Source organism: Meles meles, chromosome 17, assembly GCF_922984935.1.
Source record: "Meles meles chromosome 17, mMelMel3.1 paternal haplotype, whole genome shotgun sequence".
In the NCBI taxonomy this organism is placed as follows: Eukaryota; Metazoa; Chordata; class Mammalia; order Carnivora; family Mustelidae; genus Meles; species Meles meles.
This window is the reverse complement of record NC_060082.1, coordinates 14,935,504-15,223,861: the sequence shown is the minus strand read 5'-3', so window position 1 is coordinate 15,223,861 and position 288,358 is coordinate 14,935,504. Positions and strand designations below refer to the sequence as shown.

The window sequence follows — 288,358 nt, the reverse complement described above, 5'->3', positions numbered from 1 at the left end:
AGAATAAATGTCTTCATGGTCCCTCGGTATAACTCAGGAAACTGACAGGGTATAGCATATTCTCCTACCCAACCTCTCCTTTGCTCCCCACCCCCACCCCAAACCGTTTCCAAGGCACCAATGTAAAAACTAACTGATAACATTCTATATTCTCTGGTCTATTATGATCTAAAACTGGGCTGCTTCTTGCTGCCGGGTGGAAATCCCATGAGCACACATTGCTACCTCATTCAAAGACCAGCAGCCAGGGATTCTGAAACAGAGAAGTAGAAGAGCAGGAAGAAGCTCTCATGGGGCATTTGTTTCTTGCAGACCCATAAAGCCAAAGTCTTCCTGGCTGCTTTTCATACATGGGTTCATTCTTTGTTCAAAAGATATGGCATAAGGCTTAGCGGGTATACAAGAACTCAAGCTGTTGGATTATATAGAAAGGGGGAAGGTATTTTGTCAGCTTTTGAGATTTCTTTTTAAAATGTGACCAGACATTCATAGATCCATACAGACTTTCATTTTAATCAGCAACATGCAAATTGCATATTCATCTGGCTAGACATAGGGCAGGCACTGTTCGTAGAGATAGGGCTATGCATTATAGGCACAATTCTAGTGAAAAGAAATCTTTGTTTAAAAAAAAGTACTGGAGGTAAAAAGAAACAAGGGTTATAAAAGCAAACACAGTTTGGGACCAGGACTCCTGAGATGTGATTCTTATTTCTGGTGGCCTAGTACAAAGCCAGTCAAATTTCCCATGATTGTTTTAAAAACATCAATACAAACTACACCATAAGATACAACTATTTGATTCCCAAATGTTTCTGTTTGCTGCACTGGTGCAGTTTTCCTAACAAAAACCTTTTGGTTGATTATGAGTGAGTCATATTTCCATGCCGGCTTATTTTTAACAATGAATTCCAATGCACTCAGGGCTATTTTTGTGGCTGAATGTGCTGACTGTCATTCCAGACTCTTTTTGTCAAACTCATCATATCATGCTATATACCTAAGTTTAATGTTGAAATAAAATAATAAGTAAGTTGATTTATATACATTTTATATTTCTTATAGGATAAAAGAGACTATTTTCACTATATGCTTTTATTTAGTCAGTGATTATCCCTTTCACATCCTGGAGAGCATTAAACTTATACTTAACTGTAATACTCTACAGCAACAGTGAATCTGCCTTAACATTCCCACCCCCGTACCTACTTCTGAGTCACAGGGCAGAGTCATGGAATGATTCAACTGCAGTTTGATCCCAGGTACATAAGATGACTCTCTTTTCTTCTATTTCTGTAACACATGGACATTTTGAAAACTATGGCCAATGTCTGCTTCTCCCTTCACTGCACTGACCATCCTTTATTGTTAGTACCTAATAACCACCTTCTAAGAGAGGCTACAAACTACATAAAAGTGAAGGTTGTAATCTGCTTGTTCATTGCTACATCTCCATTGTCCAGAACAAGGATGGTACAAAGAATTACAAGGATACATCAATGTCTGAATAATAAGCTCAAAAGAAACAATAAGTAAATTGCCTAGATATCTACATCTTCATTTATGTACTATTATTTGTTAAACTGTGAATAGTTAAGTAAATTTTGGAATTAAACATCAAATTGATAACAAAATAATTGTACATAATTGAACAAAAATTTAAATAGAAGAGCAGAATACAGTCCAGAGTTCACAGAACGAGTGAGAGATGTAGTATACTGCAACATACAGTCAAACAAGGTAAAGGAAGGACTTCTATGGGGCAGAAAATCAGAGCTGTGGCATTCCTTCTTCAACAACAAAGCTGTACCATACTTCCCTCACATTCATCTTTAAAAGAAAAAAGGGGAAAAATTGGAGAGAATGTGGACAAATGCTCCTCAATCTATTGCACTGACTTAGATTTGGGAAGTATAATTAAATATATGCATAAGATGATACTAACAGGATATACACCTTCTGCCTATTCCTATACTTGTTCTACCTCAACCTTTTCCATTTCAGGAGCTCCCACTGCTAAGGAAATGTGTACACTGGGACCACTGGACAAAACCATCATCATCTTGATTTTCACTTCAAAGTGCTTAGTCATACCTTTCCTACAAGGAAAGATGTGTGAAAATGTGGAATCCTACAGAAACAATTTTGTATGGTTCTCCCCATCTCCAACCCCACCGCCTCACTCCAAGCTGGCAAAAGAGGGAGCAGAGTTGAAGAGGGCAAAAGAATGCCTCAGTAAGTTTGATTATGTTAAGTGTGGGAAGGTGTTACAGTCACTTAGGTGGAGCCCAATGAAGTAAATAAGATCCTTTGCCAGAAAGCAAAAGCAGCAGTATAAGTCAGAAGCAGTAAGTGGGGACTTACTTCAGTAGAGAAGACAAAACATAATATTCCTTTCAATCCCCCTAGATCTACCCCGATAAATCTTCAGAAGCACAGAGAACACAAGAAAAATTCCCCAAATTTCCCATGCCCCCAAAAGAATTGTGTAGGTGTTGAGATGTGCTCAATATAAAGAAAGAAGACCTTGCATTCCGGACAAAGAAGTTACTGAGTTCCTTACTGAAGACTTTTGATGGCATGGAACAGCGGCCGTTTTAGCCAATGGCATCATGGCCAGAGACTTCTCCATGATGCCACGGTGCTATGGGAGTCCCAGGAATTAAATGGTACTCATGGGGGTAGAATAAAGAAGGGGAAAGTTTTAACTGGCTGAGTTAAAATGCCTGAAAAAACCCAGAAGTGGGTAAAACATGTTCAGCATTAGGTGGAATGAGGTTTCGAGAAAGAGACATACAGAGTGATGGACAAAGTTCCACAGTACAACTAGGAAGCATTCACATCGGTTAGCATATACTGTAACTCCATTTGGCAAGCTACATGCTGAGGATGACAAGCATAAGTGTAACTAAACAATCTTTAAAGTGTCATGAATACCTGAGAAGAGATAAATACAAGTTTAATGCATTTCATCTAAATTGAAGGCAGCTAAAATAAAGAAGGTGGCAAAATACACTGTAGACACAGATGTGACCAATAATTTCCCTGAAAATATAGTTTAAAATCATTATTAATATTTTATATCAAATGAAAATATTATATTACTATTTAAATTTCACTGTTCCTAACAACACTGTCACCAGGAGGGAAAATGAGATGTTGACCTACTATATTAGGACATGTATTTTAAATTTCTGCACACTGAGTCATTCCCTTACTTTACCAGAAATATTTTCTCAGGAGCTGGGTCAATGATTAAGGAGTACAGGATGATCAGAAAAAACTGTAACTTTCTGGACTATAAAATATATACATATACATGATTTTGACATTATTATCATCATTATTTTCATTATTTTATTGTTACTCAAGAAGCAACATAGTATATGCTTATGATCATGGACTCTGGAGTCAAATTTCAGCTCATTTACTTACCAGCTATGAAACTCTGCAGCAAGTTGCTTAGCCTCTCAGTTTATCCATCTGTGAAATGGAGATATTCGCCACACCCACCTCTGGGCAATGTTAAGACAACTGAAAGAGATATGACATAATAAAGCACTTGGAACAGGGTCTGACACATGGTAGATGCTACTAAAGTATTTATATTTACATATATTACTCCTTGTAGAAGGTTTGATGGCATCTAAACAATAGGGTATTTTATGATTTAAAAACTACATCTATACCCACTTATCTATTTTAGTCTTCATAAGACCTGTTGAGAAGTAGGTGACATTGACCTCCACGATTAAGGAAGAGTACTGAGGTTTGGAGAGATGAACCAGCATCTCTAGTGAATGAAAGAGAATGGGATTGGCACTCCAGGATCCCGACTTCAATTTCAGAGCTGTCGCCACAATATTTGCATTCTCAGCTACACTTGACGTGAATCATTCTCCTTTTATGGGAACATAGATAAAGGCAAGTGGAGCTAATACTACTTTATCCAGAGACATCCTGTATGTAGACAGTGTGAATCAATGGTGACATTGGCCTCAGAATTGGGAAAGAATGAGTTGCACAAGAAGGGGTCCCAGATCACGATGAAAGAGACCAGCCTGGAGGACTGAAATCCATCCAACCAACACAGCCATCTAAGGAAACCTCACTGTGTGGTAGGTACGTTGTATACAAAGCAACCCCACTTCTGTGGATTGAAAGGCTGAACAAAGAAATACCTTGGTAGTCTTGCCTTGGAAGATCTTCTCTCTAATCATTGTAAGTGAAGTTGGATACAATTTACAATGACCTTATGTGTCTGTGATTATTAAGACTGCAACAGATACCTCACCAAAGACAATAAATAGGTGGTAAATATAAAGTATTAGACAGCATATAAGTAGCATATGAAAAGGTGCCCCACATCATCAGGGAAATGTACATTACAACAACAATGAGATACCATTACACAACTATTAGAATGGCCAAAGTCCAAAACACTGACAACACCAAATGCTAGCGAGGATGTGAAACAACAGGAATTGCTCTTGAGAGTACGTTGCTGGTGAGAATGCAAAATGGTTCAGTTCCTTGGAAGGTAAGTGGTTTCTAAGAAAATTGAAACATGCTTACCATATGACTTACCAGTTGTGCTCCCAGCTGTTTACCCAAATGAATTCAAAACTTGTGTCCATACAAAAACCTGCACACAGTTGTAACTGCAGCTTTATTCATAGTTGTCAAACGTGGAAGCAACCAAGACGTTCTTTAGTAGGTGAATGGATAAATACATTGTGGTCCACCCAAACAATGGGATGTTGTTCAGTACTAGAAAGGAATGAGCTACTAAGCCATGAAGAGACATGGAGGAATATTAAGTGCATAATATGAAGGGAAAGCAGCCCATCTGAAAGGCTGCATAGTGCACCATGTTTTGGAAAAGACAAAAGCTATGGAGACAACAAAAAGATCAGTGGTGGTCAGTGTTGGTGGGGATGAAGGAAGGAGACACAAATAAGCAGAACAGAGAGGATTTTCAGGGCAGTGAAAGTATTGCTTACTATTATAGCGACAGATGCATGTGACTAAACTTTTGTCTACATCCATAGAAGGTACAACAACAAAAGTGAACCATAATATAAACATAGGAACTCTGCTTATCATATAAACATCATATGCACATATGATTTGTCATGCTAATGTGTCGATATTGGTTTATCATTGGTAAAACAAAATGAAACAAAAGGTATCATTCTGCAAAGTGATGCAGATAATGAGGAGGTTATGCATGTGTAGGGATAGAGAACCTATGGGAAATCCCTGTTTTCCTCTCAATTTTGATGAAAACCCTAAAACTGCTCTAAAAGAATCAAGTCATTTAAAAAAACTCTATGAGTAAGAGTAAATAACAGTGCTTTGAATCCTGTCCTGATACCTGTCCAAGGTTAAAAATCTGTCAGTTCAAAGAAATCTGGAGGCCAATTTCTTTGCAAAGATTAGGTTGGAAGGTAATGGAAATAACCCTCACAATTAGATAATAGACCCTTTCCCTATTAACGTAAATGGTATTTTAAAATGGAAATATTAAGCCATAGTAAGCATAAGCTCTAATATTAATGGGACACATAAACAGAAAAAATGGCTTTGAGCTATTTAATCTCAAAAATGGTTTAATGACCTTTATCTGATTATGAAAACAGCACAAGCAACTGTATTAGATAAATAGGACATTAAAAATACTGCTAACTGGTAAGCAGCTTGAAAATATCCAAATGAATGTATTTTTAAATCAAATTTAATAGTCACTGAAGGAATATTAAAGAGATGTCCTGGGTATGGCTATGACATTGGTAAACATGAACACGTATAAAGAAAGTTTAAGAAAAGCACAGAATACTAGCCAGGAAAACAAATCATAGAGTGAAAGTTAAGAATTTGGTTAATTTCATTAAGTCTTGGTTTCTGCTCCCTCGGATACATCAATCCTCAGACAAATAAATATGTTGAATAGTATGCTTTTAATGTGTAATTACATTCTAATACTAAAAACATGGTCAAATACTTTTCTCTGGAATTAAGTTTACTTTACATTAGGAGTCAGCTCTTCCAAGAGACAGGAGGGAGCTTAAGGAAACTTTTGTAACACACCATACTTGAAGCTGTCACCCCTCTTTTCTACCATTTCACTTGTCAGTGAGTGTCAATATGACTATTGAATGAGCATTGTTTGTCCTGCAGTATTCCATCATCAGTGGGTATGGTTTTGGACAATCCTGGCTACCCTTCTGATGTGCTCATTCATCTGTCCTTCTCCCTTCTTAAGGTATTAGTATAATGGAGAAGCACTTCACCCTGGAAGCAGATGATGAGGTGTGGTGTCTTGCTAAACCTCGATGCCCTAACTTGTACACTAGACCTAATAATAATGCCTCATGGGTGGTTGCATAAAAGAGGTAATTATGTGCCTAGTAGAACCCACCAGGTCAATAAATGTTACTTGCTGTTCTACACTTCACACTACACTTTCAGTTCTCAAACATTGCTAATGGACTCCAAACCCATGGTTCAATCTCCTACTGAGGGCCATCTGGGAATCTCCCAATATGGGCCACGGTTCTTTAAATTGCTTTCCTGGTACTATAACAGTACATTTGAAATATGTATGTTAGATTAATTGTAGTTAGAAATACAAGAGAACAGTGTCACAGCTAGTCCCAAAGAACTGAGTAATTACTCCAAACCATTTGTTTCCATCCCAAGAGCAAAATTAGATTCACCAGATAATCTCAGTGCCATACCACTGATAACTTAGAACCAGAAGGGTAGTCTGACTGATGTTGGTTTGTTGGACCCTGTCCCACCTGAATTGGCCACCGCACTGTTAGGTTCATACATTTGGTTCAGCTGTAAATGTGGATACCACTCGAAAATGATGACTAGGGTTGGAAAGGGATCTAGAATCAAGAAGGGCAAAACTTTCTATCATTTTAGGACATGATTCTTAGATATATCTTCCCGTTGCCACTTATCTCACAAAAACTCAACAGTCTTTTCTCTCCTTATTTATCACAGTCTCTAACCTTTTGAACAATAATTTGGAGGAACAGACCAAAAAGAATCTCTGTTAATAAAACCTTGTTGACTTCTTTTCTTTTGTTTTCTCCAGGGAGCTGAAGGTTTTCTTACATGTTCCCAAATGAGATAGCTGTCTTTATGAATTCATATTCCAATTGGAAAGTAGACACAAAATCTAGAAGAATGAGAGAGGCAGTGAAATAATCTAAACTGTAATCCGGCTGCTAACAGCTAGGTTTGCCATCACTTCTCTGAGTTCTGGATACTTCTCCAGCCTTTCCTGTAAGAACTCTAGTCCTTCTCTCAGGTGGACCCAGAAAAGTCAGCAACAGCTTATCTAATTTCTCTTCCTTTTCCTTAGGAATTCCTTAATACCTTATCATCCACATGACTGTCTGTTCCCAAATACAAGTTATTGAACACTAACAATCTTGCAGGTGCAGTCCTGAAACGAAGTGTATGGCTCTGAAAGAAGAATGCTGCAGGAGACCAGCTAATAAATTCTACCACCTGCATATTTCCATAACTATCCCATGAAATTATACACAGTAAATAATTTCCAACTGTGAACTCAGTGTTTATTTTTTTAATCTGTCTCTGGAACCACTTCCTAATTGGAATACATCTGTTTCTTTCATTTTTATCCAAATTCTTGTTGGAACCCAGCAGATTACAAAGAAAAAAATATTTTTCTAAACAATGTCATTCCCTACAACACCCTTAGCAAAAGGAGAAAGGTATCAGATTGTTAAACAAATAATAGTAGGGCGTGACTTTCAAAAAGATAAGAATATTCTCATTTACAGACAGGGCAATGGAGGCTTTCTCTCTTAATTGACAATTACAGATACAATGCATCAAGTGGGCATGTGATAAATATCAGTGCTTGCTTGACCTACGAAATATATTTGTTTGGGAAAATATAAATGACAAATTGACCTTCAGATTAATAGCTACCCTATTGGTAAAGTACAAATCACTTTTAACAGCCACATTACTTTAGTAAAGAGAAGCTTGCTAACTGCTCTTTAATTAAGTACACTAATGACCTTAAGGGGATTAGTAGTCTTGTCTGATAATCAATAAGCATGGCAAGATTGCTGCCTCATAAATTGGGTTGGGAGAACCAAATTAATCTGCAAAGATTAGTTCTCCCTACTTTCTTCCTTATAGTTTGATTCTATCCAATCCTTAGGAAATCATAATCTCAGCCAAAAAGACCATACCAATAATCTATTTGTTTCGAAGATGTATATTTATTCTAGCAAACATGGTTTAAAAATAGTGCCAAAAATCCAAGTGACAGTTAATAGGTCTTTGCCTGCAAATCGTTGCTTGAATAATGCTCCAACAAAATTCTCTATTGCCCTATTTAATGATTGACTAATGGATTGTAACTAACTGCCAAAATGAAGTTCAGTTTCTTCATTTGTAAAATGAAAATGGGTGGCTCAGCTAGTTAAGCATCTGCCTTTGGTTCAGGTCATGATCCTGGGGTCCTGGGATCCAGTCCTGCACTGGGCTCCTTGCTCAGCAGGGAACCTGTTTCTCCCTCACCGGTGGCTCCCCCTGTTTGTGGTCTCTTCCTCCCTCTTTTTCTCTCTCAAATAAATAAATAAAATCCTTTAAAAAAGAAGAAAAGAAAGTGGAGGCCTCTAAGGTCCTTTCCAGTTTCTACATTACATTTTGAATAGATAATAATGGATGTATTTGTGAATTATCCATTTTTTAGTAGTCGGTCAAATGTGAGCAATCAGACTTTAAAGTTCTGGGTTCTCATCTTCTTTTGTGTCCGCACACTCAGAGAAAGCAAGCATAATGGACAAAAAGAATATTTTCACTGCATTATCAAGGTAAAACAAAACAAATGAAAATTTGTGCAGTGTTTGATGCAATATGGCACAGTGAAGAATGGAGGAGATGGGCGATGAGCTGGAATTTGGGCATAATAGCTGTGGGGTCACAACTCTTCAGTTCAATATTTGACTCATCTACTTTTAAGATGCATGACCCTAGACAAATTGCTCTTTTCTTCTCAACTCAGAATCTGTGGATGAAAGGATTAGCGTGTAGATCATCGGAATTAGAGAGTAAATGTCCTACATACGTATTATGATATGTTCTGTAACACATGCTTAGTACACGGCAGCTGCCTTTCCCATCTGGATCACAGATAGATCTCACATGAAAGCTGACATAGATATGTAAAATTATAGGTAGTCTATATGCAATATAAATATATATGATATATAATATATAAATTCTACACTTGTATCTGAATAGCCATCAAACCTTTGAAAACAGGACCACTCCTTTTTATCCATCATTTTCAGTCTCAGTGCAGCAAACTATCGATCAAACTATTAAGTACACTTTATAGTAGTTTTTGGGGAGCATATTATTTACTTATTTTAAACCTTTAATGTTGTGTTGAGGCCACCAGCACAATGAGCCGACTGGCTAAAACTAACACGTAGGCTATGATTTTTCTTTAATTATGTCAGTATTACTGGGGCACCTGGGTGGCTCAGTGAGTTAAAGCCTCTGCCTTCAGCTCGGGTCATGATTCCAGGGTCCTGGGATCAAGCCCCATGTTGAGCGGCTCTCTGCTCAGCGGGGAGCCTGCTTCCCTTCCTTTCTCTCTGCCTGCCTCTCTGCCTGCCTGTGATCTCTGTCTATCAAATAAATAAATAAAATCTTTATAAAAAATTATATCAGTATTACCAGTTTTATTTCCATTAGTTTACATATACAACAATTAAGTCAATGTCCCAGAGATTATATGAAGTAGTTTTAACTACGAAATGGCAAATTTAAACACAAAAACATTATATAGTTATTTAACATGTGCATTCATATTAGATAGACTTTTTCTTAAGGTCTTTTCATAGCCACGTTTAACTCAATTATTATTGTAAATGTATGTCAGTCATTATGCAAGAAATACTGGTTACTCCGTGACCATGGCCATAAAGGTGAGGAAAAGCCAGCTGGCCAGCATGAGATAACCCCCTACTTACTAGGAACATGAAGACGATGTAACAAGAGCCACATTTGCAGGATAATCTCGGAAACCTCAAAAGCAAAAAACAGAAACATACCACTGAACTTCTACTGATATTCCTTATATTTCAGAAACCCTTTATTAGGAACTGGTTATTTAACTTCTTAAGTAAGATTTCTAGAAGAGGAAAACAGAAAAGTTCTTTAAAACAAAATTTCTGAGCAAGGGAGAGAATCCTCCTTGTCTGGGTGTAAAAACTTAATGTTGCCCATATTCTAAGAGTCAGAAATCCATACAGTTCATGGGAATGAAGCCCATTCTGAAATTCTTTTAGGAGGTGTCTGCTTTCTACCAAATGCTGTTGTCCATATTTTTAGATCCCATCGCAATCCGTATTTTTTCCATTTGCGGAAAAGCGGATAGAAAGGTCAGCTGGCCTCCAGCACTGGCATAGCCTGTAAATGCTTAAATACTGTTGTATTTCTCTCCCAACAGCTTGTATCTGACCAAAAGTTTCTGAAGCCAAAATTTTCTGAGCTTGCTCACCCTTGGGGGGATTAGGACTCATGCCCTCTTCCCCTAAGGGCACTTGCGGCAGTCCCTCCTCTGACCCCTGAGCAGACGCCACCCTAAGTCCCCATTGCTGATGCTTGCCAACTGACTGGGTGCTGCTCTTGGTAATTTGACCTGCCAACTGATCTTGAAAAACTGCTGAAATATGTATGTTTCCGGGGTCACTTAGGAGGTCCATTCATCAGAACCATGAGCCATCACTATCCTTAAAGTCATCAATTTAACCTAGAGTCTCATTATAAATTGCAAAATACTTTGTTCAACTTTCCACATGGACGTGCCAACCTCAATATCAATACTGTACTAGGTCATGAGATTTTCTTAATCCCTCTCTTCCTGATCAGCCATCGCCATTAAAACAAACAAATGCCAACCATTCATGCTCATGAATGTCTCCTCAAAGTCCCTAGCTAGCAATGAGATAAAATAATAACAATTATAAAATTATCCTAAATTTCCGCTGTGACTTTCAGTGATGCTCTGCAAGTCCAAAACGTCCAGGATGCAGTGTTGCCACTTCTCCTACGAACAGCTAAGGAAAATAAACATTCCTGGAACTAATATCTCATTCTTGATTTAGCTGAAATAGTACTATAAAGTGTTTCACAACTGAAAGAGAGAATAATAGAGTGTTATTATTATTATTATTATTATGCTATTAGAATATTTATAGGTAGCAAGAAAATGAATAAGAAGGATAGAACATTCCAGAATCGGGGGTGCCCGGGTGGCTCAGTCCGTTAAGCATGGGACTCTTGGTTTTGGCTTAGGCCCTGATCTCATGGGTGGCAAGATCAAGCCCCGCCCCCCCAAACTCCATGCCTCCATGCTCAGTGAGGGGTCTGCTTGAAGATTCTCTCCCTCTGCCATCCCCACACACTCTCTCTCTAAAATAAATAAATTTTAAAAAAGAATATTCCAGAATTGATTCAGTTGAGAATTGATGGATCGTCTAAGCACCCCTTCTCCATTCTCACTCTTACACATGGGTCCTTCTGAAGACTGAGAAGCCTGTGATTTTAATGGCACCTCCAGGGGTATAACTAAAACATCACAGGTGGAAAGGCAGAACAGTGAGGAAAACACGGGTGTTGCTAGCACACCTTTCACAAGATCTCCATGGGACTTGGACAAAATCTTTCACTTCTCTAGGCCCCCATTCCTCTTCCACAAATATCCATCTTGCAGGACTCTTGAAGGTTCAAAGCCTATTTATATGAAGCATGTAGCATGATGCTTAGGTTCAGAACAATGGTTTTTAAGTAGGTGTTTTATATTTCAAAAATTAAAAAGGCAAATAATTCAGTGGTATTTATGCCCATTCATTCAGATTAATTCATTAGTAGCAAGTAAAGCCCAAAGAGACCTAAATGGAGAGCAGAGAGGGTTCAGAGAATACATCTATCCCCTGACACGGGAGTGGGACTTTACCGAGGTCAGGGGAGAAGGAGGCTAGAGAGGGGTAAGCAAAGAGGATGGTCAGAAGCAGTTTTCTGCGGCTTCAAACATAGTTTCTTTAACGGTTTGCTCGGGACTAGCACTGAGTCTAGACAAGGATATTTGATCAGAGAGCAGTGTTACTAACATGCCTTTACAAATTTTATCCTGGAATAGTCGTTTTCATTTCTGTTTCTTTCTTGCAGGAAACATTTTTCTCAGCATTCTCTCAAACTGGCACTTTCCCCCCCTCACAAGGGTGTTGGAGGTTCCAGTGATGGAAGACTTGACCAGAGGCAGGAAGCCCGTCAGGGGCCCCGGGTCCTGTGTTTCAGCGGGATATATTGATAAACCACTCCGGAATCAGGCAGCAGATGCCTTCTGCCACAGATTATGAACTGGGGCCAGGCTTGGGAAACTCTCAGCAAAGAGCATTCTTTTTATGTTTTTATTGCCTACAAAATGCCAGGAGAGTTTCCAAGTAAGAGCAATCACTGTTAAAGAAAATAGGACCTAAAATAAACTGTTATTACCTGCAAAACAGCTGTATTTCCTTTCCTTCCCACAGATGCACATAAACCCTCTGTAGACTTTGACATGAGCAAATGTAATAGAACTTTTATTTCTGTAAATACTAGATATTTGTTCTTTGATAGGTAACATCCGAACCAAAAACTTGTACTTAAAATCTTATCAGCTGTTCCACGATCACAAAATTAAAGAAGAGATCTCACAGATTGATCTGGTCCAGTCTTGGTCGAAGACGGGGGATTGTCAAGGTTAAGAGCAAGTTCTTTGCGGTGGAACAGACTGAGATCCGATCCCAGCTCTGCCGCTTAGGACGTATGTGACCTGAGGAAAGACAGTTCACCTCTGCATCTTCCGTCTCATTGTCAAGTGAGCAATAATATTAGCTCCTACCTCACAGACCTTAGATATTAAATCAAATAGAATATGTAAAGCATTAAATGTAGCACTTTGCCTCATTGGAAGCCCCAAATAAATGATAGTTATTACACCAAACTGTCCCTAATAAAGGGTTGTCTGTCATCATTTTATAATATTGAAGGGGACCTAATGTATAAGTTAAGGAAAGGAGAATATTTTAATTGCACACTTTCTTTTCCTTCTTTTTAAACCCAATGCTTTTCCCGATTGTCTTCTTCGAATGCTCTGCATGGTTTCCCAGCACCTGTCTGATAGACATATTCTTCACATATCTAGAATCATGATTTTACAGCTGGGAGAGACCTCGTCTATAATTTAATGCAAGTCCCTTGTTTTCTGGATGATGGAACTGAGCATTAAAGATGACATGACTTGTGCAACGTTGTGGGTTTATCCATCAACAAGACCCAAATATTCTGGGTCTCTGTCAGTGTTCCTTTCAGGTAATGTGCTCGCTTGCTCGGTAGCTCGCTCGCTCGCTCTCTTGTTTTCCAAACAGATCCTGCCTCAAGCTTATTTGTACAAACAACCTGGGAGAACCCTGGCTCCCTGCGACAGAAGCCCAGAGGTCACTCCAGTCCTTCTGTCCTCACATCAGCCGACAGAGGTCTCTACACTGAAGCCTTTGTAGAGGTCTGGGCACCTTTGGGAGCTGGAGCCACAGATGCTTCCTGGGCCTTGCTTTGAACCTTGGCCTTGGCCTTTGGCCGACACACCTGAGAGCCCTGGTGCTATATCAGCAGGCATATTTCTTGAGGTTGGGGTGAGCGATGTAGGCAAGTCAACCGAGCTTGCAACTGCTACCCTTTGGGACCTTTGGCTCGACTTCTGTGGGCTTCACCTGGGCCTTGCTAGCCTTGGCAGGTGCACTCATGGCCTTGGCATTGCTCCGCATCTTCTTCAGGTCCTTCTTATTGTGCTTTCTGGCAAAGCACATGTTCCTCAGGAATTTGGGATCATTTCACTTAAGAGAATAGTATCTTTGTTTTGGGAGCATTTTGATGCTGTTTCTGTGCCATTTTTCAGACTGTGCGGTCTTGAACTTGGCCCTGTCTGCACCAAAACCATGGCTCCCCAAATATCTGGGACTGCCAGGTAAAACTCATCAAACTGGAAACAAACTCACCCTCTCCTGCACTTGTCTGCTGATATGAGTTCTTCCAATTGTTCCTATTGTTTATTCTATCCTTTTTATGATACATAATCAGCATTTTCCAGGTTCTCTGGCATTTTTTAGAATTTGAAGACTCCAGACTGGATGTATTCCCTTATTGGTGTCTAATTATAGGCACGGCTTCCTGAAGGATGGTAACCTGCTCCCTGATTTTCTATACTGCCATGTCAACTCAAAGCACCTTCTCTGACACCTTTCCAGAGCAGCCCTGGTACAGGCGTGTTCTCTTTTGACCCCTCATAGTTCCAGCATGTGGGTCTGATCCTCTTTCGTGGGTTCTAAGCCGCTGGACAGAAGGATGCTAGCTTCCTGCATTCCTCTGCAGGGGAATGCAGGGGAGAGCTGCAACTCGCCCATCCCCCAACAGATCTCTGTAGAAAAGTCTCAGGACAGCTGAGCCCTGGTCAGGGCCAGATCAAGGCACATCAGAGCCTGCTTCTGATTTCTGAAAAGGAAAGTAAGAGGCAGGAGAACTTGAGTTTTGGTTCTTTCTCCCATTTAACCCCTAACTGGCTATAAATGAACATATCACACTGTCCTGTTGGTTTCCTTTTTTGTCACTGTCAGCTTTTCTCAGTGGAAGAGTCTTCACAGCCCAGGGTGCAAATATTCAGGCACATTATTTGTTTTAAAGAAGAGTCCATCGGAACCTAATTGAATTTTTCAAAAGTAAATTTTAAAAAGCTTCCAATATCTAGCAGTGTTAGACTCTGAAATCAAGTATCGGTTTCAAAATCAAGCAAGCACAGAACAAGGTAGATCATTACCTGCAATTGTTGAACGAAAGCTTCATATGAAAGAAAGAAACTATTTCCTCCTCTTCTTTCTAATTTCGTTACTTTCATCTTGCTTTATGCATAGATTTATTTGTTCTTGGAGGCCACATGGCAGGATGGATAAGACACAAACCTGAGAGACACATAGACACGAATTCAAGTCTCACTCTCTCCTCCTTATTTTCTGAGTGATCTTTCTCTCTTTCTGTGTTTTCTAACCTAAATACTGGTGATGCTAACATAGATCCCCACCCCCGCCAGAGTCCTGGAAACATAATCTGAAATAACAATGACTTCCTTTTCCCCTTTAAAAAACTTTCTTTTTTGATAGGCCACAGTTCTTTTCTTATGATTAACTTTTACCCTACCTCCTTTTCATGAAAGCCAAAGAGTATGGATTCTATGTGTGAAATTTTATCCATCACTTATATCAGTTTGAAAACAAAGATGTTAAAATTTGAAAACTGCTTCCTATAAAACTTTATTAAAATTGGTCTAAGGTAGTAACCGCTCCCCGGTTTCCCTGAGGGATGAAGTGGGGATTGCAGGGTGTATACAGAAAGCTAAGATGATGACAGAATTACTTTCAAGAAAAATACCTCTACTTTTAAATCCAAGCTAAATGAATAGAAACCCTAATCTGAAGGGAGGGGAATGGCCAAAAGGATAAGAACTCATTTCCCATCCATAAAAGCATCTGGCCCAGGGAGGACGGGGAGGAAAGGAAAACATTATCAAGCCCAGATGGTACCCAGCTCTGACACAAGCCAGGGAAGCCTCTATGGACAGAAGTGCCACCCAGGGACACCTGGGTGGCTCAGTTGGCTAAGTGCCTGCCTTTGTCTCAGGTCGTGATCCCGGGGTCCTGGGATCGAAGAGTATGTCAGGCTCCCTGCTCAGCAGAGAGCCTCCCTCTCTCTTTGCTGCTCCATCTGCTTCTGCTCTCTCAATCTCAAATAAATAAATAAAAATCTTTAAAAAATAAAAAAAAAATTTAAAAAGGAATGCCATATAGATTGCGGGCGAGGAAGCATAAAATACAGTCTTTAAAAATTACGAAAAGAAATGTGTGGCTGGGGAGAGAAAGAGAATTAGAATTGAGTCAATATTCTAATAATGATTGCTTTCAAAGACCTGTGATGTTCATGTATGTCCCTGCTTTCCTTTGAGCTGTACTGTGAGATACACAGCAGTTGTAAGCTGGGCGATCCCGTTGGGAGTGTGTCAGCGGTGCCGGTGGTTGAAAGAGCCAACCGGAAAGGCAAACCTCCCCAAACTGGTCTGCGCGCTCTGAAATGTAGTTTAAGGTACAACTGGGATGTCGACAATAGGCCCCTAATTGTTATCATTCGGCATGCATTTAGTGCCTGGCTTTGTTCGAGATCCCCTGAACCAATTTACTCCCTTCTCTCCCCCTCTCTCTCCCCAGGGGAGCCAACAGCTAGTTATTCTCAGTTCAAATATTTCTAATTCAGGGAGAGTTTCTTCAGCCCAGAGAGGCGGGATTAGGGCTCTCACTTCACAAGCCTTGGAAGCCAGTAATTCCTTTTTGTAAGGACTCACTACAGTTTCAATTATCTGTTCAAAGCCTGTCCTCTCTCTCATCCCAAACTGTGAGAATGCAGGGAAGAGGCCACTTTCGCGCATCCTTCCCAGGTGCTGCAGCGCGCAGGCCATGACGGGCTTTTGGGCTACAAAGCGGACTTGTTCTCTGCACCTGTCACACCGCGATGAGCAAAATGGACACCAACCATGCTTCATGGAGCTTCCCTTCTGTGAGGGGAGATGGGCACTAAGCAAATAAGCAAAGCATTCTCTAAACAAATGTTTAACGGTGATTATGGCTCCAGAGAAAATGGAAGAAGGAAAAGGGGATGATGAGGCTGGGAAGGGTCAGTTTTCAGTAAGTGATGAGAAAAATGTCACAGAGTCTCTGAACAATGATCTAAAGAAGGCGAGGGAGCAAGGATGTCTGTCAGAATGGAGTTTCTTGGTTGAATGAACTAGTACATGAGAGGAAGAGAGAAAGAACACAGTTGCTGTTCTAGGGCCTCCGTCATGGGCCTGGTTCCAACCTACGTGCCTGGGAGCACTATGCCAGGTTAAGAGAAATGATCCACGTAAAAATCAGAGTAAGGAGTTACTTGCTTTCCAGTTTGAGCTACATAACTGAAAATAGAAACTAGATCATGTGGTATAGATCCACAAGAAGTCAAGGAAAGGAAGGATGGGCACCAGCCCCGGCCAAGTTCCTGGAGGAGAGCAGGGAGGGGCGAGGCACCAGCTTGAGCAAAGGTGGGAAAGGAAAAAGGAGCAGGAGACACAGGGGAGGATTCGATCTCTGGGACATCTGGAGATAAACCTGGCTGGCAAGGTTGGGTCAGAGATAGAGAGTGTTTAATGCCAGAAAAAAGAAATTTTGTGCCTGATGTGACAGACATTTGTATTAACTAGCAGATTTTATGATGATTAATCTGAGACCCAAGATAGATGGAAAAGGAGGAGAAAGGAAAAGCAAGTCAATTAGTGTAAGACAGTAACATTCGAAGCATGGAATGATGGGGGCATGGCACCAAATAGGGAGAGAGGAAAAGGCAAGGAAGTAACTACAGGACTCTGGGAAAACCCCAAACCCTCTCAGTCCATTTTACTTTTTGCTGGTACCATAAATGAATTGAGTCAGATACCACGTGCAGTGAGTTCCAGCTCTAATATGCTGTGATTTTGTTTATACTATAAAAGGACCATACAAAGAGAGCGAACTGTATTTTATATTAACTGAGCTATAATATTGCCTCTTTCCATGGTCCTACTCTTAGTTATTGTGGGGATACCTAGACCAGTATGCTGAAATATTCACAGGAAGCTTCACTTAGAAAGTCTCCAACATTCTTCTGAAATTCACATTCAAATCACTTTTGACAAATACAAAACTTCCCATGTGTGAAACAGTGAGAGTTTTTAGAAATAGTTTATTTTACTCTATGGCCATTGTGAGAAAATATCCAAAGCAGATAAGGGGAAAAAGAGAGAGCTACCACTATTGAGAAATCTGCAAGTCCAACACTTACCACAGATGAAACCCCCAAATGAGGCAGATGTGAACTGGAAGAGCCACTGGTCACTTGAAAAACAGTAGCACAGCGGCGACACCGTCTCTGGGAGTCGAGACCTCCTGTTTTCCTTTCTCTCAGGCACATTTACTGTCACCTAATTCATGTTTGCCAAGACTTGAGAGACTTTGGCTGGCTATCTGACCAACTTATCTACGGCGTGAGGAAATTTCAGGCAAAAGTTCTATATGGGCAAGTAAACGAAAAGTTCACTGAGATTTTAATTTGGAGGGTCTACCTTTAACTTAGTTTGATTACCTGTAGATTGTTAATTTGGATTCGTATGCTAAACTAATAATTTCTTTTTTTTAATTTTTTAATTTTTTTATAAACATATAATGTATTTTTATCCCCAGGGGACAGGTCTGTGAATCTCCAGGTTTACACACTTCACAGCACTCTCCAGAGCACATACCCTCCCCAATGTCCATAATCCCTTAAACTAATAATTTCATCCTATTTTGGTGTTCTCACATTGTAGGGTAAAAGATGTCTTCCTAAGAAATTTTAAAATTGGGGCACCTGGGTGGCTCAGTGGGTTAAGCCTCTGCTTTCAGCTCAGGTCATGATCCCAGGGTTCTGGGATTGAGTCCCACATTGGGCTCTGTGCTCAGCAGGGAGCCTGCCTCCCCTTCTCCCTCTGCCTGCCTCTCTGCCCATTTGTGATCTCTCCCTGTCAAATAAAGAAAACCTTTAAAAAAATAAATTTTAAAATTAACTTTTTCCAAACATATTTGTAATTAAGACTGCTTCAGGACATCCAGTTGTCCACTGTGTACCACCACGACTCTGGTGTCTACCTGTGGGTGTGTCCACAATTACTTCAACATCAAGTTGTTGCAAGGTACAGAGGTATATTTACTATATGATGTGGTCTGTACACCAACCGTCCTCTAAAAGTTTACACAATCTGCCTTAAAGCAGAGGGTTCAGAATCGTTCCCACAGAGAAAAGTGGTCGTCTCAAATTTGCAAACAGGGCTGACTCTTAATTTGAAGGAAGTAGGGTGATATGAAAATATAGGGCCCCTGGTTCAAAAAAAGCAGAGGGAAAATGCATTTCTGTTTCCCTTATGGATTCCTTCCTGCTTCATTATGGCCATTTCATCAGCTATTTAATGTCCCAGGCACTTGAGGCAGGGATACTCCCCAGGCTAAGGCAGACTCTCACAGATACCCATGACTTGGCTCATGGGGTCCCCATCCACCCACAGCCTTCCCCATTCCTGCATTCAAAATAGCACATAACAGCCAAACGTGATAGGACCTGGGTTTTAGTGGTTGGCACCATACTGAAATGGTACTAAATATCTGGTCTGGAGCACACAGCATCATCGGTCACTTAACTTATCCATTTACTCTTTAGAATCATTTTGTTGTATAATTGCATTAGAAGGGCATTTAATTTTGCATCTGTAATTATTTAAGAAACCATATTTTTTTCATTATTTAAAAAAAATTTTTTTTTTAGAAACATATAATGTATTTTTAGCCCCAGGGGTACAGGTCTGTGAATCTCCAGGCTTACACACTTCACAGCACTCACCATAGCACATACCCTCCCCAATGTCCATAACCCCACCACCCTCTCCTGAACCCCCTCCCCCCAGAAACCCTCAGTTTGTTTTGTGAGATTAAGAGTCACTTATCGTTTGTCTCCCGCACAAACCCATCTTGTTTCATTTATTCTTTTCCTACTCCCCAAACCCCCCATGTTGCATCTCCACGTCCTCATATCAGGGAGATCATATGACAGTTGTCTTTCCCCGATTGACTTATTTCGTTCAGCATAATACCCTCTAGTTCCATCCACGTCATCGCAAATGGCAAGATTTCATTTCTTTTGATGGCTGCATAGTATTCCATTGTAGATATAAACCACATCATCTTTATCCATTTGTCTGTTGATGGACATCTAGGCTCTTTCCATAATTTGATTATTGTGGACATTGCTGCTATAAACATTCGGGTGCACATGCCCCTTCGGATCACTATGTTTGTTTCCTCAGGTTAAGTAACCATATTATTAAAAAAAATAAGTAAATATTGGAGATCTAGGCATTTTTCTTTTTCCTTTAAAAGCATCAGGATTATTTTCTAACATGAGCTGCTTATACCAGCCGCTCCACTCCACACTGAAGATGAGGTGGATTTATGAGATGTTATGAAAAAACCACCTGTGAGAAATGCCTGTGGAAGCATGTGGGAGGAAAATCATGCCAAGAGGGTGAAAAGGAGAAAAAAAAATGTAGGAGAAGGAGGAAAAGGGGAGAGGGTTTCTTTCTCCCCTGCCTCCCATCCATTTGTCGTTGTGAAGCAGGGAAAGCGAGTGGGGCCAAAAAAGAAGGGGAAACATGTATTATGAAAAAACAAATTACACTAGTGGAACTAGGAGGAAAGACCAGACTTTAAGAAGAGAATGGATCCTAGAGCTAAAGAAGGAAAGCTCATAAAGGTAAAGGTGTCATTTTCCAAAACTATGTAAGAAGTTTAAATTTATATAGTCACAAAACTAAAAGGAATGGACAAATTTACAATGGGAAATAAATAAATATGTACTCATACTGGGATAGTTAAATATACCTCACTTAGGAACTGGTAGAATAAGCAGGTAAAATATCAGTAGAATTTTAGTGTATTAAAAATTGTAGATGATTTGATCAGTAAAATTTACCTAATGGAACTACATAAAATGCTAGACCTAACAGTTGAAGAGCTGAAGAATTCACATTCTTTTTAGGTAAATATGGATGTTGATAAATATTGGCCATAGAATGAGTTACAAAGTTAAATTTCCACAAATTTCAAAGGACTGAATTTGTAAAGAGCATGTTGTCTGACCCTAGAGCAACTAAGATAGAAACTAATAACTGAAAGAAATCTAGAAATATGCTTCTAAATAAACTACGATCAAGAAGAAATAGATTAGGATATTAGAAATCTTTTTGAACTTAAAGGAAAAGTTTGTAGTTGAGCAAAAACTGTTAAAGAAGAATTTTCATAACATATTAGAAATGAAGGAAAGACAAAAACTAAGTTAACAAGCATCTGTTTCAAGAACTTAAAAAAAAAAGCAAATGATCTAAGGAACAAATAATGAAGGAAAGATTTGAGAATAGAAGTTAACATATCAGCAATCTTCTATTAGAGGGGAAAAAATCCAAGTTTGTTCTTTGGAAAAATTTTTAAAACTTTTAAAATTCAAAACTTTGGAAAGACTGATTTAAAAAATAAGAGTATACAAGTGCCCAACATAAAAGGAATTTCTAGTGGAAAAGAAAATGCCACTGTAGCAAGCTAAGTAATACCCCCTGAAGATAGCAGGTCTTAATCCCTGGAACTTGTAAATGTTACCTTATTTGGAAAAAGGGTTTGTACAGATGTGATTAAGTTAAGGATCTTGAGATGGGGAGATTATACTAGGTTATCCTGGTGGGTCCTAAATGCCATCAGAAATATCTTTATAAGAGAGAGGTAGAGGGAGATAACATACAAAGAGAGAAGGCCAAGTGAAGATGGAGCATGAAGAGATTTGAAGATAGGAATAATATGGCCACAAAGCAAGGAGCTGACCCCCGTAACTGGAAGAGGCAAAGAGTGGGTGATCCTCTTGAGCCTCTAGAAGGAATGCAACCCTGCTAACACCCTGAGTTTGGACCAGAGAATCTTATTTCACACTTTGGGCTTCAGAATACATGCCTATTGTTAAGCCAGGAAGTTTATGATAATTTGTTACAGTAGCCACAGGAAATTAATACAACCACTCTTCTATAGACTTCGAAGTCAATAAAAAATGAATAAGGGAAAACTGTGTCAACTTCAAGCCACTAAATTGAAAACACAGAAGAAATGCACAAATTCCTATGAAAATCCAAACTGAGAAGCGAAATATAAGAAGAGATTTAAAAATCTGAAATGTGCTATAATTGTTTTAAAATATAATCCTAAGTAAATAACTTTATCTGGAGAAAATATCAGGCCCTCATGATTTCCCTGGCAAATTCTTCCATGCGCTTTCCAAGGGAATAACACAATAATTGAGCCCAATGTTCATGCAAATTCTCCTGGAGAAGATAAAGAAATTACCATTTTTCCAGTCTATTTTATGATAGCCTTTTTATCATAACCTGAGAATTACATTATGAAAAAAGAAAATTATAAAATTTTCTTGCTCATAAACAGAGATGGAAGAATTCTTAAACAAAATATGAGCAAACCAAATTCAGCAATATTTAAATAGATTAATACACCATGATCGAGTTAAGTTTATTTTAGGAACACAAAATTAGTTTTACAATAAAATAGCAATCAAAACATGTTGCAACATTACCAGAATAAAGGAGAAAAATCATAGAATACCTCAGTAGATGCAAGAAATAGGTATTAAATGAAATTCAAAGTCCACATGTTATAAAAATTCTTAGCAGTAAGTAGAAGAGAAGGAAACATCCTTAGTCTATTAACAGCTGTTTACAAGAAACTTACATCAAAATTAAGGGTGAAAGTTGAACCTTTTTTCTTAGACATAGGTAAGAAGGCAAAGGTTCTTGCTCTCATGAATTTTATTCAACATGGAATGAAGGACTTTTCTAGTGCAATGAGACAAAGACAAGAAGTAAAAGATATAAGGACTGAGAAGAAAGAAATAAAATGGTAATTATATGTGAAAGATATATTTGGGTATGTAAAAGCTATAAATCATTACATAACAATTTATCTAATATTTATCTAACAGATAATTATTAGAATTAATAGGTAATTTTATCCAGGTTGGTAGATGCAAAACAAATATGCAAAATCAATTTTAATTTTATGTATTAACAAAAAACAACATGAAAATATAAAAAGCTAATTATAGACATATATCCTTTATAAAAGTAGCAAAATATTTCATATATTTATAATGTACAGGCTACCAGAACTGCTTTAGAAATGCTGTTTTATTAAAAGCATAAAACAGGTCAACTTTCTGAGGGGGAGGAAGCAAGATGGTGGAGAAGTAGCAGACTGAAACAGCATTAGGTCCCAGAAGTTCAGCTAAATAGTTATCAAATCATTCTGAATATCTACAAAACCAACAGGAGACAGAAGAAAAGAAGAGCAGCAATTCTAGGAATAGAAAATCGACCACTTTCTGGAAGGTAGAATGCAAAAAGAAGTGAATCCGAAGCCACGGGAAGATAAACCGCTGGGGAAGGGGCTGGCTCTTGGCAAGGGACAGAGCAGTGGAGCACAAAATCAGAACATTTAGGAGTCTGCTCCACTGAGGGATGTTGCTCCAGAGGTTAAACCGAGATGGAGCCCTCACAGGGACAGTGTGGTCTCAGGACATGTGGGGTCACAGAAAGCCCAAGGGTGTCTGAGTGTGGCAGAGCTCCCAGGTATCAGAGCAGGGAAGCCGGGTGCAGAGACAGAGCTGAGAAGTGAGCTCTCAGCTCAGGGTTACTTTAATTATGATCCAAGACAGAGCCTGACCACTACGCTTCGAGCAGGGACCCCACCAGCGGCAGATCCAGGAGACTCACCTTCCTGCTCCAGGAGGAGCAGTGCAGCAGGAATCTGCTGTGTTTGGAAACTCCAGACAAGGCTGTGGACTAGAGGGAGAAACACTTGATCACAGGGCGGGTGAGCACAGAGTATGTTTGGAGACCAGGGAGATGGGAGGGACTGATTGCTTTTCTCTGAGGGCACACTGAGGAGTGGGGCTCCAAGCTCTCAGCTCCTCTGGACTGGAGATTGGGAGGCCGCCATTTTCATTTCTGTCCTCCAACATGGTATGGAAAGCGTTCAGGGAACAAAAGCTCCAAGAGTGAACCCGAGCAGATTACTTAGTCCGGTCCCTGGCAAGGGTGGTGTAATTCCACCTTGGGAAAAGACATTTGAGAATCGCTGCAACAGGTCCCATCCCCAGAAGATCAGCAAGAACATCCAGCCAAGACCAAATTCACCGATCAATGAGAACTGCAACTCTAGAGATAGAGGAAAGCAATGCACAGAATTCATTGCATTTTCCCCATGATCCTTTAGTCTTGCAATGTGATTTTTTTTTTCATTTTATTTTTCTCTTATTCTATTTTTTAACTTTTCCTCTTCTCTCTTTTAAGGTTTTTTAGCTTTTTTATCTTAACAGTATTAAAAAAACTTTTAAAATTGTCATTGTTACAGTCATATTTTATCCCTTCATTGTATATAGCCTTATTTTTTGCATACATATAGGTTTTTCTTTAAAATTTTGGGATATAATTTCTCCTAATAGATCAAAATATACCCTAAATCTAAAGCTATATGCTAAATCAAAGCATATACTTTGTTCTAGCCTCTAGTCTGATCCCATTCTCTCCTCTTTTTCTCTTCTTTTCTCAACCAATTTATCAATTCCTTTTTTAGAATTTTTTTTAATTTTCATCTTTACAGTCATATTCCATCCCTTCATCATGTTTACACTTATTTTTGTATATATATAGATAAGTCTGTCTTTAAAATTTAGGATGGTAGTTTCTTTTAAGAGACCAGAATATACCCAAAATCAAGTGGGTGGCCCTGTATTATTCACCAGTCAAATATATATACATATATATTTTTTCCCTCCCTTTCTATTCCACCTGGTTTCAGGTCTATTCTGGTTTAGTTAGTGTATATTTTTGGGGGAGGGGGGTTTGCCACCTTCTTAGTATTTTATTATCTCATTCATATATTCATATCTGAATAAAATGACAAGGTGGAAAACTCACCACAAAAACAAAGAATAAGAGGCAATAGCTATGGCTATGGACCTAATCAATATGAACATTGGAATATGTCAGAACTAGAATTCAGAATGATAATTATCAAGGTGCTAGCTGGGCTCAAAAAAGGCATGGAAGATATTAAAGAATCCCTTTCTGGAGAAATAAAATCCCTTTCTGGAGGAAAAAAATATTAAAATCTAACCAAGTTGAAATCAAAAAAGCTATTAATGAGGTGCAATAAAAAATGGAGCTCTTACTGCTAGGATAAAGGACACAGAATAGATAGTTAGTGATATAGAAGACCAAATGATGGAGAATAAAGAAGCTGAGCAAAAGAGAGACAAACAACTACTGGACATGAGGGGAGAATTCAAGAGATAAGTGATGCCCTAAGATGAAACAATATTAGAATAATTGGGATCCCAGAAGAAGAAGAAAGAGAGAGAGGGGCACAAGGTATATTGGATCAAATTATAGTAGAGAATTTCCCTAATATGGCAAAGGGAACAAGCATTAAAAACCAGGAGGCACAGAGAAACCCCCTTAAAATCAATAAAAATAGGTCCACACCCCATAATTTAATAGTAAAACTTACAAGTCCTAGGGACAAAAAGAAAAGACTGAAAGCAGCTCAGGACAAGTCTGTAACATACAATGGTAAAAATATTAGATTGACAGCAGACTTATCCACAGACACCTGGCAGGCCAGAAAGAGCTGGCATAATATATTCAGAGCACTAAATAAGAAAAAATATGCAACCAAGAATACTATATCCAGATAGTCTGTCATTGAAAATAGATGGAGAGATAAAAAGCTTCCAGGACAAACAAAAATTAAAAGAATTTGCAAACACCAAACCAGCTCTACAGGAAATATTGAAAGTGGTCCTCTAAGCAAAGAGTGAGGCTAACAGTAGTAGACCAGAAAGGAAAAGAAACAATTTACAGTAACAGTCACCTTACAGGCAATACAGTGACACTAAATTCATATCTTTCAATAGCTACCCTAAAGGTAAATGGCTGTAATATCCCAATCAAAAGACACAGGGTGTCAGAATGGACTAAAAAAACAAGACCCATTGATATACTATCTACAAGAAACTCATTTTAGACCCACCTCAGGATTTAAAGTGAGGGTGGAAAACCATTTACCATGCTAATGGACACCAAAAGAAAGCTGGGGTGGCAATACTTATATGAGATAAATTAGATTTTAAGCCAAAGACTATAATAAGAGATGATGAAAGACACTATATCATACTCAAAGGGTCTGTCCAACAAGAAGATCGAACAATTTTAAATATCTGTGCCCCTAACATGGGAGCTGCCAACAATATAAACCAATTAATAACAAAATCAAAGAAACACATCAACAACAATACAATAATAGTAGGGGACTTTAACACTCCCCTCACTGAAATAGACAGATCATCCAAGCAAAAGATCAAAAAGGAAATAAAGGCCTTATATTTAAGGCCTTATTTAAGGCCTGGACCAAATGGACATCACAGATATATTTAGAACCTTTCATCCCAGGGCAGCAGAATACACATTCTTCTCCAGTGCACATGGAACATTCTCCAGAATAGATCACATCCTGGGTCACAAACTGAGTATTAACTGGTACCAAAAGACTGGAATCATTCATTCCCTGCATATTTTCAGACCAAAATACTCTGAAGCTAGAACACAGTCACAAGAGGAAATTTAGAAAGAACTCAAATACATGGAGGCTAAAGAGCATCCTACTTAAGAATTAATGGGTCAACCAGGAAATTAAAGAAGAATTGAAAAAATTCATGGAAACAAATGATATGATAATGGAAACACAACACTTCAAAATGTGTGGGACACAGCAAAGGCAGTCCTAAGAGGAAAATATATAGTGATACAAGCATTTCTCAAGAAACAAGAAAGGTCTCAAATACACATTACACCTAAAGGAGTTGGATAAAGAACAAGGAAAGCCTAAACCCAGCAGGAGAAGAGAAATCATAAAGATCAGAGCAGAAATCAATGAAATAGAAACCAAAAAAAAAAAAAAAAAAAAAACACCAAAAAACAAACAAACAAAAAAAACCCAGTAGAACAAAACAACGAAACTAGGAGGTGGTTCTTTGAAACAATAAGACTGATAAACCCCTGGCCAGACTTATCAAAAAGAAAAGCGAAAGGACCCAAATAAATAAAATCATGAATGAAAGAGGAGAAATCACAACTAACACCAAAGAAATACAAACAATTACAAGAACATGTTATAAGCTACTATATGCCAGTATATTTGACAATCTGGAAGAAATGTATGCATTTCTAGAGACATATAAACTACCAAAACTGAACCAGGAAGAAATAGAAAACCTGAACAGATCCATAACCAGTAAAAAGATTGAAGCAGTCATCAAAAATCTTCCAACAAAAAAAGCCCAGGGCCAGATGGCTTTCCATGGGAATTCTACCAAACATTTAAAGAAGAATTAATTCCTATTCTCCTGAAACTGTTCCAAAAAATAGAAATGGAAGGAAAGCTTCCAAACTCATTTTTTGAGGCCAGCATTACCTTGATCACAAAACAAAAGACCCGATCAAAAAAGAGAATTACAGACCAATATCCTCAATGAGCAGAAATGCAAAGATTCTCAGCAAAATACTAGCCAATATGATCCAACAGTACATTAAAAGGATTATTCACCACGACCAACTGGGATTTATTCCAGGGCTGCAAGTTTGGTTCAACATCTGCAAATCAATCAGTGTGATACAATAGATTAATAAAAGAAAGAATAAGAACCATATGATACTCTCAATAGATGCTGAAAAAGCATTTGACAAAGTACAGCATCCTTTCTTGATCAAAACTCTTCAAAATGTAGGGATAGAGGGTACACGCCTCAATATCATCAAAGCCATCTATGAAAACACACAGTGAATATCATTCTTAATGGAGAAAAACTGAAAGCTTTTCCGCTAAGGTCAGGAACAAGGCAGGGATAGTCATTATGACCCCTGCTATTCAACGCAGTATTAGAAGTCCTAGCCTCAGCAATCAGACAAGAAAAAGAAATTAAAGGCATCCAAATCAGCAAAGAGGAAGTCAAACTATCACTCTTTGCAGATGATATTATACTTTATGTGAAAAACCCAAAAGACTCCACTCCAAATCTCCTAGAACTTGCACAGGAATTCAGTAAATTGTCAGGATATAAAATCAATGCACAGAAATCAATTGCATTTCTATACATCAACAACAAGACAGAAGAAAGAGAAATTAAGGAGTCAATACCATTTACAATTGCACCCCAAACCATAAGATACCTAGGAATAAACCTAACCAAAGAGGCAAAGAATCTATACTCAGAAAACAATAAAGTACTCATGAAAGAAATTGAGGAGGACACCAAAACATGGAAAAATGTTCCATGCTCATGGATTGGAAGAACAAATATTGTGAAAATGTCTATGTTACCTAAAGCAATCTACACGTTTAATGCAATCTCTATCAAAATCTCATCCATTTTTTTTTCAAAGAAATGGAACAAATAATCCTAAAATTTATATGGAACCATAAAAGACCTCAAATAGCCAGAGGAATGTTGGAAAAAAAAAAAAAGTTGGTGGCACCACAACTCCAGACTTCAAACTCTATTACAAAGCTGTCGTCAACAAGACAGTATGGTACTGGCACAAAAACAGACACATAGATCAATGGAACAGAATAGAGAGCCCAGAAATAGACCTTCAACTGTATAGTCAATTAATCTTTGACAAAGCAGAAAAGAATGTCCAATGGAATAAAGATAGTCTCTTCAACAAATGGTGTTGGTAAAATTGGACAGCCACATGCAGAAGAATGAAACTAGACTGTTTCCTTACACCACATGAAAATAGACTCCAAATGGATGAAAGACCTCAATGTGAGACAGGAATCCATCAAAATCATTGAGGAGAACACAGGCAGCAACCTCTTCGACCTCAGTCGCAACAGCTTCTTTCTAGAAACATCGTTGAAGGCAAGGGAAGCAAGGGAAAAATGACCTATTGGGACGTCATCAAGATAAAAAGCTTTTGGACAGCAAAGGAAACAGTCAACAAAACCAGAAGACAACGGACGGAATGGGAGAAAATATCGGCAAATGACATATCAAATAAAAGGCTAGTATCCAAAAATCTATAAAGAACTTATCAAACTCAGAGTGCCTGTGTGGCTCAGTGTGTTACAGCCTCTGCCTTTGGCTCAGGTAATGATCCCAGGGTCCTGGGATCGAGCCCCACATTGAGCTCTCTGCTCTGATTCCCCCTGCCCTCTCTGCCTGCCTCTCTGCCTACTTGTGATCTCTGTCAAATAAATAAAATCTTAAAAAAAAAAAGAACTTATCAAACTCAACACCCAAAGAACAAATAATCCAATCAAGAAATGGGCAGAGGACATGAACAGACATTTCTGCAAAGAAGACATCCAGATGACTAACAGACACATGAAAAAGTGTTCCATATCACTTGGCATCAAGGAAATACAAATCAAAACCACAATGAGATACCACCTCATGCCAGTCAGAATGGTTAAAATTAACAAGTCAGGAAATGACAGATGCTGGCCAGGATGCGGAGAAAGGGGAACCCTCCTACACTGTTTGTGGGAATGCAGGCTGGTGAGACCACTCTGGAAAACAACATGGAGTTCCCGCAAAACGTTGAAAATAGACCCAGCAATCACACTACTGGGTATTTACCCTAAAGATACAAATGTAGTTATCTGAAGGGGCACATGCACCGAAATGTTTATAGCAGCAATGCCCACAATAGCCAAACTATGGAAAGAACTTAGATGTCCATCAACAGATGAATGGATAAAGAAGATGTGGGGGGTGTGTGTGTGTGTGTGTGTGTGTGTGTGTGTATACAATGGAATACTATGCAGCCATCAAAAAATGAAATCTTGCCATTGGCAACGACGTGGATGGAACTAGAGGGTGTTAGGCTGAGCAAAATAAGTCAATCAGAGAAAGACAATTATCATATGATCTCTCTTATATGAGGAATATTAGAGGCAGGAAGGGGGGTTAGGGAGCTAGGGAAGGAAAAATGAAACAAGATGGGATTTGGAGGGAGACAAACCATTAGAGATTCTTAATCTCATAAAACAAACTGAGGGGTGCTGGGGGCGGTGTGTGGAGAGGGTGGTTGGGCTATTGACATTGGGGAGGGTATGTGCTATGGTGAGTCCTGTGAAGTGTGTAAGCCTGATGATTCACAGACCTGTAGCTCTGGGGCAAATAATACATTATATGTTAATAAAAATAATTAAAAAAATAAAAGCATAAAAAAGTTCAAGAAAAGTATAAATGAGTGTTATACTTGTGATTGAAGTCAATATAACATGGATATAAATTTTCTACAAATTGATCTATAGAATCAGTGCCCTCCCAATGAAAATATTAAGGATGTGTGTGTGTGTAACTTAGCAAATGATATTATATTTTATACAGAAAGGCTAAATCCAGGATACTTAGGAAACACACAAAAATGAAGTGGAATTGCTCTGTCAGATATCAAGCCTTATTTTAAGTATTACAGGAAGTAGTTAAGAATGTACAGGATTGACATGAAGATTGAAAAAGGAGTGAATAGAAGAGGGGACCCAGAAACAGACTGGCATGTATCAAAGGTGACATTGTAGAGCTGTAGACAAAGGTCAGTCTTTTCTTAATAAAGAGTGTTTATACAATCGAATGTTTGTATAAATTAAGAAAAAGATAGAAAACTTGACCTCCACTTCATGTCAGACACACAGATCAATTCCAGATAATTGGAAGAACTAAAAGAGAAAGGTAAAACAATACAAATTTTAAAGACAATCTTTGGAAGCATTTTCATAACCTCAACAAAGGAAATATTTTTTTTAAAGATTTTATTTATTTATTTGACAGAAAGAGATCACAAGTAGGCAGAGAGGCAGGCAGAGAGAGAGAGAGAAAGGGGAAGCAGGCTCCCCGCTGAGCAGAAAGTCCAATGTGGGACTCGATCCTAGGACCCTGAGATCATGACCTGAGTTGAAGGCAGAGGCTTTAACCCACTGAGCCACCCAGGTGCCCCAACAAAGGAAATATTTTAAAAAGCAGGGCATGAAAGCACAAACTATAGAAAAAGATTGAAAATTTGGATCATGTTAAAATTATGAATGTCTTCATCCAAAGACAGCATTCATAGGGTCAAGATGCAAACCACAGAGTTAGAGAAGGTATATACTATACCTATAACTCACAAAAGCTTCATGACTACAAAATATTAAAAACACGTACAAATCAATAAGTATAGATATCAGAAATGTGGTTGAGGCAATTGGAACAGAAACTTAATAATAAGCTATTCAAAGGGCCAATAAAAAGTTTTTTAAAATTTCTCTTTATTATTAATCATCTGGGAAATGAAAATGAAAACCGTTAGAAAATACTACTACATAGTCATGAAAATGACAAACTTTAAAAGTATGCAGTAACATTCAGACCTTTAGGATTTTCTCCCATACTGTTCATGGGAAAGTATATTAGTAAACCACTTTAGAAAATAGTTCAGGATTAACTAGGGTTGAATGTATGCAGGCTCTATGGTACAGCAGTGCTACCCTTTGGAACATAGTAACAAAGACATGTACATCTAAGCCAGGTGGTGTAGCAAACAAGTTTCCAGAAGCATTGTTTGTACCAGAAAAGATGACATACAACTCAAATACCCATCATTTGGAAAAATAAACAGTAGTGTATAGCACCAAAGATACACAAACTACCGCTAACCACAACATGGGTGAGTTTATCAAGAATAAAGTTTATAGTTTATGGAAAGAACCCAGTCACGAAATGCTATATAGTGTATAATTCAATTTAAATACATGTCAAAAGAAGACAAACTTCTACTATGTTGTTTAGAAATGTACAATTTGAAGAAAAAGTAGATCGTGATCATATTTGTTTTCAAGGAAGGGGAACAGAGGTGATGTTTTTGAAATTCCCAATGTTTTAATTCTTGACTCGGTTGTTACCTTAATGGGCATTAACTTCATGAAGATTCTTTAAGACATATCTATGTCTTGTGCCCATTCTATGTTTACAAATATTTTAATAGAAACATTATTTACTATTACAGCAAATGATTGATTAAAATATCATGAAGATAATAAACATATATGTAATTGATGATATAGAGTCCATATGTATAAAGTCTTAACTGAGAAAGATACAAATACATCAGTTATAACTGGTGATTCTAACATACTCTAAGAAACTCTAATATCAGGCAGACAAAAACAAACAGTGAATAAATATTAAATAACATCAATAATGTGCTAAAATGAAGATTTCACCCACCATTCAAAGATTCATATTCTTTTTGAGCATAAGTGAACTTCCTTGAAACTGGATCCTAACTTAGCCACAGAGCAAGCTTTATTAAATTCCACGTTTCAACTTTATGCAGACTATGTTCTCTGACAGTAACAAAATATAATTAGAAATCAAGGAGGCACATATTTAAAACAAATATTTAAAGCTATATACCTGCAAATAGATACACATACATAGCATTCCAGGAGAAAGGCTTTAATGAGAAAGAAAATCATTTTAAAAAATTGTGGACCAGATGGACATCACAGATCTATTCAGAACATTTCATCCCAAAGCAACAGAATACACATTCTTCTCTAGTGCACATGGAACCTTCTCCAGAATAGATCACATCCTGGGTCACAAATCAGGTCTCAACCAGTATCAAAAGATTAGGATTATTCCCTGCATATTTTCAGACCACAATGCTCTGAAGCTAGAACTCAATCACAAGAGGAAAGCTGGAAAGAACCCAAATACATGGAGACTAAACAGCATCCTTCTAAAGAATGAATGGGTTAACCAGGAAATTAAAGAAGAATTGAAAAAAATCATGGAAACAAATGATAATGAAAACACAACAGTTCAAAATCTGTGGGACACAGCAAAGGCAGTCCTGAGAGGAAAATATATAGCGGTACAAGCCTTTCTCAAGAAACAAGAAAGGTCTCAAGTACACAACCTAACCCTACACGTAAAGGAGCTGGAGAAAGAACAAGAAAGAAACCCTAAACCCAGCAGAAGAAGAGAAATCATAAAGATGAGAGCAGAAATCAATGAAATAGAAACCAAAAAAACAATAGAAAAAATCAATGAAACTAGGAGCTGGTTCTTTGAAAGAATCAATAAGATTGATAAACCCCTGGCCAGACTCGTCAAAAAGAAAAGAGAAAGGACCCAAATCAATAAAATCATGAATGAAAGAGGAGAGATCACAACTAATACCAAAGAAATACAGACAATTATAAGAACATACTATGAGCAACTCTACGCCAATAAATTTGACAATCTAGAAGAAATGGATGCATTCCTAGAGACATATAAACTACCACAACTAAACCAGGAAGAAATAGAAAACCTGAACAGGCCCATAACCAGTAAGGAGATTGAAACAGTCATCCAAAATCTCCAAACAAACAAAAGCCCAGGGCCAGACGGCTTCCCGGGGGAATTCTACCAAACATTTAAAGAAGAACTAATTCCTATTCTCCTGAAACTGTTCCAAAAAATAGAAATGGAAGGAAAACTTCCAAACTCATTTTATGAGGCCAGCATCACCTTGATCCCAAAACCAGACAAGGATCCCACCAAAAAGGAGAACTACAGACCAATATCCTTGATGAACACAGATGCAAAAATTCTCGCCAAAATACTAGCCAATAGGATTCAACAGTACATTAAAAGGATTATTCACCACGATCAAGTGGGATTTATTCCAGGGCTGCAGGGTTGGTTCAACATCCGCAAATCAATCAATGTGATAGAACACATTAATAAAAGAAAGAACAAGAACCATATGATACTCTCAATAGATGCTGAAAAAGCATTTGACAAAGTACAGCATCCCTTCCTGATCAAAACTCTTCAAAGTGTGGGGATAGAGGGCACATACCTCAATATTATCAAAGCCATCTATGAAAAACCCACCACAAATATCATTCTCAATGGAGAAAAACTGAAAGCTTTCCCGTTAAGGTCAGGAACACGGCAGGGATGTCCATTATCACCACTGCTATTCAACATAGTACTAGAAGTCCTAGCCTCAGCAATCAGACAACAAAAAGAAATTAAAGGCATCCAAATTGGTAAAGAAGAAGTCAAACTATCACTCTTCGCAGATGATATGATACTATATGTGGAAAACCCAAAAGACTCCACTCCAAAACTGCTAGAACTTGTACAGGAATTCAGTAAAGTGTCAGGATATAAAATCAATGCACAGAAATCAGTTGCATTTCTGTACACCAACAACAAGACTGAAGAAAGAGAAATTAAGGAGTCAATCCCATTTACAATTGTACCCAAAACTATAAGATACCTAGGAATAAACCTAACCAAAGAGACTAAGAATCTATACACAGAAAATTATAAAGTACTCATGAAAGAAACTGAGGAAGACACAAAAAAATGGAAAAATGTTCCATGCTCCTGGATTGGAAGAATAAATATTGTGAAAATGTCTATGTTACCTAAAGCAATCTACACATTTAATGCAATCCCTATCAAAATACCATCCATTTTTTTCAAAGAAATGGAACAAATAATCCTCAAATTTATATGGAACCAGAAAAGACCTCGAATAGCCAAAGCAATATTGAAGAACAAAGCCAAAGTTGGTGGCATCACAATTCCGGACTTCAAGCTCTATTACAAAGCTGTCATCATCAAGACAGCATGGTACTGGCACAAAAACAGACACATAGATCAGTGGAACAGAATAGAGAGCCCAGAAATCGACCCTCAACTCTATGGTCAACTCATCTTCGACGAAGCAGGAAAGAATGTCCAATGGAAAAAAGACAGCCTCTTCAATAAATGGTGCTGGGAAAATTGGACAGCCACATGCAGAAAAATGAAATTGGACCACTTCCTTACACCACACACGAAAATAGACTCAAAATGGATGAAGGACCTCAATGTGAGAAAGGAATCCATCAAAATCCTTGAGGAGAATGCAGGCAGCAACCTCTTCGACCTCAGCCGTAGCAACATCTTCCTAGGAACAACGGCAAAGGCAAGGGAAGCAAGGGCAAAAATGAACTTTTGGGATTTCATCAAGATCAAAAGCTTTTGCACAGCAAAGGAAACAGTTAACAAAACCAAAAGACAACTGACAGAATGGGAGAAGATATTTGCAAACGACATATCAGATAAAGGGCTAGTATCCAAAATCTATAAGGAACTTAGCAAACTCAACACCCAAAGAACAAACAATCCAATCAAGAAATGGGCAGAGGACATGAACAGACATTTCTGCAAAGAAGACATCCAGATGGCCAACAGACACATGAAAAAGTGCTCCACGTCACTCGGCATCAGGGAAATACAAATCAAAACCACAATGAGATATCACCTCACACCAGTCAGAATGGCTAAAATTAACAAGTCAGGAAATGACAGATGCTGGCGAGGATGCGGAGAAAGGGGAACCCTCCTCCACTGTTGGTGGGAATGCAAGCTGGTGCAACCACTCTGGAAAACAGCATGGAGGTTCCTCAAAATGTTGAAAATAGAACTACCCTATGACCCAGCAATTGCACTACTGGGTATTTACCCTAAAGATACAAACATAGTGATCCAAAAGGGCACGTGTACCCGAATGTTTATAGCAGCAATGTCTACAATAGCCAGACTATGGAAAGAACCTAGATGTCCACCAACAGATGAATGGATAAGGAAGATGTGGTATATATACACAATGGAATACTATGCAGCCATCAAAAGAAATGAAATCTTGCCATTTGCGACGACGTGGATGGAACTAGAGCGTATCATGCTTAGTGAAATAAGTCAATCGGAGAAAGACAACTATCATATGATCTCCCTGATATGAGGACATGGAGAAGCAACATGGGGGGGGGGGGTAGGGGGATAGGAGAAGAATAAATGAAACAAGATGGGATTGGGAGGGAGACAAACCATAAATGACTCTTAATCTCACAAAACAAACTGGGGGTTGCTGGGGGGAGGTGGGATTGGGAGAGGGGGAGCGGGCTATGGACATTGGGGAGGGGAGGTGAACCATAAGAGACTAAGGACTCTGAAAAACAACCTGAGGGTTTTGAAGGGTCAGGGGTGGGAGGTTGGGGGAACAGGTGGTGGGTAATGGGGAGGGCACGTTTTGCATGGAGCACTGGGTGTTGTGCAAAAAGAATGAATACTGTTACGCTGAAAAAATAAATAAAATGGAAAAAAAAAAAACCCCAAAAAAAACTTACTATCAAAAAAAAAAAAAAAAATTGTGGAATACTTAGGATTGAATGCCAGCAAAAATGCTGCATGTCAAATTTTGTGGAATACTGCTGAAGCAGTATTTAGAGGGAAATCTGTAGATTTGGATATAGCCATTAAAGAATTAAAAATCGAATTAAAAATTGAAAAGAAATTATCAAAGCATTTATGGTATATTAAGTTGTGGTTTATATTTCTTACTCCTCCATATGTCTACACCACCTGCCCCATAAATTTGAAGTTTCTTCCACAAATTGCACAGTGTATTGCTCTGTCCTTTGACGTTGGACCGGGCTATATCATTTGCTTTGGCCAATGGGAGGTGAATTGACAAGAGAAAATTAAAAGCCTGAAATGTGCTGGTACTTTGGGGTTTGCTTTCTTGTGCCCTCTGCTGCCATCCTGGTAAGCACATCTTCTGAACTAGCTACTGGTCCTTCATCCCAGCCTCCGGAGAGGGACAGAAGAGGCTGATCTGAGCCAGTCAGACCCGCAGGCTGAAGTAGAGCTCCTCAGCCAAGCCCTATCTTGACACCACAGTCAACACCAAGAACTAAGTACCTACCTTATTCTACAGTGAGTTTTTGTGGTTGTTACCCAACAAAAACTCACTGATAGGAAAATCAGTACCTAGAAATAGAGTCACTGCCATAATGAAAACCTAAAATATATGGCAGTGGCTTTGGGACAAAGGCAGTGGGAAACTTCTAAAGAAAGCTGAAAGATGTTATTGAAGACTGACAAATGGCTGTTCCTGTTATGTCCTGGCAACCCACTTGTAAGAGTTTTGCCTTCAGTAACTTGGAAGAAAGAAAGTGAGGCTAACAAGTGTATGGGTTTGGGAAAGATGGCTTATAGTCAGAACGCCAACAGCTTGAGCTGACGGCTCTTAACTGCCAGTAATAAGGCACAATGGGAAAGAGATGGATTCAGAAATAAGCCAATCAGTCTGCCTTCTAAATTTAGAGGGGCTACAGATAATTTCCGTTGAAAATTCAGGTCTGATTACAACTAATAAGGATGTTCAGCAAATTCCCAAGTATAAGACCAATATGCAAAATGCAGTAGCATTATTTTATTCAAAAATGAACAGCTCACTAATATAACAGAAAACGAGTGGTATTTGGCAGTAGCTGCAAATCTATAAAGTACCAAGATTTGACTTAAAAAAATAAGCCTTAAAACATAAGACTTTATGTAGGTAATTTTTAAAATAAATATATTATTTATTTATTTGAGAGAGAAACAGTGAGAGAGAGCATGAGAGGCGAGAAGGTCAGAGGGAGAAGCAGACTCCACATGGAGCTGGGAGCCTGAAGTGGGACTCGATCCCGGGACTCCGGGACCTTGACCTGAGCTGAAGGTAGTTGCTTAACCAACTGAGCCACCCAGGTGCCCTATGTAGGTAATTTTTAAAAATCTCTACTAAAGAAATAAAATATGAACAAAATGGAGAAAGATAATAGGTTCATTGAATTTGATTTATAGAAATGTTAATTGTTTCCGATTTAATTTATAAATTAAAAAATCTAATAAGATATAGAGGGATCATTGTGAAAACCTGAAAAGCATTTTGAAATTTATGAGAATGAGTGCAATTTTCAAAAAAACTCAGAATTTCAAAAATAAGACAGAGTATATGTGGGTGAGTGAAAGATGCATTCTCTCAGAAAGTAAGGCAAACTATAAAATTATAGTAATAAAATAATAAAATATAGTATTAAAATATACCAATAAAATATAGTAATAGTATAATAAAATAAACCATTGTGTCAATAACATATTGCCCAAAGAACAGAATAAAAAAGAATCAAGAAATTGACTTTCTTATGTATGGTAGTTTGGTATAATATAGATGTGACATCACACATTGGTAGAGAACAAGGAAGTTGAGAAATAAAGTTTCTTATATCACATTAAAGATATCCAAATTGGATTATAAAAGACCTACATGTGAAATTTATACTATAGAAATAATTGAAAAATAATTAGAAACATATTTTTAACTCTGAAAGCATGAGGATGAAACTGATGAATATGACTTTATCAAAATTAATAATTTCTAGTGAACAAAGGTCAAAGTTACTAGGTGGATGACCGACCAGAAGACATTTGCAAAACCTGAAACTGACAGAGATCAATATCTAGAATATACACAGAACTCCCACAAATGAACAAGAAATGATAAGAACCCAACAGAAAAAAGAGTTTGCTCTTCATAAACAAGTTATAAATAGTTCACAGGAAAGAGGGCCTAATCTGGTATAAGAATAAAAGGTTCAGAGAAGCTTAAGTCAAAACAATATATTAATTTTAGGATAATCAAATTAGTAAAAAAGTTAAGAGCAAAATAGTATCATATGTTGCTGTAGGAAAATAAAACCCAAACAGACTGCTGCTGGGAGTTCAAACTGTACTAATTCTGTAGAATAATTTCTGTTGTGAAAATAAACATACAAATGGTCAACAACACAATAACCCTCTCTAGGGCATATAACTTAGAAAAATAATTACATTGGTCCATAAGGAAAAACACCCCCAAGATGTTCATTGCATTATTGATTGTATTAAGAAATTGAAAGCAACCTTATCATTCATCACAATGGAACAGATAAAATGTGATATGTGACTTCAGCGGTTTACTGTGCAGCAAATTTTCTCCTAAAACATGGGTAAGTCTTAAAAACCTGGTGCAGAGTAAAAAAATAAGAAACACAACGCAGCACAATTTCTGTATATAAAAATTCTTAGGCACACAAGCCAACATTATGTATTTTCCAAAGATTCACAGTGAGATTTATGGTGAGGGAAAGGAATGAATTTGTTGCCAGGGGATAAGGACCATATTCCTTGATCAAAGCAATAGGATTAACCCAGTCTTGTGTCCCATATGTCCAAATAAGAAAAAAAGGTGTATTTTCTACTATCCAATTTTGAGAAACTGTTAAATACAGAGCTAATGTTTTAAGATAATAATGCCAGGAGTTAGACAAATTGGATTCCAAAATTTAATCAGACTCTGTACTAAAGAGATGGTCCTTGGACAAGTCCTTTAACTTCTTGGAGCCTCCTTTTCTTCATCAGTGAGTTGAAGATATTAGTAGTACTTACCCTATAAAGCTGCTGGGAATATTTAATTTTATATTGCGTTAAGAACTCGTATAGTGCCCAGCACATACATATGTCCATGACTGCTTTCTTGACAGACCTGCAGTGTGCATAGGCACATCAACACTGACTTTGTACTAATTAAGTGCTGCCCACTCAAGAGAGGCTCCCCAAAGCAGCAAGTATGCGTCTGGATCCAAAATACCTACATTTTGCCCTTGCCCTAATGACTCTTCAGTCTCAATTAGATTATCCTGGAATCTTAGCCAGCCTCTTTCAAGGGAAGGGGGGAAAAATACAAGATATTTTCTTAAATTACCTGGACTCTAATAATAATCCCTTGAGAGTACATATATCCCCATTTACAGAAGTTGAATAAACTTTAGTAACGAGGTCCCATAGGTGGTTAGTGGCAGAGCTGGGATTTGAACCCATGTATAACTGACTCAAAGTCCACGCATGAAACGAGTAAGGCAAACTGCATCCCTTCGTTGTTACCCCCGGTCTACTCCAGCACAACCAAATCTTATTAAACCAGAACAGCAAGGAAGTCACGTGGTATAGAATTCTTTCCATGTAAAAACATCATCAAATCTAAACATCATTTTACTTCTTATCTAGCCTGGAAATTATTCTCACTTTTATAGTTATTTCTGAGGGGGAGGAGTCAAGATGGCAGAGAAGTAGCAGCCTGAGACTACATCAGGTAGCAGGAGATCAGCTCGATAGCTTATCTAAACATTGCAAACACCTACAAACCCAACGGGAGATCGAAGAGAAGAAGAACAGCAATTCTAGAAACAGAAAATCAACCACTTTCTGAAAGGTAGGACTGGCGGAGAAGTGAATCCAAAACGACGGGAAGATAGACCGCGGGGGGAGGGGCCGGCTCCCGGCAAGCGGCAGAGGAACGGAGCACAAAATCAGGACTTTTAAAAGTCTGTTCCACTGGAGGACATTGCTCCAGAGGCTAAACCAGGGTGAAGCCCACGCGGGGTCAGCGTGGCCCCAGGTACCCGCAGGGTCACAGAAGGATCGGGGGTGTCGGAGTGTCGGAGAGCTCGCAGGTATTAGAACGGAGAAGCCGGCTGCAGAGACAGAGCCGAGGACTGAACTCTCAGCCCGGGGTTACCTTGAACTGGTCGCGGGCTGGGTGAGCTCGGAGCGCGGCTAGAGGCTGGGGATACGGGAGTGATTGGGTGCTGTTCTCTGGGGGCGCACTGAGGAGTGGGGCCCCAGGCTCTCGGCTCCTCCGGGCCAGAGATTGGAGGTCGCCATTTTCATTCCCGTCCTCCGGAACTCTACGGAAAGCGTTCAGGGAACAGAAGCTCCCAAAAGCGAACCCGAGCCGATTACTTAGTCTGGCCCCCGGTAAGGGCGGTGCAATCCTGCCTCGGGCAAAGACACTTGAGAGTCACTACAACAGGCCCCTCCCCCAGAAGATCAACAAAATGTCCAGCCAAGACGAAGTTCATCTATCAAGGAAAGCAGGTTCAATCCCAAAACAGCAGCGGAATTCCAGAGGAGGAGAAAGCAAAGCACGGAACTCATGGCTTTCTCCCCATGATTCTTTAGTCTTGTGGTTAATTCAATTTTCTTTTCTTCTTTCAGTTTTTTTTCTTTCTTTTTTCTTCTTCTGCTAAATTTTTTAAAACCTTTACCCTTTTCTTTTTTAACATTTTTTGACTAGTTTATCTAAATATATATATTTTTTCTTCCTTTTTTATATTTTTTCTTTGTTTTATTTTTTAATTTTTTTTTTTCTGAACCTCTTTTTATCCCCTTTCTCCCCCCCCCCCCACAATTTGGGGTCTCTTCTGATTTGGTTACAGCGCATTTTTCTGGGGTCTTTACCACCCTTTTAGTATTTTATTTGATCCTTCATATCCTCTTATCTGGACAAAATGACAAGATGGAAAAAATCACCACAAAAGAACAAGAGGCAGTACCGAAGGCTAGGGACCTAATCAACACAGACATTGGTAATATGTCAGATCAAGAGTTCAGAATGACGATTCTGAACGTTCTAGCTGGGCTCGAAAAAGGCATGGAAGATATTAGAGAAACCCTCTCTGGAGATATAAAAGCCCTTTCTGGAGAAATTAAAGAACTAAAATCTAACCAACTAGAAATCAAAAAACTATTAATGAGGTGCAATCAAAAATGGAGGCTCTCACTGCTAGGATAAATGAGGCAGAAGAAAGAATTAGTGATATAGAAGACCAAATGACAGAGAATAAAGAAGCCGAGCAAAAGAGGGACAAACAGCTACTGGACCACGAGGGGAGAATTCGAGAGATAAGTGACACCATAAGACAAAACAACATTAGAATAATTGGTATTCCAGAAGAAGAAGAAAGAGAGAGGGGAGCAGAAGGTCTATTGGAGAGAATTATTGGAGAGAATTTCCCTAATATGGCAAAGGGAACAAGCATCATAATCCAGGAGATGCAGAGAACCCCCCTCAAAGTCAACAAGAATAGGTCCACACCCCATCACCTAATAGTAAAATTTACAAGTCTTAGTGACAAAGAGAAAATCCTGAAAGCAGCCCGGGACAAGAAGTCTGTAACATACAATGGTAAAAATATTAGATTGGCAGCAGACTTATCCACAGAGACCTGGCAGGCCAGAAAGAGCTGGCATGATATATTCAGAGCACTAAACGAGAAAAACATGCAGCCAAGAATACTCTATCCAGTTAGGCTATCATTGAAAATAGAAGGAGAGATCAAAAGCTTCCAGGACAAACAAAAACTGAAAGAATTTGCAAACACCAAACCAGCTCTACAGGAAATATTGAAAGGGGTCCTCTAAGCAAAGAGAGAGCCTAAAAGTAGTAGATCAGAAAGGTACAGAGACAATATACAGTAACAGTCACCTTACAGGCTAAGAATGGCACTAAATTCATATCTCTCAATAGTTACCCTGAATGTTAATGGGCTAAATGCCCCAATCAAAAGACACAGGGTATCAGAATGGATAAAAAAACAAAACCCATCTATATGTTGCCTACAAGAAACTCATTTTAGACGTGAAGACACCTCCAGATTGAAAGTGAGGGGGTGGAAAACAATTTACCATGCTAATGGGCATCAGAAGAAAGCTGGGGTGGCAATCCTTATATCAGATCAATTAGATTTCAAGCCAAAGACTATAATAAGAGATGAGGAAGGACAGTATATCCTACTCAAAGGGTCTGTCCAACAAGAAGATCTAACAATTTTAAATATCTATGCCCCTAACGTGGGAGCAGCCAACTATATCAACCAATTAATAACAAAATCAAAGAAACACCTCAATAATAATACAATAATAGTAGGGGACTTGAACACTCCCCTCACTGAAATGGACAGATCATCCAAGCCAAAGATCAACAAGGAAATAAAGGCCTTAAATGACACACTGGACCAGATGGACATCACAGATATATTCAGACCATTTCATCCCAAAGCAACAGAATACACATTCTTCTCTAGTGCACATGGAACCTTCTCCAGAATAGATCACGTCCTGGGTCACAAATCAGGTCTCAACTGGTATCAAAAGATTAGGATCATTCCCTGCATATTTTCAGACCACAATGCTCTGAAGCTAGAACTCAATCACAAGACGAAAGCTGGAAAGAACCCAAATACATGGAGACTAAACAGCATCCTTCTAAAGAATGAATGGGTCAACCAGAAAATTAAAGAAGAATTGAAAAAAATCATGGAAACAAATGATAACGAAAACACAATGGTTCAAAATCTGTGGGACACAGCAAAGGCAGTCCTGAGAGGAAAATATATAGCGGTACAAGACTTTCTCAAGAAACAAGAAAGGTCTCAAGTACACAACCTAACCCTACACGTAAAGGAGCTGGAGAAAGAACAAGAAAGAAACCCTAAACCCAGCAGGAGAAGAGAAATCATATAGTTATTTCTGAGGAGGCAGGGATTTCTGCCACACATATCCTTAGAAATACAGCCCACATATCTGTTTTGATTTGAAAGCATCGAGTTGGTACTTTAAGGTTAGTCAATTTATTTTGTTCATGAAAGGAAGAAGACCAAGGAAAGCACAAGTCTAGTGGAGACTAACAAACCTCAGATTATACAAAAGGATCTGCAGGTTGGTTTGTTTGTTGTTGTTGTTGTTGTTTTTTACCATGAATATTTAGTATTTTTCATTTGCGATGATATGAAAACACCTATTTAAAGGGAAAAAACTCGACCCTTGTATTAACTCTAGACCTCATTTTAGAAACTGCTCTTCTGACGTTATTTTTCTGTTCTGTTATTTTTTTAATAGCGGACAGTTCCTCACTTCCCAACAAAACTGTGATATTCGACCGAGCATGGCGGATGGCGCTGGAGTGTGAATAGTGTGATTTAATGCTCCTGCTAGTCTGAAATGTTTTCCTGTTAGGTCCTTAGTTACCCCTCCCATCAGCTTGTTTGCATCTCCCAAAACCAGCTCTTCAAAGTTCAGTCCCTCATGGAACACACGGGCCTCTGTGATTTTTCACGAAGGTTACAGGCATTTTGGGTAGGGTGAAGCCCCATGCTAAGGTGACTGCATGGAACTTTCCTATTAAGTTCTGAGCTGCATTGCTACGCGATCCTTTGCCAAAGCTGCATTGGAGGGCTTTTAGCAAAAATGATCCAAGGAATTCCGTGTATTCTGGGACATTTAATTCTTTTTTAAGAATAGTATTGGAGGGGTGCAGGGGTGGCTCAGTGGGCTAAAGCCTCTGCCTTCAGCTCACGTTATGATCTCAGGGTCCTGGGATCAAGCCCCACATCGGGCTCTCTGCTCAGCGGGGAGCCTGCTTCCTCCTCTCTCTCTGCCTGCCTCTCTGCCTACTTGTGATCTCTGTCAAATAAATAAAATCTTTAAAAATAAATAAATAAAGAAATAAAAACAAAAATAGTATTGGAAAAAGTATATATTATGCTCAAAGGGCATTTTAATTCATGCTTTGGGCTCCTGTGCTATTTTATACTATTGCTGCTTAAAAATGCTTTTACATACACACACACACATTTGATTTATGAGCTTAAGTTTAAAACACTTTTTCCTTGGGGCAAAATTTCTTATAGCCGGGGGCACCTGGGTGGCTCAGTGGGTTAAGCTGCTGCCTTCGTCTCAAGTCATGATCTCGGGGTCCTGGGATTGAGTCCCACATCGGGCTCTCTGCTCGGCAGGGAGCCTGCTTCCCTCTCTCTCTCTCTGCCTGCCTCTCTGCCTGCTTGTGATCTCTCTCTGTCAAATAAATAAATAAAATCTTTAAAAAAAAAAATTTCTTATAGCCAAAGTTCTGTGGCATGCGGCAGAGTCCATCATTAATCTGGCTGGCATCTGTAATGAAAAAGGGAGTTTTTTTTGGTTTTGTTTTGTTTGTTTGTTTGTTTTAGGATACGAACTTAGTCTGCAACTCTCTCGAGAGGCTGCAATGCTAATATTCCTGCATCCATGGTGTGACCTATTGTCATTTTTCTGCTAATAAACAAATTTGAACTAGCCAGGAATCCTAAATTTTGAGACTAGTTGTTTATCTCAAATATACTCCAGAGAAATAATAATGTAGTTCTGCTTTGAATTTAATTTAAACAGGAACAGGCAAAACAAATCTCTATGGAGGACATTTGACAATAATAAAATATTTCTCCCAGCGGGTGAGCTGGTAGCAATTGTATTGTTGCAATCCAAGCTCACGTTTCAGTAGGTCATTACCATCATAACAAGCCCTTGGACCAACTGGCATGGACATGCAACATTGAGCCCCTGATGGGCACATTATTTCAGACCTTTAACTTCATGGAGAACAAGACAAATACTCCTGGGAAAGAGGGATTATATTTTGAAATTCTTTTCTTTTCTGTTTTGTTTCATAATAAGATGAGGGGGGCATTCAATCTGCTGCTCCTTGTCTCATTGTGTTTTTTTTCCACCCTACCAAGGGGCCCAAGGAGCTAGACTTCCAGATTCGAAATGGCCCAAAACACTGACTGAAGCACTTCGGTATCTACAGGCTGAGGAAATAGCCACTCAGTCTGTAAACCGTTGCAGATGAAACAAGAAACGGATACAGATCTCTTTACTTTTCCAGGCTAATCAAAAATTAAATTTTGCAACCAGCAAAGCGTACCTAAAGTTTTTGCAGAGGCCCAAGAGTGAGACATCCTATCTCCATTCTCATTTCTACCTCGTAACTTACTTAAATCTGCAACTTGGAAAACGTAGGTGAGAGAGGTCATTCTGAGAAATAAATTTTGTTCGAATTTTGTTAGTTTTTTGTGGGCTTGGTTTTTTGGGGTTTTTTTGTTTGTTTGTTTTTGAAGAGAAAAACAGGTAGTTGAGCCACACGTAAATTCATTTTAAAGCACATGAAAGGGTCATATGCGGATTTTTTTTTTTAAGGGGATCGTGAGATATTCTGCACAAGCTTTTGAGCAGGTACCTCTGCTTTCAGATGGAGCAGAACCAGAAGGTGTGGCTTGGGAGTCATCGAACAGAATGTGTCCCCCATGTGACTGGGGAAGGATGGATGGGAAGAGAGGACCAGGCGGGGGGGGGGGGTGGGGGGGGGGTGGGCAGGGTTGGGAGAAGTGGTGCTCAGAACAATCCAGGTGCATTTCATTGGCCTTGTGATTCACTACAAGGCTGAATCCTTTTGTCATGATGTAAAAAAAATAGTCTAAAACTCTCACAAAAATTCAGAGCCAATGTATGAAAAGTTTTTAATTTTTTAGGATATTCCTGGCCTATTTGAGTAACATATAAAAAATCTAAAGCATCATTTCTCATGTTGTCTGCACCTGGAGATGATACATATATATTTTTAAGTAGGCTCCCTGCCCAGTGGGGAGCCCAGCACAGGGCTTGAACCCACAACCCTGAGCTCAACACCTGAGCTGAGCTCAAGTCAGATGCACAATCGACTGTGCCACTCAGGAGTCCCAGGAAATGATTTTTTGAACTGTTCAAAAGCCCAGGCAACAACTAAACCCCGGTCTTCTGTGGGTGGGATACGACTCAGGGATCGTGAACACTCTTCACGTGATTCTAATCTGTGGCTTAGTTTGGGAACCACTAGCTTAAAGCAAAAAGTCCTTTATAAACATCAGGTGAAAATAAGAGCGATCCCTTGACACAAACACATAACCCATCTGTCCGTAGCTATTCATTGTTTCTGTATGAAGAAATAAACGTTAAAGTGTCAAAATCCTGTTTTCTTTTCCTTTACACCTGAGGCATCTCTAATAAATACGTCAATACCGGCAAACGTACTGTGTCATAATTCGGAATTATAAAAACCAGCAAGAGAGATCTGGCATTTAAGTTCATGAACGCATTTGCGTGTCACTTACGTATTTTAAACGAGGACCTTACTGGAAGACGACAGACAGGCCTTCTCCTGTGAGGTCTGTCCCCTGCATCGAGTCTGTTCCGCCGGAGGACTTTGAAAACACGGAAGGTAAGACAGCTCGGATCCTACGCTGAGCTACGGCCACTCGAAGGACACGAAGGCAGGAAAAGACCACTGAGCGATGCTGCGAGCTATAGGGCAGCTTGGCGATTTAGGCAATGTCACGTGCCGAAATCAGATTGCTTTTAGTGGCCTCTGTGTCACCAGCTTGCGCTGGAGAAGCAGCCACCTTGGAAAGGTGAGAACCACGGTGGGCAAACACAAGGACGGGACACTCTCAAGATAGGCCGAGAAGCCAAGAAAGCACATACTAGCACCTCGGTGATGGTTCCAGAAGGGTCCGGTGGCAGCGCAGCGTGACCCGGAGCAACAAGGGCTGTGACCTGTCCGAGCGGGCAGAGCGAGGGGAGGCCATCTGCTGTCAGCAGCGCTGCTTAACCCTCGTGGATTCGAAGACAGCTCCCCCTCCTCACGCACACGGATCGAGGAGCGCGGCTGTCGATTTCCCATTCAGGAAATCTGGCCGGCAACTCCGCAAAGCCTGCAGCTCGCTGACGAGCTCCGTGCAAGCCCATGATTTAATTGTGGATGGAGGGAAATAATAGGTATCTCTAGCAGGTTTTAATATGATCTTAAAATAGGGGAAAGTTTTCTGTTATGACATTGACATCGAGGCGATGATTTTGAGTAATGCAGGATGATGTGGAGATGCTTTCAGATTAAATAAGAGCTATATAAAGGCTTGTCAGAATGAATTCTAATGTGCCACGAGACACTTTGCATACTCTTAAATATGCAAAATGTCTCTTGGCACCCTAGAATTCATTCTGACAAGCCTTTATATAGCTCTTATTTAAACTCCTACTTTATTTTTAGGGAATAGGTACACTCTTTGAATGGAAGCAACAAAGGGCAGTGTTTATTGGTTTGGTTCTTTCGTGGGGAACAAAAAGAAACACGATACGAACGAGCAATCAAAAGTGGAAGCTTGTTTAATATTGCTCTACCATCATCCTGAAAGGCATAATAATTTGAGTTACACATCTGAACTGATTGGAGTTACAGAATCATATCTCCTTTTTGCATTTAACAATATATACAATATAAAATAAATACATTTACACAAATGGACATTTGCTGGAGCACACAGTATGGTACACATCACAAAAATATACAATTGATTGCTTTACAGATGTGAAGCCCATCTACAGCTATAGACATGGTTTTATTATTATTATTATTCTTTTTACTACTGGCTATAATGCAACTCCTGGATTATGATAAGCAGTTTAAATTTTTTGTCCTTTTACGATCTTTGCACATAAGACTGCCATAAAATGTTTTCCTAGGCAGGTAAACAGAGACGCTTAAATAATTAAAATACAATCACCAACACCCATTTTCTCTCCTATAAGAAAAATAGCAGTTTTAAATATTTCATATCTTTTATGTTATCATTTAAATGCAAAATAGTGGAATAAATACAACAATCTGATCTGATTGAAACACAAGTGTAACTACAGGTAGTCACACAATCCTATTGCTTTAAATAAGAACAAACCTAAAAGAAGCAAAATAAAAATTTAAATCATATGGCGAAAACATACACTTTTATAACTTTCCAAAACTTCACATTAAGTAAATGGTCTTGCTCGAAACTTGAAAAAACTTACCTCGAGCGAGGTTTAAGATGAGCATTTTGCCCTAAAGCCCGTGCAGTTCTTTTAAATCTACGTTTTAAGTCGTGTTTCCTATTTGTGAGATTCGTGTACCCGGTAACGCCGAGAGTCACTTAAACTGAAAACTAAAATTGGTACTCGATTCTTGTCTCGCATCTCCATCTCGTGTTTTCAGTTGGTTGGCTCTGAGTTCTGAAGCCCAAGTACTTTAATGTGATACAGTGAAAACAATGGATATATTGTATATATTTTTACTTATATATAGTGTGGTTGAATAGTAGCAACTTAAACCCTGCACAAACTTTCTGGAAAATAATCTTTTTAAATACTTACATATATAAATAATCTTATAGAATCAGCACCTTTTGTTCCCAGGAGTTGTATTTTCTGTTGTTAATTTTTTTTTAAGGGATGTGCCAATTTCTGAACTCCTATCACAGCTATAAATTTCAAGTTATTGACCATCTGAATGAATTGCTAATGATGATTTATCTAGAATCACACTACAGCCACTTCTCTACTGAGAAACCACAATCTACGATATAGTCCCATATAGCTAATGATAGATACACAGTATTCCTAGCACGGGGCTGATGAAACATCAACCCAAGGTATTTTGTTTAAAGCACACAAAGTAGCAATAGTTTTGGAAACGTGTCCGCACCAAAAAGTTTTGCAACAACACAGAGCTAGTTAATAACAACATCTGAGAGATGATTGAGTGAAAGCCATATATACAGCATTTAAAAATTAGACTTATCTATATTCTTGAAATATTCAAAGTTTTATTTCTAAGCTATACATTGGTATTCTATAATAAACCATTAGAGAAATTATTCCTTGTTTTGAAAATATTATTATGATTTTGATGTGTTTCTGTTCATAATGAGTACTTGTTTGGAGTTTCAATCTCTTAATTATTATTAGGAAGAACCTTATTACTGGTAAGGAATAGAATATACTACTGTAGTCTCCTGAGGAATTGTACATCCAATATTGTCTCTAATTCTACCCTGTGTCTAAAAGCACACACCACAAGAATCCAAACACCACAAGAAGAACAAGACAACAGTCTTTGAATGCAACATAAAATTCAGAAAAGCACAGCAAACATGAAACATTGAAAAGCTGAACTACATCTCTTTTGTTTGTTAGGATTACAATTTTAATTACATCTGTGTACATAGAATAAGACTGTTCACATAGTACAGGGAGCAGCTACTAACACTGGTCCATTGGTATAGCATTTGGTGGAGGTTACTGTTTATTGGTTATTCCGTGACTGTAGATTTCGGGGGCGTCTAATTGATTTCTTCATTAGATTACACCTCTTAACAGTCTGGAACCTGACTGACTTTCTTGCTGTGACAATACTGGTTGAAAAAGCACACATATTGGCTTAGCTCTTGGTAAAAACTGCAGAATAATTTAAACAAACAGTCCTAAATGAATCAACTCATAAAGATTACGTTTTAGAATTTGGTCAGGCATCTGCTGTCTTTGACGGTTTTGGGTTTTATTTTTTGTTTTTTTGTTTTCCCAAATTCTGGCATTTGCCTTATTGCCTCTTAAATGAATACTGGCTCACAGCTCCTTCCGAGACAAGGTCTGTAACTCTGCAAACAGGCAGTATCTCGTTCCTAACCACCACGGCAGCTAGAAATCCTATGGCAACTGGACCTCCCAGGTAGAGAGGTGCACTCCTGATCATTCTACGGATCTGTACTCCGTGTGCAGTGCTTTCTACACGTGACCACCGGAGCCACGGCAGGTGTAATCTAATCCTTTGTGTCAGTGAACATTTAGGGAAACTGGAGCTCGTGTAAGAAACTGATGCTTGGGACCAGACTGGCACACAACATAAATTGCATCCGTGATAATATGCACCTTCCCTTCAACTATTGCTTGAGTAAGTTAAATTCCCATATTAATAAATGGCTGAAAAGTGGTAAAGCTGGTACAAAAAAATCTCCATTTGTAAGAAGAAACAAAACATTTTTAAAAATCTTCCTTCAGGATTCATTTGTCCTTCATTATTGTTCATAATTGTTCAAAGCCAGCACAAAATTGCAGTATTCTTATTTCTCTTTAGTATTGCATGAATGAATAAAGCTTAAACTATTCCCTGAAAAAGTTACATAGTAGCTAAACTAACAAATACCTGGAAGACTTGAAAAAACAATTAAGGAATCAAATGGCTGTAACTGATCTAGATGGAAAAGCAATGATAAGAAGCAGCCGATGCCACGTTGCTTAAGTTGTCTAATTAGAGGCTGCTCCCGTGAAACCTAATACTGCACTCAGTCAATGTGTCTGTGTTGCACTGTACTTTTAGGTACGATGGTTCTCTCTCTTTGATTCCTTAGTCATTGGGGACGTTATGGTTCACAACAAGCTCACTGGTATCCATATTATGGATCTCCATCCTTTGGCAGGGCTGGCTTTTATCTCTCTTCGGTTAGAGACCTCTTTTAAAAGTTCAGCAGCAGAAGGAAGGAAGGAAGGGAAGGAGAGAGGGAGGGACGGAGGGAGGGAGGAAGGAAGAAGGATAATTTCCTTACAACTAGAGATATTTTCAATTTAGGAGAGAGGGGAAGGATGGGGAAAGAGAAGTAGGTGAGGAGGAGGAGGAGGAAGGCAAGACAGAAGGAAGGAAGGAAATGAAGGAGAAAGGGAACCGGTAATGAAAGAAGCTGAGAAATGAGGAAGAAGACAAATAAGGGAGGGAAAAAAAAATTAGGAGGGAAGGAAGGGAGAAGGAAGGTGAGGAAAGGGCCAGAGAAACTCATCGGGAAGATGTGGAGGAATCTGAAAGCTGCTTCATAGTCTTGCTGCTAAATGATCAGTGCAGTCCGTTGATTTTTGATGTTGGTAACTAAACTCTATGTTTCTTCGACATCACTCTGGGGTTGATTTTCCCTTTTTCGGCGTGCAGGACAAGAAGGCCCAGGAAGCTTTTAGTCAGACCTTGGCCTCTAGCATTTCCAAAAAAAGTTTGTGCATGGGGACTTTGCCTTCCAGTTTGATGTTGTAGAAGTGCTGCACGGCCTTGGTGGAGGTCTGCCTCAGCAGCGGCAGCGTCATCAGCATCTTGCCCGCCCGGCGCGGGTCTTCCATGTGCTGGCCGGCCTCGTAATCCTGCAGCGCCTCATGTAAGACGTCCTGAAGTTTCTGGACGGCCTCCCCATCTTCTATGTGCATGGAGTCTGGGCGACAAAGCAAAACACGGAATCAGGTCACTAACAACCAAAACTGATGTGGGGGAAGTTAACATGCTATACTTGAACTTCCCAAGGCTCTAAGCTGTGATCTGCTCTGAACACTTTCCATTTCCAAAAATCTTGATTTTTTTTTCCCTAAATTTCCCTACAGGAGATGATTTCTAATATGGATTTAAAACACAGAAATTACTAGCAAAAAATGCATTATTTTAAAGTGCAGGTTTTCTTTCCTCCTAAGATGGAGTGATCAGAGAAGAGTTGCCTTTAACAGATGACAATCTTGGTAACTTTATTCATTATCTCATTCATATATTTTTTCACCCATTCAACAATTATCAAAGGTCATCTATTAAAAGTATTATTCTAAGTGCTATGGAGGAAAAACATTGTCTAAAATTATGATCTTGCCCTCAAAAAGCCCGTATTTCCCAAAAGGAGAAAAAAAAAAAAAAAAGGAAATGACCCAGGTTTTAAGAACTCAATATAAATACACGGAATTTAACACTACATTCAGATGTGGGCTACACAGAAATCACAACAACTGCTTATCCTTTCAAGATTTTCAGTGTACTGGTAACAGTTCATTAAAGCATCCTTACACAGTGTGCTGCTACTGAAAAACAAATGAAGTCTTTAGATTAATGAGTTCTGAAATATCTTTCACATTTGTGAAGGTGAACTTTGCCCTTAAGTGACTCATTTAAAAATCTAATTCAATCAAGCAAGGAAAGGGTTAACAGGGTTGCCACAATTATTCTTTTGAGAAATGTGAGATGTGGGGGAAAAAGAAAAGTTACTGCTCTAGCTCTAAAACAGACACTTAATTATATACAAGTTTGAATCATTTAGCACGTTTTATTGATTCTGATGACAGTTTATCTGTTAATTACACATAATGGAGTCTTTGGGGGGATTCCTCATGTTTAATAATTCTTGTTCTCTGAGAATGCAGAGCTGTAAGATATATGTAGTTAGCCTAATGTTTCATATAATTCAAGTATCAGGTCACATGTATGAAAAAAAAGGAAATGTAATTAAAAATCAAGTGACTAAACATATGATAAAAAAAATCACGGTGATGTAATTAAAAGGCTAACAGCTATAATCAGGACCATATTTAAAAACTTGTTTGTATTTTCTTGTTTTTTTCTCTTACATTGTCATTTTGAAATCGTTTCACCACATCGTTAATAAACTGACCACTGTTTACATGAGGGGGTTAATGACACGTTTCTTGAAAAGAGAAATACAGTGGCTTGGGAGCTTTTATCGCTCAAGACTCAACTCCTGCTAGTGAGCCGAGAGGAGGAGTTCTTCCAGGTCGTTAAGGTTGATAGTGTGGTTGATAGTGTCCCTGGTGTGGAACTCAGATCATCTCCCAACACACAAGCTAGCCTGTCCCTGTGGATTGATCCTGCCCGGGCTTCCCTCCACTCTGGCTCCTTTTGGCATGACAATCCCATCCACTCCCTATGTGTCTTCTCAGCAACAAGCACGCATCATTTCCAAAGATGTCTATCAGCGGGCAATTGAGTGAGGGAAAAACTGTCATGGAAATCACAGTGTGCACTGAATTTTTTTTTTTTCTATTTTTCTTCTGAAATGCTATCTGAAGGGAAGATGGTGAGCCCGGACTCACACGAATGGTGAATGTCCCAGGACACAAAAAACTGACTTTGCACATGAGGAAAGGGAGATAAGGGGGACTGACCCAGACTCAAAGCGCTCAGAGTGAAAATGGGAATAAATGGGTAGGGAGAAGAGAATTGCATCTTTACAGACAATATGAAAACAAAATAACTATCTTCCCACCAGACTGCCCCCCAAAAGAAGCAAAATAAATATAATAAATAAACCACGTATTAAGTACCTGTTTGGGGTGAGGCTTCTATTTCTTTGTGATAAGCACTTTGTGAACACTGTCTCCCCTCCCTTCTCCCAGCTGCTGTAAGTCACGTGCCACCCGGAGGGTCAGAGTTGGGCCTAACTCGGGTTTCTTTGTATCCAAATATGCTGCTAGAATGCATACCACTGCATGTGGCATTTCCCTTGCTTACCCCCCCCCAAAAGTTAAAATGATCTGAGTCCATCTTATTCAACCTTCCATCTACATCAAGAATCTGCTCTACATTTCTGGGGCTCCTGGGTGGCTCAGTGGGTTAAGCCTCTGCCTTCAGCTCAGGTCATGATCTCAGGGTCCTGGGATCGAGCCCCACATTGGGCTCTCTGCTCAGCGGGGAGTCTCCTTCCCCCTCTCTCTCTGCCTGCCTCCCTACATACCTGTGATCTCTCTTTTTCTATCAAATAAATACATATAAATAAAATCTTAAAAAAAAAAGAATCTTCTCTACATTCTTAATGAAGACATTTCCAGATGTATGTAGAACATTCTATTTCACAAGGACCGAACTAATCCTTACAAATGTCTTCTTCAGATTTTTTCCAAATCTGCCTACAACTCCCGTCCTTTGGTCCTGGCTCTAAACACTGGAATGATACAGAATAAATGTCCCTCCTCCCGATGCAGATCTTTAAATGCCTGAAGTGAGCTGCAGAGTCACCTCAGCCCTAACTCCAAGCCTTGCCTTCCCCACTACTCTGGCCCGGCAGGAGATATATTATAGGATGTCACAGGAAATGAGGCGAGAACAAATAGCAGAGAGATACGCTCACAAACAGCAATTAAGACTTCAAACTATTCTTTAAAGGCTGTGATTTAGCTTGAGAGATTTAAAAATGATTTAATCAAATTACTATGCTAATTTAACTTCCCATTTACAGAAAAGATTCTAACTCATTTTAGCTTTACCCATTCTCAGATCTGCTAATACTTTAAATGCAAACTCACTAAATCTGAACTATTTAATTAGACCATGATTCAGCTGGCAGACTGCTGAAGAAAATATTAATCTCCATTAGGGATCCTAGTTCAAGTTCTGGCTCTTTGGCTTTAATAGCTGTTTGGCTCTTTGGTCTATATGTATACATTTATGCTAGGCTCACTAGAACTGGCATTAATTTATGTAATTATTTAGTTTTGGTTGTTGGAGCTGGTTTCTTTTTAACTTTGTGTTTTAAAGGAAATGGTCCCAGTATTTGTGCTAATGAAAACCAGTGAAACTTAATCATGGGACTCAGAGGCTTATGAACTAAGTAGACACAGTGAGCCTATACATTAAAAACACTGGGTGTGGGGCACCTGGGTGGCTCAGTGGGTTGAAGCCTCTGCCTTCAGCTCAGGCCATGATCCCAGGGTCCTTGGATCGAACCCCACATCGGGCTCTCTGCTCAGCAGGGAGCCTGCTTCTTCCTCTCTCTGCCTGCCTCTCTGCCTGCTTATGATCTCTCCCTCTGTCAAATAAATAAATAAAATCTTAAAAAAAAAAAAAAACACTGGGTGAATGGTTAAAAACAAAGATGTTTGGGCCCAAGCCCAGACCTATCAATCAGAAAATTTTAGCTAGATCCTAGGCATCATCCATATTTTTAAAAATCTAGGTGCTTCTATGGTCAAGCCAGCATTGTGAACTAAAAACCAGACTGCTATTCTAAAAGAATTCAGATTTCAAAAGATAACCAGTGTTCACGGGAAGCATGTATTGTCATCCACATATTAAATTTCAACACTTAATAATAAAATAGAACTCCTTCATTCAATTCCAATATTTTATTCTGTGAAGTGGAATCCTAAAGGAACATGTCTAGTTAAGATCATTTACTTTGGGAAGAGAGCAAATATCCTCATATCTACTTTTGTAAATTTGGTGAGACTCAGAATTTTTGTAGTTTACCTGAAAAAAAAAAATGCCTTTCTCCATGGTAAAAATTTTAACAATTGTGGGCATGGATGGGCATAGCTACTCCAGAACATCCAAATAGTATTTGGGAACTGTCTTTAGGACTTGCAGCTCATTCTCGGCAATACTTTCTCAATGGTGCCAAATCTGATTTTGAGGGTGGAACTGAATATTAAAAATAGACAAAGCATATTCAGAGTCAAGTCTAGTATATAATATAAACCAACGCTCAGAGGAACCCAAGTGTTGATTTCTTTAGTGTTTGTAAATTGCCTACATGAATAGCGATAATAAGGGGTGAGCCGATGGGACTCTCCAATCACTGAAGGAAAGAAGCACAACATAACGGGAAATACAGAGAAGTGAGCAAAAGTCTATTTTCTAAAAGATAATTTGATCTCAAAATTTCTATATGCAATATATGAGGAGTCTAACCGAGCGATTCTCCTGGCTCCAATTGGCTGGGTACTGAGGAATGTCGGTTGACTGTAATGCAAACTAGCTCTTGATGGTCATTAACTGCTGACCCTAAATTTCAAAAAATGGTGCCAATCATAAACTTTCTTGGAAGACGGCAGTGGAGGTGGCAAGATATTTTAATCTTTCCAAATATGCACATAAAAAAACAGAACTAGATGGCCAAACTAAAAACCTATAGACAACACTCACAAACAAAACTAAGTACAAGGTATCCCCAAGACACGCGCACACACACATACACACACACACACACACACACAAACACACAGAATCAGGATTGTGGGTTTTCCTAGCTCAGTCCACTGAGAAAGTCTAGGAAGGAGGGCCAAGCTAGGAGTGCAATCCTGAGCAATGAGCAACCTAGCACCAGCTTATCATTAGATTCCAGGCTTCGGCCAGGAAATATTTAAGGTAAGTATGGAACATCTTATACTACATAGAAAGGACACTATCTACAACTACTAATTATTCAGAAAGATTCCAGAAGCCAAACTAAAGAGACCCCCAAAGACCCAAAATGGAACAATTCTAGCTTCCTAAAGGATTATAACTGCAATTGATTGAAACCCACTGAATAGGGATGCCTGGGTGGTTCTGTCAGCCCAGCGTCTGACTCTTGATTTCAGCTCAGGTCATGATCTCAGGATTGAGATCAAGACCCGTATCAGGCTCTGCGCTGGGCATGGAGCCTGCTTAAGATTCTCTCTCTCACTCTCCACCTTCCCCTGCACCCCACGCTGAGCTCTTTCTAAGAAGAAAGAAAGAGATAAAGAAAAACCTCCCCCTGCACCCCCTGCTTGAGCTCTTTCTCTCTAAGAAGAGAGAAAGAAAAAAAAAAAAAAAAACTCACCAGATATGTTTGAATGCATTTGATTATAATGACATTTTAAAAAGCTAACATCAATTCTTTATTTTGAAAACTGGCAAATGAAAGGAAAGAATCAGCTCCTATATAAACTCCATCATCAGTCATCAACAAGAGATGAGCGAAAGCATCACTTTATGTAAATATTCCAATGACTGAATGTAAAAAAGAGATAACAAAAGTCACAGATCATTATTTTGCGACCCCCAGCGATGAATGGATTTAGGTAGTAAGCATCAACAGCTGCTCATAGAACACAGAGACAACCGGACATGTGAGCCTCCCCATGAACAGCACACCACCTACAGGTGTCACAGGCATTGAACCTGAGACTGACTAAGTCTCTGCATCCAGCTGTCCATTCGCATGAGATGCAAAGGGCAGAGAGGCATGATGAACCGCTCCGAGAGCACGCAGTCTGTAACGTCCAGGGTGGGGGGAACTCTGCAGGTCAAATGCCCCTCTTCAACAGAGAAATTGTAAGAAAATGAAAGTGAAAAATCAACTTTTAGATTAAAGGAGAGTTAAATACTCCATTAAGTTTTTTTTGGGGGGGGGATGGGCAAGACTAAACTAAACTCTCATGTCCTAGGATACACATTTGGTGATAAAGACATAGCAAAACATAAGGAAGGGATAAAAACCACAACAGGCTAGTGGTTACTTTGGGGGGCAAAGGAGGACGGTGAGATTGGGACAAGACACATGGAGGGGTTTCTACAATATCTCACAAATTTTTATTTCCCACCTTTGCTCATATGGCCATTGTGGCAGACTGCAAAAATGGCTCCAAATGTTACTTCTATGGCAAAGCACACTTTGCAAGTGTGAGTCAGGATCTGCTATGCGAGATTATCCTACATTATCCGGGAGGGTCTTCGATGAAGCCAACAGTGTCTTTGGAAGAGAGGTAAAGGAAGAAGAAGGCAATGCATGGTGCTAAGCTGCTGCCTTGGAAGATGGAGGACGTACTATAGCTCAAGCAATGCAAGGAACGTCACTCTAGAAGCTGGAAAAGTCAAAGACACATGTCCTCCCTTAGAGCCTCCAGAAGGACCACTGCCCAGTCTATATCTATATCTGATATATCTATATCTATATCTGCCCAGTCTATATCTAGTCTTCAGCCTTGTAAAAAACGCTTATGGACTTCTGACCTCCAGAATAAGTATATATTGTTTCAAGTGACCAAGTTGTGGCAATTGGTAAGAGCAGCCACAGAAAACTAATACACTTATTAAGTTATACATTTGAGGGAGGTTTGTGTGGGTCTTTCTTTCAAAATTTGTTTTATTTCATATTAAAATGGTGAGAGGCAGAGACAGAGAGAGAGCGGAAGTAAGAAACTTCCAATGGAATGGTCCCTTCTAGAAAGCACTGAATTGGGCAGAATTCTGAGCAAGGTGGTAGAAACACTTGGCAAAGTGCCAAGGAAGCTCTTTACGTACCAACTAGGAGGTTGGATCAAAAGACTTCTTAGGTCTTTCCTAATGCAGAAAAGTTATACTTCTAATGTTGGAAACAGTGATAACAATTCTTATTATGTGCTTAACCATGGCGAGAACAGAATGATTTTATAGGTACCCACTGAGATATACTATTTTCTTCGTTTCTAGCTCTGGCTATAAAGCCAGATCTCGAAGTTTATACCAGACCCACAAATCGTTCCCGTACTGTATTTATATTAGGTGTTGAACCACAGATCCATAGCCCATAGTATCTTTCCTCCTGGATTCCCTCTCATAAATCTCAAGTTATTGTTACCATTATTCTGTACCCTTGCATAATCGGAATTCCCTAAGAGACTCTTTTTTATTTCTCTACAAGTACTCAAGTCTTCTCTCTCCCTCCAATACTAACACTTATCCGGGAGCTTTCTAACTCCTTCTACTTGAAGTGATAAAGACAATTATACTCAATAAGTGAATGTTGAGGGGCGCCTAAGTGGCTCAGTCGGTTGAGCACCCAACTCTTGATTTTGGCTCAGGTCTTGGTCTCAGGGTCCTGAAATCAAGCCCCACCACCACCCTGTCAGGTTCCCTGCTCAGCAGGGAGTCTGCTTCCTCCTTCTCCTCAGTCTTTGCCCACCCCCACTGCCGCTCATGGGTGCACACTCTCTCTCTCTCTCTCAAATAAAAGAATAAGTTAATCTTAAAAAAATAAGTGAATGTTGATAGCAACTTAGGTGGTAAATATTTCAATCTTCCATAGTATCATAAATGATTTGTACCATGCTAATGACCTTTCTGTAAGGGATTAGTCATTATCTTAAGATCTATAAATGAAAATAATGTTATATTATGTCATTCCCTAGAAGTAAACCAATTGCAGAGTATTTATGTGCTTTTTACCCAGTTGAAAGCACAGAGACACTTGAGGCAAATATTTCTTACACTATGTCAAGGCATAGCGATCATTGAACATGATAAGAATCATTTGAAAACCTACCTTTACCTTTTACATAAAAATTTTATATATCATCACATTTACGAAATTCAAGGGTTACATTAAATAAAACCACCACCCATTTCAACTCAATTATATCATCTTAAGGAAAATTAAAATAATCCACACAGTGATGGCAGATTTGAGCAAAAACCAAAGAAAAGTAGGAGATGGAAAAATTATAATTTTGATTTCCCAGAGAGTATTAATTACGGTTTGGTCTGGGTAAAAGTTAAATATATAAATATCTACCTGCTGCAAAAGACCTGCCCATACTTATTTCTTATTAAATCCTACCAAAGTAGTAAACATTTTGTCTCCAGATCTTTTTTCGCCACTTTTAAGAGTAGTTTTATACTACTGGAACTCCAAGGAGACAGCAAGATAAAGTGAGTGCAAAATTCTAAACTAAATTAAGAGTACTAATTTTGGTTGGCAGATGTAAAATTGCCAATCTACTTATTTGCGGAATAGAAACAGCTTACTGACAGTGAGGATCAGAGGGTCCAACCCTCTGCCTCATAGTGGCCACACACCTTCATCAGCTTACTTCAGCTACCTGCAAAAATTCTTATTGGCCATGTCCATCTCACAGGCATATTGTGGAAATCAAATGAGATTCCCTAGCAAAAGCTAAAAAGAAAAGAAAAGAAAAGAAAAGAAAAGAAAAGAAAAGAACATCTACAGAAAGATTCTTAAAAAAGGATAATTGCTTGATCAGTATCTAAAACTCTGTCTAGAATATCAAAATCAGCAAATTTAGTCAAAATTTCAATAAAATTGTGTTTGATGGCTCAAGAGATATGAAGGGGCTAAAGAGGTTTTTCACTTTTATACTAATTTTTCAGATCCATGAGAAGGCTAATATTTCTATATTATAAATTTAGCATTAATACACACATAACCACATACAAAATGTACGATCAAACTCACTGCCCTCACTTAAAAGTCACGGACATAAAAATTTTAGGCCACTTAGTGATATGAGACATTATATAATTCACCTGCCTCATGTTACAGATGAGAAAACAGTTATGTGATTAAAGCATACATTCTTAAAGGAAGTGGAATTTGGAATTGGAAAGTAGGGGCAGATCTCTCTTTTTAGGTAAAATGTGTATCTGTACAGTACACAAACAGATCCGTAACATTTTCATGATATTAATATTTCATTGGGGACTTATTAAGAAAAAAATATCTAAAAAGGCTACCCCGAGGGAGAGAGAATGAAAAAAGACTCAAAAACATGAGGCCAAACTTACAGGACTAAAGATGGCCCTCATCCCAGTCTCCTACAGTAATCAGAAGCTTTCTCTCCCTTGAAATTATATCACAATTCTACACATCAAACATTTGTTCTCAAGAACAAAATACTGTCAGGATGTGGTTCTAATTACTTATGATTTGAAACTGATGAGCAAAATATTACTCGCAGCTTCCTACCAAGCTGCATGGTGTAGAATTCTAGAAGCATGGTGTAGGAATAAAAGAGAAAAGGCAGCTTTAAGCAGTAGATGCCCTTTAGTCTCGAATGGGTTGGGCTCACAGGGCTCCAGGGTGGGGGCAGGGCTGGTGACACCATTTGGGAGGAGTGGCAGCTGTGAAGCTTGAGGGCCTTGTGAGCCAAAGAGAATGACCGGACTAAAAGCAATTCTCACTCTTAAACTGCTTTAGTCTTCCATATATAAAAACGAGTCTACTTCCTTGGGACCAGCATAATAACTTCAAACAAATTCTTAAGCGTTAAGAATCAATAAACCCGGGGCGCCTGGGTGGCTCAGTGGGTTAAGCCGCTGCCTTCGGCTCAGGTCATGATCTCGGGGTCCTGGGATCGAGTCCCGCGTCGGGCTCTCTGCTCAGCAGGCAGCCTGCTTCCCTCTCTCTCTCTCTCTCTGCCTGCCTCTCTATCTACTTGTGTCTACTTGTGATCTCTCTCTCTGTCAAATAAATAAATTAAAAAAATCTTTAAAAAAAAAAAAAAAGAATCAATAAACCCAAACTGAGACAAGAGAATCCCATGAAACAATCTTACCCAAAACGCATGTAGTAATATTTCACTAAATTTTCCAATAAAGACATAAAATTAATTACAGAATCGTAAAACTCCCCAAATGGGAAGAATTCTAGAGACTGAGTCTAACTTCTTGGTGTTTGGATGAGATGAAGGGGCCTAACAATTACAATGTTAACATTGTGATGTAGATTTTCCTTTTTAAATTCAATGGCACAGAGACAGATCAGGGAGGCCAACAATTGCCTAGGAGGTAGTTAGTGTGCAAAATTAAGAAAGTATATAGTTTAAGTGAGCCTGTGAGTTTCTTACCTTCTAAAATAATTGAGACAAAATACCAAATATTTGAATGTGAGAATAACAGTATTATTCAAAATATATTGGGTTTGTTCTTGTTGTTTTTCCCCATATCCTTCAAGATAGGGAAAGTATTTCCAGTGGTGTTCCTGCTGTTGTAAGTATTCCTGAGTTTACATATACCAGAAACAGAGGTATAAAAATATATGACAGCTATTACTGAGAAGACGATTCCCTGTTTCCTGAGCATAAACACAATATTAATAATTATTGGATAAAGACAGATGTTCAAAACAAGCTGAAATTTAGATTAATGAGACATTGCTTCTTAACACCTACAGTCATACAGGGAATGCTAAGATATCTACAAAAATAACACTAAAATAGATTTTTTTTCCCACAAATTCTGAGATCTCTAAATACTGAAAGAAAAACCATGAGCTTTTTAGGGTATCTTTGAAAACATTTTTCATTCTCATGTATTTTTAAGCAGTTTAAGAGTCCCTGGACCTAAGCAAGAATGAATCTACAACTTCATTGCTGTCATCCAAGTAATGGTCAAAAAATGGAATAAAATAGCATCATATTGACGGTATAAAAAAAAAAAAAGATTTTCCGAGTGGTTTATCCCATGCTAACATGGTGGGGTTTGGGGTTGGATGCATGAGAGAAGGGTCATATTTATACAGCTCAAGAGAACTGGCACAGTTTAGACATCAATATAATCCTTATTGTTTTCTCCGTTATTATGGACTCTGATTCAATTAAATTTTCTTGGTTTTTGAGGAGCTAAAAAAAGTTGCAAGCACTTGCACAGTAACTTTTTGACACGGAGAAATTTCCTGAAAGAAATTAAAGTTACTCACCACCAGTATAAGAGAAAAACGAGAGGGCCAGTTAACTAGTTCTGGCTTTAAACCAGAAAAGCAAACTAACTAGTTCTTTAAAGACTTTTTAATCACCAGTCATTGCTCTAAAGTAGGTCACTTCCTCCTTCCAACAGCGGAGTGCCTGGGATTCAAATATTTACATATCAAAACACTAATGATTATACTTCTACACAACAGACAGAAAGGCTGCTACTAATTAATTCAGGTACTCTAAATTACAATAGCCATAAAGTATATATCTAACACCTAAAATAATAAGATTTTAGCAATCTCCATCAAGTTTTAGCACTGCTCAGCACTCAAAATTAGTTAATAATTTTAAAAGGCATTATGTAATATAAAAGATATAAAACATGCTTGCTGGGTTTTAAATATAATTGGCCAAGTACATGTTTTCAATTAGAATCACTATACAACTACCAAACAGAAATTCTTCCCCAAACCACTGCTACAGAATTTTTCATCTGATGATGAGAGATGATATAATGTGAAGTCCTTGCAAACTAACAAATTCTCAGGAAATTTCTCTCCCATCTCCCATGCTGGTCTTCTAGAGAGCCAGAGAAGGGGTATGTGAGATGTCTGCATTAACACTGCCACTTGTCATAAGGAATCCTAGATTACAGTTTCACAGGGGAGGAGGACACGGTGGGTGAACGGTGTGCTCAGCAATTAAAAGTATGCAATGCTAAACTCCATTATGAAGACAAATAGGAAAGTACAACTTCATTGTTGAAAACAATTTCCCTCCTATCAGTCCAAGGATGCACGCATCAATATTGTAGATGAACTGTTAATTACAAAATCAATTAAAAATTATTTCTAAAAACGGTCACGCGTCCCCGGCTCTCATGGGGGCAATTTGGGCAGAAGGGTCTCATCTCACTAGGACCGCGCCAAATCACAAAGTCGTCATCCACAAGTAAGCAAAAGCAATCTGGTTTTTCATTTTTCAGCGCGGCTGAGCCCAGCCTGAGATTGATCGTCACATATGGCCCCAGAAAACAAACTGTCAATACCTTGAATACTGCAGAATTTGAACAAATAGCCGTCCGCCCATTCAAGCCACTCATTGCATCCCATTTAACAGATTTTATTGACAGTTTCCTTCTTGTAATTAAAGGGAAAACTACTGGCCAGCAACCAAGATAAAGTTCAAAGATAGGGTCAAAACAAAAGCAGATGGAGGGGCACGGTGTGACTGTCAATGGTACACAGCATCAGAGTGCGTTATTGACACGCAGGTATCTAAAGATCGGCACGTCATTAAGGAGGGATCTATCCCAAACTATATGCAAATGCTAAAAGCGACTTAAGACCACAATAAAGCGGTAGTAGAGGCACAAAGGGAAAAACAACAAAGCAGCAACGATTTTTACTTATCAGAAGTTGCTATTTTAGTACATTTCCGTTCAAATATAAAGACTGTTTATTCCCATAATTCTGCACCCTCACTGCAGAGGTGGTACCTTTCAGAGAAATACTCCAGCAGAGTTGCCTTCTACAGAATTCCAGAATACAAGAAAACAAGAGTATTCTTTGATAACCAAAATAAAAACAACACTATGTATGTTTTTCCCATTGCAAAATGTTCATTTATGAAGGGGAAAATGCTTTCCACATACCCACGGTGCACCCTTATTTTCACCTGTACCTACAAGACAATGGAGATAACGCTGTCTTAAGAGCTCCCATTTATCCTGCACGTTAGGAAATGCACAGGCTGCTAAAAGTTTCACCGCTTTCAATAAGCAAATATAATAAAAATAATGCAAGTGGACTTTTCCTATTTCTAACTTTTCACTAGAAAGCCGTAATGACTATAATTTTGCTGTCTCCTACAAAACTTACAAGTGGGTTTAGCAAATCCCTGAAGAAGAAGTTGAGGGAAGGGTAGCACTGAAATATTAAAAAATGCAACAACGACCATGTTAGTATGCCAACCTGAATTAGCAAGAGCTATGGCTTTGAGGGTGACAAATTCTTCCTTCTCCAGCTTCATGCTCTTGTATTTCTTTACCAGCTGCAGGATAGCATTATTTAGGTCAAGAAGGCCTGCTAACTTGGACTGGTCTTCATCCATTATATAATCATCTGCATAGACAAGTTCGTCCTCAAACGAAAGAGATCGGTATACGACACCAAGGATCAAAATTTCCATCCAAGCACTCTGCAGAAGGCTCATCTGGTCCGCCAGGGACAGCGTGGAGAAGCCTGCATGGGAAGATGGGCAGATCAAGTTACTTTAAAGCCATAATTTCATAATGCAACATTAGTTTCATATGGTAGTCGGTTTCTGCATCAGTGCTCAAAATTATGCTGAGCTTAAATGAGATGCTCTTAAATTTTCCCCTGATCATTGTGCGAATGGCAAAGTAAAAGTCACAAACCAGTTCAACTTGTTGGTGCCTTATTTTTCCTATGTTTTATAGACACAGTTGAGGTAGTTGAATAGAAAAGTAGGGTTTGTTTCTTTCATTTCAGAAGAAAAGAGTATGTAGTCTTTAGATATAATTGATGTCTGGCTACAGTTTTTATAAATGTCTTTCAGGAAGTCAGATTTTCATCCACTTCATCTCTAAAAACTACTATTGATAAACAACAGGAAAATTAAAAAAAAAACAAAAACAAAAAAACAGAGCTCCCAAATAACAGAAAACGAACAGTGTAGCCTCACCCTACAGAGTGCAATTTGCAAACACATCTCTGTAACAGTCAAGAGTCTCAGTGAAGGATGACTATCCATACACCCAAAAGAGCCTTCTTAGCTGGATATTTTGTACCCACTAATATACCACAGGAATTCCTCTCCAAATGGTGTTTATTGGTATAAAAGAGGAAAGAATACTGAGTGGCCTGGCCTCTTCACCAAATCAAAAAGCCACAGTTTGTTCTTCTGATTAACATCCAGTAATTTAAAGAGTTAAATATGGTAGCAATGCAGTTCCATGGGTGGGATATAGGCAGATCCAGATCCTCAGATTAAATATTGGCCCCACTGAGCCTCTGGCTCTTTCACTGTGGGCCAGACAGTTGACTCACACCTCAATTCTTATTTGGGGGACACACAAAGTAACACCCAGCAAAATACTAATGCTATGCATTCAATAAACGTAGCTATATTGAATGTTATTTTTATCTGAAATATCCGGATGAGTCCTGAAATTCTTCACTAACAATCTGGTCTGAATTCGCACGTAACACATATAAAAAAGTTCCTTCCGAGCTTAAGAAAACATGCCAAAAAAAAAAAAAAAAAAAAAGGAAATGCGGTTCAATAGGGAAAGAGGAAATAGTATAATCAAACCTAGTTAGGAGTAAAAATATTTATTTATACCTCAGAGGGACTAGATCTAGATTCTAAATGGAAGTCTTAGTGAAGATACCTAATGATCAGCCACATAGTTCCCCCAGGAGTCCTAAAAAATGAATGTTTCTTAAATCTTCACTTTCATTTCAAAGGTAATGCCCAGGGATTCCAAGGGGTGAGCAAACACCCCTATGGTTATTGAGGACAACAGTACCATGATTTAAGATCCTACCACCAATAATTCCATAGAGGGAGAAAATTTTAATAATGCAACTTATAAAATCTATTTTTACTTCTTCTCTAGATCCTACTACCCACATCGTAACTATCCACTGCTGCCCAGTCTTCTTGGGCTCCTGCTTATTATGGTCACTGCTTTTGTCTCGTTTTTATTCCTGCCCAATTGTTCACATCCCATCTGATATTAGAAACTACTGCACAATGAGGACAAGGAAACGATTTCCTGCCCTGTTGGTGAAAACTAGTGGTTTGCCACTTGGCACCATTAACTGAAGTGTTTAATAAAATCATCAAGAGGGATTAGTCCGGCTTTTATTAAAGGCGGGTCTTCACACGCGCGTAAAAAGCATCTCTTTCATTGTCTATCAAGCCATTTACACATTACATGACAGATCTTCTGAATTGGCGGTGTCAATCTTTCTTTCTTTTTTTTTCCCCCCTCCTTTTCTCTTTCTGGTCATCCCATTGTGGGGTTACATAAGTTTCCTATTAGAATTAGAGATAAAACATGGGGTCACATTTCCAACAGAGAGTCCAAAGAGAAAAATAACGACCCAGTCTGACTGGGTTAGGCTCCATTTGCTTTCGATCTTGAGGATGTTACACTCGCAGCAAACAAACCAGTATTGCTCCTTTTTCTATCCCATCCCCTGGCCACCCCCGCCACCCCCCCAAGATAAAAGATGCGACACACATCCAAAGATACCTAACTCAAGCAAAGGGAAGGGTCGGGGTTTGTTCTGCAAATGAAATAGATGAAGAAATAAATGATCGTCTTAGAAAGTTATGAGCCAAAAAGGAGGAGTATTTTCCCCTTGCCTTCGTGTGCTTGTTCCTTTTCATGCTTCCGAGCAGCCGTTCTCTCGGCCGCAGCAGATGGACAGAGCGCGGAGCCTGCAGCCCCTTCCTGTGACACCCTCCCAGACACCGCTGTTAGTAAATAGATTTACACATTCTCCAATCTCCACACATCTTTCTGCCGAATAATTAAAAGCAGGATGATTAGTTTATTGAGTGGAAGGAGGAACTTTTTTATTGAGGTCCGTCCACGATTTTATCAGGCCTAGCACTTTTACGGTTGTCAAGAGGACGCAGGCATCCAATTTTTCTTATCTGCCTGATTAATACAAACGCTGTTTCAGGACGCATTAATTAACAGATACAAATCTACGTTCTCATGGAAGGATCAATACGGAGAAGAAAAGAGGCATCAATGTGAATTTAGTGCTGATGATGGAGAAGGCACGCTATCGACAGTTACGTGCACGGAAACTTGAAAGTTGCACAGGGGCCCTTTTGTCCCTGTGATTTACAAATTCGCAATTTTCAGCCATAACAAGGTTTCACACATTTCTTTGGGGTTTAATTAAGCAAAAACAATAAAATTTCATTTTTTTTTTTTTAGGTTGGTCCTGCAGTTTGTCTGCACTCTGTTGATGGCTGTGTGTGTGTGTGAATCCTTCCTAGAAACCTAACTTTTTTTCTTTCACTTCTTAAGGAAATAAAAGGAAAAAGGTTAAAAAATAAAAAAGACTGTATCTCTCTCTCTCTCTCTTTTTTTTTTTCCCTTTGGTCAGCGAGGATGGGGAGATGGGTACAGCACAAAAGGTTTGAGAAGTTTGCTTTGCTTGATAGCCTCACATCTCTTTCAGCTGATTAAAAGAAGTGTAATTTTGCAAAATGATAGGAAAAGGGACCATCCCTGCTTTCCAGAATGTAAATAAAAGTCTGGACTTTTATCTCTTCGTGCTCTAGAAAAAGCTGACCTGCAACACTTTTAACCCTTTCCTACCATACCTTGGGAGTCTGGAAGCTGGCACAAAGAGCCATCTGCCCAGATGCCTGGGTGACGGGGACACAGCCTGGTGAGGAGACTGTTCTGCTCCCCTGGTGATGAAGGAGGCGGGATGCATCACAGAGCTAACACTGGAATACCACAAACTTCTTTTGCCTGCCCTTTAGGACAGCTGCCACACAGAACAACATGGAGAAGATAATATTTTGACCAGTGGACCTGAGCAAAGTATAAAATCCTAAATGGCCAAGATCTAAATAAACCGAGTTTAAGGAATTCTCTAAAAAACGCGATGGCTCGCTGGTGCACACGTGCTTGTATCCAAACGAGGACTACTTGCATGCACTGTGCCCGGCATTGAGTGGGGTTTTATGGCTATAGGGCTACAAATGAGAGGCCCTCATCCCCGATCCCATTTTGCTACCTTTGCAGAGAAACCTTTCTCCCCAGTGAAATAAAATACGCGTCGCCGCTGTGTCGTTGGAACGTCATGTTTGTACATCCCGGGATCTTAATCTTTGGTGTTTGACAGGTTATAGTTTTAAATGTTCAGCCATATTACAGCTTTTTTAAAATACACCGATACCACGGCACATTTTTTTTTTTTCCCTCTCCAACCATGGCCCATTCCACACCTATCGCTGACAAGTCTGATCTCTCTCCATCTCCGTCCTGGAGTCAGCGCCATTTACTGTATCTCGGGCGTTTTGCGAGCAGAATGACTCTCTCCCTTGACCTGCAGTTAAATAGCGCGTTTATCTGCGACCCTGTGTGCTCCAAATAAACCAGATGACAGTCGGGAATAACATCATTTGGAAGGATTGAAAAGCTTCTCAAGGGCCAGGTACCCCTGAAGTAACAGGCTTGAAGAAAGTATGTTCTGTGCCAACACTCTGGCCTCCTTTCACTAGAAACTTCGGAGGACAGTGGTGCCATGGGCACTTGTCAAGCACTTTTCTTTTCTTTTTTAGCCTGGCAAACTGATGCACGTTGCAGTCAACTTACAGAAAAGGCTAAGCATTTGAACGTGTGAAGGGCAAAAAATATCTGACGGCTAGTCTTCAAAAATACACTTTCATTTCAGAAAGCATAAATGTTTATTTCCTGAACGGAGTGTTGACAGAAATAGGCTGCTGTGCAGGCACCGGGGTTTAACCCCTGCTAGGCATTTTTCTTCCTGGCTGCTTCCTGGAAATGGAAAGCAGGCATTTGAAATCTTCAGGGTGTCTGTTAATATCAGTTAATCGTGGCACTGATTCGCTCCGCTCACTGATTTTGAACTGTAGTTTCTCTCTTCTACAAAAAAATTGATGGTTTTCAACAAATAGCGTATCATGTTAGAACTGTAATTATGCCATAACGACTCACCTAGATGGTAAACAAAACTCATTGAGAGAAGCTGAGTGAGCACTGTGGCATGAGCGAGATCCTGTGTCTCCCATACAAATAAACCCGTGTTTACAGGAACTAGGGGAGGAAAGAATCACAATGGCGCTAAGGTCTGGTCTTAGCTACCAAAAGATACACAGGTGCATGACCCTTGTTATTATATATTGTATATTATAAAGTTTATATAGTATATAAAGACCATTTCTCTATTCTGCTTTTTAGAGAGATGGACTTTATGGACTGGCCCTTAGTAGGGGCTGGAGTTAAGCAAGTACAGATGGCCAAGCTCTAAAATGAAAGTTGGAATCTTTACCTGGTGCCATCAGAAGCATTTCCCTGAAAACTTTTCTTTATAATGGATGACAAGCATTACCTATTATATTAGCATAATCATTAGACATCATACCTCCACTATTATCTTTAGAATCTTTATTCTTCTTGTCTGACTATAAACCAGATTTCAAAAGTTCAGACTCCACTTTGATTAGTTTGGGTCAAATACAAGAAAAATTGACAAAAATGGGATAACTCCCCTTCTTGGAATGTGATCCTGTTTCAACATCTGTTGATTCCATGATTTCCTTATTTCCATTCTTACACTTCCAGTAGGATTCACAGAGATTTTATGAGACCATTGTTTTAGAATAGTGGTTTCACAGGACAGATGTGAAAATCTGAAAGAACTCTAATACAAAAAATTCTATCTATGTGACAAACTTGAACACCATCCATAAAACTTAGCAAATGGTCTAGGTAGTGGTGATAAACTAAAAGGGGGGGTAGAATAGAATCCTAACGGCAATATCCACCAGTCCCGGACAGAATTATCACTGTTAACTGAGTTTAGAGATGCAACTGGCCACCTATGCTGATCATGGGAACAGCCAAAGAAGTTTCAATCAGCCCACTCAGGGGCATAGAAATCAAAGACATGCCCCCGTGGCACTGGCGAAATTCTATCTTTAGTAATTGTCCCTTGTTTCCAAGGGCAGCTTGCTCGAGAAATTAAAAGTATAATAGCAGCTAAAGAAAGATATTCCCAAATGGCTACTCAGGGAAGCATCAAAATGACCAGAAGGGTTTTTTTTTTTTGGTTTTTTTTTTTGGTTTTTTTGGCTTGTTTCTGTGAGTGTGGGAGGGTGACAACTGCCAACCCACTTTGAAAAAAGGACTAGAGGGGTGTCTGGGTGGCTCAGTGGGTTAAAGCCTCTGCCTTCGGCTCAGGTCATGATCTCAGGGTCAGAGGATCGAGCCCCGCATCGGGCTCTCCACTCAGCGGGGAGACTGCTTCCCTTCCTCTCTCTCTCTGCCTGCCTCTCTGCCTACTTGTGATCTCTGTCAAAGAAATAAAATCTTTAAAAAAAAAAGAAAGAAAAAAGGACTAGATATAAGGCAGGTGAATGTAAAATAAGAATACAGAGAGCATCTGGATGGAGGGTACGCTTCTTCTTTGGAAATCCCACTTACCCTCCTACTGCTGAATGACTACAGAGGACCTGAAAACTTTCCTTTAGCTTTCCCTAAACTCCCTGTTACTTGAACTCAACTTTACTTCTCCCAATCTCCCATCTAAGCCAAGAAGAAAGATAAATGACTGGAGGGCACGAGAAAGGTATTGGCTGAGCTGCTTTAAAGCAGGGGTACACAATGGCTTTCTTTTCCTACAATTTTTATTTTGTACTAGTTGAAAACAAGAGAGCTCTGCCTGGAAAGTGTCCTTTTTGATGTGACTAAAGTTTGTTTGACCATCAAGAAAAAAGGAACGAGTGCCATATAATGTAGGACTCTTAAAAAAAAAAATTATAGAAGGGCATTTTCAGTCTCACTTTGGGATTAGATGGACACAGAGCAGGAAAAGCTCATTTTGAAGCCACATTCCTGGTTTGAAAGAAAAACATCTTGTGCTTGAATCAGACTTGCTCTGCCCGATCACTGCTGGGATGGGTCAGAAATTACCACAGGGCGTTACAGGGCCCAGACTGGTAGTCCAAGAAAGACGGACCCAGCCCGGGCATCAGATATGCAGGCACTGTCTTCAGGAAATTTTGAGCCCTGATTAAATTTGGTCTAATATTTGATTTTTTTTTAAATATTTTATTTATTTGACAGAGAGAAATCACAACTAGGCAGCAAGGCAGGCAGAGAGAGAGAGAGGGAAGCAGGCTCCCTGTGGAGCAGAGAGTCCGATGTGGGGCTCGATCCCAGGACCCTGGGATCATGACCTGAGCCGAAGGCAGAGGCTTTAACCAACTGAGCCACCCAGGTGCCCTGGTCTAATATTTGATTTTAAAAATCAAGCCTCCAGGGATGCCTGAGTGCCTCAGTTGGTTAAGCGTCTGCCTTTGGCTCAGGTCATGATCCCAGGGTCCTGGGATCAAGTTCCGTGTGGGTTTCCTTGCTCAGAGGGAAGCCATTTCTCCCTCTGCCTGCCATTCCCCTTGCTTGCGTGCTCTCTCTCTCTCTCTGACAAATAAATAAATACAATCTTTAAGAAAATAAAATAAAAAAATAAAAATCAAGCCTCCAAAATAAATGCATGCTGACTCTATCTGAACTTCAAGGATCTGTAGCCTGACAGACATTTCCACAGACTTTTAAATAATCTGTGGGGAATAACGAATGTCAGATACTCCAAAGCTAAGGAGTTACTGCCACTGAGTGATATAGAAGGGAAGAGGCCAGTGTGGGGAGCAGAGACGCTGAGGTCTGCAAATCTGGGTTCAAGATCCACCCACACTACAACCAATAGTGTTAACTTGACCTCTGCTGTGGGTTGAATTGTGTCCTTCCGAAAGATGTTACAATCCTAACTCCCAGCACCTGTGAATGTGACTTTATTTGGAAATAGGGTCTTTACAGATGGTCAAGTAAAGAAGAGGTCATTACGGTGGCTCCTAATCTGACTGTAGCTTCATTTAAAAAGGGGGATGTGGGCAGAGACAGACACAACCAGAAGGAAAATGAGGTGAAGATACACAGAAAATGCCATTGACATGCCAACAGATGCTCGGGGCTACCAGAAGCTGACAGAGATTCTTCCTCAGAACCCTCAGAAGTAACCAACCCTTCCAACACTTTGAGCTCAGACTTCCAGCCTTCAGAGCTGTGAGACGATACACGTCTGTTGTAAGCCGTCTAGTGTGTGATTCTGTACAGCAGTCCCAGCCAACTAATACAGACCCACGGCTGACTCCTCATTTGTCAAATGTGAAATGGAGATTATACATCTCTGAAGAAGCTTCCAGTTGCAATGCTGTGTGATTTGGAGTACCATGGTGAGCAGTACTGACAGGCAGCACAAGGCTGTGTGGCTAATGGTGAGCACCCCAGACAAAGACCACTGGACTGGGAGTTGGGAGACCTAGCACTCTCCCGCCAAGTACCTGTGTACCTCTGAGCAATGAGTCAACTTCTCTGGCTCCTGCTTTTTCATCTGTAAAATGAGAAAGTAGAAAAATATGTTCCCAAGGGTTTGGTCCAGCCCTACGTTACTCAGTTCCCGGTGGATTCACTATAACGAAATTTAAATCAATTGCTGTTCAGTGCATCTACGGTAAGGGAAGCACCATGCTCGGACCCACCAGGACATACAAGATGAGTGTAATATAATCTGTACCCCTGCGATGTACCACACAGTAGGAAGAAATGAGATCACGATGAGGAAAAGAAGGCAGGTACCACTAGGAATGATCGAAGTGTACGTATATGTGAGGGAGGAAAGATGGGTGTTTGGTTGTACGCATTCTCCCGATGTATCCATCACTTCTTTCCTCCCTGCCCCCCACAGTTTTGGTCCAGACGTCTATCCTCTCTTCTGGGATCCAGGGATATTGGTATTTCCTCCTTCCATCCTGACCATGGCGACTCAAGCATTCTTCTAAAGATGAACTCTATGCATGCCACCCGCTGACCAAAAGGCATTCTTGGCTTCCGTGTCTCCGAAGGACCAAACACAAACCCTCCGGCACAATATGGCATTTCTCTCCCTGTTGGGCCCTTTTCTTCCTGTCCTGCCACATTTCCTGAAAAATCCTCTTCTGGTAACTCCTCTGTAGACAGCCTCGCACGCTGCAATGGACAGCGCGTTTTCCCAACCCAGCCAGAAACTGCTTCCCAGAGTAACGGGATCATCGTCCACCTGCTGCCTCCCTCCCAGGCTCTTGGGGATCTGTCACCAAGTCTCCCTCTTTATATTTCTGAAATCAAGCACATACACTCCTTTCCATTCCTTCCGCCGTCATTATTGTTCCTGTGTAACATCCACGGGCACAGCTGCAAGTTGTAAAATAGGGAAAGACGGGCGCCTGGGTGGCTCAGTGGATTAAGCCGCTGCCTTCGGCTCAGGTCATGATCCCGGGGTCCTGGGATCGAGTCCCGCATCGGGCTCCTTGCTCGCGGGGAGCCTGCTTCTCTCTCTGCCTCTGCCTGCCTCTCTGCCTGCTTGTGCGTGCTCTCTCTCTGAGACAAATAAATAAATAAATAAATTTTAAAAATCTTAAAAAAATAAAATAAAATGAAATAAAATAGGGAAAGACAGAAGGAAGTAATGGAGTGAAGGTGACCATGTCCCACCCAGCAGACAGCCCGTTCCCCGTGTGCTGCCAGTTCTCCGAGCTCGTAACCGTGGAGCCCCCTCTTCCTTGTTCTTGCGGTAATCCCAGCATCTGCACCCGTGCCCATCACATAGCAGGGGCTCAACAAATATGTGCCAAATCCATTAATGAATAATTCCTTAACAATTTATTGACTGGCTTTCGAAAAGAATGGGACATGAGGAATCAAGACAGCATTCCAGATATCAGTCCCCTCCCCTGGAAAGAAAAACGTGAATATACAACAAAAAAGTTACCTCATTTATTTCTTCATAATTCAACAAGTGTTTATCAAAGCACTGATTATACGTAAAGCTCTTCGCTTATACGTGCCTGTATAGTATGTAGGATTTTCTTTGGAGCCACTTAAACTCCAGTAAAGTTCTCTCTCAACCTCAGCTGGTTCCTTTTTAATTTATAATTAAACTTGACCTTTTAATCATACGGCCTACTTTCTTGTATATTTACAAATAACCGTTCACAACAGATTCTGTGATAATGTCACAATGACTTTTATTATTTACAAGTATCTATAATTAATTTCTCTTTTTCCTACTAGTATAACTATTTTGACAATGTGTGAATTTATCTTCTGTAGCTAGAACTTTAAACCTCTGAAATCCTAGCCTAGCTAGGAATGAAAACAAATGCCCTTTGATTCTTTCTACTTGCAGGAATTTAAAAAAATCTGTATGCCTAACTTTTTTAACCTAGAGTCTTCAGAAATTACATATCCAGTTTTTGTAAAACCCAAATAGCTAGTAAAAGCAATTTCCCCTTTTGGGAGTGGGGGGTTGGGAGGCAAGCAGATTGAGAAATCTTGGGTTTCCTTTCCCTAAATCAAAAGCAGCAAAGAGAAGGGGCGCCTGGGTGGCTCAGTGGGTTAAGCCGCTGCCTTCGGCTCAGGTCATGATCTCAGGGTCCTGGGATCAAGTCCCACATCGGGCTCTCTGCTCAGCAGGGAGCCTGCTTCCCTCTCTCTCTCTCTCTCTGTGCCTGCCTCTCTATTTACTTGTGATCTCTCTCTGTCAAATAAATAAATAAAATCTTTAAAAAAAAAAAGCAGCAAAGAGAAGACAACACAGTAAAAATGTGTTCATACAGCATTTCCTTCTCACTCCATTTTAGGACAATGGATTCTCCCTAAGTAAATACTCACTTGTCAAAAGTATTTGCAACACAACAGCCATTGAGTGGCACCGAGGGAGGAAGGCGCCTTCCCATTTTAAAGCAGCAAATTAGACATTTACAAACAGCGAAGATGGTACTTGTCGGTTATGACCTTTCACAGAGTCTGTGCAAGTAGGTATTAATGTAATTTAAATGCCATTTAGACATGTTTCAGGTTTATCAAACTGGTTTGTATATCCACTCCTATGTGATCATTTTGAAGGGGAACCATTTCCACCTGCTGTAGGAACAACCATAGCTGGAGATAGTCCTATGGAAATATTCTGAGCCACTAAAAGAGGATCCAGTTAAGTCTGTAAGAAGTCAGGTTGGACCTTCGGGAAATCAAGCAGGGGCCAAAAATATTTTTAGTAACACAGTTTTTGTATGCACTCTCCCTCCATTTTTCATACATACTTAGCTGAGAGTTTGGACTTAGGGGCAAACAAGTTATCTCTGTTACAGATGGTAGTTTTTTAAATTAAAATATAGATGTGGGAAGAAACATAAGAAGATGAATTTTGCTAACATAGGTTCTAGGACCAAAGATATGTTTTTGTACCATCTAACATTTTAGTAAACTAGCCAATAATCATTTGTCCGACTTCAGCAAGAGATAAATGTACCTCAAATATTCTTTAGAACTGTTGGAAAAACAACCACAACTGTAACTTTTGGTTAACATTTAAAAAAAACAAAGAACAAATTCTTGGCATGTTTTACTTTCCTCCATAATTTCTTTTTTTTTTTTTTTTTTAAGACTTCATTTATTTATTTGACAGAGAGAGATCACAAGTAGACAGAGAGGCAGGCAGAGAGAGAGAGAGGGAAGCAGGCCCACCGCCAAGCAGAGAGCCCGATGCGGGACCCGATCCCAGGACCCCGAGATCATGACCCGAGCCGAAGGCAGCGGCCTAACCCACTGAGCCACCCAGGCGCCCCATAATTTCTAGTATTGGATTTTTTTTTTACTGTTTCTGACCTAAAACAGATTTTAAAAATTAAAAATGAATTTTTGTGTATTTTTCTTTTGCCCACGCATAAAGTTTTATAACTTTTTTTTTTTTTTTTTTAAGATGAACTGCTTCTCTTGGGAACACCGAACCATTAAAGGAAATCTATAAACAGCAAGTTAGCCATGGTTGTTTTGTTTCTGTTATGTGTGACCCAACATAATATTCGGATATTGGAGAATCTAAAAAGCACAGTCCACACATTGGATAAATTAGGTAAATACACACACACACACACACACACACATATGTACAGACACACACATATATATGTACATACACATATATATATAATTTTACTGAGATAGCATAAAAGAGAAAATTAGATATATATATAGATTATATAAATATTTCTTATATATTAAAATATATACTTTTTTTTTACTGAGACAGTACAAAAGAGAAAATTAGAAGGAAAAGAGAAATGCTTGCTCCACCTCATTGTAGCGAATACTGCCTGCTTATCTACAGAAGGTGAGAGCTCAGAGTTCCTCTAGCGCATCTGCTTGCATTAAATGAAGACAGAGTTGCAGACGTTAAAGCTCAGGTTATCGCTCCTTTTCATTATTTTCCCATTCGTGAAGGCCGCACTCCACGCACGCTAAGGTACAGAATGATGTTTGCATCAGGGACACCTGGGTGATTTCATGAGCTCACCTAAAAATCTGAAAATGTCATGTCAGCCGCCAATGACAAAAAAATAGATTTTGTGATCATCTTGTGCGCTTTCATGGAAATGACCAATAGCGGATTCTACATGAGAGCTCTAGGAGAAAATCACTTATAATTTCTATATTAATTTTAAATAACATGACTTCAAATCCTTTCAGATTTACCTAATTGGTCCCTTGGTATAGAAACACAAATTCTAACAAGAGCACTAATTGTTAAAGAAAGCGTATTTGTGGAGTTAATGTTAATATCTCCCCTCCTCTCACTTTTTTACTAGTTACAAGCAAGGCAGGAAAAAAAAATCCTTCAGGTGTGCTTTTCTTGATTTTCCCCAAATAGAAAGACACTATAACTCAGCGTCTCCAACATATGTCCTAGAAAGAGGAGAGGCAGGGGGAAAAAAAAATCAGGAGGTCTTCTGCATAAACACATGTTAAAGGATTTACAACACAGGCCATTAAAAACAAAGCGTCATATGTATTCATGAAAGAACGTAGGAGAAATCTGTTATCCATGAGATGCATGTCACAGATACGAAATTACAGCTTGCTGACCCTGAAACTCCACATTCAAATAATATTAGAAATCCTCACTCTCTATGCTTAAAGACCTGGGCATAATTTGGGCTCTGGACAGCATGAAAAAACAGCTTCTTTGAATTGCTAGCCCCGAGAGTTCAGTTTAAAGTCAGGCTCCCACACTATTTTTCTCGGTGGCTAATGAAGATCTGTTTACGAATATTTACTCCCAAGTTCACGGCTGGTGTTTGCTGGCTCAAGCAGAGCTAAGTCATTACGGCTTGGCATACTTTCCACTGGGGAGGCTACAGTTATCTTCTCATTGACAATAGAGGCAACCCCTTCGATTTCTCTCTGCTTTCCCTTCTTCCTCTCTTCACTGCCCCCCATTTGGATAACTGGCCAAGTTAAAACAAAACAAAAACAAAAACATGAAACAACACAGCTCTTGGAATTCCCCAACCACATGAATGCAGAGTCGTTATCAGTAGTAAAAGGCTGCCTGTCGTATTTACCACAGATGCAGAATGTACAAACCAAACCCGTGCCTCTCATAATAACTTTCAGAGACAGTGCTCCATTCAAAAGTAGAATGGAGGAGGGAAATGTAGCTGCGGTAAAAAGCTCTCACGCTATAATTCCTCTCCTCCCTAAATGAACAAGGGCACTCGGAGCACTGCTCCTGAGTCTCCCTGCTTTGATCTGTTGGAAAGTAAATTTATCTTTGTATCCCACCTCTCCTCTACGCTGTGAGCAGTCCCTTTCGTGTCACTGAGATCCTGCAAATAGATCCGGGAAATCCTGGAAATTCCTATATGAGGTTGATTCAAGGAAATAAGCACAGGAAAAGGCAAACATTCCTGCCCATGGTTGAAATTTGTTGGGAAGTTGCCCTGTTTCCTAACTCATTCAGAGGAGCATGAAGACTACCTCTGCAGGCAGACACTCCTGTGTCTGCAACAGTCCAAAATGAAAGGGGGGGGGGATAAAGGAGGGGGAAAAAAAAGCTGCCTGATTCTAATACACCTAATTAGCCATCGGCAGACTCTTAATTGCATACATTAGGATGATTCCATAGTGGAGATTAATTCTAAATATACCCAAGCAGCTGGTTAAGATGCCATGGATTACAGTGTGGACTGTACTTTTCCACTTAATTAGATATCAAAATTAAGCAGCAACAAGCATTTTGACATAACGGGGATCAAGCCGCTGCTTGGTATCCCAGAGCTCCACTAAAGTGACCGCTAAACAGAGCCGCACAGATGGAGAGATATTAAATGCCGCACTGGAAAGTAATTTCAAATAATAAAATATCAATATTTACATTTTAATTACCCCTACTGAGAGCCGCTCTGTCATTTTCACTATTGCCGACGCAGCAAGGGGTAGTGGAATGACATTGTGGCTCTGGCTGCAATGACTATTTTGTTTCCATTAAAGAATGACAAGTGTTTTATAAAGAGGCAGTGACATTCGGTGTGTGAACAAGAATGACAGCAGATCAGAAAATTCCTATTAAGGGACTGAATGCCTCAACAAGAGAATTTACTGAGCACTGGCTCCTCCTTGGAGCAAATAATCCTTCCCAAATTTTCTGCTGGAAGTTTATTACTGGAGATGCCCAAGGGAAAGTTTTAGTCTCCCATGAAATATGTAGATCGTCCGAACGTTATATGATGATTGTCAATTTAAAAACAATAACACTTGATGTGTACAAATATCCGGGAATTAGTTGTAAATTGCAACCATGCTTGGGGTTTCTTTTTTTTTTTTTAATTTTCTTTCAGGTACGTCGATGGAGCCATTGATCATGTTTCCTTGAAACATATCCGTTTCCTATCGGGTTCATGCATGAAAGCTGGGGATGTGGCTCAGAACCATCATAATAAGAATGCTGGGCTTGTTTTTACCGTCTCGTCATTAGTACTTAATAGTACATAACCGTCTCAATCGTAACTTCCCTGGCATGGAAAACAAAGTCAAGAATGGGGCATAATTTGTATGTGCAAATGCACACACACGTGTATGTCTACTGTATACTTTTCTCCAGCTTCTGTTATTATTTAACAATAGCTCATTCCTACCAGCTCCTATAGGCCCCCACAAAATTTAATTACTCTTAGTGAAGACGAGATAATGGAAAAAAAAAAAAAAAGGGTATATATGAGATGTGACGTGCTGCATTCACGGGATAATAAATGAAAACAGTAAAGTCTTCCTTTGGGGATGACTGTCAAAACTGTAGAGATCTTGAAAGAATTTTAATGCCTCCAGATATGAGAGAGTGCATGAGAGAAACTCCTTGGTCAGGATACTAGAGAAGGCCGTTAACTGACCCCCTATCTTGGAGCCCGCATTTATTTAATGTGGAGAGATGAACAACCATAAATGTGATAAATGGCTACAACGGGAGGCTGAATAGAATTTTTCAAAGAAGAGAAAAGGGAAGTTGGGGAGTTCTACAGACCCTTAGCACTCTCACTCCCGTGCCTTTTAAAGCAGCAGTTTTGAAGTCGGAATCCAAACTTGCTAATAGCCACGGTCTACTCACGCTTCTTCTCTACCTGGAAGATGTCCCTCTTCACCAGCCCCCCCCCAAAAATAAATAAAAGTGCCCAGGAAAGTTATTTCTTAAGCATCCCTAATGCTTTTAGGACAAGACAGATCCCCATTTCTCTGCTCCTAGCACCTTTTAATTTCTGAAAGAGCCACGGTTGAAAATCTTAATTAATTGTTCCATACTGCTTCAGGATCATTATGCAATGTAATAAAGGCCGTGTAATTATGAAATTTTATAGCCATTACCAAGGCTGATGGCTCGTATTTCATCCTCAGCTGGACCCGATGGCTTTTAGGCACTCGGCTCCCCTTTGATGAACTACAGACAGATCTCTCAGGCCCAAACAATATCCAGGCGAGGCAGCTATAATAGCTACCTACAGATGAAGCCATTGATAAAGATAAACTATAAATCTACACACACAAATGCGGGCACATCGCCTGGGGATGACAGAGAGAGGATGAGGCACTGGGGAAAGGCAGTTGCTCCCACGAAGGCGGCCTCCTGAGTCTCTTGCTCATTCACTCCAGAATGGGTTGGATTTCATAAAAGACAGTGAAACCCAAGTGAACGTCTCATTTATTCTCTGTATCTCAAAATCAAATGAGAGAAGGAAGGGGTGTGAGTGTGTCCATAAGCATTGTATTTAGTGCATTATTTAAAGGGCAGAAACTACTCAGATATCCTAACATCTATTTCAGGGGTGGGGAAAAAAAAAAAGGCTAGATATCTGGGATTTTTTTTTTTTTTTCTCCCTACACAGAACACTAATACAGCAATTCAAAGTAAGTACTCTGAAACAAAGTAGATTATTGCTCAGGAGTATCTTTTTCATAGATACTAATGTTAAAGAATATAATTTAAGAACAGAAATCCAAGCCAAAATAAAGTCCCATTCGTATAGCACGAAAACATTTGTAGCTCAAGCCTATTTTCATTTGGAATGTAAGAATTCACATAGTCTACGAATTGGGAGAACTATTGTTTGCTTAACATGTTTCCACTATTTTTTTTTTAATTAAGCATTGATGTAGATCCTTTTAAATACCAAGTTCAATGGAAAAGGGTCATCTAGGAAGTTCATTTGACAACCATAAGTGCCACACTCCAGGGAGCATCTAGTTCAACTCTGCCTTTGGGATATGGCAGCCACTTCACGGAGCTAATGCCCTCAGTCCTTATGATGGCATCAGCCTCATGCTGGCTCATTTCATGAATATGACCAGACATCCAGTCTGCAACATGGCTTATCCAGGAGAAAAAGCCCATCTGAGCGTCAATCCAATTCAGGCTGCACGCTGGGACAGTGGACCACGCAGGGCAAGAAAGAAAAGTAGCAGGACGCATGGAGGCTGATTTTGAGATTGAAGACTGGCAAGGAGGGGAATGTATGTGTGCATGGGGGGGAGGGTGACGCCTATAAAAAAAAGATCTATTACTGGTTTAAGTGGCACGACGTCTTCGGAAAGTACAGCTTGAAACCCTTCACTAAGAGTACAAACTAAGAGTGAGAAAACCTGGTTTCAGTATGATGCTGGCTACTAACTAGCCGATAACCTTGAACTAGTCACCGAATTGCTCCATTTCCTTATCTACCAAACAAGGTTGCTCGACCGGACACACGAGTCGACAGCACATTCCAGACTGAACTTTCTCTTATCTTCGGTGTTCTTTGTTTCCGGAAGGAGAAAGTGTGGATCTGAAACATACCTTTCCTGCACGAATGGATGGTCTCTCTGCTGGAATCCCTCTCCAGGCTCAACTGTATTTTATTCCGCCCATGTGATCTCACCTCCCATTTTTTTGAGAAATGAAGAATAATAGATATAAATGCCCCTGACCTGCTTCTCCTTTTCATCTATAAGAGGACCAATTCCTATCACCTTCCCACTTGTCTCTAAAGAAAAGGGATTGTTCTTTCTTCCCAAGGAAAGTCTTTACTATGTTCTCAATCCCATCTGCTCTGGCCACCTTGAAGATTTTTACCATTAATTTTCTGCTCAGCTTCTCCTCCTTTCTTGTGTTTATTAATCTCTCCTTCTCCTGAGTTCCTATTCCTTCATCCTTCTATTCTCATAAAATTTCCTCTCCTTACTGGTTCCTCAATAGCTAGCTTTCTATCTGTCTGTCTGTCTGTCTGTCTGCTGGTATCTCTCCACTTCCCCCACTATCTCACTGTTGGGATTTACAACTAAACGTACTCTCATTGCTCCGCCCATTTATTTGCAGTCCACTGAGGTCGGGATCATGTCTCAGCCCCTCCATCCTACTATGGTCACCAACAATCACCTCATCAGCAAATCCAATGGCCTGTCCTTCAAATCCTATGGGTTCTTCTGCCCTTTTCTTCTCTGAAACACCTGTGCCCTGCCCACTCCCTGGCATCATACCACATAGTTCTCCTGGTCTCCCTGCTTTTGTGCCAATCCTTTCTGGGCAATACCTTCAACAATTCTGCCTTGGCTTCTTCTCTTCTTCTGCTACTGCTCTCCCCACGTCTAGGGATATAAGAAACCTGTGTACAAGTACACACTTAAGTCCAGTTCCCTGAAAGCCTCAGAGAACTCATCTCAAAATATGTAAACCTGAACTCATTGTGTACCCCCCCAAAAAACATATTCCAATGCATTCCTCAGAGCATCATCAAACTCAACAAGACAGAATCAGAATTTTTGTTACTTTCTTTGATTCTTCTCTAATGTCCAACTGCTTCCGTGAAATATCCTTTATTCGCGCTTCTTATTTCCAGTCCCACTGCCTAACTCAGCCCTCCATGATCTTCTACCAGAACCCAACTCATGGTCGCCCTGACTTGGATCGGACCCCTCTTGGATCTAGATTATAGATCACCTCTACCATGCTCCCCTGATTGCACTCTGTGAGGTGTACTGAATCCTTCACAGCCAGGAGTCCATTTTCCTTTCTTTATTTCTTGTTCAGAATGATGGGGCTGGTAAACATTCATACAATTCGTTCAGGGCTTACACTGTGCCAGGCGGCGTACTAGGCTCTTCCACGTACATTGTCTGTCACGCACCAAGCAAGACAGATACCCACGGGACAAAAGACGGGCAGGGGGAGAAAACAAAGGAATAAAAATATAAAAATAAAATTACAGTAGTGCTGTGGAAGAAGTCTCCACAAAATAGGGCAGAAAACAGGCACCAGGAAGGTGCTGGAATTTTCAGCAGGGCCATCCAGGAAAACTGCCCTAAGGCTGGATCCTGGGACCCAGAGATCTGAAGGAGGTGGGAGGGTGAGCCTCGCATCTCTGTGTGGAAGGGCATACAGGCAGAGGGAATGGCAAAGATCCACCTCTTGAAAGGCGCCTTCTTTTCGAGGTTCTGAGAATGGCGAAGAGGCCAGCATGGTGGGAGGGGGAGAGAAGGAGATGGGGCTGGCTGCATCTTGTGACGTGAACATGGCACAAAGGTTCACGACTTTTTGCAAACTTTTGCAGCTTTTACTCTGAGTGAGATGCGAAGCCACTGGGGGCTTTGAGCAAAGAGGAAACAGAATCTGACTTGCATTTTAAAAAAGATGGCTGGGGAGAGGAGAGCAGCGAGGTAGCAGCTATAGGCGTTTAATTCTCACTAAATCCTTACGGAGCATGTAGTCATCTCTTTGCCATTTTACGCAGAAGAACCTGAGGTGCAAACCCACTCACGGTCACATGGCTAAAAGTCCCAGCAGCATGATTTATACCTGCACCATCTGAGTCCAGAGCCTGTCATTTGACCACTGTGACACACGGTTCTCTTCCTATGTTCCAACCATTAACCACTCCTTCCCCAAACAGGCCACATGAGAGTGTACTTCTGTGCTTTTGAATTTCTTCACCTCTGCATGGGATGTCTTTTCCCTTCCTCTCCACCAAGCGAGTGAAAACTATCCGTCTACATTTGAAATATTTTTCTCTAAGCATTTCTTTAATGAACCCTAGAGAGAGTGACACTCCTTCTCACTTGCTTTCTCCCCCACGACACTGCCCCATTTCCATGATGATGTTGCCTTGGCACAGTTGAAGTCACTGCCTCTTCTACGATATCAAACCACTCATGTACCTTTGCATCCCCAGTGAGTGATAAACAGCAATTTTTAGTGGAGCTATTTTGTACGCGCATGCCCCGTACTTGCAAGCTGTCAAGGACCTAACTGGTCTTAATCCATGTTTAGGAAATCTAAAAATAAAGAAATAAATAACTGACTGGTGGAAGGGAAAGTGCTCAGAGCTTGCAGTGAGGCTGTGGCTGCTAACCCTCCCACCCCTCACGGGTCCCACTCTCTGCTCTAAAGGCTGGAAATCAGAACACAGGGAAGATTTCCCACTGCTGCCGCCCAGTTAGAGGTGACTCCGGCAGCTGAATAATTCCTCAAGGGGAACACAGGATAAGCCTGAGAAGCTGGATGAGTTTGAGAGTGAAAAAGGAGCAAATGCAGCCCCAAGCCCAAAAGGAACACACTAGAACCTTTGAAAAGGGCCCTCTCATCCTGTTGCCCAGTTTAACACCAAGCTACTGCTCCACATTCTTGGGTTTAATTCTCCAGCACACCAAGCACCCAATTAATAGCAAAATCGTTTCAAGGTAACTTTGGAAAGCTAAATGCCATAGTGTGATCCTGTTACCAGGTGTTTAGTTAATGAGGTCCGTAAGAGCATAAGATACAAGCCCAGGAAGCAGTTTTAAAAAATTATCTTATTCTCAATGCCCACTTAAAAGATGAGAAAGCTGACAGCCCTTAGGAAAACAAATCCCACCATGGTGTTAGACATTTCCTATCAGTTAGCAATCACTCTAATCGATAACAGTGGGACTAAACATTTGTTGTTAATGATATATGTTCAAAATGGATTTTGGTAAGTTTACTCACTTCCCACGATATATGTTCAACATTCCAAATACGGTATAGGAAATGAGCATAACCATTCTAATTGCAGAAATAAAGTCTAACCTCAAATCTTTGGAGGGATTGCTCCTCAGATACAAGAAAGGATAGAGTCAGGGGAGCCTGGGTGGCTCAGTCGGTTGACAACCGAGTCTTGGTTTTAGCTCAGATTGTGACCTCAGAGTTGTGAGATCAACCCCACCATGGGCTCCAAGTTAGGCAGGTAGTGTGCCTGAGATTCTCTCCCTCTCCCTCTCTCTCTGCCCCTCCCCCTGTGCATGCATGCTAACTCTCTCTCTCAAATAAATAAATAAATAAATCTTTAAAAAAGGAGGGGGGCGCCTGGGTGGCTCAGTGGGCTAAGCCTCTGCCTTCAGCTCAGGTCATGATCTCAGGGTCCTGGGATTGAGCCCCACATCTGGCTCTCTGATCAGCAGGGAGCCTTCCCCCTCTCTCTCTGCCTGCCTCTCTGCCTACTTGTGATCTATCAAATAAATAAATAAAATCTTAAAAAAAAAAAGGGAAGAAAAGATGTAGTCAAGAGGCACATTTTTAGCCATGCCAATGAGATAGTGGCTAAAATACGTTTGTTGGCAATTTATTGAATGAATTTGTTTCACATATTTTATGTAAGCCTTTAATAAGAAGAGTATATCCCTAATTTCATTTGAAAGTACAAAATTCCAATATGGTTGATCATTGACAAATTAATGCACAGGTGTTTAAATAAAATGATACATCTGAGGAGCACCTGGGTGGCTCAGTGAGTTAAGCATCTGATTTTGGCTCAGGTCACAATCTCAGCATTGTGGGATGGAGCCCCAGGATGGGCTCTATGCTCAGCGGGGAGTCTGCTTAAGATCCTCTCTCTCCATCTCCCCCTTCACTGCCCTCCCTTAAAAAAAAAAAGATACATTTGAAAATCTATGACAGGCAGTGGCCCTCTTCTTTCCCACCCTGCCCTGCCTCCAGGGCATTCTATTCCAACCAGTTGAGCATCCTTACTATTCCTGGCATATTAAGCACACTCCTGCCTCAGGACATTTGCACATCCACTCTCTCCTGTACGTATTTTCTGTCTCCTCTCTTAGAGTTTGAACTCCACAAAGGTAGGGTTGTTTTTTTTTTTTTTGTCACTTTCCATCACTGCTACATCACCAGTGTTTAGCAGAACCTCACACAGAATATGTTTTATAAAATACTTGAATATATGAATTTAGGGAAGAACATCAATATGCTTAGCACAAATTCATATTGCAAATTGTATAGATTTTTAATGGAACGCGTTCAAAATGCATTAGTTTCTATTCCCATTTCAGGGCAAAGGAAGACCAATTAACTCAATTTGAGTTGAGAAATACATACCAAATTTTTATTTCCAAAATATTTCTTCAATCTGCCCTCTAAAGAGCAGTTTAAAAATGTTATTTTAAGTTTTAATTAGGTTGGAAGAATACTTAAAGTAAAATTAGAAACAGGAAAAAATAACATAATTTAATAAAGAAATTCAAAATAGAATGCATTTTCCCTCCTCTAATCATTTCAGGATATACTATCTGGCCACATTGCATGTAGAATTGATGTACTTTCCTATTTTCACCTTATCATAGAGCTAAGAAAAAGGTAGCCTTATAAGCCTTCTCTCTTATTAACACAACCCACTGAATACTGTGGGGCGCCTGGGCGGCTCAGTGGGTTAAGCCTCTGCCTTCGACTCAGGTCATGATCTCAGGGTCCTGGGATCGAGTCCCCCATTGAGCTCTCTGCTCAGCAGGGAGCCTGCTTCCCCCTCTCTCTCTGCCTGCTGCTCTGCCTACTTGTGATCTCTCTCTTTGTCAAATAAATAAATAAAATATTAAAAAAAAAAAGAATTCAGATACTCCAATACTCTACTCAAGTTCTCAAGAATCTCAGCAAAGCCAGTGGATGCAATGATTCATATATAATGAAATGGGTACCAACTTCCCTATTCTATGCAGAGAAAAATTTTATAGATGATATGTTACACATATTTTTCATTTATTACATATTTTTAATTAGAACGAAAAGGTGTGGTATCAGACTCATAAGTGAAGCCTGCAACTGAAGCTGACACAAGGCCACAGGGAAAGGACTTTATTTCTCGACTGGTGTATTTTCTTACAACGAAGTAGGCGCTCCGATAAATATTCATTAAATGTATATGCTCACAAGTGCACGTTGCCTGTATCAGTCAATATCCTGTTTGAAATAATGGTGTGTTTTCAAAATTTCCATTTGTGAGTTCAATTTTAATAAAAGTAAACCAGTCACAGGTAACTTGGCACTTACAAGTTAACAGGAAAGTGCAGATACCATGGTGCTACACGTGGACCTCGGTTTCAGTTTCCAGGATCAAGGCCTAGAAGGTGCTTGAGCAACTGAACTATGGGACAAACAACAGCTAGAAATAAAGACTAATTCAAAGCCAATTATATCTCAATATGAACCTTTCTTTTTCTGGAGCTTTTACTAAGGTATGTTCCTTAGAGTAAGTCCTGTTGTGCTTGATTAGGATTTTTCGCTACTTAAAATTCAACGATTGAATTATTTCTTGGGAAAAAAAAAAAAGCCATCAAAGAATTTGCGTTTTCATTCCTATTGAAAACCGGCAGTTTTTCCGAGAGGTTTCTTTATAACCCGGGAAGATGACATTTACTAATGTGGTGAGGAGACAGGGATTCTCTTTTGAGGCAGGCAGCACTAATAAGAAAGATATGGTTCAATGTCCTAGGTATTCTTCCAAGTTTTATTAATTAGGTGGAAAGCTTACTTTCCCACTGGAATAGAGCAAGGTATTTATTAACACTTCAGCCCACAAATAGAACAAATGTACAGCAAATGAGGTAATTATTAAATACACCGATCCCTTTATCAACTTGGCAGGGACAACCCAAAAGACGGTTTCTGATTATGATCTTTTTCATGATATTTTAATTGTGCTTCTTAACCTGCTAAATTAAAAACTACAGGGCAATCTCACTTAGATCACAGACAAAGGAGATCATATCAATTTGCAACAAAATGTATGAATGCTCCTATCTGCTTTAATTACACCAAGAGTTTAACAGGCAAATTCAATAGGACCACAGAAGGATTGAGAGCTAAATGTTATCTCTTAGCCAATGGCATTATCATTTCCCGTATGTTGTTACACATTATGGAGTGTGAACTTCTGTTTAATAATAAGTTTGGGAAATAATGATATTTAAGTGAAGGAGCCTTGTTGTGAGTTTGCTGGGTTATTTTTGTGATCAGCTATCTTATCCTTATATTCCTTGGCTGTAAGTTTAAGTTCTGGGACTAGAAGATAAGCTCTGAGTTCTCCTGTCTCTTAAACCAAGTCAAGATATGGGTTTCAAATATGCTTTTTAAAAATGTTTACTTTATTCTATGTCTGTAATCCATTTTAGACCAAAATCCTGCCAGAATCTCTTAGCCAAACCTGTAGTTTTTCTCAAGCAGTCCATTTACCTTTATCCTAAAACCCATCGTACCAAACCTTCTTGGGATTCCTGAGCATCATTACAGAGAGGATCCTGGGAGTGTCAACAACCAAGCTGTTTTTTTTTTTTCTTAATTTTTTTCCTTTCCATCCACAGCTTTGGAAGCCTCACCCAGGCCAATTTCCTGGTAACAAATTTATGTAAAACATATTCTTTTGGGAGTCTTCAAGAACTGGATATACTCCACATTCTATGATTTTACTATGTGTCTTTTGTTGGAGGTGGGGACCGGGGAGTTTTCTGCTTCTACTATTAATCCTAGTTGGTCGATTCCTAGTTTTTCTATATGACTTGCAAAGGAAATCGCTTCTCATGCTCACATCCCGCTGATCTCCATTTTTCTTCCTCTCTCTGGTCCTGTTTTCTATCTCCGCCCCAGAAGTGAGACTTATTTAACCGCCTCCACAAGATTCAAGCTCTTTACTCAAGGAATAAAATGATGCACTTCTTTTAGATTCTTTATGAAGTAGTCCTTAGCACAAACATCCGGGACATTTCTTTGAGAACTCTACTAATCCCCGGAAGCTCTAAAAGAGTTTACCAATAACTTTCTTGAGCCTCAAGGCTGCAAGGCCATCTTGGCAATCCAGGTTTATATCATATGAGCATTCCAGTGAGCTTCTAATTTTGTTTTATTATTTCAATACCAAAGTCTAATTGTAGCTTCTTGGAGACTTGATGCTAAAATTCTGGATTGGAAATGCATGCACTTCAATATGTATTATTACCATTATATCATTTGTTTCCACTGCCTATCAAAACTATGATTACTGGGCCCCTGGGTGGCTCAGGTGGTTAAGCAACTGTCTTTGGCTCAGGTCATGATCCTGGAGGCCCAGGATTGAGTCTGGCATAGGGCTCCTTGCTTGGCAGGCAAGCCAAGCAAGTCAGTGGGAGGGTCCTCCCACTGACCCTCCCCCGCCTCATGCTCTCTCACTCACTCTTTCTTTCTCAAATAAATAAAATTGAAATAACTACAATTACATCTGCAGTATTTTCTCAGTTCATTGACAAAAATATAGTGCTCACCGTCTACTGAACAGTATTTTTACACCATTCCAAAATTTGTAGCATTCCATTTACACTTAACATCATAGTGTCAAGTGAAGTCACTTGTGTCTCTTTTTAAGAGACAGAGCCCATTTAAAAAAAAAAAAAATAGAAAGGGGGGTGCCTGGGTGGCTCAGTCAATTAAGCATCCAACTCTTGATTTTGGTTCAAGTCACGATCTCAGGGTCCTGGGACCTGAGTTGGGTTCTGTGCTCAGCCAGGAATCTGCTTAAGAATTCTCTCACTACCCCTCCTCTTGCCCCCTTTCACTCTCTCGCTAAAATAAATAAATTTAAAAAAAAATAGAGCACAGAAGTTGTCATTTTTGTGTTTATGTTCAGTATATGTGAAGATGAAAAAAATCTTGAAAAAATGTTTCAAATGTCAAAATAACAGAAACTTGATAATTTGAATTTACATATCTTATAAAATGTGAATAGCAGTTACCCCAAGCAATAACATTCAGGAGATAGATATGCATACAGGGTCAACTGTGAATTTGGAGAAAATCACTTCATCTTTGGGTCTTCGTTTCCTGATCTGAACAAACTGAGAGGGTGAGTGTAACAACCTCACAGGGATGCTGTAGGCATCAAACGCAAGTAAGGATCAAATTTATTGGGAATTGTGTTGTAACCTGAGCATCCCTGGGGAAATGACAGTCGTTGTCATTATTATCGTCTCACTGATAGTAATACTGATTCAGACTTGGGAAGGATGGTGTCATCTCACGTAGGCAAATTTCATTCTCTAAAACTCCAAAACATTTCTAAAGATTTCAGCTACCTTTGATGGAGTCCTTTAAAATGATTACATATTTCTCAGTCTTCTTAAACTATATCTCTTAAATACATATTTAATTTTCCTGATAACCCAGGCTAAGAACTGTTGGATCATCCAAATTGCACTGAGCTGCCCTGAGAGGGGCCTGAGGAAGTGGGGCTGCCCAGACCCACATTACACAGCCTCCGATGCTCGGCTTCCAGGACCCGATCTGTATTTCACAATTTCGCATGCAGACTCTTACTTTCTACCGCCATCCTCCCTGGGAGTTCCCTGGGCATCGGTGTCTCCTCAGATTTGCTGTGCACCAGAAGAGTAAGCTAGCTGGAATGGTTCAAAGGAGTGTAAGTGGCCCTGTGAGTGAGGAACTTCACAATTAGGGTAAGTTTGGAGACTACCCAGAATTATTTTTTCTGTTTTCTTTTTCACTTATGCTCTAGGGTGCTCGAAAGTTGACATATTATCCCTAAAGTGGAGAGAAACTGAGTTGAAAGATAGTGACATAAAATGTATTGATATGGAAGTTTCGGTGTAAAAATCTGGTTATTATGGTTTATTGGGTTTTCCTCTTAAATGATTGGAGTTTAAGAATTAGAAAATGCCAAAAGCATTGAATTATCTAGCCTCATACATGTTTATGAATATTTACCAAAGTATTTATGCGATGTAGCAATGTTTTTCACATACAATGACGCTATATAAACTTTATACAACTCATTGACTAGCTTATGACATATCCATCGCAGCTCACCAATTCTAAGCATGTCCAGACTAATATTAACATCTTTAGAATTATTCTAATGTTATCTGTAGAAGATCATATAAAAGTTCTCTGTCAAAAATTCAAATGTCTTTAAATATACATAGCATCTACCTGAGTGCTTAGAACATTTATCACTTAATGTTTATAAATTTTTATAAACATTATTTACATCCAAATAACTAAGAAAATGTTTCTGTTTGATGAATAAATACATATTTATATATCTGTTAAAATGCATATTGCTTACTCGATGTGCTACAATGGCTCCTTTCTCTCCATTATATGTGAATATGTAATTAGTCCCATAATAAATATCTCCTATGAAATTTCCAAGAAAGCTCTTAATTCAAATGTGCCACAGACACTTTTCAGAGTTCACTAACCTTTCTTCTGTTTTATTTTTAAATACCAAAGATAAAACTTACAGCTTGGCCACAAAGTGCTGGAGCAAATGCACCTTGGCTGCCCAATAAATATTTATTGATCTGGTTGATGAAGGTGGCTCCTTGTGAAGTAGGCCTTCTCTTCAGTAATAAAGCTACCATATTTATTTATGTATGCATTTATAAGATTTGCAAAACTGAATATTAAACTCACAAACCTTACGAAGATGAGAGTTTACGACAGGCTTTTCAGCACTGCTGACATTTTAGGCTGAGTAAGTCTTTGCTGGGGAGCGAGGGGGGAGGGGTTGCACTGTGAGGCGCAGAATGACAGAATGACGCAGCCTCCCGGGCCTGCCAGGCCTCCACACACTAGATGATGCTCCTTCCCTGCTGCCTTCCTGACTACAACCACCAAAATGTCTCCAGCCATTGCCAAATGAAGCAAAATGACCCCTAGGTGGGAAACACCCCTTAGGGGCAAGGAAAGACATTTTTCCTTCCTAAATGAATGACTAGTTGTTGAGAATGATGGTATCAAAAATAGCTAGTCTTGGTCTCTGTAGCATCTTCCCTGACCTAATCCACATAGACTTGAAGAAACCTTCCTCTATCTGTGAAACTTGTCCCCATGCAAGATTTCCATCTCTTATGGCAATTCCAGACCCACTTCTTAGGAATGTGACCCACCCAGGGAGCCAGACTTGGTTTAATGCTCTGTTGTTGCCAGCCTGAAATTCTTAATAATTTTTTACCAGTGGATTCTGCATTTTCATTTTGCCCTGGACCCCACCACTTATGTAGCCCGTCCTGCAATGACCATCATATCAACGTGCTTGGGACGCACCAATGAATTCTAAGTTCTGCCATGCCAGCAAAAGGTTTGAAGACTCCCTTGCACTCAACAGAAAATCAAGTTGGAACTTTAAAACAAAATGAACTCATCCATATCAGGAATTTGGGTTAGCACTGTAGATAAAAATCAAGGTTTGGAATCCAATAGATCTGAATTTAAATCTCATCTCCTCTGCTGTACTAGCTTTGGGAGCTCAGACAGGTTGTCTGATTCCTCTAAGATCTAATTTTCTCAGTTATAAAGCAATGTCAGAGGCAGCCCACAGTCGTAGGGCTGATCTGAAGAATAACTGAGATGATATACATAAAACAATTAGCACTGGACCTGGCACCCAGTCAGTGCTCAATGAACACAGCTCCATAACAATGATGCCGCTGCCCAAATCCATCCTGGGTTGGGATGAGAGAATCAAACTCAACCTCAAGAGTGCCATCGTACAGTTTTGGAAGGAAGATTTACAGAGTTCAGAGAATTAGTCCCCTACGTTGACTCATACTCACCCAGTATTTTCCAATCACCATTGACCCCAAAAAAGAATCAGTTCTAACTTCTAAAAACGCTCTCAGGTGCTTGAATCCTGGCCCTGAATGTACCTGCCCAGATCCAGAGGAACACAGCCGAAGGGGATGGCATGTGCTCGCCCACTGAGCTCCGCCCGAAGTCGATGGTGCAAGCGCGTGTGTTAATCCATTTCATACATTAAAGATGTAAATTTTATTCTTGGAGCTGAAAGCCAGGTGATTAATTCTCATAGCATAGTGATCAATTGGTGCAGATGCTCCACCTGTATTAATGTTTGTTTTTGTGCGCATTAGTCGCAGGAGCACACCAATAACACAGGTGTCTGACACGGAGCTGCGCGACATTCCCTCTCGCCGGCAAACATCGAGAGCCGTAGTTAGGTTGCACGTAGCACTGCCAATTTTTTCAATTAGACCCATTATTGATTTGATGAAAAAGCAAATTAAACATACCATGGTGGTATGTAAATCGGTTAGAGAGAGCAGAAGGTTCTGGTACAAAGCTTCAAAGGCGTGAGCTATATGGCTTTCATCAGCTGCAGCTCATAGGGGTTCCTGGCAAGTGCTGCGGTGTATGGGGTTCCTTGAGCTACACGGGCTGGCTGGCGCAATAACCACCTGGAAAGACCTGAGCCGCCTTTAAAAAACCCACCGCGGCCTTACAGAAAGGAGAGGAAGGCTGGGAATCTACGAACTGTGAGAGGGTGTGGTGACAGAGGTGCGGAAGCTGCAGAAAATTGTTTTAAAAGGTGACGGTGCAGCATGCCTGCCCCCGTGCCCGGCGTGCAGACGGCGGCCCGCAGGCGCACACGCGCCGTGTTGGAGAGGCTGAGTGTGCTGATGGGAAGCTCTTCTGACCGCCGCCTCAAGCTCCTGGGTGTTTTCACTGTCTAACTTTGAAGCCCCCGGCCTATTGTTTGTTTTTCTATTTATTTATTTTTTAACCAAAATCTAAGCCAACTTCTGTATTACAGTTTCTTAAAATCTGAAAGAATGTTCTTCATTTTTCAATGAATGATGTTCCCCCGTCCTGCTAACAAATGGGGCAGAGGTATTGCAAATGGGGCCGTTTAACCTACACTATTGGTTTCATCAGCAGAAGGAAGCTAAGGTTTAAATAAAACATCTAAACACCTCTGTCTAAATCTGTCTTCACTGGATCTCTACACAGAAGGCCTTCGAGGCTTCGGGAAACCTTCTCTGAGTCCTCAAGTTGGAGTGGAGTAACTGCTTCTTTGTTTGTTTTTATTCCCCAACAGACTGTGACTGTACCTACAAGGTTTACTTTTATATCCCTCCCCCTAGCAGAGTGATTAGGTTAGGGTAAAGTACCCAACACCTTTTTTTTTTTTTTAAAGATTTATTTATTTGACAGATAGAGATTACAAATAGGCAGAGAGAGAGAGAGAGAGGAGGAAGCAGGCTCCCAGCTAAGCAGAGAGCCCGATGCGGGGCTCGATCCCAGGACCCTGGGATCATGACCGGAACTGAAGGCAGAGGCTTAACCCACTGAGCCACCCAGGCGCCCCAGTACCCAACACTTTTAAAACAAACAAGTAATGTTGTCAAAAATTTGACTTTAGGGTGCCTCGGTGGTTCAGCTGGTTAAGTGACCGCCTTGGGCTCAGGTCATAATCCCAGGGTCTTGGGACCCCAATGGGTCCCTGCTCAGTGGGGGGCTTGCTTCTCCCTCTCCCCTTGCTCCTTCTCTCTGCTCATGCTCTCACTTTCTCTGTCAAATAAATGAATAAAATCTTAAAAAAATGTAATTTTATCAATTTTAAATGATGGATTTTATTAAATAATACTCCAGAGTTTGCTTTTCTCACTGCAAATAAGAGACTCTGCTGAGCCAAAGGGTTGGCTCTGCCAAATCTTAAGCTCTAAGCTTTAACTATAAAGAGTATGATAAATCTGCCAAGACAAACTGGAATCAGTCAATGATGATTGGCAGTGCCACCGAAATAAAGAGGCAGGTGCACTGAGGTCATGTAAATACGTTCTTCACGTCCTACTTAGCAACTTACACTGGAGAAGGCAAGTAACCTTTGCCAAGAAGAAAGCAAAAGAACAGAAGTGATGTCAGTCGCTAGGTGAGGCTAAGGTAAAAAACAAAAATCAAAGGAAGGAGTATTGCAAATTTTAAATATCATCAGATCAGTGGTTTAAAAGAGCTCTTTGTACTAGAATTCAGAAAAAAAGAAACAGACAAGAGACGTTATTGGAAAAGGATAGAAAAGTACGAATATGGATGGTACTGAGATAAACAAAGCCAAGAGAGGTGGGGCAGGATCCTCCACTTGTGAGAAGTCAGCGCCTATGAATGAATGAATGGAAGAGTGAATGAATGAATGATCAGGCAGTCATCACAGTTCATCGAAGATACTGCGTTGCCAAGCATAATTTGGGAAAAGGCATTCAGATCAGTGACTCCAGCCAAACAATTTCATTTCTCATCTTCTGAATGATAACATTTTTTTTTTATCTGTCAACATTTCAGCATTGTGCCAAAAATTAACACTCACTCTCTTCCTTGGCCGAATCAGGGCACTGCAAACGTGCACAACCTCACAGAGGATGGCTTAAGGGAAAAGAATACATTGCCCAAAGAGAGAAGCTCTAAAAGCATAAAACTCAGAAAAGGGAAAAGTTTTTGCTCCCTTCCCACCCCAAGAGAGACTTCTCTGTCAAAATAGATGAAGACAGGATAGAGCCTCAGAAGAGTTCTTGGGTGTTTTTGTTTTTCTTTATTTTTATGTTTGTGAGTTCATTTTCTTTTTAATAGAAAATCTAGGAGATTGGAGCTGGCGCTGCCAGGGGTTTCTGATGGGAGAGAGCATATGTCTCCTGTCATCTTGGCATCTGACTGCAACAGCCGCGTGGAAGTCAGTTCAAGTCCTTACATCAAAGTTTGCTTGCCATTGTAGGGACGTTGTTAGAAGTTGAAAAAAAGCAATGTCCATTTGAAGCTCGTCTGTGAACTTTGCATGAACTGCTAGGAATAATGTAGTGTGATGACAAGCCAGTTATACCTTCCACTAAATTTGCTGTCTGGAATGAACTGAAATAGTGTTTGGTTTGTGTAATTACGTCCATCTATCTTTATATTCCAGCGGCATATCGCAAATTGAAAATACTAAAAATTGACTGTTGGTTCTGATATTTAATGATTGCCAAAGACAAGACGATGATTTATTGGTTACTTACCGATGTGACACATTTGCATCTTATTAGACGGAGATTACTATTCCTTAAAATGCGGACGAGGCCTGATCATGTCTGATGGATTGATTTGATTTGCAAATGTAATCAAACTAATAAGAGGGAAAAAATGAGCAATAATGCCTTGTTTTTCAACTGGCAATCACTCCCCTGCCAACAAGGCTGATATCCCTGACTAAGCAGCCTTTACACAGTCTTCCTGTCGCCTCAAATAAACAAAGGGATGCGAAGAGCTTGATAAGAGGATAACAAGCCAAGTGTGGATGCAACATGGAGCTCACACCTCCGAATCGTGCTGCCGCAGATGAGAACAAAAGTTAACGGCAGGAGATGCAACGCGACCTCAATCATCCTGAGCAAAGCTCCGGCCCGAAATCAGCTCCATATTCCCAGATTATGTCAAGGGAGATGAAGAACCCTTTCTCAAAGCAAAAATACGGCCACCCTCCCTAATGCAGCAGGCAGGCCTCTTTCCATAAAGACACTCCACTCCTGAGGTAGCTTAGCCATTAAAAATCCAAATGTGTTCAGAACAACGCCACCTATATGGTTTGAAAACCGTAGTAGGATCCTTTCAGGCAGCTGCTGGCCCTCAGTGTCGTCCACAGGATACCACTGATGCAGAACCCAGGGACAGAGAGCTGTGGAGGGGTAAACACTGAAATACAGGGCCAGGAGACATGGCTGCCATCTGGCTTAGATCATCCTCAAAACATTTCTTCAGGACTCCTGAGCATGTGTGACAGAAAAATGAAAACCATGATCCCGAATGAGTTGCAAAGCAACACTCTAGAAATAAAAATCCAAAAGGAAAAAAAAAAACCCAAAACATTCAAAAGAGGTTTTGATAAGAGATCAACTCTGCCTCATAGTCATACAAGAATGACAAAGACAGACGCCCAAGACTCCCAACTATGGTATCAGGCCGATCAGCTGGCAAGGAGGCCTCCGACATATATGGTTTTGTTCAGTGCACGTATGAATAGGTATTAGCTCATTATAAAAATATATTACACACAGTATTTTTGTTGGGGAACTGAATATTACAAAGAGTTCAGGGAAAAGTTGAACTGAATTTACAGAGCTTATTACCACATTCAGATATCCCAAATATTATCATAGTCGATATTCTGAAGATGACGTACCACCCATTCCCAGCCCATATAAAATTTATTCAACCATACAGTCACATTATGGTCAGATTCAAATTAAATAATAAATAATTCTATTCTAAATATGTCAAAGTGCCTTGGAAGTTTGTGTTAAAGTTTCATGGCTTTCATGTTAAAACCTGAAACCCTCACTGAGTATCACAGGTCAGATAACTAACCAGGTTAATGAGCACCCCTGGATTATTCACAAGTGAATTTTAACCCAACGTTATATACTGATCTGTCAGAGACTTTTTTTTCAAAGATAGTATCACTATTTACAGAGAAGTATATTCAAAGATGCTTTATGGGGCGCCTCGGTGGCTCAGTGGGTTAAAGCCTTTGCCTTCGGCTCAGGTCATGATCCCAGGGTCCTGGGATCGAGCCCCACATTAGGTTCTCTGCTCAGCAGGGAGCCTGCTTCCCCCTCTCTCTCTGCCTGCCTCTCTGCCTACTTGTGCTGTCAAATAAATAAATAAAATCTTGAAAAAAAAAAAGATGCTTTATAAAGAAGGCCCACCTACGTATTCATGTTATTTTATCCTTATGTTATCTAGGTACTTAGTTGTGCACTAAGATCCTCCACTGAGCAACCTTGAGGCCACTCTGGCCTGTGGGACATGTTTTCCCTCCTCCAGCTTCAGTTAGGGATTTTTCTCTACTGTATCTGCCTGGATGCTATAGAAGTATTACCAGCCATACCTTCAGAAATCCTTCAGAAAGGCGTTTGCTCTGATATATTCAAGATATTATATCCAGGTTTTACCAAAGAATAACAAAAGAAAACATAGGTGTATTGCTTCTAATTTGGAGTGTGTATGCACTTTAAAAATATATCACAAGAACCCTTCCATAACATTTTCACAGCTAGTCTATCTTCAAGAAATGTATGTCCAAATAAATACACGTAAATGTATTACATTATGTAATATAATGTGGTTTAATGTAGAAGAGACATAAAGTCAACATGATAACTGCTAATACTTAATATTCTGTATAAAGATGCATACTTTTTTTTCTAAAAGCTAGTAGTAACAATGACAGGCATCAGTAATGCCCAACTGGGAATTAAAAGACTGAGCTTTAGTCCCAACTCTGTCACTGACTGGCTTGGTTACTCTGGGTACTTTGTTACTTTGTTACTCTGGGTAACTCATTCAGTTTTCCTGGTCATAAGTGTCCTTATCCAAGAGTGAATTTGTAAGTAAAGGCATTTAACACTCACTGAACACTTATAATTAAAAGCCAGGGACAGGATTAGGCACTTTACAAATATTAACCCACAGAACTGTCCTAGCAACCTATAAACTTGGCCTTATTATTCCATCTTGCACAGAAACACCCAGAGTTTGTGGTATGCAGCAAAATCAGAATTTGAATCATGGTCTCCAACCCCAACGACGGCACACCGCCCACTACAGTCTAGTAAAATGAAATGCACTTAAAATGCAAAGTTCGACCAAATGATGTCTAACGTCCACTCTGGTACTGTCATCCCATAATTAATTTGGGGGCGAAAGAGGTCTCTCTTCAATTTTATTCAATATTATGATTTTTTTTTTAAAAAGTGTGTCACAAAGACTCCTCCTGGCATGTTCCTGAATAAACAAGCATATTTTTAAAACCCTGGGTAAAGTCTATCATGAAACCATTTACTTCAAAAAAACAGCCACTCACAGAAATAAATCTGGAGTGTTACCAATAATTACTCCATGTTTTTCCCAAAAGGCTAATCTGAGTAACACATGGAGGCCCAACAACCTTCAGGAATGTACTCCTCTCTCAGGTGTGTGGATCTGTGTTGAAGATACCCTGCCCCTGGGCTCTGCCACGACACAGAAAATCACAAGAATAAGTACAGATGGACCTTTTTTTCCCCTTTTTTCCATAAAGTGCTGACCACATCGGGAGGAACCAGTCTTTCCATGCTCTCCCAGCTGCTCCTTCTCCCGGTCTCCCTCCTCAGCCGAGGCCACCATGTGCCCGAGCACAAACGTGCTGACTGGCTGAGAGGCCCAGCACTTCAGGTAATTAATCCTTTCCTAATGTAGGTTAAGCAGGTGCGAAGCCTCCTTCACACAGAGAGGAGGGAGCCTCTCTTCGGAGACACCCCTGGGGGGATAGTATTTATTAATTGGGCTCCGATGACTCTGAAACCAGACATGCTAGGGTGCTGACCTGGACATCCAATCACCCACTCGCTTCGTCTGAATCCAGCTGAAGAAACCGGTCCTTTCCCCTTCTTGAGCTTATATTAACAATTTGCATTGTTAATTGCATCCAAAAATGCCCATTTTTGGCAACAAAAATATGATTTCTGTATTGGAAGCAAAATTTTGTGATTCATAGAGACTGGCAAAATTTTGGGATTAAGTTGACTACGACTCTCAGAATTACCAAGGGGTGATATTTATCTACTATATCCTCCTCTTTAACTAAATAACATGTACTAGCACTTTTTAATTCATATATGAATACTGCTCTGCACCATAAGACATCCACATATGAAATGTAAGCTAACATTCCTTTTATGTGGACTTTGTGTATTTGGTACATCATTCCTGACTCTCGCTAGAGGGAAGAAATAACTTGGCAAAAATAAATAAAAAATAAAAGTTGTGGATTGCTTCAGAGAACAAAAAAGTAGTTTGTTTTTTTTTTTTTTTTCCGGGAAAAAGAAAGCTTTTCTTAAGAAAAAGATCAAGGTATTTATATACAAACGGAGGTGGTTTCTGTTGATCATGCAGCATGCACTTCTTAGAAATTTTGGTCAGTTAAAGTGATTTTGGCAGGTTGGATAAGTTCTTCTAATTGGATTCTTCTAATTACGTAAGAGTCATTTATGATGTTTGGAAGTGGGCTCAACTGGGGAGGAAGCAACTTGATTTTAGGGAAATCACCTGCCTACAGCCAGATCAGCGACACTGTTAAGGCATCTGATGTGTAAAATGCCACTGATATGAAGAGCTGGAGTCCTCTGGTTTAAAATAAATTAGGCCTCGGGGTGCCTGGATGGCTCAGTCAGTTAAGTGTCTGACTCTTAATTTCGGTTCAGGTCATGATCTCAGGGTTCTGGGATGGAGCCCCGAGCGTTGGGCTCTTTGGTCTGTGGGGAGCCTGCTGGTCTCCTTCTCTCTGCCCCCCGCCCCATGTCTCTCCTCTTTCTCAAATAAACATTTAAAAAAATAAATTAGACTTACTGAAAATGAAAGGAAAGAGAATAATAACAGAGAGTTAAAGGGAGAGCCCCTTGACTACGTGGACCCCAACTTCAGTTACTAAGGAACAGTCACCCTGAACAGGAAAGAGGTCAATGAGCACTCGATTCCAGCCATAGATTTCACTCTCCCCTTCTCCTTTCTCTGCTCTGATAATCCCTTCACAGAATGGAGGCAGCAGTCTATTAGACTGCAATATCAAAAAAATATTCCCTGAAATGCCTCACACCTTCCACTCCTCCCCAAGTGCCCCTGGTGAGTTCAGTCCAACTTCCCTTCCTTTGCTTCATCCACACGCCAGCACTGCTTCCTTTTACACAACAAAACCACACTTGGTGTCTTGAACCTGATGGTTCCTTACTCACTGAACCTTGGTCTGACAAGGCACTAGGCTGGCTTAGTCACATAAAAGAACACAGCCAAGGCTGACATTCTTGGGGAAAAGTTATACAGAAATGCAAAGCTGCATGGCTTTTCTCTACTGAGATTGTGGTCCAAATTTTTTTCAAATTCTCCTTATGGTGATGAAGTTTTTTTTTTTGTTTTTTTTTTTTACAACACACACACACACACACACACAGAGCTACAAAGTACTAGCAATTTTGAGTTCACTATTCTATTTTGTATTGGATTATTCTTGAATATTTCTTTCCCAAGGTAATTAGGTTACTTCCTCACTTTCATAAACTAATTTTGATACAAGCGATCCTGGATTACATAGCTATTTTTATCTACAAAATATAATGTCTTGTACCAGAAACTCTCGAGTTCAGCTGAGTAATACTTACACCCTCTTTCAAAAAGAAAACTCAGCAGTTAAATTTTTTGAAGACATCACTTCTCTCCGTGTTTAAAAAGTGCTTTTCAATTACTCTGCATTCTATAGAAAACTGTTTCTCTGATGCTTGAAGTCTCCAGCTGCCACACAATTTATATCTCTTTCTTCTGCGCTTTGTTTTTCAGTCATTTTCCCTGAATGTCAAAGTCAATTTAGTGCATTTCACTTTGCTGAATAAATCAGAGGCGAAATCCTTGCTAAAAGTGAAAATTTGATTTGCTAAAAGGAGCTTAGGGCAACTATTAATCAATATATCCAGAGTGTCAAAGCCAAGGCCAGGATAGACATGCATTCATTTGGAGATTGGCTGAGGCAGATAAAGGGGGACACAGGGGGAAAAGTGCAACCAGCCTCCAGAAGGCAGGCGGGGTTAGTGTTGGAGGGAGGGTCAAAAAGGGGCAAAGAGAGAAAAACATGTTGGCATCATGTTCTGCTCTTCTCCCTCAAATTCTTGTTGTAAAGGTAGAAAAAGATATTTTGATTAAGCATTGAAGCATATATGAATTATACTAATTATAGCAGCTCTCATGTAACAATGTCCTCCCAATACACAAAAGTCTTTCTTTAACTCATCAAGTAGCCTTGAGAAGAATCTAGAAGTCAGAAGAAACAGCTCCATTGTCTGAATTCCAGCACAGAGAGAGTTGGGCCAGGTCTACAGGATGTCAATATTTTGATAATCTTCAGAGAGATTACAAGTTATTTCAGGTTTCTGAAAGATCACGACATATAGTTAACCAAATGACTGGACTCATCCTATCACCTCATCATTCAAAAGAGTTTGACAATTACCGAGAACTTGCCTGAAAGTGGGATCCTATTTTAGGACATAGTTCATATAGAAATCTTTAACGCTCAGAAATTTAACACTGTTGTTTTCAAAAGTACGCAAAGTAGTCTTCCTCTATGGAAGTTCATTCCAGGTTCTGACTTTTATCTTTTCAAAATGCAGTTTTAATCACGTCACTGAGTTTAAAATGTTAATTGCTTCTATTGCCTTCAGTATAAAATGCTATTTCCTTTGCAAGAAACTCAAGATTTTTCAGGATGGGATCCTCGGCCATGGATCTCCTCCCATGCCGCTCAGTCCATGCTTCCATGTGACTCTGGGTGAGCGCACCACCACTGCCCACATCATGGAGTTCGAGCTGTCTGTTCATCTCACTGAATCACCCACTACACTGGGAGGGCCGGCAAAGCAGATGCTGTGCTGTATTCATACTCATGTGAGTATCCTTTGTGCACAATGCCTGCACGGAGCTGACTAAATGCCAGAAGGAAGGAAGGCAGGAAGGCAGGCAGGCAAATGGGAGGGAAGGGGGGAGGGAGGGAGGAAGAAATGGATTCAAGGTCAAGCGGCAGAGCTAACACTTTGGTATCTGGTGTGGTTCAAAGTCACTTGATGCACTTCTGCTCTGGTTTACCTATAACTCTCAATCAAATTCAATGGCCAGGGGCATCTGGGTGGCTCAGTGGGTTAAGCCACTGCCTTCAGCTCAGGTCATGAGGATCAGGCCCCACATCGGGTTCTCCACTCAGCAGGGAGCCTGCTTCCCCCCCCCTCTGCCTGCCTCTCTGTCTACTTGTGATCTCTCTCTCTCTGTCAAATAAATAAATAAAATCTTAAAAAGAGAGAGAGAGAGAGAGAGAGAGAAATAAAAAAAAAAATTCAATGGCCAGTGAGTCCAAACACAGGAAGGGAGGAAGAGCATCCGATTTTAGCAATTAATCATTTAGGGAATTTTCCAACTACTCCAATGAGTAGTTAAACGGTGATTGCTTTGTTTCATTAAAATTTGTGATCAGCCTTATGTAGGGTACACTATCGGTCAAACACGTTGATTTTCTTGGACTGAAAAAAAGTGTCATGTGTTTCCATTTTTATTCATCCTCCTTTCCTTGAATCTTGCATTTTGTAAATGTATAGACAAAATTGAAAGGCCAAATATGTTCCATTCACCTAAACTTGTTATGAGAGGTAGGTAATCTGGAACAAATGACACAGAGCATGGGGGAAGGAGATGAGGACAGGGAAGAAAGACATAATAAAGCTACTGGCAAAAAGCCACTTAAGTTAACTATTCTGGGGGTCCAAGTAACATGAATACTGTCAAACATGACAGTCAAACTTCCTGACTCTCAAGTTTGCTCATATGTAAAGTGGGGATAATAAGAATAAAACCTACCCAGAGAGTAGCAACAGAATTGTTGTGGGCATCCAATAAATGTTTGAGAAAGTGTTTCATAAACAATAAATAATCATACAGATGTTAGTTCTTTTTGCATTGAAGGCTTAGTCTCATTAAAATGAGATTATTATGTATATGCACACACAATGCATATGTATTTATTTGGACAGAGATATGTGATTCGGGGTAGAGCTCATGTCATGTATGTATCTTTAATATTTCCCATGGCAGCGTAGAGTTGGGTACATGGTATCTACTGGAATACTTAAACTGGATTCGATGATCACTATGAAATTATGATTCCTTTGTGATCAGAGGTATACAACAGCATGGCTATGTATGGGGGGCAAACATAATTTGGGGACACCTAGTCCTAGAGCCCAAAGCATGCCGGAATAGAGATGATGTGAGCAGGGAATCCAGCATGGTTACAGAACGGGCACTAGGTCACAAATCATGGGACTCAGTGGTGACAGTCAATCTCCAGAAGCATCTTTAACAAGAGTAGGCTTGTCTCTTGACCCAGATCTCTGTCTAGGAAAACTGGCAACTTTTTGCCAATCTCTCTCTATTTTTTTTTTTTTTACTTCTAGCATGGGTAGCTGCAGAAAACAAAGGACCTCTGTTGAGCTTTCAGAATTTTTTTTCATAACATACTTTTTGACTTTTCCCCATCACAGCTGTGACTTCAGAAACTGATAAACATTCAGTTACTTCAGGTTTGGCCAAGAAGGATGAACTAGCTTATTTAGGTGCTAATGATCCTGCCCACCTAAGACAAATGATGACCATATCCATACACAGATCCTTTTGACCCCCTGAGCTACCCAGGTGCCCCCATACACAGATCCTTTTGGGTAAATAAGCTTCCCTTCTACCTTTGTATTACAACTAATGTTTACGGTGAATATTTTTTGAAATGGATTTTATTAGCACTGACTTTTTGGATCACTTGGTTTTAATTGCAATAAAATGACAATCGATGTGCAGTATCTTAGGAACTAAGATGAACACTGATATTTTACATTTAGATCATGCTTTATAATTTGCAAATTAATTATACATATGTGTTTAATTTGCATGTGTATTCTCTCCCTCATTTGATTTTCACAATGTAACTAATGGCTAGAGCAATTAAGTAACTTAAAAAATTATCCCACCACAGCTTAGGCTGTCTGATTTTACTTTCAGGTTCATTCCACCCTTGGAAACCACAACGATAGGTGCACAGGTCTACACCTACTAGGTACAAGAAAAAGAACTTCCAAATATTTGGTAACTGAATAGAATTATAATTTAAATAGTATTATTAAGTGCCAAGGCTTTGCATCTAAAATTTATATTTTCTCCACTTAACTAAAAGACTCAACCACTTCATAGTTCCAAAATCATTAAGTCACATACACAAAAGAAAAATTAGTCCTGATAAAAGAGGCTGTAGTCACTTCAATTCATTCACAGTATAGTAGAAATTACAACTACATGTAAATTCAGTTTTGGGGGTGGTGCCTGGGTGGCTCAGTTGGTTAAACATCTGCCTTTGGCTCAGGTCATGATCTCAGGGTCCTGGGATCGAGTCCCACATTGGGCTCCCTGCTCAGTGGGGAACATACTTCTCCCTCTGCCTCTACCTGCTGCTCCCCCTGCTTGTGCTCTCTATCCCTCTATCAAATAAATAAGTAAAATCTTTTAAAAGTAAATAAAAATAAATAAATTCAGGTCTGGGACGAGGTAGAGAGTGGAGCCTCAGGGCCAATTAGTAGTTTGGGGCTATGCATATTTTAAGTCAACTAATCGATAAAATATTACCAAGTACCAGTGATAGAAAGCCTAGTCTTAGGTACTACTTATATAACTCTCTCCTAGTCAGCCATGCCCTTGACCCATACATCAAACCATAATCACACACATATACACATGGAAACATACTTTTATGTTATAAATGGAAACATCTTATGGTAATTATTTCCAGCACATTTGTTTGTGTGACTTTTCGCACATATCGTCAGCACCATTGAGTGATGGTTTAAGATAAGGAATGGGCATTTTGAAAACCTCCACAGCTTTGGTTGGGGATGATATAATCTTAAAAATTGGTCTCTATATAAAGTGCATCAGAACAAAAGAACAATCGATAAACAGCATAATTAGCAACAGATGTTCAAAATACCCTTGGGTATTTACCCACAAAATTTATATGCTAATGCAGAAAGAGTTTATATGTGTTCTTTAAAGATTTCTGCCACTTCTTGAAAAGTCCCAATATCTCTGTTGAGAAAAATTTCAAAAATCCAACTCAACGAGCAATTTTTGATACGTTCTTCCAACTGCATGTTTTTACCAAAAAATGCTTCAGTGTAAATGAAAAATACTGGTTTCTGTACTTTAGATTTCTGTTTCCCACATGAATAAACTACACATAAAGACGGTTCTATCACATTATCTTCCTACAGTGGTTTTCCTTTAGAGCTTAATAGTTCCTGCCTACACTTAGGATGAGTAAAAATTGTAGAGTTGTGTGCTTTTTTCTGTTTTGATATCATTCCAGAAGATGCCAATTTATAAATGTGACTAAGGGGGCCCGAACTGACACAGAGTCCTCCGCTTTAGCCGGCAAGGGTTTAATTTGTCGTGTTACAAAGAAACAAGCCTGCCTGAAAATCGGCCATCTCTGATAAAGGAAAAAAAAAATTTTCTAAAATACATTCATTCATTCATTCACTTAATTGCTCAAATACCCTTCTATTCTTTTAAAGTAAACTGTCGGATGAGAACCATAATCTATTTAAGCCACTTAATATAGGTCAGCTAATATGGGTGATGCTTTTTTAAGCACCGTCTGACTCAGCACATCTCTGCATTTTGCTAACAAAGTAACAGTACATAATAATATTTTAATCAACGCCGAAGAACAATAATAGATCTGACTGCGAGGCTGATAATCGTCTTATCACACCCCGTGAAACCTAGCTCTAATATTTGACGGAGCCTCCATTACTGGGCAGCCCATTCTGAAAAAGGCCAACAATGGGGAGAGAATGAAGTGGAGTGTGCGGTAACTCCGTATCTACATAAAAGAGATTAGAGGCGACAGCGTTCCATTTTACAGCTCAATCATATTGTGTTAGCATGCGCTTATCCGAGCGCGGACGAAATTGAAAGAGAAATAAAAAAGAGTCAGGCAGATAGGAACCAGAAAAGCGAGGCATGAGCAATTTCCAAGGATATAAAAGGATGCTAATGGCAGGGCCCTGTCATTCTTAAAAAGGGCTATTAGGGCCCCATCATCTGTTCTTGTGCCCTTATGCTCTTCCAACTAAAGTCAAGCATTTTCTAAAGCCCGTGTGATCTTTTTCCTTCTACAGATAAAGTATGGTCATGTTTCCTAAGAACACACTTTTCCATTTATGTGATTTATTAAAGTAAGTCAACTAATTCGATTTACTGATAAAAAAAAACACGCCGTATGTATTTTCCTTCAATATTTTCTTTTGTTGAATTCTGCACTTTCTTATGTAGCAAAAGCAAGGACAGAAGAAGCCATTCCTAGCAGTGCAGAGAGGCTACGGATCCTGTCTGAGATGTTAAACTTAATTTTTGAACTGCGTGTGTGTGTGTGTGTGTGTGTGATGACACAAACTGAGAGCAGCATAGAGAGAGCAAAGGCTTTCCATTTTAGTACTAAAGAAAGATTCACTTTAATTTTAACAGAAGCTTTACACAAAGAGTTTTAAAGTTAAGACAAAGACAGGTGAAATCTCAGTTCTGACTTGACTTTAATTCAGACTCTGACCCCAGTTATGAGGACTGGGTCATGTTATCAAGAACATGATTTTACTTCTATCAAGGCAGAAATGTGACCTTAATCTTTATATTCGCTTTGTCTCCTGCCCCCCCCCAGCCCCCCATCCTATGCTCCAAATCGTGCTGTGCCCAACCTCCCTGAAGCCGGGGTATACCAGCACTCTTCACATCAGAGCACCCTCTTCTTCTACCAAAAACAGGGCATGGCACGCTTATTATTTAACAATTTAAAAGAATTCCAGCTAATTCTTGTTTGGCTAATCCTTTTCTGAAAAGCCAAGCCACTCCTTGTAATCATTTAAACACCCTGAGGGTATCGCGAACACCAGAGCTGTGAATCATCACTCCACAGTGACCTCCTCTGGCATTTGCTGTGGAGAGAGAATCACGTCAGTCTCCACCAATTCTAAGCCTCAGCTTAAGACTGAACACATAATCGTACAGTAATTGTTTCCACCACTGGAAATGCTGTTACTCATAGTTATTTAAAGTTACTGTCTTCACAAAAGTCACCAGAGCCCCTTTACTGTGACAGGTTCCTTTGTGAGCTGACATTTCTGCTTAGACGCACAACTGGACCCACAAATTTATCACGGACGTTTCCTTACCAGAGAGCATGATAAGGAGTTGTTGACTATCATTGGTCATTATTCCGGGATGTCTGAGCAAAATTAAAATACTGGCTTAACAGGTCTCTTAATTCAGGGAGAACTTGCGCAGAGCTCCCTAAAATAGCGGGTGGTTTCGAGTCACAGTGACACAGTGTCTCCTGCTGTTGTTGTCTGTAACACCAACACTACCATAGCTCTTACTGTGAAGCACTTCTTTCAAATACGGTCCACTGAGTAGTATCCTGATTCTACTCTAGGAAGCGGTGTGGCTTTGAAGGCATCAGACACATTTGTGAATGTATGTAAGGGTCTTTACCTCGTAGGCCTCAAATGTCCCTGTCTTTGGAATTAGAGATATTAGCCCTGGATTCCTGGATTAAAACAAGAGTTTCTCAGTCAGGGAAGATGGGCACAGTTCTGCCCACCAGGACCCATGTCCATGTCTAAAGACATTTTGTTTGTCACAACTCAAGGGTATTAGTGATAGAAACCCAGGACGCTGCTTGCTGAACGTCCTACCAGGAACAGGACAGTCCCCACAACAAAGGATGAATGGACCCGGTATCAATACTATCAAGGCTGAGAAACCCTGAGTTAGAATAATATTTTTTGTCTTTTTTACTTTTTTTTTTTAATTTTTAAGAAAGGGAGGGGGGGAAAGAGAGAAAGAGAAGGAGAAAGGAGAGCGAAGGAGAGGGGAAGAGAGAATCTTAAGCACGCTCCACGCCTAGCAGAGAGCCCAATGCAAGGCTCATTCTCACAACCCCGAGATCATGACCTGAGCCCAAATCAGGAGCTGGATGCTTAACCAACCAACTGAACCACCCAGACACCCCAGAATAATGACATTTAAAATACGTGAGTATAGAGGTGCCTAGCTGGCTCAGTCAGTAGAGGGTCCAGCTCTTGATCTCAGGGTTGTTGGTCTGAGCCCCACATGGGGTGTAAAGATTACTTAAAAATAAAATCTTTTTTTAAAAATTAAAAAAAAATGCGTGAGTATGTACATACATGTGTGTACATATCTGTGTAGATAAAGTAATGAAATATACAAATACAAATGATATATATCGACTCTCTAAAGAAGTGTGGATACTTCAACAAATACTAATTTTCTTCTGCTCTAAAACCTTCAGACAACTTTTCATCTAGGTAAGTTTTCATACGTTGTTTAAGCAAATTCTGACAGTTCCCACTGCCACAATTCCCAAATGTCTTAACATCTTGTAGCATATCTTTTCTTCTTCCCTTTGTTTAGAAGTCACCTAGATGTGATTACAATCAAAATGTATATCAACTATCCGCACGATCAAATTCGCATCCTTCTCGTACATGTAGTAACCCCCGTTAAGTATCTTCTAACGAACACACTCAAGCTCACCTCTTTAACTAGTTTTGACTTAATTTGGGGTGCTTTATTAGCAAACGGTGTAAGACAAAGTAGCTGGTATAATACAGAGTGATGTTTAAATTAGTTTACAATTTGCTTGGCCTCGTCTAGAACTGCACCGAACAAAGCCATTCAGAAATGTCAGCTGTGTTCCTAACCACTGTAACAAATTGTCGCCCGAACGCGGTACACCTAATGACTTCAAATTAGCTTCACTGCGATATCACCTGACAGTTCGTTACGACTGTTAGCAACATAGCTGGCGTATCATGACCAAGAAATTGCTTTCAGTGTGGGCTGGGAAAGGGACTTCCATCAATTTGATTAAAGAAATTACTGTAGCATTCAAAGCATAAAGACAAACTAGTTTAAGGAAACAGAAGTAAGTTAACCGTACCAGAAAAACACCGCTCATCGTTCAAAAAACTTGTTTACCAACTACTTGAAGATCGAAGTTGAAACAAACAAACAAAAATAATTCAGGCAGACTGACAAAATTCTCAACCCTTGAGGCCAGGTATGTTTACTGATGTTATTGGCATGGGCCGAGAAAGAAAAGGAATAGGGTACTTTAAAACACTATGTTTAAGTTACCGTATGAGAAAGTTGATGATGTCCATTTAATATTGATTTTTACAACTTGTGTATAAATTCACGGTAAATATCTAATTGTCAACCAAAGCTGTGCTGGGAAATACAAGGAGCAATTCGGTGTGAATAGCCGCCATGAAAACACGTGAGGGATTCTTAAAAGGAAAAAAAGGCATGTTAGATGTATGCTGACAAAGACATTTTTTAAAGTGAAAAGAAAAAAGAGAAGTGTTTCCTTAGGAGAAAGCTCAGAATGTTCAGAGGGAGAAAGACATATTTTTTTTTTCAAGTTATATTCTCTTTACCTTATGTTGGCAATAGTACCACCGCCTATGAAAAACAAAAACAGAAAAACAGAGTTCAAGGTGGTACAGATAGAGAATGGCTTATGGTTCCAGGAAGGTTAAGCAAAGCTCGAAATGAAGTATGATTAAAAACACATGAGAAGGTTAAAAAAACATAGCAGTGAGACATTTTTAGATTTGCTTAAATATACATACTAGGGAATTATTGCAACCTTTTCTGTTTCATTTTTATTTATTTATTTTTCTTTTCAGAAAATGTACCTGGAATGTGCTTCGCCCATCCAATGATAACCACCAATTCCCGGTCGGCCAAGTCACACAGGGTGGTGAGAGCTTTGATGTCGCTGTCAGGGACAGTAGGGTCAGGCATGGCATAGATCTTCTCCGGTTCAGCCACCAACAAATGTGAGACAATCTTGTTATCTGCAGGATCAGACCAGAGCACTACAAGATCACTAGTAGCACTATCTCGCTTTCCCAAACCCTAAAGTCGGCTGCATTTTGACAAATAATTCCAATCGCCTACAACAAACCCCAGATATTCTGTTTCTGGTTCAATATACGCAGAGTAAACAGTGTTCAGGAAAACTCAGAGGAAGAAAGAAGCCACCGCAGTTGTAAGAGAATGCATTCCTTTCTTCTTCTCTGCTCTACCTGCCTTTGCTGGAATGAAGCATCTGTCCTGTAATGAAATTTTTTATAGCAAACAGATAAGAGAAGTTAGATGCTTTCTGGGTTTGCTCTTTGATTCTTAAGTGGGATTTGGGGAAGCAGATTCAATAGTATACACCATCTTTAAACTAAAAATCCACAGTCAGCCACTGAAATATAGAATATAATGCTGAAGGCAAAGAACTACCAATGCCCATAGTCATAATGGGCACGAAAGTCATTAATTGTCTTAATTCCTTCAAAGAAGAGCAAAGGTCAGAGCCCTTCTGCCTGGGTGAATTACTGACTATATAACTCTATCTCTGTGGGATGCATTAAATAGGAATTTCTCTCCTTTCTCTCCCTCTCCATACCCCCAGCCAATCCTTCAAATATAGCCAATATCCCTTTCCAGGAAAATACTCCTACCTAAATGTGACCATAGTTTCTCTTCGGAGTGTCTAATTCTTTAATCCTTTATTTTCATCTGTTGTCTTTAGCTCATTCTCTGGTTCAGATTTATCTGTCTGAAATTTGTGATATATGTTTTTAAAATCCTTCATAAAATAAACACTAGAGACAAATGGAAAGCATCACATCAAATGTGTTTTATTGCTTAGGGGCATGTGAGAGTTTATGGAAGGGTTGTAAAGCCTTGCTAACTGAATGATTTTTCTTGTTGGCCCTATTCTCAATTTCTATGTGTAGCTTTAGATTTTATACTTTCTTCTAAGTGAAGAGATACAAATGGGCCAGGATAAACCCAAATATTTCAATGTTCTGTGTACTATTACTCTAGCAAACCAGGGCATTAAATGGGACTTTTGTGAGCAAAGCCAGTTCTCTTTGCATTTATTAGATAATTTTCCTTTCATTTTAAGTTTTTAACTTTTTCAACCCAAAATGAAAACACCACACATACCCTAGAACTGAAAACATAGCATTCCTTTTAGTCTTCTTTAACAAAATGACAAGGAGATTATCCAAGCTATAATTAGCCATTTTTCTACCATTTTAGCACTTTATTACTATGGCTGCTATATGAATTACATTTATTGCAAATAATCAACAGATAACTATTCATTGACAGTAATATTCAATTATCACCAAATTGAAAATGCAGATTTGAGAGGAAATACTCCCAAACATCCTATTTTGTAGGGAAAAAATAAAATTAAATACAGATTCTTTTTTTTTTTTTTTTAATTTGTAGGCTCTGTGAAGAATGGCATTTGTTTCTTATACATGCTATGGAAACAACACCCTGTATTTTTAGTTACGCTTGGAAAAGTTTCAACTTTCATTGCTCTGACAATGCAACAAACCTGTCAGCACCCGCGAGTTGGTCAGGATTAGACGAAATGCAGTATTTAATAAAGGGCACATGAATGTGCCCAAAGGAGATCCTGATTCTGGATCTTTTTGTCCTGGGAAGATGGTTACCTGTTTGACCCAAGTCAACGGATACTTGACCAGAAGGGTCGGAGAAATTTGGTGGAAGCTAAGAAATTCCCATCATTCAGAAAACAGAATAGCCGGCAGGACTGTTTCTAGGTAAATCTTATTTACTATTTCCCTAATTAGAATCAATAGAACCCAATTTCCATTCTTGGGCTTTTGTAGTACACAAACAATCGGTCAGGGCCCAGAAATCTCCCTCAGCCACTTTCTCAGCAAAGCCCAGGCACAGCCTCTTGACACTTATCTGACAGGATCTGAAAATTAAGTTTTATAAATGTTTGTTACGAAAACACACTAATTGGATGGACTAAGGAAAATTAACACAGAGGCCTTGAGATAATGAGTAATGATTTATTAGGAGGCCTCTTTATCTCAGACAAATGGAGCTCACTGAAATTGCTATAATCTTCTGGAAGGTACTTGACAAGCCACTTCCCAATTTCTCAGGTTTATGCCGAAAACCATAGATGTCCCTCCATCATACGACTTGCAAACCAGGCCAGGGCTCATTTCTCTCTCAGGAGAGGAAATTATCAATGGTTTCAGTCAATGCTCATGTAAAATGAATGAGATATGGGCAGTGTGTATGATACTGAGTCTAGGAAAACTAACCTCTAATGAAATTAAGCATTAGTGTTTATTGCGTTTTATTGTATTATCAGAAAGTTTTTTATTATAATGTGCAAAATCTGCTTAATGCAGTCCTAGATTGTATTTGCAGAATGCCAAACAGCTTATGCAGGCTGAGGAGACGATGCCAGATTGGACAATTGAAGGTATAATCAACATAATGTTTTTTGGAAAGGCGAAAGGAAACTATGCCATATGTTCACTTAAGCTTTAATTTTATGTAAAACTGGTTGTTTTTCCTTTGACATAGCTAAAATGTCCTTTCATTTACAGTTCAGGGTCTGTTTTATTTATTTAACAGATCCCCATATGCTCACATGTATGATGCACAGCAGCGACCCCTCCTGGAGAGTCAGAATTAGAAGCGGACGCTTTCTCTTCCCTTGAAAGCAGATCAACCATTGCCCAGGTCTCTTCTACAACCACTAGGATGCACCCTCCTCTGGTAGGTGCTGGTTGTGTCTTCTGAGACGGTGGGGGGGGGGGGGGGGGGGGGGCTAAATGTGGGAACTGAATCCATCAAGCACTTCTCAGTGCCCCGTACAAACTCTGTGCATAAATATCCTGAAAGGCTAGTTCTGTCGCAGTAGAACTATGAACCGACTTCAGAAAATGGGATGCAGTTATTGCCTCAATCTACATTCCAACTCTTTCTAGTTCATGACAAAGAGAACGGGGCTTGAGTTTTAGCAACGTACCCATCATCCTTTCCAACTGCAATCTGGCATTATAAAACCACGGACTCTTTAAAAACAATTCATGATGCCCATAAGGGCATCTGAGATAGAACCATCAACCTACGCTTGTTACCAGCAGGGCCTCTTCTTGTTTTAATCTATTGCTACCTAGTGTGTTAACCTTCTATAGTGTCAGATTAATGAGGCTCCTAATGTATTTTCATTGGGAGGTTGAGCAGTCAAACTCATTTAGTTAGTGAAAACTACAAAAATCACTTTCTTGTGAAATCTGAAACTAACAGCTCCAATGAACTCATGATTACAGTATGATCCATTTTATGTACCTCTGAAAGTAAAGATAACCAGCAAATGTAAAATTTTCATTATATAAGCTGTGCCTTAATAGGCTTGTGCTTCTACAAAATGACTTGGTGAAAAAGAGTAAAGGAGAGAAAACCCATAGGAAAAAAAAAAAAGATAATTAGCTGAGTAGCTGTTGCTCCTCAAAGGCAATCCTTGGGAACACAGCCATGACCCCCCAACAAAGACAAGTCTCCTTGGAGTCAGTAGGGATGGGCATGCCAAAACCGACACACATAGAGCCAACTGGGAGGATTCCGTGTGTTGGAAAGCCAGACATGTCTGCTGTACTTACATGGCTTTTTGGCTGGCTGAACCAGCTGAGGGTTCAGGTAGGGGCTGTTCTCCGCATCTATTCTGCGCTTGTACTTCTGCCGACCTCCACGTACTCTGTCAAGACGCACCCCTGTGGGCAAAGACAGGCACTGGCTTACTGCTGAGGTAGGCATCTTTGAGACCAGTCAAATACATACAGTATCACCCATCAGTGCTATGGAGACAGACGGTAGAACACAGAATGGTCCAGAGGTATTGGAGGAATGTTAAAAAAAAATGGTGGTTAAAACAAAATGGCCAGGGGTTGGAAAGCAAATCTTTAGAGCATGACAAACCTGAAACGCATTTCATGCAAGGCCGTCAAAATCACATTTACACACCAAAAGAAAGGCATATTTCCATGGGCGTTAACACAAAGAAATTGTTCCTTGGTACTAGCCTCATTTCTCAAATTAAAGACAATGGCAATCTGTATCCTCTTTACCAGTCACCCATGAAAGCTCACCGGGTAAAAGTGATCCAGCCCTCCCGGGTCTGCCACGGGGTTCACTATGGAACTGAATTGAACTGAAAGCACCTTCATGCCATGGAAAGCCGGAATTACACTCTGCAAGATGAGAGGTAAGGACTGTTCCCTATTATCATGTCAACATGTCTCAGAGGAGAATGTTATTTTTGGTTCACATGTGTATCTTCTTCCACATGACAGAAAACTGGGAGTAAGTTTGGACTGGACATGGGACAGAAAGCGGAGCTTCCTGAAAGATTCAGAAGGCTAGGACGTCAAAGGAGGGCGTGTCCGTGAGGCAGAGCTATGGCTGAAGCCAGAAAAGGAGGTAAACAGGGAGTTACTAAAACTCCTTCCTAAAGAGTGATGGATTGGGTCAAGATACAGCAGGTTTTTTGCTCATATGGGATTTAAAAGATTGAGGAAAGAAGCAAAATGGAAAGAAAGAAAGAAAGATAAATGTTTTGTGGATACTGGGGCGTGGTAAGAAGAGCTTGTTAATAACTTGGTTTCCAGTCTGTCATGGTGAAGTTCAGGACAGGACCATACAAACCTTCACCTAATACAGAGGTTACTTTGGGAGCAAGAGCAAGACAGACTCACTCTGTAATATTCCCTTAATTGACAAAACGGTGTGACATTATCCCTTAATAAATTCAACCAAGTAGTTCATTGTACATGGCGTTTCCCAAAATGTTTAGAAAATAGATTTGGTCCCACAGCATCATCAGTATTATTATTTTACTGAAAGGCCTCTCAGAGCCTTTAAAATGAAATGGCCTCCGTAAAACTCTCAGAAGGAGATACAGCCTATGCAGTGTTTCGCAAACCAATTTCACCAAAGATCCGGTCTTGGGAATATTTATGAATATCATGAGGAACACATGAATTGTGGGTTCTCTGAGTTACGCGACACAGTTTGGGAAATGCGGACACAGTTCTACATGAATCGTGAAGTGAACACAGACACTCAAATGTTAAGGGTTACTGTTCCACCACGAGATAAAGTAAAACACAATTTTTCATATTATCTTAATAATACGGCTTTAAGAGTTGATTATCTTTTAGCGGAACACGGAAATACACACTTGGTTGTAGTTAAAGCCTTAACTGTCATACCAAAACATCAGAGCAACATTTAAATGAAATCAGGAGACAACTTCAAGAGCAATTAAGTAGGTTTTGACAGCAAATTTCACAAAACAAAGACATTAGTACAGTGCCCAAGTATTTACTAAAAATAGCGCATGAGAGTCACAAAGAAGCTGTATTTCCTTACTGCTGCTCTTAAGCACTTTCTGCCTACAGTAGAGTTTTGTTTCCTTGTTCATCTGATTTCTAGAGTACAAAGCTAGCTAGATGGCAAACAGATGGTGTAACTGGGATATCACACTTTGTCCTATTAGGATGCCGATTTCACAGAGATGAAATGTAGAGAATAAAGAACAGAAATATTTAATCAAAATGTTTAAAATAGGGGCTCCTGGGTGGCTCAGTGGGTTAAAGCCTCTGCCTTTAGCTTGGGTCATGATCCAGGGATCCTGGGATCGAGCCCCCATCAGGCTGTCTGCTCAGTGGGGAGCCTGCTTCCCCCTCTCTCTCTGTCTGCCTCTCTGCCTACTTGTGATCTTTGTCTGTCAAAAAATAAATAAAACCTTTTTAAAAATGTTGAAAATACTGTAAATCAAACACTGTAACTGAAGATTCTACCTCCACTGCACTGGACAACACATATGTTTAAACTGCAGTTTCTCATTAGTAGGAATACTTGCAAATGATACGCTGAGTTACAAAAGAAACACCTATCTGTAAAAAAATGAAGAGTGGTGAGAAGGGAAAAAAAGATACTAAAATTCACCAGACAAGAATATTTTAGGGCGCCTGGGTGGGTCAGTCGTTAAGCGACTGCCTTCGGCTCAGGTCATGATCCCAGGGTCCTGGGATTGAGGCCCACATTGGGCTCCCTGCTCAGCGGAAAGTCTGCTTCTCCCTCTCCCTCTCCCCCTGCTTGTGATCCCCCCTCTCTGTGTCTCTGTCAAATAAATAAACAAAATCTTTAAAAAAAATGAATATTTTAATGTAACTGTTTTTAAGTGCTCCTATTTTACAGAAAATTTCTCAAGCTATCTAGTCTAAAATTGTTTGCCTTGCATATATCAAAATACAATATGTATCATCAATTTATATATACCTGTCAGCTAGAACCACAGTCTGCAATAATGATGTTGTGAAAAGATTAAAGGTCCCCCTTTTAATGTTTCCAACTATAATAGCATAATAATTTATTCCTAAATATTAGGTGAAGAATATGTTTAAAAAGTAAAGCAGGGGCACCTGGGTGGCTCAGTGGGTTAAGCTTCTGCCTTTGGCTTAGGTCATGATCCCATGTCCTGGAATCGAGTGGGGAGCCTGCTTGCCTCTTCCCGTCTGCCTGCCTGTCTGCCTACTTGTGATCTCTCTCTCTCTCCCTGTCAAATAAATAAATAAAATCTTAAAAAAAAAAAAGATGGATATAAAGACAGTATCCTTCCTGATGTTGTGCTGTAATGATCCAACATTACATTTACAAAATATATTAATATGTTTGGATATTATACACATGCATTATTTAAATATTTCATAAACTTTAAAACGCCAAGGAAAATAAGGACTTGTTACTGTGTCGTTGTTTTGTTGAAATATTACTATATTACTTTATTGATATATATTTTGCATCATGATCATTTATTAAAAATCTGTCCTCATGGAGCATCACAGTCTACCCTGCCTCAGTTCTAAGGGAAAGAGACCAAGGTCTGATGGAGAGGTAAAAGATAATTCAAAGGGTACAAGCGAAATAATGACACTCATTTGACATCTAAGTGATTCATAGAATTATTTGGTATCCCATTCTATTTCCTGCTCATCCCTGTCATTAGTAATGTCATTTTCGATATCATTTTGGAATAGATACAGAATCGAATCCAAATTCTACCAAAAATGAGGACGCTATCACTGAGTTTAGCTGTAAGTGCACAACACAAACTTGAGCAGAGAACTGGTAATGATCCCATTCACCTAATGCATTTAAAAGTCTCCAAACAGTGTAGCAGACACAAAGAAAAACAGGAGTATTTACGATCAGGACCTGGGAAATCCAGATTCACCCTAAAGAGACATCAATTGAATCCAGATATTTCCACCAAAGGCGACGAAGCCCGTCTCTTTCCTTCTTCAGTATGTTGAAAGACAAACCATTTCTGTCTGGACTTTACTCATAACCAGTTTTGAAAAAGTTGAAATGTGAGATTTCTCCCAGGAAATAAGATACCCGCCAGGTTCAATGTGTGACAGGATTGGAAGTTAATTAAGGCAATTGGATTTTCTAGTCATGTGGAGACCCCTATTATCTTTTTTTTTTAAAAATAAAAGATTTTAAGAGTCGGCATTACCTACCAAGTACAACGTTTCAGATCGCTTCTACCTTCAAAGACTGCATGTGCCTGCATCGCCACAGGAGTATCACAAATCTTCTGCACTGTCAGAATTTACAAAATTGAGAAAGCAAGAATAGGGCAAGGAGGAAGAAAATACGCTGTGAGGCAAATAAACGCCAAGAGAAGTAAAACAGTTCAGCTGCGGGTCTTCTTAGGTCAGCTCATTTTAAGTCTACGTTTTATGCCCAAATGCAAATTTTTACAATATTATATAGTCCAAAGTCACAAGTATTTTTCACATTTTTAATAGCACAAAGTTAGAGGCATTTCATAGGATAATAAAAGATCTCCCCTTCAGAGAATTATACGAGGGTACCCTAGCCTACTTTTCTAAATTAAAGACCAGCCTTTTACAATGTTGTTCCCAAGTAGAGGTTTGCTCAAATGATTAGTTACATAGACCCCGGAATACTGAAGGTGCAGACAGTAATGCTAAAGTGATAATATTTTTTAAGAGATAGTGACTTTTTTAAAAGATTAGTTAATTTAATGAATACTAGATAGTTGTATTAAATAAATGTTAGCACACATGGCTTGTAATTGAGTTTTTGGGATGCGACTGGAGAAGCAAGCTCCTGAAACAAGAAGGTGAAGAGGGTGGGAACCCTCCCCTCCGCTCTGCGCCTTCCTGATACCGCAGTTCCCTTTGCTGCAGAAGGAAACATGCTCCTTCCCTTTGGGAAGAGAGGTACCGAGCAGCGCCCTGGAATTCTCCTGAGACTCCTGTGAGGGAACCATCACCAACAGAGGACAGAGAAAATCCCTTTGAGGAGCTTCAGGAAAAGAAGCTAAGGCAGATTAGCAGTATCAGACACGGCAGAGGGCAATTTAGTGGGGGCCCCTGACGGGGTTCTCCTTCGGGACAACCTCCTAAAAGAGCATCCCAGTAATACCGGAAGTACTCGCGCATATTGATAGGCTGCTCTTGAGGGGATGAGTGAAAATTATTTGTATATTCACACACATACCCCAGGGAGAATCTAATCATATTACATTGTTGAGGTTCATGTGAGAACATGAAACACACCAACCCCAGCTATCCTCAACAACCATGGCCCCTTCTCAAAACAGACAGTGACAATTGTTCACTCTGGCTTCGTGGCTCAGTCCCTCGCTTCCTGATTCAGCAGTCTCTGACTCCTCATACCTACATTTTCCTCCCAAGCCATGTCTTCATTATTAATTGAATGAATCAATCTGTGCAAGAAGTGTCTTGGAATATACCAGAATATCAGCCAGTGACTAGCAGTCATTGGCTGTCAAGAGCTTATTACAGTCGAGGCAACGGGTTAATTGTTTTTACGTATATGAACCCATTTAAGCCTTAGAGCAATCCTATGGGGCGGCTGCTATTATTATCCCGTTGCACAAAAATGAGAAAACCGGAGCTTGCAAGAGTCAGAGCCAGGGGTGGGGGCTGGGAGAATGGCTGCAGAACCCACATTCTTTTTTTTTTTTTTTTTAATTTTGTTTATTCATTTGACAGAGATCACAAGTAGACAGACAGAGGCAGGCGGGGGAGGGGGGGGAGCAGGCTCCCCGCTGAGCAGAGAGCCCGATGTGGGGCTCGATCCCAGAACCCTGGAATCATGACCTGAGCCGAAGGCAGAGACTTTAACCCACTGAGCCACCCAGGCGCCCCAGAACTCACATTCTTAAGTGCCATGTTCATACAGCCTTCCTGCCATCAAATTCAATTTTTGTGGAAAAGAGCATTTGGTATTTACTCCAAAAGCTAGAAGTGCAGGCAGATAAAACCGGATCGTCACGGTAAAGAATACTTGCATCACATCGAAGGGTCCATGTGGGGAGGTGGGCAGAACGCTGGGCTGCGGGCGGGGGGTGCGGGGTGAGGACTGAGCGCTCTTACTCAAACTCAAGGGAAGGGCTAGTGATTTTGCATCACTCCATGAAGGCGCACGTGACTTGAAAAAGTTTACAGCTATGAGAGTGTGGACAAACCAAAAATAATAAAAAGGTTTCGTTTTTCTGCTTTTCCCCTGAGGCTGAGGCCCCAAGACATTCACCTCCTTCCTCCTTCAAACGCTACTGCAAACGAGACAAGCCTGTTTGGCCTGGACCACAGATGTAGAGCAACGTTCTGGCTGCATTTTCAGCTCAGGAGGGAGGCACAGACAACAGCGGCTTTTCAACCAGACACCCCGGGCCTGGCCGAGGCTTACGTTTACTTCTGCTGGAATATCGTGGCCACAGTTCAGGAACTTTAGAAATGGCCTGGCTGCCAGTGGAAATGCTCTAAATGGGACTGCAATAAAAGGAGAAATTCACACGAGGAGAGAGAATGCATATCCGTTAGGTGGGCTCTTTTTTAAAACTGAATCCTTAGTCACTAAAAGAGATAAAAGCCATGACTCACATTAAAGCCTCCTTGCTCTACAGATGAATTAACAATTAGCAAGGGGAAGTCTTTCGTTTGGGTCTCCTGATAGCTATCTGGACTATTAAACATGCGGGGCTTGCATAGGAAATGACAAAGGTTTCCCTCTGTTTCAGATTCAAGGTGCATCCAAAATCCCTCTGCCCATCTCTGCCCATAGGACATCAACCTAAAGACATTCCTCCTCCCTTTTTTTCAGGGTTCACGTGATTCACAATCCTTGCCCGCTTCAGAGGCATGTGCTAAATTCATAATCCAGATTGGATCTGAAATCAAAATGATAGAAATTGGGAATATCCATCGACAAAATATTTTGCAGGGGAAACATTGCACGGGGGGTCAAGTTGCTTCATCTGAAGCATGCAGCCCTAATCTATGACACATACAAGTACAAATTAGGTCATCCGCAACAGGTGACAAGTTTTAATTGAATGTCTTCTGTCTGCAATTCTGACAAAAGGTGAATGGAAATAAATGAGTCTGGCAAGACGGCCCTGAGCCTTACAATACCCAATATCTCATTATTTTTAAACAGCTATCTATAAACTGATGCTGACAAGCCTTGAACCTTTTATTTCTGCTCAAGATGAGGTAGCTGTGAAAGGAAAAAAAAGAGAGAGAGAGAGAAAGAAAAAGGGGCATCCAGAACATTACATTAAACATGCAATACCTACCATTATTACTTCCCCAATGTAATTAAAGGAAATCTCCTATTCAAAAGGCACTATTTCTTACTTTGCTTCATGTCAGAAAGAGAGAGAGAGAGAGGGAGGGAGGGAGGGAGAGCACTTGGCCTGCACTTGCTAAACATAGAGACAACCTGTAAAGACAAAAAGAAAATTTTCCCTTTCTTGCTTTTTGCCTGTTAAAAATTTCATAAACTATTCAAAGAGATATTGCTGTGACTTATGTCTATCTAAACTCTATTTCGTCTTGTTACTATTTAATACCAGTGACTCTTCCCTTTATCCTTTTCGAAATTGCCTTCTCATATTAATAAAGTTATGAGTGGGTAAAGACATGAAATGTGGTCGCACATCAACATCAGGAAAAGTGATTCCACTAATTCACAATTAAACGTGACATCGGCAGCAATAAGTTTAACACAATCATAACAGTAACAACAGTGCACAGCACCCCATGGGGAGCTCTGTGTAAACAGAAGCACAAATATTATTTATGCAAAAATTCAATGCCCTGTAAAAATGAATTAAATATGAAATCAACCAAGCTGGGTTACAAGTTGCTGGGTTGAGAGCCAGAGTCACTTTGTTTCATTCAAGGGAGAGGAATACAGGAGGAGGAGGATGTGACCAAAAAAGCAGATGTTGATTTGGAAGAGAATGTAGGTCTGGGGGGTGGGGCGTTGGGAAGCGAAAATAGGTAACAGGGAAAGACGTTGGTGAGTATGGAGGTCATTTGATTTCGTTAGGTGTGACTCTAGATCAGATGGGTACCCAGCAAAGAGCTTTCGAAGCTCAGAAGACAAGCGCATGGTATTTTTCGCAGAAGAAAACTTTAAGTCCTGGCCAATTTGTTAGTAACTCACCAAAGGTTAATAAATGTACTACCAGAGTCAAGCAGAGATGCTGAGAGCCGATTATACAATACCAAAGCGACATATGATGTTTAATAATATTTTTCTGTTTAATAGTATTTTTCTGTTGGTGACGTTATTTTGGCAATAATTGAGATTCAAAATAAAGTACATCCCATACAAAGAAACATAATATACAGATATCCAGATCATGTTAAAAAAAAAAAAAAGAATTCTACCTAGCACATGAAATATGTAGGAAAAAAAAAATCAGCTCGCTAGATTCAATGTTAATGCAATATTAATGTATACATGCCCAAATCTCACACCAGTGAGAAATTTTCTTGTGACACTGAGAACATTCATTTCTTATTTCTTGTGACACTGGGCAGCAATAAGTTTAATACAATAATAATAGTAATAACAACACACAGCACTGCACTGGGATGCTCTGTATAAACAGAAGCACAAATACTATTTATGCAGAATTCAGTACCCTGTAAAAATGAATTAAATATGAAATTAAGCTAGTTTTCGAGTGGCTGGGATGAAAGCCATGGTCACTTTCTTTCATTCGATGGGGACGAATACAGCGGAGTCTAACAGCTCTACTCTAGGTCTTCAGTGGAGTCAACAACAAGTGTCATGGGTGGAAAGTCCTATGTTGAAACCTAATCCCCAGTGTGATGGCATTCGCAGGTGGAGCACTGGGGAGGTGTTGATGTCACAAAAGTGCAACCCTCGGGATGGGATTTGTGCCCTTATAAAAGGGACCCCAGAGAGCTCCCTCACCCCTTGCACCATGTAGGACAGAGAAAAGAGGGCCGTCTATGAACCAGAAAGCCCTCACCACACAGTAAATCTGCCAGTTTCTCCATCTTGGACGTTTCAGCCCCCAACTGTGAGAAGCAGCCTTCTGTCACTTGTCAGCCACCCAGTTTACAGTATTCTGTCACAGCAGCCCACATGGACTGAACCGAAAGGAAAGAACATTAAAAAGGCGTCAGAGAGCTCATCTACAATGGGTTGGTGCAGGGTCTGAGTGTAAAGAAAATACACCGTTTCCTTCCTTTCTCAACTAACTCCATATTCCACCATTAACCCCCTTTCGCCTGCCAATTGTGCCATTAAATATTTGTGAAGCAAGTTAATGGAGGAAAAGAAAGGAAAAATAAAAGCGAGTATGAAAACCAGCACGAACCTTGTAGAAATGCAAAAGTAGAGAAAACAAGCATGTAAGAATCATCAGAGTACATTCCCGCTTGCCCTTGGCACCAAGATGTTCGCAGCAGCCCATGGCCACCCTGGGCCCGTTTTCAAGCTAAAATTATTCTCCCTCAAAGTTGACAAATTAGACTGTTGAGGAATTTAAGACCTCATGAGAAAAACTGGGGTAGGAGAATCATGAGTGACAGTGATAATAAGAAAGCATCTTTATATAAATGATCCACTCACTAAAATTAAATAAAGACAAATATGAAAAGACTATCAATAGCAGGGGCACCTGGCTGGCTTAGTCGGTGGAGCGTGCAACTCTTGATCTCAGGATTGTGGGTTCAAGCCCCACACTGGGTGTGGAGATCACATAAAAAAATCTTAAATAAAAAAAGGCTATGTTAAAGTAATATTTCTGGTGCAATTAATTTCCATTTATCATCTTTTCATCTCTTGAATACTTTCCAAATCTTTGTCCTGCATGGTTGGAGCAAGATGACTATAAACTCAGTTTGATTTGCTGGAGACAATATACATATAAAAAGGGAAAAAACCAATTTTACATCCAGTTTTTGAACCAAATGTTCAATGACATATTTAGTTTACTAATCTGAGAATCTAGGTTTTAATAAGGAATTACTCCAGGCTCAAGTTTAATTGATAAATAGTGCTGAAGACTTGGGGGAGAAGTATACGTAAGGTAAACACATCAAAATGTTCTGCCAAGGAAAGTAATAAATAGGGATGTGCATACTCGGAGAGCCAATAAGAAGTTTTATTTTTAAGTTTACTTAAAAAAATTTTTAAACACTTATTTTATTTATTTTAGAGAGAGGGAGAGAGCGAGCATGAGCAGGGATAGGGACAGAGAGAGGGGGAGAGAATCCTAAGCAGATTCCCCACTGACTATGGAGTCCAACGCAGGGCTGGATCCCAGGATCTTACGATCATGATCTGAGCTGAAATCAAGAGTCAGATGCTCAACTAAGCTAACCAAGTGCCCCAAGAAAACTATACATTTAAAGTGTTATGGCAGGGGTAGGCCCTATCCTGCACTTTTATTCTCAAATTAGTATGTGTGAAGAGTGTGGAAAGAAATAGAAAACACGAATGGTATTTCCAGATGCCAAATACACTGAAGAAGCTGAAGAAGCCTGTGCCCGGGCGAGGTGGTGAATTTTCCGATGGACTTCCTGTGTAGAGATGCTATGAGACAAGTTAGGGGGGTGTACTGCCCCATACGCACGCAGTCCACAGCGTTAGGAGGGATCTTTAAATCCTAAAGTGTGCTGAAGAAAGACAAACACACTCGTCCAGGCACAAGGCAGCTCAAGATGAGATTATTATATTTTGAAACACCGCCTGGGCTAACATCAAACTTCAAAATGTTTTATTTATTATATGTATCCAGCTTAATTCCACAACAAACTAAGGGCAGAGAGCATGGTGAGAAATGACATTCTAAGTCAAACAGTTTCAAGTGGTCCAAAGTGTTTCTGGTGTATGTTTTAATGGTATATCAGTCATTATCATACATGAAGGATATATCACATGCCTTCCACACATTAGGCATTCTAAAGTACTGAGGAAATGAATAAGTAAATAAGTTAATAATAAAGTTAATAATATGCTTTATTGCTATGTGATAATTGTTTTTCCCCCCAACTTTTGGTTTGTTTTTGATACTTCAAAACCTCAAATGGACCCACAGAGAGATAGGAATCTCTTGTCCATCATCTCATTAATCCTGGTTGCTTGTGTTCTTCTCAATGAGCTAATATATTATAAATTTACAAAGGCACAGAAAACTTTTAAAGACAACAAAATAGCCTTAATCCTGAAAAAAGGATCCACTAAAAGGTAGGATATCAGAATTTAATTTTTGTATATTCATCCTGGACAACATGAGGAAAAAAAAATAGCATTTGGTTTGCTGGGAAAAACCTCAGATAGATGTGAAAAGTTACTAATGAGAATTACATGTAGCTACTGAATGTTGAGCAAAAAAGACCACAGATCCGTACAGTTGGGAAATTTGACAAACGAGGAAAACCATTCTCTTTCTGAGACGTTTTTATTGCCCTCCTGCCTGGAAGCAGATGAATGAGTGTGATCACGTGCGAAGCTCTCTTCCAGTTCTAAGATTCTATGAATGAAATGGTGTGCTTAAAAAGACGGACTTGACCCACAGATTCAGAGTACGACAACTGCTTGGCAGTTGGAAACATCAACATACTTCATATCTTAAATCAGGGAAGACCGGAGCCAAATGGAAAACATTAGTGAGCCAGAGGAGCAGTGGGCTTTCTGGCACGGGTCTTCACATTCCTCTCACACTGACCTTGGCCAAATGCATTTCCTTTTGTTCTTGACAATAATAAAGCAAATAAAGTGCCCACGTTTGAAAAATGCTTCTAGCTTATTGCTGCATTAGGAAGAGATCAATGCCTGTTGCACACCACGGTGAGAATGAAGTATGGAAAATCATAAACAGCTTCAGATTGGTGTGCATTTTACAACAGAGAGACTACATTATGCGAAGGGGAGGCGAAGATGACCTAATAATGGATATTTTGAAAGCAACCAAGGACTAGTTAAGGGCTACTCTGTTATTTCATTAAATTCCATCTGGAGTTTAAGAATAAAAACTTATTTGACTAAGTATGACCAGAGTTCAGTCAACAGATCACAATGGCTAAGGTTTCACCTCAACTTTCATAGCCACCCATTTCTCAGAAATTATAGTGGATGTGTCTGTATGCACACACATATAGGATACGTTGTCTAGAGAAAGAGAGACACACAATGCTAAACAGATAATCTACTATTCAGTTTCTTGATTTTCCTGATAAAGGTTTGGCTCATCAAACGATTCTGTGAGAATTTTTTATTTGCAAAATTTTTCCATCCAAACTCAGGCTGTGTGAGTTTATATGGATATTTATATTGGGAGCTGCGAATTCAAACAACTACGTGGGGCGAAAGGGTTGTGTTTTTTTAAAAAATGAGGGGTGTGTACATACCGTGGCGAATGAAGAGCATTTGGCTCATGGATATGCCTTTACCAGCACCCATGGGATAGTGCCTCCTGCTAAGGGGAGGCACAATTGGACACGAATCTGCTGTTATCAGAGTTCCCATCCCAAAAGAAGCCAGCAATCTGGTTTTTACATAAAATCACCCAATATTTAAGTGTTCACACAATTTTTTAGCTACCTGATAACCCTCAGTCTGCTAGTTTACAGCTTGGGTCTAAGTTCTTTTACACAGGGGCCAACTGTCCCTAATTCCCTGAGAGAGGCCAACTCTGACAACTGGCCAGTTAAACTGACCATATCACAAGCTGGTAGTTATTTAGAAATTATCCTTTTATTTTATGTAGGCCCTCATTATAGGAGCATAGATTGAATTGCCTAACTCTTAAGTTATTCCGTAGGCTACATATTGAAATTTTAATTTAAAAGCACCGTTTAGCAGGGTTTCAAGTATAACAATAATAATGATGTATAAAATTTAAGGGGTTTCGTTAGAAATCATTTCAAACAAGAGTAAAAATTTAATCACCTATGCCCATGCATGGCACCTGTCATTTGAAAATACCGACATGTTTTGATCCATATAAGTCCTCTTCAAGAATCTCTTGTTAATCACAGATCTCCACGGTTATTTGTTGTAAATGGCAGCAAAGGCTTTCTTTAAATTCATCGGTTATGTTTACTAAATGTTTTTACTTTTGGAAGGAACATCTTTCTGCCTAGTAAAATCTGTTGGGAACAGCAGGTCAATTCTTGTAATACAATTGGTGCATTTTCCTTGTCACTAAGGTTATATCAAATGCATCATCTTTGGGAATTAGCTGACGGAGAATCACTTTTCTGTTGGCTTCGACCATTTCTCCCCCAACTTCTTGCACGATATGGAAGAGAAAGTCCTTGAAGAAGCAAAAGAGGAATATGATGCTGAATGCTTTTTGGAACAGTCTTAAAAGGAATTAGGTTGTAATAGTCATTTCTCCAGGTTAGTAGATCATAGAGTACGAAGGCCGGAAGATGTTGCTAGAATGGAAAGCTGAAGGGGATGAGTGTAGGTAGGCTATGGCCAAGATAGTGTGCCTGTCTAGCAAAAATATTGTAGAGAAAACAAAGAGAAAGACATTTAATTTGAAAAGCCTCGAGTATTAAAAAAACAGAACCTTTAAGTTTGAAAGAAGATGGTAAAAAAATCACTTTTCTATTAACTGTTATGAAGTATATGCAAGTATATCATGAATAATTTCCCTACACTAAATAACATATTATACAGGATGAAAAAGTGAGTCTCTAAATGGGCCGTGACGTGTGGCTGGGCAACCAGCACTAGGTCTCAGACCAACGTATCACACCGCCAAGATCAGTAAAAATACAGACTCACTGGTAACAGAGGAAAGCCATCTGTGTACATCTGATGAACTACACGGTTATTCCCTAACTCCTGCTTATACCAAGTCACCCTAGCAATACGGGCCTCTGACAGAGCGGTACAGGCTTCTTTGATGTCATGAATTTCAGATACTCACTTTATAAAGCCTCTTATCTCTGCTGCCATCAAGAGACTAGACAGAAATGCCCTGGAACTCATCATCACAGTGCCCTAATCAGTCAACAGCGTCGCTGCTGGGCAGCATGAGGCATCCTCTCCACCGACAGGGGCTTCCTAGTGGTCCTCCAAGCACTCAGTCCCTGCTGGCCAAGGAAATGAAAGACTGTGAAACTGAACCCAAGTCATCGCCTGGCAGGTAAGAAAGCAGAGCACCTGGTCTACCAAAGCAGCCTGGGAGCAGACTTCAGTGTCAAATAACATTCCCATCCCAAGGCTGAGACTGGAAAAAAGGATGGTCCCGAGATTCCATAAAAAAGTTTTGGAGAGTCCTATATCTTAGTTTACGCATGCATTTAAGCATACTTTAAGGGAGATAATCAACACAGCCAAGGATTTATGTGTTTTTGGGGGGGAACAGTAAAGTCATCCTTCCTCTCCTTCTCCCTTACTTTTCCTGCCTGCTCAACCAATTTAATTTTATATATATTCACACACATATACACATACATCTGTATTACGTATATATGTCTAGGACTGATCAGCTCTTTCTAAATTAAATCTTTTTTTTAGGGGCGCCTGGGTGGCTCAGTGGGTTAAAGCCTCTGCCTTCGGCTCAGGTTATGATCCCAGGGTCCTGGGATCGAGCCCCGCATCGGGCTCTCTGCTCCGCAGGGAGCCTGCTTCCCTTCCTCTCTCTGCTTGCCTCTCTGCCTACTTGTGATCTCTCTCTGTCAAATAAATAAATAAAAAAATCTTAAAAAAGAAAGAAAGAAAGAAAGACTTCTAGGCATACATCTAAGAAGGTGGGCAAGGCATGCCTCCTCCATACTCTCTTTAAAAAAAAAAAATCTTTTTTTTATAAATCTGTGTACTTTGTTTTTAAAAACTTGTAAGTTATAGATAGGAAAACATAAATGTATCAGTAAACCCTTGTGAATATTCCTTGCATAGCCACTATTCAAATTATTTTACAGATTTCAAATAATTTCCCAGACATCATAAAAAAAATCTGCATATCCTTTTAAAATTTGCACATCGCTTCTACATGTATTCTACTCACTATTTATAAGGTTAAAAAAAAAATAAGATAAGGCCTGTTGACCTGGTATTAAGATGGGGATAGTAGAACTTAGCTCTATAATTCTCTATATATCTCTCCATAATATGATTTACTTTTTGCTGCTGAGGGCACGATTCAGGAGTATCAACATGGGATAGAGTAGTTTTCGGACCAGTCATATGTTAAGTACTGGACAGTAAAATGTTCCAGACCTCATGGCACAAAAAATATTCGGTAAAAGTTCATCATTAGTAATGATGAAAATAAAAAGAGGTGGAATTATTTTAATTATTGGTTCTAATAAAATGAAAATTCAACTCATCTACCAACACACAGTCAGCCAAAAATCAAGACAAATTTAAAACGTTAAATACAATATGATAGAGGCCTGGTACTGAGGAGAAAAAAAAAATCGGCAAAAAATACTACTCAGTATTTTTTATGTTTCCCTGGTGCATACTATGGATTTTCTTTCTCAACACTGAGGTACACTTAAAGAAAATGGGAAAATAAAGAACATGGCATTAGCTCTGTAAATCTACATAATCACACATATTAAACCGCTAACATGTCTTGAATTTTCGTGTAAAGTCTTTAGCATAGGATTCCACCAAGTATTATACTATCTCTAAATTTGAGTTCTGTATTTCCTATTTAGGAGAATGAGGTGGACAGATCTGAATTTAGAATACATAATTTGTAAAATTTCTCTTGAAATCAAGTTAGGCACAGAAAAAGGGGGTAAATAAATCCTAAAATATTCACTGAATAAATAAATGGGGGGAAGAAACCAGATCTTTGAGGGAAAAAAATTTTTTTAAATGTAGGATCTTAAGTCTTCAAAAAATAAGGAAAGAGATGTTTGTGAACAGCTGTGCATAAGTAACATACTATTTTTGAAAAACTTGTTGCTATTGAATAATGCAACATAAATCGGAATAAAGGGCTGACTGTACAAATTTTCTCAATCCCAATAATTGAAGCCATGAAAATACATAAAAGCTTGCTCTTTAATATTTAAAAAGTTCTTTTACTTTTTAAAGAAATCCCAGTAACAGTATTACACTTTTCATATAATGCAACGTGAATATATACAAATGACAGTTCACAACCAGAGTAACATTTATTTAAATTAAGAATTGAAATCTTTATAGTTTTTCTAGTTTCCTGTAGGGCGTAAGGTTAGTTTCTGAAGCTGCCGGGGTATCAGCTTCCTTATCACAAACCTCAGGACAGTCTTTCCAGGACTCTGCAGTAAAAATTACTTTAAAAGTATTTAAAAATAAGGACTTCCAAAGATATTTCAGCCATAGATGAAACGACATTTTGAAAAGCAACAGTTAATGTTTTCTTGTAAAGCAAATTACTGGCGAAGTTAAAAAGGTACATTAATTTTGGTCAGTAGAGGGATGTGTTAATTGTTTTTAAAATGTAATCTGTAATAATGATAGAACTATTAAGTGAAATCACAGCAACTCTCTCAATTTCAACATGCGCAAGGAAGCTGATCGCCTAAGGAACTTCTGGGTTTCCCCAAATCTTTCTTTATCAGAAAGATAAAATTAAAGAAAGAAAAAATTTTCTCCCTTAATCTTTCTTTATATTTCCAAAATACTTGATTTTTTTTTTTTTTAGAGATTTTACTTATTTATTTATTTAAAGAGCAGGGGGAGGGGCGGAGGGAGTGGAAGAGAGAGATCTCAGGCAGAGTTCGCTATCAGTGCAGAGCCAGCATGACCCGGAGATCATGACCAGAGCTGAAATCAAGAGACCGCCGTTCAACTGACCCAGTCACCCAGGGGCCCTAATACTTGAGATATTTTATCCTACTTATATCTCCTATGTCTGATGTCCAACTAATACCCATGTGATTACTGAAAGTTTAATAAAAATATATTATTAATACTTCCCTATGAATTGGTATTATAAATCTCACATGTGTATATATATGTGTATGTATATATAGATGATAAACTGGCAATGGAAGTAAAATAATGGTACATTTAATGGTAAATATTTAGACATACATTCCAGAGAATTGTCATTCTGGGCAAGAAAACCATTTCTGAAGAATTGTAAGTCATTTTACAATCCCTCATTTTGTTTCAAATCAATGTCTTGGACCCAAATGAAATCGCATTCAGAAATCCTAACGCATTTACTAAGTCAGACAATCTACGCCTCAAACACAGTATGTACCACTCTGAAATTTAAAAAGAAAGCGGTGGCAATTTTATCGTCATCTGCTAAAGAAGCATTCAGACTTTTGGGGATGGAGTTAATGAATTACAGATCTGAAACCGAGTCCTAGGGACTCACTGTGAACTTCCATTCTAGTAAAGGACATGCCTGTCAAAGTGCTTATGAGGACAAATTTATGGAAAATAACCAAGAGTAAAGCTTTGTTCTTATTAAGAAACATGAATATGTATGTAATTTTAGCCAGACTAAATTAACCCAAAAATGAATAAATAAAAAAATAAGGACAATAATTGTCAGAAGAGAAGGCTTGCTTCCCTTCCCGCTCTTATAAAAGCATTTATATTTAGAGTTTCACAAAAGAATTCATATTTTTAAATAAAACTAGTTGGAGAGAAACAAAGGGATTCTGCAAAGAAGGTACCATGGAGCCAGAAACATGTATAGTTTCCCCCTCTTTAGTAATAAACCTTTTTAGAGCAGGGATCGCCTGCAGGCTTACTATGGACAAAATACATCAGCATTAGTGTTCATGCAAGCAGTGTGTTATTACTGAGGTGTGTTCATTTCCTAAGCATGACTCTATTCAAAAAGGTTACATTGAGCCATTAATCCTAATTTTATATTAAACATCTTTCGAAACTGCATGAGCTCTGAACAGAGTAAAATCCCATTTTGGCAGCAACAGTATAAATGTGAAATGATTATCAAATAGATCACAGACAGTTGTGTGAATTCCTCCGTGTCTTTGTGGGCATGGTACGTTAACACGGGCTCACCCTGGCTAATGCTCCATCATCAATTAATTTGAACCAATATCAATAAATAAGTGCATTATACCTGTGATTTCACCTTTATTTTCAATCTAGTGATTTAATTTGATTGATGCCCGTGGATCATTAGGGATTTTAGCATATAAAATCAGTACTATTTAAGTTAAGTAAACTTGCAAATTATACTGCTGTTAACTCTCTTATATCTCTGGGTTACTGTTTCTTGCATAATCTTCTAACATGTGAAGACCCGAGAATAAAGAACTACTACATTAAACAGCACCATGAAAATTTAAAAACAAACAAACAAAACTAACCAAGGCAATCCAGACCATTTCTATGAATAAATTTATTATTATGAATGAACTCTGGCATTGCCATATATAAAACAGAAATAAATAACTATAATTTCCCTACCTTTATGTTCCAGACATCTCAAGTATATAAATCACCTCTATTTAAGAAAGAATCTGGAATGTCGTAAGTAAAAAGCACGAAAATGAATTGTTAATGTTTACAAAGCACTTCCATCTGATCATCTCATTTAATTCTTGTAACTCAGCGCTATGGGTTTAGGATTACTATCTTTAGTTTGCAGGCTTAGAGGAGTTAAGGAACATATGATCAAGATCTTGGACTTGGTTTTGTAATTCTAAATGCTCTTTATACTAGTACTATATATTTTATATATATTATACATACATATATTTTTCAAAACAGTAAACAGTTTTCAAAATGAAGAAAAAATAGAAAAAAGAAAGAAATTAAAGGAAAGCAGATAACTCACTCATTGATCCTCCCACCCCCTGTCCCCCCAAACACTTTGAGTATCTCCTGGGTCCCTCTCTGAGGAGTTGCAGTCAATGGGAACAAAGTGAAAAGCAGCAACCTAGAAGACATGAAGGATGTTATCACCGAGACTCACAACTGAGTATGTGGCAGAAGAAAAGAAGACAAGGTCAAAGGAAGTGCCAAAATGTAGATCCTAAGGGAAAGAAAAACAATGCTCTTGGCCAAAATGGGGGAACTAGAAGAGGGAATCAGTTTCTAAACAAACATAAAATATGATTTTATGCCCATCAAGTTTGAGGTGATTTTGGGGAAATCCAAGATATAATACACAGAATTTGAAACTGAAGTTCAAGTAAGAATATAGGTCAGTGTAAGAACACAGATATTTGAAAATACACATGTAGCTTCGTTTTTCTGAGAGTAGAACAGAAAGGCTAAACACCAATCTTTGGAACTACTTATAAATAAACAGTAAGTGAAACCAGAAAAAGAAAGCATGGGTGATTTTAAAAGTAGGACAGGAAAATTGGTGACTACCGTACCACGTAAACCAAGGGAGGAGAAACCAATTTGTACGAAGTGGAATTCATACAAATTTAGCAAAAAGAATGGAGGTGGTAAAATTAAAGAAATAATACTACATCAACTTAAGGAACACCTGGTAAAATTATTCATAAGTTATAATTTTATTATTTATATTATCATTTAATAATAAAATTGAGGAGTGCCTGGGTGGCTCAGTGGGTTAAGCCTCTGCCTTCAGCTCAGATCATGAGCTCAGGGTCCTGGGACCGAGTCTCATATCGGGCTCTCTGCTCGGAAGGGAGCCTGCTTCCTCCTCTCTCTCTCTTCTTGCCTCTCTGTCTACTTTTGATCTCTCTCTGTCAAATAAATAAACAAAATCTTTTAAAAAAATAAACTTTTCAAAAAAAAAAAAAAAAAAAAAAACAAAATAAAATTGAGTATTTTTAAAATAGTACGAATATATATTCTTTAAAATGTTTAATCAACTTTAATAAAAACACATTCAGTATACAGACCTTTATCTAAACCAAAATCCTTCTAAAGGCAATTATTAATAACATGATTAATATGTAATTATATTATAATGTATTCTATCAAAAGGGAAACTATTACATCATATCTTATTGCCATGTTTGTGTGTGTATGTGTGTGTGTGTGTTTAAAGGTAATCTCTAGTGTTTGTGTTGTAATGTATCCTTGTGTTTTCCTTAACACACTTAAAAAAAAAAAAACAGTGTATTAAAGTCAAAGGAGTAGATATCAACACACAAAAAGCTTCATGATTCCAAGAGTTCCAAGGTCCATGGCATGGGAGTGGATTAATTTTAGTGTTGTTATTTTTTGTTAAATTCCAGCAAGAACCAATCTCATGTGAGATATCTATGTGAATGAAGTACCCCGAAGGTTATGAACTTAAGAATGATACAGTCAACACTGGTTTATGTAAAGATGCTACCTAGGTTAACGATGGGCAGAAGAATGTGGATATACACATAAAAAGTAGTTTGAACTGGCTTCTTTCCTTTCTGCCTAGAGTTTAGGAATCAAGGATTCTCCTAAAGTCTGAAAAATTATGTTTCACTTATAAAGATCATTGATCTGTCTTCTGCACTAAAGATTCAGTTACAGATTTTTGGAGGTTATGAAAGCAGAAGACAGCAGAATTGGTTCTAATGGTGAAAAGTCAAAAGATTTAATATGATTTTGTGATTTCAAGTCTTTAGACATATACAGTATCAGCTGGCACCTTATTAGGGAGTATGAAAGAGTTACATGAGAACTACAAACCCAACCTCATTCACATGAGAGTATAAGCCCCACGACAGTGTCTCAATAAGACTCATATTCAGTAACTAAAGGATAAACATGTGTTCCTTCTATTGTCTCTGAAAGCTTATGCTTTATTGACAAATGACCACTACCCTGTGGTGAGAAGATGTTCCACTTGTACAAACAAACATAACTACAGTGTCATATTTAGTCTTTGTCCCCATCCTCGGCACAGAGCTCCTAAAACTCTTGGAATTGTCTGAGTAAAGAGTAAGGGTGAGAGGAGCCTCTTTGGTTCTAATAAGGAAACTCCAGGCAAGCTCCAGTTTAGCTTGAGGATTAAGGTTAGTCACCAAAAAGACCAAGTCTTTACTAGAAGCGTGGAACCCTCAGCTCCACCCCTCAACCTCCTGGAAGGGGCCAGCAGCTAAACATTGACTGAACTACCAACTGCCCTCAATTCAATCAATCACGCTTATTTAGTGGACACCTCCATAAAATACCCTAAATAACGAAACAGGTAAAAAAATGAAATAAATTAAAATAAATTAAATTTTTTTAATTTAAAAAATTAAAAAATAAACCAAAAAAATGAAACAGGGTTTGGAGAGCTTCCAAGTTGACCACACTGAAGGATGGTACACCCAGAAAGGGCATGGAAGCTTCCAGAATCTCCCCCATACCTTGTCCAGTGCATATCTTCTGTTGGCTATTCCTCAAGTACATTCTTCATAATAATCAGTGATAATAAGTGAAGTGTCTTTCTGAGTTCTATGAACCATGCTAGCAAATTACAAGACCTAAGGAAAAGGGGTGTGGGAAGATTCCATTTATAGACAGTCAAAAGTACGGGTACCTTGGGTTTGGGATTGACATATGAAGTAAAGTAGTCTTGTGGGTTTGAGATCTTAACTTGTCCGATCTGATACTAACTGCAGATAAATGGTGTCAGAACTGAATTGAATTGTTGGACACTCAGCTGGTGTCCGGAGAATCGGATAATTAGTTGTGGGTGTTAGACAACATCACAGAACAACAAAAATCCAATAGCAATAGGGTCTAAATCTTGGTTCCTTAACTCCATTCTACACCATGAAGAACTAAAGTTTCTTGGAGACATGGCTGACTCTAAAGTCATGACACAGAAAGTAGAAAAAACCTGGATTGTTCTTTGTGCCGGGAAAACAAGAAAGTGAATCAAGAATGACAGCAATGCACCAGTAACTCACAAGAAGCCAGCTGGAAGAATGTCCCCCCAACTCCACTGGATAAGTCTGGGACAGTCTGAGCATCACATAAAAAATGATAGCAATGGAGTGTAACTCACTGAATGAAATAGGAATCCATGACTCCATACTGATATAAATACATAAATGAATAATTTGCAAGTTAGATGAAGAACTGAATATTTATTTAGCATCAAATTATCACCCCACGATGTTCTTATTACTCTCAAAGGGGAAAAGAGCAACCTTATAGTGGAAGAGCCTGGTGGGTACCTCAGTAAGTGGCCAAGCAGACGCCATCAGTAATGAGCAAAAGGGAAATCATGGGCCACCTGGTAGGATGCAATGAAATCACGATATCACTTCTGTGCTATTCCTGTCGAAGATTTATAACCTGAATCTGATCATGAGGGAACACTGCAATAACCCAAACTGAAGAAGATTCTACAAAAATAAATGGCCTGTAACCTTCAAAACTGTCAGTTATAACAGCCCAGGAAATAATGCAAACTTAATTATAAACCCAAAGTTCCTATAAATGGAAATATATTAGTCTTACAGTTTTCACGAATCCCTTGAGTTTAATTTTTTTTAAATTTTTAGTTCCTTCAATATGGCTTGCTCTCTCTCCTGTCTTACCTTCTTTTTCCTCACCTCTCCTTTTCCCCAGACTCCAAAATGTTAGTGTTACCAGGAAGCAAACTTATCCACCAATGAATTTCCATTTTCTTTTTCTACATCCTGAACCTGTATTTTCAATGGATTTTCACGACAGTGGAGTTGGTGTGGTTTCAGGATGCTGCTACCATCCTGGTAAAATCTGTCAGAGGTAACCATTTGTGTACTGCTTTTTGGTCAAAGCACTTCTCCTAGCTCACCTCTTCTGATCCTCATAGCCACTCTGAGAGACAGGGATTGCTGCATTTCCCATTTTACAAATGAGGAAACTGAGGCAGATTCAATCCATGACAGAGTTTGTGGATTAAAGCTAGCACTCTGGCATCAGCATCACATGGCTCCCTTCCTTCTATCTAAGGGACTATCTGCATTTCAGCATTATAAAACAGAAGAAATCAATTAGACAAAGAATTGCCACTGAAATAAGTTGGTATTGTTCGGGTTGCTCCATGTGAATGAATAACAGTCCCTATGCCATCTCAATTAATGTATGGAAGGATGCAGTAATCTGTCTTCTTTTCCATTGTTGCTTAGCTTTGTAACTAAAATGGATAGTCCTTTTTTTGTTAATTGTGATTTTATTTAAAGAAGTGAAAGAAAAAGAAAAGAAAATGAACAAAATCAATTACAGTCGTTGGAGAATTCCATATATCTGAGGCGGAACTTTACTGTTTTAATTAAATAGAAATATAGACTCATTGTTTTATAGACATTAAAAAGACAATTCCAACCCTGATGCTGGCCCTCCTCCATACCCCAACCCTTGTCTTTTTAAACTAGAACATCTATGACAACCAGGCTAACCACTGTATAGAAGAATGGATTCTGATAATAGCCAATTATAAATAACTACCTGCTTTCTAATTATTCCTTTAAAAACCCAACTAATTACAAGTCCACTTTGTATGGTTTTGTAAAGTTTGGATGGTAATCTAGTTTAAAGTCGTTTGATAGAATTCACAGATTTGAAATCAAAAGGAACTATATGTATGTTTGAATAAATTTCCAGCGAGTAATTCTAGGATTTATTCCACTCGTGCAGACTGAATCTTAACAGTGGTGTGAATCCTGAAACACTGGGAAACCTTTTGTAATTGGTGTAAGGAAGCACTTGATAGGGCATTGTGACTTTAAATTTGTGAGACAGGATCAAATCCCCAACTCCATCACTTCCCAGATGTGTGATTTTCCTTTCATTGGGCCTTAGCTTGCTCATTAATAAAGCGGGCATAATAACATAATAACAGCATGTATCTCCCACACACATGACAACTAAGTGAGATAATGTGTCTCTATGAAAAAAAAAAAGTTAGCTATTACTGTATTTACATTTGCATTTTAGATACACCTTCCTACTCATTAGACTCCGCCTTCGTTTTTTGTAAAGCCGTATCGTATTTAGAGACAATTATGTATACCTCGTTAACACCATTTCAAGTCAGAATATTCTCTGGACAGCAAACTGCCCATGGTTATTTATTGGCTCAGTGGTTCCCTTGCCCTATTTTGTGGCCAGTTCCCCAATCTAGAAGGAAAACCTCCAGCAAATTGTCTTCTCACTCCTACCTTCCAACCGTGGTCCTCCTTCTCCACCCCACCAGCTGACTAGAGCACCGAGCACCCCGGAACCAGCTAATGAAATCTGGTCCCTCCGGTCACAGTCAAGTGAAGTAGAAAAAAATGATTGGATTTTGCTTGAATCAAAGCTCTCCTACTTTCTCGCTGTGTGACCTTTGCACAATTCATGAAACCACCCGAACATCATTCTCCTCGTCTGTACAGTCAGCATGAGGAACCAGAAAACCATTTCTAACAAGCCTCGCACAGTACCGCACACACAACAGACACTCAATAAATACCAATTCTTCACTGGCCTTCATGTTACTCCTTTCCAGGAAAGATGAACATATGAAGAAAACAACTGCGACCCAAAGAAATTAGTCTTTACTGGTGGAGTTTCTGGACTCAGGAGTATCTTGGTAACAAAGATATTTTGAGACCTGAGGCATTTCTAGAATCTGTCACATCACAATAGGCAACCACTTAATTCATCCTGCATTGAGTAGACTATGGCTAGAGGTACTATTTCCATAAACTCCTCTAGAAACAATCCTGCAAGTACGAGAGAGAGAGACAGACAGACAGGCACGCAAATCTTTCTCCTCTCCTAAGAAAGACAAGGGACATTGTGTTCTGGGCAAATATTTGAATACATGTTTGAAAAGAGAAACTAACATGACTCAAACACTATATAGCACATGAAACAATGTTTAATGATAGACAGGTGGCTTCCCCCACCCCCATCCCCAGGGTTGATATTATTACCTAGGTAGGCTTCCCTGGTGTCTAAAATTCTCTTGTCCTCATGGCACTCAGCTCTCCTTACTTTAAGAACTCAGATTCACTCAAAAATGACAGGGCCATGTTCCATACAGAAACAGCAAACTCTGATTTGGAGCAACCTCTAGAGTCTAACATAATCAATCACAACTGGCCTTATTTATTTTTCCATTTGAGAAGAGATATTCTGGAAATGCATTGAGAAGCATATACAATAAGAACTTGTTGAAATTATTTGAGAGAATTAAGTCTCAAATAGTTTAAAAAATAAACTCCTAGTGTCAAATGCCAAACGTCAAATGCATAAGATGTCAATTTCTTGGAAAGGGTGCAGCACAGATTTCATTTCTATTATGCTTTTAGCACCTTTCCTCTATTTCTGGAGACAAATAAATTTTGAGCAAGCCTAATTAGCTGTCTATTCAAGTACAACTCGGTGAAAAAGCTAAGGGCATTCCTGCCTATTTTTCCCCCAACTTCTGATTTCTTAGAATGCTGAATTTCTGCTTACGCTGCCTCAAAGCCCTTGGGATCAAGCGATGGTTTTATTTTCTACAACACTGGATTATGAAAACACTTCTACAAAACATTAACAGAATTTCTTCTCTGCATAATTTTATCAGAAAATGGTAGACCATTAAGAGTAAAAAATCGGCAACAAGTTGGGCGTTTTCCTTGTGTAGGGGGAAAGACAAGGGTTACCGCTGTGTTTCATACGCATTATTTTGACGGGTGCTGCCCCAAAGCCAATTCAAAGAGCAATCGGGGATGACGCGTGGCTGTGTTTTCTCCGGAGAAGAACTCACATTCTTACATCGTTTCCAACCTGTACAAGCCCCATCCCTGGGGTCAACTAGCTTACTGAGAAAGTCAGATGAGGAACAACATAAAACACGATTACTGCTCTAGTTTTCCCTAAATGCTCTAGGTAGCCGTCCCTTTACTCTGTGTACACCACATTCCGTTACTGCCCAAAGTAATAAAGACTTCTGTCACTGCGAGAGCTTTTCATCTTCAGAGCTCCTTTCTCTTCTCCTGATAAGACTGCCAACTCCACTCTCAGTAAATGAGCTCATGTGAACACTTTATTTTCAGTGCGTGAAAACAAAAAGGGCCATTGCCCAGCTTCGGAGATGGAGGGGGTGGTGCTCTGTCGTCAAAGTCAGAGGAGGATGTTTGAAAGGGACGGAAACTGACCTAGGGAGCTTCCCTCAGAATAAGGAAGTTAAAGCTGAGCCGTTATACTCTAGTATAGAGTATATACTTTTACTCTATACTCTATACTCTAGTAAAAGTATATACTTTTACTCTATACTTTATACTCTAATAAAAGTATATACTTTTACTTTGTGATGGCTAAAGAACTGGGAGGGAAGGGAGCAGGGCAGAGATGGCCAGAGAGGAAGGGGGGATCAGGGCAGCTACCTCTAAATGCATTTCTGTTTGCGAACATCAAACATTTGCATTCACTTTGGCCAACACCCCCAGCCAATGTCAATGCCACAAGTATATGTGAGCTGAACGTCTCACATGTGGGACAGATGGCTCAACCATCACAATGCACTCAATTCCGAAATAAGTGAATCGCGGCTTAGGCTTCCCCATCCAAACAGTAACTAAATTTAATTTTTTTGCAATCAGTGGCATATGTTTGCATCTGCTTACAATATGACTTGGGCCAAGTCTGCTCTGGCCACGGCATCCTGAATACTCAGGCTACACAATTCCTAGTGGTAAATGTATTGCAAACACCAGGGGGGCTGGGGACAGGTTAACTAATAAAAGATACGCATTGCTTTTTTGGTCCCTTGGAGAGCTACCATGTTTGTGGTCGAGGTAAGAGCGGCGGACCACCTAGAGGATCTTCTCTGTTGTTTTTCTGAAATGTTGAAACTTGCCCCATGTAATGATGACAATGACAACGATGACAGTAGTAGTAGTGAAAAATAAGCGGAGCACGCATTTGATTTTCTATCACATCTAAGAGACTGGCTGCATCAATTGGCCTCATTATATTCACCCAACCCAATTGATTCAAACACATATGGAGTGCTTACATGCCAATCACTGTGGGAGACATGGGGCAATACCAGCATATTCTTTTCGGGTTCACAGTCTGGTGGATAGGCAGGCATATAGATCAATTAATTACAATGATGTAATGTTTGCTCTTTTCTTTTTTTTTAAGATTTTATTTATTTATTTGACACACAGAGAGAGAGAGAGAGAGCCCTAGCAGGCGGAGAGATAGGCAGAGGGAGAGGGAGAAGCAGGATCCCCACGGAGCAGGGAAGCTCAATGTGGGACACGATCTCAGGACCCCGGGATCATGACCTGAGCCAAAGGCAGACACCTAACTAACTGAGCTACCCAGGTGCCCTGTAATGCTTGCTTTCTAATAAAAGCAGGAGCTAGGCCCTAAATGGAGCTTAAAGAAAAAACAAAACAAAACAAAAACCTTCTCAGTAAGTCAAGGAAGGTACTTGTGCACCACTGAACTGAGACGTGGAAGTGTACATAGAAGAGGAAGGTAGAAGGCCGGGACGTGTTCAGCACACAGAACAGCTGTGCCAGAGAAGCAACTAAAAACAGGATCTGGGACTGTCCTGCCCCACATATGGCTATTTAAATTTCAATGTAAACTAATTAAAATAAAATCTAAAATTCAGGGTGTTTTCAGTTATACTAGCTGTATTGCAAATGCTCCATCATTGCAAGTGGATAGTGGCTACCACACTGAACAAGGCAGCTATAGAACATTCTGGTCACTACAGAAAATTCTATTGGGCAGTGCTGACTGAGGAATGCAGGCTTTTGAGGAGTGACAAGCTATGAGGTTTGAAATGCGGGAAGGGACCTGGTCTCAGAGATCCTGAGAAACCACTCCAAGATACGGAGGCTTGAGCTTACGATATTTGAAAAGCCACACATGAATTTAAGTGGTGGAGTAAGTAGCATGGGTAGAGGAGGAGAGAAAACGGGTGAATTGATGAGACTTGCATTCTAGAAAGACCTTCCCGGGAGCTACAGTGTAAAGGATGGCACACATCCTCTCACACAGAAACACTCACTCATACAGAAACGTTCCGCACACAGGCCTACCAATCATCTATGCTTTTCTCCTCTTTTATTTTCAGTTACAACCACAATTATAATGATGATGATTAACATTTATTGAATGCTTATCACGGACCAGGCACTGCCTCAAATATTTCACACTTATTAATGCATAAAGATCAAGAGGTAAAAGGATATCCTAGAAAAACACGTTGGCGTCTATACGCCGATTTTTCTATTTAATCCTTCATTTATATTGTTTTATGGAACTAGAAATAAAAGAAATTTGGGTAGAAATAATTACAGAAAAACATACAGACAGGTTGAATCAATGGTGTAATTCACCCTGGCAACCAAATTTAAACCTTACGCAGGTTATCTTGAAACTTGTTGAACTGAGTTGACTGTGCTTGCTACACGCATCTGCAAACAAGGTAATATGGCATTCATAGAAGTGCCAATAAAAATCTTTTGAGTTGTATTAATAGGAACTTCTCTACCTAGAGTGTTCACCTGCAAGCCCTGATGGAAACTGTTCATGTTGAAAACCCACAGCGTAAAACTTTAAAGAAACAGAGGTAACAATTATAAGCAATCAGGAGTAGTGAATTCTCCAGTGACCTGCATTTCACTTAAATGGTGAATTGAGGTGGCTGGATGTCTGGCCAAATCTCAGCTTTCTTTATTTTCTCGGGTAGGGTATTTTGCTCACTATCCTAATCAGTTAAAGTCATGCTGTGCCTCACAGTAAGCTAGTGAAATATCCTTTCTTCTTCAATGCCCAAAATTTGATCCACATTCTGACGGAACAACAACAACAAAAAAAGGTCTGATATGGTCTGGAGCCTGGAGCTCCAAGTTAGCGTCTTTAGTCCCTATCACTTTCCTGTAATTTACTGAGCAGATCAGCCAAAAAGAACTAATTGAATTCCAACTGTGTACAGAGAAAAGCTCATGGAAGGTAAAGAAACTCATAATTCTGACATTCAAAGTTTCTAAAATCTAATTAAAAGAGAACATAAACATATAGAAAATATGTTATTTTCTATAACAATTAAAGAGCAACAAATAGTCAATATTTAAAATTGTATGTTTTAAACTGAATGTGAAAATTTAGGATACAGGATGAATATAATGATATGGGGTTCAGAAAGGAAGACTATCCGAAAGAACTGGTTGTGACAATGAGTAAAAGAAACCCCACTTAAAATCAACTTGGGAAGTCCGGTGATGGCGGTAGTTCATACACCACTACTTCCCACCATTCACAAGCTCTGACTGCAATAAGCTTACCCTACATAACTCTAGTTGGAGGAAAAAAGATTTTCTCCTCACCCAGCAACAGCCCAGCCAATGACAAACTGCCATGCTCAGCCAATGATCACCCAGCAACAGCCCAGCCAATGACAGAGGGCCACGCTCAGCCAATGACAGAGGGTCACGCTCAGCCAATGACAAGCCATCACCATCCTGAACTCTTGTTCTTCTCCACTGGATTTGCAATCTAAACAGCCCCGGCAGCTTCCTCTCTTTCTCCACAAACGAATACTCCTCTCCTTTGTTTTCTGGACTTGCCTATGGATCACGTAATCTGCATATAATGAATGGCACTTCCTGTGCTCTTCCTGAATAAACTCATTTTGCTGATAAAATAACTGGCCATTTTCATTTTTAAGGTAAAGATTACATGATGTCAGGAATCTGAAGTAAATGAATCCCTGAGGAACTAATGGCCCAAGGACTCGGGACCCACTTAAGCCCCTGGGTCCTTGAGTTATCTTTTTCATTTCCATTTGGATGATCAACTCTTGGATTTGAGCTCCCTCTCTTTGGTTGAGCTCTCCAACATTATTTGGATCTGTTTTTGTTTTTATGAAGCTTTTCAGTAAGCCACCCATCCTGTTCAAAATGGGGAAAACACGTGAATCCTGGTATTTTAGAAGAGCTGTTGGAAAACAGAGCCCCTCACATTTAAGATGTTTTAGGGAATCCAAAACAAGTAGTTTGGCCATCTGAGCAGGTGACCTTTACTGAATCCATCTGCCAAAAGCACAATTTGCATTCAACTATTCTTTTGAGTTTTGTACCTGAGCATGGCTAAGATTTTTTATTTTTAAACTACAACTCTAAGAACTTTGTTTTTGTCTTTATGTATGTCTATGATATTTTTCTACCTCCAGAAGGTATTGCCAAAATTAACTTGTAAAGAGGTCTACTTAATTGGCTTAAAGAAAGAATCAGTGCTTATATAAATTAAGTAAACCAACCCAAATGTTGTTCAAGTCCATGTGATCTGGGATCATCTATGGTAATTAAAAGCTAGTTTAAGTTTGTTGGTATAATGAAGACAGACATGTCTTAGAGTTACCAACATTGAATAGACTGCAAACACACAACTTCTATTCTAATGGGTTTATTAGTCAAATACGTTCATGCTATCTCCATTGCAAAATCTGTCAGCAAGAAAATTCACTTGAGATGATAACGGACTTTGTCTAACTTCTCTTAAAGCTTTTTAGAGTAATATAAACATAATTATTGAGAACAAAATGATTTAGATGAATGAAAAATGGAATAGTTTTTAGATGCAATAATTCTGTTTTGTTTTTTTTTAAATACCTTCCCCAAATGTTTCTTGGTAACTCAGAACTTTAGAGTTTTGCCCAGTTAAGCTAAATTATGGGAATTTTATTGAGTATCTCCATCATTTTCTAAACAAGATAAAGTACTAAACCATTATTATTATTATTATTTAAGATTTTACTTATTTGACAGAGAGAGCACAAGCACGGGGAGTGGCAGGCAGAGGGAGAGGAAGAAGCAGGCTCTGCCCTGAGCAGGGAGCCAGATGTGGGGCTCGATTCCAGGACCCTGCGATCATGACCTGAGTTGAAGGTAGATACTCAACTGACTGAGTCACTCAGGCACTCCTAAACCATTAATTTCTGAATGCAGGTTTATCCACTTTTGGTTTCTCATTAAGGAGAAAGTAAAGATATCAGTGTCTATCAGTAAACATGTTTTACATCACACTGGGAAAATTTTCTATGAGAAAATACATATTTTTAGAAATTATAAAATGTATTTATAAATTTCCCAGTTTCACAACTGCCTATTTCTTAGTTTTTGCTAGTAATTAAAGATTCTAATGGTTGAGAATTCTAATTAATATATATAAAATAAAACTACTAAAAATAATGAGGATCAAAGAAAATCACTGTATATAGTAAGTATGAGAGGAAAATATGATATGTTCTTTTTTTTAAAGATTTTATTTATTTATTTGACAGACAGAGATCACAAGTAGGCAGAGAGGCAGACAGAGAGAGAAGAAGGGAAGCAGGCTCCCTACTGAGCAGAGAGACCAATGCAGGGCTCGATCCCAGAACCCTGGGACCATGACTTGAGCTGAAGACAGAGACTTTAACCCACTGAGCCACCCAGGCACCCCAGATATGTTGTTCTGTTAAGAAATAGTATGAGAAATGGAAATGCATCATGTTGAGGGAAATGAAAGTGCTTTGTTTTTGTTTTGTTTTTAAAGATTTTATTTATTTATTTGACAGAGAGCTAGAGAGCACAAGTAGGCAGAGCAGCAGGCAGAGAGGGAGAGGCAGAGACAGGCCTCCCAACAAGCAGAGAGCCCAATGAGGGACACGATCCCAGGACGCCAGGATCTTGACATGAGCCAAAGGCAGAAACTTAACCAACTGAGCTACCCAGGCATCTAAAAATGGTAAATTTTTTTTTCATGAAATAAAGTTTGCTATTTTAGAAAGAGAGAACAAGGGACAAACGAAAATGGACAAAGGAAGTTGTAGGTTTGTGGGAAATTAATTTTATATGTAATCAAGCTGGGTTAAAACTAAGATGATTTTATTTAAAAATAAGTTTAAGTGTCCCTGGGTGGCCTCTGAGATTCTCTCAAATAAATAAATAAATAAAATCTTTTAAAAATTAAAAAAATAAAATAAAAATAAGCTGAAATATCAAAAGTGCACTGGTAAAAAATTAGAATTTGTTTTTTTCTTTCTGTTGAAAGGATGATGTTTTCTTAGATTATTTGTCACTCTTAGTAAGAAATTATAAAAAAGTTTTTCACCTTTAATATAATCTGCCTAGGAAACAAAGATCCTGTGTTTTGTCTCTATCAGATCTTTGATTACTCTAAAATAAAGCTGTGATAAATTTAAGGTCAGAACACTGAACTGGGTAAGAATTTCTAAAACTAATGGAAAACTGATTGCTTTAATGGTCCATTTTTCCAGATTTAAAGGGCCCCCTATTCTCCTTTAAACTTGCTGTAACTTACAGCAATTTGGTAAAGTGTATCTATATAACAAAGATTGAAGCATTGATCTTTTTCTCCCTATCTGAACCCTCCAGAACTCTGAAACTCTTATTAAATACTCTTATTTTCCATGACTATATATGTACTTGCATAAATTCAATGAGAATATGTTCTTCTTGTAACAGGACACCCAATGCACCTAGCCCCTGCTTCCTCTGATTCACAGCTGATAAAAGGGGATATACTTCAGTTTTGCAAAAGCCTAATCAAATCCACAGAGAATAATCATACTTTGGTAGGAGATTCTTCCACAGCGTGCTCCTGGGAGATGAAAGCATCAGTCATCATAATCTGTAGCCCAGAGATTTTGTCTATTAGAAAAGACATCTCCAGAAAGATTTTCTTCAACATTGTCAGAAAGGCCCCTATCAGGTACTGCCAGCCAACCCTTGTGTTGTCAAACTACAGGAAATGGACCCACGGATTCACGTGTCACATCTAAAAAAATGAAAGAAAGAAAAAAGAAAGAAAAGAATAGAAAAGAAAAGGATAGAAAAGGAAAGGAAAGGAAAGGAAAGGAAAAAGAGAAAATCGCCAAACCCAGACTGGACTTACACATCAATACATGACCTAAAAGTAAAGATTTCTAGGGGCTCCTGGCTGGTTCAGTCAGTAGAGCATGTGACTCTTGAACTTGGGGTTGTGGGTTTGAGCCCCACATTGGATTTAGAGATTACTTAAAAATAAAATCTTAAAATAATAAAAATAAAATATGTAAGATTAAAGATTTCTAGAAGGAGGTGAAAAGAGATCCACTGGAGGGAGACAGATGTGCCAAGATGTTCAAGCCAGGCCCGTACACCCATTTCTTGTTGTTGCTTCTTACCTTCTCTTCTCCCTCTTTCTCTTAGAAAGACTCTACTCTGCATATCTCAATCCACTGCAAAGGGGAAAAGCTTCTGACTCTTGGATCTGTCACCAAAATCTCCGATATGTTCATGATGTAGGAGATCCCTGGTTTCACCTATAACTGATTTCTCTTTAGTCTCAAACGCCACTAGTAATTATACCTGAACTTTACAGGTGTTACTGATCAGGTTAGGCTATTAGAGCTGGTTGTTCCCATACCTCATTTCAACCTTTCTCCAACCATAACCATACCAGTTCAGTTGAACATCTCTACCTTTACCAATTATACAACCTTCACCTTCCCCCTACACATTCTTTTCTCAATCAAAATATGAGCTGTTTCTCTGCACTCAGAAGACATACAGGTGGGTTAACTTCTCTTTGCAAAGCCCTTAAGAAAAGACCATTTTAGACCTCAACGTGAATCTATCAAAATCCTAGAGGAGAACATAGGCAGTAATCTCTTTGACATCAGCCACAGCAACTTCTTTCAAGATATGCCTCCAAAGGCAAAGGAAACAAAAGCAAATGAACTTTTGGGACTTCATCAAGATCAAAAGCTTCTGCACAGCAAAGGAAATAGTCAATAAAACAAAGAAGCAACCCATGGAATGGGAGAAGATATTCACAAATGACACTACAGACAAAGGACTGGTATCCAAGATCTATAAAGAACCCCTCAAACTCAACATCCAAAAAGCAGATAATCATGTCAAAAAATGGGCAGAAGACATGAACAGACAGACACTTCCCCAAAGAAGATATGCAAATGGCTAACGGATGAAAAAATTTTCATCCTCATTAGCCGTCAGAGAAATTCAAATCAAAACCACATTGAGATACCACCTTACACCAGTTAGAATGGCCAAAATTAACAGGACAGGAAACAACCAGTGTTGGAGAGGATGTGGAGAAAGGGGAACCCTCTTACACTATTGGTGGGAATGCAAGTTGGTGCAGCCACTTTGGAAAACAATATGGAGATTTCTCAAAAGATTAAAAATAGAGCTACCCTATGACCCTGCAATTGCACTACTGGATATTAACCCAAAAGATATAGATGTAGTGAAAAGAAGAGCTATATGTACCCCAGTGTTCATAGCAGCAATGGCCACAACTGCCAAACTGTGGAAAGAGCCAAGACGCCCTTCAACAGATGAATGGATAAAGAAGATATGGTTCGTATATACAATGGAATATTATGCAGACATCAGAAAGGGTGAATCTCCAACTTTTGTATCAACATGGATGGGACTGGAGGAGATTATGCTGAGTGAAATAAGTCAAGCAGAGAAAGTCAATTATCATATGGTTTCACTTACTTTGGAGCATAAGGAATAACATGGAGGACATTAGGAAAAGTGAATTGGGTAAACCAGAGGGGGAGAGAAAGTATGAGAGACTGTGGACTCTGAGAGATAAACTGAGGGTTTGGGGGAGTGAGGGGATGGGTGTGCCTGGTGGTGGGTATTAAGGGCACATATTGCATAGAGCACTGCATGTGGTGTATAAACAATAAATCTTGGAACACTGAAAAAAACAAAATAAAATGAAAATTAAATTAAATAAGGATACATTTTTTTTAAAAAGACCCCTTTAGGATGGAATGGACTCCTTTTCAGAATGTCAGTCCAATTCCTCTGACACCTGGCTTGAAAACATCTATTGGAAATTCCAGCTAATGGACCAATCAACAACCAGACCTTAGCTGGAGTCCTCTGCTCTCCATCTGGTTTCATTTTTGTCTGGGATAGACAGCATTTCCCATGGGCACGTGAAAATTTAGACAGCCATCGAACTGGAGGTCTGTGCTTATTGGGATGTTTAACCATTCCTGTCAACATCCATAATAAATCAGAAACCTCCCATTGGCCCACACCATTAAACCTCCAGAGCCACCTTAAACAGGAACTTATAGGAAGTGTACATGACTCTGGGTTTGCCTCCACAGGGAGACCTAGCTGATTTCCACAGCCAAAGCAGTAGCAGCCCAACAATGACCACTTGACTCACTGGCCAAAGTAGTTTTGGTCAATCCATAACTCTTGATTACTGACCTGCTGAGCAAGGAGGCATTTGTGCAACAGCAAATGCTATTTGTTGCAAATGGATAAATGTCTCTGGAGAGGGAGAAATTCAATCATACAATATTAGGGAATGAACCCATTGATTATGACAAATTTCAGATAATGACTCTCGGTCATTGACCCTGTATGCCTGTTTACCTTCTTGGAATCCTGGTTCAGAATTATAACACAGACTGAAGTTGTCACGTTCCTTTTAATTCTACCTGCATAATTATTTTTAAGTCTTGTATCTGCTGCCTGTCAGATATATGCCTGTAGAAATGACATACCCAACAGGGTGATGATAACACTGCACTTCAAGATGATATACAGTGATTATAATCTTGATTAGATATAGACTTTAGATGAAAAAATGCCTGAAGGTCCTCCCTCCTACCTTTCCTTGTTACTCAAATATGGCTTCAGCAGTTTCCAATCTGTGCACTTTCCCTCTGACATAGAATATGACAATCTGGAAAGGTCCTTCCTGGCACTGAGGAACAAAACCATGGAATGCAGAAAATCTGACTCTTGATCAGCAATGCTGATGTAGAGGGGGAAATGTGAAACTGAGTACAGAAATCTCACTTAAATCGAATCTGGAAGCCCTGAAGGAGGAATTCCCATGTACTACCGCTCACCACCTTTGGCAGGCTGCAGCAGGAGGAAATGTACCTCCTTTCTCCAAGGAGAAGAAACTTACCTTCACATACCCTCGCAGGAGGAAGAAAAATTCTCTCCTCACCCAGCAACAGTCCAGCCAATGACAATCTGCCACACTCAGCCAATGAGAAGCCATCACCATCCTGAACTCTTATTCTTCTCCAATGGACTTTGATTCTAAACAGCCCCTCCCAACTCCCCCCTTTTCTCTATAAGACAATATTCCTCTTATTTGTTTTCTGGACTTGCCTAGGTTCACCATAGTCTGCATTTCTCAACCTGCCATTCCTCTATTCCCAAATAAACACATTGTGCTGATAAAGTAAATCGCTATTTTATTTTTAAGGTTAGCAACTGTACATTAAGTCATGAAGTCAGTCCTGGGGAACTAAACATATTATAGGTTTGGATATTTATAATGGGTCCCCATGAATTCTTTCTGATTTATTTTATAATAAAACCACAATCAAAGGATTTAAAATTATGAGAAGAGAAATAAGAGATAAAATACGTTAAAGCTAGGACTGGTTCATAAGATGTTTTTAATTAGAAACTACATGTATTAACATATCACAACAAGAAAGAGAACTTTATACATCGTATTCTCCTTATAATTTCTTAAAACTTTGCTATTTACAATTTCTAATATAATTAATGGGGTGTTTATAATGCTTAATGCTGAAAATCCTCCGATCCAACTAATTTTTAAAATGAATTATTCCACTTAGTGAGAAAAAAATCCTTTTGAATTTTACCCACATGCTACAGTTCTCCAAGTATTCCATATTTTCAGCTATTATCCCTTTCTTACAAAGAGCCCACTTAATAATGTTCACTCTAACAACCTCATTTATTTTCCAGAAAATTAACTCAGTTTCAAACCTGATTAATGATTTCATCTAAATGAATCAAATTAAAAATTGAAAATTATATTTCAAAAGCCAAAGAAAAAAAATTGACCATTTCCAGTTAACAAATGATCCTTTCAAATATTAAAAGATGACCATGAAGAGTGCGTGATAGTAATGAAATCTGGCTCGGGCCTGCTGCTTATCTGGAGTTCATGGAAGAGAATTAAAGAAAAAAAGAAAGAAAGAAAGAAAGAGAAAAAGAAGGAAAGAAAGGAAAAAGGTACCCTATGCATTTTTTAACAGTAAAATCCCTTGGGATGCCAAACTGACTTCTACTTAGACTTTTCCTGTAATCAGTGTACCAAAATAATGTGAGCATTTCCGTTTTAATTAAACCTGGTCTGGCTGGAGATGCCCCTTAGCAGAAGAGGGATTAGGGAGTCACACACACACATACCAATAGCCCCTGTTAACAAAACCCAACCCATGAAAAGCTGCTTCACGTTTCCATGTCTTTTCTATGAGGCAGAAGCAGTCCATAAAGACAATGAGCAATTAATGAGGGAGAAACTTCTTCTCTGATACTTATTTTCAAAAATCCCCTTTTGGTTTAAGGACTGGGAAGACACAGGGGGAAGGACATGTTCTGTATGATATAATAATTCTGGATATGCGTCAATTTACATTTATCAAGACCCACAGAAGACCTACCATGAACCTGATGTAAAAAGTCTGAACTTTGGGCCATAACGATGGGTCAATGTAGGAAAGACTGTAGCAAGTGGACCCCTGAGGAGGAGGGTGTACGAGCAAGGGCAGAAGACGGTTTACGGGAACTCTGTGCTTTCCACTCAGTTTTGCTGGGCAACTAAAACTACTTTAAAAAATAAAGTCAACTAAAAAGAAAAAAATAAAAAAGGTAGAATCCTTCCCCCACCACCAAATCCACGTTTGAGGTCTACAGGATTGCTCCTTTTATCCCAAGACCTATGAAAGAAATTTGGAGTAAAGCAAATGTAGTTTTCAGCGAGACTTAATGGCTCCATTTTTTTTTAAAAATGGAGAAGGGAGTTGGGGGATATCAGAGGGGAACACGAACCATGAGAGACTGTGGACTCTGAGAAACAGGGTTTTGGAGGGGAGGGCGTGGGGTGTTGGGTGAGCCTGGTCGTGGGTATTAAGGAGGGCACATATTGCATGGAGCACTGGATGTGGTGCATAAACAATGAATTCTGGAACACTGGAAAGAAATTTAAAAAATAAATAAATTTTTAAAAATGTATGTATAAGAGTATCAGAAGACTTGCAGCAGGTCTCAGAGATTGTAAGGGAGGCCCGTGCCCAGGCTACACCCTGTGTCCTCCAGAGGGTGCACCCCAAGCTTTCCTTTCTGGGCAAAGATTGAAGATAAAACAGTATCTTCAAATCTGTTGGCCAAAAAGCGGTTTTTGCCTTTCTCCCAAACTCTTCTCTTTTTCCTGGGCTGTGGCTCTCCCCGGCCCAGGCTGCTGGGGGCCTCGCAAAGACGCCCCCACCCCCATCCTCACCCCCATCCCCGGCCGGCAGGGGAGCTGCGGCCGCGCTGCAGTTGCGGGTGGGGAGGGCACGCCAGGGCTCCGCCGGCCTGCTCCAGCCCCCCACCCGCCCTGCATGGGTTGTTCCAATCCCCCTGGGCGCCAGAGCCGGGCACACCCGGCAGCTGCGTGGAGGAGGCACCACGGTGGAGAGAGGACGGCCGGCCTGCAGGCCGGGCACCCCGGGGCCACCTCCCGGGGCTCCGCTCTGAGGGCTCCTTGCGACTGCCTCCAAGCCACCATCAGGCGCTGTGCGCAGCGCGAGCCACCGTCCCAGGCGGAGCAGAACCGCGGAACACCTGCCACAGGGGAGGAGGGAAGCTCCCAGGAAACTAGAGACCATAAGGAACACCTCTTGTGCATTATGGGCAAACAACTAGGTATATATATAATATATATATGTATTTTACAACATTTACTAAACAGTATTAATTCTCATGAGTTGTTTGGGTCTGACAGAGAAACGCAGCTTCAAAGTGAAGAAGTAAGGGGTTCACCTTTCTTCAGGGCAAGGATGTGGTGAATTTGGGATTTTTATGTTTGGGGCAAGTTAGCATTCCTCAGTTGCTTTCTCTTTCAGCGGCTTGTTTCCCACATCCCTTGTCATAACTGTTGTGGCCATACCCCACTTGCCCACAGGTTGGAAGATTATTTCATTCATCACCACAACGGGAGGCAGACATTATTCCCTACAATTTACAAGGGGAAATCAAGACACAGGAAGAGAGGACTTGCATCAAAACAAAACAAAATAAAACAAATCAAAAAGGTATCATGTTATACTGCTCCTTAACTAGTACTCATCTGCCACACTTTCTGTAGAATGCTTCATAAAATTCTAGAATTTTTCAGAAATACCTTGTAGAACTTTAAAAAACTGAAGTCCATTCAAAGCCCTCACAACTGAAGTGGGTCTTTGGGAGGTTTATTAAAATGCCTCCATTTAACAAATCCATATATGAATGTTCAAAATGGTAGAATGACTTGTCTAAGGTCATGCAGCTAGTTAGTAAACACAAGAAAGAATATATGAAAATGTCTGAATAAATCCTAGCCTTTCTATGCTCTGCTTAAATTCCCAGTGCTTTCAAATATAGCAATTGTTCAACACAGTTAAGGCTATTATCCACATTAGCACAGAAAGTGCTGGCCTGAATGAGCCTTTGACATCTGCAGGGATTTTGTAATGATTAGTGGGGAGAATGAGAAGGACCTGGCGCTGCTGTACATGTAATTCCTCTCCATTACATTTACCCGAGGAGGCTAAATGCCCATAGACCCTATCTTGTCAGGAGCCTGACACGACTCTGTAGACCATTCTAGGTACTATAAGCTTTTGATATGAAATGTAAGGCAAAAAATAAAGTTTTGCTTCTGAAAGCAAATATAATCTGTTTCTTTGCACTTTTCACACAATAAGGCTGGGATGAGGTAAATCAGAATGAGGGCCAATGGTAACAGGTGCTAATAAAATTTTTCCATGAACCATTGTGTTGGTATAATCCCTACTCTGACCTGGAACACTTTGGCCATTTTAATGCCAGGATTCCCTGGATTATCTCTTCCAGGTTAAATGTTCCCAAGTGGATTGCTGACTCCATGTAATGGAAAGAAGGTCTGTAGGGATTATTTTAGAATGGCACAAGAATTTCTCTGACATGTAATCTAGATGAACTAAGTTTTCAAAATTGTGATTCAGTGAATTAGCTAGCCAAGCAATATCTTCACAGCTTAACAGAACAATGAAATGATTTTTCCTCATGTTCAGAGTTCTGAAAATAAATGTAAACCCACAGTCAATTAATTTAGTATCTTAATTAATAACTGATCAATAATCAGACATTGTTTTCACTGCCTACATTGCCTATAAGACAAAATAATTTTTCAGCTATGTCATAATTTAGTGTAAACAATATCCATGCAGCAGAAAGGAAAAATAATAGGTGGAAATACTTTTTACTTTGCTGGCTCTAGATAGCAAAATCTGATAAAGCTTTCAAAGCATCATCTTTTTAGTCAATTACTAAAGTTAGCTGCTCTCTGTATTGATCAGAATAACTACATTCATTTTCTTGCTTTTACATTTCATCTTACTTAAAATCCCATTTTAATCATTAAATGTGTCGAATGACATTTTAAAGGAAATGAATCTAAGTAGTCCTTAAATATCATTTCATTTGCATTAGTATTTCCTCTTGTTCCTTTTAAACACAAACTCTTTTGCTTACTTTAAAATGTAACTCAAAACCCACATTCTACACAAAGTTTTCCAAAATTCATTTTCTTCATCTGTTCTCCCAAAGACTGACACAATCCATGAATTGAACCTAATTTTCACTGAAGTAGTATGCAAATATTTGCTATAACTTTATTTACCTATCTACTTTATACAACTTGACTACTAGCTGGAGGAAGACAGATTTCTATTTAATCCTCACTGTAAAAACACACTCTTGAATGCTAAGGAGCCTGGGACTCATGCCACAGAAAACCCTTCCCTGCAAACCAGCTGAAGTAAAAAACATACCAAAAAAAAAAAAAAAAAAAAAATAGGGCGCCTGGGTGGCTCGGTGGGTTAAGCCACTGCCTTCGGCTCAGGTCGTGATCTCAGGGTCTTGGGACCAAGTCCCGCATTGGGCTCTCTGCTCAGCAGGGAGCCTGCTTCCCTTCCTCTCTCTCTCCCTGCCTCTCTGCCTACTTGTGATCTCTCTCTCTCTGTCAAATAAATAAATAAATAAATAATCTTTTTTTAAATAAATAAAATAAACACAGAGGTTCATCGGTTGCAGTAATTTTCAGATGATTCTATAAAGCTCTGACATTTCCAGTCAAGAAAACAGAAAAACGGTTTATACCGTCACACCCTAGTCACACACTCTCGCCCCCAGTGAGAAAGTGAGGATAAAAGAACTCATGCACATAAAGCTATGAGACTGTGGTTCCACCTTTGTGTCCACATCCAGAGAGGAAAATAGAAACCACCCTAGGCATTTCAACAGGGAGAATTTAATAGGAGAAATTGGTTCAGAGGGTGGCAGAAAGCGACAGAAACAAAAATGGAGTCAGAGGGTAAGTGCGACCACAGCGTCGATAGGTTGTAGGAACAAAAGGAAGAGTCTGGCTCGGAGACTCTGGAAGCCCAGGGAAGAGACCCTGCTGGCTGAGACTCTGACCTCTGAGGGGCAGAAGCCAGTGGCCAGTGCTGGGTTTTCCAAACTGCACTATGGGGCTTGGTCTGGAGTGCCAGAAAGAGCTCGAAGCTGTGCCAACTGCCGCTGCCAGGGCAAAGGGTCTCCGATGCGGTGGCACTGTCGGGAACAAGTCAACAGGAAGCAAACATAAAGATCACATTTCTTCTCCCTCCTCCTGCCCTGAGTCCCAGCCCCCGCGCCACAAAAAGGGTGGGTTTAGAGCAGAGAAACAATAGCTCCATAAAGGGCACAAGGCTTAGGAGGGCTTCCGTAACCGGATCATCAACCTCATCTCTAAGAAACAGTAACCTTTCTCTAAAAGTGCATCCAATGGCATTAGAGAGGGATTGGGTCACTTTCATGAGCCAATAATCTGTTGCTAATACCTCGTGTTCGCCCTCCCGAACTCCCACGTTTTACACTCTTTTCCATGGCCTAGGTCACCTAAAATATTTCTCTGTTGCTCCTTATTCTAAAAGCCTATTCTTGACCTTTTAACCTTAAAAAGGCAAAGCACATCATCGTTTGTCGCCAAATACACAGTAGTATTTTCGTGGAGGAATACATCTCTGGAATATATTGAAACCCTAGCCCCGTGGCCTTAGGGCTGCTTTGGCTTGTGACCAGGTGGACAGGTGGATGGAGGGGGGAGGGGAGATGCCTGTATGTGAGGAGAGGGCGAGTATGTGTGCACAAGGAGGCTGCACGTGTAAAGAGAAGCAGCCCAAAAACTAGGCCAAAAAAATGTAACCAGGAAACAGAGCTCAAACCAAAACTTGATAAAGGAGTTACGTGGCTGCCTTTTTTTTTTTTTGCATTCGTGTTCTTGGTCAGTTCCTTAATGTTATATGAAAACAGAACTATGGCCTGTGAACCAATTTACTAAACAAACAGCAGCTGTAGTAAAACATCTGTTTGAGAAAGAGGAAATATAAACACATAAAATCGAATGACGCGATGCGATCTGTACTTTCATAAATATGCGAATGTGAGACATATGGAGCAGTTGGCGAAAGATTATCAATCATCCTATTAAAAAACAAAGTGTGAAACAGGTAACATTATGATTTCCTATAACATAATAGCCAATATCTGAATACGATCTCAAAGTGGTATGTGATTGTTTCTCGGGAATGACAACAGCTATGAGCATCTTCCTTGCCAAAGAAACCTTTAAAGTAAAAAAATAGGATTATATCTAAAAATAGCTATGTCTTTCCCTACTGTCGCCAAATAATAGAATGGTGGACTATAATGACAGAAGGCTAAATAAATTAATAATAACAATAGGAAAGAAAGACGGTATATGGAACTCAGGAAAGACATATGCTATATTACCCCTAGACCTGACCTATAGTTCCTTGGAGTCAAAGTGATTTGCTCTCTGAGATCAATCATTAGAGGACCTCGAATAAAAATTTCAATGAAACTAAGAAAGAGAAAAGCAAACAAAAGACTGGGTTTCATCCTTATGCATCCAGCCTGGAAGAGAAGCAAAATCAATAAACAGAGCTTAAATTAAAACAAAACAAAAAGTACCTTCTGAAGAAGCTGTTGCTATCTTCGTAATGACGGGAAAGCAGATTTCTTTGTTTGCTGGCAACATTTTGCTGCCCCTGCCCTCCTTTCTCTTTGATTCAGAGTTTAAGTTAAAACCAGAGAAAGACATATTACATCCAAAAACAAAAATCACATCACGAGGATAAAGCAAATCTGAGTGTAATAATAAATGTCAGAGCTTTAAAAGCAAAGGCAGCAGCTAGGTTCCTTTTTTCCCCCCCTCTCCATACTTAAAAGTGAAATACCTAGCTGTTATCTTGGTGCCTGCAGAGCCTCCCCATTGTAGATTCAATAATACAAGAGGCTTCTTATCAGCAGCTGGGGTGACTGATTGGAGCTGTGATATGTTTAGACAATGCACTGTATTTAACTGAATTTACAGATGCCCCAACTCAGACGTGGTAGTAAACGCCAGAGACTAATAGGAAATTAAACATGTACAATGGACTAACTCCATTTGCTCTCACACACTGTAATGTGTTTAGTTAACTTACTCATAGTCACACTTTATCTTTTTCTCTATGGATTCCCTGGGATATGTTTCAAATTGGCCAGAGATTAAATCTTCTTTTCAATTTTTTGTTACCATTTTATTGCGGCTTTCCCTTATTATTGGCCACTCTTTCTCTTGCAGAGATAAGCTAAACAAGATGACCCAAGTACTCCACACCCCCCCCAACCCAATTATCAGATAGTCAGCAAGGAATGCAAGGGTACAGGATTCCATAATATTAATATTAATATAACATGAGAGGAACAAAAATCAGTCACTTATTTGAAAGCAATGGTGTATTTAACTCATTTGAAATTTAAATGTGAATTTTAATGTACCTGGTATGTAACACATACATACAGAAAGAGAGACAGTGTGGGAGCAGCATGCATAGGTCAGCTTGAGAATTATTTTAACTCTTCATTGTTTCATATATTTGCTCACAAAAACAGCAGCAGGAACACACATCTCTACAGAAGTGTGCTGCGCAACTGTTGAGAGGGAAAGGAGAAGATGTCACAGGACTCTAGGACTTTCCATCTGGTTAACAGAGAAAGGTAATTTATCCTTAGATAAATCCACAGATTGATCTGTAGATCTGCTTTGAAAGAGGCTGTTTCACAGAGAACTCTCGCTTTGTAATAGCAAGTGAATCCATAATGGTTTTGTTGTCCTTAGGAAACTGAGGCATTTCTACATTCACAAGAGCCCGTTACCTGGAAAGTATAAAAGAAGTCTCTAGCCTGTTCTGGTCACATTCAGACTCCTGCGAGGGTTAAAGACAATGCCATCTGAATGCAGACCAGATCCCCACACTATCGCCGCCCTTTCCTTGAGAAAAGCGTACGGAGTTCAGGGTGAGAAAAACCGACAACCGAGGCTGACATCACCACAGGGTACACCATGACGACCTCGCATTCACCTATTTGCATTTATGATGTAGACAAGCAAAAATATTTGTGCATCAGCCTCACTTCTAACATAAAAGTAAGGACATCCAGAGCAAACACAATGGTCCAGAAGGTTGGGCAGAGTGGACCCTGGCATGGCAATTCACACGCCTCAAAATCTAAAGAATGAAACTGGACCGAAAGATTTTGCACCCTGAACCCCGTCTGCACATAGTCACACCTGCTTCAGAAATTTCAGTGCCTGGATCGTACTACGGAACAGCCCAGCCTCCTACAGCAGGGAACCCAGGCCCGGGACAATGGTCTTAACACTACCATTAACACTGAGAATGATCCTGTCCGCTCTCTATTTCCTCCATTGCTATTTTTACTGAGTACACAAATGATTTTATCACAATTCTGTATCAATAAGACATCTGAATACGTAAAACTGAAAAGAAACATTTGACTACGTTGATCAAACGATAAGTGCCTGAATATGATAGTCCTTTTAATCAACTTTTAAAATTGGCTTTTTTTCAAAAGAAAGGATGGCACTATGGAAAAATGCTAAAATGCACATAACCACATAAAACCATGAATAAACAAAATTTATATCATTAATCATCCCAAAGCACGATACTCCTCCAACCCCGGATCAAAATTCTACTCCACGGGAAAAACAGAGAGGCATGATATCAAGAAGCACTAATGTCATTTGAAAATCAAGTTATAATCAAATAACCATTACTCAGTAAAATGGACTTCATAGTAATCATTTCTTTCTATAACTGAGCAGTCCAATAAATGTTACTTCTCTTAATCAGTTCTGATTGGTATTTGCTATATGAGACACAGACAAATCTTTGACCAATCTTTAATTAGTATCACTGATGAAATATTTATTCTTTTAATTTGAATTTAGAAACCCAATAAAGCCATGTTTGCATCTTTTATCAACTTAAATATTATCCTCCTTTATTACTTTTGTCATGACTGCAGACTCTGAAAATGTTCTCCTGAAACAATGCGTATTTCATATATGCATAGTTGCCCCGGCCTCATTGCTTTTAGGGCAAATATTTAATATAAGCATTCGGGTTATAAATTCATTTCAGTCCTCTTTCTGAGGGGATCATGAAGTAGATTTCCTCTAAGTGTCAAGAGAAAAAAAAAAAAAGGAAGATATTTTTAGACATCCTAAGACCTTCTTAGGGAATCACAGATTCACCAAATCATAACCTAACCCTTTCTGGAGCTCCTGGTATCCACTCACAGAAACGATGGGGCTGGACAATGTTACCGGGCCCTTGCGCATGGGATGTGTGGGATATTCTAGTGCCCAGACACTGAACTCAGAAGCCAGTGTTCTATTTTTGGCTCTACAACTGATGAGCCACTACCTTCAGCTTAACTCAACTCCCCAACCAGGGGCACACTTGTACAGTTCCCAAGCCTGATGGTTCTTGGGGACTGGAGCTCATTAAAAATAGGCAGAAATCCCCAAGCATATTATTAAAATCTAATGAAGCAATCAGATTACAACTTGTTACAAAAATACCTTTACTATGGGGCGCCTGGGTGGCTCGGTGGGTTAAAGCCTTTGCCTTCCGCTCAGGTCATGATCCCAGGGTCCTGGGATCGAGCCCTGCATGGGGCTCTCTGCTCAGCAGGGAGCCTGCTTCCTCCTCTCTGCCTGCCTCTCTGCCTACTTGTGATCTTTGTCTGTCAAATAAATAAATAAAACCTTTAAAAAAATAACTTTACTAATCTCCTCTAGTCCACAAAACACCTCTGAAATTAGTACAACTAGAAAAATCTAGAAACAAAAGAAGGGGGGATCGTTTCTTCTAAAAGATACACAAAGAAATGACTTAGGTACCTTCTGTGTTGCTCAGAAGAATCTCTGGTACATGAATATCTTCCCTAGGTACAGGTTTTGAATTTCCTTTCACCTTCTCTTTTGCGTGGTACAATCTCTAGTGAAAGTGACCTCTTTGTAACAAATCTATCACAAATGGGTGTTTATAATATGTAGAACGTTAGATGTTCACACCAGTCATGCTTGTTAATCTATTACACATACTTCCCAGTACCACCCACCTCTGCTACCTAACACTTCCACAGTCCCATTTACTCAGGAGATTATCACACATGACATCATCAACTCTTCTAGAACAATTCTTCTACAACAGAATTCATCAATTCTTCTAGAACATGGATCACATCAGCTTTTGTTTAGGAATGTATACGTAACGCCTAGCACAACAGTTGGCACATAAACAGCAAATGAAGAAAACACAGACCTTTTCTCAAAAACACCAACACTTACTCTATACTCATCTGGAAAAAGTCTTAGATGTAGGTCTTCATCTACCCTGGAGAGCTCACTCCATCCTTGTCAATGGCTTCTGCAACAGAGCTGTGAACATCTGAGCACAGTCTCTGATATTCCTGCATTCCTACCTCTACCCAGAAATTAAAAAAGCAATAATCAAAGCTTCATGTTCTGGCAATATCTGTTTTTGGTTTTAGTTTAGTTTTTGGTTGCCTTTTTTTTTTTTTTAAGAGAGAGAATGTGGGGGTGGGCAGAGGGAAAGGATGGGAGACAATCTCAAATAAGCTCTCCTCCCAGCAAGGAGCCCCACGCAGGGCTCAGTCTTACAGCCCTGAGATCATGACCTGAGCTGAAATCAGAAGTCAGATGTTTAACCGACTGAGTTAACCAGGTTGACTCTGCTTTATGGAAAAATGCAAACAAAGTAGTCCCCTCACTATTTTATTCAGATTCAATAAGGTAGAATACTCTGGGATACACTAATTAATCATAGTTAAAAAACACTTAAGAAATAACAAGCCTACTTCTTTCTTAAAACAATCTTAAAATTTATTTTAAAATACCACAAAAAAGACAACAGACATAGATATGAAAATAGCATTATTGCTGACACATTAGGTAACATATATGTTGTGTGTGCTGGCATTTCTTGTCAAAATCTTCATTAGTTGTTAATTCTGTCCAACAAAATCTTGGCCTACAATTCCATGTGGTGGTGGCGGCTGTCAGCTTGTATTTTGCACCTTTCAGTATTATTTAAAAGTACTTTTCCATATTTAATAAATGATGGCTTACTGTACCTCTCCACTGGCATTTATCACCTCTCAAGAGTGATCAGTCTCCAAGAAAGTGAAGTTCATTGTCACAGAAGAGCCTAGACCTCATTTATTTTCCTATACAGTATTTGGTACAGAGCAGAGTGTACGATAGCAGGTGTGCCTTCGATTTAGAGGTCACACATTTAGCAATAGAAATACGTTATTAAAATAGACTTGAAATCTTTAAAAACATAAAGTGCCCTTAGAGTAAAGTCTAGATAATTGTGCAAAATTCAATGTGTATATTTTCTTTGGCTCCAGGTTCCAAAATGATCCTAAAGATGCTGCCATTTCCCAAACCAGAATTCCTATTGTCGGTAGGATTTAACATTGAGTTTAGAAAAATACAGACTTTCAATATCCCCATCAACCAACTTTATCCTTGCCTAATTTCCCCATCTCTATAATAGGTTATGTCAACACAGCTTACAGGGCTTAGAGCCATTCAAGGAATATTTAGAGGAATGTCTTTTTCTCATTTGACATAGCTTCAAGTGTGATCATTTAATTAAAAAAAAAAAAGTTCTTTTCTTCTTTTGAATCATTTAACCAATGATTTGGACAGGCTCTCATAGTGGACTCTGGAGAGGGAGGCATGCTGCACTAAATGATTCTGCAGCCTGTGATTCTCTGACCCCATAGAACACTTTGCTGCTTCCTAGCTATGTGACTTTGGGCAGGATAGCCAAGTACTCTCTAAGCCCCAACCTATTTAGCTGTAAGGATGTAAGGATAGTAGGTGGTACCATAAATTATATATGTGTATAGATATTAGATATATATATTTGTTGACAATATTGAGGACTTAGTATATGCAAAGCAATGTCTTAAGTGCATTGACTTATTTATTACTTAAATAAACTGGGGAGGGGGCGGGGAAGCAAAAGAAACAGAAGCACATAATGGCTAAGGAACTGCCCAAATTGACTCAACCAAAAATGGCAAGCCTGGGATCTAGCTATTTTCCTGCTTTTGAGAGGTATAAGTAAGATTCTAAAAAGCATCTAAGGACAGAATTTAGCACACAGTAGGTTCTCAATAAACATGGTAGGTTCTTCTCTCTATCTCTCTCTGTTCTCTGTGTTTCATTTTCATATACATCAATAGCCAGATTTTCTTAGAGTAGCCTAGAGGACTAGTGCAATTGGCACAACAGATCCTAGCATTGAGTCATTAGATATAAAATCTTATAAAAGAGTATGTAAAAATTAAGCCTACTAACAAATATGACACACACAGAAACACACACACTCATACCTGCATGATCACATACAACATACACACTTCAAGTGAGGCTCCAAAGAATGTTCCTGGCATATCCACTGCCAATGAGTCATCAATTATCATCAATATTGATGGAACATGGACTCAGGTCACCAACACTATGCTGGGTTTAGGGGCAGGAGGGGAGAAAGTTAGACAAGAATGAAACTTATTGTCTGCCCTCAAGGACCCAGAATCCACTGGGAGACTCTTTAATAACTCACTGTGATATATTCTGTGCGATGCTAGAGGTATGTAAAAAATCCTATGGGAATGTAGAGCAAAAACCAATTCTGTCTGAGGATTTCAGAAGTCTTCACAAACCAGAAGTGAATTCTTCTAGACATGTTGAACTTCTCCCGTCAAAACTGAGGCTGAGAAGGGCGTTCCAGGTGGAGAGACTGGATACGCAGAGACGTGGAGGAGTGAAAACATGCTACATTCAGGCAGTCACGAGAAGAGCAAGTGGCTAGGATATTTGGTACCTGAAGAAGGCCAGGAAGATAAATTAGGTTCTACTTGTGAACAGCAACATCTCTGATGGCTAGGAAGTTTGGAATTCATCTATGCAGGGCAAAAGATGATGGGCACAGATGGCTCTAAAGACACAGAGACTAATGGAGATAATTTCAATCATGCAGATGATAAAGGAAAATGACCTGTACTAACGTAGTGGCAAAGGGGTTAGATAGACAAAGATCAAAGAAGCCTCTGTAGGTGGAATCCACGGGGCTTAGTGACTGGAGAGCTGTAGGAGGTTCGAAGAAGGATAACTCCCAGCATGTATCTAATGATAGTACTTTATACACTTGAGAATCTTAAGATTTACATGTACTTGATACTCTTCAGATTTACTCTTGCTCGAAAGGAAAGAAAGAAAAGATGAAGGAAGAGGGAAGGAAGGGGGACAGGAGGGAGGGAAGAAGAGAGGGAAAGAAGGAAGGAGGAAAAGAAGGAAGAAGGAACGAATGAAAGAACTTGCCTTGAAAGAAAGGGCAGGAAAAGAATTGCTTTAATTCTAAGGTGTCAGACAATTGGGAAGAAACATAGGATCTTGGGTTACAATGGCGGACACCTAAAGGAGCTTACTAGGCACTCTTCATCGTTTCCCAAAATATACACATAACATACCACACCTGCCACTTCCTTTCTCCACTCCTCTTTCTTAATTTTTTTTTAAGATTTTATTTATTTATTTGACAGACAGAGATCACAAGTAGGCAGAGAGGCAGGCAGAGAGAGGAGGAAGCAGGCTCCCTGCTGAGCAGAGAGCCAGATGCGGGGCTCGATCCCAGAACCCTGGGATCATGACCTGAGCCGAAGGCAGAGGCTTTAACCCACTGAGCCACCCAGGCGCCCCTCCACTCCTCTTTCTTCTACCTCTCCCCTCTCCATTCCCGTTTCCCTTCCCTCTTTGTGGTCTGTCCTAGGTCCAAAGACATGAGCGGAACTTAGCCCTACCAGGCGGCAAGAGTCTACACCATGCGCGGTCCCATCCCATTCACACGAACACGCCACCCCTTCCCCTCCTCAGAAGCCCACTGCAAAAATTCAGGTTTTTCCAAAACTGCTTTGTGGGACGTGTTTGACCTAAAAGCTCAGCGATGTTTACCTATGAGCCTCTAGCAGTGTGGTGGAATGACTTAATGCATGGACGCGGCAGAGAACCTTTATGTTTCCTATGCAAATACTGCTTAGAAAAGCCATTAATGGAAATTATGGAAGGTGAACGCCAACTAAATACATGGCCCAGAATAAGCAGGAGGACTCAACGGGTCTTCGGGGGCCTTCTCCTCTGCTGGCAATTTTATGAGAACTATTACCAGTGAAGAAAATTTTAGCTTTTTGAATTGAACTGTAAATTGTTTCTGCTTTCCATGGTATCCTAAAGGAATTTCAGGGGGAATTTTTCTTCGGTTTATGGAGCAATTCCCTGTAGACTGGGGGAAGTCTTTTGGAAATTTCGAGGTTACTCTTGGGGATTTTTCCTGAAATGGGTTCTTCTTTAGAAATATTTTGGTTATTAAATATACACGTTGGAAATTTTTTGTATAAAAATTTCTATCACGCTCCCAAGTTTCTGTTTATAGGGCTCATAAAACAAAAACAAAAACGAACAAAAAAAAAACCTATCATGCTGGTAACATCTAATCATGGTGGAAGCAAGTGTTTCTACCAATTGTGAAACCCACTACCACGGCTTTAACCTCTGCACGGAGAAGTCATGCTTGTAAAAACTACAAAACGTGGAGTGTGTTTTTGACAATTCTTTCCCAATTTATTTTTGGCAGAAGTGCTATAAAGCGTCTCCTTTTTACTTATAAAAATATATTATTTGTGATTCTGAGAAAGAGACTAAGAAATGATGTGGAAAGCACCTTACAGTGTTTGTCTATGAGACCACTTACATGCTCATAATGACTATTTTGATGTACCGTTTATCGTGTCCAATCATCATGTCATTTATTATATTTAGAAGTGCGTGCCTCTCCACACATCCCACTTTTAACAAAACCGTCTTTTACTGTGCCCGTCCTCCTCAGAAAACTCCAGGTTTCATGAATAACGCTCACCATTCACAGGAGATAATAGAAAAACTCTTTCTACAACCTCCTCTGTTGTTTCTCCCGCAGCCAAAATTTGAACAGTAACAACAACGGAATGTATTTAAAAAGATGAGTGGATGAATGGGGGACTGTTTCTCCTCTGCTGAGAACAGCATCTTATGATGCTTGTAAAGCTTTATTTCATGGTTAACCTTTTAACGCAAATAGGTCTCCTTCGCTGCTTTCCCTGCTTTGTCCTGCGTTTCCTCAGGGTCTTTTCTTGGTTTGCAACTCCTGTAAAGTAAAACACCACTCTTGGTGTCCCCACAGGAGCCACATTGTCCAGGCTGGACGAAATCTGACGTCCCTTCCCCCCGGATTCCACACCCTGCTTTACAAAAACACCCCATTTGCAGATCAAAGGGAGACGATTTATGCTTTCATCCAGCTGACGGACGATTAAATTAAAACCGATCAGCAGCGCGGTGCCTGGGCAGGTGCTCCCACCACCACCGTCGGCCTCAGAGCGATTAAATTGTGGCGGAGATGGAAGGCCTTCCGCTCCCATTCCCGCACTTACAGATCAAACGGTGACAAATGAGATGTTACTGTTCTTGTAAAGCAAGGCTACAATCTGTCAAAATCCAACATAATTTGTGACCCTCTGTGACATCCTCTTTCTCTCTCTCTCTCTCTTTTTTTTTTTTGACATTTGAATACAGTGATTGTACTAGAGTCAAGCCCATTTAAGTGAATATACTCAATTCTATCTAAAGGAATACAGCCCGTTAGGTCCAGCATCAGAGCTGAATATATATCTGGTGAGTTCTCCGGCGACCCTTTGTGTTAAGTGCATACCATTAACAATGAATTCTGATTTTCTCCAAGTTATATAATTTGATATCTTGACAGCCCAGACACTTAAAGCACTACTATTTGTTTTAAATGGCTTTATTTTATTGTTTAAATGTCAGTATCAAAATAAAGTAATGCATACAGTCATGTCAGTTCCAGTGCAGGGGAAGTGTTCCTGTTGAGAAGAGTCTTGAAAGAGTTTGTTCTAAAAATGGACTCAAAAGTCAATTGCAATGTCTCTTGGCTGAATCCTTAAATGACTCATGAAACATATTTATACGGCATTTTCTGTTTAGCTGGTGCGTTTAATAAGGCACCGAAGCAGAAACAGCAAAAGAAGCATAGCATCTTAACTTACTGAAGTTGACATCGTTGCCAGGTTTAAAAAAAAAAAAAATACTGACTATGGGAAATAATTGAGGAATGCTTGATAGAGCCACAGCCCAGATAAATAAATACAGCTCTCGGTGGGCTTTTAATTGTATAATCTGCTGGATTATTATATACGGCTTGGCATTAAAGGAAGAAAATAAAAGAGTCAAGAGACGGAGCATAATTTGTAATATTTTCACCTACTAGAATGGCAGGGAGAATTGATTCTCTCCTGCCTTCACGCCATTCAGACCTGTTTGGGGTTTACGAGCCTGTCACATTTCAGAGCAAGCATTGACTTTCTACTTCAAAGTGGCTAAAGATCTTTCCCAAAAGACTTTTGTTGACCACAAACCTTTAGGCAGGGCAACGCTAACCTTCAGGGGAATTACTCTGAAATAACTGTTTACAAAGAACAAAAGTAGACCTAGACTCTTTGAGCACTTTTTTTTTTTTTTTAGGGTTATTCTGTAAGGTTCTTGGGCATAAAATGTTTTTTCTACTGCGTAGCTCATTCTGTGACCTACCTAAGTGAGTATTCTGTTCATCCTGGTTTATTTCCTTAACTCTGGGGTTGTTTGCCCACATTTGAAAATAACTGTCCCACTTGATGTACGATCCCTGTTAATGACTTTGCTTCGGAAACCCAGCTGGCTACAAAGCAGACCTCAGTTTATGGCATTTCGGGGTAATCAGCTGGGACAGAAGAGTCAGCTCCGTTTTGGGTATATTGCACTGTGATATACACTAATCTGGCCTTATTATGATGGACCTTTAGATCCCCTCCAAGCTTTCATGCCTGCCGTCACCCTATTACAGGGAGAGTGTGTCTCACACAACTCGCAGGCCTTGCCTCTTAAAGGCAGGGTCTCCACCTTAGTCTGGGCCTGTCACAGGAGTCATGCATGTGCTTTCCATAGCCAGGAAAAGGCTTCTCCTCCCCAGAAGAGGGATCCCGGTCGATGACCGCAGCTCCGTTTTGTCTGAAGTTGCCAAGAGCGATGCTGTTTGTAGTGGACGATCCCAGAGGAAGGTCCGCTGGGTTTTGGCTGCTCTACTGTGTGCCTAGAGATAACCTGAAATACAGCGGCCACAGAGCTACCCTTGCCTGCAGGCCGCATGGCAGTGGCCTCTGCTGTCACTAAGTAAATGAAAAGTGTGCGCTCAGCTCTGAGCCAGCTGGGGAATGGGCACGCAACACAGATAAGCCAGGTTTGGTAATGCCCTCTTCACAGTAATCCCTAAGTCAAAAAGTGCCGAGTGAAGAAAGAAATGCAGAAAGGTTCATTTTCCCCCTCCGCCTCATCTTGCTATTTCTCCACCTTGTTTGTTAACACGACTAGGAGAGTATCCTTCGTGGGTCTGCACCTACCGTGAGGACAAACAGCAGCCTCCAGGCCCGCAGTTGTTAACAGGACACATCTACTTTGGGGGAGTTCTGGCCGGCGCCTGTTTCAGTAAAGGCCTTTCCTGATTTTATAGTCTGCCACAAAACACAGGGCTGATCTCTTTCCCTCACTTCGCTCTCTCTTCCCTTTCCTGCTTTTGATGTACATTCTCTATTAGACACATGGGATACAAGGCAGCTTTTTACCTTCGCCTGTAAGCACAAGGGAAGGAAGGAGTAAGTGGCAGAAATATTATTAACGTTAAAATCTTCCCTCTACCTCCAAGATGAGAATGAATGTCCCCCAAAGATTCCCCGAGATATGCACAGACAGCTTCTTCCCCCATAGGAATCTCCTGTCACCTCGGCTTTCTTCCTTCTTTGTCTTCTTCTAATGGAGTAGAAGACAGATCGTTTGAAATAAAACCACTGTTCTGCATCTGTCAAATGACATTTTCATAATATAGAACTCATCCAATCTGTCCATTTTCAGTGTTTGTTCTTTGATGTCAATTATTTCTTAACTTCCTTCCTTCTCACAGTTTCCCAGAGTTTCATCAGACGGGCCGCCTAAAACTCACATACTTCCATTTAACTTTTCAAGCGACGGAACAGAAGTGCGTATGAGTGTCTGATGTCAACCAAACCAAAGGCCACTTGAGAATGCCACTGAAAGAACAGGGGCTGATGGTTATAAATAGGTGACACTATTTATAAAGCAACAACAAAATCTTTCATGATGTGTAACATAAAGCCCAGGCAGTCATATTGTTAAAAGCCTGTTCCTGTACCTAATGTCTACATAAATAGCAGCATGAACACAGAATCATGAGACGCTTTGTTTGGCATGAAGCTAATCACAGGCAGAGGAGAGCAAACCTTTCCTCCTAATGGCTGGTCTCCCTTAAAAAAAGAAAACAAAGAAAAGAAAAGTTTCAGGGGTAGGGGGCACTTAAGGTGTTAGGAAGCACAGTAACACACAGCAGAGTTCCAAAGAACCCCAATTATTTAAACATTCAGCAATGATCATAGATCGTGGTCCTTATGTCCAACAATAGCATTTTGATAACAGGAATGCTAAACTCTTGGCCTTAACCTCACCCGGCACTTGTTGCTACTGAAAGATTAATGTTATCTCTCTATTTAAGTAACCCACATATATGTCCAAAATTAGACTGTAAAGCAAAAGCCTTCTTGGCTAGAATAAAATGGTTTTTAACATCAATTTATAAATACTCTGAAAATGCAAGTCACTTTCCCTGAGCTGAATGACTAATGCATTACAAGATTTTGTGATACTCAAACCATTGAATGTCAGAAAGATTTAAGTTCAAATCAACATGCATTTATTCTATGGTATAGTAATATGGAAGGCTGATGGCACGAATATTTTACAGTAATGTTTCAATATTAAAATCCCTACATTGAGATTCCGGAGTAACATACAAATTATATTTAACCATCAAAAAATTCATTGAAGTACTTATTAGAGTATCAGTAATAATAGTCATTAAAATTTTACAATCACTTAAAAGAACGCTAAATAAAGACAGTTTAGTAAATGCCCTATTTACATATTTTAACACGACTTTCATAGTAATATCAAAATCACATTGAATTTGAGAGTAAAATTAAACTTGCCCTCAAAAGAACAGATACATTATGGATCCACCCTGATAAATTTGCTTGTTTTCACAGTAGTGGGGTGAGTTGCGCTGATTCATCTGCTTTGCCTTTTTGGACCAGCTGTAATATTATACGAGCTATGACCAAGGGTCAGGGGTTCAATCTATGGATTAAGAACTGAATTAACTAAACAGGCTGTATAGGAATTGGGTCTGCAACCTTAGCCTTCTTTAGTACCAGGTCCTATTTTGCTCAACTAAATGCTTACAGAAATAAACCATGAAATTTTACATATTTATAAGCAAGCAACGTGTACAGGACTATTTCCCCCGTGCATTGTATAGGCAACGCACATGCACGCACGTACATATGTGGCTTACCTTCATTCAAAATATTTTAGAATACTTATGAAAGCTCTAGTTCTTAAGTATTTTGCTATAAAGAACATTTAGTTGATTTTTCACTGCTTTCTAGAATGCCAAAGAAAATCGCTTTCCGAAATCATGACCCTTGCAATTTGCACACAGATACGGCGTAGAACATAAAATGGTGGGATTTGTTTTCTTTACCTTAGATGTTTAAGGTTAAGAGTGAATACTGTAAATTCAATGAACTTGAGTAAACGGTAGGCCACTAGAAGTTCTCCAAGAGAGATATATGTAGGTACTCAGGAAAGATCGGTGGCCTGGGGTCAACAACCAAGCCTTTTGAAAACAGCCATGCCATTGACACGGGCCACTTTGGTTTCCTTGGAATGAGTGATTTACTGGCAAGCACATCCACTGGAATACCAGGGTACGTCAGAATCTGAGGCTCCTGGATGGCAAACTCATTTGGCAAGGCAGGCCCTCTCACAAAACCTAATGAGGAATAATTAAGCCATTCTATATATGAGTCCCTAGCTCCGCTCCTTGTTGAGTGCATGTACGCTCTGGAACATTATCTAAAACTATTAAATCAGAGAAGTGAAGGCTTCCTAGTGTCCTACAGTCCTGGATGTGTGTGTATATGTACACTCATTTCATGTGTACGAGAGAGAGAGAACTGCAAACTTCAGAAACTCCTGTGATCAGAAATATAGAAAAAACTAAACACAAAATATCAAATGATATTTTCAGAAGTGCTACCTAAATAAACAGAGAAAAGATACCATTAGAAATATCTGGGCCTTCACGGTCGCCAAACTGTGGAAAGAACCAAGATGCCCTTCAACAGACGAATGGATAAGGAAGATGTGGTCCATATACACAATGGAGTATTATGCCTCCATCAGAAAGGATGAATACCCAACTTTTGTAGCAACATGGACGGGACTGGAAGAGATTATGCTGAGCGAAATAAGTCAAGCAGAGAGAGTCAAGTATCATATGGTCTCACTTATTTGTGGAGCATAACAAAGAACACGGAGGACATGGGGAGATGGAGAGGAGAGGGAGTTGAGGGAAACTGGAAAGGGAGATGAACCATGAGAGACTATGGACTCTGAAAAACAACCAGAAGGTTTTGAAGGGGTGGGTGGGGGGCGGGGTGGGAGGTTGGGGGAACAGGTGGTGGGTAATAGGGAGGGCACGTACTGCATGGAGCACTGGGTGTGGTGCAAAAACAATGAACACTGTTACGCTGAAAATAAACAAATAAAAAAAAGAAAAAAAAAGAAATATCTGGGCCTTGAAAAATATATTTGGGCCTATTTTCATTCTATAGTGGGTCACAGATGCAGCAAAAGGCTCCTGATCATCATTCTTCCTGCTTTCCTTCTTCAAAAAAAGAAAAATTAAGGTCTCTCACTGCCATTGGGCACCAAATAAGGAAGACGGAGCAACAATTTATATGGTAGCGACAGTGAGCTTTACAGTTAGGACATTAACTTTTTCTCTGCAGCTAACTGCAGCTAACACTCAGCTAACACTCAGCTAACACTAACACTAACACTAACAGCTAACACTCAGCTAGAAGCTCTACTATATTCTGAAATATATGCAATAGCAGCGGGAGACAACAAAAATCCACAAACAGTAATTTAGAACGTATTATGGGCCCTTCTTCCTGAAATATGTTTAGTTTCCCAAACATATTTTTTTAAAGATTTTTTATTTATTTATTTGACAGACAGAGATCACAAGTAGGCAGAGAGGCAGGCAGAGAGAGAGAGGAAGAAGCAGGCTCTCTGCTGAGCAGAGAGTCCGATGTGGGGCTCGATCCCAGGACCCTGGGGTCATGACCTGAGTTGAAAGCCTCTGCCTTCAACTCAGTAACCCACTGAGCCACACAGGCGCCCCCCAAACATATTTTTTGAGGTTCATCTCAACATCCGATTACATTTCTCATGATACAGAGTGGTTTGTTTGGTTGAAAAGTGAAGAGAACCCAAGAAACTGACTTGCTAGCTCAATAATCCAGAATACGCCCGGTCCATGTAACTACCAGACAGTCCAACGGAACTAGAAGTACCTAGTCATCAAAATACTTAAAAATGCTTTTAGAAATGCTCATTCAGTGTGGCTTAGAAAAAGCCTGCCTCTACAACAATGACTCAAAAAGACCCAACACACACAACTTCTCCCTCTCATGGCCTTTCCCAGTGTTTCAAAAATTAATGAATAATCCCTTTGGTAGAAAAAGCTGTCAACACATAGAGAACTAAATTTTTATATAATTTAGGAGTCCTCTACTCTATAATAGGGGATAGAGTCATGACATTTTTAAAAGCCCAGGCTCGTAAGTCAATTTCTGGGTTGGGATCTCAGCTCTGTAACTTATTGACTGTATGATTCCAAACCATTTATTCAATACCTTTGTTCCCTGATTTTCAAATCTGCAAAATGGGTGAAAAATAGCACCCAACCCACAGTGTGGTTTTGAGGATAAATTCATACATGAATAGCTTTCACTGTAAACCATCATAATGATCTCATATACGTTAGATCAGTCCATCACAGAACCAATTTGCTAGTTTAAAAGCTATGCTGTCTCCCGAGAATCCAATTTACCAATTCAGGCTGTTACTCACTCATTCATTTAATGTTCATGTTCTCCGAAAGAGTTTGGGAAAGGACACACCAGTAAAGGAAGGACACACCAGTAAAGGAATGGCAAACCAATAAAAAGCATTAATAAGGCCTGATCCCGACAATAAGCATGCATTTTAGTGGGCTTGAGTAATTATCTGAATTATATAAGCCACTCTTTTCTTTACTAATTCTAATTCATTCACATTACAGTGTGAGCACAAAATGAATAAGGAGTTTAATCACTTATATGTAACCCAGGAAAATGTTTAAGACATATTTCATTTGATCTTTATAAAAACAAACATATAAATATTTACAACAATTTACATTCCTGTAAGATGGTCCCCCTTCATCCATGGTCCTTTGATCTGTGTTGATAGTTATCATTCAGAGCATCTATCACTTAAGTATTTCCACTTGGAGAAAATAGTTCAAGGCAGAGCAGTACCTTGAATGATGTAGAAAAGGGGACTGAACTCTACACATGTTTCGTTCACCAATATGAAATCTGCTATTCCTTGAGATAATATTAGTATCGACATCAAGCTTGGACACCAGACATCAACATGCAGGGTGTTTTCCAGTGAAGACTCCATCCCATTTTGCTTTTACATCAGCCAATGAATATGGATAAGACCCTGAAAGCAGCCCTTGATACATATCCACAGCACAAATTTAATGTAAGTGGCATGTAAGTGATATTTATGTATAAAATTTTGCTTACTTATTCTAGGCTAAAGCACTCAAAGCACTAACCTTGACCTATCCTATCCAGATGGGCAAAAATCCAATTTATTATCCAATTTAAAGAATTTTCTTTTCTTTATGTTTCATTGGGAAATTATGCCTATCTCACGGTACTCCTGAAAGAAACATCCTAGTGTTACACGCCTAAAAGTCTTTTGACAAAAAGATACAATACTGAGGGTCACACATGGTCATTATTTTTGTCAATTCCACTCATCCGATCAAGAGATAGCCACCAATTGTTGCAGCCTTGTTGCAGATGAGGGAAAAGGAGATGGAGAAAGTTCTTAGCCTGCACATGCAGGGTATGTGGTGATAAAGCCACAGCCTTTGGAAGAAAGGATTCTCTAGTTAACACCCGAAGTTCTCAACAGTGCTGTTCCCACATCTCTCACCCGGAAGAAGCAGAATGTCCTGTAATTAAACAAGCCATCTGGGGGCAGGTCATCAGCCACAGAAGACGAAATTCCACTCTCTCAAGTCATCTTGGGTTTGCTGTCCAGAACGACAGACGGATGATACGCAGGGACTGATCTACGATAATAGACCACTCCACTGGTTTTTCAGTTGAAATGATTTTTGCTCCTTCTAATGTTCCCAAATCCAGCTAGGCACCAGGTCACGTAATTTTGCCTTTGAAATGTTTCCTGAGTCCATCTCTCTCTTTCAAGGCCCATGGACACCACTCCCGTGTGGACCCTCACTGTCTGACACCTGAAATATCCACAATGTCATGCCTCCACGGACTCCACACCTGTCTCTTTCTCCATTCTTCCATCAAGGACACATGTGGACTTAAGACTTCCCTTAAGGCATAAAAGCTTCAACTGGGTGTCTGCTTAACTGGAGGTTACAGGATACGAAACAAATATTTGGCCTGGAATTTAAGCGATGCCCTCCATTCATCTGGGACTTACCTACTTCTTCATCCTTATCTCCAAATTCTGCCTGCCACAGAAACTGGCCTCTAGCCAGAAGGATACTTACCATAGCCTGAAAGCACCACTTAAGTTACACCTGTGGTTTAAGTTCTACCTGCATGACTTGGCTGACCACAATCACCCCTGCAAGGAAAGTACCTCCTCTTGACTTCTGCTGTTTTAAAAACTAACATTCCTTTAAGAACAGCAGAAAGTCCACTTCTGAAGGACGTCTTAAAACACTCTGGTCATCTTTAATCTGCGCAGGAAGTGAACTCTGATAGCTGAGGTCTGCCATACATACATGGGACCTCTTCTGTGCTCGTAAATTGTTCGTTTTCTTTTAGGTGTTCGTTCATCTTTCTCAACTAGATCTTCAGCCCTTGAGAAGCACAGACTCTACACTTGAAATTCCCTGTACCTATCAGAGTGACCAACACATAATGGAAAATTTGTTCACCGTGATATTAAGAGTAATGTGTGTTTCTCCCTTTACTAAATAGCTCCACTGGAAAACAAAGAAAAATACATATATATTATATAGTATTATATACATATATGAAATTACATATTGTTTCCTCACAAGGTAGTACACATAATTATTTCATTAGTAGGCCCTGTTTTTTTAATCAGTGTTTTGCTTTTTTTTTTTTTTTTAAGATTTTATTTATTTATTTGAGAGAGAGCAGGAGAAGCAGAGGGAGAAGAAAGAAGCAGACTCCCTGCAGAACAGGGAGCCTGATGCGGGACTTGATCCCAGGACCCCGGGATCATGACCTGAGTCGAAGCCACACACTTTAACACCGAGCCACCCAGGCATCCCCAGTGTTTTGCTTCTTATGAGCCCAATTTATCAGGTCAAGATTTTCCTGAAGAACAAACTAAAATGCATACAAATCACTCTGGCTACAGGTTTCTTTTTCCAAAATACTCTATGTTGATTTGAACCTTGTGAAGTTCCAAAATAAATAAATCCCTAGTGTATTTGAAAGGAATTTCCATATTTCTAGATAAGATTGGCACTTTTTAAAGAAATGGAAATAAAGAAGGGAGATACAGTCACGTGAACTAATCTGAATACTTCCTACAAAAGATACCATCATTTCAACAATATTCTTTTTTTTCCCCTAAGAGTTTAAAATATCTACCTTCAGGATCATAGTTCAATGCATCTTATGACTAAAGTTAGCAGCAATCAAAATCGTTAAACTTCCTTTTAAGAACCGGGAACAGGAAACACCTTGTCTGCAGCATTATAGAATCAGCATTACCCACATCGGTGATATCACTGTATTTGGCTAAACTCCTGCATCCTATAAATGGTACCCTGCCATGTCCAGAAAACACCAACGTAAACAGCTCCTTGCACCTGCTCTCCAGGTAAAGCAGGGAAAGTGGCAGTGACGAAGGTCTGTTTTTGAATCGTCAAGGCAACTGAAGAGTTAGTTTACTAATTTTTGAGGGTACAGGGAAAGAAGAAAGGCATCTCAAAACTAATCAGATGCTTATAAATACTGAGAAAGATAGCCAGACTATGCAGCAGTGACCATGTCCTCATGTCCCGATAAGCTAATGACCTTTCTACCGCACACTCCCCTCCCAATGATGTTGAAGTCAGTAGTCACTAAATACAAGAAATATTTTGAGGATTTGCTAGTATCGTATATGGGCTGGGCTGGGCGTAAATGACTTGTCTGTGCATGTGTACAGCAAAATGCACAAAAACACAAGCAAACATACAACAAGGCAGGTTTACATAGAGAGTAAATATTTACCACTCAAGGGTGGACATCCATGTGGCTCAAAGGCTACTCTTCTGGCAGGATCGTCACTCACAACTCCAACTCTACCGGTCATGTTCATACTCTCACAGAAAAGATCTGACACAGTCTCGACTACCCAAAACTGCACAAGTCAATAGCATTTCCACTAAAACCTCGATAAAAGCCCAGAGAGGCACAAAAACCCCATGAACAACCACCAAGTGCTCGCCTTGCTGCCTTTCTTCCATAAATCATAGGCAGTTGGGCGCTGAAGGCTAAAAATCGGAAAAGGAATAAATTCCTAGGATCATCAACAGAGACTTGCCTTTGCTCATTTCCAGCAACTGTGAGTTTCTGTTACTATGTTCACTTATCACTGCAAAGATGAAAAAGCATTCAGATACTTAACAGTGTCTAATAATAGGGGACAGTTTAGAACAGAAATAATTCTAGACCTCTAAGAAACCTGTCAAAATTTCCCAGAGGTAAGAAACGATGACCTACAGTAGACTGTGGCCACGACCCTGGCATCCATGTGTTAACTCTAAAAAAGTGCCAGGAGATATCTGATGACAGGTGATCAAGACATCATTTTTGTGCCCTAGCTGGACCAGATAATATACCCTGAAATGAATATTCAGCATACATGCCTTCAATGCCGCATGGAAATCCACACAGAAACACAAGAAAAAAAATGAAGTTCTTTTTTTGGTGTAGGCTACTTGAATTGATACAAGACCCAATTCTCATCTCTGTGCCATTGCTCTCAAATTAGTATCTCCAACCCTGAAATAATTACCCAGAGTCCAGTCTCTAGTTTTAATTGCTGTGAGCCGCTTCGATTTAGAAACCCCAATATTGCTTGAAACCCAGCACCCCTGAACTCAGTAAACTTGTGCTGAGTTCATGTTCAGTCCTTATCAGAGGGCTGGGCTCACAGGGCAGAGAGAGCATTCAACAAACACATGTTTGGTGAATTGTTTCTTCTCAAACCAGTTTCCACTCTCACCTCCCAATTCTGTTTCTGGCCACTGGTTTCCTACTTTGCTTCTTTGAAATACTGAGTCTTATTCAGTTGTTTTCTTCCCCATTCCCACCTGGGCCGAGCGTGCCTCATTCAAACACTCATCAAATCACTCAACTCTTGGGGTGCCTGTCATTGAGCCTCTGACTTTGGCTCAGGTCATGATCTCAGGGGTCCTGGAACAGAGCCCCGTGTTGGGCTCCAGGCTCTGTGGGAGTCTGCATGTCTGTCTCTCTCTGCTCCCCCTCCCACACACACTTGTATGCTCTTGCACGCGCTGTCTCTCAAAAATCTTTTTAAAAAAATCTCTCAACGCTTTGCACAAACTCTGTGAGAATGAGCTCTCTGAATGCTGCAAGCCTCGATCAGATCCTGACCACCTTATACTTGGGCTAATGTCACTGTCTCCCAGCTCAGCACAGTGAAAGCTCACTGCCCTTTCATCTGACGACTTCTACAGGATTAGGATTCAGAAGAATAACAGCTTCCCTTCTTTCTTCCCTTCCGAACCCACACTGGCTCCCAACTGTTTGTTCCGTTAACTCTAAAATACCACAGCTGTCTTTAGAGGTCTCCCTAAGCTGAGTCAAACCCGCCTACCAATCTTGATCACAGAGGGGATGTCTTCACAGCCTCCTGGATTGTTCTTGTCCCAAAAATACACTTAGGTAAACTCTTTACTGTTGTTCCATTGTGGGGAGAGGGGGAATCTATATTAACATTTGTTCTCTGGATGAGGTTGACCCTTCTACTGTCACGCTTCTCATATTTTTTCCACCTGCTCTCTAGACAAAGACTAAATTCCAGGTTGCTAGAGCTGGTGATGTAAGAGGCAACATGTACAGGGATTAAGAGCCCAACTGGAGCAGATTGCTCAGTTTCAGTCCCGGCTGCGGCTCTGAAAGGTCCTGCAAACTCCAGCAAGCCTTTCATTTCTGTGTCTCGGTATTCTCATGTGTGGAATGAAAACAACAGTATCTACCTCGTATGGTTGCTGTAAGAATCAAACGGGCATATATACACATACACATGGAGGGGGGACATACACATATACAGTGCTTAGAAGAGTGCCTGGCATGGTTAGTAACTCAATTACTTTTAGTTGTTGTTCTATTTCTTCTAGCTTCTAGCCTCCTTCGTCCTCTCCCTCTCTTCCTCCGTGCCAAGACTATAGTAACACTTGTCCATGTGCCCCAAAGGGCCACTACCTGACTTCTGCCCGCACCAAGCTAATGAAACTATTGTTGCCAAAGTCGATCTGACTTATTTGTTGCCAAGACCAAAGGTACTTTTCAGTTCTTTTACTTGACCATTCCATGGCTTTTTTTTAAAACCACACCCTCCTTAAAACCTCCATTTCCTTGGCTGCTGCGATACCACAGACTCTTGGATTTCCCCCCACCCTCTCCAGTCTTCTTCATCTCCTATAGATTCCTCTTCCCCTACCTTTGATTTAACATCAGCAATCCCAGGATTCTGCCCTGAATGCACCATTCTTCTTATGCATTAAACCTTAAATCCCACCTCAAATCAGCATGTCAAAAACTATAGGCATCCCGTCTCCCCTTTTTTACCCCAAATCTGCTCCTCATCTTGGATTCCCTAGAGCAGTGGGATGCGGCATGTGTGACGCCGTGGCCGACACCAGAGAGGACTCTGTATGCCCCTGTCCCCGATTCCAGTAACTTCTAATACCTCCTGACCGTTGACATCTCTCAGTCCGGAGCTGATACCGGACTTCCGTCTCTCGTTGTTTCTTCCCTGAATTCCTGCAGCAGGATCCGAACGGGCATCTCTGCAACCGCCCTTACCGGCTGCCTTGTGACTGGGTGGCATTACAGTCTAGCTCTCTAAACATGGGGATCTAAGCAGCCCCCAGGTTGAACCCTTCACTGTGTCACCCACCACTATCTGGATAAAATGCAGACTCGAGGGACAGTCTTCGGCAGGACCCTGCAGCTCATCTTGCCAGCCCCATCACGCGCCTTCTCAGACTCTAAACTGAACCACCTGTCATTCTAGAAAAGTGTCATTCTCCTTCGACTCAGCTTGAGATTCTCCCACATTCCTCACTCTTCTCTAAGTCCTACTTGTCCTTTAGGGTCAAATGTAGTCATCACCTCTGCAATAAGCCTTCCCTGGCTTCCCCAGATTGAATCAGGCAATCTTTCTTTGTGCTTCATTTGCATCTTCTGCATACCTAAAACACAGCGGTTCTGGTCATCTTATCATCCCTTTCCATCCCTGGGACTGAACTCTTTAGGGACCGGAGGCGTGCCTTATTCATCTTATCCTCAGAATACAATAGAGTCACTGCTACTTCGCTCATCAATATGCATTGAATGAATGAATGAACCAACAAATCTTGGTGTGGTTCCCCTTGAATAATACGCGACCTCATCATAGTTTTGGTCAAAAATGTTTTCTTGATAATGTAATGCGCCAGGAGAAAGATATAATATCAAGTGAATTAATCGTGCCATTCCCCACAATCAGGAAGCCCTGCTGGTAAAAAGATTGGTGAGTATGAAAGTAAAAAAAAAAACATCTCAAGAGTAAGTGACTATATCATCTTGTAGTTTATAATTGTGAAAGAGGTCATGGTGGCAACGTGCAACCCTGTGCTGACTCTGAGAGATGTATGTATAGACACAGCTGTAAAAAAAAAACCCTTCAGCGGGTGCCTGGGTGGCTCAGTGGGTTAAAGCCTCTGCCTTTGGCTCAGGTCATGATACAAAGGTCCTGGGATCGAGCCCCACATCGGGCTCTCTGCTCAGCGGGAAGCCTGCTTCCTCCTCTCTCTCTGCCTGCCTCTCTGCCTACTTGTGATCTCTCTCTCTCTCTCTGTCAAATAAATAAATAAATAAATAAATAAATAAATCTTTAAAAAAAAGAAACAATGTATAAATGGAAAAAAGACAGTCTCTTCAATAAACGGTGCTGGGAAAACTGGACAGCTATATGTAGAAGAATGAAACTCGACGATTCTCTTACACCGTACACAAAGATAAACTCGAAATGGATAAAAGACCTCAACATGAGACAGGAATCCATCAGAATCCTAGAGGAGAACACAGGCAGTAACCTCTTCGATATCAGCCACAGCAACTTCTTTCAAGATATGTCTCCAAAGGCAAAGGAAACAAAAGCAAAAATGAACTTTTGGGACTTCATCAAGATCAAAAGCTTCTGCACAGCAAAGGAAACAGTCAACAAAACAAAGAGGCAACCCACGGAGTGGGAGAAGATATTTGCAAATGACAGTACAGACAAAAGGTTGATATCCAGGATCTATAAAGAACTCCTCAAACTCAACACACACAAAAAAGATAATCATATCAAAAAATGGGCAGAAGATATGAACAGACACTTCTCCAATGAAGACATACAAATGGCTATCAGACACATGAAAAAATGTTCATCATCACTAGCCATCAGGGAGATTCAAATTAAAACCACATTGAGATACCACCTGACACCAGTTAGAATGGCCAAAATTAGCAAGACAGGCAACAACGTGTGTTGGAGAGGATGTGGAGAATGGGGAACCCTCTTACACTGTTGGTTGGAATGCAAGTTGGCGCAGCCACTTTGGAGAACAGTGTGGAGATTCCTCAAGAAATTAAAAATAGAGCTTCCCTATGACCCTGCAATTGCACTGCTGGGTATTTACCCCAAAGATACAGATGTGGTGAAAAGAAGAGCCATCTGTATCCCAATGTTTATTGCAGCAATGGCCACGGTCGCCAAACTGTGGAAAGAACCAAGATGCCCTTCAACGGATGAATGGATGAGGAAGATGTGGTCCATATCCACGATGGAGTATTATGCCTCCATCAGAAAGGATGAATACCCAACTTTTGTAGCAACATGGACGGGACTGGAAGAGATTATGCTGAGCGAAATAAGTCAAGCAGAGAGAGTCAAGTATCATATGGTCTCACTTATTTGTGGAGCATAACAAAGAACAAGGAGGACATGGGGAGATGGAGAGGAGAGGGAGTTGAGGGAAACTGGAAGGGGAGATGAACCATGAGAGACTATGGACTCTGAAAAACAACCAGAGGGTTTTGAAGGGGTGGCGGGGGGTGGGGGGAGTGGGAGGCTGAAGAACCAGGTGGTGGGTAATAGGGAAGGCGCGTCCTGCATGGAGCACTGGGTGTGGTGCAAAAACAATGAACACTGTTACGCTGAAAATAAAAAATAAATAAAAGAAAAAAGAAAAAGAAAAAGAAACAATGTATATATTCTGATTGCAACTGTGAAATACATGTGGGAATCAAGGGGCCCTAGAAAAATAAAAATAAAAATTGTATTTGCTGTAAATTGCTTTCAAAGTGGAAAAATGGAAAGATCAGAAACAGTATGACTCCAAGGGAAGTCAGTTTTTGATATCTAATTAGTTTTTTTAACCTAATTATTAACTTGCTGGCAATTTAAGGGCACCTGGGTTTCTCATTCAGTTAACTGTCCCGCTCCTGAATTTAGCTCAGGTCATAATGTCAGGGTTGTGAGTTTGAGGGCCCCAGGGATCTGCACTCAGCAGAGAATCTGCTTCTCTCCCTCTCACTTTGCCCCTTCCCCCTGTGAGAGCAGGATCTCTCTCTAAAATAAATAAATAAATAAATCTTTAAAAAAATTGCTGGGGTGCCTGGGTGGTTCAGTGGGTTAAGCTTCTGCCTTTGGCTCAGGTCATGATCCTGGGGTCCTGGGATCGAGCACCACATTGGGCTCCCTGCTCAGCAGGAAGCCTGCTTCTCCCTCACCCACTCCCCCTGCTTGCGTTCCCTCTCTTGCTCTCTCTTAGTCAAATAAATGAATAAAATCTTTAAAAATAAATAAATAAATGAAATTTAAAAAATTGCTAACAATTTCAAAGGGAAATGAATTACAGTATCTTCAGAACCCAAAGTGACTAATCACTTATTGAACATCTATTATAGACTAGGTCCTCTGAAACATGTTCTTAGTTCATACAGTTATATTGTAAAGTAGGTACTCTAATTTCTATTTTATAAATGAAGGATTTGAGTTGCAGAGAGGCTAACTGGCTTATTCAAGTATCAGAGCTTTTAACAGGACAGCCAGAAGTCAAATCCAAGTACATCTTGGTTCTGACCCAAACCTTTCTAATACAACATCCCACTGCAGGTCATTCTTTCATAATCTGAATTTTAACAAACAAAAGAAAATGAAAAGAAGAGAAGGGAGAGGCACCTGGGTGGCTCTGTCATTTAAGCATCTTAGACTCAGGTTAAGGTCCCAGGGTCCTAGGACTGAGCCCCTCTTAGGGCTCCCTGCTCAGTGAGGATAGTCTGCTTCTCCTCCCTCTGCCCCCGACACCTCGTTGTGTACACACGCTGGAGGGCAAGTGTTCTCTCTCACTCTCAAATAAGTAAAATCTTTCTTAAAAATACAAATAAAATTTAAAAAGAAGAGAAAACCAAAAAAATTCAGAAGGAAGGAAAAGAATTATAAATAAGAAATACATATTACCCAATGAGCCAAGTCTTATAAAGATGTCAAAACACGTACCTTTTAGTTCATTTTAATTGTTTTGCTTTTCATTTACTTAGGAAATATGGTTATAGTACCTATGTTCTTATTTATCAATGCGGGAACCAGCCTCCTACATTCCGGGCATCCACCGGTGTGTGAATCGGGGGGAATAGGACGGTCCTAGCTCCCCCCGACATGATAACTAAAACTTAAGACAACTGCTAACCTGAGCCCCAGCAGCAGAGTGTGTACCTGCTCTCAGCAGGTCAGAAAGCAGTCAAGAAAGCCCTGCTTGATCTACCAAAAGGGACTATGACTCAAAGGAGGAGACTCAAAGGACGAGTGCTGGTAAGGCACCCCGCATACCTTCCGGTGTGAGCTGACCACCCAAGGGAATTTTGGGGGTCCTCTTGCACAGGAACTAAGCGCCGGGCTAGCCTTTTAGCTTCCTGCAGTCCTGCCCATCTCCCGAGCCTGTTTCTCAGGCAGTCCCATTGAGTTACCAATTTTCCTGCCCATTTATGTTCGAGTTAACTAAAGTTGGTTTCTGTTGACTGAAACCAAGAGCCCTGGTCAATAAAAGAGCAACAGGAACAGCGGACCAACTCATGCTGAACTATTTTGCTGCTGTTTCCCCGGGCCTTCCTGCCCGTTCCACCCATCAAATGAAAGGTTCCCATAAGAAGAGTGGAGAAGGATAGATGCCATCAAATAAAATAAGAGAGCAGCTTCACACTTTAATAAAAATCAAATTTCTAGGCTCAAGGATGTCACATCCAGACTCCTAGGATAACGTACCAATGAAACTAGAGATACAATTTCTTTTTTTTTAAGATTTTATTTATTTATTTGACAGAGAGAGACACAGCGAGAGAGGAAACACAGGCAGAGGGAGTGGGAGAGAGAGAAGCAGGCTTCCCGCTGAGCAAGGAGCCCAATGTGGGACTTGATGCCAGGACCCTGGGACCATGACCTGAGTTGAAGGCAGACGCTTAACAACTGAGCCACTCAGGCTCCCCTAGAGATGCAATTTCTTTACTCTTGGAGAAGCCATGGGAATGGAAGAATCCCATCGATAGATGTGAACATGTCTAGCCTCACCAGAAAAAGAGAAAGAGAGGATTTTAAAGGTACAGATCCTGAGGTTTATCCCCTACTGAATTTTGCAGTCAATTGGGCTCGGTGCCCTATGAGCAAGCATGTGTCCGCTCAGGCACACGGTATGAACAGTAGTCGCTTTTGGTGGTAAAGTTTCCTTCTTCTCCATATTCTGTATTTTCCACATTCTTTTTCTATCATGAATAGTTTATCCTTTTGAAAGGGAGGAAAACAAATTTAAAGGTCAAATCATACCATATCATGAAAATCCTCATATCCCTTTTTGATTGGGTTATTCTCCTAGTAGATGAGTGGACTACCACAGACAACCTGATAATGCTTTCAATAGGTACTTAGCAAAATCTCCATGAAAATCCCGAGGATAAGACACAAACGTGCAGAGTAGATGATAGTAAATTTAGAAGAATTTGAGGCTGAATGACATTAGAGTTGGGTGAACTCACAGCTGGATTTACTGACAGACTCAAATTATAGGTATTAATGAGTTGGTGTCAATTTGCAAAGAAGAACTCCCAAGGTGAATTAGGAATTCTTATGGTATGTCCTGCTCAACATTAATTACAATGACTTGAATGGGTGATTGGTATTAAGGAGGGCACTTGTTGTGATGAGCCCTGGGTGTTACATGTAAATGATATATCACAAAATTCTACTCATGAAACAAAAACAAAAAAATATGGTGACTTGAAGATAAAGATTGCACATGTATTACAATATTTACAAGTGAGACAAAGAAGCATTTTGCTTATATAGGATAACAACGTGACTCTACAGGACCCTAAGAAGATTAAAAAAAAAAAAAAACTAATTGGCTAAATGTAAAATTCAAGATCACCCTGAAAAACCACTACAGTAAGTAAAGACTAAAGGTCTCAAAACCAGCTAATGATTCGTGGAAAAAAAAGAAAAAAAAAAAACGAGAACTGGAGCTCCATGAGAAATAGCACCAGCGGTGTAGAAAGAGCTCCTACAATATCAAAGAGCCAACAGCTCTCTTTGATATTTAGTCATGAAACATCAGTCCTATTTTGTGCAAGTCTGAGAGTCATGTTTTCAAGAAGAACATATGAAGTAAAAAAATAATAATAATAAAATAACAAAAGACAATCAGAATGAAAATGGACCTTAAAGTAATTTTAGAGAAGAATTAGAGATACTTAGACTGGAAAAGTGGGAAGGAATGAAAAGTAAGCAGTTTCTGATTTTTAAAAGACTTTGATATGGGGCGCCTGGGTGGCTCAGTGGGTTAAGCCTCTGCCTTCAGCTCAGGTCATGATCTCAGGGTCCTGGGATCGAGCCCCGCATCGGGCTCTCTGCTCAGCAGGGAGCCTGCTTCCCTCTCACTCTCTCTGCCTACCTCTCTGCCTGCTTGTGATCTCTGTCAAATAAATAAATAAAATCTTTAAAAAAAAATAAAAAAAATAAAAATAAAAGACTTTGATATGAATGGAAGCATAAACTGCTGTGTGGCTCCACAAGGCAGAAGTAGAGATAATCAGCTGATGTTCCAGAGAGGCAGTGACAAAGTTATGTCCATGGGCATAGTCAGGCATAGTCATGCGCAGTTATCTCCATGGGCATAGATGAATAGGTTGGAGTTTAAAGGAGCAAGGCTCTATCCTAAGTTTATCTCATTGAGCCAAGATTTCTTCTGCTGTATCTTTGTGCTCTGTGGCTCTGTCCGAGCGTCAAAGACTTGAAGCATAAGAAAAACAATAGCTCTGGGGTTTGTGGCCACGAACATCTATGAAGGGCAAGGAAATCCTCAAGAGTAGATTTTTCTGACCCATTTTCAAGACACTGGTTTCCAGTTCCGAAATAAATATTACATATGATTATGTTGTGCGATTTGATAAAGTCTTGTTCCTTGTGAATGCAAATAACAACTAAAATGTCTCTAACTCATGTAAAAATAACTAGTTTGTAACTATGATTTTTAAATGTTATCTGTAAATTTGGAAATCCCTTCATTCCAAGGTGCCATTCTTTCCTATTTGCAAATTTTCAGATCATTCATAATCCTTCTCCTCTCACCATTTCCCCTCACTTCTAGCTTCTTAGGCAGCCCACTCTTAAATTCTCTTCCTCGTTGTTTTGGTCACGCTGTATCTGGTTCTTACTTTCTTAGATGCCATCTCAGCTTGTCAACACATCCCACTCCTGCTTTGTTCTATTTCCACTCTGCTCCATCTACTGGAATGCCTTTTTTTTACAGCATGGTGCCATTTACAGCATGGTCCCATTAAGAAAACCTACCACTCTTTGCAGTGACAGGCTAAGAAATAAGTGTAGGAAACAGCATCTATATAAAGGTATCAAAACTTCTGGTGAGATAACTTAGGTGCCATTTCCCAAACACCAGACAGAAATCTAGAATTTTGACAGCATACTTATTTGAAGAAAGTGGAAACATGTTCAGTCCAATAACAGCATAAGGTCTATAAGGGCTATAGGAAATAAAAGACAGGTAAATGATCATTTTCTCTCTTATGGAAGCTTTGTTACCATGGTACTGTTAGATATAAATTATTTGATAATTGTGAAATATGTTTTAGAGATCATTAAGAAGTTCACACTGGGTGATAAAGTTCACAATATTAGAAGAGTGAAAATACTCCTTTGTTTTGTTTTTTCTATTTATGCAGAATACAAGGTGGGCTTGGAATTGTGAAAACTACTTTCTCCACAAAGGCATAGGGATGGTTCCCTAGAAAACATTACATAATCCTCTATGAGGATGTTTTACAATGTTCATGGAAAATGAACTGTATGATTAGCCTAGAGCCTGATGGTAAATTTCCTTTAGATATACTCTGGTTAATCTACTCATGACAGCACCATGATGAGAGTCATTGGTTTTTACAGATGGAAAGGATCTTCGAGTGTAGAGCCACAGATTCGAATTTCGTGCCCTTCCTGCATTCAAAGTGAACATCCTATTTGTGAATACAAGTGACTCTGTTGAGTCTGACTGGATCAAGCCTGAAAAGACTCAAGCTAAGCCCAACCCAGTATAGTATCTCCTACAGTCTTTCTTCTGCTGTCGAGCAACACGAATACACATGGGCCTGATTATTACCATCATAGAAATAAAAATATATCATCTTTGAACTTGATTGGGGAGAAAAAGATCATAGAAATAAAAATAAAAACTATCATCTTTGAACTTGATTGGGGAGAAAAAGATCATAGAAATAAAGAAATTTTTTTTTTCTAGATTTTCATTTATTTATTTGACAGACAGAGATCACAAGTAGGCAGAGAGGCAGGCAGAGAGAGAGGAGGAAGCAGGCTCCCTGCTGAGCAGGGAGCCCGATGCGGGGCTCGATCCCAGGACCCCGAGATCATGACCTGAGCCGAAGGCAGAGGCTTTAACCCACTGAGCCACCCAGGCGTCCCAAGATCATAGAAATAAACTGGAAAGAAAATGAATAAACTCTTTCTGAAAATGACAGCAGGGGGAGGAATACCCCACTCTCATGCCAACACCCCTGGTTCATTCATTCCATCATCCGCTCCCCAAACCTGTGGCTAGGGTATTTTTCTTTTTTTATCTTTTTAAAGATTTTATTTATCTATTTGAAAGAGAGAGAGAGCACAAGCAGGAGGAGGGGCTGAAGGAGAGGGAGAAGCAGACTCTCTGCTGAGCAGAGATTTCCCAAGGTAGGGCTCCATCCCAGGACTCTGGGACCATGACCTGAGCCCAAGGCAGATGCTTAACTGACTGAGCCACCCAGGCACCCCCAGGGTGTTCTTCTTAAAACATAAATCTGGTCTTATCCAAAACAAGAAAGAACAAAACCTTTAGAACTCCTCATTAATTCACTAGATGTTCATTCTTCTGGTTTCACTTCAGGTACCACCTTCTTCAGAAGGTTCCCAGCCCTGGGACAGAAGCCTCCCGTGTGTGCACGGCCCCTTGCGGCCATCACCACCGCCCCCCCCACCACCAGCTGGATAGTAAACTACTCCAACTCCCATTCACTGTTCATCCTCATCACCAAGAATCGTACTTAGAACAAAGGATGTAGATAACACACTTCTGTCACGCGAGTCTATGAAAAAATGAAGGGATGAAACTCAGATACCAGGGGAGCACTGGCACATAAACCAAGGAGCTGACTCTAGACGTTTCGGAGTTCAGTGTTCTTCAACATAAATACAGAAAGATTTTTTTTTTTCCCCAAACAGAACGTTTGGATGCCAAATAATTTTGCCCATTGAGTGTAGATGGATATGAGACTGCACTGTGAGAAGCCAATCTAGGACACAGTTAGCGAGTTAAGTCAGAATGGAAGGAAGTAAAAATCTCCCTATTGGACTTATTAGCTCCAATATCTAAGTCACTCCCTGGGGAGAATTTGGCTCTTATATAAGAATGCTCACTTTTTTTTTTTCACCAGAACGGAGTCTAATCAAGTGTGTAAATGCTGCAATACACCAAATGGTGGAGGAGAATTAATGTTCCTCTTGTGGGCTCCTGAACTGTCTCACCCCCGGGAAGTGACTTAGGCACTGAACAGAACAGAGATCATTAGGAACAGTTATGCAAAACTTATGAAGAGAAATACCCTTGCTTCACATGAAGGTTAGAATATGATGATCTCTTCTTAGGTGCCCTTGAGTGGCGACTTAGGTATAATACCAAGTCATACCCACGCTCTTGCACAGGGCTCAGAGTAAGGAGAGAAAAGATAAAAGCCAGCTTATGGTTCCTGTGGTTGTCTATTGTTGGCTCCAAACCTACTTGAACAATGTTATCTTGTATGTTCTAGTAAGTTAATCCCTCTGTCATTAAAAAATAATAATAAAAAAATAAAAAAATTTTTTTAGAGGCCACACATAACCCACAAACACAAAAACTCTGACACCACCATCAGAAGCAGAATCCCAGTGAGGGGTGGAAGTCACCAGAAATGCGGGGGAAGTAACTTCACTTTTAAGCACATACTGCTTTTCGCCAGGAAGTCAGAATTAGATGACAACAAATAAGAGGAACATTATGGCAAATTATTTGCAAAACGGCAGCCACCCCGGTGAATTTTGGTTTGTACATCATCAGGTTCCTTCATCCTCTGTGATCAGAGAGCCTCTGACACCGAAAGTCACAATCACAGATGATTGGCTTGCATGATCTCTCCCTTCCGACACAGTAAGATCCCTGAGTCAGAGTAAGACTTTGGAAGTCCTGTCTACCTGCACATCAAACTTCATTCTGGCAATTTTTTTTTTCTGTTAGTAAAACTAACACACACACACACACACACACACACACACACACACATACACACACACACACACAATTAAATCTTATAGGAAAAGGCTTCTACCGCTGCCAAATTTCAGCTGGGAACAAATTTTTATGGCCAGCTAATAAACCTGCTGAAAATAGGGGTTTGATAATGGAAACCCTTCGGAGCCCTTAACTACAGTGTGCACGGCTATAATAAAAAGAATTAATGCAGTCAATTTGTACTACTGTTCTCGGAACAAAAAACCCTATTTCAAGCACAGTCTTTTCAACAGCTGATTGGCAGCCCTGTCCATTGCCCCTCTGAAGTGTTGTCAGGAGTCTTCAACATGATAATGAGCCTGTCACCATATTCAAATAGCCCCGTGACAGCAAGTTTTGTGAGTGTGACGTCCACTGCAAAGGGTCTGTCAAAAAGCACCTTTCAGAAAATGAAAAGAGAATGCTTTCCTGATGATAAACCTAATTTCTCCATAGATAAAAGAGTGAGATTTTTCATCAGATTTTGTCAGTGTTGTGTTGCATTTATCTCCTCAAACGTTCCTGTTTTCTTTTTTAAAAATATACTTAAATTTAGATTTGTCAGTGACGGGGGGGAAAATGATGATGAAACACATTTTTTTGTTCTAGGAAACGGAGTCCATCGTGTTACTACAGAGAGGAAAGGGGAAAGGGGAGAGGGAAAACCTGAGGCTTTTTCTGTCACATTAAACACTGGCGACAGGAGTGGGAGACTAACTTGTTACTGGCCATCTCATAAACCTCCGGTTCTGTACGCTCCATTCTCTGGGGCCAACTGCCTCCCCCAAACGCCCACGGGAAGTGGCTGGGTTGGAACTGTGTCTCCACACGGGTACCTCCTCAGAGCCCCAGAAACTCGGTGACTGCTTACAGCAGAGAGAAAGCTCCTGCTTCAGGATCTGAGGGTTCTGTTCCCTTGGTAAATCGTGTTGGTTGGCTGCATATAGGGAAAAGCGTGTTTTCACGCATCGGCCCATTAAAGTATTCTGTGTGTCACTAAGATGCTTAAAATTCCTGTTGTGGAGGGGGGGAATGAGTTTTACTTCAGTTATAAAGAGTTATTTTATCAAAAGCCCACGTTTCGTGAGCCCTGTTTAAATTTCTGCTCCCCGCCAATATAGATAAAAGCTCAGTGTGTTCAGCATAAATACAAAAACCTAATTTAGGTATTTTCTCAGAAGCGATGTACGTATATGTATATGTCGGTGTGTACAAAGTCCATACAGGCGCTGTGCATACATGTGACCGACCGACATAAATGCCTGTACTGCCCATGTGTGTTGTGTGTGTGTAACACACATGCAATATTGCTATGTACATGAACACACACACACACACACACACAGTGGGAAGGAAGTCAGTGTTACCCTTCGGAGATGTTAGCATCTCGGATTTTAATAAAATTCACACACACACCCCAGACCCACAGAAAGCTGGGAAGCTCGTGGCACTGCAGTTGGAGAGGTGGTAAGAAGCTGAGATGAAGAAGCGGGGGACAGGAAGCCAGCAGAGAACTGTCATTCCTTCATCCCTGAGCTGCCCTGAATAGCACCTTCAGCAAATAAACACGTGCAGGAGGTCCCAGAAGCTTCTAAGAAATGTAGGAATGTAAATCCCTACCTACTTTACCTCGGGCTCTGTGACAATACCAAGAACCCTGTATGTTAGAAAGCACACATAGTCTGTCCAGTGCGCCACCATATGGCTTAATTCCTTACTATTCCTCTATCATACTGTATCCAAACATCTTTAAAAGGTATTACGAAACATCCACGTAACTGTGTCTCCAGAGCCTGGTGTCGGTGGATGGCTCACGTCAAAGTCCCATTTTTTAAAACGATATTTTCTTTAAGCCTCTGACTGTATGATGACTTCTGTATCTCTGTGGGATAACAGCATCTGAGAAGTCCTCTCACTGGTCAAAAGCAGGGGAATCGCTGGGATTCTCCTCCTACCTATTTCAAATAATCTCATCTCCTTCCGGTTGGGGTCTGAATATGCCAAAAGGGCCTGTCGATTAGAGAAAATGATAATTTCATGGTTTTGTAGGTACCACATGTATAAAGCTGACATGACAAGAGAGTTTTCTTCATGAAAAATTAATACACTTTGGTGTGGGGGAGGGAAACCTCAATCTTTGCAACAGAGATGATTCTCAATATACCAAGGAGGATGAAAGTTAAAAAAACACGCAAGGCTTCTTGAATCAAAGTATGAGTCCCCCTTACTAGTCAACAACTAGCGAGGCTGAAATTACTAAAGTTTCTAATCTTTTAATTCCAGAGAAAAAAAAAGGAAGCAAAGGGGAAAAGCAGGGTGGGGTGCGGAGGAGAACGGGGCCTCCCCAATATGTGTAAATGCAACCCCTGAAAGAAGATAAAAGTAACTAATTAAGGATCAGCAATAAATGTGACTGATTTTGAGTTCGTCAGCTGGAGGGAACTATTATAAAGCCAATAAATAGAGCTGTAGACAGCTGGCTTTGTGCAGCGCCCTGCTCCTTTGCCTAAATGTTTAAACCATTGATTTATTTGGGATTAAAAAAAATGAAATCTCGAACTAAGCCATTCCCAACATACAAAGCAAATTCCAGAATCTTGAAGACTTTCATTGTCTCTGAAAGTCATTGTCACCACCCTAATCCCCTCATTAAAGCTAAAGAAATGCTGGGATGGCATTAAAATGAATGCAAACCATTCGCAGCAATCTCCTGCTCACACCACCTCCAAATGAAGGCAGGCACATTGCATAATCCAGGCAGCGAGAGCTCCTGACAGGTGCATGATTTATGCTCATAGTCAGAAGAATCGGAGGGCCTGCAGAGGAGACAGCATGAGCAAGGCGGTGGCGAGACAGATGCTCTCAGTGGGCTTGCAGGGGCTGGCAGGCTCCAGCTAGTTCAGGTGCAACCTGGACACTTTAAGTGCTGAACTCCTATTGCCTGGATTCCAACACTCCGACGTGCCATTTGCAAGACGGTACGCAACGTACACAGTGAATAAACTGTCAACTGCAGGCAGGCACTCTATACGGGGTGCATACAGCCCCGTCCGCCCCGGTGCTCCCCGGGGCCACGGAAGCGAAAGGAAATGCATTTTTGTCAAATGAGTTTTATAATACAGATGTAAATATCATGTAGGTCGCAGATCTGCAGTCTTGACAATATGTAGTCCAGGTATGGTAAGTGGAGAGTGACAAGATCTCCGAACAGCCCGATCAATATTAAAGACTGCACGGTGGGATTAGGAGAAACACACCTCAGCAGAAAACCGACATTCCTGTCAATTATATTAATTATTTTTCAGATACATGACATGCTTTCATGACACTTTATTCTGAAAAGGCATTTGAATATTTGAGAGGAAAATGAATAAGGGATGGATAAAAGGGAGCGTCCTGAAAGGGCTGAACAGCTTTGAAATCAATCTTTAAAATAGTTTTTTTGGAATTTCTCCCAATAGCCCCACACAATAACAATCTGGTAAAGATTATGGTATTGGTTTAAAGGGTAGATAAACCTAATTACAGCTATTGACGACGAATTACTGCTACCCCGATCTCTAGCACGAGATATTAGCCGGCATTTGAGTGGTCAGCAGTAAACCACCAATGGACAGAGAAATTCCCTCCATGGACCCCCAGAGACCTGTATAGATCACCCTGTCCCCGCTCAGCCCAGTATCTCTGAGGCACAGAGCTTTGGGCATCAGTGAAAGGGACAAGCATCCAAATGTACAAGCTTCAGGTTATCTTGGATGAATGTGACTTTACTTTCCACTCCCAGATACTGCAGGGTCAAAGGTAGAGCTGCCAATGAGAATTAAAGACACAGGCATCCCTTTAATTAGATAACAGTATTCAAAGTCGTGTAAATTCCCAAGAAGCCACTTTGCAAAGCCTGAGTTACAGTGTTGGGGGGGGGGGGGGTGCACGGAAGGTGGGCAGTGGGCTTTTTTTCAGCTATGCACCAGTAAAAGAGAAATTTTTAAAGAACAAAATGGAATACATTGTAAGTAATTCAAAATGCCTCCAGACTTTACAGTTCTCCCTAGAGAAAAAACTCAAACAATTTCAAGTCTTCACAAACTGCATCCAAATCCTTTTTCTAACTTCATTAAGCTCCAGTGCTTAAAAATCGTTCATAGCAAGTACTTTAATTAGAGACGAGCCATTGCAGGGAGAGCTCGACAGGCTCTGTGTCTACCCAGCAACCAGACTGGCCAGGGGGAGAGTCTCTTCCAGGGCCATGCAATGAAAGCACAAACTGGGAAGCAGACACATTCCCTCCTTCCCCAAAGAGAAACTGGGGGCCTGGCGGAGGGGAGCGGTGCTCCAGAGACTGAAACATCACTCTGGCCTCACCAGTACTCTGCCAGTTTACTATTATATATACAGAGAAAGAGGAGAAAATGTGTTAAAAGCAAGCCTATTTGGAGAGCAGCACAGGGAGAAGTCATCTGCCCTATGTACCCTGAATTTTCCTTGTTTGTTTCACCTGCTGTCTCTCTCCTCCCTCATTTTTCCTCTTTGCCTTCTGTGTCTCTCTGGACCAAACGTTCCAACCCTCACCCTTTGGGACTGAAACCACCGCCATGAGTCCCACGGGACAGGCACAACACCAGCAGAGGTGCACACGGGTGCCACACGAAACCCCGAGATGCTGCATTTATTTCATGTTTGAAAGTCAGTCCGGGTCTGGAAAGGGGGTAGGGGAGAGGGGTAGGAGGGGAGAACCAAGGAGAACAATTCTCATGCTGGAGTAATGCATGCTTCTGCCTTCTCCAGCTGGAATACTGACTTGGAGGCAGAACTTGAGAAGACAAGTGAAGAATTCACAGGTTCCAAGTGGCTTGCCATTTTAAACTCAAAGTTGTTTAGAGATCTAAACACACAGAAACAAACAAAAAAACAAAACAAAAACAAACAAAAAAACCCTAAAACAGAACAGTTTTTGTTGAAAGTTCTAGGTGGAGATAAAAGCCCTTTATTCACCAGTGACTCAAACACTCTTTATCCTGAAAAGCCAGAACTGAATGAACACAGGAGTGTGTACAAAAGGAACTGAGAGGCCATAAATTTGACTTTGGAAGAAGTTAGCAATGATCTGGATGAGAAGTGATTCCATGAATTCAAGGTCATTTGTTTCTGGTCTGTGACAGACTTTCCTGCTGTCCCCCCACAATCCACAGAGGGGTCTCTCTGATTCTGGCAGGTTCTGCTGACCCTGCCTGTCACCTTCAGATCTCCTGCACACAGGCAAGGGTCTGGGGCTGGAGTCACACAGAGCATTACTGGGGACCTCTGACCCAGGAAGTCATGAAGAGCAGCAGTGGGAAGACAACCCAGGCCTGCTGTGAACATAGCACTTGGTCATTTTGGAGGGAAAAAAATTCCGGGAAGATGACATTTGAGAACAAGCACAGCTGACCCAGTTTTGGTTTAGCTAGGCATTGTCCTAAGCACTTGGACAACAAAATAATAGGGAAGATGATGCTAATAATAAGAATAAATAATCACTAGCATTCACCAAGGGCTTACATTTGTCAGATACTGTGCTAAGTATTTTAAATACGTTATCTTATTTAATTCTCAGAGCAAACTCTACAGGACAGTGATCACTCCTAACATCATGATTTTGCAGATGGAGAAACTGAGGCCAGAGGCATTAAGAAACATGCTAGTAACTAACAACTGAACAGCCACTCCAGGTTGTCATTTAGCAAATTCCATACCTTCATAATGTGCTGTGTGGAATGAGGGATTAATAACACAATTCCATATGTACTAGTTTCATTCTGCAAATATATTCAATCCATGCCTAACAGTCCACGACTTACTGGAATTCGGCAATGTGGGAAGAAACTAACAATTCCTAATTCTTCCCTCCACTCCCCTGAGCTCTCTGCTTTTTTAAAATAGCCAGCCATGAAGAAAAATGAAAGTTAAAAAAAAAAAAAAGACTAAGATATAAGTGCCTTAGCACTTCACGTTGGGAGACTTTTTATCAATGATCTCTCTCACTCTGATGGAAAGGAGACAGTAGGCATGGCCTTGCTACTCACCCCTGCTTCCCCGGCCCATTAGCTGTTTTCCAATGTGCAAATGACTCTGGTCTCCCAGGACTGTTTAAGAGTTCAGCTGACTACAGCACCGTCTCCTTCTGGGTTTCAGTTAAAATCAATGCATTAACGGAGGATGCTAGTTAGACTCTGTAACTGCAAGTTAAGGAAGGTGAGGAAGAAAAGAAGTGTTAGCTTTATAAGCTGGAGGACTTTCAAAGAGGCCAGTTCCCGAGTGGCATTAAAATAGAAGTATAATTACTTGTAAAGGCTGGGGGATTTTATTCTTTTCTACCTTTACAAAACTTCTGTAGATTTTCTTTGCTGCAGCACATAACCAGAGAGCGAAAAATGTGTGAGATCACCAGGACTTGCTCTAACATCTCCTAGGCGCACAGCATTTGAATTGAATGTCTGTTCCTTCTCCTTTGTCTCCATTAGCGAACCTTTATTTTTCCACCCGATCCTCTCCGGATCCTAATTAATGACTTCTGGGGAGACCCACAGACATATACTGAATTGTTGAGAAATACGTTTCTTCACAGACCACAAATTTGGACCTGTTGACTGCAGAGCATGAAATTTTCTGCTACAAACGGAAAATGAAATCATCAGACAATGACCTGGACTGCCTCTCGGGGACAGATGCGAAGCCCTGGCAATCTCTTCCTCTAACCAATAGCCCGCGATAGTGTACGTGGAACGGGTGCTGCGCAGAAGCAGGAACCGCTCCAGCGTTATTCAAAGCATGCCTAAGAACAGGTGTAAGATATTCTACATGGAAACTTCTACAAATAATACTGTACTCTGGCACAGAACAGTATTTGTGGGAATCAGAAAGTGTTCCCGTTATCACCCGGACCCCTTGTTTTAGAGCATCTACAATAAGGAATGATTCTGGAATTTTAGCAGCTGGAACCAAAATCATTCTCTGAATTATCCCTGTTCACAAAAGGAAGTGAGAACAGAGACACAGAGGCTTCCCTGTGAGGGAAATAATATTTCACCTCTTGACACTGATAAGATTAATTAAGAGGAGAACCAAAGGACTTCATTAGGAATATCAGGACAGCCTACGGGCTTCAAAGCCTAAAAAATCCAGATTGAATCCTGGCTGTACCACTTACTACTTGCCTGATCTTATGCAAGTTATTTATACAAGTTCTTTCGAACAGGTCTTAGTTTTCTCATATATATACACCAATTTATCAAATATCTATGGGAAAGATAGATGAAAAATATCCTTCCTTCCTTCCTTTTCTTCTTTCTACTCACAATATACCAATTGCTACACTGTCAGGGTATGCAATATAAATCCAATAGACCACGACTTCTGAAATACAATCTGTCATTGTCATATAAAGGAAAATGTAGAAGTAATTTATATACGATGATAGCCCACAAACTGATTCTAAAAGCATTATTTGTGACAAAATTGTTTCTGCACTCAAGTTTTAATAATGTAACTGAAAACCTAGTAAAGTAGGTTTAAAAAGAAGAGAAAAATATGCAGTTATATTTTACTGAGCACCTACTATGTGACCGTTATTGTGCTACGTGTTACGGAGGACTGAAATATAAATAATACAGCCATGTTCTCAAGTTGTTTTTGCTTCTCTATGAGACATGCTAAGTGACTAACAATACTAGAAATAAACACTAACAATTTTTTCTGAGTGTTTGTTGCTTGCACCATGACAAGAGTATGACATCTATTACCTTGTGTAAACCTCAAAATCACCCTCTAATCCAGTTATGATTACAACCCCCATTTTACAGATAAGGTTTAGAAAGGGTAACGTAATTAACTTACTTGAGAGATCATTTCTAGTAAGTAGTAAAGTTTGCACTGAACCCAAATTCTATTTCTCTGCACTGTCCACTATGGTCGTCAACAGCTCTGTGGGGCTAGTTAACTTAAGTAAACTTTAACTAAAGTAAAAAATTCAGTTCTTTCATTTCATTTCAAGGGCTCTGTCAACACCCACAGATGCCATCTGATCTGAGAGACGGAGCTTCTCATCTTTACACTCTACATTCCTCTGTGGAAAACACGATGTTAAAAATGCTAGGTTGTATGAAACAGAATATAAATAGTGGTGAAATTCAGAAAGGAGAGAAACCTATATGACTGCATGTCATCAGGCCCATGATGGATCATGAACCCTACGAGGGCAGAAACATGTCTGTCATGTTCACTTTTAATCCTTAGCACTTAATAAAGAAAACTATATGGAGTCATGTCTCAAAAAGCATTTCTTGAATGGGTGGGATAAAAGATGAATGAAAAAACGTTTGGAGATGGGCTGGACAACTGTGTATCACTTGGACCCATCCATAAGTAGAAAGCAGTTTCTAGAGAAATAATCTGACCCCAGCTCTAGGTGTTACAAAGAACAGGGGCAACTTCTCACCTAGCAGATGGAAATATTTACAGATTCGACCATAAAACAAGAATCCACTTACCTTCCAAATATTTTCAAATTATGCATGAATTGGTAATACCCTAAGATTGGCTAAGGTCAGAGTAATTGCCATTTAATTGGCTTCAAGTATACTAATGATTATGAAAATGTTGATACTAAAGAGATTTAATTGGCCTGGAGATAAATGTCCAGGAGAGTGGAGAGGTAAATCCATGGGAGGTGGGGGTTGGGAGGGGATAATTATAGAGGTCATCAGCTTGGGAATTGCCAAATAGCAACTCACTGCAATTGTGAAGAAACTCTGCTTTCAGAGGAAATTTTGAAATTAAAAAAAAAAAATTAAGGGCAGGGGAGGAAGAGGAAGTTGGGTGGCCCGAAACATTACATGTTAGGGAGAAGTTTAGTTGGGGAGAATTTAATAGACAGTCTAGGGAGAAGCCACTAAACAGTGTCTCAGGCGGCCTCAAAGGAAACACTTAAACAGCTAAGAAATGAGAGGTAGACCAGCAAAATGGACTTAGCTGCCTGTGGGGGTAACATGCTGGCTGGAGCTCCAAGACAGAACCAGAAATCAGTACAGATCTAAGTCAATGTTAACTTAGTTCATTAAGATTAACTTAGTTAACTTAGTTAACCAACTGGCTGGAGCTCCAAGACAGAACCAGAAATCAGTACAGATCTAAGTCAATGTTAACTTAGTTCATTAAGATTAACTTAGTTAACTTAGTTAACCTTAGTTAACTAAGTTAATCTTAGTTAACCTTAGTTAACTAAGTTAACATTGACTTAGATCTGTACTGATTTCTGGTTCTGTCTTGGAGCTCCAGCCAGCATGTTACTTAGTTAACTAAGTTAATCTAGTTACATGCTAAGTTAAACTAGGTAATGTAAATCATCTCGTTTTGTTTTTTTTTTTTTAATTTTATTTATTTATTGGAGAGAGACCAAGAGAGAAAAAGAGAGACAAAGAGAGCAGGGGGAGAGGGTTAGGAAGAGGGAGAAACAAACCCCGCACTGAGCAGGGAATTTGACTTGGGGCTCGATCCTGGGACAGCGGGATCATGACCTGAGCCAAAGGCAGACACTTAAATGATGCCTGAGTCACCCAGGAGCCCCTAAATGATCTCATTTTTCATATATTCTGCTCCTTAAATTCCCCACATCCCCAGTGTAGCTAAAAAGTCTAGGAAAATAGTCTAGGTATCTTAAAATTATGATTATGCAGCCTATGGGGCACCTCCATGGCTCAGTTGGTTAAGCATCAGCTCTTGATTTCGGATCAGGTTGTGATCTCAGGGTGGGGAGACGGAGCCCCACATCCGGCTCTGAGCTGGGCATAGGATCTGCTTGAGAGTCCCTCTCGCCCTCTCCCTCTCCCCAACCTCCTCACGTGCATGCATGTGCGTGTGCTCTCTTTCTAAAAAAAGAAAAGAAAATTAGGATTATACAGCTTATGTAGAAAAGACTCAATAGCTAAACATGTAAGCATTGAGAAAAGTAGGATCTGATTATGATCCCAGATACACATAATCCTGGGAAAAACAGGTTAACCGAAAGGCGACTGCTAAGAATCCCTTCCTCTGGTTTTGCCATAGGTCCCATCTTTTCACCACCGTCACCTATTAAGGGAGCAGCTGTTACAATTGGGATTTTAAAATAGTCAAAATCCTAATACTCCTGTCAAAGGTCTCCATAACACTTCCTCCCAAATCAGTTCCATGTTAATCTCCTTCAATGACATGATTCCTATTCACGTCAACTTCAAAAAGCCAAAGCCAGGTAAAAATACATTTATGGTGTATCTAATCAGCTAAAGCCCATCGCACCTGAGGATCAGCCATCGCGCCTGGGCCGTCCAGTCCACCTGGGTGAGGCGGAGAGGGAGCGACGGCTCCCTGATATTGGTTCTAGTAGCCATAAAGCAACACTGGCTCTCAGATAGCACAATCTGCCATTCACTCAGGTCTGGTTTGCCAGGAAGCCCAAGGATGGACTCCCCACTAGTACCATCAGGCTCAGGGAATTTGGCTAGCAACGGGCACCTCAGACTTCTGCCAGCTAATTGGCTTTGGGGAAGCCGCTGACCTACTCTCCACTGAGTGGCTTTTGTGAACCTGGAACCCAGCCTGCCTCTCATCATTGATCAACCTTGGCCAAGCCAGCTGGCTTGTTCCTTTGCAGACAGCTTGCCTTAGGGAAGCTGGTTGGTGGCTCTGCAGCCGACTAAGGGAGGGAGAGGCAAAACTACAGAACAATCTCTCAGGAAATGACCGGCACTCACTTTCATTTGAGGGAGACTTCGGAATGAACAAAATCATATACGATAACCGACAGGATACAGATAGAGTTGCACTCCGCGCGGCCTTAATGAGAAAGGGAGCTAACCCGTCGGCAATGGCGCCCGAATGAAATGGGCATTATTCAAACGTATGTCAGAACGCCTTCACATTAAATTCAAGCACAATGTCGGGAATGTCCGTCCATGCCACGTTGAGAGATGTGTGCACTGGTGGAAAGAAACAAAAATCTGTTGTCTGGAGGCCGGTGGGAGGAAATTCCACATCAGAGTCCTGTCTGGCAAGGGCCTCCCCTCCCCCTTCCCTCACGACACACGGTACTGTCACTACACTTTCCATGTGTGAGCAAATGTGGAAACAGGTTTACCCCCCCTGGGGTGAAATCCACTGGGAACTTTTTATAATCCAAAAGGAATTAAAAAAAAAAAATTGGTGGCATCTTAGATAAATGCCGGCTTCCTATTTCAAGTTCACAAATGGAAATGACAAATGGGGACAATCAAATAAATGATTAACTTTTAATAGTATTCCAATTAAAACAGAAGGAAGGGAGTTAAAAAGAACCTTTTCTTCCCATTTCAATCTTTCTGTCCTCTCTAACCCAAATGCAGCAAGGATAAATTTACTCCGTTCAAATGATCCTTGGTGCTGCGTCCACAAGAGAGAACCTACTTCATTTCTAATGTAATTGTTTATATTTCCAAAATAAATAAAAATAGTTCCCGAGAACCAGACATGCACAGGGAGTAGTGCCAGCCTAAGATCTGCAGAGAGTATATAGAGAATCACGGATATGTCTTTAAAACTTCGGTACTCCAAATTTCCCCATGAAACAGAGATAAGATCATAATACTCCAGTGGTCCACTATGGCCATATCCTCCAAACAACTGAGGCAGACTGTACTCAATGTCAGTAAATCAAATTTGCTCCTTTCTACAAAAGCAACACTTACAAGGAATTTGGTTCTGAAGTTCAAACAATTGGAGCCAGAAAGTAAACCGATGCCAAAATGTTCCTCTGTGCTCTAACCTGGATTTATGTAAGATGTCATACACTGTTTGACAAAAACACAGACCCCTGAAGTAGGGTTCCCAGGAACTGAACAGCGTGAGTGTTGCCGATGTTTATTCCTACAGTTTATAACTGGCAAGTTATTCCAAAGCTTATGTTGGATCTCAAGAATCTTGGAATGGGAAGTGACCATAAAAGATACCCTGGCCTAAACCCCACGTGGTACTTGACCCTGTTCTCTACATCTCTCACAACAATGGGAAACTCACTGCCTTCAAACACAGTTCATTCTATTTCTGGACATTCAATGAAGAACTCAAATCAATGAAATGAGTTCTGACTTTTTTTTTTTTTTAACGGTTGACTTAAACATTCTTTTAAGAGCTCAGCATCTCCTGAATTGCCATAGCCCCTGAAGAATCCCAAGCTAACTGTATACTTTAATATTACTACGGTTCACAAAGACAAACTATATTAAACAAATACAGAGCGTAGGTAATAGAGCTAGAACGCCTGCCATAAACCCAGTCTCTTACCGTGCATTGTGAGAACTCTGGCAACATTATCACTCCAAGCTCTCATTCCTCTGTGAAATGGGAAATACCCACCTCCGGGGGTCATTGTAAGGAAGAACAAAAAAACAAAACAAAACAAAACAAAAAATCTAAAGCACATAGCTTAATATATTTTAGGCTCCTAAGAATATATGTTTTTACCCCCTTACCCACAAAACCTTCCCTATTCATTTTGAGACAGACGGTTCAAGTTTCCTATCAGCAAAGCATGTCCAAAAAAAAAAAAAAAAAAAAATCACAATCTGGTAATGCAGTATCTGTACATGAAATAACTTTTTGTGGGACTTAACTATATTCCCAAATGGCTTCATGTCAGGACAAAGCTCAGAAAGAAGGTGCTCTTTGCTATTGCTTATATTATAACTTGGGAGTTTTGTTCAATACTCTGCATTAATGAGGGAGCTTCTTAGGATAATATTACAACAGAGAGTGCAAGAAATACCAGTGAGGTCAATGCAGTTCTATTAACTGTCATCTAACACAGAAATATTTTCCTTGAATACCATTAAAGCTTTCTCCTTTTCTTTGTTCTGCTTTTGGAAGGCAGTAGGAACCCAAATTTCCCTACCAATAATTTCTGTTTTCGACTTGGCAGCATAATGATATTAGACTTGAGGAAAAAAAAAAAAAAATCACCTTGGCAATGTCTTCTTCAGAGGGTTTTTACAAAAGATACTTTGTTAGGATAAATTGCGCCAAGCAGGTTCTTTAAGTAAGCAAAAACAAATCAGCTTGTTACCAAATGACCTGAGTAGCTTTCTATTTTTTAAAGAGAACCTACCTGGAAAATGTTACACTCTTCAAATGGTCATTTTGTTAAAATGGAAGCTATGAAACAGAAGGGTAATTAGACAAGTAAGTTGCTCTTTGCTCTCCTGCTGATAGGGTAAACCCAGAAGACTCTCAGAGTTCCCACTGCCATATATAAATCAAGACACAAGCTGTGGTTGCAGGAAAACAGTTCTGGGATAATTTTTCATTAGGTCCTGGGGGCTCAGGACAACTGACTGAAGAGATGTAATGGCGACTCAAGGAATAAATGTATGATCCGTGTTCTGTCTCATACACCTGCACGGATGTGCACACGCACACACACACACACGCACATGCACACACGCACACGAACACATACGCCTTCTCAAAGCTAAAACGCCTGGAATGTGATGAGATCGCTCAGAAGAAATAGACCCTGGACAAGGGATTTTTTCAGGTGGGATAAAATCATTTCCTCCTATCCGCTATCATTTCCTCCACCAAAAGATTTCCTAAACGTTAGGCCAGCCCTGTTAGTTCATGAGTCAGAGGAAAATATGATGCTTTTCTGCTCGAGAGCTACTGCCAATGACTTGGCAAGCCCAGACTGAAGCAGGGCATAGATGAGGGAACCTTCTTAAGATACTGGAGATCCACCCACCCAGGAATGGAAATAAAAAAGAATTCTAGGGACGCCTGGGCAGCTCAGTCAGTTAAGCGTCTGCCTTTGGCTCAGGTCGTGATCTCAGTGTCCTGGGATCGAGTCCCCCATCCGGAGCAGGGACCCTGTTTCTCCCTCTGCCTGCCACCCCCCCCCCAACTTCTTGTGCATTCTCTCTGGCAAATAAATAAATAATTTTTTTGAAAAGATAATTCTAGATCCTCAGACTTTTTGAGGTTAACTTGTTTCCCTGGGGACCTGGTACCCAGAGACCGACACTAACTCAGCCCGACGAAACAAATGGACCTAAACGTGCTGTTCCACGCTGGGTCTCACACTGTGCCCTTCGGACCTCCAAAACTTCTGGCATGTAATGCCTCCTCCAGCTCACACTCGGCCCAATACTGTGGCTGCTCAGCAATTCCGTGAGCACCTTTTCTGGACCCATCCCCCCCCCATCTGTATCTTCGGTGGCCTCATCCGACCCCAAGTGAGAAAAGCTTGGTTTCCTGAGATCAGAATCCTACGGAAAAGGCCCCTCTTGATGAATGTCACTTATAACTTAGGCCCAAACCCCTTTTTAAACCCACAAGCTCTGCTGCTTCTTGGAAGCATTAGGACACTTTCCCATTTCTTGTCCCCCCACATGAATGTCTCAGGCACTATCAGCCTACGGGGCTGAGACTGGGGCCAATCCACCTGAGGCTGGCGCGAGAGAAGCCCCTTGTTTGGCCAAGATTGCAACGAAGCTTGATAGAGACCCAGAGCCTGAAAGGTGACCTAACTGACTTCTAATCCCCACCCCCCCGCTCTGTCCGCAGTGGGTCACTGTGAAAGTCCCTGAAACTCTCTGAGCTTTGGATTCCTATTCTGATTAATGACAGCCTCACACCCGGTGTCCTGCTTTTACCTACGAGTGAGGCTTTTGGGGTGATAACGGAACCTTAATATGCTGTGCCTTTTCCACACTGAATGGTGACTTATCCCAAATGCTGATGCCCATCCTCGGCTTTGCCTTTATCCTAAAGAGGAAGATCCATAATCTTAACACAGCGTTTAAACTGCCTACCTGGAATCTTCACACTAGTTGTCTTGGGACCTTAAAAAGTAGGGGTGGGGCGCCCGGGTGGCTCAGTGGGTTAAGCCTCTGCCTTCGGCTCAGGTCATGATCTTGGGGTCCTGGGATCAAGCCCAGTGTTGGGCTCTCTGCTCAGCGGGGAGCCTGCTTCCTCCTCTCTCTCTCTGCCTGCCTCTCTGCCTACTTATGATCTCTCTCTCTCTCTCTCTGTCAAATAAATAAAATCTTAAAAAAAAATAAAGTAGGGGAAATATGAAATACCTCCCTAATAGAAACTTACTCTAAAAATGTCAAATCAAATATGAAAAGCAAATGTGCTTATCAATAAGACATACAACTATGTCACTGGTTTTTTTCGTTTTAATGACTCCCTTCTCCCCCAGAGGAAATATTTAGAAAGCATCTAAAATTATATAAAGTTGCTCTTCTCCTCTCCCATTGATGTCAATATTTTTATTTTAAAAATGTATCAACAAAACTTCCAATAAATCTGACCGATAGCAATACAGCAATCCGTGGTGAGATTTCAGATGCTCACAGAGATGAAACTCTACCGACTGCATTTCAATATATTGGCAAGGGTTGGTAGGGACTGTGAGAAAGTACAGAGAAAAAGTTTTTCAAACACAGGCAAAAGTGTAAGACCTCATTCCCTGAGTATTTAAGTGTCTACTGCCTGTTCCACTGTTCCTACAACTCTCTCTGCTATTAGCTGTAGCAAAAATTTCATACTTTCTCCTTTTCCAGAAAGACAAAAAGCAACCAAAGAATTAACCAGTTACGACAAAATTTCTGTTAAAGAAGAGCACAGTGCACTAGCCAAGTCTAAAATCAGGGTTCCTACGGTTTGACTTGCCTCACAGTCACCGTCAACACCATCATCATCATTACAAGTACCTTCATGTCTATATTGGTATAATGTTTCTACAGACTTTCTAACATTTTCTAAATAAAACTTCTATCAGAGTAGAAGGGATGAGAAAGAACATGGCCTAAATGTTCCCCTGCCCATGGGGAAATGAAGACAGAAATCAATGGACTTCCCCCAAATCACAACACTAGGTAACAGGAAAAGTCGAAATCCAAAGCTAAAGCATGGTATTTTGCTAGACTTAAGGGAGAAGCTCAGTTAATACTTACGGAGGGGTCCTAAAACTCAGGTCATTCTCTAGTTTTTTCCCATGATGCTCTGCTATCAAAATTTCCTTTGTAAAATTTAATGTTTAGATGTGCTGGGCACATCTTAAAATGTGTGTGGTTTGTCTGTTTTCTCTGATAGACAAAGGAACGAGGCTTCCTTTCTACAGCTCAACCAGCACTCCTCACCTACGTTGTTGTTGTTGTTAAAAACTTCTGCTTCAAGTCCCATTTTCCTTTGTTTATACTGTTGTCTTTCTTTATTTGACCTAAGGGTAGATATAAAAAACTCAGTGGGTTAGGCCTCTGACTCCTGATCTCAGCTCAGGTCTCGATCTGACGGTCATGAGTTCAAGCCCCACAATGGGATCCATGCCAGGCATGGAACCTACTTAAAAACAAACAAACAAACCCCAAAAATTAAATTTCCGGGGTGCCTGGGTGGCTCAGTGGGTTAAGCCGCTGCCTTTGGCTCAGGTCATGATCCCAAGGTCCTGGGATCAAGCCCCGCATCGGGCTCTCTGCTCAGTGGGGAGCCTGCTTCTACCCTCCTCCCTCTCTCTCTGCCTGCCTCTCTGCCTCCTTGTGATCTCTGTCTGTCAAATAAATAAATAAAATCTTTAAAAAAAAACCACTAAATTTCCTTATGAAATTGTGGAACAAATTTTCACCTATTGATGTGTTTTTATAAAAAAAATTTGGAAAGGACCCCTAAGGTCCCTGATATTGCCAAAAAAATAACAAAATTTATATGAATTTATATTAGAGCAGCAGTTGAATGTCATATACCCAGATTCTAGCTCCGAGCGTCATCCGGTAACCATGTGCCAGACCCCGTGCCTCTGTAACCTCTCTTGGTTTTTCAAAAACCTCACAAGCTAAGTTCTATCTTCACTCCCATGTTCGCAAATAAATAGGCTCAAATAAACAGGGTCTTAGAGGTTATGGAAATTGTGCAGATCCGGGAAGTGGGAGAGTCAGGGCTAGACTCTCGGTCCCCCTGGCCCCACAGCTTGATCCTTACCGTCTCTAGCAACAACAGGTAATGTTCATTCAGTCCTCGTTCTACACCACATGCGCGCTGGACACGTCCCATGCAGTTTCTTACTAATCATCCACATTTCATTTGCGAATGCCACTGTTGCTACCATCACTTTACAGACAATGGAAGGGAAGATCAGAAAGGTTTAAGTTACCTTTAAAAAAAAAAGTAGCAACACCTACTAGTAGGTGCCCACCAGTAGTGGGGCACCTGGGTGGCTCAGTCAGTTAAGCACCTGCCTTTGGCTCAGATCATGATCCCAGGGTCCTGGCAGTGAGCAGCCCTGTGTCGGGCTCTAGGGTCTGTGGGGAGCCTGCTTCTCCTTCTCCCTCTATCTGCCACTCCCCGTGCTTGTGCTCTCTCTCTCTCTGTCAAATACATAAACAAAATCTCTCTCTAAAAAAATAGGCAAAGTGAAAAGCATCTCTTTGGCATGAAATTGCTGTACTGGCCCTCCATGCTTCCTTGATCCCGCTATACTTGGGCAGACGGGCTGGCCTGGCCGGGGAACGGAACGCTGTGCATACATGTGGGTACCTCGCTCTCATCTACAAGCGTCAAAGAAAAATTCCCGAGTTGCCAAGGTGAAACCCATCACACCAGTAAACAGCAAAAAGGCCTTCAGTCCTTCGATCAGTGAATTCTAAACCTAAATAAAATAATTATTGCTTTCATAAAATGTCTCTCTTTGCCACTGACAGAGTGTAAACCGAACCGGTATGTCCCGCAATAGTCTTTAAATAACCAAGGAGAGAGATCAAAATAAAAATAAATCTTGACCAGATTTATAGGTACACCTTGATTAGTTCTTGTTTTTTTCCTTCAAATAAGCAATACCTGAAAAAAATGAAAAGGGAATGTTGAGACCAGATATCTTGTAATAGATGGAGTTTCGCTGACATACAGTATTGGCATAATGCCGAAAAACTAATGCCGGCCCATCATTCGTGAGGCTTACCAGCAAAGCAGAGCCCAGAAAAAGGAAAGGGGATTTTTTTTTCAAGATGCGGACTGGTGCGACCACTTGGATTTGAACGAACTATCATATTTTTTTTTTAACTGTGCTTCTTGAAGGTTTGTGGGTTTTTTTTTTCAATGTCACGATCACTTTCTCCACTCATTCCTAATGGTAATGATTTTTTGACTCAAAAATTCTAGAGACACCTGGGTGGCTCAGTTGATTAAGCATCTGCCTTCCACCCAGGTCATGATCCCAGGGTCCTAGGATCGAGCCCCACATCGGGCTCCAAAAGGCTGCTTCCCCCTCTGCCTGCAGCTCTCCCTACTTGTGCGCTCTCTCTCTCTCTCTCTCTCTCTGACAAATAAATAAATAAAGTCTTTTAAAAAAAAATTCTAATGTTAAAATCCAATGTAGTTCATTCAGACATAATTCCAGCACTGGCTAACGAGAAGGCATAGCCTGTAAGAATTTAATGATGCACAATGTGATGTAACCAGACTCATCTGCCCACTAAGCCATCACTTCCCTTTGGCACCCTGCATCATTAGTAGAAACATCAGTCCATAAAACTAGGGATTATCGTTTTTAAAAGAGTAAAGTCTCCTTTTTCTATAAACCATCTTTTTCACGAAAACCTCTTTATTTCCCTCAGGCAGCTCTTGATCGAAGATGTATTTGGCTAGTTGAATAAAAATACCTGTTAAAGGAAGGAAGGTTCCCATCAAAGCTGTTGAAATCTGATTTCATTTCAGATTCTATAACTAATGCTGTTTTTTGTTTAAATAGATTTTGTCTGTCAATTTCCAGGCCTGCTGTGCCATCAGCCTGTATGGACTGCTGTGGTCAACACGGGGGTTGTAGCAGCAAATTTTATTATGGACTGGTAATTGAATTGAACAGGTTTACATTTGAATAGATTTACTACATCATGATCCCTGACATACTGCATGGGACCGAAATCCCTCTCCATCCATAAAGATACATTTAAGACACTATCATTCTCTCCAGGCTGAGGAGGCCAGTCTTGAGCCAAGGAGATGGCCAAACATAATTGTGTATTTATATGCAGGGTGCAATGCAATATTTCACTGCATTTTTAAGTACAAAAGAAAAGGAACATTCCGTATTTACTCATAGCCATCCTTTCGCGGGGAGGGGCTTAGAGAGCTGGCATTTCCCCATCAAAGTGGGCATAAGGAAGTAAAGGAAGATAAATTATTATTTGAGTATATCAGCAACACCAGCAATTCCCTTGAAAACAGACCCTCTAAAGGCTTGATAACAGCAACTGAAGAGGTGTGAATTACAGATAAGCACCGGCCCATTTCTTTCACCAATATTGTTTAATTAAACACAGTTCACACCTCCTGGGTCACTCTAACCACCTTCCAGAGTGCTCCTGCTTAAAAACCACAATGAGGGAAATTATTTAGGGGGAAATTATTTAAGGGACACTTTATTTCTGTTTTCATTTCATCCATAAACCTGGGAGTGCAAAGAGTTGAAAAAATCGTAGTAATAAAATTAAACTAGTCAAAAAATTCTGTCAACCTATAAATGGAAACATATCTCCATGTACTTTAGTTTTTGAAAATAAAATCCACATCTAGGACGCATCAATCCAAAGTCATAATTGATATATTATGTTTATAACACTTTTAAAAATATGGATTTGTTCTTTGAACATTATTCCTCAACTCCCAACTTTTAATTAACCGTTTCTGAATGAGCTTTGAGTTCAGTGTGAGTCTCTACACCTCAACTAAGTGGCAATATAACAACTGGAAATGGACAGTCAGTTACTTATCACATTACTATGAACAAGGTTTTGTTTGTTATCTCCAGTAGGATTTAAGGCAATTACCAAGATAAAGTTTCAACCTCAAAAGGAGTAAGCTGTCACCATCCTTCTAACTCAAAGGAAAAGTCCTCAACTTATGGGTTGGGTCCTTATGGTTGGGTTTTTATATATATTTCTTCCTTTATCAAAACTCTCCCACTGGCTTTTCCATGTCAGTTTTCTCTAGCAAGAACAACCATATTGGACTTTCTCACTGCCCCACCGCTAGAGCCTAGAATCGTGCCTGGCACACAGAAGAAACTTAATAAGTATTTAGCAAGTGGATTATAAATGTAAAATATATCAATGATGAAAAATCCTAATGGTGCCAAAGGCTGTACAGAGGAAAGGGTATTGTATTCATACGCCTCCTCCTCGTTGCATTCATAGCGTCACACTGTCCTCAATCCTCATTTATCCCACCTTCCACCTCTGCACGTACAGTCCCTCACGAAGCACCTCTCCCTCATACCATTCTTTTTCCTTTTTCTCTCTACAGATATTTTAATATGAATTATTAAAATAGACATGTTTATACATTTTTAATACAAATACATATTCTTATATAAAACTCATATATACATTGAATCATATGACTAGTGAACTTATACTTTATTTTTTTATTATTTTTGACTTGACAATACATCTTGTGTGATGTTTTTTATAAGGCTTTAATTATAAAGTCATACACTCTTTGTTTATAGCTACCCCCCAACCCCACTCCAGGGGAAGAGGAGAGTCAAAGATGAGAAGAGTTTGAGAGGGTCTTCTTTGTTTCTAGTCCAATGAGGGGTTAGTTCTTAGTGGTCTAGTAAAGGGTGGAGAAGTGGGGCATGAATTCCACAACCCCAAATATAAGTGATCCACTCACCTTTCTTGCATTAAGAACAAACCAGGAAAAACTATGGGATCTAGGAATGCCAATTCCTGGTTTGCTGAAGCTTTGGCTTGTTCTTAGGGAATAAACACTTGGATCTATTTGCATTTAGAAGTTAAAAAATAAGGGATCTCCTGTAAGAGCAAATATATAAACTAATAGGGCCATCCCCATGAATAAAGTGTATGTTAGACTAAACAGAAGCAATACATTTAAATGTAATTTGCCTAATTTTCTTTCAAACTTTGATTACCACATTTTTATTTTGTTACTTCATAAAATTATCATATTTATTTTAAACTCTGGCAAATTTTCTGAAGAGAAAGAGATAGTAAAATCTAAAACCGTAAAAAAAAGAAACACACATCTACAAAAACAAACATATAGACAGGGATGCATTTAAAAACAAACAAACAAAAAAACCTACCCTGGCTTTCCAAAGAAAAGAATAACTTCTTCCTAGCTCCAAGCTAAAATGTTGGTTTCATTGGACATGCTGACATATACAAATATTTCAGGACCTTGGATATGGGTGGAAGAAGTCAGTGAATTCTAGAATCTGACCCTCTGTTCAGTTCTTGGCTCTACCACTTGTGAGCTGTGTGAGCTCAGGCCATAACTGAATCCTTGGTCACTGTTATTATTCTGTGTTTGTTGGTGTTCCCCCTAAGTGAAAGCAACAATTTTAGTATCATTATTAAAGCTTTTTAGAAAAGAACCTAGTCCAAAGGGTAAGATTGGAAAAAAAATAAAGAGTATGTTAAACCTAATATTAATTTTTTTAAAAAGTGGTAACAATATGAAATGATGGGTCTGTTAATTAGCTCGACTGTGGCAATTATCTTACTATATATATACATATATATATATATCAAAACTTCAAGTCATACACATTAAATATACACAATTCTCATTTGTCAATTACATCTTAGTAACGGTGGAGGGGAAAAATCTCCCAGCAAACTTAGAAATGAGAAGAAACACAAAAAGAAATGGACTAGCCTTGTGTTGTCCTTTGTCCTTTGCCTTCTGCAACTCGTAAAGATGAAAAGAGTCAGAATTACCAAGCATATCTGGTGGGTTTAGCTGCACTTCAGATGTTTCCTACCTTGTCCCTTCCTGTTGATATCATGCAGTTGGCCAGAACATATCAGAAAACTCTGCCATCGGATTCGGAGTGCTTACCGTGACACCATCTTTTCCCGGTTTCCTCTAGTGTCTTCGAAATTCCCTGCACGCGCCCTTCCCCCATCCCCAACCGAAAGCACAGGCCCCCGGCAACACGCCTTACCTTCTTTCAGCATGCCCACTTTCAAACACTTCATGAAGCGGCAAGCCTGGCAGGATTTACGTCTGCGCTTGGTTATTTCACATTCATTCGTGGCAGGGCAGCTGTATTCTATATTACCTAAAACACAGAGTTGGAAGAAAAGCAGTTAGATTTGCAAGACCCAGGAAATGTGAGCACCCCAAAGGCAATGCGTACTCTGCTACATCCGCCTCCCTTCTCAAAAGCACAAGTCACATGAGACTCAATAGGATGTCACAAACGTCACGAAGCTGGACATTCTGTGGCAACCGCGTAAGACACACGGAATAGGGGCACCTGCCTGGCTCAGTCAGTGAAGGGTCTGACTCTTGACTTTGGTTTGAATCATGATCTGAGTCTTGGGATCGAGCCCCATGCTTCAGACTCCCTCTGCCCCTCTGCCCCTCCCCCTGCCACTTTCTCTCCCTCTCTCTTGGAGGGGAAAAAAAAAAAGAAGCACTGAATATTTAGAAGATACATGATAAAGGATCTCAAAAGTTCAAGTTTAAAGTTAGCCTTTAAAACATTATGCTTAGTCTACCCATGCAAAATAACAATCTTCCAGAATTTTAGAATCCCGAAGAAATTTCAAAGCAAATTAATTCCATAAAAGCATGAACATCAAAATCATATTCTTGTATCATTCAGTCCTGGATTTCTATTGGTTACTAATATTCCAAGGTATCAGGCTTATTGTCCTTGTGACACCCAACAGCATAAACCCCGCTGTGAAAAATGATCAGCAGGCTAATCTGGGCCCTGACAGTGAGCTCCTAGAGGGCAGGGACAGAAATGACAGGGTTCTTGTGGCCACGCTGATCCAGGCCTTACAACACAGCTCTCTGCTGAGTCAACGTTTACTGAGGACGAGGAGGACAATGACGATGCTGGTCGTCATCACCGTGTTTGTTACATTTGCATAATGAATTCCAAACACTCAAGCTCCGAGGAAGTATTATAAACAAAAATAAACTGCTACGAAACGCTATTTTTAATGTCAGAGTTGCCCTTACTTAGGGTCCTACTTATACATTTGAAGCGATACGTATGTAGCCAGAAGAAGATCCAAACTCTAACTTGAAATTCTTTCTCAATTAATGCCAATGACAGTGTGTGGGAGGTGCTCTAAGGCTGCCTACGGCTTTGGAAAGAAGCTGCCTTGAAAATGAAGCGTCTCTCCCCTATCAGCTCCGTCACACAGTGCTTGAAGGTCTTTCCTTACTTCCTAACCCTTTCCCCTTGTGATTAAGTGCATTAGTATCTTAATGAAAATGCATTCTGTTTATTGCCCTCTTGGGAAGGGGGAGGTCATCACACCAAATGCATAAATTGTCATCAGAGACGGTCCAAGCATAATTGCAATTTCGCTGCTCATGTTTGCAATACTCAGGGTCCGTCTAAGTCCCCTGAAACATGCACAGATTCCAGTAATTAGCATAGAGTCTGCCTGGGACCACAGCATGGATGAAATATTTCAGAGTTAATCACACTTTGTAAACACTGATTTATATTGACTACCTTTCTCCAGACTGATGTCTCCTCATTAAATATCACATTAGTGGATTGCAGGATTGTACCAAGACTCAACTACTCAGCAACTGCTAATCCAACAGGAAGTAATACCTAACCACTTATAACTACTGCAAATTGGTTAAGTATGCATGACTGAAATACCTATTTTTTTTTAAACTGTGCATTATAACTTGAGATAAACCTATCAAAATTATTTGGCTCACTTAGCATTCTAACTCAGGGCGTGTATAATAATAAAAGCAACTACTTTTTAACAGAAGAGGTTAAATAATTAGATTATTATTAATTGTATCAACAGAGGCACACACCATCCACCTTCTTCAGAGATATTACTAATACCCAGAAAATTAAGGATAAGTCAAAGGAAGCAAACTGGCTGGGTCATGGCTGAGAATAAAAGGATTTAGAGTCTAAACTTTAGATGAACCATTTTTCACTGCTGAGTTTCTTTAACCATCACTGAAAATGTATTTCCCATCCAGGGAGTGTTGCTAGTAATTTCCTAAGGGCTAATTAGTATTCTACTACCAGAACTTTCCACTTTACTTACCTCTTGCTATTCTTACTTAAAAAGAAACTCGGTCTTTGAATTCTTAGTAAGAGATGAACAGTAACTAGTTAGGGGGAAAAATGGCATCCAAATAGCATTTCTTGCCCCTTTTTGCCTGGAAAGTCAGTATGAAGGCCTCACTTTGCTTACTCTCCAGTACTAAAGCATGACCCACATTTTTAACCCAACGTTGGAAACTTCTACCAGGGTGACCCACCATCTCCCTCCCACCCCACAAGAAAATCAGTTTTCATTTCAGACTGGTTCCTCTTCCTCTGAAAATTCTATGCTCAGCCTCCATGAGAACACACTCTGACAGGAACCTCGATCGGGCCTGTGTAAGCTCACACCTGGACTAAAGCAGTTATCTCCTAACTGGGCTTTGTGCCTCCATTCCATCCCCCCTGGAATCCAGACTGCTTACCTCTTCTGAGGACAGCTTAATTTAAAAAACAAACAAACAAAAAACAAAAACAAAACAAAAAACCTTAATTAAAAAAAATCACTTCTATGGTTCCTTGAATTAAATACAGAATATTAGATTAGCAAACAAAAATCACCACTCCAGTATGGCACCCATCTACTTATCTAGCAATATTACAATTATTACCTTATATGAACTTTCTGATGCAGCCAAGTCAATTTATTCATTTTTCACTGTGTCCTTCAGACTTCCTTCTGAGAATGATCTATCTTTCCCCCTCTTTTCTTCTTAAAATTACTTCCAAGGCTCACTGTTCAACTCAAATTCCATTCAAATCTTTCATGAAAACCTCTCAGACCATCATAGCAGAAAATGAGTTCTTGGTTCTCATATCTTTTCGTGTACTCTCATCACATACAGACACGCTGGATTTTGTCATACCTTTTTTGCATGCATATTACCCATTAGATGGTAAGATCCTGGAGGCAAGGACCATTTCTTATACAGCAGAAAAATCTTCCTCCAAAAAGTAGTAAATAAGCAAAATAGTATGCTTCGAAAAAACTTATATTTCCTTGATATCTCAAGGTCATTGCTATGAACGCCAATTATGGTGCTATAATGTAGTAACGTCCACAAGGTGAAGGAGCCAGCTGTCCCATCAGGAAGCAATATCAAGAACACTAGGAAAACAATTCCACAAATTAAAAAACAAAAAGTATTAGGAAGCCTAATTAATTTTTCAAAACCTTGAAAAGTAGCTTTGACAAAAATGGAAAGGCATGGTAAAACAGAAAGAGATCATTGAGGGGAAAACAAAAAAAAAAAAACAAAAAAACAAAAACCACAAAGGCTTCTGGGGAGCAAAATGTGAAAAGAAAAAAAAATAAACGTAAGAGACTTTATAAAGGAGATAAAGTGCATCTTGATATGAATAGGATAAGAATAAAAGGAAAATAAAACATGAAAATGTTTTAAAACATGAAAAAACAGACAGAGGGCACTAAGAGGGTTAATTTTTATCTTGTTATAGTACTTAGTGTTATTTACAAAGTAGATGCTCTCAGAACTGGAGCCACATTGGAGAAAATATTTAGGAGCGATAAAATGATAATAGCTAAATCTATGAATGACTCATCTAAGAATGATTATGTAAGGATTTTAAATTCAAAAAACAGAAGGAAAATTGTACAATTACCACATGAGAACTTCAGATCACATACAAAGAAGTTTCCTTTCTAACCATTACATTCCAGAATTCTTCAATGACAAAAAGAAACATAAAGGCAGAGAAATTTTTAATAGTGCCTCAGAATGAACTCCTGAGGGAGAGCCTTTGTCTAATTCATTCCTTGATCCTTGGTGCTGATCCAGGAGTCTGCAATTGTGGATCATGTGCTGGGTTGGGATAGAAAGAGGTAGTTCCTGCTCTTGAGAAGTCCACAGTTTTACAGAGGAGATAAGACATGTAAGCAAGGAACAATACAATTTAGTGTGGGGGGCGATGGTTCTGGATTCACAACTAGCACGCACACACACACACATGCATTCCCACAAATGCAGATATTATGCCTAAGAAAGTCAAGGAAGGGGCGCCTGGGTGGCTCAGATGGTTAAGCTCTGCCTTTGGCTCAGGTCATGATCTCCAGGTTCTAGGATCCAGCCCTACATCGGGCTCGGAGCTCAGCAGGAACCTGATGCTCCCTCTCTCTTTGCCTCTCCCCCTGCTTGTGTGCTTGCTCTCTCTCTAATGAATAAATAAAATCTTTAAAATAATAAAAAAAAGTAAAGTCAATGAATTTTCAACCTAGGAGTGGAATGACTGAACTATACTGTGAAAAATGAATAAATAACTACGTTGGGGTAAAGAATCTTCCCAATACCACAGGCAACAAAACATGTTTTGTAAAAATTTCACTGTGAATGGATGGAAATGATAGCGGCCTTGAATGTTTTCACAAATGATATATTTTCAGCTTAAGTGTATAGAAATTGTTTACAATAAATTAGGTATCCTCCAGCCAAATTTCAATAAATTAGTTTTGACATACATGAGTGATAACCTTGATTTCACTAAGTAACACTGGTTTCTATCTTGAAAAACAAATCAACATTATTCTAAAGAACTTATGCGCTGGAGGAAAACCTCTCTCATTTCAAAGCCTTCCCATTGAGTTACTTCGTTCATCATTGTTGGCTATGATCCCCCACCCAACAGTCTTTGATCCGTGTTAGAGTCTACACAGATTCTGCCCTTGAAATACCTTCCCTGGTGCTTTTTCTATGCAACAACAACAACAACAACAAAATAACCACTTTATCCTAAAAAATGTGCTGCCCCAAGCACCTGGATAATAATGTTACATCTGTTTTGTACTGGCTCAAAGACATTACTCCCAGTAGACCACATGATCTCTACGGGGCCCTTGTTTTCCTTCGATTCACGAAAAGTGGAAACTACACGACAGCAACAGCAACGGTGGGCACCTGAAATGTGAACCCTGGACAGTCCATCAGGACGATAGAGAAGTCACTGTTCACAAGCAAGGATCCTCATTTCACACACAGAGTTTTCTTGGGTTACAGCTTGCCATTTCCTGGGACGCATTCATTAGACGGCACCAGGGACTGAATTGGGCAGCTACTGAGGACAGGACTGGAATTTTCCCAGTTCTGTCAAGGGCTGGGGAAGCGAGCTCTGTTGCAGAGGGAACCAGATGAACATGGGAGCTCTGGGTTTTTAAAGCAGGCTGACAAGAACGATGGAGCAATTTATTATATCTCCTGGCAGCTTTTCAGAAAGTCTTGGGCTCTGATTACTTATTTCAGAGTCTTTTGTACAATTAGTTTGTCGGCAATATAATTTTCTCACTTACCGCTTAATAGAATCTTGCAGCTAGCTGGCGGACAGAATAACAGGGTGTGTGTGAAGTTCCAGCCTGGAGAGCCAGTGGATAATTTGTATATTCCTTTCAGTCACTTAATGGACTTTTACAGTTTGGCAGTAAAAGGGCTGAATGATGTAAATTAGCACGGCATCTCAAAATAAAAATATATGTCAAATCCTTACCCCCGACGCACATCACTCATACACGGGAATGATGCATTTGGCTTTATGGCGTGCCTAAGAGTCGTCCTCTTTTTCACACATACAGACATCATAATTGTAAAACACATTTGAAAGCATTTGTATACTTCCCCCAGTTGTTTTAGCTTTGTTAACAGAACCAAATGGCTTGAGATGACCCACAGGGCACTCCAAGTGGGGTTTATCCAATTGTTTTCCAACATTAAGTGATTTTAAAATAATGACATTTGGCTCGGCACACAATTACAGAGCATTAAAAACATGCAGCCAATAACCTGTAGTATTTTTGCTTTAAATGATCAAAAATATAAAAAAGAAAGAAAACCCTCTACTGTTTCGTAGTAAAGGTTTTTCCATACAGCGATACAACTTCCCTTTCACTCCTTTCTCTTTTCTTGTTTTTTTGTGTTTGTTTTGGTTTTTTGTTTTTCTCTGTCTTGTTATTTTTTTTTTAAGATTTTTTTTTTATTTATTTATTAGACAGACAGAGATCACAAGTAGACAGAGAGGCAGGCACAGAGAGAGGAAGGGAAGCAGGCTCCCCGCCGAGCAGAGAGCCTGATGCGGGGCTCGATCCCAGGACCCTGGGATCATGACCTGAGCCGAAGGCAGAGGCTTTAACCCACTGAGCCACCCAGGCGCCCCTCTCTGTCTTGTTATTAATGCTACTTTTTTCCTGACTACTTTCTGCCCATTCTACCTGAAATTGAAATTGTCTCTTTAACTGGGATTCTGTAATATGGAACAAAAACTGATTACATATCTCGAGCAAAAAAGTCATAGTTCCCTCAATGGACAGACTTTTAAAGTTCTTACAAAGAATCCCAAGTTAGACTTCAAATTAAGTTACCTAAGGACACTAAAACCTGTTTCCAAGGGCTTGCTCTGACACTTTTTGAAGCTCCCTTTAGAACTGTCACTAGAGTCACTTTATAAAAGGGGGCGCAGTCCAAATACACTTCATTCATATCCCCCCAAACATATGACCACCTTCTTTATCACAAGACATGGGGCCAAATGATGCCTGTCCATTATTAAATTTCACATTTACCTTCAAATTTCAAAGATCTCCAGATCACTGATGACATTTTGAGAACCTGCCGCAAGCTCTAAAAGAGGATGCCCAAGAGTATGAGAAGGAATGGTGGTGTCAGACCCCCAAAGGGGAGGCAAAAGTCCCCTGTGACATGGAGCCTGTGGCATCCAGAGGTAGGAGGAAAGGAGCGTCACTTCTAGTTAGTGGTCACGCCCAGCTCTTAGCAAAGCAATTTCACATGTAGGATTATGCCAGAGTTGCGCATTCTTCGCCTTTTTGCTGCCCTTCTACCTTCTAAAAATAGGAGGTGGAAGATAGGGTATAGCAAGTCTTTTTGATATTTGGTTCTTTCAGGTTCTATAGGATTAAATTCTGAGAATCACAGAGTATACAAGAGCCGTGATAGTATACTGGCACAGGCTGTTGTGTTTTCACAATGAGGCTCAGGCTTAGTTCCCACATGCAAAGAGATGACGGCTTGTCTTTAAGCATGAAAAGAACAGAAGGAAGCCTACAAGCAGGCAGGCTCATAAAGTCCGAGCAATGTCTACTGACTGGGGACCAAGACCACACACTCTGGTTTCACCATCCATTGACCTGTATTGGGTGGCCACTGAGCTTATAGTGGGTACCAACCATCTCTCTCCATGATATAGCTAACCACAAGATTGTACTGACCTGTTGAATTAAACTAAAAATAGATAGCAGGGGGGCATCTAGGTATTTCAGTCCACTAAGCAGCTGACTCTTCATTCCAGCTCGGGTCATGATCTCAGGGTTGTCAGATTGAGCCCCACATCTGGCTCCACAGTGACCGAGGAACCTGCTTAAGATTTTCTCTCTCCCTCTTCCTCCCCCACCAACTCATGTGCTCACTTGCTCTCTCTTTCTCTCTAAAAAAAAAAATTTAAAAAATAAAAAATAGACTGGCAGGAAAACAGTGTTGTAAAATGGAGGTGAAATTATTCAGCCTTGATATTTTTTTTCCAGGTTAAACAAAACATATCCTACACCTTAGTTTCCCTCAAATTTGTAAACATGGACATTCCTTTATTGTCTTAATTCCACAACCGTTGACTCAACACTAGGCCCTATGCATATTCATCTCAAATAAAACATGGAAAAAATATTGTATGCCCATTGCATGTCCTACCTTAACATACTACCTTGCATAGGGTTTAGAAAGACACCTGGAAATGAACGAGTAAAGGCAGGGGAGGAGAGGAGAAGAAGAGAAATGGTAGATGAAGGTCCAAATGAGAGCTCTGCCATTCATTGGCCGTGTGAACTTGAACTAGTTGCTTTACCTCTACTACTCTAGGATTCCTGAAATATAAAAAAGGAACAATCATGTGTACTTTGTAACACTGTAAGAATTACATGAACTATAGGAAATAAAATCATAGATCATGTTGTTCACCCTTCTGAAAACAGAACGGAGAGACATTGTAAGATGTCATCGATTACTAAACACCTTCACTCTAAGACCTAAACCTGAGTTTGGGAATATTACAAAACAACCTTCCTCAGTTTATGCAAGAATGTGAAAATGAACATGCCATTCACCCAGAGAAGCCAAAGGAAAACTTTGTCTCGCCAACAATTCCACAGTACATAGCTATATTTTACAGATACTAGGAGAGGAAGAAAGATAATAACTCAAGTCATTTTTTAAAGCACCAAATTGTCTAAGAAGCGAATTTCTGAGACATCAACCACAGCTCCTTGCACACATTCCCTGTCACTCCACCAGAGCTCGCACGCTGTGTCTCACTGGGCGTAATCTGATTATAATCGAGGGCAAGGATTTGCCAAGCTCTTCCAAATCCCACCTCGGCTTTATCCCTTCCCACAGTCTTAGGTCAGTTTCTACCCCTATCCCAAGCCCACTCCCTTGTCTGACATGTACCCTGAATTACTCCAGATTCCTAGAAAGCAGCATCATCGTTCCTGCTGGTTCTCTTCATGTGCCTCCATGATCATGTTTTCAACGAAGCTTGCCCAGAGTGCACAAGGCCAAGTCCTTACGGGTGCAACTAATTCATCTCTCACTCATCTGCAGGTGGGTCTTTCTCTTAGAACTCAACATACTTTATTGTTTGTGTCTACTGAATCAGCCTCTTCCTGTTCCAACTGTGTATTCCTTGAGGATAGGAACTTAACACCCTTCAGAATTCCTTGTGTCCACAAGAAGGTGTGGTCAAGTCGATGACCCACAGGAAGCCGCTCATGACCTGTCAACTTGATTTTTAGTGATCCTATTCCTCGTTCCCTCATTCTAATATTTAGCCCCAAATTATTCATCAAAAAAAGCTAAGTATAGTCAATGAGAGAGAATAAAACTGAGAGGAATCTACCGACAACATATCATGGGGTATTAAGCAACACAAACCTAAAGGATATTAGACTTCGAGAAAAACCTAATTTCCAGTTGGTTCAGCCTCCTTGTTTATAAATATCACAGACATGTAACTATGTACTGATTAACCTATGATTGCTAGAACTTCCTTACAAAGATATGGATGAGTTAATTGCAAAAAAAGAAGAAAAAAGACTAAAACTCAAGCATTGGGCCATCTGGGTGGCTCAGTCAGTTTAGCATCTGCCTTTGACTTAGGTTGTGATCTAGGGGTCCTGGGATAGAGCCCAGCATCTGGGTTCCCTGCTCAGTGTGGGGATTGCTTCTCCCTCTCCCTCTGCCCCTCCCCCTGCTCTTGTTCTCTTTCTCTCTCAGATAAAAAAATAAAATCTTTAAAAAAATAAAAATAAAAAAACTCAAACTCAAATATCCTGACATCCACTCCAATGGTCCCTAGATGCACCCATGAAAATTTCATATCAATGCCTCTAATACACACGAAGTGTGAGGCACTACTTTATGTGTTTTACAGATATGAAACCCATTTGGCAGATGAGAGAATCAAGATGCTGAGACAAGAGGTAACATACCCAGAATCACATAACTAACATGTGCCTGAGCCAGAATGCGAACCCAGGCACTCTGGATCCAACCTCTGTGCTCTTAACTATGACGCAATGCTGCTGGACTCCAGTCTTTCAAAAGTAATTTACTGAGTGCTGTTTGGAGTAGAAATAAAAAAATGAAATTCCTATCTTCTGAGAGAGTGCTTTGTGTAGCTGTCGTTGTTGCTATTGTTGCTGGTTGGAAAGGAAATCTTGATGCCTTGGAGCAGTAAGATAAGCGTAGATCTTGGCATTGTCTTTTACTGTTGTCAGACTTATGGTACAAGGGCAGCTGTGGGACAGGATAGGGTTGCTTTTGGGGAATGGAATCTCTCAACACCTCAAAAAGAAATCCCTCAACTTGTCTCTGTACCACTATGGTTTGTGGCCAGTTTAATTCCACAGAAACCAAACAGACCATGTCACCAAAGCAACAGGTGTCAGATTGTAAACAGTGTATTTTAAAGATCCCAAAATAAGGCTATTGTTCACGATAGGAGAAGAAAGTAATCCATACTCGGCAGGGTGTGCTCTGAAATGCATTTAAGCAGGGAGTAAGCGTATAATAAAAACACACTCACTGAGAAGATGATGGAGAATACAAGTGTATCTCTTGTCCAGGGTAACAAGAAATGCAATGTTTTTTCACTTTGATGTGATGACATCTTCTTGGAAAGGGCAACTAGGTCTTCTGCAGACCCTGCGTGATGTGTGCAGTCACAACATCTCCGTTTTTAAGCTCCGAGAGAGTAGGGATGGTGTCACAGGAGTATTTATAAAAAAGCTCAAAGAATACCCCTGCCACAAGGAAGATGTTCGACCTGAGCATAAGTGCTTTGCTTGGTATTCAACATCAACTTGTACATGTTCTTTCTCTACCTACATATTTGGAACAACTTTGATGAGTTTCCTTATCTGTTTAACACATAGGATTATGGGGCATCTGGGGGGCTCAGTGCATTGAGGCGTCTGCCTCCGGCTCGGGTCATGATCTCGGGGTCCTAGGATAGAGCCCTGCATCGGGCTCTCTGCTCAGCTGGTGGCTGCTTCCCTTCCTCTCTCTCTCTGCCTGCCCCTCTGCCTACTTGTGATCTCTGCCTGTCAAATAAATAAAATCTTAAAAAAGCAAAAACAAAATCACGTAGCACTAAAACCAAGAAGAGAAAAACTAACAAAATCTAACGCAGCCCTTGTTTTGAATAGAAATGCGCATTCGGCAGCAGCAGTTCTCAAGCGCTCCGAGCAGTCCATATGACAAGTATGAAGGTGTTAGGATCATATCCTATGTGACAAAGCATCTGCCCCTTCTTTAAGTTTTTTAATTTTTTTAAAACTAATCTCCACACCCAACGTGGGGCTCAATCAAACTCATGACCCCGAGATCAAGAGTCACTTGCTCTTCTAACTGAGCCAGCCAGGTGCTCCAAAAGCAACTGACTCTTAAATACGAATATGACTTCATAGCAATCCTGAAGTCGTCCTTGTACCTTCCACAAGTAAAAGCAAGCACATCTTTTTCTAATATTGTCTTAAATGCTTCTGTTCTTGAACGCCATCGATGTGCCAAGAACTTTGTCAGAAATGAGATACTGGTATTAGAGATTTCCTTCTTTCAAGATCAAGTTGATGTATTCAACAGTATCTATCTGTGTCCGGCAACGGTGGTACAGATTTGGGGAAATCCTGTGGGACACAGTGACGGTAACTGTTCTGTACTTAAACTGTAGGAGGCCCTAGAGCAATGATTATAAGACAGGAGTCGAATTGGATTCAAGTGCTGGTTCAACAATTTTCTGTAGGAGTCAGAGCAAGTTTTTTGAAGTTACCTTCTTCAGGAATGAAATGGTAATGGGCTGCACCAATGGATACCTTTATGGCATAGCTGTGAAAATCAAACGAGATTTCAAGATTTCAAGACAGATGTCAAGGTGCTGAGCAGAGTGCCCGACACAGAAGGAACACCGATTCCCAGCAAGAATTACAACATTACAATTACACTCAGGAAAGGGGTTCGGGAAGCAGAAGAGATCAAGGGGCTCTGTACGTGGCAGGAGCTAGTGCTCAAGACAGAGGGAAGGAAATGTGAGGCAGAGAATTTCTTCCCACCTGGTACAAGGAAGCCAAAAGGCATAGACTTGATGTCCACATCACAGGCATATTATAAAATGTACGAGCAAACAGATATTCAAAAGACAATAACCACTAATTACCCCAAGGGTCAGGGAGCTTAGACAGGACTGCCAACTGGGTGTGGAGGAAAACAAGGAACACCCAGATGAGAACCATGAAAGCTCCCAACATGTAGCGTTTTGCCTAAATATTTTCCTCTCTGAAACAGAACCGGTGCACTTGACCGTCTGCTATGATAGGGACTGCAGGGAAGTGGCTAGCATTTCCTCAGGGAGGACGAGGATAGGGGCAAACATAACAGGGGGGAGTGGAGGTCTCCTGTATGCTGACGGTCCAGGAGAGGCAGTCAGGCAATGCCTCCTACAAGGGGCTACCTGCTCAGCTCTCACTCCTTCATGGAACAGCAGGGGTGAACAAGTTTTCTTCCTTAAAGGCCCAGATAGGTAAACATTTCAGCATCGAAGGTCATTCAGTCTCTACTGTGACTCCCAGCAATTCCACAGAGGTATAAAAGCAGCCATTGACAACACAAGAAAGGGCGTGGTGACGGTGTTCCAATAGAACTTTCTTTAGCAAAACGATTCTGGCACTGGGCCTTGGTTTACAGAGCTCTGATCTAAAAACATATGGACGAAAGGCTGCAATGATACAAAACACTTCCCAGTCTTACCCATTATTTCCTTTCTTACTTCCAGCCCTGTAAAGTAGCTTCCTACAAGTTAGGTGCAGACATTACAAAAGAAATCTTAGTAAATTGGTAACATCCCAGAAGAACAAATGGAAGGAGGAGTTGGAGGGCTTTCACTTAAAATATCTGTAACATCTGAAATGGTTCTCCATATAAAACATAATCTGAAGCCTCTGGGGGACAGGGAGGGCGTTCCAGAAGCGACGAGGTACCCTGGGAGTATTAAAGATGCTTTGGAGGCAAAAGGAAAAGAAAAGGTGCAATCAAGGACAAAATCTCGGGATAGATTCATTCCTTTGAAGATTCTTGTACTTGCCTCTGATCTTCTTCAAATGAAAACTATGTTAATAGTTTGCACTGAAAAATGGATATCAGAATGTAGACTTGGCTCGGCTTTCAGATTCACTGTCAAGGAATGTTCACATTTCAGGCTCTAAACTCTAAATTAATCAAAAATTCCTGTGTACTAAATCCTCCTCTTTTCTTTTTGTATTATTACACGGCAGTGCCTTTTTATTTCTTTATTATTTATGCGTTTGTTTATTGATGTATTTGTTTATTGGGGGAGGGGCAGAGGGATAGAGAGAGAATCCCAAGCAGGCTCACACCCAGCAGGGTGCGGACATGGGGCTCGATCTCACAACCCTGAGATCACTACCTGAGGGGAAATCAAGAGTCAGATGCTTAACGACTGAGCCACCCAGGTGCCCCTGAGCTATGCCTTTCTTAAAAAGTATACTAGAATACAGTTGTCTCATTAAGTTTGTTCAAACCAAAATAAAACAAGATTTAATCCCAAAGAATATAGTTTTTTCTTAAAAATACAGATCTAGGGGCGCCTGGGTGGCTCAGTGGGTTAAGCCTCCGCCTTCGGCTCAGGTCATGATCTTGGGGTCCTGGGATTGAGCCCAACATCAGGCTCTCTGCTCAGCAGGGAGCCTGCTTCCCCCCTCTCTCTGCCTGCCTCTCTGCCTACTTGTGATCTCTCTGTTAAATAAATAAATAAAAACCTTAAAAAAAAAAAACAGATCTATTCAGATAATCCCGCCCCTCTTCTTCTGACTAGTACTCATCATAAGAGAAAAAGAGTTGCCCTCTGTTGGCAGTCACAAAGTTTATACAAGAGGACAATCACCGTCACATCAAAACAAGAGAATAAATAAGCTTCTTTCCTTCTAAAATCAAGAATTAAAGAGTCAGGGAGGTGTTACCAGTAGTGAGTGTGGAGGTATATTTTTGGGATCAATCTAAAACTAACAACTAAAAATCCAGCAGCAAAATGAGTGTTGGAAGATAAAAATCCAGGGAACTGAGGTAGAAGACGGATACGATGGACTGAAGAACTCTCTCATACTTCATCTATGGGGGGGTTCTAAAAATGAATTATTAAAAAAAAAACCTTCTTTTTAAGGCTTACTTCTGACTGTCTCTTTTTTAAAAAAGCCTTTCATATTATCTAATCATAACTTTGGGAATATTATTAATTCCCCATTTTTATTTTATTTTATCAACTTAATGGAAAATTTTGCCCATGGACTAAAATCTCTCAAGAAAAATTCAGTCTAAAATTATTCAGTTCTTTAAAAGCTTAAAAAAAATATGCAAGGCAATGTAATGCGAGGTAAAGAGCACAGACTCTGGGTTCAGGCTGCCTGACAACCAATTGTCTTTGGGCCATTACTTCTCGGTGCTTCAAGTTCCACGTATATAAATAAGATACTATAAGAATACTGTAATAGTAGCATCTACTTCCTTGGGATAATGGAAGAATGAAATAGAACAATCAACGTAAATCACTTAGAACAATGTGAGGCACATTGCAAAAACTGACAGAGTCATTATGATTATGACAAACTAATGAATCCTTCATCTATTATTATTGACAAAGGCCCCGTATACAACTCAAGAGGCTGAAAACAACTATTTACCTTGTCCACAGATGTAATTATTTATGGACAGCCTAAGGAGGTAAAAGATTAGAACTCCAAATTCAGGGAATTATCTGAAACCCCTCAAAAATGTTTGAACATTCCCCTCACATTCATCAGATCGGCCACTCTCAAAAGAAGAAAAAAGAAAAAAAGAAGGAAATAACAAGTACCCAAAAGGACACAGCAAAACTGAAACCACTATGCACCGTCACTGGGAACATCAAATGATGCTGCCATTATGGAAAGCCGTGAGTATGAAGGCTCCTCAAGAAATTAAAAGCAGAATCACCATATGATTCGGCAATTCCACTCCTGGGTAGATATCCAAGAAGTTGAAAACAGGATCTCAAAGAGCTGTTTCTACACCCATGTTCACTACAGCATAATTCCCAACAGCCAAGAGGCAGTAACAACCTATTGTCTTTTGATGGATGAATGGAGAAAGCAAGTGTGGTATAGACTTATAATGAGATATGGTTCAGCTTAAAAAAGAAGGAAATCCTCTCATATACTACAACATGGATAACCTGACGACATTTTGCTAACCGAAATAAGCCAATGACAAAAAGACAAATACTACATGATTGGAATATGGAAGATAAAAGTGGTCAAACTCATCAAAAGTACAAAAGTGGCTCCCAGAGGCTGGTGGAGAGGGAAATGGGGAGTTACTTGGCATAGAGTTTCAGTTTTGCAAGATAAAAAAGTTTTAAAAAATTTGTTGCCTAATGATGTGCATTCAGTTAACACTACGGTTCTGTACACTTCAAAACAGTTAAGATGGAGATTTTTATGCTCTGTGTTTATGTCCTGTGCATGTTTTGGTATGTGTGCTTTATGTTGTGTTATTTTTACCACAATAAAAAGAAAATAAATATTAAGAAATAAATAAATGTTTAAACATCCTTTCTTTTAAATGTAAACACATATTTACTTTTCGTGGCAACCACAATACTTTGCCAGCATCTTCTAATTAATTTTGCTTTTACTTGAAACTTTGTAAAATTGTCTAAGTGAGCTCCAATGACTAGGCCTTCGCCTTGTTGAATCCCATTATCAACAACTTCAAAAGAAAGTGAATTAAGGCAGTGTGTGTATACTTTATCACATCTAAGACATTATCTAAGTTTATCAAGTAGAATATCAGATAAATGAACAACTGCCCTTTATCCGTAAAGAAAAAAAAGTTCTGTCCCAAGCCCTGAAACCCCACCCTGCCATTCCTCACAACCTGCCTCACAGCCTTCAAAACTTGCTTTTCAATAAGTTACTGATGTTTCCTTTTGTAGGGGCCCAAAAAATCATACTGAAACATATACTCCCGCAACCAATTACCAAAGTGACCCACATTCTCATCCAGAGGAACCCGAAAGGAGCACCTCCTGCAAGGAGCTCAGTCGGTTAAGCATCCAATTCTTGATCTCATTTCAGGTCTTGATCTCACAGTCATGAGTTCGAGCCCCACAGTGGGCTCCATACTGGGCATGGAGCCAACTTAAAAAAAAGGGGGATCTGTGACAAGAGACCTCTCATCACTTCTGTTGGTCTTCTTTCCTACCTTGAGGGTGAACACTGTCATTTATCCTACCTGAATTTAGCCAAAACCAATTCTGAGTTTACTGGAGGAAGGGTCTTATCATGTAATTACTTCAGCACAGGTATAAAAACATGCATTTTGGAAACGACAAAGCACAAGGTATCATTCCTACTAAAGCTACTAGGGCTATTCTAACAAGGTAATTTATCCATTGTTTCTCTGCACAAAACAGCCTCATTTGTCAGGGCTCCTTCTGGGTCAAAGGTGAACAAGAATGAAAGAATGAAAGAATGAAAGCTATCAGACTGGAAAGAGAAGCACCGATACCTTTGCAGGGTAGTTTATCTAGTAACCAAAAAACAGCCTCCAGACTTTAGTCAAACAGTCGTCAGTTAACGGGAGGGCGACAGGGTGGCAGGTCCTTAGAAGAAAACCCCCTGGTCTGCAAGCCAAGTATCAGCCGCATCCCATTTCCTAAGAAGTCCATCACACATGTAAAAGTCTACCTTGCTAGAAGACAGGAAAGCAAATGGCATTTTTAAAGAATTCACTGGAACTGATCCTTAAAATCCCTCAGACTTGAGCATGTAAACCACACGAAGTCCTCAGCCATTACTTGCCAAGAAGAAGGTTGGTGCGGAGTGCCGGGAGGCGTTTCAGACTTGACAAGTGGTAGGCTGGGACAGGCCAAGAAAAGACAATGACTCACCAACAGAATCCTTGGAAGAAATGGCAGCGCACACGCTTCCTTCCCATGAGAGGGTGACTGAGTCAGGAACAGGCTTGGGTGGCCCAGGTGGGTCACCACAGGAAGATGTTGTCCCACTGGAGCCAGACAGAGTCCCTGGCCTCATGCCACAGTCAGGACCCTCCCTTCCATGCTGCTGCTTCTGCGGACATTAGCTCAGGGGAACCATGGGAAACTGACTGTATTTTCTTTTCTTTTCTTTTTATTTTAAAGATTTTATTTATTTATTTGACAGACAGAGACCACAAGTAGGCAGAGAGGCAGAGAGAGAGGGGGAAGCAGGCTCCCTGCTGAGCAGAGAACCTGATGTGGGGCTCGATCCCAGGACCCTGGGATCATGACCTGAGCCGAAGGTAGCGGCTTAACCCCCTGAGCTACCCAGGGGCCCCCTGACTGTATTTTCTGAGTGCAGAGGGTTTTATTCAAGAAAGGAAGTTTACACAGAGAAACAACGAGAGCATAGCCTCTTAAGTATGCATATGTGCAGATAATCCAGAATTACACACTTACATTTTCTGATTCTATAACATAGGCCATATCAGAGCAGAATCAGAGGAGAATATATTAACGCTACAGGCATATGAGAACTTCAGTTAAAGTATACAGGTAGAGCTAAGTTTTAAAGATTACTAAAAAAACAGGACACCTAGGTGTCTCCATTGGTTAAGCAGCTGCCTTTGGCTCAGGTTATGACCCCAGGGTCCTGGGATCGAGTCCTGCATCTGGCTCCTTGCTCCACCAGAAACCTGTTTCTCCATCTGCTTGTGCTCTCTCTCTATCTCTCTCTCTCAGTCTGACAAACAAATAAAATCTTTTTTAAAAATCTTATTTATTTATTTGAGAAAGAGAGAAAGCATGAGAGGGGAGGGTCAGAGGGAGAAGCAGACTCCCTGCTGAGCAAGGAGCGGGATGTGGGACTTGATCCCAGGTCTCTGAGATCATGACCTGAGCCAAAGGCAGTTGCTTAACCAACTGAGGCACCCAGGTGCCCTAAATAAAATCTTCTTAAAAAAAATAAAGATTACTAAAAAGCTTGTCCTTTTATTAATTATAACTATGGTACTTCTAAAAGTTAGTGGTACTACTACTACAAACAACCTCTTTTAAATGAGTAAAAATAGGGGCACCTGGGTGGCTTGGCTGGCTAAACGTTTGACTCTTGATTTTGGCCTCAGGTCACCATCTGAGGGTTGTGAGATCGAGACCCACAGTGGGTTGAGGTGCTGGGCATGGAGTCTGCTTGAAAATAAATATAACGTAATCTAGCAGAGGAACATAAGACGCCTACTATCACTTCTTCCCAATCCCTGTGAAATAACACAGTTAGTAGAAAAGAATGTCACTCATTTTGCAAATATACCGCCAGGAAAGTGAATTTTGTCTGCCTAATTGGACAAATTAATAAATCTCAGTAATTTGACATAAACTATAGTCAGACATTTTGCCACGGCATAAAAAGTTTCACCAAAAATCCATTTCCTCCCTGAATGCCATTGGCGTACGCCCTTTACACAGAACACATTCTTATCCAGTGTCGCCAACTGGTAAACTTCTCCAATGAATCAATAGTTAAAATGATGTGTTGGTTTGAAATGACTTCCAAAATACAGTAACATAGCAAAGTGTTTAAAAAACACGTAAATGGGGGCCCCTGGGTGGCTCAGTGGGTTAGGCCTCTGCCTTCGGCTCAGGTCATGATCTCAGGGTCCTGGGATCAATCCCTGCATCAGGCTCTCTGCTCAGCAGAGAGCCTGCTTCCCCCTCTCTCTCCCCCTGCCTGCCTCTCTGCCTGCTTGTGATCTCTGTCAAATTAATTAATTAAAAAACAAAACAAAACACGTAAACGACACCAGAGATTGTCATGTCACAAACTTGAGTTCCTAGTATCTTTTTCAGAGAAAAATATTGTGAGGGTCATTAAATACTCTTTTCTCTTTTCTTTGATCAAAGATCAACCTTGAATTTTAATCTCTGAAAATAATCAGTCTTATTTTATACGATCCAAGATCCAACTTTTTGCCAGACACTCTAAATGTTACTTTATTTTAATTTACACTGATTCTGCTTTCCAATTAGCTGGCTAATACACACGGATTTGACATACTGAAGAGTGACAAGAGACTAGAAAAATCTAATCCCCCAAAAAGTTAAAAATTCTGAAAACTGAGATAACGCACTTCAGAGATCATCGTGATAAAGAACTTGCTTCCAGTTTAAACAAAAGATATGTATGCAAAGTTGCCTGAAAAAGTTCTCCTGAGGAAAATCTTGGTAGTCAAGGTTGCCCACCAGGAAGATACACCGGGGTGTTTGGGTCTGGCAGTTACCCAGTAGTCAGATCGAGCCCTAGACATGCTTTTGTATGGCCTCAAGTTCAGAGTGGTTTTCACAGTCTTAAACAGCTTAAAAAATAAAACAAAGTCAAGTAGAGTATACCACACAGAAGGCATGTGACCCCCGGATACTAAGATATTTACTTTCTGGCTCTACAACGACCTGAGGGGTGGTGACAATTTTGGTTCATTCCTAAGAGTCAGAACAAACCCAAGGAAAGATGTCACTACTCATTTGTCCTAAGAGGTGGGTTAATTAAGTCAAAACTGAGAGAGACAATTCTGTAAGCTGTGCTGTTTCCGAAAACATCCGTACACATAATACATACTCTTACCACGAAAGACAGCACGCAACACTCAATTTTACTATGAAAATAAACACGGAGGTTAACAATTAAAATAGTGGGAGTATAGCAATATCTCTAATTTATAATTTGGCAACATCCATGTAGTTCTAAAAATCAGACAAAATTGCCTTCAAATACAAGAAAAAGTGAAAAAGTGAAAAAGCATGCTCTGAGTTAGAGCGAATGAACTGTACACAATATTTCTTTTGTAAACATTAGCGTCACTAGTTAATTTAATCCTGCATCCAAACTGATCACCCCTGAGAGACTTCAAGTCAACTTCAACATTTCCATAGTGTTCTGAGTATCAACCTTAGAACGTATTAGAGTTTTAAAGCAGCCATTTATAAACTGTGGTAATTATTTTCTCTAAATACTATTTAAGTTAAAGAGATAATATTTTACTATTTTCTTTTGTAAGGGTCAGAGGATGCTCAGACACTCAATCTGTAAGTTTCTTTTTCCTCCAGAGTTGCAAATATTCTCTTCTAAGACCAAAATAGCACATAATGGCAAAGAAAACATGACGCCCAGCAAAGATCCTCCAGGACTAGGCAGCCTGCTCCAGCAAAGAGTCAGCAGTGTGGAAAAGGAGTCAGCACATCAGATCCACAGGCCATGCCTACAGCGTTAGCAGATGGCTAGCAGGCAAATGCCTAGTCTTTAATGCCCCCTGTTTCAGACGATACACAGGCTCTTATCAGTGTCACCTTTAGACTCAGACAAAAAGAGCCCCCACCCGAAAGCCCTGAACTTTAGAAGGCATTTGCCTCAGTGCAAGGACTCCTTCGACAGACTAAGGGGACAAGACCAGCTGGAGCCAACCCCCTTGTACTCCTTGATTCCCGATACCTCGGACCCTCAAATTCTGTGGCTAAATCACCGTAAGCCCCATTCCAAAGCCTGCATGGGCCTCTCCCCTGGGTCCATTCCCTGGAAAGTGCCCCAGACTGGACTGGACTGCTGATGTGCACACTATGAGGCCCAGGAATGGTCAAGGGGCAGCTGTTTGGAAAGGTCAGTGGGCCGTGGACATGTGAGCAGGATGTCCACACTATGCACAGGACACAATGGGAGGTAGATGGGAAGAGAGAAATGGGGTAGGTTGTAGGTTAAGGACTGATCTTCCTTCTACTGCCTCTAGCTGACACAAAATTCCTATGAGTCTAAGAACTCAAAATGCAGGGGCGCCTGGGTGGCTCCATTAACCGTCTGCCTTGGGCTCAGGTCATGATCCCAGAGTCCTGGGATCGAGCCCCACATCCGGCTCCCTGCTCTGCTGGAAACCTGCTTCTCCCTCTCCCACTTCCCCTGCTTGTGTTCCTCCTCTTGCTGTGCATCTCTCTGTAAAATAAATAAATAAAATATTTAAAACAAACAAACAAACAACAACAACAAAAAAAAAACAACAAAACCTCAAAATGCAGAGCTGGCCTCCCAGGCCATTATGAAGGTATGTTTTTCCAATAAAAGAACAGAACATATGTTCCCTGGCACTTTGTTATCTTGATTTATAAACTTCTAAGTATTACACATACATTATGTGGCTGACCATGGTACTCTTCTCTCAGGCCCCACAAATGTCCAGAGTGAACTTGGTGCTCATAACACACTCTTCTCTCAGGCCCCACAAATGTCCAGAGTGAACTTGGTGCTCATAACACTCACTCCTGTATCCCATGCTGCAAGGACATCCTGCTATTCATTCCTGAATCCCACATGTGGGATAGTTCATGCAAGTTCCAGGATTCAGGCTCTTGTTCTGATTTACCCAGTTTCCCATGTATGCCCGCAGGAAAAAGAAAAGAAAAGAAAAGAAAAGAAAAAAGCTACTTGATCACCATAAAACTATGTAAAAGTAATCAAATTTTAGTTTGATTAGGTAGCGTTTAGCCACCTAAATGCCTCCTGATATAAAAGGGCGCTATTATGAAGAATGACTGCAGGGAGAAAGGGTTAATTATCACAGCTGTGATCTGAGGAAGACCACATCCTAGTTCAACATCAAGGACACCCCTGTGCCAGAGTATCTGAACCACCCAGTGTTTGAGTATTCCAGTCATATTACCAATAGTAATCAAAGCTAATAGTTTATTGAGCACTTACTGTGGGCCAAGTACTCTGATACACAGTCCCACCTGAGAAACAGAGGCACAGTGATATTAAGGTCTCTCAGCTCTAAGGGGCTGAGATTTAGGTCTGGTTTTATATGAACCTAAAACCTATGCTATAACGAGTACCTTAAAAAAAAAAAGCCAAACCCTATGTTTTAAACATAATTTCCTCTTCATCAAAGTGGGGGCAAAATAAAATGCCTATCTCTTGCAGAGAAATGAGCAGCTGAAATGGCTATGTCAGGCATAAAATATATATAAATATTTATTTTCCATATTCTAATGGAGAAATAAAGAGAGAGCTAATATTTTGTATGTTAAATGATAGTACGTATTGACACTTTGAGGGAGGCATATAAAGATATTTTCCTGCTCTTGCTTTCTTCACTACAGTCTGGGGAAAACTCTCAACGAGAAGGTGCACACACAAAAAATTTTCCACTCATTTATGAATTGGGACTAACAGTGTAATTAGAAAGAAATCAGAAAAATGATATCACACACACAGTTAAACAAGATCTAGAAAAAGCCAATGAAGTCACTGGTGCCCTTCTAACCCTGTCAGGTGACAAGAATACCAAATCTTCTAAAAACTTTCTGGTCAATAGAAAACAAAACAAAACAAAAACACCCTGGCTTTTCCCTAAATGCTGACCTAATTCAATAGTTTTCCAATGATAACTTGGAAACAGTAAATAAATAAAATATGCCTTTCTAGTTGGCTTTCACTGGAATTTATGATTAATTGCCTTTCACAATTGGAATACAAATTTATCTATGAAAAGAACAATTCTCATTACCTTTTTTTTTTTTTTTTTAAGAGAGAGAGAGACCACACAGGGTGGGGAGGGGCAGAGGGAGAAGAGGGGAGAGAGAGAGAATCTCAAGAAAACTCCCTGCTGGGCACAGAGCTCAATGCTGGACTTGATCTCATGACCCTGAGATCGTAACCTGAGCGGAAGCCAAGAGTCTGATGCTCAACTGACTAAGCCACCCAGGCACCCTTCATTACCTTTCTTAAGATATGCTCTGGATGGGGCGCCTGGGTGGCTCAGTGGGTTAAAGCCTCTGCCTTCAGCTCAGGTCATGATCTCAGGGTTCTCAGATCGAGCCCCGCATCAGGCTCTCTGCTCCGCAGGGAACCTGCTTCCTCCTCTCTCTCTGCCTGCCTCTCTGCCTGCTTGTGATTTCTCTCTGTCAAATAAATAAAAAATAAAAAAATAAAAAAAAAAAGATATGCTCTGGATCTATGTTTTTTTGGTCTGTAAATTTAAGAAGTATTTTGCCCAACTTTTATAATTTATATTCATTGCACATTACATAATCAATCTTAAAAATAAATTATTATAATAGAACAGGAATAGAAAACAGAAAAGGCAAAATTCCCCATGACTGCGCCTTTGGATGCACAGGTTACGCTGTCAGGTCAGCAAGAGCCGGTGCTGGTGAGGCAGAAGCCACACTTGCGCACTGTCCCAGGCCTAAGGGTTGTGAACAGGAAGAAAGACTTGTTCTTAAGGGGAATTGCATAATCTCTTCTCATTCCCTGAAGCGCTGTAGGGGAGGGACCGGAGAGACTTCTATCTGTCAAGGAGAGTTTGGCTGCCCGGCCGCCTCAAGGCATGAGAATAGATTATACGTCCCTTCAGCAGCAGAGTAAGACTCTGTGATGATACAAGAGATTCCAAGCCACTTTCAGTATCTTTGGAGTTCAACTGCAATCTCACTTGGGCCTCAGAAAGGGGAGGGGCTGTTCCAGTCTTCCTTACAGTTCCCACCCTAATTATTACATTATACTTTCACAATTTAATCCCTTTATTTGCCTCACTGCCTTTTGGGGGCTCAGTTAGCACCACGGTGTGAAGCCTGCTGATGTAGCTAGCGGGGTAGCCTTACTCAGTGCTGCCCAGCTGCCAGCTACAAGCCCAGCCAGGTGGGCGAGTCCAGAGTGCTAATCTGGGCAGTGACATCTCTGTCTCCTGCTCAAAATCCTTGAAAGTTGCTCTCTCCAATATGGAGTAAAACTGAGCACTATACATCAATGCCAAGAATCACCCTGTGCTTTGTTCTGTTAAGCTTCTGGTAGCATTTCAGCATCCTAAGGAAGAATCAGGCACAGAATTCCAGCTGCTCTGTTTCAGTTATTGCTCAGTAAATAACTACTGCAGAGCTATTAATATCTAAGCTATATGATTTAAAAAAAAAAAAAAACCTTGCCAGGAAATTGTTTCATACTTGTTCTATCTTTGGAAACATACTAAGGACAAAGGAGTTTAACCACTGCCCGCACCCCACCACCACCACCCTACTAAAACTTTGGTATTCCCTCAAGACAGGAGACGCTTGTAGAGGAATTCACCTCAATGCAAAAGGTTTGAGAACAAAATTTTAATAAAATATTGGTAAGATGCAGATCCAGACAGTGTGCTCATGTCTGGCTCAAAGTAGGTCCTCGGTAAATATTTGTTGAGTACAGGGAAGTGGTTTTTATAGTGAGAATCTCTTGCTTATATCAGCCATCCAGAGCATTTGTTAATTTATCCCAAAATATTAGCTTATCTTCTGGCAGTTTTAATGCCAGAGCTGTATAAACTGAATAAACAAAATTGAATTACTAACGGTATGAGTTTTAGATACTCTGTAACAAAAGTATTCTAATACCTTTGGACAATAGCCAGTAAGAACCCAAAGATTTGAAATATGTTTTCATTCTCAAGTTTTACAATGTTAGAAAGCAGGCTGAAGAGATTTCTCAAATGCCCAAAAGTATGAGGAAGCTCCACAGGTCGACCACCATTGTTTTTACTCACTCTACTTACGATTTCCCATTACATTTTATCCTTAAACATTCCCTGAGGTAGGTATTAGAGCCTTCAATTTACAGATGAGAAAAAAGAAAAGAAAGCTCCAGTGGATGAAGAATTTTTCTAAGAAAATGGTAAATAAAATATGGCAACGATAAGCCATAAAATAGGAAGAGAGAGCCCTCAAAATATCTAGGTAATTCATGCGTACTCAATACTAACTTGGCATGTGTTCTTCCGTTAAAATTCTAAAAGGCTATGAAAAAGTTAGGCTTAAATATCCACTCAATTTTGTCAGAGTTATGATGTCTTGAAAACCCGTGCCCCTTAAGTCAACCCTTTCACTTGCCTTCATCAGCCACAAATCAAGGCGGCGATGTCACAGACAACACAAAAGCAAATGGGACGTGGTACAACCCATTCCGCTAAGAACAGTAACAGTAAGTGGAAAAAAAAGGTGGGAGATTAGGTACACATAGAGGATTTCATAATCACCTTTTGTTAAAACATTTGGAAGGATTAGAATTTAACAATCTCATTTACACTTTAAAAATCAGTACATAACAAAGTTATTAAACTGATTTCAGTTACATCCAAGAAGGGACCATTAGAGGACAATGGCCAGTCAGTAAATCAGCAGCAACACAGTATAGAGCCCTGGTTCTCAAAGCTGGGTGAGCGTCAGAATCACCCGGGGAGTACACACAGATTGCTGGGCTCACCCCCAGAGATTCCGATTGAGGCGATCTGGGATGAAGCCTGGGCATCTGCATTTTTAATAAACTCGCAGGTGATACAGATATCCCTGGTTCACTGGCCCATACTTTGAGAAACACTTTACTTACAAAAAGCAGCACCACAGAAGGCAGCGATTTTTAACCTTGACTTGATCAAAGCATTAAGCAGAACGCTTTCAAAAATCTCCCCCTGGGTGTGCCCTGGCCACACCCAAAGGCAATTCATTCAGAATGTGGGGGTAGGAGCACTGACATCAATTTTTTTTTCAGTCTCCAGGTGATGCCAGTGAGGTGGCCAGGATGAGAACCACTGATATGTGGAAAAACACACGTGTATCCAGAAGTGCTTGTTAAGAAGAAAACATTTTGTAAACCACTAAGAATAGAATCACTGATGAGCTGAGTATCTCCAATAAGCAATTATTCTTTCCTTTCCCTATATTCTCCAAAAGTGGATCACAAAGGATCCACAAAAGTGAAAATTATAATTTCCTATAAGAATACAGATCCATAGCGTTTAACATGAGCGGAGGTCTCTATTTGTGGATTGCGAGCTGAAAGGAGCACACTCAAATTTCGGCCACATTTTTCTACGTTTATATTGCTATTTATAAACCTAAAAATCCATAAAGGTTTGGGTATATCGTATGAACATTGCAGGTATATTCTATAATTAGGAATAATTTGGAAGACTTTTTAAAAGTTCATTGAAAAGGTGAGGAAAGTATATCCAATCATAGGGAAAGAAGAAAGGTAGGAGACAATTAAATTTGTTTAGAGCAGTGGTTCTTAAAGCATGGTCCCTGGGCCAGCAGTATCAGCATCACCAGGCAATTTGTTAGAAATATAAATTCCTGGCACACCTGGGTGGCTCAGTTGTTAAGCATCAGCCTTTGGCTCAGGTCATGATCCCAGAGTTCTCGGATCGAGCCCCGCATTGGGGTCCCTGCTCAGCAGAAAGCCTGCTTCCCCCTCTCTTACTCCCCCTGCTTATATTCCCTCTCTTGCTCTCACTCTGTGTCAGATAAATAAATAAAAGCCATATATATATATATTTATATATAAAATCTATTTTATATACATATATGTATATATACTTATACATATATATTTATATATAATATATATTTATACATATATATATTTATATATAAAATTTCTTGGGCTTCTACTCCAGATGTAATGAGTCAGACTCTCTGAGGGTAGGGCCTGGTGATCTGCCTTTTAACAAAATCACAAGGTGATTTTAATGCATGCTCAAGTTTCAAAACCCTGAACCCTGCTCTAGAATATTTATTATTTCCATGCATCTGCAAAAGGAAGCAAAGAGGCAAAGATACTACTGATCTGGTGTGATCTGTTTAGTTGCTATACAGACCCACACTGCTCTGATAACAGCAGTGGTGTTTTTTTTTTTAAACCCTAAGCTTCCTATCATTTCATCGTTAGAGCTTAATGGTGAAAGCAGACTTGTTAGGAGGCATATCTGGGGGAGTTTAGTCTTTAATTGCTCCACAAGCTACTGTAATCTATTTCTATTTTGTACTCAAGGCAGAATTGAGACTGTACAACTTGATCAACAAGGATAAGAACTAAGGAAAAACCAACCAACCACCACGTGAGGCTGGAAGAGGGTAGGGCAGCTCCAGGTGCAACACTAACCTTGAATCGTCCTCTTGAAGAACGCCTTGCAAGCTTCGCACGAGGCTACCCCGTAGTGGTACCCAGACGCGATGTCGCCACACACTAAACACAGTCTCTTGGGCATCGAGTTGAGCATGTACTCGCACTTGGTCTGGGGATCTTCAACAATGGTGCTGGAGCAGTCATCATACAGTTTCCTGACAGGCCCGCTCCCTCCTAGGATAGGAGCAGAAGGGTAGAGAGGTGGCGAGTCAAGTCCGTTCTGATGGCCATTCATGGTTGAACTGTAGCTCCCACTGGCGTCCGAGGAGCCACCTGGGCTGTGGTGGTTGACGCTGTCCGTCAGGGAGGCCGGGCTGGAGGGTTCCGTCTTGATGAAGGACGAACAGCTGGAGTCAATGTGTCGATCTTTGTTTGACATTCTGCAGAGAAGCCTGAGATGTAGGGAGATACAAACGGAGAGAGAAAAAAAGGAGAGAGTGTCAAACACGGCGACTGAAGGGGTAGAAAGAAAGAGAAGGTTAAAAAAAAAAAACAACAAAAAACAGAGAGCGAGAAAGCCAAACGGAAGGATGAAAAGAAAAACAAACAAACAAACAAACAAACAAAAAAAAACAAAAAACAGAGAGAGAGAAAGCCAAACGGAAGGATGAAAAGAAAAACAAACAAACAAACAAAAAAACAAAAAAACAAAAAACAGAGAGAGAGAAAGCCAAACCGAAGGATGAAAGGAGGGGAAAAAATAGAAGAATTCATATGTTAAAGACATTGCTCTTGGAGCGAAGTGGTGAGAGCCGGAACTACACATCATTCATTCTCTAGTCAATATCTCTTGTTCTACAAGAAGGTAATCAGCATAAGGGCATGACAGGGTTACGTCAAAGTGCCCAGACAGGCCATAAACAAAAGCTCTAATGGGTCAGATTCCTTTTATTTTACCTGGAGAACCACTGTCAATATCTAAATCAACACTCTAGATTCTAAATTTACCCGTGGAAGAGGAGTGATTTAAAAGTCCGTATCATTTCCAAAATTGGATTTATCCTCACTCTACTCTTCCCTGCCACGTTCCGATGCTGCAATCATGTTACTGCGAGCAGAATCCAACTTTCATTTTCAAGACCGAAGGGATGATTCCTCAGCTCTGTAATTACTGTTTGTCAACATGCTTCTATAAGCATAACTGTGTCTTTTATTGATCTAAGACACATACGGAATATAACCTCCGCCAGTTTGCTTCTTTTTTTGAATCGCTCTATTTCATAGCCGTTTCACAATCGAGAAAGATGTCAGGTATAAAACTCCAGCCAATATGTAAGGATGAGATCCTAGAGCCCAAGAAACTTAGTCAAACCGTCACCAGTACTGACAAATACATATGTGCAAGTTCCTGCACGTGTGATTGGCCATTGTTTAGGAGACGTAGCAGGAAAAGCCATCTGAGCCTTCAGGATACCTGTGAGTCCATAAATCTGATACTTCGTATTATATTCAGCAAACTAGGAATGTATGGCATATGGTCAAGAAAAACGGGATTTGTGACGGTCCCTTCCGCCCCTTCTTTTAGTCTTTCAATATCAGACCTCCTAAAAGGAAACGGGAGGCATCTAATCTGACAAACTCTCTCTCTGATCTAGAAGAAACGACCTGCCCCTCTTTCTTTGTTGGACCCGTAAGTGATTACATTTCTGAAAAGGTAATTAGATGAAAAGATATAATTGGTCCTATTTTCTTTCCGATTAGCCATAGTGCAAAACCCCTTTTAGCAAAGTCTCTAGGAATATTCTGAGAGCCTGCTATGGAAAGAAGAAGTGACAGCTGAGAAGGGGACTTCGCTAATTGCTTCCCAGTGGAAAGGTGATTTATAGGAATCCCACGAGGTAATGGTCATTCACTAGAATTTGGGGGAGTTGTCCCAATATAACCAAAGGGAAGCAATTATCTCTACCACTATAAATCTAACCATATTTTTTCATTGTCCAAATTTCATGTTCTCCTCCAGGTCTTCCTCCCCCCACTATCCTGTTACTTTAAAGGAAAAAAAAAAAAATCCTATTGGGGAAGTTCCCTTCACTGTTCCAAGAAGGCTGTCTCAAAAGCAAAGCATCAAGGGCAAAAATTTGCCTATTAACCAGTACACTGCACCTTGGGAATTTTGTTCTGCTTTCTAAAGTAAAACAGTATCAGGATGTGAAGAAAGCAAACAGGAAGGAGAAACCCACAAAAATATCTTCTCGCTCTCGCCCACCCACTTGTGTTGTCCTTTCCTCAAGAGCTAGTGAAAGAAAAAATATCCCCCTCACCAGCCCGAACTACGGTGTCCTCTCCCTTCTGCATCTGCTGCCTTGTACCCGTCACTGTTAATGAGCGCTGTAATTAATAGATCGCTCTCCCTGTCTCCCTGCTTGCACTCTGGGCTAAGCACTTTTCCTCAAGTCAACGTTTGAAAGAAAGCGGGTCGGCACTGACTTACAGCAGCCCTGCGAATTCCTTTTAATTTAGAGCACTTACCCCACCACTTCACTTATTACCTTATAATTACTGGACTGCTCGCACATACATTATGATCTTGGACTAGAGTTAGAAGTTATTAGGGTACTAAAACATGGTTGCTCCCCTTTCCTCTCTCTGGCACTGAATTTCTCACAGCGATGACAATTAATTCTTTCACCATCTGCCCTCAAGGCACCATTTCTTAATTTTTTCTTTTTTTTTTCTTTTTTTCTTTTTCCAGAGAGTGGCTTGGTCACAAAACATACCATGTCTTCTCCAGGCCCTCCTTTCCTCTCTCTTTTCTTGTATCATCTGTGATCAATTTCATCCCAATTTTCTTCCCCTCAGTCTTTTTCTCATGGACCTTTACAGTCGGCAGAACTCTTGATTAAAAAACAAGGCCAGGAATTGCTTTCCTGTTTATGGAACAGTTACTTGCTAAGTCACCAAATGTTTACATGTCACATGCATACTGTTAAAGTCCCTGAAAAATAGGGAGTCTCCACCCAGATGTCTCCTCCGAAATCTCAATCCGTAACTTTGCTGCAATAACATGCATGGAAGCAAGGACATTAGGAAGTTAAGTTACTGGGGAGGGGCGCCTGGGTGGCTCAGTGGGTTAGAGCCTCTACCTTTGGCTCAGGTCATGATCCTGGAGTCCTGGGATCGAGCCCCGCATCGGGCTCTCTGCTAGGCAGGGAGCCTGCTTCCTCCTCTTTCTCTGCCTGCCTCTCTGCCTACTTGTGATCTCTGTCTGTCAAATAAATAAATGAAATCTTTAAAAAAAGAAAAAAAAAGGTACTGGGGAAGTCTCTGGAAGGTGGCCGTCTCTTCACCTGCACAAGGTCTAGACAGTGTAGCTATAAATGAGACTGAGGAAACTGGATTTGTGCTCCAGGTTACGTGTTTCTTTTCAGACAATACGCTGCTTTCTTAATTAATACCTTTTGCCCAGTGGAAATAGTTACAGTCAGACTTGCCGTTTATCAGACGCTTTCGATCCGGCAGGCACGGACCTGAGCCCCTACTCATACTACTTCACTTAAGCCTCAAGACAACCTTGTGAGGGAGGAATTCGTCTTCAGGAAACAGAGCCTCAAACATCACCCAGTGTCCTGAAGTCACAGAGTGAGGGCATGGGAATGTCGGGATTTGAACTCAGGTCCGATGCCAAAGTCCAGCGCAGAAATGTCGTGAAGCCAACAGAGAATTTTTTTTTTTTTTTAAAGCCAAGCAATGAGGGGTAGAAGTGACACCGCACAGAGACCTCAGACCTCCCCAGTCGCCTCACCGGTCGGGGTCGGCCTCAGCTAAGTCGTGCTCCCCAGTGCTGGGAATGACACCTAAACAGGAATCTCTGAAAGAACACAGTTGTCTCCTAATTACTACCTAGCTCATTACACCAAATGCTTCCTAGACACCATTATATTATACCCTAAAACTACAGCGGGTCTTAATTCTCTTCCTCTCTGTCTCTGAAATTCTACAGCTCTATTATTCAAGCCTGAAATATTCACAACTATCTATAAATTCAATTGTCAGCTGGTGGGTTTTATTCTAGACTTCACTTCAATCTAAAATTAGAGGCACTAAAATTCACATTAACTCTAAGAGGAATGTAGTGAATAAGACTTTATTTCAAAAGAACACCTTTTTGTCAGAAAGAGCCGTTTTCGAGATGATGGCTTTATCTGTAGCCCAAGAGAAGGAGCCCAATTCTACATTGTGCTGTTAATGCAGAAATTTTAGGTCACACTGGATTAATAAAAATCTAAATTTAGTTAAGAATTACGAATAGAAATAACATGTGTAGGAAAGTGTGGGAGTATTTATTTTAAAGCCTCAGTGCACTCGCTTTTATTATTTGAAGGGAAATGATGAGATGCACAAGGGGGCAAGACGAGAGACTTTCCAAAAAACTTCTGAGGGAACATCCTGAGAAAAAACCGGAGGGAAAAACAGCTATGTCGAGACTCCCAGTTTGCTTCTGCAGAAGACACTAAATTTGAGGGATTTAACAACCTTCCTCAGGCCAGGGTGAGTCCAGTCCTGTTTAAAGAGGCATTTTTACATGATTTGACATACAGTCTCAGTAATTCTGACGATCATGCTTCGTAGCCTGGCCCAAGAGTCAGCAAGGGTAAAATTTACCTTTGGTGTTAGATACTAATGATCAGGCAAACACAACTTCTTAGTTGCTGGACTATTTCAAAATGTAATTTTTGAAAGTTAATTAACTGTGCCAGACGCGTGCATGTATAGAGAGAAAGAGAGAAAGCATAAGAATCAATTAAAGTGGTTGCTGTAGGGGGAAACAAGAAGATAATCTGTAAGTTAATATTCAATTTATATTATAATGATCAAGCTTAATTGTTTTCAGAGATTCTACCTAGATACAGGTAAATGAGCGACCTTGAATGAATCGCCCCGAGTTAGAATTTCCACATGCATGCTCCCATGTCCAACCCAGGTGGTCTGCATTTCAAGGCAGCTTAGCCAATACTTGGTGTTAAATGCTGGCATAACAACAATGTCCCACTGTCACACATGTTATATGCCTTCCATCGACAGGTAAATTCTTCAGCAGCTGTAGCTCATCATTTAAATTTAATACAAACGCAAAATTAGTTGCTACTTCATTTCCCTACTTAAAAAATGATGCATGAAATTCTCTTAAGGAACATATTATGCACAGCTCTTTGGGTTTTCTAATTGTCATACTAAGACAAGATCTTTTGAAACTTTTATTTTATCCATACCAAGGACAGACACCTTAATAAGCTAAATAAATGCCAACTAAAGAAGTCACTATTTTATTTTCTTTCTTAAGGGCCCCAAAAGGTACCCATCTTCATTATAAACTCCAAATACTTTGCATCCGTTTTTATCCAAAAATTTCAGGTAAGCACACTGCAGCCAGCAAACCTGCAAGTTTACAAATATGAGACAGAAATAGGAAAGAGTCCTTAGTTTTCTTATCAAATCACAGAATTTCAGGGTTGGAAAAGAAGGTTTTCAGGTCCTGCTACCTAATCACTATCTATTCAAAATCGGAACGAATCTATGAGGACTGGTCAGTTTTCTACCTTCTGACATCACCAGATTAAATATTTAAATATTTTTAAATAAAAAATTAAATATTAAAAAATATTAGCCTGTAGGTTTCTTTGTTTTGTTTTAATGTGCTCAGAAGGAAACTTCCAAGATTAATGCCAAGCTCCCAGAGTCCCAGGCTTCAGAGCCCATGACCCCAGCAAGCCGCTCCCTTCGCAGCCTGAGTTACAGCTTCAAGCATCTACTTTACAATGAGCGCTTTTTTTTTTTCCTGCTTCAACTAATTGCACTCTCGTAAAGTGGCAAAATGTGAATCACTTAGTAACAAAATGGGCACCAGCTGCTATTGTCAGAGAATGGTGATGCTGAAGAAAAGGGAAAGCAACCGAATGAAGTGTCATGTCAGAAATCAACGGTGCAACGTGTGATTTGAGAAAACATGACTACTTTACAGAGACAGGGTGTCATTATGGCATCACAGTAATACGATGCTTTGACAACTACTGGGTCTAACATATCATCATTGCATTAAGGTACACTGGCTTAGTTGGGGAAGGAAAAGAAAGGATTTTTTCTTTTAATAAGAAATATCTTAAGGTCTGCCTGGTTAACCTAATGAAAAGAGATCATTAATTGTAAACGAAGAACTGTAAATCCTGACCCACAATGCTCACAAAGATTCAAACACACGTGCACAGATATGCACACACACTTCCGGATAATTTCAGGCCTTCTTTGAAAAACCTTGTGGCCCATCTACCAGACCAGATTTCTGCATAACAGGATCACAATCATTTACTAATGCTGCTTCTTGATTCTTCGAATAACTCGCGCACATAGTCTGGAAGAACTTACTCCATCAAGAATGAGAGCAAGCGAACGGTTCCCTGCCAAGCTGGTGCTTGAGATGCTGACAAAGAGGAGGCTCGGCGGCATGGGGACAGGAAGCTAACTCCACAAAACATCATTGGGGCCTCTCTCGAAGCTGAAAGCTCTCCTAATTCTGTAAAAGGGTGTGTACTACACCAAAAAGGTAAATTTAGGGCAGTAAGCAAGAGAATTTTAATTCATTGCTGGACACTTATTGAAGGCAAGTACCCCCTGAAAATAACTGCACAGCTAAAGACAAAACCAACATGTGCAAGGATCCTGTTGAAATCCCACCTGCTTTTAGGGTTCCAGAGTTCAATGATCCTGTCTTTCGCAACTTTGATCTGACATCACACTGGGTTGGCCATTCTGGTTTAAGCACTGAAATCCCATGTCCTGGAAACCCCTTAGTGCCACGTAAATCAGGAATGGCTGGCCACCCACTCTGACAGATAGACCCTAGAACCCCATACCTTCACTCCTGTTATAACTCAAAGGAACAGAAACAGAAAATTCTCACTTTCAGCGACGAAGGCCCAGAAAACTGGCTGGAGAAATGCACTAATAAGAGTGTGCAGCCTAAGACGGAGGGTGTTGTTAAGTACGTGTGTTAGAAAACACCTATCAATATACCAGCATCCCCTCTTGTCGTGCCATGCAAGCGAGAGGCCACTGCTGATCACCTTGTTCAGTTATCCAGACTATTTTAGATGTAGGAGATTGCAGTAGCTTCAATTTGTATTTCCAGATGATTTCTGGTGCTTCCTGGTTGATAAACTTTATTAATGGGAAAATAAATGGTCCTGTGATATCACAATGTGTTGCACATTATGATTGTTGACAGTTTCTGTATTTAAGGATTCGATCTGATGCAGGGGTGCTTAGTAGTGTAATTTATCCTGAGCTTGTTTTCTTGGACCTATTTCAATCTAAGGGTGAACATCCCTTGTTTATAGCTCTGAATACAGTAAGTGAGCTACTGGCAAATCAATAAAACTGTTAAATGCATAATAATGCTGGGTAATTGCATACATGATGTTTTGCATAATTAACTGTCTGAGCTTTTCTTTAATATAATGGGCACTCATGTAATATAGAGTAGCTATAAGTCTATAAAATATACACAGTTTATATGAACCATGATTCTGCTTAAAACTCTGGCTAATCATCTACACCGGCTTTGAAGGGAGAGCTCTCCTCCTCTGCCAAGTCCAAATCAATTCTTATGACATTACTTTATAACGAACATGATATTTAACTGATGATGGCGATTAGCTATTATACAGACTACATTCAAGAAGTGTAACAGTAGGGGAAAATACCATTTAGTTTAAACAAACTTCTGCCATGTAATCAATATTATTGAGGCAAATTAAGTGTTTTAACAAGTGTGTATATTTGCCCTAATGCAGCTTAATTAACTATATCTTCACAAGTGCCCAATTCCACGACACCTACGGATGTCGAAAGAGAATCTCGAGAAATGCCTAGAAATTCAAATACACCACAGAAGAAGCCACTTGGGTAGCAACTGCCCATAGGGTAACCTGGTCACTCTTCCCAGGGTAGAGTGGAATAGCCTTGGGCAGGAGGTGGGGACCACGGCTAGAAAGGAAGGTTAGTACGGGGTAAAAAGCTACACAAGATAAATCACCAAAATGAAGCTTACGATATATGCTGAATGTAACATTTATTCGGTCTTAGAGATTTACTACACTCATGAGCAGACCTCCTCCGTAGTAAGCCTTCTAGAGAAAAGAAATAGTCTCCTACTTCTACAAATCTCTGGTCTTTCAAACAGAAATATGGATCAATAAAGTTTGCTTGTGTTCAGACAATTCCGTTTTCAAGCAGTCAAGGAGCACACTGCAGTGAAAAAGCAGACACCACAGGAGAGAACTGACAGCTAAATGAAGACCTTCTCGTGGCATCTCACTGGAGAAGTAAACAGACATTCAACCCATGGAAAGTCTACGCAGTGATCTTTACAAATTACAATCGAATATAGATGCTTTACACACTCTCTCCAGTGATGGAGTTCACAAATCAAATCCAGGTCAATGAAAGCTCAGGCTGACTGAGTTTCTCTTTCCCCTTCTCTTTGCTACACTGAAACAGGAAATGGGGAGGCTATCAGAGGAGCTGATGCAAGAATACTGAGATCATGGTATCGATGTCACCCTTTACTCATTAAGAAAATGTTTTGCAAAAGCAATTACGATGACCAATAAACCCACTGCCTCCATGGAGACAGGCCAGTTCACTTGGAGTGGAACTCGAAGACTATACCTGAAACTGGGTGAATTTCAGTAGTGCGAAAATTTAAACACTAAGAAGGAATCGTTGTTGAAATAAAGGTTGCGCACATATGGGCATATCTACACTAGACAGAGACTGACCATCCAACCAGAGATAATGAACCACATCATTCCTTCTTGGACAAGTGACCAAACTATATTTATACTTTTAACTTAATAGCTTCATCTGCAGTGGGTAACGTCTGGATGCAAAGGCAGCTGGTCTTGGGTGATCTGTGAGGGCACAGGTTATGCCTGTATTCAGCTGGTATCAGGTGTTGTTCAGTGGAGGCAGGAGGGCAGGGGAGGCATGCAAGAGGGGAAATCACTCATTATTAATCCTAAATCTTCCCCTGTCCTCCTTTTTTGAACATCTCAGTGAGCTAGCTGCTTGGAGAAGGTGAAGCTGAAATACAGGGACCGCCATTTGCCGGTAAGGGAAAATAACATACATACGCATATATACCTAATTCAAGCCACAGAAACGACAAAGTTTTTGTTTTATGGCAGAATGAGTTTTGTAGAAAGGGAGTATTCAGCAGTGAGACAGCATCCAGCGAGGTCAATGGAGGCCATCAACAAGCCTGGACTTCAGACAGGAAGGACTTGCTTGTCATGTTATTCAAAGGTCCAAAACCAAATATGCAGAGAAACATCCCTAAATCTTCTTTGCAATTCTAAAAAACTAATTTCCCAAAAAACCAAAAAACCAAAAAAAACACAAAAAGTACTACACCAGAGTTCCCACAGCTTGCTTGTCTTCTTCTTTCCCCTTTCTCAGGAAACCCTGCCTCTTAGGACACCTGACAACGTACACAAGTGAGTTTCAGCTCTGGATGCAGCGCTGTGTGACCTGACACACGTCACTGTACCACTCTGACCTTCAGGATCGTCACTTGCTAAATGACAGGATTCATCCACATACTTTCTACAGTAACTTCCGCCATTTAAAAAAAAAATCCTATTTTACTCAAATAAAAACCACACCGGTCTGTAACTCCGATTAGACCTGAGAGGAAGGGCTACCGCACTAACGCAACCCCCCGCCACACACACTTTCCTTCCTTTGGGGGCGGCTGCTCCCGGATGCCACCGAGGGCCATGGCCCTCCGCGCGCGTGCGCATGCGCGTGCGCATGCGTGCTGCAGGAGCAGGAATCATTAGAGAAACAACTTGCTACAAAACTGTGAACTGCGGCATCAACTTTCAACTGAGGAACCATTCCCAGTGGGCTACAAAAGGACAAATAGAGCAGTGATGATTTTGGGGGAGCTGGGGAGCAGGACTCATTTTTTTTTCCCCCCAGAAGTGGTTCTCTTTTTGCTCATTGCATTTTTGGTGGGAGGCGTCGGCGGAAAGGGGCAATTCCCTGCAATCAGTGTTTAAGTGAATGTTTGTCCCAGTGTGACACCACGCTGTCAGCAAGCAGCAGGGCGCCGCTGAGTTGTTACTACATTTGATTTGACTGCCAGTAGGAAGCTTCATTTCTACCAACTGTTAGTTGCTCGCTCAAAGAATCTTCTCTTCATTTCTGGAGTGATTCCCCCCTCCCCCCTCTTCTATTTCCTTTTCCTTGATACGTGCGGTAAGTCGGAATACCACGTGGATTTGTAAGAGAAAATCTGAGTTCCTGTCTCCGGAGCTTGTTATGTCTCCAGCTCGAGGACCTGGACATAAACGGTCCAAGCAATTTGTTCAATATTTCTAGTCTCTCATTCAGAGTCTGCATTTTAATTCTGATTTCCCAGCTCATCACAAGGTCAAGGCAGACACAATACGGGCTCTGGCCAAGCTGTGGTCTTCTTACTTGGTGGGGTTTATTTTAGCCAATGGAGCATGTATTTCCACAACCCTCATTAACAAAACAAAACAAGCGTTGTCACTCACCTTCTCAGGCAATTGGGTTGAAATAATTGCTATTTTTGATGACTGCTTCTCACACTTTTCATAATTTTTCTGATTGCTAACTTTACTACAGCACATGAAAGCCTCTCTCCTTAAAAATAATGATTTGGATAATTATGATTCTCAAATCGTGCCCCTGACAACAACTTCTGACAATGAAAAGCATCTTTGGAAACAAAAGCAAGTGCAGGAGTAAAATGGGTAGGGGAAAAAAAAAAAAAGAAAGAAAGAAAGAACTAAAATCCCTCAGAGATATGACGAAAATTCAGGCTGAATGGAAAAGTAATTAACACTAAAGAGCTAAAACTGTAATTAAGAAAATTTTCATTAAGGGGAGGCAGGTGAATCTGCTTTTCTAACTACGACAAGGTGCCGTGTAAAAATAAAATAGAAGCAGGTTTCGGTGAGTGGAGTAGGAAAGCCATGTCTTTAACCAGATCAAATTCTCGAAATTGGCTGTCAAGACAGGATTGTTGTGATTTATACCCGTCTATCAAGTGCATGAACGGGACAGGCAGAGAGAACAGAGGCAAGCTGCTGTCGTTTCCATTCGCAAAGAACCTTTAATTTCCACAGCACCATCTGTTACCAAATCTAATTCACATTCCCCCTTAATCTGGTTTAGTTCCATAATACTAATTCTTCCCCAACCCCTATGAACACAAACCACCAAAAAAAAAAAAAAAAAAAAAAAGAAAAGGCTTTGGTTCTTGGTGAGTGAGAAATTGAATATTATAGAGTTAAGGTGTTAAGGCTCCGGAGACTGAAGGGAAGCATGCTCCTCTCCATTAAAATGTATCCCTGGTAAAGGGATTTGTTTTCAGCCAATGCGGAGATAGAAAATTGTTCATATTTGGGGTAAAAGAAAAATGCTGATAGAAAAGTAGGCTGGGGACATGAAAGCAGACGTTGTCATAAAATACAATTGTTGTCAAGTTTAGTCACTTTCAGAACTGGCTATAAAATCACTTTGTCATGGTTTTCACGTAGAGAAAGCCTGAAATTGTATTTTTGTTAAGGAAACTTGAGAGAGTGAAGTATGTATATTCAGAAAGAGTAGAGCAGGGTAGAGGAAACACCTAGGAGAAATGGAAATGGAAAAAAAATCATATATAATTTAAAATAAAGAGCTGTGTATCAGTAAACACGCATTACCTCCCTCCATCCGAGATTCTATTGGGGCATACTTTTGATGCACCATCATTTCCACTCTCAGCCAATGTAATAACTGGCATTCAGAATAATGAGGTTGTGGAGCTATAAAATTATAAAGTGCTTTCTGCATCAGAGAAAGATTAAACTATGCTCGGTAAAGATTTAGTGTTAAATGTATTTTATTGCTTTCTAAGTCTGTGAAAATTTGTTATCTCTAAAGGCAATAGTACGTAAAGATCTGCAGCCAAACATTACAAAATGAGAAAAGATACTGTTTGAATATCGGGGTGAGAAGTTTTGATTACATGTTGAATCGACTGGCTCACCACCTAATTCTTCTAGGAACATTAGAAGAATTATCCTCTTGTTCTCTAAGCCAGTAGGTTAGAACACAAGGTGGGTTCCGTGACACAAATCCCTCACTTTCAGTCCATCATTGGAGAGGCTGTTACCTCAATAATTATTTTCATGGTAGCCATGATAATCACCCATCAGTACACTTTTTGGTACAGAAAACTTAAATATGTAAAGTCTACCACTTAACCTGGAACTAATCTAAATCTAAATACCCAATTAACAAGAAAATCCTAAGTCTGTCCTTTAAAAATACGTACTTCCAGGAAAGAATCTCTCATTTTACTGGTGGAATCTTCTGATTAACCAGGTATACAGATATTTTCAACTATTAGTATCAGAAAAGCTTGATTTTTAAGCAAACTGGGAGGTTATATAAGAAGATCAACTGTTTGCAACACTGTAATAAATGAAAAACCTTGAGACTAGAATAAATATGCATATATACACATGAACATATGTATATATACATCACCTATACAGGCATCAATGGGGTCATAAATATAAGTGATTTAAGATATTAAAGATGATAAAATATGAGACAACACCGTTAACATTCTCAGTATTCATTAAGGAATATGCTAATTCTACTATCCCTAAGTTTTTTTATAGCAATTTGTATGGTATGATTTCAGGGTTTCAATTTATAGCTGTAAATTAAAGAGCTTTGATTTTCTTCTCACTCATAAGAATGGCCAAAATTCCTGGGTGATACCAAATACATGGGAGGATGTGGAACAATGGAACTCACATACACTGCTGGTAGGACATAAAGTGATGCAACCTTTTTGGAAAAAAGTCTGGAACTTTCTTAAAAAGTTAAACAGACACTCCTAGATATTTACTAAGAATGAAAAGATACGTCCACATAAAGAACTGTACACCAATGTGAAATCACAGCCTTACTCATTATGGCCCTAAGCTGAAAGCAAATCAAATGGCCATCACTGATGAAGAGATAAACAAATCGTAATACATTGAAGCGACCAAGTCCTAGTCAACAATAAAAGAGAAACGAACTGTGAGAAATGCCTCACAGGTAAATAGCAAACCCATCCTGATGTGCAATACCAAGACAGACACAAAAGAGTACATCCTCTCAGGTTCTGTTCATGGTGAAGTTCTAGAACAGGCAGGTAGGGAAGGAAACCACAGGGCTTGTCTGGAGCCAAGGGTGGGGAAGGCCTAGAGGGGACATACGGAAACCAATGGTTGATTGCCTTTAGCTGGCTCACACTTGTCACACTGTGCATGGAAAATAGTTTTGTTGTGTTTGTGTTTTATCTTTAAAAGGGCATCTAAAAACTTTTTTAAACAATAGGTTAAACTCCATTACTTTGTATGACCGGAAGTTTCTACTGATTCCCATGTTCTACAACCAGTCTTAAAAGACCGCATCTAGAAAAGTTCTCAACACCCAGTTCTAGTTCTCATTTATACATAAGGGCACAGTGGATCAGGGAAGGGAGACAGATGATGTACTGACGCCTACCCAGAATTAGAACAGAACCCCATCCAAATTCCAGGTTTCCATCTCTTAGGCTAGATCTTCCTCAAAATCAATATTAGATCCAGAGTGAGTAATATTCTACTGATCAGAATGAGAGGCACCTTTCTGTATTCTGTTTTTAAAAGGTTATAAAATATTTGGGGGGGGGTGGGGGTGCCTGGCTGGCTCAGTGTGCCACTCTTCATCTTGAGGTCATTAGTTCAAGCCCCATGCTGGGCCTAGAGCTTAGTTTAAAAAAATAAATAAATAAATAGAAAATAAAAAAATAAATAAAAGCTTATAAAATATTTGTTACTGTAAACACAAATAATTCCATGCATTCATAAGGTCATGTAACTGACTTCATTTCCCCTTGTCCTCCCCCCAAACATGGCCCATTTTAAAATGGCCTTAGCAAGTATGGGATATGTGAGTGGCGATGTGGTTGTATGTCTCTGTTATGTAATTCAGGATGGGCTTTGAAAAAAAGTTTTTCTGGCTTGGTTTTGTGTTTGTGATAAGGAAGTAGGTATTATGGGAGACAGAATAAAGGCAAAAATGAGACTTTAAGAAGTGGAAATAAAAGGAGAATCACCTGACTTTTTAAAATATTATTTGGATATAAGTAAAAACAAAGTAAAAAGTGTTAGGGGAGAAGGTGCCATCTATAAAAACTGAGTGGGTAAAATGATGCACTTCAAGAGAAATGAAGAATTTTGAAGGAGCTTCCAAGAGAGAGAACTGGTGGAGTAACCTAAACAAATTAAAAAATTATTTCATCCCCAATTTACCACAAAAGTAAGACTTATCTGGATGGCTTTCCTTAGCAGAGAAGGAAATAAATTACAAAGCACGTTTCTTCCCTTTTTAACTTTCCTACCCATAGGTTACCGCATTTAGTACAAGCGGGGAGAAACAATATGATTATACAGTTAATACCTATTTTCCCATAAAGGAGGATTCTATAGAATTATAAACTTGTGTGTATTCCTGAAGACCAATCTGGACAAGCTTACAATCTATTCCTTCCAACGGCTACAGGTTGGCAACCAAGCCTCTCAGCCAGGGAGTCCAGACCTCACCTTCCCTGATCAGTCTTCCTCAGCCCCCAATCTAATTTCATTCCACCTTGACCCTCCGATAAATGCTGAGCTTAACAATATGTAATTCCCCACACCAACCAGCTTCCCCTTCTTTCCGGAATACCTCGCCCTGGCCCCTTGTCCCCCCGGCTGGCTAGTACCTACTCATTAGTAAAAATTCAACTGAGTTATTAAGTCTCCACAAGTCTTTCCTGACACTCCTTCCCCCTGATGTTCCCATAATACCATGAGCCTATCTCAGCAAATGCACTTCACACATTGTATTTAATGTATGACTGACCTTGAACAACATGGATTTGAATGGAGCAGGTCCACTTACAGGCAGATTTTTAACGGTACAGTACCTTAAATGTATTCTCCCTATCTTGTGATTTTCTTAATAACATTTTCTTTTCTCTAGCTGACTTTATTGTAAGAATACAGTACATCATACATACAACATACAAAATATGTATTCATCAACTGTTCATGTTATTAGTGAGGCTTCTGGTCAACAGTAGACTATTAGCAATTACGTTTTGGGGGAGTCAAAAGTTATATGCAGATTTTCAATGGCGTGCGGTGTTGGTGCCCCTAATTCCCATGTTGTTCAAGGGTCAACTATATGTTCTTATATTTCTGTCCCTCCACTTGCAGAGGACTATGCCTTAATTGTTCTCTATCTGTAAAATTTCACTCTGTGCCTTGGTGGTTGAATGAAGGAATAAATCATGAATTCACATACACACTAAAAGTGGTATGCTTTGAATTTGGGAGCACAAATTTCCTAAATTAAAGTGTTGTTCTTATTGTCTCAAGAATTTGCACGATAAAACATAGAAAAGCTATTTTGATATCTCCTTACGTCAGATTAAATCTGCCAAGAAATTTGATTTAACACATAACAAACTAAAAACAAAACAAAACAAAAGTCCCTGCAGGGCAAGGTAGTAAATGATTCTAAGATTTTTAATGAGAAGACCTGGCCTTGAGTTCACTGACACTGTCACATGGGCTCTAACATGTTACCTACAGACGTTAGTTGCTGAATCAGTTAGTGGAAAGTGTATCTTGCGGGTGGGGGGTGCGGGGGAGGGGGGCGTGTCAAATGAAAATTATGTGCAAAGGCAGCACTGCATTTACAAGGACATCAGTAAGTAAAAAGAAAGAGATCATTCTAGAACGAAGATGGATAGCCCAAAAGTGGGAGAGTGCAGGGTAGACTCAGGAGAAGGCTGTGGTTGTGAAGAATGCTATAGGGGGTCTGGAATCAGCTGTGGGTACACAAAGGAGGTTGAAGCCAGACTGTGGAAGGTCCAAAATACCACACGATGCAGAGCAGATGTCATTTTGTAGGTGCTGGAAAGCGGCTTAAGAATTCTAAGGAGACGGGCGCCTGGGTGGCTCAGTGGGTTAAGCCGCTGCCTTCGGCTCAGGTCATGATCTCAGGGTCCTGGGATCGAGTCCCGCATTGGGCTCTCTGCTCGGCAGGGAGCCTGCTTCCCTCTCACTCTCTCTGCCTGCCTCTCTGCCTACTTGTGATCTCTCTCTCTGTCAAATAAATAAATAAAATCTTTAAAAAAAAAAAAAAAAAGAATTCTAAGGAGAGGGACGGTTGGGTGGCACAGTTGATTAAGCACCAGACCCTTGATTTCGGCTCCACTCATGATGTCAAGGTTGTGAAATCGAGCCTTATGTTGGGCTCCACGCTCAGCTGGGAGACTGCTTGAGAGTCTCTCTCTCTCTCTCTCCCTCTGCCCACCTCCAATAAATAAATAAATCTTTAAAAAAAAAAGGATTCTAAGGAGCAAAGAGACAATTTGTGTTTTTATTAAACACAGTTTTGGCTGCAGCACTACCCATGTATTCATTCATCCCTGTTACATTTTAGGCACGTAACCTGATAAAACAAACAGACCAGATCTCTGAACTCACAGTGTGTAAAGCCCAATTAGGAAGCTATTATATCCATGTAGATAAATGATGAGGAAAACCCGAGTGAAGATGGTGGCACAGAGAACGGGGGAAAAAAAAAGAAAAAGATAAATATCATAAGCATCATCAAAAGACGTCTTCCCACCCCTGATGATCCATAAATAATATATAAGAATCAATCAACCTAAAATTCCTTTGACAAACTAGAAATTTTTTTAATAAAATGTAATATAAAAACATATCAACACAACGTGATGAAACACTTCTTCATCTTGACTGTGGTAGTGGTCACGGGAGTAAAATGGCCCCAATCTGAATAAGGTGTATACATTGTATCGACATCAGTCTCCTGGTTGTTACACTGCACAATAATTATGCAAGATGCCACCACTGAAGGGATTTGAGTGAATGACATGGAGACTTCACCCAACTGCATGCGTCTACAAAAATCTCAAAATGACTTTTTGGGGGGACACACATGGGTGGCTCAGTCAGTTAGGCTTCTGGGTACTCGGATCGAGCCTCTCCCTCTCCCTCTGCCCCTCCATTCATGCCCTCTCACTCTTTCTCTCTCTCAAATGAATAGATAAACTCTTTAAAAATAATATATTTTTTTTAAGTAGGCTCAACACCCAGGGTGGAGACCAGTGTGAGGCTTTAACACATGACCCTGAGATCAAGACCTGAGCTGAGATCAAGAATAGGACACATAACCAACTGAGCTACCCAGGCGCCCCTCAAAATAATGCTTGTTAAATTAACATTTGCCTTGGAGACACGGGCTATAGCACCTGCTTACATGACTTTGTGTCTTCGGCACTTTGTATTATGCTGAACTCTCATTAGCTACCTAATAAATTTGTTACTTAATAGATTTGCATTGAATGTATAAGTAAATAAACTGCAAGGTATTATGTCAATTGAAGGCATCATTATTTTTTATTAATGTTATTATAAACCTGATCACATGGGTTTCTATGTCTGACTCATATATGTTGATGACATTACATTAAATAACAAAACACTGACTGTAGGTACTAGTTAGTCGAGGTCAAAAAGATGATGGTATAGCTGGTCCTCAATTCTGCTACTTCTCGGAGAGTGTAGTGAATTCTCAAGATAATGCTAAGAAATACGGACATGATTTCTATACCCCCAAAACATACATGGAAACAATTTTTTTCATTTTCTCTTTAATGCTGGGGGAAAAAAATTCACACACTGGTTCTCAAGACAATCTTATGGAACAAATTTTATGTCTATTTTATAGAGGAGGAAACAGAACAGTGATAGAACCAGAACTTGAACTTGAATTTTCTATATCTGAACTGTACTCTGAATTACAAGATGCTGCAAAACAAAGATTTCATAACAATACTTTATAACAGCCAACTAAATATGTCAACTGGAGTCATACCTATAATTACCAACACTTGAATCTTCCTAAGATTTCCTTTCTCTCTTTTTTTAAGATTTTATTTATGTATTTAGAGAGAGAGCGCACATACGCATAAGGGGTGGGGGGCAGAGAGAGAGGGGCAGGCAGACTTCCTGCCGAGCAGAGAGCCCAATGGGACTCAATCTCAGGCCCTGGAGATCATGACCCAAGCCAAAAGCAGATGCTTAACCAACTGATTCACCCAGGCACCCCAAGATTCTATTTTTCAACGCTTTAATTTTCTTAAAACAACTGTATACTCAAATAAGTGCTATGATCTATCTGCGAGGACTATTGGGAGCCACAATAACAAAACTGTGACCAAAATAAAACAAAGAAAAGCAGCTTAGTTCTTAAATGACCAAGAACAAAAAAATAAGTGTTAAACACAGTCAAAATGACTGAGCAACTTAGGAAATACTATATTATTTATACCAGAGAAAGGAGAAAGCTAAAAATACTATATTATTTATATCATAGAAAGGAAGAGGCTATATGATTATTTAATTGCTTCAAGGATAGGATTATAGCCTTCTAATAAGGAGAAACTGACTTATTTCACAGCAGGGAAAACCACAGCTAGATATTAGGAAGAACTTCCTGGCCAATTAGTTGTTGTCAATTTGTAAAATTTTATATATTAATTAGCTCACTATGCCTCAGCTGTCTCTTAATTAAAATGGGGGCACTAATTAATATCTGTACTACCTACTGCATAGGAATGTTCAGACTCAAAAGAGAAAACAGATAGAAACTCTTCAAAAAACTTTAAAGCATTATGCAAATCTAAACTGTTACATTTGTAGGACAAATAGCATTTTTTAATCTTTGGAATAATTAAATCTGAAAGTAAATGAGCACCTCGTCTTGAAATATAAATCCGTACTCACCTGGGGTTCTCTCAAAAGATTAGTCAACTTGGAGATTTGTTGTGATTTATGTTTGTTTAGACACTTTGATAATGTATTCTGACTTTTGCTGATTTTCACCAACATTAGCTCTACAATATCACACAAAATGATTTCCTTAACTTCTTAGTACCTGAGATTAAGAGGTTGTTTTTAGCAGAGCTTTAAATCAGTTTACAAATCTTTAGTGAGTGTCTACTGCATGCAAAAAATGGTGCTGGCTGTGAAGAATGATGGGATCTTTTTCCAAAGGAAAATGTTTCAGAGAAGGTCAAAATTTCCATGCTAAGGTCAAGCAGAGAGAGTCAAGTATCATATGGTCTCACTTATTTGTGGAGCATAACAAAGAACACGGAGGACATGGGGAGATGGAGAGGAGAAGGGAGTTGAGGGAAACTGGAAGGGGAGAAGAACCATGAGAGACTATGGACTCTGAAAAACAACCAGAGGGTTTTGAAGGGGCGGGGGGGTGGGAGGTTGAGGAGCCAGGTGGTGGGTAATAGGGAGGGCACGTACTGCATGGAGCACTGGGTATGGTGCAAAAACAATGAACACTGTTATGCTGAAAATAAACAAATAAAAAAAAAGAAAAAAAAATTTCCAGGCTAAAAATTACAGTTGTGTGGAAGTTACGCCAGAAACTAAGGAGGTTAGAGCCCTCCATCAGATTCTGTGTGGATAACAATTAATTTAACACAGGTCTGGGGGGGAAACGTAGTTAGAGACAACTTTTGAAATTACTTAACTGCATTCAACCATCTCAGCCACTAACCACAAGGAGAACAAGACAAGACAGTGTGGATAAACTTATTCCCACTTCGGAAGGCACCGGGTGACTCCTCTGGCTGGAGGCAGAGTCTTCATGCAAGAAGCATGGAAAACTGGAGTTACTCCAAGGCACAGTATTAGTTACAATCGTTCACAGCCTCAGCATCTGCTGGGTCCCACTCTGAGACCTCAGTCCCTGCCTCCCCCGCCTGTCTCCTCCACTGGCCCCCTGCGCCAGGCTCTCCTATGACAGTCAATCTGTCCATTTTCCAGAAAGCAAACAGACAGGGCAGGAACAGTTCTTATTCTTATCCAAAGTCCAGGAGGGAATATTGAGGGAAAATGGAAAAAGAGAAAAATTTGTGCAGTCTATCTCATGGAACACTTGACTAATGTTATATAGTAGCTAACTCGTTAACTACAAAGGATTTCAAGGCTCCTCCTGGAGCATAAATGTCCTCAGGCTTCCATCTGAACCTGTTTGTTTAATGGGCAACCGCGGAACTCACATTAAGTCATGGTCAGCGTGTAGACATGAACCTTCAGGTCCATGGTGAGAAATAAACTTGGGCAGGGGGGTGGGGGAGATCAGAGACAGGACTGGGAAGTGGAGTAAGGAGTTTGTTTTTATCACTTCAGAAGCTCCGTGTGAGAGGTGGAGGGATGCCTCCCTCCCATGCCTCAGGAACCCAAGATTCTGTGAGTCGGGAAAATGGAGGCTTCCAAAATACGAATCTCTTGAGAAATGGTCACTCCTGTCCTAGCCTTCCCCCACATGTACATATTTCTTCCCACTCTCCAAAACTCAGCTGACAGATGAGCAGGCTCAGATAATAATGTTGACTGATGCTGGGAACTTTATTCATTCATCCATCTTTCTATCCACGGAACCTCGCAAAGCTGAGGGCTTCATGCTGAGGTCACAGCCAGCCATAAATAAGGTCATCCGCTTCTTTACCTGCATTGCTGTATCAAATATGCTGTCAAGCCTAAACTAGACAATCTACTAAAATATCTGTCGCAAGAAAACAAATAATGATAGTCAGATGATGGTGTGTGATTGGTTGACTATACGGAGTACAAGGGGTTGTTACCCTCGTAGTTTTATTAAATATGAAAGCAAAAGATTTATGCCATGGGTGATAAGGGCAAGAATGCTGTAAAAGTGAGAAAATATGGCAACAGTATGCTGTACATCACCAATAGGATAATTATTTATCTAAAAAGTTGGCATTCTTAGACTTCTAACATGCAGTGTATGAAATTCATATATTCAAAGGAGACATCATAATAACCTGCTGGCTGGTGGTGATGGATATGTTTTTAATCCAAATGACCACAATCTTCAGTCTGCCTGTCATGGAGGGCCAGGAAAAAATGGAATTTTCCTTTCATAACTCTTGGCGTTGAAAGAGGAAAAAACCCGGAAGCATGATAAGTGGCTCATTCCGATGGACAAATGGACATGGAGCTGAGAGAATGAGTGTGAATAAAAGTCATTGTTCCCTACCTAATACCACGTTCACTTGTTACACTAAAAAAATAATAATAATAATGGAGCAAGGGATGATTTCTGCCTCCTTCATGTCTGGAAAGCACAAGTTCAAATTGCAACAAAAGCTGGAAAACCGTCCACACTGAGTGAGTTCATTTACAAATTACCTCTTGCTAGAAAGAGTCAGGCAAAGGCTGGTATAATATTTGTCTATTAACTAAAACTTATCGTACAAACACAGCAAGAGGAGTTGATGCTGTGATGCTTTATTGACTAGAAAGCCTCAACTACAGATTTCCTCCTTTGAGGTTTAAAGGAATTCCTATTTCTCATTTGCAGTCTATCAGAAAAGGTATATGACCTGTATTTTTTAATTTATATAAATCCACTCAGTCAATCAGCCTGGGCTGAAATTTAATGGATGTATCAGTCATCGTTGGTCCAGGGAGAGAGAACGAGGTACCAACATCTACCACCCGTCTCCGCTTCTTCCATTATATTCCTCCTCTTTCCTGCCTCACCAGCTCCGATGCCTCCCTCAACTGCAAGCCAGGGCTCTTTCGAGGCCGTTGTTTTTAAAGAAAAAAATCTGAGTAAAAATAATCTGAGAGAAATACAGAAGACCCTTTGGCTATTTCGGTTTTTAGAAATCTTCATTTTCCTACCTATGTTATGGCAACTTTATTACATATTCAGCGAATTTACAGTAACAAGATGTTCCCCTGATAAATTAATCACTTTCCAAGCATTTTATCATATAAATAAAATATCACCACTGGAGAGTAAAATCAGCTCAACCAGTTGATTTAACCCATCCTTCAGGAAATTTACCTGAAATAGATTGAGGACCACCTCTCTCTCTCTCTCTCTCTCTCTCGCTTTATCTCTCTCTCTCTCTCGCTTTATCTCTCTCTCTCTCTCTCACACACACACACACACACACTCACACACCCTCTTAAAAATATGAGCTGGGCCCGCATACTCTTGGTAACAAGGCTTACAAGGACTTCTAACTTCAGAAGCTAGATCTCAGGGTTTACTAGATTAGTATAAAAGAGAGGTATGTCTGTGCTTTTTAAAGATAGAAAAGACTGGAAAGAAAAAAAAAAGATAGGAGAAATTAAAATCAAGAGAACCTTCTCTCATCTGCTAGAATCTACACTTTCTCCTTCATCGTTTTATTTCTACATTTCCCTAATAATAATAATTAAGTATTTACATTTTTATAGTCCTATTCTTACCCTAACATTTGAGGCAGGGAAGAAAATTGCGAGTGGCTAGGTTTCTGTCTTTACTTTGCTTTCCCCTTTGCTAATTTCAGAAAGTGAATCCAGCAATTATAAGTAGTAGGAGACTGATAAGGAGTCACACATGCACGAGAAATAGGTTCAATTCAAGCTTCCCTGACTAATCCTTATTATGACTCATTTCAACTTCAGAATTTGTCGGTTGAGGTAAGAAGCTAATTTGGCTTTGAGAAGTGAAATCTCAGTTTTGTACTTTCCTTCTAGTGCTACTAACAACCCTATTATTAAGAGCAAAGTAGGAGGGGCATGAAATATTTATCGAGTGCCCACTCTCACCAAGCATTTCTTGCATGCTATTTTATTAGATCATTAAACTTAACATATTTTAAGTAACAGCATAAATTTCTCTGGCTTCCTAACCCATAGTTTGTACCATAGTATCTTCCATCTCAAAATAAAGTGCATTGTTTTTAAAACCTGTACCCAACATGACCCTCGAACTATGCCCCTGAGATTAATAGTTGGACATTCTGCCAGATCTTGACAGGAAATGGTAGCAGAAAGGCCCTCAGAGAGATTTCTCCCACCTGCTTCCTCCCCGAGTGTGCACAGATGCTGCTCCTTCTGTTTGCACTGTCTCCTCTCTTGCAGCGGGTTCTGCCCCATCAAATATAACCCAGCTCTAATATATACAATTTAAGAAAATTTTAAAAAAAGAAATCTGGCACCATGCCTGAGCCAGTCGTGGCACCCCCAAAACAAAAGATGACCAGGGCATGCTCACTATCTTTAGTGCTTAAGTAAATACCATTCTATTTCCAGTCTTGCTTTGGGGACACCCCAAAGAGTCACCTTACCTTCCCACTTATAAGTCCATACAAATACCCATGATTTATTATTACTATCCCTCTTCTTCCCCATGAATGGGGTAATGAAATTCTTTCTGCGAGGCTATTAAGGAGCAACAGGGACGCTCCTATTTGCTACTTATCCCATAGAATTAATAACACCATAACTGTTATTAGAGTGCAGTACTTAAAGCAGCTAGCCTTCCACAAATAGAGCTGATTTGACTAAACTGTCAATGGCAAATTTCAAGAAGAACCACTAAAAGGAGATTTACTTTTGAAATATATCATATGTTATACAAAGGCTTTTATTAACATTTATTTTGTTTATTTTTTGGTTTTAAAGAAATCATTCAACTTACCAACTGACTACATAATTACAAAGTCAACACTCTTAAAAAGCAAGTAGTAACACTAATTAATTTCCTGCTGGGTATTTCCTTGACAGCTTATGAAATTTCTCTCTTAAAATTCTTTGCCAATATTTGGCCACAAAGCGTTCTCGAAAAGCTGATATTCAAATCTTTAAGTAGCACCTTCAGTGAAAATACTGGTCGAATAAAAGTAAAATTAACATCCATATTATGGATCGTCTGATCTTATGAGAGAGGATGAAAGGAGAAATCTGTAAAATGCTGAAAAGTGATGTTACAGCAAGTACAACATGTCAATACGGGTTTGTGAACTAAGTTTCCACTGCAATTTATGGAAATAATCGTAGTTTAAGCTCCTCTTTCATGATGAATATACTTTTTATCATGACCACAGGGTAAAGTAAGTTTTAATGGGTTCCAGGCAAAGCTAACACAAGTACATGATCTGACAAAATTATATACATGTGAATTATTCAAAGATAATATAAAGCTAGCCTGTCCAGATTAGATCGGAGAGACCTCCTAACACCCAAATGTCGGGATACAAAAAAAGATAACACAGTGGTCAAGAGGACTCTTGCCTTTACATCTTAAATGAAAACAAAATTTTAAAAACAAGTAATACAAGTCGTGGTGAATAAGAGTAATAAAAGCAATACGTAAAAAGTTTGTGTTCTTTTCTTAAGATTTTACGTATTTATTTGAGAGAGAGACAGAGACAGAGCACAAGCAGGGGGAAGGAGAGGGATAAGCAAACTCTCTCAAGGACCCTGAGACCATGACCTGAGCTGAAATCAAGAACTGGATACTTAACCAACTGAGCCACCCAGGTGCCCCAAAAGTTTGTGTTCTTGCTCAGATATATTTAATTTTTTTCTAAAACATTTCATTACTTTGTACACCTACGGAGCTTCAGAACATCTGAAAGTGTCCCCTGAAGTTGCCAATTAAACACGGAGTCAATTCCCATCCCTATAGTTAGCCACTACCACTAACACATACATGTTACTTCTAATGAGTTCACCTCTCTGTCAACTTTGTCCCCTGCCTGGCAGGAGGAGGCATTCCATCAGTGGCAAACAGTATCCAAGTGACTCTAGGAGGAATGGACTGTTTCTCAGGAAAAGGTCATTTAAGAAGAGTAAGTAAAGGTCCTTATTAGTAACGATGGGAAAATATACTCTTTTGCGGGCAGGGGGAGTAGTGTTTTTATCATGGCATATTCTTTTTTTTTTTTTTAAATATTTTATTTATTTATTTGACAGACAGATCACAAGTAGGCAGAGAGGCAGGCAGAGAGAGAGGAGGAAGCAGGCTCCCCGCTGAGCAGAGAGCCCGATGTGAGGCTCAATCCCAGGACACCCGGATCATGACCTGAGCCAAAGGCAGAGGCTTAACCCACTGAGCCACCCAGGTTCCCCTCATGGCATGTTCTTAAGAGCTGGGGTGGGGGTCATGTAGAGGAGAGAGCAAGCCAGGGGATCCAAGGAGGAAATGTCTGGCCAAAGATGAAAGAGCGCGGGAGGGGATGAACTAGCTCTTGCCTAATGGTCCTGAATTTTATCGAATGTCCTGAAATTTTACGGAGCTACTTGGCTGAAGACAAATACCTCATTTTCTTTGGCACCAGAAAATGGTTTCAAATGCAGATAAAAAGGAGTCATCTCAAATACTTTTTGGAAAGAGACTGGTTATAAATAAATTTCCTTGAATAAAAAGTACTTTATTTGAACAAAGATGAAGTGGGTTACTGGTTCTATTTTGAATTAGCAGGATGATTCATTTTCATGCATATTTTGCTCCAGATAGATGTTGCTTATTTAAGTGCCGGCTAGAGCTTTACTGGCTCAAAAAAGCAGATCCATTAACTTTCCTGTGCAACTGAATGGAGTCAAATGGGATGGCGTGAACAAACCCCAAAGACTCTAGTCTATTCTGGGGCACAAGACGTCACATCGCATTCTGTACATACAGAACCAGGGAAGAAAATATTCACAAAAACATTCTTTTTTTTTTCAATCCTCTCTCAAGCCCTTTTTGGCTTGCAGTGAAAAAACTAACAGGCTATAAATAACATATAATCTTATCCACACATCTGTATTAATCTATAAAGTAAAATACGAGAACAGTGGATAAAGAATCCTAAATTAATTTAAGTGAAGCCCCCATTTCCACCCTGAATTTCTATTATCCTCTCAATGAGTCTCAGAAAAGAAAACTGGAACAGTCTGTTTCAAGTCTGGAGACCACCAGTTCCATTCATAGTTCTAAACCTTCATTTACAATTCAGAAATTTTTTTCATTTTAATTGCAGTATAATTAACATATGGTATTATATTACTTTCAGGTGTACAATATAGTGATTCCACAATTCTATATATTGCTGGGTATTCATGACAACAAGCGTGCTTTTTTTTTTTTTTTCTTAAGTAATCTCTATGCCCAACTGGGGGCTCGAACTCCCGACCCTGAGACCAAGAGTAGCACGTTCTAACTGACTCAGCCAACCAGGCACTCCTACAATTTAGAATATTTTTTATACAACCTAGATCTTCCTATACTTCAGTGACAAGTTTAGCCTTATAAGCCCATCTTGTTAGATACATATGATAGTTTCCTTATTTCAATAATGTATTTCAGTATAAATGACTTACTTGACTGCAGGTTACAATTTAAGTAGTTCCTTTTGCATTAATCAGGTAATTTCCCACCATGTGGTTTATACAGACCCCAAAATACAAAGTCATACACAGATTTCTGGGACTGAAGTCTTTCATTTTATATTTAGTATATATTCACCTGAATGCTGAATTTGGTTAGAGTGTTTCATACATAATAGCTAACATAATTTTGACTGGCCACATATTACAAATAAAAATGAACACAGAAATTTATCCTGTTTTTTTTTCTTTCTAGCAGAAAAAAAGAGGACACAATATATATAAATCACAGTTTACTAAAAGTCAAACGTGTTGCCCCCCACCCCCAACACACACACACACACACACACACACACACAAAATCATCTGTTTCAGAAAGGACACACAGTTGTTTTATTTCTGTTAAATCAATGCCTAAAAATATTACATTTCATCAGTTTCACTTATGCTGAACGTAAGGTAGGTTCCCTACCTGAAGCTGGCCATATTTTAAGTGCAAAGCAGGCTGAGCACTATCTAAATCTAGATAAAACTCATTGGTTTGTAATCTGCACAATGATCTATACATCTAAATCTATATGCAAATCAAATGCTTTAGAGCATTGGAGCATTCCAAAGCACCCAGGGCTAAGGGAGCAGAGGTGCTTTCAGACCCTTCCCCTGTTACCCTTCTCCTTTCCCTCTATTTATTTATACGAGCTACCTAAATAATTCACACTGCCTGCTTTTCAGCCTGAATGTTCCTCAGAAGAGGCCTACAATGAGCTATTGCAGTCACCAGATGGACTCAGAAAAGCAGCAGGTGGGGCAGATGGCAAGGCGCCCTGTCTGATGCTGCTTGCTTCGGCATGGACTGCGTTTTCCTTCCAGGTACATTATCATCATCCTAACACTGAGCGGTGTATAGTTTGGGGGTGGGGTGGAAGTGGGGCGCTGGCAAATCCTTTACATGCAATATTAGAGGAATCATAAATTACCAGCTGCCCTCTTCCTCCCCGCCCCCCACCCCCCTGCAACCCCCGATGTTTTATGCTGTTGCTTTGTTAGGGGGTTTTCTTTCTTTCTTTCTTTTCTTTTCTTTTCTTTCTTTTTTTTTTTTTTTAAGACTTTGGTGAAGGTTCCGCAATGCATTTTGGCACTAAGGATAAAGAAGGATGCATCCATTGCAAAATTTCACCTCAGCTTAATAAAAAAATGGAGACAGGAGGATTAGAGGGAGTGACACGGAAAGAGTCAAGACTATTGGGGGGGGGTGTATTTTCACAAATATTTTGCAAAAACCACAAATGAAGCGAAAACATAGGTGAGTTGATGACTCAGCCTGCATCTGCCGTTGTCTCACATAAAGGTAAGCAGCCCTTTGCATATGTCTATTGAGTGGAGGAGATAAAAACCACAATCTTATAGCTTTGGGGCATAAGAGAAAATATGAGCCATATGCAAATCAGGGCAACTCTTTGTCTTATATTTCTGGTATCATTTCTGAAAGTGTGGCATTTCCCCTTCAAAGTCTGTAATTCTATAATACTGAAACACACACAAAAAATTGTGTTGCCTATCACTGGCTGTTGGAAGCTTACAACATCATAATGCCAAGCTATCATGAGACAGTCACTCAGTAACATGTAGTATAAATTTTAATTGAGCATAAACACTTGACAAAAATTCTCCGGAGATATTTCTGGCATATTCTGATTGGCAATGGTATCATGATACCATGATTTTAATCCTTCTATAAACTTAACTGATGCCAGTATAAATCTTATTACCTAACTTCACTAATCATCTAATTATAAACACCTAAAAATATGAAAGACAATAATTTTAATGACCTGAAGCGAACCAATCTGTATCTTCAAAAAAATAAATCAGTAAAACACTTTAATAAAATTGCGTTCCCACTGAAGAAACGCTGCAAAGACACAGGCAAACCGAAATCCCAGGCTTCTGGGAACTCTGTGGGGTAGTTTTGCAGGAATGCCGGACAGACAGTAGCTGTGAAATTATCTCAAGATTAAGGGCAAGGTTTTCTGACAAAAACTACCTTTCAATAGTCATTTATTTTGATTAGAATGAGTTTACAAAGTCAAACCTTTCCCTTAAAGTCCAATCACATACACCTAACAGAGTTCAAATAAATCCCCTTGCTTTCCCTATGATCTATAAAGCATTTTTTACATGTTCTTTTAAAGAATTTTTTTCCCCTCTCATTTCCAGTCTGAAAAACAAACCATATACAAGTAATTGAGAGCATTTTAAGATGTAAAGGCAAGTTCGGTGATCAAATCTTCAAAGCCTTCATGAGGAAGCAGTGTCAAAATGGCTTTTTTAGCTGAGGGAACACAGGCCAGACCAGACATGACTGCTTCAAGACCCCCAATCACACTTTGGAAATACTCAGGATCTGAATCCATAGTTCCTAATTGTGTTCATGGTGCTAACTTTGTATCAGTCCTAAAAAGCCAAAAACAGAAAATCAGGCTGGAAGCTCTAGGGTGCTTAAGCTTTAAAACTCCTGGTACCTAAAATCCTGCAATCACATTCTGAAGACTGACCCAAGTTTAAACGGGAGACATGGGTATAAAAAAAAACACATTTTTAAGTGGTTTTTATGCACCCAAGATCCTTTTCTAATTTTTATCATTCACTTCAGGATCTTAGTGCCCAGGACAGTGCTTGTACAGAAATATTTTTGAAAGAATGATCAAGAAAATGTAGTTTAATGCACTAAATGGATTACTTTAATGATTTTAAAAATTGCAAAACAATGCATGTAATCTTTTTCGATGCAACATGAAAAGTTACTATATCCAATCAATCTGACACCAGAGAGTTGGTTATGAAAAATACACTTCCAAAATCAATGTTAAACTGATATCTTTTAAACTTGATTTCATTAACTATCATTAAACTGTTGGCCCACAATCTAATTAATGTACACCACAGAGGGTATTTAATAATACTAAACAGAAGGGGATGGACATTTCTTAGGAAAAAGCTCATTATAAGGCAAATGGCCATAAGTTAACATTTAAAGACAGTAACTGTGGAAATAAAATGTGATTTTAGATTTACATATTTCATAATGATTGGGATATTCTCAGTGTATTCGATGTGTGTTAAGGCTGCCACAATTAAACTGGCAGACAATATTCCTTCTAAAATAAAAAGCAGCAAAGTCTCACCTAAAAACACCTGCTATTTTAAAAACAAAAAACAGTAAGGATAAGTAAAGAGGGAAGGAATGCATAGGTAATCTTAATTTAAGGCTTGGATATAAAAGATCATAAAGGTAATGTATGTTACCTGTTACTTAATGTTACTCGAAGTGAATGATAATTATAATTGTGATTTTTAACATTTCAAAATTATCCTTCAGTAAAGTGTATGTGAGAGTCTCGAACAGATCCATCTTATATAAATATGTACAGTCGAACATATTTCTGCAGTGTTAGAAATCAGAGTAATGACATTTCATATACACACAAAAAACCCCTACATTTGTTTTACATGTGTTGAAAGAATAGTTAAGGCATGTGTCTGTATATGCGTGTGTGTGTTTATGTATCTCTATATATAATACAATTTCTCTAACTGGTTGAATTATTTCCCAATTTCAGACACCCTCCTGGATGTGGCCAACTCCTACAGCTCCACAAGACAAGTTAGTCATAAAATATAGATATCCAAATTTAAAAATTTTTTAAATTTTATCCAAATATATAGTATATGCTATAAATGGCATAATTTAAAAAGAGAAATAGATTTTTAAGTGCCACTTTTCTCTTTCCTAAACAAAATATTGATAAAGTGACTCAAATGCCATAAGTTTGATGCAATGCCCAATTTGTTAAACACATGCAGTCTTCCCAAATTAACTATGATTTTTTTTTGCATGTGCCGGCTGGCTTTCTTCTTCATACGTAGGCATCACTAACTGAAAAACAGAATTGGGGGAGAGAGGGTACCATCTCTAAAGAAATTACTTCTTTTACTTCTTTGTGGTTCCCCTCCCTAGGTGAAAAAGATAAATTAAGACACATCATTAAACACACACACACACAAATGGTAGGATAAACCAATCGCTAAAATCTTTGAGAGGCTGGAAACAGAGCACACCAAGTAACCATCAACTTTAATTAGTAAGGAAGGACAGTACCTCTGGATACTAACTGTAATCCTTGTGCAAGATTTATCCAGATCACCCTGGTTCTGTTTTGTGTTTCTCCTCTGAAAAGTCTAAGAAGCATTTTCTACCCAAGTTTTGAGTTTACAGTTTAAAAGAGAGAGAGAGAGGGGGGGGGGGGGGGGGGGGAACAGGATTCCTTGCAGGCCTTCTCCCCACCTGAACAGAGCCATTTGCATAGTCCATTGAACACTGTTTAGTAAACAGAGAGTGTAGGGACCACAGTGGCTTCTATCTTCCTGGCCTGCCCTCCTTTTAAAAGCAAGGCGGGGATTCTGTTTTTAGTACACACTCTGGTTCAGTGTTAATCCTGTTTTATGTTGTTCACACCTGCTGCTGACTAGCAGCCTGCTGATGGGCCGGGGCTCACGCTGCTGGGAGAAATCCCACTCCCGGAGGAGCCGGAGGAGCCGGACAAAAGCTACTGTACAGAGCTGCAAACAAAGCCTGACCAGGGTCGAGGAGATGGGACAAGCTGACCCTGGCAAATCTTCCCTCCCGTTTGGCAAATAAGGCTCCCATGTCCCCAAGTTTGCCACCCAACAATAAAGGCCACCGATTGCTCTTTCCTGAAGGAGCCTGAACCCCATGGCCTTAGTTCTATTCCTCAGCTGTGTATGTCTTTGGGTAAAATGAATGCCCATGCAGTAAAAACGAAAATGTCCTAAGCAGGGGTCCGCGTCAGCCACACTTTGTGTCCTTACCGAAAGACTCTAACCCTGAAACCAACCTAAATACGAATTTAAAATGCCCCATGGCTAACCTCTCTTGTCCTCGAATTTTACATCCAAAATGAACAGAGATAGAAAATCGTACATTCTGCCCTCAGTGGCCACCGTGTGACCAGGACAGTGACTTGGATGCTAAGACCGCTCTCCCCCAGCCTCCCAACCCTGCACTGCATGTGCCTAATAGCAAACATCAAAAGGAATGACTTCTTTTTTGATCTTAGTACCAGCGATAAATCAAATTCAGTGCCACAGACAGGGGGGAAATTCGCTACTGAGGGAAAACCCCGAGACGGACGGTGGGACCAGTTGGAGGCATTTGCTCAATCACGTTTCCAGTAAATGATGCCCACCCTCCTTTGCTCTGAAACAAGATGTAAGTTGCTGTGCGCTTACCCAGAGCAAGAAAAACTGACCCAGTCCTGATATGACCCTAAGTCAGGAGGTGCTTTGGGCTGACATTGCCAGCAATGGCCCTGGATGGAGCGCCTCTCCCCTACCTACAGACCCCGAGCCCAGGTCCCTTCTCTCTGGAAGCCAGACTCTGCCCACAGGTGGGCACAGAAAGCCCCGACTGGCCAGAGCCGCACAGCTCCAGGAGGAGCTGCACGTCCAGGGAGGGGGTGGCAGATGGGAACTCAGGGATGGCTTTCTTACATGTCCCGGAGCACCTTTTCTACCCACAACAGCCAATAAAGCATCATGGGCTCCACGGCCAAGTTGGGGGCGTCCTGGGTCTGCCTAACCCTCAGTGGTGCACAGATTTCATGGAGCAGAGTTTTCATACTTCTCTGGGGGGAAGCGCGCAAAGTGCTAACTCGCATTTTAAGGTTCTGTTAATGAACGAAAGCGAGGATGAGATGTTCGAGGTGTCGGCGTCTTTCCCCTGGTTTGTTTTTTATCTACCCTTAGCAATGTCCTCTTTTTTGGAGGGTCAGCACTCGAGCTGCTCCCTTGTCTGTACCACGCTCTTCCTCAGCAGAGGGAAAACACACAGGGATTCTCAGAAGCAGCTTAGCCACCACAGGTGAGAAGCCAGGTAAATGCATACTTTTTCAGCGTGTATAATACTGCATACTTGGGAATGTTCCCGAGTCTTAAAGAAAACAAAAACTGTTCTTAAAAATGATACTGTGATATACTTGCCATACCTGTAGACAGAATTCATGTGTCCCCCATAACCTGACAGAGCCCATCATAAAATCAAATAAAAAAATAACAGTTGTCACTTTCAATCTGCTTACGTAATATGAGAAGTATAGGAATAAATTCAATTATTATGTTGAATCACAGGAAAATGCTGAGAGATGACCACTTCTTGACCTACAAAAATGGCAATTTCATGTAGTTTCATGAAAACATAATTAGAATCCTATTATCTCACTTTCACACAAAAAAGGCTGAAGTTTTGTCAGGGAATTTCATGATCCCAAACTCGACTTCCCTCCTGATTCTCCCTCAGAATGCCACCTCTCATTTCGTCTGGTTTTGTTTCATTATTATCAAAATGGGACAATTTACCTAAGTATATTTCAAAACTTGAACTTGGGACGATTTGGGGCACTCAGGTCCTAGCAGTCAAGATGTCACTGGAAATCAAGTTTTGCATGTTCGATGGTTCACATTTGCAGTGGAGCGTTTACTACAGGACTCACTTTTCTGAGAGGTAATCCCACATAACAGAAGAGCCCACGCTTCCTTCCAAGCGCCAAGACCGCACCACCATGGAGTACGATGCAAAAAAATCTCATCCTTGATCCTTCACTTAAGGACTGGAGCCACGGATGAGTTTCGTTCCCCCGGCGACTTTGTGAGTTTTCTCAGGACAGAACGATCCCCGTGTAGGAGCAGCAGTCGCAGCTCCGAGATCAAATGATACTGAGTGTTCCGCGTGGAGTGCCGGCGACAGGAGGGAAGCCCTCCGATGAGAAGGAAAAGCAGCAGCCGCGGCACCGCTGTGCGCGTGATCAAGGGGTTCAAGGGGTTCAACGTGCAGCTGCCTGGCAGCGGGGCTCCGGAGCACGCCCACTTCTGAGCAAAGTTAAGACCACCTTATTTTGATTATAGTGCTTTCCTCGGGCAGGAATTTTTATTTCGGCCGGAATCTTAAACCATTACATTTCCAGTGATGCATTTTTATGTTTACAATTGACATCTTCATAAAAGAATGAAACCTTTGAGCAACAGCTCCAAAGCATGAAGGTTGCCTGCAGTAAGTACTTAAATTATTTTACACCTAAATGGAGCCCAGTTGTTTTTAGTTAAAATTTAATAAACCTTAAACTGATGACCTTTCTTCCACGGAAAGGCCCAGAGTTGCAAAAACGAACTTTCCAGTGAAATATATTTTAAGGAACTAGTGCTGAACAAAGGGCTATTTAAAGCTGAACGCTTTGTCAATTTATCAGCCTGTGAACATTCTGTTCCCGAATCTCCCGCTGCTGCTGAATGTATAGAACGCTGGTGCCTTGCTTAATCGAATACTATTGATTCGAGTGTGTCACAGTGATCTCATTGAGAGTAATCAATAGTAATCCAAAATCAATCAATCTGCTCTTGCACTATCATTTATCAAATCTGAATACACCAAATTATTTGTAGGCGTCAAATTACAAAGAAGAGAAGATGGTCGAGCTGGGAAAGTTAATGGTTTATATTAAGAGCAAAACCAATATCTCTCTCTTTGTCAGGGGAGGTGCTTTAAAATGGGCTGTGGATTGGACAAATACATTTATCTGCTCATTAAAGCATCCTAAATTTATAATTACTCTCATTCCATTCCTGGGGGTGGGGGGGCAAAACAAGATTTCTTACCTAGGACTTTGCTGGTTCAGCACAAGTGACATGAACATCCACATGCCCTAACTTACTTAACAACAGCGCGCAAGCATTTTTACAAGTCTGCTAAGCTAAGTTTCAAATGCCCGTCACCCCTCCGCTGGAAACAAGGGGACTCGACTGACACAGGACATAACTGCATCTTCTCACATCAGAAATGATGTTTCATAGAACTGGAGTGGGAAAAGGCATACTTAATTTCTCCAGAGAATGCACAGCCTAGACGCACCTGCTTATCAAAGAAGCTGCTGGTGATGCTGCAGGTTCCTTTATCAACATATTCACCTGTAATTTAGTCAAGGTAATAAATCCTGCTATTCATTATGGCACACTCAAAAGCAGCCCTACTATTTAACTTGAATGAAAAAAGGCACAGAGTGTCTAAAACATTTACTTTTGCTAATGTGAAAGTGTTGGCATTTTCCTTCGTTCCCGATAAGCTGGTGCCAGGAGCAGAGTGATTATTCTTTTCTTATTCAAAGCCTATCAGCATTTCGAAAAGCTCTCTCAATCTTATCAGGTGTATGAACAGCACAGTTACTGAAAACAGTTTGTACTGCTCCTCTCTCTTTCTGCCAAGCTATCTGATAACCCCCCAACTAACTGTATTTACACACAATCACACAGAAGTTGTATCCTCCACGCCCTGTAGCCAGACTCCAGGGTGCCACGGATTTTTGCGCTGGGACATTAACTTAACAAAAATGTCAGCAGTGAGTACCCCAAACTGACAACAATCAAGAAAACACCATAAAAGCGCTCAACTAGAATAGACAACAAACAGAAACAAAGGAAAACAAATATGAAAAGTTGAAGGCAAGCCCTTTGGAATTCGAGAGGGGGTTAGAATATACTGTGTATGCAAATACGGGTGAATCTCACGTACTTACCTTTAATCAAAGTAAATGATCCCTTAGCAAAACAGATGAACAGAAACAGACATTTTCAAAGCAAATATCGCTGCCATGGAGGGGGTTGAGGGAAGTTTTTTAGAGCTGAGCAGGGATTTCCCCCCACTTTCAGATTACCTCAGTGTGGGTGAAGAGAGGTTCATTACATAAGCGAAGTAAGACAATAGACAATATCACCGGACTTACCCCATAAACTGAAGACAAGATAGAAAGCAAGGCTGTCACATATGGTAACCACATTCTCAGGACAGATTTTCCTATCATTAAAAACCCTCATAAATACTCTAGACATTAAAGTTTTGTTCACTATAAGGAAATGAAAAAAAATTTTTTAAATATAATTTGAGTATTTAACCTCTTCGTATTTTTCTCATTCTTCAGACTTAACCAACTGAACAGTCCCATATAAAGGTATGAGGAACGAATCATCACCCAGGCCAATCTGAGCAGGTGATCTGCTCTCCATTTCTATCTATTAAAAAATGCTTAGACCAGTTCATGGTTCATACGAATTGAGAGACACACCTAATCATTTATGGGAAGTTCTTTGGAGCATGAAAGACAACAATGACATTTATGGAACATAAGAGAAATCTAAAATGTACTTGAACAACTGAATAATAAATTTCTGACCCTGGGGAAGAATCTCTGCTTGGGCTCCTGTGCATAAATTAGCCATTTGTTCCTCACCTCCTTGTGCTGAATGGCTAGGACAGGACAGAAAAAGGCGGCCACATGCTCCCACCTGAGCCCACCTCCTGATTCTGTCTAGACTCCAAGACCAGAATGAGCCTCTCCTTAGATGTGTAGAGCAGTAAGAGGAATAAGCCAAGTGTGGAGTTCAGTACAATTCAGCTGATGGGTGCTTTTCCAGCTGTGACACTATGATCCCATGACTGATGAGGCAGGTCTCATTTAAGTCTATGGATAAAGGGATGCTTCTGTCATTTACTGGACCCAGCACCAACTGTATACAGTTACTTCCTCATAGAAAAAACACGCGAGTCTCATCAACCATATGTACCTTTCCCTTTCTTGGGTCATGAACAATGGGATGCAAACATAATATTCCTCCTTAAAACATCTGATCTGTTTTAATAGATTAGTGATGATGAAGAAAGCATTGTCAGAGGATTCCTTCATTTATGGGAAAATGAACCTCATTTAACACAGCCAGCTTACATTTTTGGAGAAGTTCAAGTTCTGTGATAATTTGGAATTACGGAGGGCAAAGGGCAATTGATTAAAGAACCTCGTATCTTGAATACTTTTCTCTAAACAAGTAACTTGGTCTCTATAATTTTTCATATGACTTGCTATTTTTGCTAACTATGGATATAATTTTAGATACTTTTCAAAGTAAAATAAATTCTTACAACTATAAAATGTAAATATAATAACTGCCTTGAAAAGAACACCTTTTAAAACATTTCAGCTCACATTGTAAGCATTAAAAGTGAGCATTTATTTAATGTGCCTTTTGTTTAAATTCTCAAAAGTCATTATAAATAAGCAAAATCTTCCTGGAATCGATGAAAAATTCAATTTTTCATGTGCAAGGGAACCATTCTGACCATGGAAGGGAAAAAAATTAATATGCATCTGCCTATTTTCTGTGCACAAGTTCTTTTTCAAATTTCATTTTTGCATTTTGAATAATCCATACGAAAAGAATGCTCAAGACTTTTATCTTCCTCAGAAAATGTATGCAAACTGCAACAAAAAGAGATGTCCCTTGTTAAAGATGGATTGCCCATGCTCCTTCCGAATTCTCCACTTCTTAAAGTCTTTATTTACTTCACACTCAGGAGCAACAGAGGCTCACCACTTCAGAGACCTTTAAAACAATAAATCCCTTTGTTACTTCCAAGAGAGTAGAAAGATTTGACCATGTTTAGGTTATCCTCCCCCACTCTTTTTTTTTTTTTTTTTTTTTGGTACAAAACTCATTATCGTCTATGCTGTCTGTATTCCCACAGAGTTTTAAAGAGAAGTAGGCGAGTAGGCTGGTTTTCATTACACTTCTACTAGCCATCAATCTCTGATATGATAGGAGAATTTATTGGTAGCTTCCCTTTTATTTAGTAGCATCTTAACCAAGTGTTTGTGGAGAAGGTATGATGAAGCAAAGTTAAACTGACACATCTGTGATGTGCCTGACGGCCTTCAGTATGCCTAGTGTTCGTTTGTTTTCTGTGGCTAGGTAAGTACTGCCAAGGCATGTCACATATAATGTGGACTTCCCACCAAAATGATGAAAAGTATATATGCAATTCTGTGTCACTCTCGCCAGTATGAGAAAGCACAGAAGAACGTACAGGACAAAGACTGCCTTTTATAATTAAAATATAAATTTACTTTGAAGTTCATTTTTTTTTTTTTTAAACAACGTAATCTAATCTTAGGTAGGCTCTCCAAGAGTTTCACACTTGAAGCAGTAAAGAGATTTTAAGTGCCAAAGCTACAGCCATAGGTTGCATTTCTAACGGCCAGGGCTGGGTGTTGCCTATCTCTATTCACAGGCACACACAGGTCCCTGCCAGTATACTGAAGTGCACTCTGGCGGACCAGTGAGAAGTCGTTTTATTTAAAACTGCACCTTTTCTTTGACTGCTTTGCCTTAGTGAGTTCTCTTCCACATACACATTTGTTGCCGTAAATTAAGATGGCATGCATCTGAAGAAATCAAAACATAAAAAGCAAGTTTCCTTGCTTAGATTTCCTTGCTTAGATTGCTTGCTTTTAGATTCTTAGAAAAAAGTCTAAAAATGTTTTTTCAATAAAAAGGGGACTGATACATGCATGTGCACACATGTGCATACAAATTCACACACGCACGCACACCACCACTCCCACACAACCCAAATCCTCTCAATCTGATGGTTTTGTATAACTGACTAGAAAATACATTCGGAAAATAATGAGAAATAGTGTCCGAATCAGAGAAAAAGAAACACCTGGCACTTCCGTCAAGAAAAAGTAGAGAGGAAAAGATGTGTTTGCTAAAAAAACTCTGAATGGAAATTATTTTTAGCAGCTGAGGTTTCCTAGATCTTAGAAAATAGAAGTCTGAAATGAACTTGAAACAAGAATGAGATGCCAGGGAAATCCTTCAAAAGGCAAAGGCTGTCACTTATCACCCTCAGATAATAAAGAAGCTAACTCGGATCTGACCGATTGGCAAAAAGAAACAGCAGGATTTAAAAAAGAGAGAGACAAACATTAAATTTGTTTAAGTGCTACACATACAAGTAAAGATAGGAAATGAATCCAGGAATTTAAACCAGAATATAAATAAGAACCAGAATTACAGCACAAAGAGCAGCTGGCTGAGTGTTCTTCTCAACACTCATTCAGATTTACGAAGCAAAATCACAGATCTCTAAACTTACCCCTTCGAGTAAAATTCAAAAATTCTGAAATCTGTGATGTACTTTAGAGAAACAGAACACTTACTAGTCTTCTATATTTGCTTTCAGGGAAAAAAAAAAAGGAAAAAAAATGAGGAAATGACATATTTATGGAATACAGATAAATAAAATTCCTATTTATGCATTTATCTGAGAGCTATCATGTTTACATTCAGATATATTTGTCAGGCCCTTGAATAAAAAAAAAAAAAAAAGAATGTAGCCAAGAGCTGATTCAAAACTATTTCTTGGACATGGGCCCACACCATTAAATTATGCATTTAATATTAGTAGCTTATTTCTTATTTTACAAATCATTTATGATTACCAGCTTTTGAATTTAGGAAGGATAGCAGTTAAAAATTCATAAAATCAGAACCAAATCGAGTTATTAGGTTACCTGTTAACCTGACTTTCTGTATAGTTAAACCCATTCAGTTTAAAATCAGACCTGGCAGATACCCGAAACACGAATTCCAGGTTAAAATCATGCCTGGCAAATTGAACTGGCAACTAATCGATCTGAAAAATACCTGAGATTCACTTTATTATATAAATGTAATGAGCACTGTGAGCAGCCTACCTCTTCCCACAGAGTTACGTATTTCACGTGCATCTATACACACAAACACACACGTGTGTGTATTCTGCGGACGGCTCTGGATTTTAAAGTACGATGTATGTACTGATGTATTTCTAATAATCCAGACCATGCATATCCATATACACATGGCGGTGAAAATAATCAACAGCAAAGCATACGAAATGCAGTAAGGAGAATGAGAAGCGGCAGAGACGCCTGGTGTCATCCCTGCACTATCAAATATACACATAAGTATGATTGGAGAAAGAGAACCTAAATATTTCACTGTCAGAGAACGTCGCAAACTGCAATTCATTTCTATCTCATGTGCTTTAGGACAATGACAATTTAATACAAGGCCAGTGGATGTAAAAGAGATAAAAACTGAACAAACTGGGCCAGTGTAATCAAAGATTTTCTCCAGAGAGCTGGCGAGGGCCGGAGCTCATATGCACTTAGAACAGATCAACGTTGTATTGTTTCTCTTTTCCATGCATTTGCTATGAAGCAAAATTCCAAGCCAAGCTTAGCTACTGCAATGACTTTAAAGTTCTATTGAAATACCTCCGATGCTCTTCTCTATTTCCAAATGCTTCAGAGGTGGTTCTAAAAAGTTTATTTGATATTAACTGGTTTCACAGAAATCATTGCCATTAATTGCCACTTGTCTGACCAAGTATCAACCATGGGCACAGATTTGAATTTGTTTTATGAAATCCTACAAGCCAAACCTTCCGTGCTGCACAGCACTTTGAAAGTAAAACAAAGAAATTTTTATTTTTATTTATTTTTTTTTTTTGGTCACCAGGCTAAAACAAATGTTGAGGAATTTTTCACAAGTGATACGGACTTGAGACTGGGCATTATGCCTACCTCCCAAAAGAAAGGTCTCTTCTTTGTCTGTAGTTCTTCCAGGAGTAAGGTATTGTGAAAGTATTGTTAAATAAGACTCATAGAGAAGTTACCTGCCCTCTTTGATGAATAGCACCATGGATCTAAAATTAATTGCAAAAGTATGGCCCAGCTAATGAGATGGTCCTTATCTTTTCTCAGCACAGGAAGCACAGGTATTTTTCTGCTGGCTCGATATTTTATAAAAAATGCCTAAAGTGTTATTAACTAAGTAAAAATCTGATTCAAAGACCTCAAAGACCCAAATTATCATAAATTCTAAAACCTGGAAAACCTGGAGTTAAACCTGATTTCCTATATTATTTCCTTTCTAAACCTTAATTTCTTTTCTTTTTGACTTTGAAAAGAAAACCAAAGGGGGAAAAAATATTTTCTCTAGCTTCTATAAGCATTTTTAAAAACAGAATTATAATATCCTTTTTAATAAGATGGTCAACATATATTACAGTCAGATTAAACCAAAGAAATATATCAAAGGCCATCAATTTAGAATTAAAAAAAAGAAGAGGAACAATGATACCTTATTGGGGGGAAAACACTGGAAAAATGATCATCCATGCAAGAGAATTAATGGATATCCACAAGGGCTTTGCTAATAACATGGGTTAATTACCGCTGCAACACACAAGGCTCAGTAAATAGAGCAGCAGTACCATAAACACATTAAGATGAGAAACCATCACTATAAGAACCAGCCAACACCATCACCCTTGCCTCTGCCCAGGAAAGGGAAAGCTGTTTTCCAGCCCTTTCTGTCAAAAGGAGGATTTCTAAACTTAACCACCAAATGTTTATAAGGTAATCCATAAATATACTGACACAAAGGGCTGATGAAACATGGGGTGCCCATCATTTACTCACCACTCCCATCCCACATTTATTCCATGAAGTCAGGAACACTTATTTCTGCTTACTCGAAGGAGAAAATCACATGTTACGTAATACACACTGTATTGGCTATCTTGACTATCTATAGTTTGGGATATGTACAATGGCTATTAAATTTTCAGAAAAATAGAATTAATCTGTTCGCTTTAGTGCGGGGATGGGCAAGGTTACAAGATTCTGCAGCTCAAGAACACTCACCCCTAAGTGCAGCTAGTTGTCACTTCAGCAATTTACAAAGAAATCATCTGAAAACCCCACCTACACCACCTACCTTTAAGGCTGCAGGTGTTTTCAACAGATTTACAGAGAAGAAACAGGAGGAAAAGTAATATGAGCTCTAAGTCTGGAGTTTAGGTGTTCTTTCTTAGAAAAATAAAGTGTCTGTTCATAGTTTTCAAATAATATCACATCTAAAGTGATTTAGGCAAGCTCCTTTTTCTAAAAAAATTGTATCCGCTCGGAGTTAGGCTTGCTGTTGTTGTTGTTACTATATAAATTTTTTCTTCCTGCCTATTTTCATCTCATACATTTTGACATTACAGTATTACTTTTGGATAGTTGTGTTTCAACTTACATTTTGCTGTTAATAAGGAGAGATGAGGCCGAGGGGGGAAACAACAACAACAACAACAACAACAAACCCAGACACAGAAAGAGTGGACCTTACAAAATAAAACTTGCGTAGCTCCAAAGAGGAATTTTAAAACATGTATCTGTTTCATTTGCCATGCTGGGATTTCAATGATCAGGCTGAATTTCTAAACTATTCCCTCCTCGCCTTGCCTGTTTTGGAGTATTTCAATTGCCTTTCCTTCTTCCAACAGCTGTGACAACTGTTAAAACAGTCAGTAAAATTAAGTCCGCTCTATAATCCTGTAGTCAATGTTACATTTTAATCAGAGGTTGAAAGGGATTCATGTGATGAGCACACTCATTTAGAATGATTAGACGGACACATATGTCAAAATGAGCAGATATATTATTTTCATCTATTTATGCTATCAGTTATTACTGCTATTAAATGTGAAACAAGCTCTCAAGTATTATGTTCTTTAATGTGCTGGCACATTTCCTAAAATAAAAAACACATAGTTATAGGCTAACATTTTAGGCTCTCCTAATGGTGGTCAATAAATTGTACGAATCTTTTTAACAGCCTCCAAAACAGAAATTGCCTAATATCTTCCTCTGAAACTGCATAACTCTGGTTTCATTTCTATGTATATACACACACGTGATAGGGTTTAACCCAGTACAATTACTATGAATATTAATAGCATGTATAAATTCTGTGGTTTATTAATTGAGACAGAGAGGCAGATGCGTTGCTTAGCATTAGATCTTTCTGTCTGTCCAGTGAACCACGTAACCATCAGAACTGCATCCAGACAATAAATCTGTATTTTTAAAAGATGACTTTTAATTGAGCCAAAAAGAAAGCTAGTTTGAATCTTGCGCCAAAGCCAAAAGGACATGTGCCCTGATTTCATTTAAATGCATCTGCTTTAAGAGGCTTATCTAAACTAATTATTCAAATTAGCTATAAGAAGTTAAATTCAAGAAAACTACTTTAAAAAGAAGCCTCTGGAGGATTTTTAAAGTTTGTTTTGTTTATTTATTTACGGGAGAAAGTTCAGAATCTGGGTGAGCGTGGATAACACCTTCTCCCTGACAGGAAGACGTTTACACCCTCCGGTTCCAGGACCCCCGGTGCACTAACCTTCAAGCCCCACTTGAGTGGGCACTCCTACCTTTGTTTATTTCTCATTTTTATTTTCACACAATTTAAGGTTGTTTCTGGCCGTGAGTCTGTCGAACTGGATGCAACCTTGCCAGCTTTCAGTCCCTCCTACGCCTATCTCTTGGAGAATAGCCCTTGCGCGAGTGTGTATGCGAGTGTGAGAGAGCGTGAGTGTGGGGGCACGTGCAAGCGTGCAGAGACAGATCCACAGACACTCACACCCCTACACACACGAGCAGCCACTGACAGTGCGAGTCACTTTTCATCTCTTACTTAATTACAAAGCAATGCAATACGCAGTCACGAAGGACAGCTAGTGGACATCTACCTATAATGCACTACCTCCTCGTCGAGAGTTTCAGATTTTCTTCACAATCTGTAGAGAGATGTTTGCCAAGAACACTCTTTTCAGAATTATAACAGTTGGTATTACTGTAATGTGAAAGCAGAGCGATATAACTGACTCAACAGAAAGATGATCCAGGGACAGGTCTCAGGGTAGACTAATACGTTATCTTAACAGTGGGCTGAAATTAAGTTTATGACCTACTCATCTACACAAGAATGCCTAATTTACTTGTCCTACCCCATCCACTTCTCCCCCACCTTTAGTGTTCCAAAGATATAGATACTGATATAGAGACACATATACACACAAATCCATGTGCATAAAGATATTCATAAATCCGAAATTAAACTGCACCTAAGAACAAAAGTACTTTTCCCTATTTTCTGGACGTGATCCATGACACAAATCCGCAATCTCAACGTTGTCTGTTCAAAGGGAAAATTTAAAAGTCACTACTGTTTCTTCTTTAGTTGTTTTTTTTTCCTCCCCTTAAATATTTATAATGTGTGAAAATCTCATGTTACTTAATGGACTGATTTGTCAGTTAAGTGCTGACTTAACGCTAACCATGCAAATAACATTATTCTAGCCCCGAATTGCACAGGGCTAGTTTTTAAATTGTTCTCTGAAGGAGAATTAGTAAATGTGCAATTTTGCCTCTAACTCTGAGCGGTAAGAAATGACAGGGAGCTGAAAATATCTGTCAAGCTGCAAATACATAAGAGGCACTCAATAGTATAAATCACTTTGAATATTGTATTTTAAAACATCTTTCCTGGGAAAATGGGTCCCAGTAAAAGATGCATTTTAACAGTTCACTAAGCATTTGTGCCAAGTGCCTATTCTTAGCACCTGAATAAGAAGTGACTGTCACACAGCTGTTTTACTGACAGTCACTGAGCTTTGCCTCAAAGGTAACATTGTAGTCAGAGAACAATTCTCGACTTACTGAATTAGGAGATCACCCTCAACACAAAAGACACAAGACAGACACAAACAAGCACTCGTGCACACACCGTACCCAGGGCATTACCTGAATCCGTGTGCAAAGATACACTCTGCCCACCCCCGCACGCGCACCCCCACGGCGAGTTTTAAAAAGGAAAGAAAAAGGTACCTACTCTTCCTCGTAGTGCAGGGAAAAAGATTCAGGCAGGCAAAGTTCTACCGAATCCATGTGCGACCGGCAACCATTATTCGTGCTCCCCAGCTATAAATCAAAGTTTCCTTGACAGAGCACAGTGCAATTAACACAAATGTTCTCCTAGTGACAAGCCTATAGGCACAGCCAGTTGGGACCAAAGCTCTCACACTCTCCTAATCAAGGACTTAAAGCCCCGATTGGAGCTTATTAATATGAAGTAGGGCTTTACATATGCAGTCCCACCGGCCCAGCCGCGCAGCCGATTGGGGGGCGTCTGCCCAATCAGGAGGGAGGCGACGGGAGGCTGCCGGAGGCAGCGGAGCCGGGCAGGTAGGCAGGGTGCGGAGAGCCGCGGGGACTGGGCACCGCGAGCCGCGAGGGCGAGGGAGCGGGCACCGCAGCCGCGATCGAAACGCTCCCGGGAGGCACCGTGCGTTTTCTTCTGTCTTTCTCTCTTTTTCTGGGAAGCTACAAAAGAAACCTAACTAACTTAACTCTCTAGGCACTGGAGGGATTTGTCTCGGGTGTCCAACCCGAGACCCATTTTGCCTTGAAAAGAAGAACGCACGCACACTCTCAGTTCATTTGGGAGAGGATTCTGCGGAAGGTAGAGAATTAAGTTTGTCCTGCCCTGGTCTGTGTTTCACACCCCCGGGGGGGGCTGCTGCTTCGGCAGTGCCGTACTGCCCGCCCCCCCCCTCCGTTTATTCGTAGTCGCGTCTTTCCCTGGTTTCCTGCTCCATACTGGGCATTGGAAAAATCAAAGACAGTCTTCTAAATTGTTCGGGCGTGTGAGCCCCTGGGATGGTCCTCCCGGAGGTGGAATGCAGTTTTGCACAACTACAGAAGAGGAAATAGTGCTTCCGTACAAACTGAGGGGATGCCTATGCAAATTAGATGTGTAAACATTTCTTTACGTGCTGTCTCTCTACAGACAGATACACAAGGCATAGCTTTTCAAAGCGAAGGTAAACAACTGTAGGACAAACTGGCTTCTCCAGTTAGTTACAGGGGTGGGGGTCTGAGGGCTGTAGGGGATAGAGTACATTAAATCCATCTCAGTGCATTTTGACAAAATACAGACTGTGTTTCCTTTTTTAATTTTCCTCCCCCCCTTGCCTGGAGAGCATTACTACACCGTGCACTAAATGTTCCTAATCACATACTTATTTCAGTACAAGCTTCCAAACTGGAAGGCAGATACAAATGTATATAATTTTACCCAAAACATCAGTTTCCAAATGAAATGCAGTGTACATACTTGTTTCTATACATAACACACCCTGAATGCTTAAAAAAAAAAAAAAAATCAACCCAGAAACATTTTGTAAATCATCACACAGTCTGGCCATTATAAGGAATAGTTTCAAAGACATAACAATTTAGGCAAACTAAGAATTCTCAATCAAAAAAAATTTTTTTTAAGGATATAAGAAGAGAAGGTTATTTTCCCTTCAACAATGTAGAATGTTCTTAGTTTTCATATAACAAAGAGTTTTCTTAGGTCCTACTTGGAACTACAGACTCTTTTATACTAGCAAATATATTGGAATAGATGCCAGCTATTGATAGCAAACTGCTCCCTTATGGAGAGTGGAAGACCCACAATTTTGATGTAATTCAGCTTGACTGCTACCAACCTTTTGCATCTTAAGTGTTCCAAGATATAAACAGTATAATCTTTGAGATCAAAATAAATTAGTTCAGATATTCAGTGTGTGTTGAAGTCACTAAATCAGAACTCAACTCTCTCTCAACCCTTTCAGATTTTCTAGGTCTTAAAAAAACAAAACAAAACACTAAAATAGAGCAGCCACATTAAAATTCAGAATGTAAAAATGACATAACAGACCTGATTTGTCCCCCCACAGAAGAAAGCAATTTCCTTGCCATGTATTTGACCATATCTAAGATATGGGCCTGATTCCATTTATTTGTGGTCTAAATTATCCCAAGTTTTTAGACGAGAACTCACATAGCAAAAACTGTGCCTGAGAATAGTGTATAAAAGCAGGTAGTAAAAGCTTAATTACCAGTAGCATTATGCTGTCTATATTGTTAAATGTGAACTCTGCAATTAAGATGTAAATTTGGTTGTGAGCAGTGAATTAAAAGAGCTTTGAGATGTAGAAGAAAATCCAAGCATTCTGCAGACACCACCTCCCCCAAAAAAGAATTGTCTATTCAACCTAAAATGAGACCTGTAATCATCTTATAATTAAAAAAAATAAATAGAGAGGCATTTGAAATAGAAACATGATTTTTCTAAAAGAGAATTAAAGAAAGATGGAAGCTAATACAGCATCAGAATGAAAGAAAAACATCTTTGGTTCAAAGATTATTATCTACATTTCTGAACAAACTAAAATTCTCAGGGTAATTAATAGATACAGTTGTATATATTTTTAAACAATGTCCCCCAAACAGAGTTTCTTTTTAATTTTTTTCTAAAGATACTGTTAAAAAAAATAAAATTATTGTATGTACTCAACCCATCTTAAAGCACTCAATACATTCAGATTTTGTACCTGTGCAGAATCCTGCACTGTATTCAGTTTCTTTGCATTATCATGCTGTGACAGAACCTGTTTATTACTCCTTTGAAATGGCCTTTTAAAGACAAGATTAGTAGTCAATTATTTACCAATGGACCTTAAGTCACCACATTTCATAGGAGTCATCATTTACTTCCCAGAAATTTCATATTTCCTTTTGGGTACTGATTTGCCCCATTAGGAACCACTGGATCTCACTGGTATCCATTTTAGACATATTTAGACTCTTCCATATGTCAGTCTCTTCTGTGCTCACAGAGACACAGGTACAAACAGACCGCGCATCGTCCCCACTGATCTCTCACTAACCGTATTTCATCAGTGCAAGGTACGGTGTCCACTGAGCTAGCTGCTTTCTGAACGACCAGAAATATACCAGTGTATATACATACACGGATCTGTATGTTCCCTTTGGGATCAAAGTGTCACCTTTGCAAGTCAAGGACCTAAGATTACACAGTCTGTCTTGAATCCAGTTTAACCAATTTGAAATTTAAAATAACACCTACTGCACTAAACCTGGAAGACAGCTTCCAGAATATTTTATAAACACGCAGCTTAGTCATCTCCAGAATCTTCCCTAGCCACAGTTTTCTCACCTTGAAGGAGGAAACAGTGGATAATCACGGGAAATGCACACATCATGGGCAATACTGAGCATACATCTTTTAGAATCTCAACAACAAAGGATATGGGGAAAAAATGAAACAAACAAATTAAACAGCCTCGACTAAACACACATTGCTAATCAGTCAATACACTTCACAATCTTACCACAAGGAGTCTACCCAAAGCAGGAAAAAATGGGACTAAATGAAAGAACCTCTTAGGACTATTTCACACGGAATATTAATCAATTAGTTAATATCCATCTATTATGCACCAGGCCGGGGGTCCATGCATAGTTTCAATCTCTTTTTCCTTAAACAATGGGGTTACAAATACCCAGACAACTTCATCCTCAGGCCCTAACTCCTGCACAGACACCAGAAAATATACTTCATTTCCATTTGAAAGAACGGAATGGCAACAAGCAAAACTCAAGCGCAAACAACACGTAGCTTCCTGTTTACTGTACTGGAAATTTTACTGTATTTTAGTCGGAATCCTTTCCTAAAACATTCTAACAGTGAATTCTTATGCTGCTAAGAGATGATGAGAAATGTTCCATCTTGCCATTATTGCATATTAACAGTTACTTTTAGTTACCATCTTCCTTTTGTGAAAATTAACAGGACTAATCTGTCTTAAAATGCTTCTAGTTGTCACACTATTTTTGAAGCAAATTTTATTTTATATTGCACATCTGTCATTTGTTAAATATTTAAAACTCAACAAGGCATAACAAATTTAGATTTTCAGATCGCTTTACAACCTACCTTTGTGGATCTTTCCTCAAGACCAGAAACCCTTAAAAAAGCTCTTTAACTCTTTGAACCATCTTCCCTGCTGTCTTTGATAGCTTGTGTATAGTATAATGTACCATAAGGCAAAAAGCAAGTCAAGACGATTACAAACTATTATCTTTAACTCTAAAAGAAAAGCCACAAATGAACATCCCTGCAAAAACAATCCTGCTGGGCAAACAGGAGGCTTGGACACCAGGGTCCCTTCTGCATCCTCTGATGACCTGGGTGGCCCCGAGCAGGTCACCTCATTTACCTACCCCTCTTTTCCTCATCTGTGCATTGGGATTGCTTTTATGCTTTAAACCTGCTTAAGAACACACCTTTCCCAGCGGGAACGTGAAGACTACTTCCGGAGTCAGTATGACTACTTTCCTCTCTATCACCACCAAACCTCCATCAATTCATCATACCTCATCTTCTGCAGCCTTTCATTTCTAGGGCACAGGCTTTGATATTTAAATTATTGTCTCGATTGGCAAGAAGCAATCATTTCGACTGAAAGTGATCACTTCCACAGAAGCACTAATAAAAACCTCGCCTTTTGACAAACCTCTTGTCCTATAAATCCATCCCATTCCCAAATTACCAAGTCCATGTAAAAAGCCCATTCTCTGGGGAGCAATTACCTCACCTCTGTAACACACCAAAAACTCTTTTCTCAGCGTTTGTGAAAGTGGGGGTTGGGGGGGAGTGAGAATCAAAGGAAGACAGAGAAAGTAACAGAGACAATTCAGTTTCTGTTTAATTAATTTAGGATTATTTCGCTTTCATTTCATCAAGCTAATAAGATACATGGTAAAATATCAGGAAAGATTAAGTTATAAACTATAGTAGCTCCAATGGGAAAAACAACTTTAGTTACACTGTATTTCCAACATATGTACCCTGGTGAATTACTAGATGCATTTTCTAGTATCCTATGAGCTTTCTATAACCTATACGGCATATATTTACAGAGCAATAGTTAACATTTTGAGATTATACGTTAATAAGTGAGTTGCAGTTATATTCTTTCCTGAATGTTAAGCACCATGAGCTAAATGCAGAAAACATTCAAGGTCAATGTCCCGTTTTAGACCTTTTCAGGCAGCTGTAATATTATGATAATCAAGCTTAAAATATTCCTATAGAAAGAGTAAATTAGCCTTTTCACTTGAAAGATGATTATGATAAACAATAAACCTAAGAGAGGACAAAATCCCTATTTTTAAAAGCCATAAATTGTTGACTCAATCATGTGTGTGATAGTGTTGTCCAAAATAAAGGGTAGTTTAACTCTGAGAGGAAGAGGGAGGCGGGGAGGGAGAGCAGGGGAGACAGAGAGGAAGGGGGAAGTGGAACAAATATGACAGATTTTAGAATAAGCAATGCTTGCTCTGATACTAGCAAAATGATCAAATTATCCATCTTAAACACTGCATTCAACATCCATTCCAAAGTTAAAAACGCATCGGGCCAGAAACATCAAAATGCACAAAGTGTGTTTTTTCCTAACTTAGAGGACTCTTAGATACCATTTGAAAGTTCTCTTTTCCTATCGTTCCCTTTAACCCTTTCATCCAAATTTTCAAAGGACCACTGGGGGGGAGGGGGAATGTTAAGGGAGCCCTGCAGCATCTGGTGTCCATATAAACAGGCTTAGAGCCTAGTACTTTTTTTTTTTTAATATTAGAACTGTCTGACACACTCTTCTAAGCTTCCCTTTTATAAATGAGCACATTTGATAAAAATCTGCTTTCCCCAAGCAAGGCAAATTAATGAGGGGTGCGTGTCTGTCATGCCTGGCTGGAGTCAGGAGATGGTGGAAGGTGTCGGTCGGTCACTGAGAAGGTCTCACAGGCAGCTGGGCAGTCAACCTTGGGCTACTGTTCCGATTACAAAGGATGAGTCTTTGGCCTAGGGTCACGCCACAGATCCAACTCTCAGTTTCCTTTGCTATTAAATGGGAATAACAGTAAGAACAATCTTGTAAAACTGTTATGGGGATTAACTCTGTTTAAAGTAATTTAGCACCCTAGTCTGGTCCTAGTTGGGGGTGGGGAGGATAGACCACCTGACCCAGTGGGCCAAGACCTCCTGACTTGTGCCAGCTGTCCTAGCTTCATAATTTACACTTCTCCCTCCTTACACTCTCCAGAGTACTTCAGTTTGGATAATAAATGTTACTGTCATGGTCCACATAGTGAGCCTCCCATAAATGTTAGCCATGCTGTTTTCAAATCTCACTAAATGAAAGAAAACATTTAAAGAAATGGCATTATCCATTCATTTGGCCTTCATCTTTGGCAAGGAGTTCAAGGTGCTTCAGATAGAAAAGGAAATGAAGTGTTAAAGTGTATATATCCACCCCCCACCCTCCGTGAACAGAGTGGTACTGTTTGCCCTAAGAGGATAGGGACTGCTCGCTAGAATACTGCCAGGCACATATGGGCTCAGGATAATGAGAGGGGATGAAAGATGTCCCCTGTGAAGCCAACCATTGTGTTCATGCATGAGTCTGAAGAAGACAGATTTGGGAATGTTCGATGATTCTGCTGACTCTCCAGACCATTCCATTGTCCGCTGTTTACCAGAAAGAAGGGGACAGAGACATTGCTCCTGGTCCTTTTCTCCTCCTTTAAGGCTTTCTTCCACAACCCTAGTCTACCCTAGCAGTTCAGTCAATAATGCTGTTGATTTTATTACTATCCCGAGCACAAGCCCATTCACCCAGGAGCGACTTTGATCAGATATCTCAAGAACTCAATTTCTTCACAAGGCTTTGCTCTTGTTACTCTGAATGACCACTAATCTAGGGCAGAACACAAAGTCTGGGCAATGGGGAATTACGGACAGGGAAGGACCACGGGCAGGATGAGTCCAACTTGGCTACCTTACAGGTGAGGAAATGAGGCCCAGAGTGGTTAAGAGTCTTAACCCAAGTTTCACACTCAGGTAGTCGAAAAGCTCATATTAGAAAAGATTACACGTCTCCTCTTCCCAGAGCTTACTTAGTAACAAGCTACTCATGTTAATCTCCCAGTGGTTGAAGTTATACCACTGCATGGTACTCCAGCAGAGAGACGAGTGCTCTGGGAGCAAAGGTCCCGAGAAAGAGCCAAGGGACATCAGATCCCAAGAGATAAATACCCAAGAGTATACCAAACTGTCCTTTACTTTCTCCAAAAGCTTAGAAAGATTAAAAAGAGTCACATATTTAAAAAGAAGTAGAGATGAACTGATAGACAGGAGTTCTCTCTTCTCCCCAGGGAATTAGGTGTACTTTATTTATTTATTTTTTTAAGATTTTATTTATTTATGTGAGAGAGAGATGAG

At 40.0% G+C, this 288,358-nt stretch overlaps 1 protein-coding gene across 2 annotated transcripts; it reads right to left on the bottom strand.

Annotated features, from left to right (window-relative positions):
• Positions 1 to 47,589: 47,589 nt before the first annotated feature.
• On the bottom strand, positions 47,590 to 281,212 carry ESRRG (estrogen related receptor gamma). 2 transcript variants are annotated; one of them, XM_045983511.1, is made up of 7 exons: positions 281,057 to 281,212; positions 237,036 to 237,451; positions 210,392 to 210,508; positions 113,723 to 113,833; positions 109,910 to 110,092; positions 64,245 to 64,514; positions 47,590 to 51,500 (listed from the first exon to the last, which is right to left on the bottom strand). In XM_045983511.1, exons 1-7 carry the CDS (start codon positions 281,110 to 281,112, stop codon positions 51,256 to 51,258), a joined length of 1,398 nt encoding a protein of 465 aa, XP_045839467.1. In that variant the 5' UTR covers positions 281,113 to 281,212; the 3' UTR covers positions 47,590 to 51,255. The 2 variants fall into 2 exon arrangements, with proteins under 2 accessions (XP_045839467.1, XP_045839468.1); XM_045983512.1 differs by having other exon boundaries at positions 109,910 to 110,071.
• Between the last annotated feature and the right edge of the window lie 7,146 nt (positions 281,213 to 288,358).

Bases quoted from the DNA above. Each gene is read 5' to 3' on its own strand.
- ESRRG (XM_045983511.1), bottom strand. From the start codon at position 281,112: ATGGATTCGGTAGAACTTTGCCTGCCTGAATCTTTTTCCCTGCACTAC. The intron at 110,093-113,722 runs GTAAGTACAGCA...GTGATCTTGTAG, and splicing joins TCAGCCAGCCAAAAAGCCAT to TGCTCTGGTCTGATCCTGCA. The intron at 64,515-109,909 runs GTACATTTTCTG...CTTCCCATGCAG, and splicing joins ATGGGCGAAGCACATTCCAG to GCTTCTCCACGCTGTCCCTG.